This window comes from Ruditapes philippinarum, unplaced genomic scaffold (genome assembly GCF_026571515.1).
Source record: "Ruditapes philippinarum isolate M1 unplaced genomic scaffold, ASM2657151v2 ctg1040_1_1_1_1, whole genome shotgun sequence".
Taxonomy (NCBI): Eukaryota; Metazoa; Mollusca; class Bivalvia; order Venerida; family Veneridae; genus Ruditapes; species Ruditapes philippinarum.
The window spans coordinates 1,185-289,542 of NW_026854359.1; the positions used below are offsets into that span (position 1 = coordinate 1,185).

Consider the following 288,358-nt stretch of genomic DNA (forward strand, 5'->3'; position numbering starts at 1 on the left):
ATAATTAAATGTTTTTTTATTTTAAATAAAAAAGCCCAAAATGGTTTATTTTAAAATAAATTAATATTAAATTTATTTTTTAAAAAATGAAAAAAAGCGGGTTTTTCCCCCCGCGCGATTTTTTCAAAAATATTATATTGTACAACAACCGGCAAACGAAAATTTTAAACTTTTTTTTTTAAAAAGGGCAAAGCCCAAAATATCTTACAATATGCTGCGTTTTTTTTGAAAATATATTAATTATTTATGTCAAAACTTATAGTTAAATATGATGAAAAATACGGATTTTCTTCAAAGTATATATTTTTGTACACACTACCACGGTCAAACGTAAAGAGATATATTTAAATGCTTTTCATATTGGAAAGTACACATCAATCCCTAAAATATTATTTGTTATTTTCGAAAATATATTTATTATCAATGTAAAAATTTATAGCAAAATTTAATGAAAATTCCGGATTTTTTTATTCGCGTGCGATTTTGCCCAAAAGTATTTAAAAAAAATTTTTATTTTATTTATTAGTATTTATATACCACATTTTATAGACTTTTTCATAAAATAAATGTTCAAACGTGGCTTTTAATAAATCGATAAAAAGATATCTATTTATAAGACAATATGTTACAACATAAATGGAGTAAACCTATCAAAACAATAATGATAATCTAAACCAGTAAAGGATTTTGGTAAGAAAATACACCATTTGGTTTAGAAAATCAAAGGCACAATTTTTAGAAATAACCAATAATTTAGCAGAAGTGTATTGAAATTTTGAATTGAAAACACACTACCTTAAACAAGGGAAAAGAGATATATTTAAATGCTATTTTATGTTTTAAAGTACACATCGAGCCGTACAATATTCTGTGTTATTTTTGAAAATATATTAATTATTAATGTCGAATTTATAGTTAAATATGATGGAAAATGCGGATTTTCTTCGCTGCTCGCGATTTTGTCCAAAAGTATATATTCTTGTACACACTACCAAGGACAAACGGAAAGAGATATATTTAAATGCTTTTTTAAGTTTTAAAGTACGTATTCAACCTTACAATAAGCTCTTTTATTTTTTAAAATATATTAATCATTAATGTCAAAATTTATAGTTAAATATGATGGAAAATGCGATTTTTCTTCGCTGCGCGCGATTTTGTCCAAAAGTATAAATTCTTGTACCACTACCACGGACAAACGTAGAGAGATATATTAAAATGCTTTTTCTGTTGTTAAGTACACATCCAGCCCTACAATATGCTGTGTTATTTTGAAAATATATTAATTATTAATGTCAAAACTTTTAGTTAAATTTGATAACAAATGCAGATTTTCTTAGTCTCGTGCGATTTTGTCCAAAAGTATACATTCTTGTACACACTACCACGGACAAACGGAAAGAAATTTGTTTAAACTTTATATTTAATTCTGCATGACATAGTTGGGACAAAAAGATAAGTTTTCTTATATCAATAAGGTTAGATATCGGATAAATCCCTAAACAACTGAGAGCAATGTCAGAACGAGTTCCAAATGGAACGCCTTGAATCCATTTGACGCATTGTCTATGTGCCCATTCTAAGGGAAGTAACTGTGTTGCGGTGATACCGCTCCATAATTCACTCCCGTATAGAACAGCTGGGAAACTTTAGTTTCGTTAATACGCCTTGAGGTGATAGGGTTAAGTCCATTTTCCCTATTCCACTGTTAGATAAGCTAAAGAATGTTTTCCTAAGTTTATGGAAGCTTTCGGTTATGTTTTCGCAAAGATTCATGTCATTTGTGCAAAGAATGCCTAGATGGGTATATGAGTTAGTTTCACTTAAGATTTTATTTCCCATTTTCCATAGTCTTCTGTTGCTTCATTTATCATTAAAAACGAGAAGTTTGTTTTTCGCTGTGTTAAACGTTCCTTTTTGGCATATATTAATTAAAGCATGTATCTATAAGTTCATCGATTCCTTTTTGACATTTGAAATGATGACCATATCGTCAGCTGAAGTTGGACATGCACATACTATGTTGTGAATTTTATAGCTACTTTTACACATGTCAATCCTGTTCAGTAGCTCATTTATGAAGAGGATGTAGAGTTGAGGACTACAGCATTATCCTTGACGTGTACCTTGAAGCACGGGGAACCAGTCGGAGGCAAATCCATTTGATTTTACACAACTGTAACAGTTTTCGAAGAACGATTGAAATATTTGAAACAAAGATATATCAAAATCACTTTGATACAGTTTTAGTAACAATGAAGAAACCCAAAGTGTGATCGAATGCTTGTTTCGCATCTGAAAAACATGATACATTGAAGAATTATTTTCTATGGAATATTATACACATTCGCGAAGCATAAATGCTGTCATCACACAGCTAACGTTTTTTAGGAAACCACCTTGTGATGGATTTAAATGAATGCTACCATCCATTTCTGCAATTTGTAGAACGACCTTTTCAAATAATGTAAACAAGGCGGAACAAAGGGAGATAGCTCTGTAACTAGCTGGATCATTTCTCTTTTTGTTACCTCCCTTAGATAAAACTGTTATTATGCATTTTTCATGTCTGTGGGTGTGTGTGAGAATTCAAAGATATGATTGAAGAGTTTTGTCATACATTTTATCAATAAATCTCCGCCATAAATGAAGTTCTCATAAAATAGATTGTCTTGGCCACAGACTTTCATTTTCTTGCAAGAATTAAGCGCTGTTTTTACCATATCGCATGTTGTTTGCTTCGATAGTTACTTTTAATTGTTTCGAGTTCACCTTCTAACTATAATTTAACCCTAACCCTACAATATGGTGTGTTATTCTTGAAAATATATTAATTATTATCGTCAAACTTAATAGTTAAAAATGATGAAAAATGCCGATTTTTATAGCCGCGCGCGATTTTGTCCAAGGTATATATTCTTGTACACACTAAATCGGATGGACGGCAGGTATATATTTAAATGCTTTTTTAACTAAAAGTACACATCCAGCCCTGGAATATGGTTTATTATTTATAACAATTTATCAATTATTAACGTAAAAATTTATTGTAAAAAATGATGAAACATGCCATTTTTCTTAGCCGCGCGCGATTTTGTCCAAAATATATATTCTTGTACACACTACCACGGATGTTTGGACAGAGATATATTCAAATGTTTTTTTAACCTAAAGAATCCTCCCAGCCCTACAATATGCTGTGTTATTTTTGAAATATATTAATTATTTACGTCAAAATTTATAGTTAAATATGATGAAAAATGCGGATTTTGTTAGCCACGCGCGATTATGTGTCGCATGGTATGGTCACAATGTGTATGATTCAACATGGTATGTCCACATTGTGTATAGTGTCGCATGCTATGGTCACATTGTGTATAGTGTCGCATGGTATGTTCACATTGTGTATTGTGTCGCACGGAAGGTCCACATTGTGTAAAGTGTCGCATGGTATGGTAACATTGTGTTTAATATCGCATGGTTTGTTTACATTGTGTATAGTGTCGGTTTGTATGGCCACATTGTGTATAGCGTCTCATGGTATGACCTGATTGTTTTTAATATCGCATGGTATGGTCACAGTGTGTTTGGTGTTGAATGTTATGGTCACATTGTGTATAATACAGTGTGGTGTGTCCGTATTGTAAATAGTGTCGTATTTTGTGGTCACATTATGTATAGTGTCGCATGATATCGTTACATTGTGGATAATCCAGTATGGTATGTCCATATTGTAAATAGTGTCGTATTTTAGGATCACATTGTGTATAGTGTCGCATGTTATGGTCACATTGTGTATAATACATTATGGTATGTCCATAATTTAGAAAGTGTCGTATTGTATGGTCACCTTGTGTATAGTGTGGCATGGTATTGTTACATGGTGTACATAGTCGCATGGTATGGGCACATTATATATAATTTCGCATGCTATTTTACTTTGCAAATGTATGGTGTCGTCAATTGTGTATCGTGCATTTGCTATTATAAATTACATGGTACAGTCACATATCGTATAGTGCATTTACTACAAAGGTAGCGTGTTATCGTTTCAATGTGGCTAGTGCATTTGTTATTGAAGGTACCACAATATGGTTACATTATGTGTTGTGCATTTGTTATTAAAGACAGCATGTCATGGTTTCATTGTTTATAGTGCATTTGTTATTGAAGATAGCACAATATGGTAATATTGTGTAAAGGGCATTAATTTTGTTATTGAAGGAAGCATGGTATGGTTACATTGTGTAGTGTATTTGCTATTAAAGATAGCATGGTATTAGCACATTGTGAATAGTGTGTTTGCTATTAACGGTAGCATGGTTATATTTTGTATAGTGCATTTACTATTAAAGGTGGCGAGTTATAGTTCCACTGTGTATAATGTATTTGCTATTAACAGTACCATGGTATGGTCACATTGTGTACATTGTATTTGCTATTAACGGTAGCATGGTATAGTTACATTGTGTATAGTGTATTTGCTATTATCGGTAGCATGGTATGGTCACATTGTGTATAGTGTATTTGCTATTAACGGTAGCATGGTATAGTTACATTGTGTATAGTGTATTTGCTATTAATGGTAGCATGGTATTGTTACATTTTGTATAGTGTATTTGCTATTAACGATAGCATGGTATGGTCACATTGTGTATAGTGTATTTGCTATTATCGGTAGCATGGTATGGTCACATTATGTATAGTGTATTTGCTATTAACGGTAGCATGGTATGGTCACATTGTGTATAGTGCATTTGTTATTAAAGATAGAATGATATTGTCACATTGTGTGTAGTGTATTTGCTATTAACGGTAGCATGGTATGAGCACATTGTTTATAGTGTATTTGTTATTAACGGTAGCATGATATGGTCATATTGTGTATAGTGTATTTGCTATTAAAGGTAGTATGATATGGTCACATTGCGTATAGTGTATTTGCTATTAAAGATAGCATGATATGGTCACATTTTGAATAATGCATTTACTTTTAAAGGTGGCATGGTATGGTCACATTGTGTATGTTGTATTTGCTATTAACGGTGGCATGGTATGGTCACATTGTGTATAGTGTATTTGCTATTAACGGTGGCATGGTATGGTCACATTGTGTATGTTGTATTTGCTATTAACGGTGGCATGGTATGGTCATATTGTGTATGTTGTATTTGCTATTAACGGTAGCATGGTTACATTTTGTATAGTGCCTTTACTATTAAAGGTGGCGTGTTATGGTGACATTGTGTACATGTATTAGTGCATTTGTTGTTGAAGGTAGCATGATATGATTACATTGTGTATAGTGCATTTGCTATTACAAAGGTAGCGTGTTATCGTTTCAATGTGGCTAGTGCATTTGTTATTGAAGGTACCACAATATGGTTACATTATGTGTTGTGCATTTGTTATTAAAGACAGCATGTCATGGTTTCATTGTTTATAGTGCATTTGTTATTGAAGATAGCACAATATGATAATATTGTGTAAAGGGCATTAATTTTGTTATTGAAGGAAGCATGGTATGGTTACATTGTGTAGTGTATTTGCTATTAAAGATAGCATGGTATTAGCACATTGTGAATAGTGTGTTTGCTATTAACGGTAGCATGGTTATATTTTGTATAGTGCATTTACTATTAAAGGTGGCGAGTTATAGTTCCACTGTGTATAATGTATTTGCTATTAACAGTACCATGGTATGGTCACATTGTGTACATTGTATTTGCTATTAACGGTAGCATGGTATAGTTACATTGTGTATAGTGTATTTGCTATTATCGGTAGCATGGTATGGTCACATTGTGTATAGTGTATTTGCTATTAACGGTAGCATGGTATAGTTACATTGTGTATAGTGTATTTGCTATTAATGGTAGCATGGTATTGTTACATTGTGTATAGTGTATTTGCTATTAACGGTAGCATGGTATGGTCACATTGTGTATAGTGTATTTGCTATTATCGGTAGCATGGTATGGTCACATTGTGTATAGTGTATTTGCTATTAACGGTAGCATGGTATGGTCACATTGTGTATAGTGCATTTGTTATTAAAGATAGAATGATATTGTCACATTGTGTGTAGTGTATTTGCTATTAACGGTAGCATGGTATGAGCACATTGTTTATAGTGTATTTGCTATAAACGGTAGCATGATATTGTCATATTGTGTATAGTGTATTTGCTATTAAAGGTAGTATGATATGGTCACATTGTGTATAGTGTATTTGCTATTACAGGTAGCATGATATGGTCACATTGCGTATAGTGTATTTGCTATTAAAGATAGCATGATATGGTCACATTTTGAATAATGCATTTACTTTTAAAGGTAGCATTGTATGGTCACATTGTGTATAGTATATTTGCTATTAACGGTGGCATGGTATGGTCACATTGTGTATGTTGTATTTGCTATTAACGGTAGCATGGTTACATTTTGTATAGTGCCTTTACTATTAAAGGTGGCGTGTTTTGGTGACATTGTGTACATGTATTAGTGCATTTGTTGTTGAAGGTAGCATGATATGATTACATTGTGTATAGTGCATTTGCTATTAAAGGTAGCATGATATGGTCACATTGTGTATAGTGTATTTGCTACTTTACTCTTCAGATGCGAGCTTTTATTCATTTTGTATAATCACCGCGTTTTCATTATACTTGAAATATTTTGATATAGATGTTTTAAAATATTGAATACACAACAATTATCATAAAATAACATTTTCGTAACAATTAGATAAATGACATTTGTTTCAGATATTATGACCCTAATGAATTAAACTATCTGTCTTGTATGTTTATATATGATAAACAGGCGCTCTAATATCAGATAAAATACGTTCACTAATTAGTTAGAATGTTTGATTGTTGATTTCTCATTTTTATATAATTCATTCGCAGTACTGGAAATTTCATAGTCTGGCTTTCATAATAAGTGACTGGCAGAAAGAGATAACAATATATGAATACCATATATAGAAAATCATGTTAAAGGGAAATTTAGCAGAATGATATTAAACAAACGTATGAACTTTTGTCCATTATGACCATATGAATGTAAAGTTAAAATTTAAAGTTGTTTGTGTCGGTGAAGGCCATAAAAAGGCAATCAAATAATTGCTGCAACATTTACAATTTTGCCGCTTTGTATGTTCTTCTGGGATTCTTATTTTTTTTTCTATTTGATAATATTCGTTTTAAAGATCCTGTATGTTTTTTGATTGATATTGTTTCTGGGACATACCACACTTGCAAAACATTATATGTGTATATAATTATGCAAATAAAACAATTTTCAAACATTGAAGAATTTGTAAAATGTGTACTGCAAAAATTTGTGCACATTATATTTAATCAATAAATTATATGCATTCATTTCTTATAACCCTTATTGGAAAATTTGACTTAGAATTTATAGAAAATAAATTTCTAATTACATCCTTTTATTTACATGAAATGTTAAATTCGGTAATATCTTTATAAATAATGCTAATTGGAACTTACAATATTATCAAATCTTAATTTGAGCATCATATTTATGAAATAAAACCATGAAAAAAGTGTTACAGGATCTTTACGGAATATTCATCATAATTGAGCATACTTTAATTGTTGTGTTCATTTTTCTTGAAACAAATAGTTTCGTTTCATGAAAGTCGACATATGTAGTAAATAACTTAATAAATCACGTAAGAATGTGTTTGAAAAAGAAATATTGACCACCATGCATATATGAGCTCAGCTGATGTTTTATCAATTATTTCATTCATGCCAGAATCAATAACACACCTAGGCTTTGTCTGGTGACATATGCTTGAAATTATATAAAAAAATACCTTGTCTCATTTATCATCTGTTTGTTTGAATTTTTAAATTTACAGCATTAAAAAGTACATACAAATATCGTGTATATACGTATGGGTTGTACTTAAACAGAACGTGTTGTTAATTGTCATGACAAAGGATTAACTTTAAACTGTTTTAATCTAAATTTAGAATTATTTAATTAATCTCAACATTAAGAATATTAGTATATTATCAAGAAAATGTGATCGCGTTTCCGTTAGATTTTGGAATATTTTGGATATTCTATCAAAGATTATACACTAATAAAATTATGTTTATACGGGATAAATGTTGGTTGTTAGATAAAACCCAACTTGGTCGTTGTTGCCACAGAATCATTACCTAACAAGGATATTACAACAGGTACTCTTTGACAATAATCTGATATTTCTGTAACACGTTTTCTATAAAGGTAGTCTTGAATAAAATGTTAATTTTTATTTTCGATAACTGGTTTGTTTATTTTTTATTCAAAAACTTTTATATTGTTTTTAATATCTCTTGTGACAATAATATTTCTTGAATGAAAAGTTGGAAATCTTACATTTCTCATGGTTACACATATTCGTTATGTTTTTTAATTAGTATTTATTTTGCATTCTCCATTTTTTTATCAATTCTTCAGAAAGAAGTATGTAGGAAGCATTGTCCTTTTATTTGTGGACACATAAATAATAAATTATTTCTATGTTGGTTGAACCACCATACATATAATTGTTAATTTATATGTGTAAAATTTTTGTATGAGTTAAACTTATAAGACAAAAATGAGTTCTTATTTGCAGTTAACAATATGAGTATTGGGATTTTTGTAAGCTACATGTTTGAATACTTATCCTTTCATACGTTGAAATTATTTTTCAAAAAACTTATTTAGAAATACTTTATGTTTTATTAACAAACATTGCGGTAGAGATGAGAAGGGTGTGGGCAAGTAAGACTTTCTCATTCAATTGTGAGAGACATTTTTTTGTATCCCTGATAAATATATATGCATTTATAGTGAAAACATATTGCGATTCTAGTATATATGTATCAGTATACATGTAAACATCAAAACGAATCTATTTACCTTAAGAAACAAAATATAAAATTAATAAAAATACACAAGAAAAACACATTAAAAAATAGTTCAACACATCACATTGTCATTATTGCTTATATACGTTTTGACGACTATTAATGGTAGTTATAGTGGTGGTGTTGCTTGTTGTAGTAATAGTGGTGTTGTTGTTAGTGGTAGTTATAGTGCTGTTGTAGCTGGCGTTAATAAGGGTAGTAAAAGTGTTGATGTTTCTGATGATATTAATAACGGTAGTAATAGTTATGTTGTTGCTTGTGTTAAAATATTGTCGCGCCTATTATATCCAATTAAAATCGAGCATCTAGTAATTTAACAAGTAATATATTCAAATACATGAAAAGAATAATGACCATTCATCATTATGTTCGTTACAATTTAGGCCTACACGCCTTTTCAATATAATAAAATATCACTGGTTTACCTAGCCTAGCTATTTCGTCATTTAACAAGTCCACATAAAAATTAGATTTAGTTTATTTATTCCTATGATTTGTAATACATACAGTGTTTTCAAATTATTTTAAATAAAAAGTGTTTCTTGGACAGTTTATCTATTTCGAACTTCAAAAGAATAAAATAAAGGAAAACGGCTAAGTTAGAAACATATCAAACATTCTTAATTAAAATATTATGTCGTACATCACAAATTTGTTGAGAAAAATCTGATATCAATTAACCGACTTTAGTCTACTATAAACAAATGACAGTCACTGAAAATGGATTACCCGTATGTGTCTTTTTTATAAATATAGTTACAAAAACAATTATCATTTGTTGCATCAATACGAATCCATTATTAATGATGAGTTATAGGATTAGGGTTATAGTCAATAGATCTATTACTATATTCAAAGCAATTATAATTATTTTAATGTCACAAGCATAGACATGCTACATTATTGTTTAATGTGGACATTATGAAAGAGAAATCTGTACCCCGCAAACTATTTGCTACTTCTTGCCACCAAATACCTAGGATTGTCATCAATATTTCATATTTGCTTTGTCTACTTGACAAAACGGTTCAAATCACACGCTAAATTTAAATATCTTGCCTTTCACCACGAGAATATTAAAAGTCGGAAGATAACACAGTACTGTATGTAATATTGTAATAAGGGAAGATAGAATATACTTAAATTTTGAGAGCAGGCTAACCGCTGCCTTGTCTGTTGTCATATTACCAACAGGAAATGTTAATTTTGTTGAAAAAATAAATAAAATTTAGAGCAGTGAATCAAACAAACAAACACATAAAATATCACATTCAAATGAATTAGATAAACCCTAATCTAAAGCAATAGCCTATAAATCCACGTGCGACATTTATTGTGTTAAAAAACACACGCTTAAATAAAACACGATCATTTCGACACAATTAATGTTATTCTGTTAGATGCAATATGTACATTATTAATATCGAATTTCATTACAGTCGTTTACATTTTTCCATCTATTGGACCGTCATGCAAAATACGTGATTGTTAATTTCAGTAATAGTGTTTCCTCGAACTGTCGTTATACTGTGAAAAAAATGAAGAGTTCTCATTAGGGAATTTGTTTACATTAGAGTTTCGTGAATGCCTTATTAATGATCGTTTATCAATGCTGATATCAGCTAATGTCAAATGTAATTTACAGTATTTCAACGTTGAAATACAATTATGATAATGATGATTTGATTATAAAAACAAACATGAATGATCTAAATTACTACACATCATGCTTATGTACATTCTTTTGTAGAACTTATTCAACCATAACTGTTATTCTGTCGAGTTTTCAGAAACAATAAGGATTATAAGGAAATATTGGTTTAAATTACAATAAAACAATTAAAATTTTAAAAGTTTATATCATTACAAGAAAGTTAGGCTTAAAGTAAATTTGATTTTGTTCAAAAACAAACTTTGTTACTCATAATATATATGACACAATTGTTATACACAAATACACGTATAACAAAGGGTCAAACAACTGAGACTCCTTTTCCTGAATCTAGGGTTAACCTAACCCCTGTAATGAGTTTAGCCAAAGAGTTATATGATGTTTCATAAACAAACCTGGTGAAACCCATACAAGAATGCTTTACAGCAAATATCTACGCTCCACGCATTTGGTTCGACATAACTTTTTAAAGCTCAAGTGATTCAAGGTCTGGGCCATTTTTACCCGATAATTTGATAATGTTTGGTACTATCTATCTAAGGTCTTGTATATCAGGTTTCAAAAAGAAGATTTTTGTAAGTTTCTATTACTTAATAGAGCAAGAACATTTGAATAATTTTGATAGAGGTAAGTATTCTAGTAACATCGTGAGCAAGCTTCATTAAATTTGACTATTTGGATTCAGAGGATACGTAGTTGGAACGAAAAGTTGACAACGGACGGATTGCGACCACATTGATGAAGCAAAAGCATGAATACTTATGTGAATAAGGAAACGAAAATTTAAACAGAAAATATATTTCATTGTTTTTTGTTGATATTATTTAACAGTTGGAACATGTTAATATTTTTTTACAAAAGAAACGGCTTAGAACTTACTGACACTTTTACTGGGTGACATAACTTCCCGCTATAATGCTATGTCCAAATATGGTAATGATAACGCAGAGATTAAAAACGCTTTAACAGTACGAAGTAGACATCTCCATGATCAAGAGCAGTTATTTTTTTAACTACCGACGAACTATTACATTGGCTAAAAATGTTAATGTTAATTAACCTTTAGTGATAACTTATATTGCACATGAAATCGAAGAAATATAGATTAAATATGTGTTTGATCTATTTCATACTCAATTAATAATGTAATTCCGCTTAACTTATTCTAAAGTACGCTTGGGATTATATGTTTACTTATTGGATGTGCTGAAACAGGGAAGTGGTAAGAATGGTTATAACACTACATAACTTAGACTTTCCTACGTATACAATAAATCGTTATATCTTAATAGGAGTAGTAATAAAATACACCATACATGGTATGGGTTCTCACAGAGCAGGTGAACAACAAGAGTTCCTAGTATCTTACTGTTTTTGACCATTTTTCTAGCTCACATCAGAACTCATTCTTGGCAAAAATATGTATATAGATATGGGCAAATGTTTGACGTACATCAATAAAAAAAATTCACGTTAAACGTCTTCATAAAAAAATCAAACCTATTCTTTCTACAAATAAAATGTGTTACTTTTGAAAGGTAGATATGTGTAGAAAATAGAACAACATTCATTGAAATGTTTGTTCAATTTAGAGCGATGTCTAGATGATTGAAGCCACTGACTTCTTCATTACCATCAATGTGCTTTGTGCTTTAACTCCTCATCGAGAGGAAAGAAAGAAAATATGTTGTTGAAACGCGATAAGTACATTACTTATTTATCAGTTTTGAAATTATCAGAAATCTTGATATTTATCATTTAAGAATAACGACCTTTAGACTTTCATGCAGCATAATTCGGTCAAATATGTCACGGATATATTTTTTTCTCCCAATTAACTTTCATTGTTAATTCATGATAAATAAGGGGAGTGCACTCCTAAGGGAATAGTTTTACATTTGTTTAGCTTCGAAATTCCAGAGACTGGTTCTCTTATCGTCTTTATAATCTGCTAATGTTAAACAGAAATTACATTATTGCAGAGGTGAAAATGTACAATTTGTACTAATGGCGTTCCGATACAAAGATGTAAACGGACTATTAATAAAATAGACTGAACAGAGTATTAATTTTTAAAGATTGAAGGTTTTTAGAAAAAAATCGCAGCCGGAAGACAATAATATTTTAATTATCATATCGAGGTCCGTGAAGTAGACATTCAGTCAGCCTGAAGTAGACAACATTGTAGCCTACAGCTACACCTACTAACATATATAAGACATACAAAAATAAAGATCACCTTCTTAGGACATTACAAGCGAATATGTTAAAAGAACCGTTTAAAATCAAGGTTGCTGAAATAATAGATACGTTATGTAGCATTCTAGCATCCCGCAGGCTAGCTGGCTTAAAGATTCTGTATGTTTTGTATTTCATATTGTTACTGTGTGTTTACCACACTTACAAACAATTATATATGTATATAATTATGCAAATAAAACAATTTTCAAACATCGAAGAATATGTAAAATATTTGTAAATATTTGTGCACATTATATGTAATCAATAAATTATTTGCATTCATTTCTTATTGACTTAGAATTTATACAAAAAAGATTCAATAACCTCCTTTTATTCACATGAAATGTTAAATTTGGTAATATCTTTATAAATAATGCTTATTAGAACTTACAATATTGACACATCTTAATTTGAGCATCATATTTATGAAATTAAACCATAAAAAATGTGTTTCAGAATCTTTAAGTTAGTGACATAAATTAGGAAACATTCGTAATGCATTATAAATTATCATTATATAACAATAAACGAAAAACAAATGAAAGATAGTAAATGAAACATAATGATAAAATAAAGAATGAATATTCAAAACAGAAAAACTATTTTATTTTGTAATATTCTTAGAACTATGTAAACCGAGGTATTGTAAATTAAAGGTAATTTCTTAAAACTATGTAAACCGAGATATTGTTCATTAAAGGTAATATTCTTAGAACTATAATCAACGCTACCATCTTTGATTTTGGAGTGGTTCTGAACTAGGAAATCTTAAGATATCTTTAAAACACTCCTAGACTTAAAACTGTTGTTGGTCATAAATATAGGAATCATAAGTTAGGACCTTTTTTAAGACTTTCTTTGAAACGCAAAATTGTCTCAATTTTTTATCTTAGGACCGACTTAAGACTTAGGACTCTCCATGAAACGCAGCCCGGTAATTATAAATCAATCAAAATGCCCGTCAGTAAGACAAATACTGACATGAGATAAAAGGATGATTTCAAACTTATTTTGTTGGTAAATAAACTGACGTAATATTTCCACAAGCATTAAACATAATTCAATAATAATGTGTATCTATTATTTTGTGTGTCCAGTTCAATATTTATAGAATGATTTAACATTTAGCTACATGAAAAAGAGGACAAAGTTATCCCTTATAATATGATTGTTTATGAAGACACTTCAAAATGTATTGATAGATATAGATTCATATAATGTTCATGCTGTTTCATATACAAACTATCGATGGATCTTTATATCAAATAATAATATATAATGGTCAATACACAGTAATTTAATAGACTGTGTCAACAGTTTGTATAGTACCAGATTGAACTAAAAGGTTGCTTTTGTAAATATTGATATCGGCATAAATAGCGTTTTCTGTTAGTATACAGCTGTAATGGAAAATAGATTAACAAATAAAATTGAGCGTTGTTGCACGTATTTTTTAATATTCATGATAAAAACAGCTTTCTGCAATGATGGAACCGGTGTTTTTATTATCAAAACATAACTATCAAATAAATCGCACTAGCACGTAAAAACAATGTCGGAACTGATTTCTTTATACGAAAACAAAGGAAACGCAGAATTACCGAATCAGATGTATATTTGCTTATGCACTGACAATCCGTTGACAGACAAAACTAAGGCATTATGTTTAGGCATGAGGGCACATCAGTGTTCCATGGACACATTTCAAGTTAAGAAATAATAAATATAACAATATTTACTTAAGGTCTAGATGAAAATTACACTTGATTCAAAGGCTCAACCAATCTCTCCATTGCCGTACATATCTGTAAGTAGTTAATATTCTTTGGCTAAAAACCATAATCCCTTCCATGAAATGTGTGAGATAATTTTGTTAAATAATGAACTTTTCTCCCGTCACTTCTTTTTGATTTAATTATGTAACAGAATGATCTTATTATGTCTAATCTGTAACATTAATTATATCTTTAATGAACAAAATATTTTATACCATTTGCGCATACATTAGCTAAACATCAAGGAATCATACGTTCCGTATAAGGACGTACAGTATAAACGATATTGCAACAATATTACAACGATAGTACATGTATTAACCTTTCATATCAATTGTGCCACATCTACATTAAAATTTTGTTTATTCATACAGAATTAACAGACAACGCCTACTCTATTGTCTCGTATTTAATTAAAAACTCTGATTTCATGCTCATGTATTCTCGAGAGTATTTCTAAAATACCTGCTTCTAGGAAAGCTACGACATCATCATACTGAAAACAAATAAAGTATGGGTATCTGTCATATTATACAAATAAAGTATCTTCAATTTAATTCATAATACAAAGAAAAATGTTTCGAGTCCCAATCTTTGTGCAACAATCCTAGAAGTTTCACGTGTAAGAATAATCGACGGAACTATTAAATATATCAATATGTTTTAGCAGTAAGAACGAAAACCATCATTTATGTTGTCTGTAAATATATTTAAGTCTAGTAAGCCGAGGGTTAAGTAAACATAACAAACATGTAAGTTTAAAACGGTTGATCACATAAAAATTGTTAGAATATTCCCAAAAGTCGTATTTCAATAATTTTTACAATATGTTTTCACCTTTGAAAACAATTTATCGAATATGTGGAATAACCTTACTGTTTCACACTTCACATATACGTTAAACACAAACAGAGAATGACTTAATGGGTACATTTAATTATTCCAATGTTGACCCATCAAATTAAGATAAGGACAAAATTTTCAATGTCTTTTTTTCCGTTTCCGTAGTTTTTCACATAGTTACACAAAATTGACAATTCATAGAAAACTAGAACAATTGCTGTGTTTTGATAGCAAACAAATATATAAACGTTTCTTATTAGAGCAGAGACAGCGTGTAGGATTGGTCAATTCGATGTCGCGTACGGATGTTACATTTCTATAAATAGCTCTTGATCACAGGTTTCTCAAGAATATCTGATACGATTTTATATAAGTAAGGAAGTTTGGATTGTAAATATCACAGATACGTTTTTCAATACGTGAAATTTTATTTCATATACTTTTTTATATAAGTTAGCCTATTGATTATTCAAATTATTAAGATTGTTTACAAAACTACGCCACTTTTTCTTTCTTGAAAATCAACATATAATTAGTTTTATATGCATATTTAAAGGTGGTTTCAGTCGGAACATTATTAACTTTTCACTTAATATTTTTTAACTACGCGCATGATTAGTTAATGAAATTAATGATTTACTTCCTGCATTTCTATTGAATTTCGTTGGAAAAAAATGAAAAGCAAACAAAACAAAAATCAACAACAACAAATTTTCTTGACTCTACGAACATGATAACAAATCTGATAATCCTTACAATAATTAATGGGTTATATTTCTCTATTGGAAAGATAAAGCAGTCTCTTTTGAAGGTTATCCCTCACGTGCTGTTATATTGAACACGAGAGAGACAGATTTGTTTACTCGATGTTCACAGTAACATGTGATTCTAACAAATGTGACATTTTCTAATCAGGTAAGTCGTTCTAGAGATATTTTTTCTTCTATTTTATTTATTTTCGTCAAGTCAGTATTTTAAGTACATGCGTGTAAGTATTTGTCATTCTGCTAAACTTTCTTAATATCGGTTATTCTCATAGAAACCAGTGTAATTAAGATATTATAACGTAGTGATCTTCCTAGCGCAATTATTAGACAGTCACTTTCAAAGCGAGTAGAGCTAATCGAAAAACATCAAACAGTCAAAGATAGTTTATAAATTTAGTCGCCTGAGGACATTTCAGAAAGAAGAAACAAGACTTTTGATAAGACATTTGTGAGATCAATACCTATATATTTATTCAAATATATGAAAACGGAGTTATAGTTTTATCTTGGATATAATAGTGCATTTTTGGGGACAAAATATTTCACAGTGTTTACTTAAATTTGCCTGTCACAATGTTGAAACGAATGTGGAAACATTCAGATCTGAAATAGAAGAGTTTTTAGTGGGATCAGTGTACTTAATGATAAAAGGCATTATTTTATTAACTGATTACTAGTTTCGACGTTTTATAAGCATGGCATAACAGAGTGCGTCAATTTCCATTAGATTTAAAAATGATAATAATAACAAATAAAAAGATACATTTATTATCTTTTTTAAATTCTTGTTATCTTTCAAATGTGTGATAACTAGACTTTCAATAGAACTTCAATGTTAATACCCAATGTATAAATAAATTTGAGATTGAAATTTAACATTAACTCTTTAGTGTTTGCGTCTTGCCCGAACTTACACTGTTTCATATTTTACTAGGCACTCAGTGTTATAATCCAACTATAATCTTATAAGAGTAATTGGTTTACTTTTTAAATTTTTATGAAATAGAAAATAAGAAAAAACAATAAATTTGAGCGCAATGTTTTTGAATAATTGACGGTTGCAGTATAATAGTCAGGGTAGGCCTGAGTGAACCAAAGCGTTTGCTACCGTTACATATATACATAAAACCAGACTGAAATCTATATGACATAATGAATTTAAATTTTTCATGATATAAAATTTTATAACATATATTCTTTAAGAGAAATATTGGGGGTCTCATACCTCATGTTCGAGGTATGAAGCTTGTGGTCTTTTAAAGACACTGCAAAGTTGGAGCATTGAGTTACGAACATATGCGACATTTACGAGAAACAAATAAAATGTTTTGTAAAAGGTAATAACTAAAAGGTTTGATAAAGATTTACATTAAAGTATTCATCTACAGACTGTATACTATTGTTTCGGTGCATATTTGAATTATTTCATGACACTCCAATTTGACATACCTCTGTCAGCCAATTTTAAGCTATTATCATCGTATTAAGTTTCGTTTTACAACGTCGTGGCTAAACAAACTGTACTCATGTTGAGTACCGATCAAGTCGGTGCTAGGGGGCGTGAGAGATGTTGCCCGCATTCATTATCCCTCATGTGCAGACTCAATCAAACCGAGTCTTCAATTCTTTTGTAATTGTGTTGTGTTTAATGCTTCCAAAGGATCACTTCGTTTCCAGATTTCTATAAAAAATGTTTTGAGAAAAGTTTTTAGAAATATATGTGTATTCATTTGGTAGATAACATGTTAAGATGTGTATTTTCATTTTGTAGATAAAATGTTAAGACGTGTATTTTTATTTTGTAGGTAACATGTTAAGAAGTTATTACTTGTTACTGACGCTGATTACGTGTATTCTGTCTTTATATGCCAAGGAGCTTCGGTTGTTGGGACTTTTACCCATGACTGGGGATGGCTGGAGTGGAGGCGTGTCATGTTTACCAGCTCTACAGATGGCGCTAGATGATGTGAACAACAATGGCGCAATTCTACGTGATTATAATTTGACGTATAATTGGATTGATACCAAGGTAGAGAATTTATATACTGTTTTATATGTAACTAATAATTAGTTCTTTCCTAAGGTTAACATTTTTAGCTGAAAAATGACACGAAAATATATTCAAATTTTTTTCCTTTTTAAATATTTTTATTGCCTTCATCAAATGTTTTATTATATTTCTGGTTGTAGTAGATTTCAAGACTTTACTCATCGCCCGAATGACTGAACCTTCTTTTCCTGTCTGCAAATTACGATAGTTTAGTTATAGTGTTAAATATATTTAAATCTGTATAGAAGTCAAAATACGAATTTGTTAACATTTTGATTTTTTATGACAAATAACTTCACATGCAGCGCTACTTTCTTCAAGTGATAAGCATTTAACATTTAAAAACTCATGTTTGCCCTTTCTACCGAAAGAAAAATCTACAAGTTTCTGAGGCATAATGTTTAATTGTTTACCATTTAATTTCATTATATAATTTGATTAATTAGAAAAAAAAACACATCAAGTCTTAAATATATGTGTACACTATCGACCTGAAATTCAATGAAGCCATTTTATGTTTACAATATTTCTAGAAAATAAAAATATGGCTATTGTATTCAAGGTGATTTTGTTTTTCACCGATATTAATTGCTTAAAAACGCATTTCGTATTGTATTGTTTTTTTTGTTTTGTTTTTTGTCTTTTTTTTTTAATTTCCGGTATTTCCCAAGACATTTCATGATTTGACGGACTAATAGTATCATATGATATAGATACGAAGAAGATAAAATGTGATTCAGGCACATTTATGAAGTAACAACGGTTTTAATAAGGACATAAATATCAGCCGTCTGCGCTCATTTCTTTCAATTTGATTACTATAAAACATATCGCTCCGTCTTGTACGTTTTTACTTGGTTTACATGTTGATTAACTTCTTCTCGTTGCCTGGATTTACAATGTAATCATGTAAATTACAAACTTTCTACAGTTACGTTGCTTTCAAGATGACCAAGATCGATTTTTTCCAGAATGATATAATATTAGAAATAAAATGTACAATTATATCCGTCTGTATATAAAACATCAATATATGCGCATGTATTGGAGCGTATATATAATAACAAGAGCATTGTAATAAACTGCAGTTATATAACCACCATGCAATAATCTAAATAGTATTACCTTATCCATTAAAGTGTAACATAGTGTAGAAAATACAACAAATCATCAAGGATTTCTTTTGTTTTCCAGAGTTTATGATTTTAAAATTATTTTTATTCAAAATCGTTTTTCTTATATTCAATATTTTATCAAACAACAAAAAAAAGGAAAAAAAGAAACAAAGTTTAATTTTAAAGATATTTCATGGAACCTGTTCTAAAACACGTAAACTTTAGGTTATCTAAGTACAAATGTTTCCATTAAAGCAGTAATAATTGCTCATATAGGCATGACATACAGTACATCATTGTCGTTGTTGTTGTTTGTGATGTTTTCTGATAACGAAGGAAAACAATTGAGGAATATTTAATATTCTAAGGACATTAACCCACTAATGTAATTATATTACAGACACGGAGTTTACGGTTACTTACATTCATGAATACAATACATCATTTGTTCTCAGATTGTCAACTTAATCATCATTATTCGGAAACGTATTTACGCACGTTCTCGTGATTATGTTCATTAGTTAATAACAAGAATTATTGAACATCAGATATAAATTATTAGAAATCCATTTAATGATACATGTATGTATATAAACTAACTAAAGAAAATAAGTGGTTCTCGCAGTCTTATTTTCTTGATATTGATAATTTGAATGTAGTGAAATTCAAGAGAGTGTAACACACAAATGATTGTTGTAGATACCAAATAAAATTGTATTTATAAAAACTAAAATTGTTTATAATCCTTTAATATTTGATCAGTTGGTCATTTAAACTGGCCTATTAATATTTTGAATAATTCATCAAACTATAAATGAACTATTAGAATAAGGGTTGTATTAGACAAATTCCACCACGTTATTACATGATTATTTTATTTCTGTTGTTGCATTTATTTATATAAAAATCATCGCCACAAAAATTTCGGGAAGAACGATGATTTATTGAAAATTATTTATAAAGTTACAAAAGGACTTAGTTTTAAATATTGAAGATTGAGTTGAATAGATGAGCATATAATACCGGTATATATTAATGAACGTCGTATCCAGTTACACGAAATCTTACAAATATTTGAATATATTAGAACAACCATGACTTTCATAACACATGTTATATTAGAAAGATAACGTGACATTGTACGTGTTAGTGTACAGTATCATATTTAATTAACCTAATTAAGTATACGTGATACTGGTGAATGACATAATCTATAGTTATAAAGATTTAAAATGCAAGCATTACTGCTAAAATGTGCAAAGCACGTGACAATATTCCATTGTTTAATTGCCTTAGTGTAATGGTAGAATGGCGGTTTTGTGAGATATAACCGGTCTATCATTCTATACATCTAATGCATTAATTAATATGCTTTGGTCATGAACATTGATAAATACAAATATTGAGTTAATGGCGTTATACATTTAGTCATAAAGGTAGAAATCAAATTGAATAATAAAATCAATTTAAATTTTGCAAGATGAAAAACATGGGGGAGGTTGGGTGAGCTCCATTTTTTCAGTTATCTTGGCTAAAAAATTTAAATTTGTAAACAAAATTGTTTTAAAAAATCCATTTAATTTTTGTATTGTGACCAATGAAAAAATAAGATATAAACTAATAGTAAACAATTATTTGTTAGATAAATGTTACGTTTTCTGCCCTTGAATTAGCAAAGCTTTCAAATCAAAATAAGATAACTGGAAAACGAGCTCGGTAATCTCAAATTTTATCTGTAGGATACGCATGTCTTTTTTAAACTTATGATACATGTTGATGATAGAAAAATCATAACATTATGTGGCGCGCGATCTATATTCAGAAATCTGTTTAAATATTAGCAGTAATCATTGAAACTGGTGAAACAGGCATCTAGACAATTGCACTACTTACTGTTGCAATAATGGGTAAGTTAGATGAAACTATAAAACTCTATTGAAGCAATATACACACTATACCTTTCAATAAACGTACAATTAATGTGTGTGTCTATTTCTTCTGTATTCTATCATATTTGATCTCTATGAGAGTATAATTTTACGTATAATAACAAATGTAAAGCAGATAAATTAACAAAAACCACAAAGACTTTTATGATTAGATACAAATTGTTCATACACCATAGAATTATGACAAATGCTATCATGTTACTGTATAATAATTTCCGTTATATTGGCAGATTAATAGAAATATGAAACTATATGTATGTATGTAACAGTATAAGCATCAACAGCACAATATAACCAAGGTGATGATTATGTGTCAGTCGTTCATGTGTACGTACTTTTCTTGTAATAACCTCTCACAAGCCACAGGGTCCATATCAGAAATACAAATTTTCCTGACCCCCTTTTAGAGTGTCTCAAATAATATTTAAATTCCATTCAATATTTGGTGTCCGTGACATCAAAATGAAAATCTAACACGAATAAATCATGACGAAAACCATTGTTCTGATTTTGATTACATTTGTATGTTTTTATAGACATTTGTCGAATCACTATCAAATTGTTTTAATAATTTACATTCGTCAAAACATGACTGATATTGAAATATGTTCCATCTTGAATTCTAGCGATTATCTTATGTTTGAAAAAAATATCATTACCACAAAAAAGAGATAAACAATTACTTCATAATTGACCTTTGCAGCCTTTACAGTTTATACAAACATCACGATTTTCCAATGAAAAGCGACGTAACAAATATGCAGTATTATAATATTTAGACATGTCTATAATTATTTAATAGTTTATACGTTATTTCTTTAATTTTTATCAACACACCTACTAATTATTCGGAAAAGTATGTCGAATTGATATGAATTAATATTGTTATTATAACGGGGGAACTGGAACCTTGTATGAAAATCAAGAGCTAAAACAGAAAATATTAAGAATAACTTCATCTTGTAAACTAGTGATAATTCTGATGAACATAATATGACCATCTGGAACCTCATGCTTAGAGCTTAATCATTAAATTGTACATAAAAAACAAAACAGATATGTTTTGTACCATGTACACAACAGTTTTTCTTTTCTTGAAAAAAAAATAACAAAACAAAAAACGCACTGAAAATGATAAAATGGTCAACCCTACAATTACTTCATTTTTTCACGGCACGAGCGTTTATAGGGTAACGTAGCTGAAAATTGTAGTTAATGCCACAATTTCTAGGAAGAATACGTCAGAATTTCTCGGTTTTGTATAATTGATACAAAAGTCTAATGAAAGGGAATGCTTGTACTATGAACTTCAGGTAAATGGCCCTACCTGAATAATTCATTTTTCCCTATTATGTTCATTAGTCCTTTAACAAGAACTTTCATGGGAAATCATGCTGATTAGTTTGACAGTGTGATTTTTAATGGAACACATTACCAGTGTTTACAGATAGATCATAGAGGTGAACATTTAGACGGATTGTAATTTTATTTCCTGAATATAGCATTAATCATTTTGGTATTTCTTAAAGCTTATATTTTCTCTTGTGTTCTTTTTAATCATTGTTTTACGGCGGAAATCACATCTTGCTAAAAAAATAGAGGATATTTGTTTGTTTTTGTGTAAGATGAAATTTTGTTTCATCGAGTGAGCATAAACGCAGTATTTTCATGATTGGCGCGATTATTGTTTTTTAAGTTCACGAAATGGAATAAAAAAACGTCTTACAATAAAACAACAAATTTCATTTTTATTTTATGCCTAAATGCAAGTTTAAATGAAATTTCTCAATAACGACTTAAATATCAAATCTGTTTTCCCCACTGGTAGCCCTCAATTGCAGACGTATTTCTCATAAATACATGAACAAGAGTAAGAAAATAAATCAGAAAATCAACATTAAATGGTGGTGGTGGTATTATCTATTTATATAAAAAATGCATGGTCGCTTGTTTCAATAACTACATCAAACAATTCTAGAAGAAGAAAATGTTACACCATGCCGAGCCTTTATCTGTTCAATTTTGTGGAAGTTTATATTAAACTGTCCTTTGAAATGTAAGCGACCGCCATTTTTAAAGTTGTGTATTTCACAGGAGGAAAAATAAATGTGTTTGATTCAGAGGGATTTCATTTGGATTTGTTATTTCTACATACATTCATGAGAAAGAAAACTTATTTGAGGAATGTTACAGACAATAAATAATTGTTGACAAATGACTAAACATTTAAGAAGCCTCTAGGAATTTGGAAAACAATTTTTATAGGTTGTCTCACGAACGTTGGGTTGTTTACTGATCCTTCGGTTTGGTAACTGCCATTGCTGCCATTGTTTTACACATTGCATTACAGTTATTGCTCGTATGATACTTAAATATGCCCAAATGTTATCAAGAGCAGTTTTGCATGTGGAAGACAAGTTTTTCAGACTGTTAAAATGAAATGAAATAATAAATTGGTTAACTGAATGAATTGAACTAAAGTTAATTTTTTTTACTTTTTTTAACGTTTGAAAATTAAGTATTTTTCATCTCAATTTTAGTTTTGGTTTACTTTAAACAGCCAACAATATCGGATTTGTAAGCAAAAATAAAATGGAGGTACCACATGGGAAAATTATTTTAGATTATAGTCTTTTCATTGAAAAGTTTTACGGATAAATTAGTAATTGAATCAAAAGCATGTTAGATTGAGTCTTTCATACTATATATAAACTTTGAATACATTCTTACGAAATATATAGAAAAAATAGTTATCGTGATTTACCAATGTTATAATATAAAGCACAACATTTCATCAATGCATACATGATCATTAAAGTTGTCATCATAGTTGTATAACATTAGACATTACTGTATTACTATACATTAGTTATGAAAGAGTGAGTATAATAGATTGCAGATATCTTTATTATAGATTTCAAGAGAGATTATTTCATCACGATGTTGTCTGTTAGAGCCACCTATGTCATATATTTTAAACATATTCGCGGATCGGAGAAAAGGATAAACGCAGTATTTTTTTGGATTTTTTGCCTCGTAATTATGTGATAAATTGTGATAAGACTTGATCTTATAAGGCATCAAGTCATCTTGTATCGTGTAATTGCATGTTTGCTTTGCTTGCTGTTAGGTGGTAGTGGTGTGGGGGTGGGGTAAGGGCGGCCAGTCAAACGTTTACTCTTTCTTACAAAATAGTTGAAATTTCAAAACAACGTAGGTCAATGAGAAACTTAGTATTTTTCAGAAATAAATAGTTTCTTTAAATGGAACATATGTATATAGTATAACCTTTGCAGTTCAAAACCCTTTTGGTAACTATTCTCGTTGTTGCTAAGGAGTGATTCTCACGTCTTTAGTATTTTGGACTTATAAACAGTATAGCCTCTGTACAGCAATTACCTCTTTACAACAGCAATATTTTATCCGAAAATAGAAATTTCCACTATATTTTACTCTGTAGAACAACACCCTCTAGAAACAACCAAACTATTTGTCTCCCAAAATGTTATACTGTATACATAACACAGTCAGTTTGTCGAGATAAGTACCATAAATTGAATATTTGATTTGTCTATGTGGATATTTGTACTGAGCAATCTTAGGGTACATATATTTTAATGGCTGAGTGAACATACGAGTATAAGAAAAACGGCTGAAAACAGCGTCAGAAAATTGTTTTGTTTTTTTGTGGTCTATGGGGGTTCTTATTTGCGGTTACACGCAGGAGAATACAAGTTCGAATCTCAGCCTAATTCAATCGAATCTTTCCTAATTCAGTAGCATTAAATTTTGTCAGTTACAAACTAAAATTACGCAAGACTATGCATTTGTGTCATAACTATTACTAAACATTTATGTACTTGCAGGAATAACAAGCGTTGCTACAGTTTATTTAAACGGACTTTTCACTATGTTATATAGAACAGATCAAAGAAAAAGCAATTTAACTAAAATGTTGGCATGTCCACCCGTTTTCTTGAAATTTCTCTCTGCGCTTAATATATTTGACTGTTTTTGTTTTTGTTTTGTTTTTTGCCTATCTTTTGCTCATTTACCAAATGTAACACAACAAAATGTGAGAAATTTTAACGATGTTTAATGCATCTGTTTCATAGAGACATCAACTTCATTAATGAATATTGATCAAAGGCAGACTTAAAGTGAATATATTTTTATGGTTGTATTTTTCTTATTGTGACTTGCTCGTTACTCAGGTAATCAGTCATATAAAATTTGCACGTTGTGCAGTCGTTTTCCGACATAGATATAATGTCGTCTTTATAGAAATTAATGGAATGCTAATGTAGCTTAGAGCATATAGGCACACTTAATGTCTGTTTGTTATATACAATATAGGTGTTAATTTGATTTCGTGGGTGTGTTTAATTTAGATATAAGATGTGATACAGGAACCTTTCTATCGCCAATACGAGAAATTAATGGCGTAGTTGAGTAGTTTGTTTTACTCTTGCACGCAAGACAGTAATTTACGTAAAAACTACAATTAGCAGAGGCTGGTTTACATTTCCGGTAAAATAAAATCAATTAGCTATTTACTTCTTTCCTGTAAATGCAAATATTGACGGGTAAAATGACAACTGGGAAGTGAAGTGTTACGACATTCATTTACACATTGTAATATATACAGTTAATTACTACACGTAGCTTGCTTCACATGAATGTCCTAAACGTGTCTATCATATAAGGATAAATAATTTTAACTTAGAGACCAGCATAATTAAGCTGACTACTAAACTGTGTAGATACAAAATCTCTGAATCATGTATTGTAAGTATGTACAGTTCAATATTCATGGGTTATTTTGATAACAAGCACCTTTTACTTCCGGTAACTGTATCATTTATTGCAAGCTGCCACTATTGAAAATAAATCATCTTTGCGATTGCATTAAGTAGACGTGTCTCAACATACAGTGTATAATAATGTAAAACTCAAGACGGACAAAAACCAATTTACCATTTGAAGTAGATACAGCCAAAAAGTTGCTTATATTCTGATGGTCTTACAAAACGTATTTCAGTCAGTGATAAAGTGAAGCACTTTACTAAAAATGCCTATATCATGTAAAAGTTTGTAAGTCATTCATTAATGCAATTTAATCTGTCAAGAGCAGCGCAGTCAATTGACAGATTTAATGGAATGAATGCTGACTTAACAAACACAAAGCTACTAAGTGGTTAAAACTAATGTTTGGATTGTTTACACCGTGTTGGTGGGATACACTGATTTTAACAGGGAAGTATTTAATCATCAATTAGCACCTATAAAATGAATTAGATATACCAAATCATTTGAAAATGGAACAATCACATTCGAAAAAAAATTAATTGTTTATACTTTTATTAATTAGGAAGGAAATTAATTCACGCCAGTGACGAACCTAAAAGTGAACCTGAATAAACCATGTTCCTCCGGTAGAACTCCTCTGGTTATAAGGGGCTTATTATTACCTTCCGACCCTACTCTGCCATGATCTAAAATCTATATATAAACTACGTTGTATATAACTATAATTTTAAACATGTCTGAAAACTTCCCTTAATTGCAAATAAGCATCTATGTTAATAACGGAAATCATAGTTGATTAGGTGAAATAAATGTATATCACCTAACTATATATAACTAAATTCAATAGTTTTATTTCTATACATGGTTTTGCTATTAAGATCTCTGAGAATGATAAATCATCTTCATAAATAAATCACTGATATTTATCTATAATATTTACCTATGATACATTATCAGGTATTTTATGTCACAAGTTTCTTGCTAAAATATTTTGATATGAAAATCGATATGTGAAGATCAGCGTAAGACCTCTTTTCTATATGTCACAAGTTGTATCATAGTTTGGGCACCTTTCTTTTGAAAATATGTCAGAGTTAAATCGTATACATATACATGCACAAAGTGTTAACTTCAGTGCAGGTATAAGTTACCCGCACTCCAGAGCATACCCATTGATTGGCTCATTTTTGCTGGGGTTTACTTATTATGACGGAAGAGAAAGGGAAAGCGACCGAAATTCATATTCAGATGCTCGTCCATTGGTTACTTTTTCCCGGGGTTTCATATTGTGACAACAGGGAACTTGTTTTTATGTTTTAATATGATACAAAAAAGAAAGAACATCAAAACACTCGGCAATCTGAATAATACGCAGGGGCTACGCCCCCTCGTACAAATCAGATAGCCTCGTGTTTCGATGCTCTTTCTATTACTTAGATGCAATTTATATAATGTAAATAAAGTTCTATGTTTAACATATATCATTAAAAACCTTTTTAGATATGATAAACATTATCCAGGTACAAAAGCAGAACTATAGGACATTTCCTAAAAGGTCTTGGTTATATTTCAGATACTTTAGCGTGTCTTCGGGATTTTTATCCGCCATTATTGTTCTATCGGTACGTTCCTTTGATTAGTGGACTTAATTACAGAAGACTGCACTCATAGACACATCAAGTAATAATGAATGCTCGTGACACTGTTCTAACATTTCTACATGGGCCTATAATTGACATTTATCACTTCTGATATCATAGACACGGTCAAAGTCAACTGCAACGCAGTTTACATTTGTATCACATAAAACTACAGAAGTTTAGCATGGCTATTTAACAAAAGCAATATTACACTAGTCAAATAATTATGCAAATGAAGCCACTTTATTTACGTATTTAACGCAATGTCAACACAATAATCACAAGTCGTGGACGATCAGCAGTAATCGATCTACAAACAATTGTTTAAATCTGTACAACACTGTCACCTTGTCACCTCAGCAGAATATTACTTTCACTAACTTTACAGAACGACTGCGCCGTTCGACCTAATTAATTTTGCTTACAAATGAACACTAACCAATTTAGTTTCTGAAAATATGTTTTATTTACTGTCGGGTTAGGGTTGATTAATAGTTAAACGATTTACTAAAGTAAACGAGTAACGATTCATTTAAAAAATATTGCAATCCTTTTAGACAAAAATTGTTTCAAACACTGGAGCTAATAAATGATTGTGATGGAATCAAATTAATTTAACTGTTTACACATATTTTTTTTATTAGATATAGCTTTATATGTTTATTATTATCTTTGTAATATTTATGGCAACATTAAAGTATCTTATGCAACAGTAACGAGTTGAATGTATAAATTTAAGAATAAGCACGAGGGATTAAAAGATGGCTGTAAGTCTGGTAGAAAACGCTCCATAGTTACCGACAAAAGCACTGATCATTGGCAAAAATGCCAGACTTTCACGTTCTATATCTCAGGAACATCATACGATTCTGAAGAATCACTAGAAAGCAGGGCGAACAACTGGCAGATGGATACACAATTTCCTGACATTTGGCCGGGAAAAGAAGCCTAAAATTACCGAAAAGGCTTCCTTAATATAACAAACGCCATTTTTTTCTAATTGTGACTGGTAATGAAAGTTGATTCTACTATTTTACGACATTACACAAGTGTAACATTAAGATTCGAGTTACTAAAATGTTCGTCGACCATTATTACCAAGCAAATGACAAGTGTCAAGAATGTCGTGTACGTTATTTTGTCAATAATAACGTGAAATTGTTGTCCATATTTCTGTTCTAGAGGCCCTGTTTCTAGAGGCCTTTCTGTCACAATCAAGTATTATAGATGTCGTGTTAAGAAAATTCGAAAAACACTTATATAAAATTCGACCTTCGACTTGTATGAAAGGCATGTAGTTTCTGCATGACAACGCTCCAGCACACAAAGAAGCTACTAAAAATCAATTTCATTAAATTTGGTACTCTGTGACTTATTCATCTTTTCAAAACTTACAATACATCTTGCAGGTAAAATGGATTTGGGACAGTCATTTTTCAGTTATTGAAAGGTATGCATACATGACAATGTAAAAGCCATTAAAAATTGGATTAAACGCCTGAAAATTTGTATTTCTGAAGAAAATTTTGAGAGTTGAAATAGAAAATTGTCACATAATTATTACTCTTTTCTTTTTTTTCATATTATGTACAAAATAACAAAATGTTGCGAAATTATGGTCGTTAAGTGTATCGTAAGGTTAATCAAGTAAACTAAATCATTAGAGTAAAAAACGGTTGCGTGATTTATTTGTAAGATTTAAGCTGTGAACACTTGATAAATAATTGGCAATAAGCTATTTAATCATCATTATGATTACACAATGTCTCTGACCTGAGCTTAATGAACCAGTATGTCATGTCCACGATTGGAGAAGTCACCGTGTAACATTGAAGAATCAATCTGTCCTTCTATAACAACAGGAAGCTTGTACAGTCGTAATTTATCATTAACGAAATCCTCACACCTTATAATAACCTTTGAGAATTGTCAGCAAAAATAAAATTGAGGTACCACATGGGGAAAATCTTTAAAAAGTAGTTTCGTCATTGAAAAGAGTGAAATTATATTTTGATAATTTTCACTGTGAAATTACCAAATATAATTTTCACGGATAAATCAGTAATCCACTGAAAAGCATAAAATAAATGTTTATAATTATCTTTATAATATTTATGGCAACATTGAAGTATCTTATGCAACTGTAACGAGTTGAATGTATAAATTTAAGAATGGGCACGAGGGAATAAAAGATGGCTGTAAGTCTGGTAGAAAACGCTCCATAGTTACCGACAAAAGCACTTATCATTGGCAAAAATGCAAAACTTTCACGTTCCATATCTCAGGAACATCATACGATTCTGAAGAATCACTAGAAAGTAGGGCGAACAACTGGCAGATGGATACACAATTTCCTGACATTTGGCCGGAAAAAGAAGCCTAAAATTACTGAAAAATCTTCCTTAATATGACAACCGCCATTTTTCTAATTGTGACTGGTAATGAAAGTTGATTCTACTATTTTACGACATTACACAAGTGTAACATTTAGATTTGGGTTACCAAAATGTTCGTCGACCATGTATTACCAAGCAATTGACAAGTGTCAAGAAAGTCGTGTACGTTATTTTTGTCAATAATAACGTAAAATTGTTGTCCATATTTCTGTTTCTAGAGGCCTTTCTGTCACATCCAAGTATTATAAAGATGTCGTGTTAAGAAAATTTGAAAAACACTTATATAAAATTCGACATTCGACTTGTATGAAAGGCGTGTATCTTCTTCGTGACAACGCTCCTGCACACAAAGAAGCTACTAAAAATCAGTTTCTTCAAATTTGGTACCCTGTGACTTTTTTCTCTTTCAAAGACTTACAATTCATCTTGCAGGTCATCGCTACAAGAGTAAAAATGGATTTGGATCTGTCATTTTTTAGTTATTGAAAGGTTTACATAGAGGACTATGTTAAAGCATTTAAAAATTAGATTAAACGTCTGAAAATTTTGTATTTCTGAAGGAGAAGACTTTGAGAGTTGAAATAGAAAATTGTCACATAATTATTACTCTTTTCATATTATGTACAAAATAACAAAATGTTGCGAAATTATGGTCGTTAAGTGTATCGTAAGGTTAATCAAGTAAACTAAATCATTAGAGGAAAAAACAGTTGCATGCTTTATTTGTAAGATTTAAGCTGTGAACACTTGATAAATAATTGTCAATAAGCTATTTAATCATCATTATGATTACACAATGTCTCTGACCTGAGCTTAATGAACCAGTATGTCATGTCCACGATTGGAGAAGTCACCGTGTAACATTGAAGATCAATCTGTCCTTCTATAACAACAGGAAGCTTGTACAGTCGTAATTTATCATTAACGAAATCCTCACACCTTATAATAACCTTTGATTTAATGATTTACTTCATGTCTAATTATAACGTAAGCCCCATATCACAAGTTTTAGCTCGTATAAGTGCTTTATGATATGTACTTCTGAAGATAATTTATACGTTAAAAAGAAAAAAAAATGCTACTTTATATCTGTTTTATTAACCACTAAATTAGCCTTTCATTTTAAAAGTAATGTTGTAATCTAAAAACGTTTGATCGCCATCTTTGTATCAAGGAATCACATGTAAAGAGCAATGTTTTCTAATTGAACACCATTTGTCTTAGTGTACCATCATAAGTCAATATAAAATATACGTTAATATAATCTACATGTACAAACGAAAGTCGCACAGTCACTGTCGCCTACTAGAAAGCGTTTGAATTAAGTTTCGGAACATGTATTATACCACTTGTATCGTTACAGTGTAATGAGGGATTGTCTGTCTATAAACTGTTTGAATCTCTGCACAACGATCCAACGTACCACATGGTTCTTGGTGCTGGCTGTTCAGTCGAGTCTGAAGCGACTTCGCAAGTTTCCCATCTCTGGAATCTCACTCAGGTAGGCCAGGAGTTATATAAAACAGGTTAACATTTGTTGTGTGTTTTGTTGATATATAGTCACGTTGTTTCAGAGTGTTTCTTTTTCTCAAGAAAACCCCGACAGATTACCATTGACAAAATAGTTACTGCAATCAGATGGATAAATCACTTTCTACCGAATCAGAACAGAAAGCATTTGCAATAAGAATTTAGTTTCAATAGTCCAAGATCAGTTCTCCTGCTTAATTAAAATGTCAAAATCGGACGAAGACCACCAGCAAGAATTATTCAGTTTATATAAATTAACGTAATTCATTCAATATGCTATGTGTAGGAAATCTTAAAGTGTTGAAATTGCTCGAAAGTAATAAAACATATATATTAATTGAAAACCTTTGACATTTATCATCAAGTTAATGTTAAAAATCTTTTTATATGGTTAGTCCTTCAAAATCATCAATTCCAATATCTTTTGTTTCCAAAATTGAAAAACTACCTTCGGCTTAATTCCCCCTTAATAGATATTGCAGGAATTAATTTTCCTCATTATTAGACTGAATGACACCGACTTTACGTTTTTATGTGTTGCATTGATGCATTATAATGGAATAATCTTTTTTTCAGAATGTAAACTCACGAGAGCGGGATTTCAGTGCAGTCCGTGCACGTAAATTAGTCTCAGAGATATTATATTTTAATGATCCTTCAGGCAAGAGTTGCCTGAAAACTGGGTCATACAATATACAGTTCATGGACTGATTCATTCAATCATGTCTATTGTTGTTGTTGTTGTTTCATTGCTGTTGTTGTTTTAACATGTTTTATTTTCCACTTATTTCATACACAGTTTTCTTACGGCTCGTCCTCTCCTATCCTCTCGGACAGAAAACGTTTTCCAAAGTTTTTCCGACTTTCACTTCCGGATCAGAAACATAATCCGGCCAGGATAGATTTGATGAAGGAATTTAAGTGGAAGAAAGTAGCAACTATCAACCAAGCTTTAGAATTTTTTTCTTCAGTGAGTTTTATATTGCATGTAATTGAGTCGTTTTTAAAGATCTGACAGGAGAAGCTTAGAATTTCTTTTTTTTTCAGCTTTATATGGATGCTTCAAACAAAAATGTACATTAAATCAAGAAATTAGGTATATTCAAACAGGATATAACGTAAACTTAAACAAGATATTAGAAATACAGAAACAAGATGTTTGATATATCAAACCAATATATTAGATATAATAAACCAAGACATTAGGTAATTTAAAACAAGATTAAAGGTATATCAAAACAAGATATCAGGTGAATTAAAGCAGGCTTTTCACATACATCTATCGCAATATTACTTCCTTTAAATATTCTCAAAACACATTTATTAATTGACTAAGATTTTTGTTTCACAGGTAATGGACGATTTTGTGAAGAGAGTTCAACAAACTAATATAACAATTATATCACAGGAAATATTTACAAGCAGTCCATTGACGAGAGTGCGAAACTTAAAGGTATTTATATATTTCAAACTTTGTTTGACGACAACATCAATGTCTTTTAATTACTGACAAGTCCTGCTTTATTCTGGCACTTGAAGATCTTTCGGACTATAAATAGAACTTTAGAGGATAATGTATATATACAATACTAACAGTATGATATATATGATATACAATATTAACAGTTTGATATATATGATATACAATATTAACAGATAATAATATATATGATATACAATTATGGAAGGTTATCATACACTGTTGATTACTATATATGATATACAATTATGGAAGGTTATCATACACTGTTGATTACTATACGGAATTCAGTTGAACGGGCACAGAGCTGTTCATACACGGAGTGTAGCATTGTACGAGTTCAATAGAATAGTATGGTCTTCAACTGTGTATTTTCAACTCTATTTTACACCACCAACTTTAAAGGAGAAAACTCATTCAATAAAGTTACAGTTACTTTGAGTACAATATGAATTTGATATATAAAATTTTTAGACTCGGCAATTGAAAATGAGGCTAAATCGATAGAAAGGGTCCAAAACAATATATAATAGAACATCACGGAATGTAAATGCTGGATTTCTATTGGATATATTTTAGGCCATATGTGTCTCTTAAATTATAATTCCTATATTGTCATTCAAAAGATCAGTATCACAATTTTGTATAACAATTCAGGTCTAATGTCACAAATTAAAAATGTCTTTGAAAGAGATATGTAGAGTTATGTTTTTCAGAATCATGACGCACGAATTATTATGACTGCGATGTATGAAGACAAAGCACGGGAAACCCTATGTGCTGTTAGTATAACTTTAATTTGATTTAAAAGATTAATATGTCTTTATTGGTATTATATCTTAACAGACGACAATATATCTCGTGATGAAAGAGGACTTTTTTCAGTGTTAAAGGGTAAGGGTTAATGGTAAACCAATAATTGATATAAAACTAAAATTATCTAAATAATGAAATATGTACAACGAAATGTCGAGTTTCATTATTTAGAAACAACAACAAAAACAACAACAGTGATAAAAACAATTTTCAAAACGTCAGTTCTAAACTTTTATAATGTGCTGTGTTGTTGTGTTTTTTACATTTATTTCACGCTAACATTTTTCATGCTGAAAATTTTGTTCTGTTTTTATCAGGCATACAAAGTAGGGTTATATGGTCCAAAGATTGTGTGGGTATTTGTCGGTTGGTTTTCTACGACCTTCTGGAAGGTAGACCTTGAAGGCTTGGATTGTACGGAGGCAGAAATGATTAAAGCAGCGGAAGGTTCTTTTATAACAGGACCTGTTTATTCCAATCCTGTAGAAGAAAGAGGAATAGCAAATTTGACAGGTAGGTATTAAATCACCTTGTATAGTGTTAGGGTATGTTGGCACTGCAATAGAGTGTACGAAGAGGAGAAATATATTTTATGTTGTTTTAAAGAGAACAAAATACTGAACGTTTTCGTTCAACGTCTGAATTGTTCACAACTTGTGCATTTTAATATAGTTGGATTAGAAATATATTTTACAGTTACAAATATATCAATACCGTTGTGACTTAATGTTCTGATCATGATATAAAATAGTTGCAACATCGATTTTGTAAACCTTTCTGAGATAATATACGAATTAAATTTTATTTTTAAAATAATTCTGCATCAAATATGTATCAATTCCTTAAGGATTTTGTGAGTTCTGCAGTTTTGATTTGAATTTTATTTCTCATTTTGTAATCATTCTGTTTTACGATGATTTTATCAACTTTATTTGCAATATTAATGCACTAACTTAAATGCGTTATGGAGAACCAAAACGTTTCGTGATATTTTTGATTGATTTCATGTCGTTTCGTTTTAGATATGCATACTATAGTACCGTTTATTAGTTCATACATTGTCTCTATTTTAGCGTCAGAATTTGCCAAGCGTTATTACATTCAACCAGGTTATAATGAAGCCTCGAAGAATTACGACTCGTTCGCCTACCAATGTTATGACCATATTTGGGTTGTTGCCATGGCTCTTGACTGCGCTGATAAACGACTCCAAGAACTAGGTTAGTATGTGTTCCTTTTCAAAACTTTTTTCTCGATCGCAAGATGGCATGACAAGATTACATCTCTTATTTTCCTATGACCAATAATTGATTTCAACAACATGGACATCTAAAAGTTTAAAAATGAAGAATATTATTGCACGATATTATAACACCCTATAGGTACACACGAATCGTGTATCATGGGGCTAAATAGATAGATAGTAACTCAGAGATTTTCACAGTGTTTAAACATTTATATAAGTCTACTCCTTATCATTGCAAGAAATGCGATTGGTAGAAACAGGTGCTTGTAACCGCAATACAGGATGCACATTGTATTGTATAGACTGGCAAGCCAAGGTACAGTGTTTCGTTTATCTACTGTAATTCTGGCGTCAAAACTATTACCCAAATATCTAGATGTGCTTTTGAGCACGTAATCACACTTAATCACTACCTAAGGGTATACTTATATTAATATTTGTTTAAACCATCTAATTCTAAACAATCTTACAAGAACTGGAGCTCTATTGCTTCATATCTGTTTTCAGGTTACACCAAACCTTGGCTATGTTTACTGGGATTTTACCGCTTCATATCTGTTTTCAGGTTACTCCAAATCTTTGGATATGTTTAGTGTAGTTTTATTGATTCATATCTGTTTTAAGGTTACTCCAAATCCTTGGCTATGTTTACTGGAGTTTTATTGATTCATATCTGTTTTTAGGTTACTCCAAATCCTTGGATATGTTTACTGGAGTTTTATTGATTCATATCTGTTTTAAGGTTACTCCAAATCTTTGGATATGTTTACTGGAGTTTTATTGATTCATATCTGTTTTAAGGTTACTCCAAATCCTTGGCTATGTTTACTGGAGTTTTATTGATTCATATCTGTTTTTAGGTTACTCCAAATCCTTGGATATGTTTACTGAAGTTTTATTGATTCATATCTGTTTTCAGGTTACTCCAAACCTTGGCTATGTTTACTGGGATTTTACCGCTTCATATCTGTTTTAAGGTTACTCCAAATCCTTGGATATGTTTACTGGAGTTTTATTGATTCATATCTGTTTTTAGGTTACTCCAAATCCTTGGATATGTTTACTGGAGTTTTATTGATTCATATTTGTTTTTAGGTTATACCAAATCCTTGGATATGTTTGAGTATGAAGATCATGATATTAATGAGATCATTTTTCAATGTATGGGAAACACGTCATTAACCGGTGTCTCAGGTCGGGTGTTCTTTACTTCCGGTGCTGATCCAAATAGAATCGTCAAAATAGAAAGAATTCAAGGTAAACCATAATATATTAAGTAATGTATTGAATTTAATGATGTTCTAAATCATCAATATCTGTATGTATCATTGTTGATGTTATTGTTATAGTTCCTTGCTGACAACAAGAATAACTAGGTATTGATGTATCAGCTATATAAAAACCAATTAATACAACACACGCATTGACCTTAAAAGCCATAAAAGTCATAAAAGCCATAAACCCACACAATCTTTGTTTGTCTATTTAATTTCATTTTATTTTCTTGTTCTTCTGAAAACAATCTAAGTATGCCTAAGGTGTTTTATGTGAAAGATTATCCAACATACATTTTCTGCCAAGGTGAAATAAAGTTGTTGTGTATATTGAAGCTTTGAAAAAAATTGTTTCAAAATCATTTTGCTTTTTCTATATCATATTTCATGTGATATCGGTTATTGTTTTCTTTACTAAAAGTACAAAAGTATGCCCTCATCCAACCGATATTTTAATCAAATTGAATATTTAAATAAAAAAAGATTTACTCTAATTTCCTACTATTTTGCTTGTAAATTCTGCTAAGATTCGTCATTATTATATAATTCTTATAATGACAGTTTGTTTTGTTATTATCGTGTTTATCTATTTTATTTCAGTGATATTAACTTTAAGTTTGATGAGAATTTAACGACATTAATGTATCTTGAGTTTTTTACTGTTATAAACACGCATTAAGGTATTGAATCAATTAAGATAATCGGTGATTTCCGTGCGAACTTATACACTTACAAATACTCTAATACATTATAATACACACTCCGATACACACACTCTCGAGCACTCAGTGAAAACAACGAGAGAACACACGCTAATCAAATTAAATCAATCTTTCTAACTTAAACTAACGTCTATAGTAGTCCTGAGCTTTTAGTGTTCTTAAGACGGAGACAAACAAGTAATAAAAAATAAAAAAGAACAACAAAAAAAAAGAAACAACAATATTCTCTGTGTTCATCTCACTTTTCCCATGTCGAGAAATTATCTAAATTTATGTTATGTCTCACACATTTGACATGCTCAGCTCCTGTTTAGGATCCTTTACAATGTCTATCTTACGTAGTGGTTATTTTTTATCTTCTTACATGCAGGTACGAGGGTTGATCAATATATTCATGGACGCTATCAATAACTTAATAATTAATCAAGATATTATAAAGGATTTTCGCTATTTAGGAGAAGATTTTAATAGTATTACAAATATATTGTGATTTTTTTAAAAAAAAATCTGATTTTGTTGATTATATGTATCGCCATAGCAACCCTATGCCGTACGAACGCCGCAGCTTAAAAAGTTATATTAACCATTTTAAAATACTTAAAAATTGGCCTTATTTTGGCCCGCTTCTTTAAAATATGAAAATGACGGCAACATTCTTTCATATTGTTTATAGAACATTTAAAACAAAAACAAGCTTCGCTACGATTTCTTTTGTAGTTTTGTGTTTGTTTGACATGTTAATGGAGACAGGGGTGTGTCACCAGAGAGGAGCACAACGTTGTTGGAGCAGAGGGCAGTTATTAAGTCTGTGTAAATCTTGGTATCACGCCACAACAGACTAAAGAAAACTTGGAAAGTGTATCTTAAACAAGAAAGTGTCTTATTCGTTTGTTTATAAGTGGCACACACGCTTCCATGAGGGTAGAGAAGAACTTTAGGATAATAAGAGATGCGGCAGGCCAATCGAAACTTGTTGCAATGAGAACGTTATGCGAGTGAAATTGAAGGCAGAGATAAAGGGACACAAGTTAACAAGGTTCCATGATTTACAGTCCATGGCATTGTCTGTGTTGCATTCATTTGATACTTCATTTAAAAAGAACATTTTCAGTCAGTTGGTACACAGGCATGAACGATATGTAGAAGTTGGTGCTGCATTTTTTTAGAAGATGTAACGTCGACGTAACGTAAGTTGCGAATGAGCTGCGGCGATCAGCTTAACATGCATTTTTGAAAACTGCTATTTTGGATAAAATATACGGAATATATATCTGAAACTTACACATCAAATTGATAAATGATTGAATAAATGTCAAATATAATTTTATTAACTTTCTTTCCCCAAAATAACAATTGATTGAGTTTGTCCACGAATATATTGATCAACCCTCGTACAGGAAACTGTGATCATTGTATTGTTACTTATATGAGTTGTTGAATTTTTTTCATTGCAAGGAACTTTATTTAATTTTTTAGCTCTTAGTTCTTCGTCACAACAGCCATCACATGTCGAGAGTTTATTTGACATCATTTCTCTCAAATGCGAAATTGTAAATGAAATATATGTTGTGAACATAATTATAATGCCCTCTTAAATACAAAATATTCTGTTAGACGTTTTCATTGAAAACAATGTCATGTTCTTAGATAAATATAATTTTAGATCTATATTTTAATTCTACCTTTAGATAAATTACAATTATTATGTAATAGTTTTAATTAAACAACATTGCATATTGTGGTATTTATTATCTATTGAAATGTTTATATTATATCTAGAAATGTTTAGAAATGTTTATATTATATCTAGACGGAGCAAGACAAACTGTTGGTCTTTACAGGCAGGTTATTATATATTGAAATGTTTATATTATATCTAGACGGAACAAGACAAACTGTTGGTCTCTACAGGCAGGTTATTATTTATTGAAATGTTTATATTATATCTAGACGGAGCAAGACAAACTGTTGGTCTATACAGGCAGGATAAAAATCCGAAATATTTTGAGTGGATTGAAGGAGCTATAAAATGGAAAGGTATTTTACATGAAACAGTCATTTCACTTGGTCTCAAATGAAACTTTCTTTACATGATGTATGAAGGTTTCCTTTTTTGACAAATTGTAAACATTTCATCAAATTTCCTTGGAAAAGAGTATGAAAAAAACAATTTTGCTAAATATGTGAAAGTATTAGTGCAAATATTACAATAACCTTTAAGGACTTACATGTATAAATATATTCACATATCATTAGTTATAAAGATATTTGAAAGGTTATATGGCCTTAAAGGTTATTTTCTTATATAATCCGAGCCACTATTAATTCACTGTTATTTCTGATAAAAGTAAGTTAATCATGATAAAACTAATTAAGTAGTACAGATAGACGGGTTGTAAAGATTTTGCATGTCACACATAATTTGAGGTGATATAAAATCGGTGTTATTGTAAATTTAAAACTGTCTGTTGAAGAAGAAAAAAATGCTGTCAAGACAACATTTTTAGTAAACATATATATACATATATAATATGTTGATAATTTTAGATGGCGTCATACCTAGAGATTCAACATATATAACATTTGAGGAGAAGGAGATACCAATGGGGCTATATATAACTATGACGTCACTAGCAAGTCTCGGGATATGTCTCGCAATAACGTTCTTTATTTTTAACATAATGTATCGTCATAACAGGTAACTAATTTTGATTCGTGCAACTTTTCTATTTCAAATTTTGATTAACCTACTTATTTTTTACATGCTTTGCAAAATACAGCTAAATTAACCTCCTTTTGCTATTTTATTACTAAAAACATTCTAATTTTTTGTATCAGTTAATATTTTTTTTTACAAATTTATAGAACATTAAGGTTATCCGAGGTCATTTTTATTTAAAGAAGTCAAAGTCGTGCCACATTTTTACATACACTGTAAACTAAAGAATATTTAAAGGAAATGAGCCGCTTCCGACATTCCCCATGATTTACAGCATACATTGACATATACACGCACATTCTTAATATGTTCTGTTCGTTATACATGAAGTTAGGCTACTGGAGAAAACATTAAAGATTCAAGATTATGTCTTACTTAAATTACATTCAATCAAATAACATTTAAACATTTATCATGAAAATAAGTCATCAATTATATCTAAATGTGAGATTATGAGCACGTCGAAGAAACGTATCTCTAAAACCAATAACATTTATGCTCTTAAAAGCAGATATATACAAATATGATGTAAATGCACAAATGTTGTACCTGTATACTTTACATTATCTTTATATTCCAATTTTCATCAAAGTAATTAAAGAATTTCCAAACATGTTTTTTTTTGTATTTCCGTAAAGAAATGATAAAAGTAGCATTTAATCACATTATTTGACATTTCAGTTATGTAAAAATGTCGTCACCAAATATCAACAACGTACTCTTGTTTGGCTGCATCTTATGTTATTCGACAGTTTTCTTCAAAACGGTTTATGTGGAAAACGAGATAAACTGCAAGGTAACCATAAAGCTGATGTTTTCGAATATCTAGCCGTTTTGTATGTTTTGATAATAATTTAAATTGCAATCTGAGCAAGAAGTTGAATAAATATAGCTTTTTTTAAAAGTCATGAGAATAAACTGTAGGTAAATGAAATTCAAATGTTCATGACAGATTTTGAACATATGGCGTAATGCTTGAAGTTGATTTACAAACAAGAAATGTTAATTTTAGAAATAAAACTAAGTCAATTTAATAAAATTCGAATATCTTGTATTTCAATAACAAAATACAAAAATTTAGTTACCAACAGTATTGAGTTTGATCAGACTGCACGGCTAACCGTTTCCGGTTCCAGCACATTCGAGGAAGTGTTTCTTTTTCAAGGGAGTTAAATCCAGTAATACTATCTTTTACCTTCACATGTGTTATGTCTATTTCGATATTTAGAAAAAAAGGACAGTACCGTTATTATAGTAGTAGAATTTTTTTATTTTTGTTGTTGCAACATTCTAAATTACTCTAAGCACAAAATAATAAATTAATTAATTTAATGTATTGATATTTAAACTTCAACTGTTATATTTTATGTTTTCGCAGATACGTTTAGTATGTTTTAGTATTGGATTTACTATAACATTTGGAGCTTTGTTTTCTAAAACTTGGAGGATATATCGGATCTTCACTAACAAACAACTTTTAAAACGTGTATGTTTATTATTTTTTATCTGTTATATAAACTTGATAATGAGAACATACTTTTTCAAAAACTTAAAGTTGAAATATTGTTCGGTTCTTTCAAAATTGGAATACTGTTAAAATAGATATAGAACTTAACGAAACAATACATTATTCTGACATGATATAAAGGTTGTATAATTTACTACATAGGAAACTTGCATCAAAACTTGTTTACATATTATGTTCTAAAAATCATGTTACAACGTCTATTTAAAATGGCGTAAATTCGGAACCAGAGTATGAAAACCTAATGTATATTTTATTTAACAACATCTTTTAAACGTTTTAGTGTTATAATCCATAGGATAAATAGTGACACTGTTTCTACACAAAGAAATACAGTCTTGGTTAAGGATCTATAAAACATATAAAATAGTGAGATTCGTAGAATATATCAAATCCTCAAACTTTCTATAACTTTTTAAGGTAATTAAAACAAGTTCATATTTCTTATGTCCTTAATAAATGAAATATTGGACAACAATATGTGTGTGTTTAAGCTGATTTTAATAATCGTTGAATCATTTAATTGTGGGTGTTCGAAAAAACTAAAGTAATATGTCAAAAACTATCTGTTTATTTTGGTCATATATTTATATGTTACAGACAATTAAAGACTATCAACTATTAGTAATTATTGGCATATTCGTCGTACTTGTGTCGGTCGTGTTGATAATATGGGAATATATTGAACCTCATAAAGTTGTTACACAGTTTCTAGACAGAGAGGTATTGTATTTATATTATAATAATTAAGTTACAATTTCAAGACGGTTATTGTTTTGTCTATCATAATAAATAAAATATATTAGAAAGTTTCTAGCAAAGAGGTATTGTTATTATAATAAATAAAAAATAGTTAAACAGTTTCTAGGCAGAGATTTATTGTATTTTTTATAAAAATAAATAAATTACAGTTTCTAGCAGACCTGGGGTAATCATTAATTGTAATCATTGATTTTTAATTGATTACATGATTACACTGTAATCATCATGTAATTGATTACCTTGCCCAAAATTGATTACATTAATTGTAATTAATCAATTACAGCTAAAATTCAGTCAGTAATTATGATTACAATTTGATTGACATTGATTACTTTCAGATTTAACAGGAAACTATTTTGATTCAAAGGATGCCTTTATTTTACATGATACAGTTTATCTTTTGTATTACATTTTTAAAGTAAAAGCCCTTAATTAAGACCATCATCTGGGCTGGACCAAAGTGGTCTAAATTGTGGGTGGTCTTAATTGTGAATATTCTCATCATTGCTTACATACTTTATGACCATGAACTATTTTAGTCATTTAACAGCATGTATCTTAAGCTACGAATACAATATAAGACACTATAAAAGTATGCTTTGATATTTGATGAGAGGAAAGGATATTTCTGAAGAAATTTAACATACAATACTCTTTCGCTAGATTTCAATATCAATTATTATATGATGTACATAAGTCACCTATCAAATAAAACTTAATTCTTCACAAAATAATTTGCTGAAAGCAACATTAAACCACTCTAAAATTAACCTTGTCACCTTATTTCATAAAATGGCCCAATAATAACAGTTTTTCACACCTGAATTTAAGCGTCATGCATTTCAGCATTCAAGCAGATCATAACAACAAATTTAATATCTAGATAGGTGTTGACTTTGATATTAGTGGTCTCAATAGTTGGGTCAAATTAAGAATAAAGCAAAGAATTTGGACCAGGGCTTCCGTTAATGGGAGTTTGGGAGTCATTTACTCCTTGCTTTTGACTTTTGACTTCCAAAATTTAATGTTTTTCCTTCTTTACATATAAAGCGTTACTTTCAACAGTGGGTCCAGAGATTTTGCAGTCTCTGACTTCCAAATTTTGAAACTTAGTGGATGCCCTGTTGGACTGAATCAGGTGGTCTTAAAAGTGGATAAGCAGTTGTTCTTAATTCTGTATCATGTAACCATTGTCATAAAGAACAAGTTGTAAAAATAGTCTTATTAACGGGGTGGTCTTAATTCAGGGGTGGTCTTAAGTAGGGATTCTACTTGTAATCAATTATCAATCAATTACTCTCTTAAAATAATTGTAATTTAATTGATTACAGAGGCAAGTGTGAGTAATCAATCTTAATCAATTACAATAAAATCTGAAAGTAATTGTAATTAAATCAATTACTGATCATTGTAATCATCCCCAGGTCTGGTTTCTAGGCAGTTATTGTTTATCATAATAAATGAAAAATGGTAGAAAGAAATTTAAGGTATAAATGCAACGTGTACTTTGATTTAATCTAATTTGATTTAAAGTTGCTTATATTTTTCTTGAGAGTCAATAATTTAATTTAATAAAAAGATAGTGCGAATAAAATGCCTTAAGATTCACCGCCTTCAAAACAAGTTATTTATTAATACCTAAGAATGTTTAGATTGATCATTTGTACTAGTGTCTGTATTATTTAGGTATATATGATAGGCAACGATGTAAGAATGTTTGTATTATTTAGGTATATATGATAGGCAACGATGTTAGAATGTTTGTATTATTTAGGTATATATGATAGGCAACGATGTAAGAATGTTTGTTTTATTTAGGTATATATGATAGGCAACGATGTAAGAATGTTTGTATTATTTAGGTATATATGATAGGCAACGATGTAAGAATGTTTGTATTATTTAGCTATATATGATAGGCAACGATGTAAGAATGTTTGTATTATTTAGGTATATATGATAGGCAACGATGTAAGAATGTTTGTATTATTTAGGTATATATGATAGGCAACGATGTAAGAATGTTTGTATTATTTAGGTATATATGATAGGCAACGATGTAAGAATGTTTGTTTTATTTAGGTATATATGATAGGCAACGATGTAAGAATGTTTGTTTTATTTAGGTATATATGATAGGCAACGATGTAAGAATGTTTGTATTATTTAGGTATATATGATAGGCAACGATGCCGAGGTAAGACCATTTGTTCGTGTGTGCCATTCGGAATACTCGGACTATTTTCAATGGCCATTATACGTTGTTGAGGGTGGATTATTAACCTTTGGTGCATTCCTGGCTTGGGAAACAAGAAATGTAAGTTTCTAATTCAGTCAAGTACTGATGCCTAATTATTATGAAATAAACATCTTGATACACTTTTGGTAATACCAGAATACGTCAATATAAATTCAACAGTACAAATAGTATATAGAATATACACAGTGGAATATGTCAAGAAAAATGATAATCTAAAACAATTAAAAATTAAATCAAGCATCCAAGATAAACTCACATTGTTTTCATGAATAGCAATAAAAATTATCAATATCAGATGTTGCTTTTTTACTTTAATATTTGTTTTTATTTAAATGGCTTGGTTTGTATATTTATTTATATTATTTTTAAATTTTAAAGCGGTCGTAGGAAAAGTGAAATGCAAACCAAATCAATTTGACATATCCATATATTTGTATATTAAAAAATTTCTATAACAAAAGGTAAAAATTCAAGCTCTCAATGACTCACACGAGATTGGATTATGTATATACAACGTAGTCATCTTAAGTGCCGTTGGTTTGACGTTATCATTACTTCTAAAGGACCAAGAAGTTTTAATGTATGGAATTACATCAGGCTTCCTCATCATAGGAACATTCCTTACCCAAGCTGTAATCTTTGTACCGAAGGTATATTGTTCAATAGTATTATAAAGTTCAATGTTGTAAAGCAAAAAATTTAAAATACCTCATTTAATTTTGTGTCTTCCCTACATACATTGTAGTTTATTTGTTCTAAACAGTGTGATTTTATACAATAATGAATAGAAGAAGCCTCTGTTGACAAGCCGTTTAGGTCACTTATTTCGAACTACTTGACATTTAACAAACAATTTTTAAAACACAGGGAATTATGAAACATAGAATTGTTTCCTGGTCACAATTAAAAACTTTTTAACATGTCAAAAACTGATTTAATACTATTAGGTTTTAATCAAGTTTTAAGATATAAATGTCTATGCAATACTTTATAAATGTTAGAGTATTTAAATTAACTGTTAAACACTGAACAGAAAACTTAGCAAGAGTTCACATGAAGCATATTTCAAATGCCCGTCAACTTGTTATCCCTATTGTTATTATTTTTCTATAATCAGGTACATGCAGTTCGACACAAAGTAAGCGGGACAAATGGGGCAGTGGCTACTGGGATAAATACAGGATTTAACCCATCTTCATCACATCAACATGGTGCCGAATAACACACAACGATGTCAGTGGAGAGTTACATTATAAATGAATAAATTATGCTCCAATTATATTTCATGGTTCTTTGAAATTCCGAGAAAAAAATGGCAAATAAAATAAAGGATTTGCTCATTTGTGTTATATACATATTTTGTAAGATGTGCAAAATACCAAATGGTGGACAAAGACATGTGTGGAGTGTCATTGTTTTATATCATGATAATCATTAATATTTATTTATTTTTCATGCATATTCATAGAAACAGTTTGTATTTGCATAATATAATTTACGTGTTAAATAGTAGTGCTTTTAGTCAAACCAGTGTCGGTTTATGTCCAACATGTCAATCTTATCTAATCCATTTTCTCTGAAATGATATATGTATAAATAACTTACTTACAAAATAAATGTTTAATGTAAAAAAACTCTAACTTAAGAAGTGCTACCACTTGAATAACTAGTGAATGATATAATAGACAATCTATAAATATAAGACACATTGAAAAGAGAGATATGTTGTTTACCAGTTTTTTCATCAGACTTTGAATGTGATCAATATGTCATGTATCTGAAGAAACAAAACCCCGAACATATATCATATATAAAGCTTGAGAAACAGCAACATTAGCATTTCTTGATGTATATATGTGCCTTGATAACAATTAGTTGATCTCTTTAAAGTATATATATGGTTCATATTTCTTATTTCAGTTATTTGTGGTTTTGAAGTATTGGTAAATTAAATGAACAACAATGTTTAAGTTAAATCATTACGCCGAAACATGTAAATGCATTTTAAAATAATAAATTTGTTGTATAATTTACTTGTTTATTTCACGCTGTATAATGAAGATCAGTATCAAATCTCTCCTCTTTCCAATCTCGGAATGCTTTAGTAAATCTTCAGAATTACAGATTATAATAAAAAGCCGTATCAATGGTATCATGAAAACTCTGCAGGGAAAGATGACATCGTAATGGCAAAGAGAAATGCAGTATTCTTAAATAACGCCAAAAATACCAATTGAATATGGTGCAGACTCGGTTTTATTGAGCCTGTTCACTGACGGTAGTGGTAATTGTAATTTACCGCCCATTTACCCCTTACACCGACTTAAGCTGAATTCAAATAAAAGCAGGCAATATAACCTATTGTATTCAATATGGAACAAAGCATACAATCAAACACCTATGACCATTCACATCGACGACCAAACACCATCTTTTAGCCATTGCTCTGTGTGAAGTAGTTGTAGTATAATGGTTGTCGGGGAGATCTGTCATATTTTTTTCACTCCAGAAGTTGATGAGGAGCCATATTAGGAATAATCGATGTTCCTTTTCGGATAGATATGCTCAGTAAAATGAAAAAGAATACAACAACAAATTCAGCTATATTTACAGTTTGACACCTGGAAGGCATCGATACTATAAGCTTCTCAGTAATTTAATGTAATGATTTAACCTAAGTTTTTGGTTTCCGTTGTCAACATTTATACTATTGTTTTGAACACGGTTAACCAATTCGCCGGATAAAGTTCCATTTTTGATGGTCTGTTTAAAATTACCCAATATAGGGTGTGACATACAGCAACGAACATACATAATTGTTGGGAAATATGCCGATACATAATGAAAACGAAGACAATATTGGAATGATATGAGGGTACCTATGTCCGCCATACGCGAAAAAGGGAGATCACTGAGGGGTTACTAGATAAAGTATGTGGGTATTGTCAAACGTTTACATAGGCTATTGGCTGGTGTAATACAATAATTCTCACAGATATATTTGAACAATTCAAAGTATTTTCACGGATTTTCACTAATTTTCTTTAAAACAACAATATTTTTATTATCAGATAAAATGTCTTCTTGCTTTAAAAAAAATAACTTAACAGTATTCATTACAGATAGCTATGTTAGTAAAGTGACAGTAAAATAATGTTTTAACGGCTTTGTTCAGCCGCATGACAGCTTAATTGTAACACAATGAAACAAAGAATTTTAGAAATGACAATCAAGACAAAATTAAGTCGTAGTTGCTGTGTAATTATTCTAACTGCATGGTCAGAATTGTTCAACGCGCTTTGTTATGTAGACTAACTTATGTAACCTTTTTCTGTATCGAAATGCCTTCAAGATACCAAATAGTTAAACATTTGGAATTTTATAATTATTGTTATAATTAACTTCACTCATTATGCCTAGGAAATGTTTAAAAAAAAATTCTCAAAAACTTTTTATTTTTGGTATCTTGTCACAGTTTAAATCAATTTGCAATTAACAGAAACAGTATATATTTACTTATTTTGCTCTTTTGGCTACTTGCATATATAGTGAATTTAGTTTTTTGTATGGAAGTCAAAATACTGTACTTTATTTACATTTTACTACCTCTACGACACATAACTGCATGTTTAGTGCTACTTTTCCAGTTGCTGAATATCACCCATTATTTAAACATTATGAATCACATGTTTGACATTTCTAATGAATTAAAAAAATGGATATCATAGTGTGCCTTTAAAATAAACTTATTTTAACAAGAGATAAAATGATGATCGATCGGCACAGGAAAAGTTCTTAAAAATATATATCAGAAATTTCAGTTTCAGTTTTTATCAATGAATTAATCTATTAAATAGATTTCCCAGAGGTGTCACAATGAAACATGTAAGTTGCTAGTTTGCATGATCTTACATCGTGAATTCGATTTTATATTAATTTTTAATTCCCATTCGCAACGTACAGTCACAAACTATGCTGGAGAAAATTGTATAAAGATTAAAACTACCATTTTGCTAATGAAACGATTGCCATATATAATCGCGACAGTATAGAGACGTTCTAACAACCAAATCATAAATGTTGAGAAAGCGTTATCATTATTCTACGTTACATTTTGCCGTAGAGAACACCAGGATGTTAATCGACAAGATGCCTACAGGATGCAAACAGCGCTACATATATTAAATGAGTTTATTTACTACACCAATCAAAGTTATCAATGACAGATTTCGTCTTGCGATCAGGCAAACCATTCTTGTCAAGTGGCATGCATATCTACTGCGTTGTTAAATTGTAAACGCCGACCTTCCAATAATGGCTGACTTAGAGGTCCAGTTCTCTTCAAACCATGAAAGAATTGGGATCGACTAATTAAAGGCTTGCGTCTATAACAGCACCATCATTAAGACCACACAAAGTATCCATTAAAGTTTGTCTTACATGAAACTTACAAATAAAAGCCAGGGTTGTCTCTGATTAAACCACAGATAACCCTTCATGGAACTTATAACAATCAGGAACTTACACTCTCTAATTAAGCACCATTAAAACAAATAATAGTATGTAAAATATACAATAATTAGGAGCTATATAATCCTTACATTAAGAACATCTGTACTCAGGTTTGTTTTCAGCTTTAATTTTTTGCTTCTGCCAATTAAGTTTAATACTATAATTACAAAATTACAGGAGACTGTAAACGTAATTACAGGCTTTATTCTCGAATTATCATTACATTTAATGATAATAGGGGAAATCCGTTCTTGAAAAGTGGATGACAAAAGATAAATGTCCTCTTACGTTTTGTTTGTTTATTTCGCGATGAACTAATGTTGTATTTACGGCTATCACTGACTTGTTAATGTTTTTATTAAAGTGTCAACCTTTCTCTGACATCACAAGATCGTAACGGACTGTTGTAATAAGACAAATTACGTTTATAACATGTACAAGAAGTCTATTGTATATCTTAAAGTATTGTCTATCACATCTCATATAGTCATTTTAAACAACTTATCCGTAATATGTCATTATGTCAGTATATTGAACAATTTGTCTATACTATTTTGTACAGTCAGTGTAAATAATTTGTCTGTCATATTTTGTACAGTCCGTGCAAACAATTTGTCTGTACTATTTTGTACAGTCAGTGTAAATAATTTGCCTGTCATATTTTGTACAGTCAGTGCAAACAATTTGTCTGTACTATTTTGTACAGTCAGTGTAAACAATTTGCCTGTACTATTTTGTACAGTCAGTGTAAACAATTTGTCTGTACTATTTTGTACAGTCAGTGTAAACAATTTGCCTGTACTATTTTGTACAGTCAGTGTAAACAATTTGTCTGTACTATTTTGTACAGTCAGTGTAAACAATTTGTCAGTCTTTTTTTGGTACAGTCAGTGTAAACAATTTGTCTGTCATTATTTGTATAATCAGTGTAAACATATTTCTGTCCAATTTTGTAGTATAACCAGTGTTAACATTTTATCTGTCATATTTTGTAAAGTCAGTTTATACGTTTTATTTGTCATATTTTGTAAAGTCAGTGTTAACAATTTATCTGTCATATTTTGTGAAGTCAGTGTAAACAATTTTACTTTCATGTTTTGTAGTCTAATCAGTGTAACATTTTATCTGTCATATTTTGTAAAGTCAGTGTAAACATTTTATCTGTCATTTTTTGTGAAGTCAGTGTTAACAATTTATCTGACATATTTTGTAAAATCAGCGTTAACAATTTATCTGTCATATTTTGTGAAGTCAGTGTAAACAATTTATCTGTCATATTTTGTGAAGTCAGTGTAAACAATTTATCTGTCATATTTTGTGAAGTCAGTGTTAACAATTTATCAGTCATATTTTTTAGTATAATCAGTTTTAACAAATTTCAACATTGTACAAGATTACTTCCTTTGATATTACAAGATCATAACCGTCTAAAGTATAATCCCCATTTTGGGACTTTTAGTTATTAGTCTTTCTCCAGATTTTTATGCATCACAAAATCAGGTTACAAGTGCCGTGTGGTTGCTTTAAACTGTTGCTCCTAACTTAACTTCTGTTGTTATGTTTTTTCTGGTCCTTCAGGATCTTTGTTAAAATCTGTTCTTTTTAAATTGTTTGTAAAATGGAGTACTGCTAAAAGCGGTGCTACGGGGCATAAGGTATGTTGCAAATTTCTCATTATCCCTTAAGTACAGACTCAGTCAGCTTAAAATTGATATTTTCCAGTTAAAATCTGTTTATCTGTTATCCGATAAATGTTTTTTTACGATGAATGATCTAAAATGTTCAAGATTTTCGTATTTTAATGATGTATTTTGTTAATTTCTACTGTAATTCTCCGGTAATATAATGTTTGATCATTATTAATATTCAACGTCATAATACATATACGTTTCATAATATTAATGTTCATTTTCCAAGCTGCCATAAAGACAGGAAGTTGATCAGGTTTAGTAGATTGTATTATATTGTAATCATATATATTGAAACCAATACAAAAAAAAAACATTATTGTTGTTATCATATATAGAGACCAATGAAAATCATAATTGTTTACTGTTTATTCATAGAACATTAATATATACATTTACCTTAATCAGAGTTTCCGTAAATTGAGAAGTGGATAGTCTTTCAAATCATTTTTTTTAATATTATATACATTATATTGTCATCATTGTTGTAACAATGTAAGCTATAACGACGGAATCCGTGGAGACCATTGGTCAAACATACATCAATGGCGTTTACTCCTTTAATGCATAAATACAGTGAACTGATTTTATACAAGAACTTTTGTTAATATAACGTTACCTTTAATCAGTTATTTTTTCTTTAATTATACTAAGTGATGCGTGAACATTTTATAATCGTTAACCCCTATAGGATGTCATTTCACTGATAATCTAAAATGACAATATCTCATAGGGATATATTCCTTAAAAGAATCAATAACTGTTGGCCGTTTATTATACATAAGAGATACCTCTAATATTAGTGTTTTTCTCACATTACGAATCAAATTTCCCTGTTTCAGAGCTCAATTATTGTTGTTATCTGTAGACGAAACTCGTATATTTTGTTTTTGTTCCTATGGAAATTTTCAATAATCTGACCGAGGCTTTATTCATTCTTTACTACTGTCAACTTGTAAGTACATGATGAAAAATGAGTCTTCAATAAAATAGATGAAACAAGAATTTTATGTGAATTATATGATGAAGTGATTACCAACAACAATGGTTGTGTTTTCGACTGATGCATTTGCAATAAGATCGGTTTTAATTATTGGAATAATACTGTATACAATAGATAATTCAATGAAGTATACAGAATCAAAGGAACTGAGATTTCTAGGATTGTTGCCAATGTCCGGTGGATGGAGCGGCGGTAGACCGTGTCTTCAGGCAATCAACATGGCAGTCAAACATGTCAATGCGCGTGAAGATATTCTTCAAAATTACGAGATAGACTTTGATTACATAGACACAAAGGTAAGATTTTAATTAAAATAAGATATAACAGTTCATTAACCAATTTCAAAAGTTAGCAATTTATATCAACATTTGTTTTGCCGATAAAATGTTTTTTAATTCTCAATTGATAACATTTTTTAACTAAACCAATTAAATCTGATTAAACTGGTGCTGAATGTGGGACCGGCAATCTTCTAGATACAACCGCCATGAACAGTGATCAGACCTAGTCTTCAATATTTACTTTTTTCCGATTTTGGTAACCTTTAAGACTTCAATCATGATTTTTTCATACGAATAGGAATATCTCGTACTTCAAATAGATCTTCAAAGACAAAGATTTGATTGTTAGACTTATGATGATTGAATTAAATAGGTTCCTAGATTCGGTGTGACTTAATAATTACAAAATAAACCTGAACGTCATACGATCATTTATTTATTTATTCATGTTATGATTTTAATAGTGATGTACCTTTTAACATTTAAAGTAAACATATTAAATTATAAATAATGATTAATCAATTTTGTCAGCTCATAGTGTTAAATTGAGCTTGATAAACATTTTTATCTAATTTAAATGAATGTTCCAAATTAATTGGTATTAAACTACCTTATTGAAGCAACAGAGTAAGATATCCTTTTAAAAAGAGATGATAAATGGCATTGTGTCTTGTAAAGGTAGTTAGCTGACAAATTATAATGAGTGATATTGCTTCCTTCTGTTCATTGTTTTTCAAAACGTATGTTATGACTTTAAAATAGGCCTATTAATTTAGAACTCATATGTGAAATTATTTATTCAAATTTGTTTAAAACAAAAATCTCATTCACGTTATAAATGACGTACAGTATGGCATTTTTACAGTGTAACCCTGGTATAGCTCTTTACCAGTTATATGGTAAAATATGCAGTCAAAATCCGTATATACTGCTAATCGGCGACGGTTGCTCCATTGTTTCTGAAGCAACCGCACAGATGACACATCTCTGGAATCTTACACAGGTACGATGAGAAACAATTGTCATTTTTTTCAGTTTTATGAAATAAGTTTAGAATCTTATGTAAGTAATTTGTCACATTTATGGTTATTTTAGTAGATTGCTGCTTTTTGTGTAATATTATGTGAACATGTTTGGAAACATTTTTGTCTTTTAACCAAATCAAACTTTGTTGATTGCAGTATTGGGTGAGGTATTATAAAATAATTTTAAACCAAAAATAAGACTCCCTTATAATAATAATTGTTATTGTTGTTTCCAGTTGTATTTTGTATTTTTATAATTTCTAAACTATTATAGATAGTATCATTTCTATTTATATTAGTTATCATATGGATCAGTGTCACCTGTACTAGCTGATCGCACACAGTTTCCAAACTTTTACCGCCTGACCGTTCCCGATCATAAACACAACCCAGTCAGGATTGCACTGATGAGACAATTTAACTGGAAGAAAGTGGCAACTATAAATCAAGCATTACAATTTTTCTCCTCAGTAAGTGTGAAAAGATTACAAAAATAAAACTTATCTACTCAGTAAGTGTCATAGATTACAATCTGTTTGTCTCATTACATGTACATAGATTACACTTTGTTTCCTCAGTAAGTGTACATTGGTTACAATTATTCTTGCATTTGCTTCCTGATAGATATAAAAGTATGTACGAGATAAAATTAATTGAAAGAGATCAGGCTATATGTCATTATTTCAGGCAATTGAAGGAGATCAAATTATGTTACATCTGAATCTTCGATCTGAATATATCTATTTTATTTTTCAGCTTATTTACGCACGTCCTCAAATGAAGTTCATTTGAAATAATGCACGTTTTCGTAAAGAATCGTGCTTTTATTTTAATTGATATTTTTAATTACCATCAAAGCATTGTCATATGAACTGAGTACCATGAGACACAACATTATTCCATAATTATTAAATAAGGACCTATAATTTCTTTGCGAAAATCGTGTCTTGTATCAGTTAATTAGCCTCAAACCTATGAGGTTTCCAATGAAGACATTCACCAAACAGATGCAACTTAACTACCTCTTCAATTTCATCAAAATCATTGACTTCCATTCCATCAGAACTCTTATGATCATACCTGTATTCAACATAACCTCTTTTTTGCATTTAAATATTTATGTTATTGAACAGAAAGAGTATTTCTGATACAGTTATCATCTGTCAGTCCAAAATTAACAAAATTGCATCACCAACAACAAGACTCAATCACAAATTTATTTTAATGTAGTAAATTCTAAAGGTCATTCACCATCTCATCAATAACGATTATCTAAACCCTCTTTTTCATTGTGGTCAAATTGAAACTGCCTATCATTTCTTCACAAACTCTGATCGTCTTTCAAAATTCCTTTTTATTCAGACCCGACGCCCATTGTTTTCTCATTTCGGACACATACATTATTTTACTTGGTAAGTCATGGAATGTCAAATTGTGTCACCTTGAAGGTTCTATGACCACCATGATATGGACACTTTTGCGGATTTCAAAATTTATTTTGGTCTTTCATTTTATCACTTTTATCAGTATAATATTTATTCTCTTACTAAGTAAATCTTAAACTATAATGTATTGCAGACAACCATATTGCTCACCCATTCTTCTTTAAGAGTCTTTTATTCTCATCCGTTCCCTTTAGGCAATTAGGCAATTTTTTTTCTTAGATATATATCACTTTACTTAAATTTAGTAAAACATTTCTTTGATAGGAAACGAGCTTTTAAGGAAATTAAAATTGCTTCAATGTTGCATTATGGTAGAAAACTACATACAAATATTTCTGCTATAAATTATTCAGATTGACATTTGCATTATATTTACAATTCAATATGATAACTGCAAAATCGTAATTTTGATTAATTAAACAATGCCCAGATCAAAACTAAAATGTATGGTGTTAGGATTTCAATGATTTTGAACACATCTGCAGATGTTGAATTCTTTTTTGTTATTAAGTTAAGAGTACGTTTTGTAATACACGTTACCTAGAAGATGAATATCATTTCATATTTATGTGATGTGTTCATGTTCTAATACTAATATATACAAAAATAAATTAAAGTTACTATTTCGTTTAAACCTCGTGTAATTTAATTAAAAGAATGTTAGATACAAATACGGTATAAAATATTCTCAAGAAAAAACAATAACTTGCTAATTATTTTAAATTTGCACTCTCTCATAGAACTACTATTACTTTTCATTCTCTAAAAATATGAATTAGTAATAATGTGCTTGATTTTTCGATAGTAATTCTAAATAATGATTTGTACTCTTTAGGCATATGTAAAATGATTATGTAGTATTGTAAAAGTCAAGAATAAAGTATTTGTTCTGTTCTTGTACTTTTGCATTTACTACAACCGTCCATGAACAAGCTCAATCGAACCAAAATTTTGACGTTTCGGGTGTCTTTCGGGATCCCGTTTTTCAATTGCTAAGATCTGCTGACGAAGTACCTAAAGATATTTTCTGTATAAATTTGTATTACAAAATGCTTAGTGTTATAGACCTCCTGTTTTAATTTCTAATTTTAGATTATTGATGACTTTGTTAAACGAATTATTGACACGGATATAACTATTCTGTCGCAAGAAATATTTACAGCAGATCCAACCGCACGTGTAAAAAATTTAAAGGTAAACTATTGTAATCCAAAAATATTTTAATGCAACAATCAATGATCGGTAGTAAACGTAAATAGTTCAAGTTGTCTGTGCATTTTTACCATACAGCTGTGCTTTGTATGTTTAATCATATGTGTATGATGTGAATAAATGAAATTTATTTATTACAGATGATGTAGATCAATTTTGGCATTTATACAAAATCAGAGTATATATATTTTTAGTTTCACCGAACAAAAAAAGAATTAATCGTCATATTAATGTTCATACAAAATCACTCTGAATTCATCGACATTTTGTTTGAAAAACATTTTAATGAAAATATCCAAATGATACATTTTTTAGTTTTTATCATTGAAATAGTTTTGAAAATATGCCAATTGTAGACCAATCCATTTTAAAAGTTGTAAAGTTTAGACTACCTTCTTTACCTGAAGGATCGAGATGCAAGAATTATTATTGGAGCAATGTATGAGGACAAAGCTAGGGATGTACTCTGTGCTGTAAGATATATCTATTTTCTTTATTTTTCTAAGTGTAAGATATATTTATTTTCTTTATTTTTTCAAGTTTAAGATATATTTATTCAGTGTAAGGTATATTTATTTGCTTTTTTTAGAAGTGTAAGATATATCTATTTTCTTTATTTTTTAAGTGTAAGATATATTTTTTTAAGTGTAAGATTTATTTATTTGCATTACTTTTTAAAAGTGTAAGATATATCTATTTTCTTTATTTTCTAAAAGTGAAAGATATATCTATTTAGTGTAAGATATATTTATTTAGTGTAAGATATATTTATTTGCATCATTTACTAAAAGTGTAAGATACATCTATTTTCTAAGAGTGTAAGATATATCTATTTCTCTATTTATATGTCAAATATATCTATTTTCCCCACTAGAAGTGTAAGATTATAAGAATCTTACACTGGCTGCCGGTACAGACCGGAATATCTAGCTCGAGGGCGACTGTTTACGGCGGTAACGAGGCTCTGCCGAGTTTCCGCCGTAAACAGTCACCCGAGAGCTAGATATTCCTGTCTGTACCGACAGCCGGTGTTTGATTCTTTTTCTTGCATATAACATATCAATTATTTTCAAACAGAAATTACAAAAACGGATATTTTAATAACGCACTTTTTACTGATAGTAGTTCATTCATAACGGTTAAGTGACGTCATCCTAAGAACGCAATTCATTCATAAAAGGCTCGCGTCAATGACGTCATTTATAACACGCGACTTGTCTTACATGGGGGTGTAAGATAGAGTTTTCTAGCACCGGTGTAAACGGTAGATAATCCTGTCTGATATGCAAGAAATATCTATTTTATAATATTGAACGATATATCTTTCTTATTATAATACCAGATATATACTTGCTCCAATGCTTTAATATATATCTATTTTCATATATTGTAAATCTTTATCTTTTGTCTAATTCAAGACTTATTATACTATTAGGCACTCGAAATATTTTACATCGACCTTTCTTAATACACGTATATCACTTATATATGTTCTGAAAATGAACGCGTATAAAAGATAAAACATAACTGTGCAATATCATAAATTTATGTATAAGCGATAAAGTAACTTAAAAAATATATAATAATCGCTACAATGTACTTGAAATTTGAGTTTTATATTAATTTTTTAAAAGAATATTCAATGTTATTATGCCATTGTCCATCAAAGGCGTACAAGATTGGTTTGTATGGACCAAAGATTGTTTGGATGTTTCCAAGTTTTTTTACAAGCACGTTTTGGAAACAGAAACTTGACAGGCATGGTTGCACAGAAAGTCAAATGAAACTTGTTGTTGAAGGAATATTTTTAACGGTAAATGTGAACAGAAACCCGGTTGATATTCGTGGCATCGCAAACATCACAGGTTTACTTTAATTCTATTTTATTTTATTCATGTTGATCTTTCTTATTAATTGTATTCTTTAAAACTTCATTTGAGATATATTGAATTTGCGTAATGATTTTTGGTATAATTATCTGGTTAAAGAGCACGATCATTTCTCTGGATTCCCATTAAAATTTGATATGGAACAATCTTAGAATACCAGTTCTCAGATTTCTTCACATAAATTTTTCTCTTCTTTCGATATTACTTTCCCAGTTATCCAATTTCGACGGTGAATGTTATCAATAAAAATTAAGAGACAGTATTAATTACAGTTAAGATACCTTCACTTAATAAGACATGAAGTAAAGGTGAGCAAATAACAAAATGTCAAAAACACGTTTAACATGAAACTTCATGTATTTGTTTGTAAATTGTAAAACTAACGGAGTTCAAAAATTACTATTTTGCGTGTAATGAGGACTGGTAATATTGGTCAAATGTTAATACTCTTGGATATTTTACATTATACTGAACTCCTATGAAAAATTATGATGTTAAAATTACAATGAATTAAACCTTTTTAATTAACTGATACTTCAATTATTCAGTGAGCGAATTTGATAATGCTTATATCAACAGTACAGAATATAGCAGGGAAACACAAATGTATGATGTTATAGCCCCGCTCTGTTATGATACCATTTGGGTAGCTGCTTCGGCTTTACATTGTGCGGACCAGAATATGATCAAAAGTGGTATGTAAATACGTAGAGGGAAATATACTTGTCTTGATTTATCCATAAAAATAATCTTTGGATGCTTCTAAATTCAAAGATTTACCATTTGATGTTTCATGTTGTATTCTGCTTAGTTTAAACTTCACTTATTCAATGAATTGTACATAAAATAACATTTGGAAATACTTCACTACACAGTAATTTAGACTGGATTGGAAAACAAATATTTTGCTTAAGCCGGTGCTAAGGGGCGTGGACTGTACCTTGCACCTTCCAACTTTCTTTGAACGAGCTCAATCAACAAGTTTTCAAATATGCCTGTCTGGAAATTCTTAGGATATTCTAAGTCATATTTCATATTAACAAGTAAGAATAATAAAAGTAGAATCGTTTCTTACAATTCATATAATAATAAATATCATCGTCAGACAAATTGTTTTACACTAGATAATCGTGAAATTTACAAGGAATATTAGCAGATGATATCTAAATTAAATCATCAAGATTTTAACCCTTATATTTCTGTTCCTGAGAGAAACTGTCAAATGTGTGTCTCTTAAAAGTTTTTGTTACATTTTGTTACATTTAAATTCAATTTTTGATCAAACAGGGATGTCTAAATCTCTAGAAAATTTCACATACGCTGATGGATATATAAATGACAAGATACTTGATTGTATGGAACATACAGTATATACTGGTGTAAGTGGAGATGTCGTTTTTAGAATGGGAGATCCAGACAGACTTATAAGAATTGATCGCATTCAAGGTAATAACATTCAGGATAACACCAGGCTAATAGTGGCTGATCTGGTACACTTTGCGCGTTATATTGTTATCGCCTTTTCGTCTTGTCAGCGCGTTGTCGTGCGGCACGTTATGGCGATGTCACCCTGTTGCTTGGTTTATAAACCGAAAGACAAAGTGACATCTCGATAACACGCCGCACGTTAACGGGCCGTTTGGCATGTATCGTTAGCGGCAGGACGACAAGAGGACCGTGTGACCAGGCGCCGTTTGGTACTTTGTCGTGCTGTCGCTAGCCACAACACGACGCACAACAGCGTTCAAAATGAGTCACCACAAGGCCTGGAGGCTATACTTTACATTTGTTCTAAACTCTGTCTCAAATCTCAGACTTTTTATCAGCTGGTGTACATGTTTGTCGATTTCTGACCAATAAAGTACATGAGATCTGAGTGTTAGCTTTGAAACTTTCTTCGACACGGATCTTTTTATAAGAATATTATTCTATCATTAATTGAATTTGATAGTCTGTATAAGATATGAATAAAGTTTAGATCGTAAGTGTTCTTTATTTTTTAAGTTCGACTTGTTTTCTTGGTGATATCAAAAAAAAAAGATGATACTTAAACGTGTTATTTTGTTTCAGAAAATAATTGTTTACATTCATTCAGTATTACCATACAATTTATAGCTAAGAAATCTAACCCGCTTTTTACATACAATTTTCATATCATATTACAGACGGCAAACGAGCACATGTTGGATTATATAGACGTAAAGCTGATCAAGAGTTGATAGATATATATCCAGATTATTTAAAATGGAAAGGTGAGAAGTGTATTAAAAGACATGATATGTTGTACATGTATGACCTGACATATGTTGCCATTTCATATATTATATAGATCTATAATACTATGTTATAATATGTGCACATGGCGAGTTTTACAACATCACTTGCGGTTGTGTAATGCACGTCGATATAAACGACAATTTATTGTACGTAATTGACTTCATGTCGGATTTCGTGAACTTAGCAAATTTACGCATGACACTAACTTAAAAAATTGAGACTTTTCGAGCGATAATTATTACGTATTTCCCTTGTGTAACCTCATAATTAGTAACATATATCAATCTTCTCATTTCATTGATGTTTGACAGATTGCTACATCTGACTCCACAAACTATTATAAATAAAAATAACACATAAAACTTCAATCAATTTGTAAAAATAAAGTGTATAGATGATAGAACATGTGGAGAAATCTACATCACATTTTATCCTTATTATTGAATTCCATTTAATGATGAAAATTCTGTAGTGGTTGCATAGCAACAGTTACGATTTATAACTATTTAAATAAAAAATGTAAGAAATATAAAAAAAATAAGAAAGCATGCATCAATCAATGTATATTTTGCTTGCTTTTTCAACCATCATGATTTTTAAGTTTTAATTCAAAATCTTTGAAAACATTGGCAGAAATAGATAGACATTTCATGTGTCATTCATGCATACAATGTGATCACTGACAGATAACATGTAACAGAGAATTTGTATCTCATCAGTGCAGAAACGTTATTATAAGATTGTTTGCCTGGTATTCATAATTATGTAGTCTTTACTTTGTAACATCTAATGTATTTAACTGATTTCCTTCCCCTTCCTGACAGTTTCAATAAAATTGATAACATAATATTTCACAGCATTTTGCTAGATAATAGATATTTATTTATTTATTTTATAATACATTTATATGCTGCAGACGGCGAAGTTCCACGTGACTCTACTTTGGTAACGTACGAAGAAATCCGAATCCCGTCTGTTCTTTACTATTCTATGACTGCGTTGGCTGTGTGTGGTAATTGTCTGACTTTGGGTTTCTTTGTGTTCAATATCATCCACAAAAAGAATAGGTATATTTTTTTTAATGCGTATCATCAAGAATTAGCTTCGAATATAATGAACCAAGTTTTATTCTTTAAATGGTTTATACATTTAATTGATGAGTTTAATTGATGTAGTAGAAACAAATGTAATTTGTTGACAGACCGTGGTATTTCATGCTATAAGAAATACAACACTTCAGTTACAACAGACATAGAAACAATAAAGGATTCAAAAACTCATGTTATTCTGTAAGAATCTCAAGATTAGAATGTAGTTCATTGAATGAGGATCTGTTCAGAATGTCTATTGTGGATAGCCCAGCATGCACATACGGACTAAGAAAAGTGTCTACTTTTTTTTGCTAAATGCAGAAATATTTGACAAGGATTTTGCACTTATATAAATTGTTCGGCTACAGTAAATAACCTTCTTTGCGGCAACGAACATCTCTCTTCTATTTGATCGTTGCTTTTAGCTTGATTATCCACTCACTAATTCATGAAATAACACAGGATATATTTGCCTTTTTATCTGCAGTTATGTTAAACTCTCGTCACCGAATATCAACAATGTTCTTTTATTCGGATGTTTGCTGTGCTACAGTACCGTTTTCTTTAGAACTATTGAAGTAACGAATGACGTCATATGTAAGGTAAGTTGTTAAAAAGACTGTTCTGGCCACATCATTTCATAATAGAACCAAACGCCAACATTCTTCGATGATTGAAATTGTTATTTTCTCTTACCAATTTAAAACAAAATTTAAATTAAATTTTTCCTATACCACTCCGTCCGGTGTTTGAACAGTATTATCAGTTGTGAAGCAATGTCAAAGTTCTCCTCCATGCTTACTTTCGCTACATCAAAAAGTGCTTACATACTGTCCTATCATATTCTGTCGCCGTTGTATCTTTATTATTTTGATAACTGCAATTGATTGAGGGATTCTAAATTGCTACCGTTTGCACATATAGTAGGCATTGACAGAACATTAGAAAAACTCACCCTACCTGAATAAACAATGTAAGAGGTCCCATCATAACGTATCGTAACTGGAAGCAACATACTACATTACTGACCTAAGTCCACCTTGGTGGAACCGCTTAATCGCTCCAACTGTCCTAGGAATAACAACAGGATCACAATGTAAACGAAGCTCAACTGATATAAATGTCAGTGAGCATTTTAATAATATTCACGACGACGTTACTAATCCGACAAATAAAGGTATAATGATTGAACTGCTACAATTTTGAAAGGTATAACCGCAAAGAAAAGTTTATATGACCCTGATTTGTGCCGTATAATATATTATGTTATTTTGGTTTGTAGTGATATATGTGGATATATACTGTAAGATTTTATATCACCCGAGCCGTCAGGCGAGGGTGATATTTTATCTTGGCAGAAATACATGACGTATTTTTCCCGTATCTTACGAAAGTAAACAATAGAAAAGGAGTAGTCTATTGAACGCACTTTTTTGTAATTAATATCAAGCTTTCACAAGGTCATATTTGTTTTCGATACTGATGGTTATATGTATCATTACTCTACTTTGGTAAATATTGATCATTTGACAGTTAAAAAGTGTTTTTAAATCGGAATTTACACCGCGTAAAATCGAACCGTGCGCGCATCACCTCAGCGCATGTTGTTTACAACGTTGGGTACCAAACGGGGAAATTTAGTGTGTATATTACCCGTCTGGCTCGGTTATATCAATTTCTTTCGGGTGATCAATATCCAATCAAAAAGGCGGAAAAAATCTGGAAGGGTAATAATAGAAATTATACACACAACTTAGAGACCACATAGCATTATAGTTACTTCCAAGTCAGCTGAAAAAAATGGAAGTACTTCAGAAGTAACTGGCTTCGGTCCTCGATGTGTTTGCGGACTGACAGATACGAGTATGTAGATGTAACGCTAGGAGGCCCTCGGTGTTGTGTATTTCTTTGTCACATTTAATCAAACAATATCATAAAATAATTACGTACATATATACGTCATGTTTTCCTATTTTTGTTACAGATTCGAATATTTTTCTTCGGCATGGGTTTCACGACATCATTTGGTGCAATGTTTTCAAAGACATGGAGAGTATACAGAATATTTACAAATAAAAAACTTTTAAGATTTGTAAGTAAGGAATTAAATAAAAAAATATTTCTAACATTTTTGCTCTATAAATAATCGTGCCACATAAAGAAGGTTTAAATGTAAAATACATGTATATACATATAAAATGGTAAATTCCAATTTTTGAATTAATCTTATAGAAAATTACCGTATTGTAAAACTATATACATTAACTGTTATGATTATACAAAATTATTATAAATAATGATTATGACTTAATAATGAAGACTTCATCAAATAAAACTCACATAACAAAAGCTTGATATCCATACATTATGAAGATAGGTTTATTAAATTTATGACAATACTAGTACACCACACATGTATATTTTCTATTTACAATTCAAAATATTCAATGTATTGTAATCTTACGAAAGATATAAACATTTTATAAATTGGCATTCCATGAAAAAATCCTATGTGTTATATATATGTCTAACTATAACACTGTATTTATCATTGATATAGACAATCAAAGACAGTCAACTTTACGCTATTGTCGTTGCTATGGTGATGACAGTAGTTGTTGTTATAGCTGTTTGTGAAGCTGTAGGACCATATACAATAGAAACAAAATACTTGGAGAAAGAGGTAAATATTACGATAGTAAATGTAAGGGTTTATAGAAACAAATCCCAAAGATTTATCAATTACAAAAAAATGAATATTTCACTTAAAATCTTTACAGTTTAACAATAGTATTGTACAAACATTTCTTCTGCTTCTGTAACATTTAAATGATGATTGCCTTGCATGCATTCTCTATCTATTTCTGCTGCAACAGGTAAAATTTTAAGACTTATGAACACATATCCTTTCTGCTTAATGAAACTTATTGATGCAAATCAAAAATTATATTTTACTAGTGTGTGTGTGTAGAACTTGATACCTACATTAATTATCTCTGCATATCTCATCTCACATATCACCATAAAAATTGTGTCAATAGTTTTCATTTTCAAACGACAATATGCAGGAATTATTTCACCTCGAATATATTATTCAAAATACTTCAAAATTGCAGAACCTCATGTGATAAATTAAGTTTTAAGACCATATATGATTTATCTAAGTAGAAATTGTACCTTGTAGATATATTTGAACGGTAACGATGCCGAAGTTCGTCCGTACGTACGCACTTGTAAATCGGATTACTCCATGTACTTTGGATGGACACTATACATAATCGAGGGAGTTTTGTTGACGTTCGGAGCGTTTTTAGCATGGGAGACCAGACATGTTAGTGTGTGTTGTTTCTTCATTCAATGATGTAAAATGTAGCGCAGTTCTTTTGAGATTATTTTGACATTAAAGTCATTGCAAGTATTAGGTGATTTAACTTGATAAATATTTTAAGTGATCTGATCCGTCAAAATGTATGATTTTTCTTGTAACATTTCATTTAACAATACCACGTATCTTCTTTGTAAACCAATGTCAGGAATAACATGACAAAATGTTTTTGGCAATTCGACCACATCACATGTGCACAGTAAAAAGACTGTATTGTTTTATGAAGTAATTATTATATACACTTCTCAGGTAAAAATACAAGCACTCAATGATTCCCACCAAATAGGACTTTGTGTGTACAATGTTGTTGTTCTAAGTGCTGTCGGTGTAATGTTGTCATTGGTGTTAGAAGACAAAGAAGTTGTATTGTATGGTGTTACATCAGGGTGCCTCATCCTCGGAACAACTCTTACACAGCTTGTTATCTTTATACCAAAGGTAATATATCACCGGCCGAAATAAGTACCATACACGAACAGGCTCAGTTAAACAGAGTCTGCACCATTTCATTTTTTTGAGCGTTCTTTATGGATTTATATTATTAGAAATTGATTCGTTTCTATCTATATGTAAAATATTTATAGTATTACATTTTATTTAAATACTAGTTGCCTTATCCTTCATTTAATGCTATATTTTACATAATGATCTTCATTTACTCAAGTTTACTAATCATCATATGTCTTTTATTTATTATCTAACTTAACGTGAATGTTTTCTTTACTTCAAAGCATTACTGAATTATAGTTAAAAAGACCAGATTTATATTTCAATGCAAGTATGACTAAAAAGATATATATTTTAGTCATTACGATCACAGTTCCATTCTAAAGCAAAGCAAACAATTGATACAATTATTATATGATCTTATTTTGTTTCATGTACAACATCACGTACCTTGTGCTAAACTGTTGTTCATGTATTGTATTATTACTTGCATGAGTATCTTTTTCTAAGAAACGATTGTAATTTTGAATTTAACAGATTCAAGCTGTGAGAAACAAGATATCTAGCAGTGACCAGGTTACAACAGGACTGAACAACATGACAATAGGAACTGTTAGAACTGAATCTAAAGCAGTGTGTTCTACATCACTGGAAAAATGACAATATCTTCATCATTTACATATTGTGAATTGTTTCATTATGTGCAAACATTACAGTTTTAAAATTAGTTTACGTGAATATTCTTTGTTTAACGCCAGTATATTTTGCTGGTTACCTAAATTTTGTAATCAATGCACGTCTTAATCATGAACTTATTGAAGCTAAGCAGTCGCCATTATTCGTTTTAATTACTATACAAAGTCGTGTTTACGTACATATCGAAACAAAACTCTGAAATAAATATTTTTAATAACGTATGTATACTTTTTCTGTTGATAATTCGATAGTTTTTGATGGCTGAAATACATTCTCAGGGTCGATTCTTTTGATATAAAAAGAATCAGAAACTGAAACAAAAACGTGCATAACTATATAATTCATTTTATTCAAATACAATACAGCTTATAACCGCATGATGACATAATAACAGCAAATTTACATGATAACGTATAGTGTATATTGTTATGTAAATATATACAAAACATTATTATCACAATGTTTTAATATTATACAAATATGGACTTTTTAGCTGTTGAATATGATGTGATATGTACTGGAAAAATTAATTTTTCAGTACATATCACATCATATTCAACAGCTAAAAAGTTCATATCTGTTTTATTATATAATCTATAAATAGCTTTTATATGGCTTATCACATCTGCCATTGCATACGACGGAAATCATTATTTTTTAGCTTGTCTACTGTTTCCATAATTTGGCCCTTTCCATTGGCATGCTAATCCCTACTTTTCTTAAAAATGAAAAGCGGTAACTAAAATAGACTAATTTGACTCTTATGTACACCCATCAGAATAATAACAACAAACTTGGCGTGACACCATGTCAAAGTCTCGCGTCTTTTAGGGATTTCAAGAAAATCTATTTTTAGAAGAAAAACCGGTGAATATACTCTGAAAATCTATTTTTAGGAAAAAAAACAGTGAATATACTCTGATATTGACCTGTTATTTTTTACAAAAAGTTGCTTGTTAGCCAATCAGGGAGAGGCATTTCAAAGCTATTTATAGATTATATAATAAACATGTTTATTGTAAAACTACAATATGATGGCCTGATATGTTGTTATTTAGAGTGTTCTGAAACATTGATTTACATTATTTCTAAAACTGAAACACATATGTTAGGTTAATCAGGGAATCTGTGATGATTGCAGATCAGTTTATTCATGCAAATTACGTCTACAAGACATTTTGAATAATGGTATTAGAAATGATCACTTTATTTTAGAACACAAAACCACGTGATTGATTCCGACATTGTTTTGTTATTTGGATTATTTATATTATCATTTAAAAGATGTATAAACATAAATAGTATGAATTTTATAAATGATAAATCAAGGTGCACGAAATATGAACAAGGCAAAAACAACCACAACATTAATTCTATTTTGTAAATAAATGCCCCAGGTCCAAAATACACGATATAATCAATGCAGTAATATAAATTTAAGCTGTTTCTACAATTCACATTTTTATCTTTGATATGGTTTATATTTATATTAATTATCAGTAATGTCATGAACAAAAATAGCAATATTCTTTATTTTTTCCACATTTTGAGTTTTAATCAAGTTGCAAAAATTATACAATGTATAAATCTGACTGTACCGTGATAATATTTAACGTTGCTTTGGTTGGGAAATCTGTTATGAATTAAAAAATACATAAAATTTTTCTACAATAATAAAAGTGTTATCATTTTGCAAAAAGTTTGTTTACAGAACAGTGTATACTTATAAACTCTTCACAATATTGTGTTTGGACTTTCAGAGATTTTACTTCCATAAACTGCCATTTATAAATACAATAATTATTTTTATTCTCATTTACAGACATACCGATATAAGTACAGAATTCTGAAATTGAATTTAAGTCAGAAACAGAAAATTTCACAGCGAAAATTATATATATATAATATCGGAAATAGTCGCGATGTCCCTTATTACTTAGCAAGGGAGATAATTCATTTATATACAAATTAAACATGCTCGTACTCGTTACTTCCCCTTGCTTCGTACATTAAAAAAAATAGTACTAACTTGTATACATTCATGGAAATTTGATTACATTGATAAAAGAACATGTAATAAATTTTCTGTACTGACACATCTATTCTTGTTTTTTTTAAATATTCATTACGAACATAAAATCTTGCACCTGGTTATTTGATATATTTCTTCATCATACTTTGTAATATAAAAATATAATCAATTCTTGAGTAACCGGAGCTGATTCCGACTAGAAATCTGTCTACTTTATCAAACTTCTTTGCCCATTTTCTAAATATATATAATATTAGAAAATATCTTATGGATAACCTTGATTAAAGAAATTCCCCTATAATTTAAATTATCATCTTCCTGCACCGGAACTAAACCTATCCCTCTCAATTTCTGGGCAAACAGTTTAACAATTTACAAAAGACAGGTGCGATTAAAGTCAAAGCATTTTTATCTCTCAATATTTTTGTGATTTCTAAAAATTTCGATTCATAATTAATTTCTGTAGGGATTAAACATTACACCTAAATAATCATGTGCTATTCGTACGTGCATTGAAATCGCCACCTAAATATGAGATACATTGGATACATATTATGTCATGTAATATTTCAATATATTCTTTGAATTGATTTAATTCCATTCTTTTCTGATTTTTTTGTCATAGATGACCATTCAGAAGAAACGTAAACAATGTATAAAATGCATGTAATATCCTGCATGTATCTATACAAAGCACTTTTAATATATTAAACAATACAAATTGTAAAATCGGTGCATATTCGTGTTTTTATCAGGTGCGATTTAATATACACTAAAACAGCACCACTGTTAAGTAAAGAGCCAGCAGAATTTAAACGTGTATTATCAAAACACATATACCAATCCAGAATGTTTGCGAATTTATATTCAAAATCATTCAAAGTTTCTATTAAACCAAACATGTCAAAGCCCTGTGAATAGTTTCAGATATTGTCTATGATTTCTAGCCAGTACTAGTTTTTTACCAAGTTCATACATTTGTAACTGGACACGTTATGTGTAATCTCCTCGTACTGGAAATGCGACCCTCTTTTCAAATTTTGTCTCAATATTTTGGATTATGTTTTCACGATCCTTAAATTAATCGAATTGAATAACAATCGGGCATTTATCTGTCTACTCGATAAGCCCTTTCGATCTGTTCGTTTTCCATTTCTGGAAAGACAAGATTACTATTAATTAATTGCCTAACCTTCAGCCAGGTATCCTCCCATTTCTTGCCTAGTTTTCAGGGTATAAAGTGTATAAATATTCTTATTGTTTGTATTATAGAACAAAATTATCAAGAATGGAATATTTAAGCATTTACAACTACAATTAGTAAGATTTAAGAAACCCTTTCATTACAGGTCAAATAATACAAACATAAGGTGGTAAACATATAAATAACATTAAAAGTTGGTTGTTAATGCGTTCATAACAATCTCATTATAGTATATTCGATCTGACTCTGGTAAATCTATGCTGTAAACATGCAATCTTGCTTAATCATATCGATCATTTTATTCTTCGATTATTTAAATGTCATCTTGGTACAATGAAGGTCTCTATGAATCTATTGTGTTATTCCAGGCAGAAATTGAGGGTTGTACACGGATAGCATTCCTGGCAGCAACAGTTGATACAGTCCTTACCTCAACTTTGTTCGCAATTGCTTGGATCTAAAAGAAAAAAATATTGAAAAAGAAACACTTCGTCAGTATTTACATATAGCAAAAGAAAGCGAAGCTATTTAGTAATTTTACCTAGAGTCATATCTATAAAATATATTGACAATTCCTTTATGTTAAAAACACGTGTGGTTCATTCAGTACAAATTATTTCCAGTCAATATATCTGCTGAAAGGCGTATGTTACATACATACATACATGTACATATAGCAGATTGTAATCTACGGAATAGAATTTATTTTAACTTTGATCTTAAAATATAATAACATATATATCTTGGGACAGACATTTTTAAGCAAATGCGCTTGGAAGTCTATTTAATTAAGTAAAGTAAATAAAATGGCGTTAATAGGTTTATTGACGAAACATTTGAAGTCATGTGACCTTTTCAAAATTCAGCATGTATTGTGTCATAATGCATTTGATTGCCAATGTCTGTTTTGTAAGGGAAAAGTATGGATAGAATAATTATAAATATCATTATGGCATAACGAAGTACTTAACTGACAACATACTTTTGGTATAAAAATAATCAGCTGTGTTGTAGTGGTGCCAAATATTAGAAACCCGGATGTAATACCGTACAATAGTACTTCCTGGTCCTCTAAAAGCAAGGTCAATGTCACACCAACAGCGCTTAGAACGACAACATTGTAGAGACATAGACCTATCCTCTGAGAGTCGTTCAATGCTTCAAGTCGTATCTACAATATACATCTACAAACATTGATCATGCTGCTGTCTTATTCTTACCGGATTCTAAGGCCTTATCACTATTTTCATATCTGTACAAAATTGTATAATAACTCATTGTATAAGACAAGTATTTCTTCAGTTGGTAAAATAAGAAATAGGTCTGTTTTAAATAGAATACAACTAGATTAACGCATAGTTAAATATTACGCTTTAGAATATCGTCTCTTGTAACAAATCCCAAAGTTTTGATAAAGTTTTCAATTTTTTGAGTGAAGTGTGAAAATAAACTTATGATCAGATACAAGTGTAAATCAAAATAAACTTTTGTATCAAATTACCAGATAGTATGTAGAACATCACTGAAGCAAAACTGATACCGAAACATTTATTACCATTTCTAGGCTTTGAAAACAAACAAACAAGCAATATATCACCTAAAATGCCTCAGAAAAACACATCAACAAAACACTAAAACTGAACAGAGAAATACTTACACGTCTTGTTTCCCATGCAAGAAAAGCCCCGAATGTCAGTAATGTTCCTTGTATAACACGTAATGTCCAATTAAAATACTGCGACTTCTCAGAATGACATACCCGTACAAAAGGTTGAATACTTGTCCCGTCGGACGTATGATATATCTAATTTTGAAAATACAATTTTGCATTTCTAATAATAATAGCCTTTATATTGCTTTTCTAATAATTTATGAAACAAGTAAAAGTGACATTATGCCCATCCAAGGGTATATAGTGAGTGAACGGGTGAAGATCAAAATATGTTTTCATTTTGCCATAATCCCTTTTAATTTAATAATTAAGTTCACATAAACAATAGATAGCATACAGATCCAAATGAAATTTCTGTAAATATATCCGTTAGAATTTACGTATAACGCTTAGGTTATAAAAAGAGTGGGGCAGTCTTTTTTAAATTTTAGGTAGATTTATAATTTTATCCTAAACATTTTCCAATATCAACTGTTGGTCAAACACCATTTTGACAGTCAATCTTTAGAAATATAAAGTAAATTCAGCTCAACTTGACTTTGAAAAATATGAGTATAATGTCACTTTAATAATAACGCACCGTAATTGCCAAAACTTTCCTATAAAGACACAGATAAGACTTCTAAGAAAGATGTGAGTATGCGAAATACCAACAACAATGGTTTCCTTCACTTTTCAAGTAAACATTACAGCAAAAGTCATATTTCGCTACTTTTCATAGATAATAAGTGCATTGTTTCAATACATTTTCAAGGAAACCCTTTTATAGAAAATTCTAAGTGTAAATATTTTTTTCAAAAGTAAATAATCAAAATATGATAAAACAATAATATAAGATAAATATAAAAAAACACCTCCTTCTCCAAGAGTTTCACGTGTACCGTTTCTGCACCAATAAATTCCCACACTATAAGTACAGCTAGAATTACACAAACAAGAAGACCATTGACTGCAAAGAGTTGTTGGTCTTTAATTCGCTGAAAAAAAATACGTTATACAATGTATTGCATTTCGAAATGATATTGTTATATAAAAAGAATTATATATACAAAGAAAGGGTTAGAAAGGTCACGTTATGATGGCACAGTTTACATAAGCAAAACAGCAATTATATATCTATTACCTATTTACTTCTCGGTGAGATTTACATATTTATGACATAATTTAACGAATGAGTCATTTAATCTAGTAAGTTTCATGTTTTTACCATCCGAATAATTTAATCTAGTAAGTTTCATGTTTTTACCATTCGAATCGGTTTCTTATTAGTAAAGATACGGTAAACTCTCCATGTCTTGGAAAACAATGCTCCGAAAGTTATAGTGAATCCAAGGCAAAAGCTGTATATTCTAGCCTGAAATATGTTAGATATCTATCCTAGATATATGTTCTGATGACCATTATAAAAGCAATGTTATCTGACCTTTATGCAGCTAAATGTCTTAAAATGGACTTCACCAACTAACATATAATCGATTTTGGAATTGGTTAGCCATCAGTATAAAGCCAGATTAGAGCGCTGGTTACTTTAGGGTTCAGCAGAGTAAGGGCTAAACAAATTTATAACTTTAAATATGAGAAAAAAGTTCCCGCTTAGACAATTACAAACAAATCTATATGTATTTCATCCATTCTGATTGAAATCTGCATGTATTTAACGCTACATGTAAGAAATTACTCAGTAGATCTGAATTGTAGTCAAATTGAATTTTATCTTAATTCTAATACATATTCGTGTTTTCATCCAATATATATTAAATACTTACCTTACAAACCAAATTGCTGTTTGTTTTCATTGATTTGAAGAACACGGTGCAGTAACATAAAGTACATCCGAGGAGCACCATATTGTTTATATTCGGTGATGAAAGCTTGACATATCTGTTAAAACAAACCATAATTATTATTCATTTGAGCAAGTTAGTTATTTTTATAATAATAATAAACTTCATCATCATCATCATCATCATTACTATTATCATTATTATTATTATTATTATTATTATTATCATTATTATTATTATTATATTATTATTATTATTATTATTATTATTATTATTATTATAGGAAGGCAATTTATTATACACAGTTACGAAAAAAGTTGCCATGGTTAACCAATTTGCCATGGGAAAGCAATTTGTAATGGCAAATTATTGACAATCCATGGCAAAGTCCTTCCTTGGCAAATGCCTACTATGCATGGATTTTTACAAAACAACTAGTAAAGATAAAAAAAAAACACATTAACTTTTAAAGCAATTCAGTAATGTAACAATGTAAGATAGTTTTTATTTTTAAAGCGCGTAAAAATATGGGTCGAATTTGCCAAAAACTGGCATGGCAAAAAGAAGCCAGCAGCTATAACATATAAAGTATATATTGTGTAATTAAAACAGTTCAAATTTCGATATTAAAGTATCAAAAAGCAAGTGACTAAAGAATAAAACAACAAAATAAAAAACTGACAATCTCAGAATTAAGTAAGTAAGTAAAACATTTAATAACGTTTAAATGTACCTATTATTTCTGTACTTTACATTTATTGTAAAGAACACGAGTGCGAGACAAATTCCGACGCTAGACAATGACGTCATCATCATATATAAGTATGTTGATATCTCCACCTCCTCGTAATTAATGTAAGAGCTATCAAGAGGAACAATTCCATCTGAAATTTTCAAATTCTGTTTCTAGCGCAGTCTACAGTAGCCAAACGCTTAATCTGCATAAGTCAACATGAATGCTTCATAATGAATTGTCACTGTCGTAATGGATACACTAACCTTTAAAGAAATATCTGTTTTGGCCTCTCCAATATACATGTTTCTATTTGATATTTCTTCACAACCAATGTTTTAATACTGTTAGATTTAATATGATTTATGTATGTCTGAAGGTATTGAAAGAAAACATTATTTTCTTCTTTTAACATTTCCGTTAGTACGTCGCAAATAAAAATTATTTCAATAGTGTATAAGATATCTCTATATTTTCTTATCTATAATAAACTGATTAAAATCTATCAGTAATTAGAAGTACAAATTGATTTACTTGTCCATCTCAGTGCACCGGGCACCCATTCAAAGTGTTTGTCGGCCACGTCTTGTCTGTACAAGGCAATCTTTATACGATCACCATCTACATATATAAACACATAAGTCATTTAATCATATAGTTTTGCTTTTAATGTATTCTTGGATACATAGAAATGATATGAAAGTATGATTTTGCAAGTAAGTTAAAAATGTGAAGTAGTGACAATTTTACTTTGAGAAACACATTTAATTCAAGATACACGTAACATAAAAGATGTGTCATTCTAATTATATGTTACTTCATAACTTGTAATTACATCATGATATCTTGCATTATATTCTTATTTCATTCTATATATCGTTATAGGAACATTTACTTCACAAAGGTATTACAATAAACTCAATCATAAGTTATGGATTTTTCTGAATGAATTACTGATTTTGACATCAAAATGGGTAAAACAAAATAGAAACTAAAATGTTTTTGGACAAACAAAAGACTTTTCTAGGAAATAATATCAATTTGTGAAAGATAGAAATCAAGAACAACAAAAGAAATAAGATAAAATATATTTCAGATAGCTGCATATTTTATAAAATATTGGAATTTAACAAAGGATCGGTTGAGTTCATTTAAAGGTTACCTTGTATACGTTCTATGTCTACACTTCTATCTGGATCTGAACTATTTCTGAATGAGAGGCGACCAGATACTCCCGTGAATGATATATTACTCATACAATTGAATACGATGTCACCGATGACTACATCACTGTAGGTAAACCCATCTAATGTTTTGTTATATCCTGAACAATAATGATCTGTTTCTAAGAAATTGTTTATCACATTTTCTGTCATTTTTATAGCGATATTCTAGAGAAAAATTTGATTAGTTTTTTAAAGATATTATTCAGGATAGATTAAACTCAGAACTTTGTCATTGGACTTTTCATTTCTTGTCATAGAAAAAAAACTAATTAAAGACCAGAAACTACAAAACAAAGCAATCAATATAATATTATTCTTGCTCTATTCATGTTCGTATTTTCTTATTTGATTTACTGAGATGTACATTTATATTTGTTAGTAAACCTAATTATAAATGTTGTTGCAACTTTTAAGCTGAATTTCATGACAAAGAACACTTACAGCCGAATCCAGATAACTTACAAATACAAAAAATAAGAAAAAACAATACAAACAAAATGATAAATTAACTATAAAGCAATTATTTATTTCTCTTCATTTTTATACATATTCACTTTTTTATTGAAATTTTTGTATAAAAGAATGTGAATTAACAAAGTTAACTTTATTACACACCATTTTCCCGCAATTGTTTATCAGCACAGTCTAGCGCCATGGAGGAGACCCAGATATGATCGTAACAGAACGGTGCTATAGTGTCTGTTGACGCCCACTTTTTATCATATAATGAATTGTTCTTGTACAAAATTTCAAACTCCTTTGCTGTTTATAAAGGAAACTGTTAAATAGACATTTTACATAAAAACTCGAAAATAACATACTTGCAGACTAAATAACATGTTACATATATTATCATATAAATATTTGTAAACTTTAAAACGAAGTTGAATTAATTGAAATACGTGTGTATAGCAACATTTAAAATAAATTTGTCTCAACAACGAAAAAATGTATCGATTTTTGCTTTAACAATTTAACATCTAAAGGATAGGAAATGCTGTAACAAGCGCCAGGTCTTGATTTTGTATTTTAAAGAAGGCAAACAGTTTAAACAGATCAATTTTCTTTATATCTAAACAGTACGAGAAAATTATAAGCAATTTAATTTTTAACTTATAATTATGATCCTTTGGAAAACAAAATGCAAAATGTACTTCAAAACATTATTTTTGGAAATTAATAAAATTAACACATTCGTTTCCGTAATAAAAATATGAATAATCTGAGATTTAAACTTTAAAAGTTTTTTCGGCGGCTACAGTTTAATCATAACCTGTAATATTTGCAGCCCCTCTTTCCTCAACAGGGTTCATAAACACAGCTCCTGTAAGAATTGCTCCCTCTACAGCTGTCGCCATTTCCTCTTCATTACAATCCAATCTATCCAGGTCTTCTTTCCAAAATGTCTTTGAAAACCATCCCGTGAACATCCATACAATATGAGGTCCATATAAACCAATCTTAAAGGCCTGTAAAGTTCGAAATAAAAACAAATATAGTGATATTGATTTAATAATAAGTTCCATGTTTTACGTTAATAACACGTTAATTTGACATACAATGATAGTGATATACATAGTATATGTTTAGATAAGAAATACACCAATAAGAACATGAGTAACGAACGATACTGTACATATTTTGTCTACAAATAAATGTCTAACATATATAAAGAATTAGGGTTGAGCCCAATATTGGGAGCACCGGATCTTTTAATCCAGGGGTCACTGGTTCGATACTTTGACTTGGCAAATCTCCCCGTGACAAGTGATCTCGGAAATTGAGTCTAATGGTCATTTGTCTCTCACAGCTGATTTAGAAATCATTTGGGGTTAGTAGTTGGTCACTAACAGAAAAATTGGTAATATTTTTTCCGGAAAGTCGGTTAGGATGACCGACCGTCGAGATATGGCCAAATTAAATATCCAAAGTGGCGTTAAAACGAGACAAACAAGTACATGTAAAAAAAATGATAAACAACATGAACAAGGAAAGGCGGCGTCCAATGAACACAACCCCATACGACCCAGCAACAAGAACCAGTGACAAGGAGCTTAGGCGGACCCTTATCAACACTGAACGCCGAACAATCCCTTGGTGATGAAAATATAACAACATTAATTGCATACATGGGGAGAATTTTTACAGCCGCCACACGGGACACACAACACGGTTGTGAGTATAAAAGAAAGATAAACAATTTGCAATTTGCAAAAATTCAATTTTTCGAGCTGACAGTGGTCATTAATATTTATCATCAACACTATTAAGAGTTTAGTTTTATATGTATATTTACGTACCGCACATAACGTCTCTCTGGCCATGTCTTCATACATTGCTGTTATAATAATTCTAGCATCACGTCTCTAGAATAAATGAACAATGTGATAAACAAACTTATAGAATATGTTATAATAATTCTAGCATCACGTCTCTAAAATATATGAACAATGTGATAAAACAAGTTTATGGTATACATGTATGTTATAATAATTCTAGCATAACGTCTCTAAAATATATGAACATTGTTATAAACAAACTTATAGTATATGTTATAATAACTCTAGCATCACGTCTCTAAAATAAATGAACATTGTGATAAACAAGTTTGTAGTATGTGTTATAATAATTCTAGCCTCACGTCTCTAAAATATATGAACATTGTGATAAACAAGTTTATAGTATATTTAACAATAATTCTAGCATCACGTCTCTAAAATATATGAACATTGTGATAAACAAGTTTATAGTATGTGTTATAATAATTCTAGCATCACGTCTCTAAAATATATGAACATTGTGATAAACAAGTTTATAGTATATTTTACAATAATTCTAGCATCACGTCTCTAAAATATATGAACATTGTGATAAACAAGTTTATAGTATACATGTATGTTATAATAATTCTAGCATCACGTCTCTAAAATATATGAACATTGTGATAAACAAGTTTATAGTTATAATAATTCTAGCATCACGTCTCTAAAATAAATGAACATTGTGATAAACAAACTTATAGAATATGTTATAATAATTCTAGCATCACGTCATTTCAAAATGAACATTGTGAGAAACAATCTTATAGTATATTTTATAATAAGTGTAGTATAACGTCTCTCAAATAAATGAACACTTATAGTACTCGTATATGCATTTGATAGCGAAAAAAAAAGATAGATCAAAAAGATCCGTAAGCAATATAAAAACAGCCTTTTTATTGTATTTCCAATATTCGTGAAAAATATGCACTCGCACTCACGCTCACGCACGCACGCACATAAGAATAAGAAGAACTTACTTTTAAGTTTTGGACTCTACTATAAGGCTCATTTACAAATATTTCCTGAGAGATAACGGTTGTTCCTGTACCTTCAAGTCTTTGAACAAAATCTCCAATCACCTGAAATCACATTAGGCATTAATCTTTATTTGATTTTCAATAAACAGCAACATAGAAATATGAAAACAGACATAAAGTTGTTCATGTAACTATATAAAAAGATAGTTGTATAATTATGATTTAATTAAGCTTGCAATAATTTGTATAATCTTTGATAACAACAATTATTTCAGCCATGAAAAGGTAAACATGTCTTAGGAACTATGTTTATTTTATACTTATAAATTGAAATAATAAAAAAGGGGATAAAATGCGTGTTTTCCTTTCCGTATTTTCACTGTAAAAAATTAGTAATCACGGCCATGAAACATATTTTCCGAATTTTCGTATTTTCGCTCAAGCCTGATGTCTTGCCGAACTATTTTCTTCTTGATTCAGTCTATAGTCTACACATACTTAAAGTGGAAATCTTTCAGGTCATGAGGTCATAAGAGAGGAGAGAAAAAAAGTAATGAACAGAAAAAATGAAAGCTTTTTTTTTTATAAATACGAGATATGGTATGAAAATTATCATATATCTTACATCTCGACGAAAATAAATCCGATATTTCTTGAAAACATTTGAATATCTTCTATATATATTTTATGACATCATTTTCATAAATATATAATTTCTTGTATGCAATACTGTACGATCTAATTTAATTTCCGTTCCATTCACTGTCAGTGTAGCTTCATTGTTTTCAATAACAGATATCTATTTCATTATATCTCAATCTTCTGACAATCCTTAAGAAAATTATTGTTAATTGCCAGAAATATGATAGTTGTTCTGTGTACAATTATGCCTCTTTAAAAGTATTTGTTTTCAAATGTATGACAATTACATGACATGAAAATTAATACAAGCAAGATTCAACATCATCAGTAACAATTGGTTTCGTTATTTTTCTGTTTTCGTATTTTTAAGTGAGCTTTATAACTGGAAAATTAGCTAACTGAAGGACAATACATTTGAGTCCAAATACCAAAGTGCTTTAATGTACACGCTGAAAACTATCCTTTGAAAATTATTGCTCCAGCGATTTGAGTAACAATGTAATGCGGCATAAAATAGAGAAAAAAAACAAGAACACGTATATCTTACTGCAGAAAAATATTCCCTAGCTTCATTTATTGTAGCGACCATTGTCCAGTTAAAATATTTCATCAGAGCTATCCTTGCAATGTTTAGCTTCTGGTCTGGTGGGTAAAGTCGGAAGAAACGTGGAAATCTTGCTCGGTTTGATAAGACTGGAGACGATGACTCATACGATACCTGAAACAAAGATGGAATTAAAATAAAACAACAAGAAAGTAAGATGCATAGTTATATTCTTTGAAAGGTAAAGAAAACAAATTAAAAGCCATTTTAAATTGAATCAAAACATTTCAATTATGTCTATTCTTATGGTGGTGAGTATTTGATATAATTATATATCTAAATGTACTCAATGGTATTGGCTAATCAACAATAACTCTGCAAAATTAATGTTGTTTCATAAGATATCTTGAATTGTTTATGTCTGGTTGGTAGATAAGAGATGTAAATACATGTTTATATATACCTGTGTAAGATTCCAGAAGTAAGATACTTGGGCGGTGGCCTCGGTCGCCACCGAGCAGGCTGCCCCTAGCAACATGATATAAGGAGGATCATGATATAGATGCCGAAACATTCTATCTAACGCAGTCCCAGGATCACACTTGCGAAGTTAAAAGATAATCAAATACACATAAAGTGACAAATAATCGCAAAAAAATGATTTTATTAATAAATTAGAATTATAATTTATCATAAGTAACGTAACATTATTAGAAGTGTTCATTAGGTATCAGTACATGTTATTTAATTAAGTACGTCTAATAAAGATAATTTTTTTAATAATAAGTTCCATGAGATTATCTCTTAAAAGTAAAAAAAAATACAGTCTCTATTTATTGCATCGACATATAAATTCCATGAACAAAGTTCTATCTATGGATGCATTGTTTAAATGTTACATGATTTTCGTGACGTAACATTAAAGTTTAGTAAATTACATAACACGCGACTACTCGCTAATTGAGGAAATATTTTACATGTAAAAACAGTATGAAATATGTTTTAACTTAAAAGGTGAAGCTTACAAAATCTTTAAATGCATGTATAAGGGTAATAACCGTTATTCTGTGTTTGGGAAATAAGGAGAGTAATTAACAAAGAATAAACAAAGTAATTATGGTTTTCAGGCAATTTAATTGTATTTTCCATAGCAACAGTGAAGCAGCATCATAATTATCAATTATAGTATCTTGTATTTTAATGACAAATGCTTTTCTTGATATAACAATTTAAAATTGCAATTACAGTATATTGTCAAATGCTGTTTTCGTAATTCCTTCACATTGTTATTTAGCTCAGTTTTCAAATAGTGGTGTCCAATTTCGTTGAAAATTATATATATAAAAGATATTTAAAAAATTCATTTTCCATTTATATTCATATCACAAAATTAATGAATAAATGTAACTTTGCTCGATTACAGTCAAATCTATTAAGTTTTGTGACATTTAATGAAAAAGATATAATCTGTACGGGAAATAATTTCCATGTAATACATGTATATGTGGTAAAAAACCTTGATATTCAAGGAATATTTTATAGCAACTAATGGATATATATAGATATTACACATTATAGATGTAAGAAATGATAATCGAATAAAATTCAATATTTCTTTACGATAGCTATTATTTAGCATATCACCAATAATAACCAATTGCCAGACTTTTTTACTTTTAACAAACCCTTAATGTTTCCCATTTGTTATTTTATGTATATAATATCTTCTTTTTTTTTCTCTTTTAACTTTTTTTAATGGCTTGGTGCGCCCTCGAGAGGATATGACAAAAATATAAAAAGATATATAATTTTTCTATACTAAAACTTTATCATTTGATAGGTAATATTTACGAATAGTTCTTTTTTTAAAGCGGTGGCAATCTGAGACACAAAGTATAGAGACCACTTGTAAATCAATCTGAGACACAACGTATAGAGACCACTTGTAAATCAATCTGAGACACAAAGTATAGAGACCACTTGTTAATCAATCTGAGACACAACGTATAGAGACTACTTGTAAATCAATCTGAGACACAAAGTATAGAGACCACTTGTAAATCAATCTGAGACACAAAGTATAGATACCACTTGTTAATCAATCTGAGACACAAAGTATAGAGACCACTTGTAAATCAATCTGAGACACAACGTATAGAGGACCACTTGTAAATCAATCTGAGACACAAAGTATAGAGACCACTTGTAAATCAATCTGAGACACAAAGTATAGATACCACTTGTTAATCAATCTGAGACACAACGTATAGAGACTACTTGTAAATCAATCTGAGACACAAAGTATAGAGACCACTTGTAAATCAATCTGAGACACAAAGTATAGAGACCACTTGTAAATCAATCTGAGACACAAAGTATAGAGACCACTTGTAAATCAATCTGAGACACAAAGTATAGAGACCACTTGTAAATCAATCTGAGGCACAACGTATAGAGACCACTTGTAAATCAATCTGAGACACAAAGTATAGAGACCACTTGTAAATCAATCTGAGACACAAAGTATAGAGACCACTTGTAAATCAATCTGAGACACAAAGTATAGAGACCACTTGTAAATCAATCTGAGACACAACGTATAGAGACCACTTGTAAATCAATCTGAGACACAAAGTATAGAGACCACTTGTAAATCAATCTGAGACACAAAGTATAGAGACCACTTGTAAATCAATCTGAGGCACAAAGTATAGAGACCACTTGTAAATCAATCTGAGGCACAAATTATAGAGACCACTTGTAAATCAATCTGAGGCACAAAGTATAGAGACCACTTGTAAATCAATCTGAGACACAAAGTATAGAGACCACTTGTAAATCAATCTGAGGCACAAAGTATAGAGACCACTTGTAAATCAATCTGAGACACAAAGTAAAGAGACCACTTTTAAATCAATCTGAGGCACAAAGTTCAGAGACCACTTGTTAATCAATCTGAGACACAACGAATGTAATATCACCACTAATATATCAATTTGAGGCACAACGTATAGACACCACTAATATATCAATCTGATATATTACGATTAGATACCAATTAACACATTCCCTGCAAAACGTTAATGACTATACTTTTAAGAACAGAATTTTATTTCCTGTAAAAGTTGAATTAGATCATACCTTACTATCTATCCATTTATAAACAAGATCATAATCTTTCAAAACTGTGTCGCACTTGTTCACATCGTCCACGGCCATCCTGGTTGCTGTTAAACATGATCCAGCACTCCTATAACTGGCACCCGTCTCCGAGACCATTCCCAGTAAATTTAGTGTCATTGCGCATGTACATGTCCAAGTTTGGTTTGTTATAATTGCAATGTTCAACCAAATAATCACGTTAAATCGGCTTTTTACATTCATGTTAATAATAAAGATGTTGTAACAACCATAGTATTAGTTAATTGTGTTGTTTTTCTTTATCCCTGCACAATAATGTTTTAAATTTAACTTTAGAATACCGCAAATATTCTGTTACCAGGTGATGTTATCTTTGATCAGAGTTATTTTATGTACCATGTACATATTTGTAGAAAATGTCTCAGAAAATAGAGTCAATCAATTAAGTACTAAAATATCATAGATAGATACATTGTTTATTACAGTAATTCATTACTTAGCTTGCTGATTAAACTACACCATTATGATTTCAGTAAAGATTAAATTAAATTGCGAAAAAATGATAATCTTTGTTTAATATGCTAATTTTCTACGTTTGAAATGTTGATTCAATATACATTCATATAATACATTATTACCAGTATCTTATTCAATCTATGTTAGATATTTACCTTTTTTAACTATCAACATGATCTTGTTCTATGGAAATATTTTCATGAATAAATGAAAGACTAAGTACCTAGATTTTATATTGACAATTATATATTCCGTTATTTCACAAGATATCCCACTTTCCTTAAACTAAACGTTATTGAAAAAATATAAGAGCTTCAGTTGTCAAAGCACGCCGTATATGACCGGAGTATGTTCTGTTACTAAGATTTGATACAAAATGTATTGTTGTACAAAGGCTCATTATGTTTGTATCTATAAGTGTCTGATCAATTTGACTTACTTTACCTTATGTAATACACAAAATAATTGTCCATAAATGACTCCAAATAACTTACTACAGTCCTTCCCACGTAAACGCACTGTATTTTGTTAATTATGTTGTTAATAGAGAATAGAGAAAACAGAATCTCTAAAAAAAAAGGCCAACACGTTAAAATTGAAAATAGTACAGGCTCGGTTTGATTGAGCCTGTTCATGGACGGACTGGAAAGTGAAAGTTACCGTTCATGCCCCCTAGCACCGGCTAAAGCAGAATTCAACATTTAAACATGAAAAGGTAGAATTTTGAATTTTTAGAAACATCCGCAGATACAGCGGTTATCATGGAACCTTCAATGTGACACAGAAGTGCCATTCCATGAAAAGCGGCATAGGGTCCCCAAGTAATAAAAAGCGTGTGCCCTAATCGAGAAAACAATGTGCGGAAATTAACAAAATGGAATTTTGAAAGGGGATCAGAGGTTTTGAAGCCTGCATATCACAGAAAAGACGTCAAAAGACAAAGTTAAAAAGCAGGCAACATATCCCAAGGGTAATTCAACATTATTCAAGTAGGAAAATTGGAACCACCCAACTAGAAAATGCTAAATAGTTATGCCAAAAATGCCAAAAATACAACAAACACAACAATAATGTCGTGCTGAATGATCTTTACGGATCTGAAGGTCTACTTTTTAAATTAATAGTTATAATGTATTGTGTTTGCTTGTAGAGTGTATAAAAGGCAATAAATTCTTCACTTGTTTAAAAGTCTGGAAACAAAGTGATCCCTGGGAAGCATTAATCACAACAAAATTACATAAGAATTGCAGACTCGGTTCGATTGAGTTTGTACATGAGGGATAATTAAAAGTGCAACATCCCTCACGCCCGCTAGCACCGGCTTGAGCGGTACTCAATTCTCAACACTTAATAGTGCTGGCATCAATGATCCCGAAGGACCAGAAAAGTATAACAACACTGAAGTGAAGTACGGGGCAACTTTTTACAGCTGCCACACAGCACTTGACACCTGCTGTTGTGAAGTGTTTAAAGACAAAGTTCCTGAAATCCCTGGTTACAGGCTACACAGAAATCCTCCAAGAAAGAAAGAATTAATGACTTTTGATATTGCAGTTAATCACTCATCACTTAATAAAAAATCAAAAGGGATTAGTAGTCGGCCACTTGCGGGTGAAATTGGTAATTACTGGTTAGTTATCCGGGAAAGTTGGTTTTAGGTGGACCGACTGCTGGGATGTGACCAATCGGTTTTGATATCGGAGTAAAAAAGAGAATAATATTTTCGTGTATCGTCTCCTCGATTATCATTATCATCAAAATTATTTCAATCTTTATCTTCATCGATAACATAAAATTATCAACATATGCATCATCATCATCATCATTAAAATCATCACTATTTCCATTATTATCAAAACTACTATCATCCACATCATCATCATTTTTAATCCTGGTCACCTTCATTATTACAAAAATCATCATAAATATTACCGAAAACAACAACCATTCCAACAACAATAATAAATTATAATAATGATTATATAAATAATGGTATAGACTTCTTACATTTTTATTTTACATGTCTCTGGAACACCTTCAACCTTAGCGATGGTTTAAGATTGAAATATAGACATTCAAGCTACAAACATTTACATAATCTGTTTCGTAACTGTAAACATCTGACTTATGTAAGTTTCTATCCTTATAAAGCAAACTATTTACATGTATATACATGTACGTTAACCCTGTTCTCGGAATTGCTTGTCGTTTTATAAATTCCCGCAAGAATACTTAAATGATAAGCCAGTAATAGGGAACATTACAGCAAGCATAATGTGGTTACAAATTGTAGCATGTAAAATCAATGAAGGTCTGACATACATTTTTGTCTGCCTGCCAACCTTTCTGTCTGTTTATCTGTCTGTTTGTCTGTCTGTCTATGTTTGTTGACACATTATTTTATGGGTGGTTTTCCTGGTCAATTAAAAGATCCAATATTAAAAAAAATAACACATGTATTTTTCTTCAGTGTAAGAATATTCCAGTTTTTTATGATCGGTTATGAAACAAATGTTTTCAATTTATGTATCAATCACTTTCCGCTACTAAACTACACAGATGGTTGTGGTGTTGGTAGTTTTCACTCCAAATCACGACAGTAAGCCAGATTGAATTAACCAGAGCACAGTTCAACCACCGCATCGTTCCTGGGCAGGTTGTCGCGCAGTTTACCAGTACTAGTTGCATTCACTTCCGCAAGAAACTGCAACTTCTTTTGTACATGCCACATCAGAGGTACAGTGTGAATTACCGTAGAAAAGATATCGTTATCCATCCCAACGAAAGTGACCGGCGCCGATTCACAGTCCAATCGTCTACCCATTGAGCGCCGGTACAGTGTGTGTCTAGATATGTTAATTTATACTAGCCGCTGGAATTACTATATGGGCCAGATTGTCTGCGCACTTGCTGGTCCGACGGTACTGTCCACATCAGCTGCGACTTTTCATGCAGAATCTTCCCGGAACCTGTTATTCGCTCGTTGGTGACTGAAGGAGACGACAATATTTTCCCGGAACCTGTTTTTCGCTCGTTGGCGACTGAAACAGACGACAATACTTTCCCGGAACATGTTTTTGCTCGTTGGTGACTGAAGGAGACGACAATACTTTCCAAGGCATCACTTTTCAGACGGCATCATCTAACAAAATCGGTTCATGCTAGCGCCACCCCCCTGAGTTAGTCACGGCAGGTCAACCAATCAACTCTGGTACTTGAGATGATTTGACCTTGACCTGCCGTGTGCCTTCTTCACGATGTGCACACCTCGGGAGGGTTCGTAGAAAAACCGATACTGGTACCATGTGGATCCTTGAAAATTCTTTTACTCTTTTATATTGGCCAATGAAATTCCCTGATTTCAGTTTGTAATTTTAGAAAGACCAATGAAATTCGTTGATTTCAGTTCGTAATTTTTGAATAACCTAAGAGATTTGCTGATTTCAGTTTGTAATTTTAAAATGACCAATGACATTGTCTGATTTCAGTTCGTAACTTTAGAATGACCAATGGAAATCCTTCCTATATTCAATTCTTCCGTGAATATTTCATAGGAAGTCAAACTGTTCTCAGACGGACTTCGACCGAAAAATACATTTCTATTCATATTAGTTATCATTCACTCACAATATGCGTTTCTGTCGGATTTAAAATGTTAGGGATTGTCCTATTATGTTGCAAGAACTTGGGCCCAACCGATTTTGCTATTTATTAATTCGAAAACTTGTTATTATTGTGTATATGTATATATTAGCAATAAAAACACCCACACATCAGCAGTCAGTCACGAACGTTGCCTGTATAATCTCCGAAGGTTAAACACAGTAATCTACTTTTGCCTTATATAGATGTCTCCTAGTTTAAGAGAAAAATGTTCTAATTTACTAGCCAACCTTATTATGCATTATTGTATTTCATATCTTGCTATGATTATTATGTAAAGTTTCTTTGCGATATATTCTCATCATCATTATAACTGGCGTTTATGAGAATTTGAATAAATAAAACTCGAATCTTGAATCTGTTTTAACTTTAATTGACTAATATGTCTGACTATTATGTTATATTTGAAAAGCTTTCATCTGACAAGTAATTGTCACAATTTTCAACAGAATTCCACAAATGATATCTTTGCAAATATACGATATTTTGAATAATATTTAAGTCATATGAAGAGTACACGTACTCATTACTGTTACTTCCATAATTCCTATGTAACTAATTTTACAGTTGTAACAAGTCCAAATTGACAACTAGACATTATAAATATCGACCTGCTATCAATTACAAACAATATAATTTAAGATATCGTTATGTTAAAGATATTTCTGACGAAGGTAATTAAATGTTCATTTTCCTGTTTTTCACTTTTTCCTATCTGATCAGAATGAATTATTACTCAGTTATAAAAGGTAATAATAACAATGTAAAAGCTATTTAGTGGTTACAATTATATTTTGTCCAATGAGATCGTTCCATTTTTCAAATTATTTGGTATATTCAATCGATTATATCAGCATCAATTGATCATTTAATACGATATCAATTAATTAACATACCATATTTGCACTGTGTAAAGATTCAAAATATAACATCAACCACAAAGCAGCTGCGCCCTTCCAGACAGATTAAGTTTCAATAATGCCAAGATTAACAAACACGTAACTATATATAAAGATCGATACATGCGAGTTATCAACCAGGCAATTAATGCGTTATATCATTTCTGCTCAAAAGAAAGATAAAAATGGTAATATTAAAAGTTTATTTTATAATTGATAAATCAAGGTAGATATTCAGATGGAATTTTGTTTATTGAGAAACGTTCTACTTTACTGAAATAGATTGTATGCATTTTCTTCTATCTGATATTGTTTTTTATGATAATATAACTTTATATTTTTGTAGATTCACATTGTCTGTAAAGGAAATAACTTGCTTTAATATTCTAAGCATGATATTAGCAGTAATGTCCCTTAAGAAACAAATAAACTTTACTGTACTGATTTTATCACTGTGCAATGTAAATCGAAGCGATTTGCAGGAACTAACAACCGTGGGGACAAACGACAAACTAGACACAGTTATAAAGGATGGATGAGGGACTCGAAGTAAAAATATGTTTAATACACTTTAAGAAAATAAAAGAAAAAACGTAAAACAAATTGTATCTATGTTATTTAGAGAAATTCATATTCTTTATATGATCCATTTACTGAGATATAACAATGTAAACCCTTTTATTCGATACGTATTTATATAACACGTAACCTAGTTGGCTGGTACTTTGTTGCACAAGATAATTTTCTATATACAATATTTAACATATTTTAGAATAAGCTAGTAATAAGACTGATTTGCAACATGCTCTTCATTTTGCGAATTTTTATCGCAGAACAACAGCACTCTTTTTTTTTCAAAATCACCAACACATATTGGACTCCAGCAACTTGAGGCACTAGCTATTGAAGTAACTCTGAATATTTTTACATCTTTAACATGTATGTCAGGAAAATTTCTCAATAATAATATTCTGACCACAATTATAAATATTAAAAGATAAAACGTTATCCAATAATTAAACTTAAACGAACAGTAACACTCATTTTTCATTTAATCTTTTAGAATAATTGAGAAGGTTTAAGGCTATGTGCTGTAAAATATACTGTGTTACTTTGGCATGGAGTTCTGACATAAGGCGCTCAGTAGGACATTGACATACTGAAATCTGAGGAGAACATTTGCTTTACATTAAGTTAGTTTGCTTGCATTTGGCATCAATAAAAAGTAAAAGTCGGTCAACATTAAAATGGTATGACATTGTTATCGTTTTAACTTGCAGTATTATGCTAAATTATTGAAAGAAATGCACGAATCATATCAAAATGAAATTAAACTGATTAAAGCATTTAAAAATCTATCTGAAAATGAATTTTAACTTGAAGTGTTTGTGTGTGGGGAGGGTGTATGAGACCATCTAAAAATTTTAAACTTTAAAAACATTATCGATAAGAACTTACTAAATGTGACCTTAAGATTTTTTTATTCACAAGGAAATTAAATCAGACCAACGTTTAATACTGTGTGCCATGGTAATCTTGCTCTAAAATCAATTAAGTCATTAAATAAATGGTTTTAAGTGTATTGCATTTTGTCACACAGTAATTTGTTTTAATAAACAGACAAAAGGTTGGAAGTTAGCGACACATTAATATTACTTCAAATAATAGAAAACAATCAATCGTAGCATAATGGTCATACACGGAAATATGTGGTCACAATAATTATTTCATTTTCATTACGTGGTACAATTGTCAAAATAAATAAATTAAACTATTTTGGAAATATCTGTAGAAGGAAAAATTATATTTGATAAAAGTATGGGGCAGTCTTTATGTTTTAGGCAGATATATATTTTATCCAAAACTTTTTCTGATATCAAATGTTGTCAAGCACCACTATTATTGTCAATATTGAAATTTATAGTCAATAAAACTCAACTTGACATTGAAAAAAAAATGAGCTTAATGTCACTGAAATGTTTTAAATATAATATGATGGTATATGCCATGAAATGATAATGTAAGGTACAGCAGAGGATGGCTCTCCGACCCCACTGCACCAATTACGGGGAAAATAAATGGGCAACCTATGTTGCTGAAAAAAATAAAAAAAATAAAAATAAATTAGACTATCACATGTCAACAAAATGTAAGTTTATGTCTGATAGATAAGGTATCCCGAGAACATGTTGATAATACCAGATACTTTATTTGAATAAGCTGCTTGTATAAGCGCTGTTCCATTTTGCTGTACGTTCACCACGGTGCTAAATGGCATACACTCTGTTCCGTTGGACACTATTTTCAACTCGCCATGATATATTTGTTTCCCTTCAACTATGAAAGCATATTTTATATCATTACCACTATTTTGGGTACAAATATGAACATTGAATTGATAAAGTCCTGCCATAGGAGCTGTAAAGATGCCAGTGGATGTGTTGTAGGCGCTACCGATGTTAAATAGAACGTCAGTAAATATCATCGTCGTCAAATTACTGCTAGCTTGTACAGTTGCCAGGTTAACATTGAAACCTACTAAATCACCCACAAAATTAAAGTTTTGATAGGTTAGATATAAGATCAATAGAATATCACGTGTAGTCTTATTAAGTGTTGATAATCATCATGAAATATAAAATAAGCTTTGCTCAAAATTCTCTATCAATCATATGTGATTAAATTATCTAATATCTACAGACACTGACCTTTATTTTGTAAGACATTTTTGTTCCTGTATCACATATGATATAACCGTTTATTTAAACTTTTATTCGTAAACTATTAACTTGTTTCTTCTATTTTAATTATTTATTCATTTCATCATGAAAGATTTGGAGGGTAAATACTGATTGGTCGGTGTCTTGTCTAATCTGACAGTAATTGTCATATAACCATCATATAACTTATATTGGTATTTCTCATAATTAGAAAATCCAAATTTATTATATATCCGTACGATTCTAAAACATAAAAAAATCGGAACAAACCTGTACAAGATCTTGTCTCGCATGTTTTTACTTGTAAAGAGTCACCCTTACAATATTGACCAAGACTAGATGGGCTAGGGTTAGAGCAAGTTCTTGTTCGAGTCTGAACTCCACGTCCACATGTCACATTACAATTTCCCCACGATGTCCATACTGCCCAACCTCCGTCTATAAAGATAATGTAATTTACGATATATAATTAGTTATTAAGAATTTTGTAAACAACCGTATATATATATATGTCAATAATTTTAACTGTGTATATAGTTTATACAAACATGACAAATATCCCATGAAAAGGGACGTTACTATCATTCAGTTTTAAAGATAATATTCTGGTACAAATAATTCTTATGGCCTCATTTGATTTATTTATAATCTTTTTTTATCCGTCCATTTTGATAGCATTCAATTTGCACCGTTTGACGGTGAATAACTTTAGCTTCTTAATAAAGTCAAGTTTAAAGTTTAATCATTATTTCTTTAAATAATAGGATATATGATACACAACCAATAAACGTTAAGATCTTCCCTGAAAATAATGCATTTTTCAATCATTTGATATTACATAAGGTATTACAAAGAGTTATTAATCGTATCATACATTTTTTATCATAATTGTTTAAAAATTTGCATATGGCATACACTTAAATGATTATATATGTTTTGATAATGCCTTCCAAAAATATAAATGTTTCTTTTCTTCAAAATATGACACTCTCAGAGAGGGAAAATTATATTTTTCATGACTTTCGATTATCAATTTCAATCAATCATCAATATTTTATCAAAACTCAGGTAATTATGTAATTCGTATTAAAACAAAACAAATTTTAATAGATGTTCTCTGTTTGAAATTTACAAATACAATAACATTTAATAAAATTCGAGAGGACAACAAAGTATAACAAGAACTGTCGGAGGAAAGCGACGCTCGACTATTCGTAAAAGTTGTTACAAGGGTGTTTATTTCAGTATAATAATGCCTACCTATATGAATACATAAAATTGTCCGAAAAGGTACAAAGGCTTGTTACTAAGATGTTTTATCGAGTAAATCACAGCTTTATTATTATGAATGCATAAAATTGTCCCCAAAAAGGCACAAACCCTTCAGTAGTTATGGAGATACAAGCTTACAAGCAAAAACTTTACCAAGCATTTCTAAGCCGAAAAGGAGCATAATTATGCAAAAAAACAAATCAGAGTTATGGGACGTGTGTCAACCATCTTAGATAATTACAGAAAACAAGTGAGTGAAGTTTCAATCCATTCCCTTCAGTAGATATAGAGATACATGCTTACACGCAAAAACTTAACCACATAGACGCCTACAAATGGGTGAAAGCATTAGCTCGATTATTTTGCGAATAGTCGTCGAGCTAAAAATGCAATATAAATGTTGTTCATTTTACCTTAAAATGGATTCAGTTATCATTTTTTTCTGTATGAAAATGAACTTAATGTGCAATTAATACAATTTTGCAGCATGTGTCTCTTTAGTATAATTATCGTGAACATACCTGAGCATGCACTTCGACCACATATCTGTACTTGTGTGAATTCACCACCTTGCCAATATTGACCAACACTAGATGTTCCATTCCAGTCAAAGTCTCTCGATCTTGACCTTAGTCCACCATCACAAGAAGCGCTACAGCCACTCCAGGGTCCCCAATCCAACCAGGCTCTAACTTTTTCAATAAAAAAAGAGATACGAAGGCACGTTATAATCAACACATTGTTGTGATCAGTAATAGACTAAATGTTATCATAAAAAAATTAAACAGGACATATGTTTAAATTTCACTTTACTAATGTTTAAATGTATAACTGTCATTTATTAGTATTAGCAAATAACATTTTCTTCTCGATCCAGTGATACGCTTTGAGATATTGAATGTGGCAAATGAAATAAAAATACATAAAAATATATTAAGTAAATTCTCAAACTTGCCGTAATACTCACTTGAACACGGTTGTAGCAAACAAAGTCTGTATTCTGTTGTAGAACCGCTGCAATAATAACTATTTTCTTCCTTGTTTGAACACTGCCGATGTCTTATTTCCAGCCCAACATTACATGTAACAGAACACGACTCCCACTGTCCCCAAACATCCCAAACACCATTACCTTGTAAAGCTATGTATGTAAACATAAACTAAAATCATTTCTGTTTGTATATTACATAAAAAAAACAACACAAAAACATTTGGTAGGCTGATATGACATCTCAGTGTACAGTAAGATAATTAGGTAAATAGTGATCCGTCTTCCTGGATATTGATGCAACGTTTCACGATATTAATTGTTCAATATGTCTTTACTTAGTGATTGGACAATAGAACAGCATTCAATTTTCGTGTATATTTATTATTTAAACATTGACTTGGAAAACGTGGATGGGCACATAATTGGACATCATTTTTTTATGAACAGCAAGACATGGACATGAATCATTGTTATAATCTGTCAGTTGTACCGGAATTAATTTACACACAAAGACAACTCATTAAGTTTCTATTAATATTATTTCAACCAATCACTAAATTGTTTTCTTGTATAAATAAATACAGGAAATTATTTTCAAGTATAATTGTATTTACTATATTTCAGCAAGTGATAAATTTTGATATCAATGTTTGTTTAAAAAGGAGGACGTAAATATGTTTCCAATCATACCAAATAATAATGCCACCTATTAGCTTTAATCAAATATTTACGTACACTAAATCAGCATGTATTGTCGTTCTCTTCATAATTATACATAAATTAAAAAATTGTTGTGGAAAAAGGTTAGAAATACTTTTATATAAACAGACGGTTTCGAATCCGAACTATTTGATCAGCATGTATTGTCATTCTCTTACTTATAAACTTAAAAATGGTTTATGTAAAAGCCATATAAACAGGTTGTTTCGAATCCCTACTATAACTATAGGCTTGCTTCCATCAAACCGAGCATGCAGCATTTTCAATTTGTCGTTTTGTGCGATCTTTACGGATTAAAGTAAGGACTGACAAAAGACTGACAGACAAAACAAATAAAAAATGAATGTGCTCACACGGCTAAATATCTTAGAATGATATTTAACAACCACGAAATGCCATATTATTATGACAGATGGAGAAGAGGAATGACAGAAGACAGATAGCCGGGTAAAATAATCTTGTGACCATGATTATTATTATAATGTTCAATAAAGAATAAATACCATCATTTTCGTCTTTATTTATGACTGTTAGAACATAAACACCAATGCCACAACAACACAGAGTCAAGGCCACTTGAACCAACACACAGATCTTTACGAAGTTGATATTTAGAAGTGCATTCTGTATCTGTGTCGGTTCGGCCACTTTCTCTTCTTTAATGACTTCTTTAGATTCCTTAATGTCACAGTTAAGTTTGGGTGTTCCGGCAGTTGGAATTTCTATTTCCTCATAATGTTCATGAACTTTTGTATCTCGTTTACTATTGCTGGATAATTTACTATACTGTGTAGTATTTCTCTTCTCCTCTAAATTAGCATAAGTTTGTAGACCAGATTCGTCTAGTTCATTGTCTTTATGAATATCTCCAGTAACATTTGATGTTATCGTTAAATTTGAATATTCGTTAGAGACCTCATGATCGTGAACACGTTTCATCATGACTTGCTCGTTTAGCTTTTTTGTCTCCATTACAGTGTCTGCTTTAATTCTCAAATGATTAGTAATATTGTTGTTTCAAGTTAAATTTCCTTTTTCTTATGAAAGAAAATGATAGATAATACCAATATTCAATAACGTCCATTGAAGTAAAATTATTAATCCTCGAAACAGGAATCCACTCTAAATCATATTATGTAATAATCAGAAAATCAAAATCATTTAGGGAAATATATTGGTTTACTCATTTTATAATGTTATCAGTTGTGTTAATCAAAGCAATGATATCAACAATAGCTTTTAGTTTTATTATCAGTGATATCTCCACCTGATAGAAAAAAATCATGGTGTATTTCGCATTAGAATAAGGAAATTTTGACACTCATTTATAGTAATTTACGAGAAGAAGGAAACCACGGGGTTGGAACCCCATATTGATCTCAAAATTAAGCACCGGTAAAAAATGTATGTGAATTTCCGCTGATCCAGATGTGCACTTTAACTCGATATGCAAAGGAGAAAATCGGTCAGTCACAGGGTAAGTTTTCAACTTTTTAAACATTTATATAAAATCTAAAGCTTTTTATTAAGAAAATCTAAATGTGATTCTACCCTCCTGGCTTTCCTCTATATTTACCCACTTTGTTCGGATTTTTATGCAGTCTTTATCGAAATATTTTTCTTTCCGTCGTGGGTTCTGGTATGCCAAAATTTGCAATGCGTATGCCAATACGAATATTTTTACCCGTCGACATCATAACTTTACAGAAAGATATATCGTGTCTTCGCCTGTGAAAATATCGTTATTTCGCCTTAGATATATCGTATTCCTCACATGTCGTTGACAAATGAGCATATCATAGTTTTAGAGGGGCAAAGACACGAAATGGCAGAAATCAGCCACCATATTTCTCAGTATTTCATGGAAGAATAACAACATTTTTGAAAATTTTTGATAGAATCAGGCTATGTCTAAATCGATGATAGACTTACTTTACACTTGCCAAGAAATGGATATAAAATCAATGTCTCAAATCGTTTAGTGTACAAAAAGTTAATCATGATCAAGTATTCCAAATTCTAAAACGAATTCTGTAAACTCACAAGATGGTACATATAACTAAACCAAGATGGTACAATGACATTAGATGTCTGGGTGAGTTCAGTTTGTTCTCAATTTAACTTGAAACTAAATCGGTCGTGTATATTAAATAAGAAGTAAATAGTTTCCTAGAGGGTAACGTTATTCTTTATACATTTAACATGTCTATAACAGTAGCACTACGATATCTTTAAACATGAATGTATATAAAATACTTCTAAAATGAATTTATCTTCTTTTTTCAAACATTATTGGCATTTTTTTCAGCTTCACTATTTGTTTAAGAATTACCATCGTCGCAGTATCGAAGATGTGGTAAAACTACATACAACCAAAACACCATATGGGGTAAAAAATGGACTTTCTAATGCGAAGTTGGGAAATAAATAAAAGCTGAAGTATGGAGTCCTTTTTCACTATCAATACTGGCAGTATCAGGCTTTGTAATTCTGTTAGCTTGTTATAAATACTATATAAAACAGATCTGCATTTCTATCAAATTGTATTCATCAAGAAATATGATATAGACAGCGGGAAGCGTTGAGAAATTGCTCATAGATAATAAAAACCACTTTTGTAAACAAAGATTTTATGTATCAAATTTACTTAATAAACAAAGCACACATATAAGTAGATCCGGAAATAGATATTTATGTTTAAGTTTGATCAAATCCACAAATCTAATGTTCTTTTCATGTCCTTCCTTAAACATTTTCTACATAGAAGATCTTTGAAAGCCTTTCGAAATTCTACATTAAACATAGTATATATTATAGGATTAAGTAAACTGTTAAAGTATCCCAGCCATAACGTAATGCTCTCAACAAGTCGGGGTATGTTTACCTTTGACCTTATAAATGGTGCCGAAATTGCTATGATGAAAAAAGGCAACCAGCAGATTATAAATGAACCAGTAATAATAGTCAGTGTACGGGCCACTTTTCGTTCTCTTTTCCTTTTTAGTTTTTCTTTTTCCTTTTTAGCTTTCATTATTTCATCACGGGTGTTATTTACACCTGCAACAGAGGTAAAATAAATCTGTTCAATTGTTGGATAATTTTTATCACAATTACTAGCACTGTCATCAAATGGAGTTTCAGAAATATCCGATCTTGAGGCAGACGTGTACCCATGATGCGGTACTGTCAACAACGTCATTTCCGGTGCATTGTTAAATTGTGGAGAAAGTCTTCTGTTTAGTTGCACCTCCAAGTTTTTACGTTTCTCTGAAAACTTTTTCCTTAAAATTCTTTGCCTGGCAACAGTAAATATTTTCGCGTAAATTATAAGTAAAATAACCGTTGGTAAATAAAAGGCGCCAACAGTCGAGAAGATGGTGTAGAAAAGGTCTTGGCTAATCATGCAAATACCAGTATGATCAGGATCGTTGTCGTCTTTAAACAACAAAATGGATGGTATTGATATAGATAAGGCTGCCATCCATACAATGATTATCATGACGCACATTCGTCTAGTTGTTCGTTTTCTCATGTAATCTATATTAGTCACAGCCCAGTATCTATCGATAGAAATGGCCACAAGACCATAAATAGAGGCTGTACAACACAAGACGTCCATGGCTATCCACATATCACAAACCTCCGCACCCATAAACCAGTGCTGTGTCACCTGCAATAAAGATAACATTCGTTTGTATTCATATACCATATAGAAAGGGTTTAGTTTAAACATTTTTATCTTAACTATATACATTTGTGAAACAAGTTCTGTAAACTTATATTAAAGGCACATTATGCCTCAGTAACATTATTTTTCTTTCTTAGAAAGGGCAAACATTGGCTTTGTTACGTTTAAATAATGGTTTTAGAACATAACAGGAAATAAGAAGTGCTAAATATAAAATATTTGGTGTTAAAAGTATCAAAATGTAAACAAAATAGTTATTTGACTTCCATACAAAATACCTTTCATTTTCTTTCTAAAAGCAACAGAAGCAAAATATTATTCGGGTAATTTGCCAATTTGTAACTTGTTGGAAACTATAACAGGACAGCGATAATAAAAGATTTTGGAGTAATAGAAAACAAAGCATTTCTGAGGCATTATGGGCCTTTAATCACTTTCGATCCTGATTCATAGAATACATAAGTACTGGTGCCATGTAAGGACATATGGTCGTAATGTTCAATGAGTTTCAACCGTTATATAAAATATAAGGGCAATACTGTAATTTATACTGATAAATATATGTAAACACTTGAAAATGTAATTATAGCAAATGTGTTTGAAATACATGTACCTGATTAAACAAAAAACAAGTTTTGGCTTTAAACATAAAAAATAAAATTATTTCAGCACAGTTACTAATTATCAAGTTAGTTTCGTTAACTTATACCTTAAAGGGTGTAATTTCGAAATTCTCAAGGTCTAAATAACGATTGTTGTCAGTGATTATTACGAAACTTAATGAAGATTATAAAAAGGAAGAATTGTCATGGGAAAACGTTTATTACCGTGTATAGAAACTGGGACGTTAATGTTGTACAGTAAATTAAACTCGTGCGAGACACATTAATCTTAAAAACGTTAATCTTTGTACTGTAAACCCGTGTGAGACGAGTAAATCTTGTACAGTAAACCCGTGTGAGACGTGTTAATCTTGCACAGTAAACCCGTGTGAGACGCGTTAATCTTGAACAGCAAACCCGTGTGAGACGCGTTAATCTTGTACAGTAAATCCATGTGAAACATGTTAATCTTGAACAGTAAACCCGTGTGAGAGACGTTAATCTTGTACAGTAAACCCAAGTGAGACACGTTAATCTTATACAGTAAACCCGCGTGAGACGCGTTTATCTTGTACAATAAACCCGTGTGAGACACGTTAATCTTGTACAGTAAACCCGTGTGAGACGCGTTAATCTTGTACAGTAAACCTGTGTGAGACGCGTTAATTTGTGTACAGTTAACCCGCGTGAGACACGTTTATCTTGTACAGTAAACCCGTGTGAAACACGTTAATCTTGTACAGTAAACCCTTGTGAGACGCGTTAATCTTGTACTGTAAACCCTTGTGAGACGTGTTAATCTTGTACAGTAAACCCGTGTGAAACACGTTAATCTTGGACAGTAAACCCGTGTGAGACGCGTTAATCTTGTACAGTAAACCCGCATGAGACACAATAATCTTATACAGTGAACACTTGTGAGACGCGTTTATCTTGTACAGTAAATCCGTGTGAGACGCGTTAATCTTGTACAGTAAACCCGCGTGAGACGAGTTAATCTTGTACAGTTAACCCGTGTGAGACGCGTTAATCTTGTACAGTAAACCCGTGTGAAACACGTTAATCTTGTACAGTAAACCCGTGTGAAACACGTTAATCTTGTACAGTAAACCCGTGTGGGACGCGTTAATCTTGTACAATAAACCCGTGTAAGACGTGTTAATCTTGTACATTAAACCCGTGTGAGACGTGTTAATCTTGTACATTAAACCCGTGTAAGACGTGTTAATCTTGTACATTAAACCCGTGTAAAACGTGTTAATCTTGTACATTAAACCCGTGTAAGACGTGTTTATCTTGTACATTAAACCCGTGTGAGACGTGTTAATCTTTACAGCAAACCCGTGTGAGACACGTAAATCTTGTATTGTAAAATGTAAACCCGTGCAATGACATTGATCGAAGAAATCTATAAAAAGAGGAAACTCGAGTGCTTTTATTGTTATATGGGTATCGAGGGATTAATCATTAATGAAAAAATTATGAAATGCATTAAGTTTGACATATCAAAATTGAAATCAAACGAAATGATTATTTTGCACTATGAAGCAATAATCATATTTTGCTATAAAAGACAAATATGCCATTATTGAATAAAATACTTTGTAGCGGTTATAGGAATTTTCTAGTTCTAACAACCCTGCTGTTGGGATTACATTTAGTGATGGGGTTCGGTGACCGCATAGTAATCAGAGATCTTGGGTTCAAAACATAGTCGGTACCTGTTAAGTTTTCACAATACCTTAATTAATTCAGCAGAGCAAGAATGCAAATGTCGACTACAATAAACAAACATGTGGTTTGTGACAATCACAGGCGAGTTTGTTTACACATATTATTGTGATGCTCACACAGTTATAAACGTTAATTAATAATACAAGTTATAGAGATAAACCATTTCATACAGTACTCAATGTTTTCTAATGGATATTAAAAGCATTGATCGGTGAACAATTTGGTTATATAAATGGGAGACACTATCCGATCAATATTACATGATCCATCAATCATAGACTCGTAAAATGTTCGGCAACTTCCGTCACTTTCCGGTTTTAACATTTATTTTTTTTTAAAAGCGTCTACTTAATAAGAATAAGTTCCTGTAGATCTTTAATATAGGTGTTATTTGGTTTTGTTTATTTTATATGACACAAAATAGAAGAATATTTTCATATTCATAAACAAATTTACGTCATCTTCTACTAGCATTTGCCATTTGATCAAGAACGTTTATTTAATAAAAAAAAATCCGAAATATAACGGAAATGACAGGAATTGATTCCGATTGAACGTATACTAACAATTAACATACTTTTATGATTGTTATATTGAATAAATTCCACACATGTTTTACATGTATGTAAATATATATTTTTCATATTATTATAATAACAAAGACCTATCATGCCCCAGAAATGCTTTATTTCTTATTTCTCAAAAGCTTGTCATTTTCGGTGTCTTGTTATAGTTTCTAAATGGCAAATTACCTGAACCAGTTTTGCTTCCGGTGTTTTAAGCAAAACATACAATACAATACAGTTTATTTGCTTTAAACATTATAACAACGTTTCTAGCATTATAATAGACAGGTAGCATAGTTATTAGCAACAATATGTAAAACAAAATGTTATGAAATCTGTGTTAGCGGAGGGATATTTGTTATAAGACAAAAAATATAAATCTTGATTTGATTTTTTTTTGTGATGAAAAACATAAAGATTACTACATAAATTAAGAGAAAAATGTTAATTACCTCTTCTTTTAAAGGCAAAGTATAAATATCTTGATAAATTTTGAGTCATTTTTCTAGAATTAGATGATAAGATACTTTCAAACTTTGTGTTTGTTGGCCAATGGCAATAATAACTTGGCAAATATTTTATTCTTATATCTCTATAGTAAGGGCAGACCAACAAGAAATGATATTGGATTAGAATTGCAAAAGGTACATAGTCGACTTTGCCGGGGTGTGTCGTCATATCTTCCAGTTTCAATACGTAAATTATGTGCTGATATTCTGTATTAAGTTAAAGCTATTCTAAATTTTTGTTCACAAACATCTGAAAAATATTTCTCCAACATAAAATCGTGTTTGTATATTGAATAAAAATGTAAGCGACTAGAATTATTTATTTCACAGTACCAATTCTGTTTGTAAGAATCAATAACTCTTAATAAAGATATAGTTATTCCGTATTTCTATGGAAGTCAAAATATGTCTTTGTTACAAATTACTTCATATTCAATATTTTTTCCAGGTAATTAGCTTCTAATTAAAATATATTGTAACACCATTATTTAAACGATATAAAAACTTATGCTTGCTCTTTGTAAAGAATGGCAATAAGTACATGTACACTGTATTCGTTTCTGATAGATAGCGTGCCTTTAAGATAACTGATATAACTTCAAAACTAACTGTTATTACTAAAGTTGCAATGACAATAATGTTCAAAATTTGAGTAATTTATTTTACCATGTTCCTCGAAACCGGTATATATTGACAGGTTTTACTGTACACAAATAAAGAAATTTAATTGTTTAAAATATAACAAACCTCATTTACAGCACTGATAGGCATCACTATAATGGCGACCATACAGTCTGAGACAGCCAGTGACATGATGAGATAGTTAGCTACATTATGAAGATTCTTTTCTACAATAATAGCTGCAATAACAAACACATTGCCGATAATTGTGCACAGAATCAGAATTCCTAAAATAACTGACGTCATTATAAGATGCTTCATATTCCAAATCTTAGGCACGTGAAAATCGTGCGTGACGTTTGACGTGTCAATAACTGTAGTAATACTAACGTCTTGTGTAGTCACTGAAGAGTCAAATAAATCCATTTTGTTATTTTTAACAGGTCAATGACCTTTTGACTGTTGAGATTAACGCTTAGTTGCCAGAGGCTAATTCGTTCACATATTGTACACGTTACGTTGAACCGTTAAAATAATTCGGCCAGTCCTTTTTTCGAAATTTTAAAATAAGTGAACACATATCAACAATTTGTCACGCAAAAACATTCTCTCTATGTCTGGTTACATGAATTAACTTGTCCAATCTCTAGTTAACATTGTTCATATAAAGGCCGTGCATGATGCTGTGTTATGCAGTTTGGTTCACATCTCTATAGTTGGTCACAAGTGTTTATATTTACAGATAAACAATTAATTATTCATTAACAAACAGGATAAATGTGTAATGAAAGATGTTAATTTTGTCACCATGCTTTAAACCGTATATCTTACATGTAAAACAATATGGTGACAAACTGAACAGAAATACAATTCACAGGATTTATCTCCCCCGACACATTACATACTTATATATTTGTTTGAACGCCTCGTACTTTCGACTTCAATTAATCCAATATTACACATAATTAATGCATGATAAATCAGAAATAGTAACATATATGCGTTTTTTTATGTGCACAAGGTTTAATTAATTTTATTTTTCAATTAATTTATCAATTAACCGGCACATGTCATGTATTTGATTGTAAATTTATTTATTTTGGCGAACTGTGACAGTAAACAAAAGGTCCTCACACTTAAGCGAATTAGTTAAACGCAGTCTGAAAATTGGATAAAGTGGTTAATGAAATTTAGTTGAAATTTAACGCAGGGGAATTATTTGTTGTAATTGCTTTCCAAAGTTTGATGAACCGATATAATTAAAAGGTCATACCTCACAAACTTGTATGCGTCTTTATTTTAATGGTACAGAAACCAGAGGTAACTGCCGTCTGATTGGACCTGGACTAGAACCCAGGACCTTGGAATACCGTTCCGCGGTTCGAATATTTAAAAGCTTATTTATTATGTTAGCTCATTCCTTATACATATCCAACATAACGCGGCTTTTCGTTAAATAGTATATTACGTAATTCTCACCAGTAATACAGTATTTGCATCCTTTATTGCCTTTCGCAATTGTTTTGATTTTATCGGCATTGATATGCTGTTATACAAATTGATACTACATGTACATTGTAAAATGACGGGAAAATGATCACAACCATTAAGAGCATTTATCCGAGATCTGTTGCTAGTGTGTGTCTAAACAATAAGCTGACAAAATGATTCACGGGTACTACTGAAGCAGGAAGCTCCGTCTTCACCGACCCTATATTCATTTTTCCAAATGATCAATGACCCTGGCCTTGTATTTACCGTAGATGGACGAAAGCTTCCAAGCGGATAGTATCGTCAGTATCAAAAAATCTGAAAGAGACCTTCAACGTATCCTCGTCAAAAAGAGTTATTGGTGAAGACGCTTGAGAGAATTCGTTAATATTATACTGATAAGTCCAAATCTGTTCATTTCTGAAAAGGACGAAAATCTTAAAGTTACCTTTCGTAATGATTCGTGTACAATCGTATGCACGTAAACCATTTTCAACCGTCATGTAATTCATTTGTTGGATATCCGCTAATCATAAGACGGCAGCTTGTAATCTCTTATACTAACATACGAATGTTTTGTGATTGGTAAACGAATTGAAACTGACTGACGTATGACAGACGAAACATTAAATTCGCCATGTTCAACTTTTTTCCGGCTATAACGTTTCAAAAATTTATGATGGCGCATTTTCCCATAGTCTTTAAACTAGAATGCACAAATTGACGTCGGTGGTTTTCGCGCGTGAGGTTGAACGCTATTCTACCGTTCTGTTATCGAAGGAAAGGGTGACCTATAACAGGTAAACTAATTGCAGAAACAAAGAGTATAAATCCTTTACAAACACAAAGACTGTCAGGATTTAATATATCTGTTATGCATGTAATGTAGCAACATATTCAAATGACATATAAAGTATGAAACTGTGAGACAGTACCTTTTAATGTATAAAACACAAAACCAATAACGTGTTTTTTTTTTTAACCAACCAGGAGTGCATTATAAATCATGCATGTAATGGGGTATTCGGGTGAGCCCACGGGTACAGGAGGGCGTCTGAATTATTAAAATTAAAAACTGATGGAGATTTTTAATGTAAATGGAACATTAGCTTACTTATTGGTAGAAAGCGCACAGCACTCAGCGTTAATTGACTTGAGGTCTGGTAATTTGACGTAACAATTGACGTCATTATCTTAGTGCGCTGTGCGTATAGCCTTACAAATACAACATAGAATGCTAGAATCACAGACGTCGACATTATCATGGAGTCACGTGCTCTTAATGTCCTCTGATAACCAATCACAACTTTTCGGCCCTTTCCGTCAGACTTCGGATAAAGACTTATTGATAATAGCCAAGATATTCCGATTGCTCTGATAACATGTCGTCTGCGAAACTAACAATGATATTTCATGTCCGATGTCATTTTACGTTTTCAATATTTCAGTGAATGAGATGAAAGCTATGAATAGATTAATTTATAAAAGTCATTCTTTTCTATTAATACGTTTCAAATTTTTGCTTTTCAATACGATAGAAATATTCTTAAAAATCAATATACACCCGTCTATACCCAATACGTATTTCCCATTCAAATTGAATATTGAATGGAAAGTAAACAAATTTCATCCAAATTGGAAACGTATTTCTGTACCTACTACTGAACATCAAGATAATATGCATATAGGACAAGCTGTGTGAAATACGTAATAAGTGATATCTGATGTTTTAATTTGTATTCATGGATATAAGGATTCAATTATTTAAATCTTGAAAAATAAGTGTGCATTAATCAGTTATTTACTTTTTAAACGGGTTTGTTTTATAATATCGTTTTGACTGTTATACTGTATATACTTTGCTGTGTATGTAAAACCATGCCTGCTAAAGGGAGAGATTCTTATGTGGTCAAAGCACAGCTGAGTGAAGCGGCGGGACGATATGACGAAATGGTTGAAGACGTCCGAGATATGGTGACAGCTTTACCTAAAAACAATTGTCTCACTGAAGATGAAAGAAATCTACTGGCTGTAGCCTTCAAAAATGAGGTTGGCGTTCGTCGCAGGGCTTTAAAATCACTTCAAAAGATTTTTTCTTCAACAAAAATAGTGAATCCCTCTAGAACAAAAGAATTTCATGATTACAAAGCAAATATTTTAAGCGAATTGGAGTTTTTGTGCAATGACCTTATTTGGATGTTAGATTCAAAACTATTGCCTGCCGTAAAGGAACCGATTGATGATATTTTCTATCATAAAATGAAGGCTGACTACTTCCGGTATTTAGCGGAAGTGGAGGAAGATGAGCAGAAGTCGGCTGATTACATTGAAAAAGCGAAAGAAAATTACGCAGGTAATTGAAAAGCGAGGTTTTATTTTTCGAATTTATCAATGAAGAAAAATGAAGGCATTGTATCAATATTAAGATAGGTCAGTTATACATTCTAGCAGAGTCATTGACCCTGATTCTAGATCCTTTTTAATACATATTTGAATATCGTTCTAAAATGGTATTGTACATGTATATTAAAATTAAGTTCATGCGATTTGATACTTACAGGGAATAAGAGATATAACTTAAATTTCAGGTGCGACAGAGGTTTCACAGAATGGTTTGGCCGCTACCCATCCGCTTCGTATTGGACTCGCTATGAATTACTCCGTGTTTATGAAGGAAATGCTTGGAATCACCAAGGAGGCACGTGACCATGCCAAGCGTTTCTATGACGAGGCACTGGATGAACTTGAAAGCGTTCGGGAAGTTGATGAATCGCGCTATAGCGAATGTGCATATCTATTAAAACTATTACATGAAAATATTAATGTTTGGTCACTGGAGCTAGGCGATTTAAAAACTCCATCAAAAGAGTTCTAAAAAGCAATATAAGCAATTTACATTTAAGTCTTAATTTTCCGATTTATTCTTAACACGGCTTTAAATCCGTGACTTTCAAAATATACATTACTTTAAAGGACTTTAGCAGTAAGACTTGTTATAGTATGTATCAACATACTTTTGAGAAAATGTGTGCTTGTTTAAGTGTCTGAGATACAATATATGAGTCGGCCTGTTCTCACGGACTTTTCCCACGTGTTTAAAACTTCGAATAACTAGACTTAGACTTGTCTAGCGTGTCAGAACTACAAGTCTCTTCAATGTGACTGACAGTGTATTCGAATTGTTCATTTGTTGTGATAGATATTAATTATATATTTATTACTCCCTTCTGAATATTGTTTTGTACATATACCGCATCGTACTCCTTTTAATACCAGTGTATTTTTTTGTTGTTGCTGAAATTCGTCATCACTGATGGTGGATACCAAAGGTTTCAATTTGGTTATTATTTAAGACCAGTGCGGGACATACGACATTACATAAACTAGCCGGATAGCTCGCTCAATCTGAGCAACTTTAACAATTTGACATGATTTTTTTTATGACAGTAAATATACAGCCACCCATGGATTACTAATCTGACCTCCCCGTGGGTGGACGTTACCGCTTAAATCTCCATGTTAACTTAGTAATCACTTTCCATTAAAAGATATTCATTTATGGAGTTTATTAATACAGTTTTTAGCTGCCTGGAAAATGATATATCTTCTTGGTATATATGTATGTATTGAATTATTCTAACTTTTAAAAGGGAGATAATACATGAAATAAAGATTACATAGTTATAAACTTTGAATGATAATAAAGAACAAATACATTACATAGTTATAAACTTTGAGTGATAATAAAGAACAAATATTTGAAGTTTAAAGTAAACCCCATAAATTATAACTATGATGTAGTAAAATATATTTTAATGCTCAAAAATGAGTTATATCAGAATTATAGACTTGGACCTGGGACTTGAACCACGGACTTTAATTGACTGTAATTTAAATCCGTGCTTGAACTAAAGTTATAAACTATTAAATTATAACGTTGATACAGTCAAACATATTTTAATGTTCAAAAACTTAGTTATATCAGGAATCTAGACCTAGACCTGGGATTTAAAAATTTTAAGTCCCAGCTTGGACACTGAGGCATTCATGTCAGTACGGTAGCTCTGCATGCAGCCATTTTATGCCGGCTCGCCACGGCGAGCCGGTATTACGTTAGGATTTTACTGAGAAACAACCTAAAACTCCGAATCCATCCAAAAATTTAATCGAAGCTTGGCTTCCAGCTTTCTTCAAAATTTATCTATCAGGGCTAGGATCCAAAATTATTTAGCCAATCAAATTTAATCTTACATAGCGTCAAAAAACCTTCAATTTTCACGCCATTTTTAAAAAGCAGCAAGAAATATTTTGAGCGCAAAGATATAAGGATGATTAAAATGTTTGTTTTCATGAATTCTTTTCAATAAATCATATTTACACTGACTTTGTTTAGCGATTTCACCTGTTTTCTCTGTAGTATGTATTCGTTTGGTTAATTAATAAACATAAGTGAACATCTGGTTATGTGCATTTTTTTCTTTTTCCTTTTTTTCCGGTCATTGTATCCTTTCCGGTATTTAGTGTATGTTTTTACTGGCCGGGATCCGGGATGCCCGGACTGGCCGGGATCCGGGATCGTATAAGATATAGAGGAAAAACTAATAAACTATATTTGTGTTGATAATTGTCGCAATGAAAGGTCATTAAACGTAAAGTTTTTTTATTGTATGTAATGAACGTTAAATTAATTTAACTTAGGATATAAATATATATACGGCTATTTATTAAGACACTTAAAATGCGGAAATCACAATACTTATAATTATATGCCTAATTAATTGGAAAAATCAATGACTACATACTTGAATTGGTCAAATCCCGGGATCCCTTTATGTTTTAATGCGATCCCAGCTTTTCTGAAAACTATATTCTTGAACTGGCCAATTCCTGGGATCTCTTTATATTTTAATACGATCCCGGCTTTTCTGAAAACTATATTCTTGAACTGCTCAATTCCCGGGATCCCTATATGTTTTAATAGGATCCCGGCTTATCTGAAAAACATCTTAGACTAGTCAATTTCCGGGATCCCTATATCTTTAATAGGATCCCGGCTTTTCTGGCTGAATTGATTGACAACTTGTGTATACTTTAGGACTTATGTCTGTCACTCATTCCAATACTAAATATCATATTACAACTTAACTTCGTATAAAGATACATATTTATGAATTCTACCTATCTAACATTTATTTGGTCAAAAATCTGGAAGCAAAGTGATCCCTCGGAAGCAAGGTCAACAGGCCATATAGTAAATGTGCATAGACATAGGGGCTTCATTCTATCTGTTTACATGCATCTTCATATATACTCATATTCCTCTTTGTTAAACTGAGAGAACTGGCTTCCATAACTTTATGTCACTTTTATTTTGATGTTTGCTCAAGTCTCTTCAGCTAACAGAACTGTCATTTTTACATTTAAACACACCCCCTGGAAAAAAAATTACGAAGCGAGTCGCTACTAGCTTTTTTAAAAGCTAACCTTGTGTATAATTCAGCTAAAATCAATAACAAACCCATATTTCATGAAATTATTTCACTTTATTTTTCATTTATCAATCGTAAAGTATCTTCTTTAAACAACATTTATACAAATTTCAAATACCTTATTACCAACAAACCATTGTATTGGAATTCATCTATGCAAAATAAATATCAAAAAGGCTTCTATATAACTATACAGTCATCATGTCAACATATACTTTCTGTAATGAATATTATACTATTATGTTTAATGTCTAGCAACTTATCATTATTTTTGTTGATAATGTATATTCTATACAAAGTCAAACATCAATATATAGAAACAGTCTGAATCCCTCCTGGGAAGTCAATAAGTTTTCCCAGATCTTTAACTTAACATAATACTTGTTTAACATTCATTAGAAGTCACCTGTTTGTTGTATTAACAAATGTACACTCCAATTTAAAGAATTTTACTTACTATAACAAAAAGCGAACAGGTTTAATTATTATGTTTATTATTACTTATTTGAAATATCTTTTAAATATAGAGCTTTCTTCTATTACATGATTAAACCTTGATATTTGTATACTTGATTAGATGTTAAGTTGCAAGACTTAGAGATGCAAAGTATTACTATGGTAACATATGGTATATTCTAGTCAGAAACTGATTTATATAACATATGTTTGTTACAATGTACATGCTGATGTGCTTACAGCAATTTAACAGCTTGATTGAAATTTACAGTATGACAGATAATATCTCCTTATAAATATTTTATAAACAATGTACAGTGAAAAATTATCATTGAAATATAATTATATCTATCAAATCTTTTTATACCTAACATTTTGTTAGGTTTTTATTTTGATCTATTCGTTGGGTTTTTCACTATTTAAATATTTCAAATGAACATATTTTGATCTCTTATTGACATTGATATATTTAGCTATTAAGTAAAGTTGCAAATATAACTCATACATAAAACATTTGAAAATTAATTCTGCTCGTATAAACAATGTTAACTTAAGTCTATGCTATTTTATAGCTAGTTTAAACAAAACAACAAAACTGATCAGTACATCATTAATTTACAAGTCTTCATCCAAAATTACAAAATAAAACCAAACTTTATATAGCAAAATCTTATACATTGTATACTTTAACATATATCATTAACAGTGCAAGCCCCCAGCTTTTGAGATAAAAGAAATCATAAAAAATCTATAACTTTCAAAATTTTGAACTTTTTTTCAAATATAAAAGAATTAAAAATAATGCATTATGTAATTAAGCTATTACAGATAAATTTTTAAAACAACTGAAACAAATTTTTTGAATGAAGTTGTTCAAACAAATCATTAAAAAGTATCTTTAAACTGTTTTTAGTAAGCACTAAATAAACAAGAGCTGTCACAGGAATGACCGATACCCCCACAATCTCTATGATGTCTGATTTTATATAGTCCAATATCATTTTGTATTGAATGTGACCATTTAAACTTAGTTTAAAGAAAAGTCCAAGAAGTAAAGAATTGATAGCAAGGACACAAAATTTCCTAATATTTGACCTTCATACTCGTATGTGTCTTTGACCTAAAATGAGTGCACAAGGGTGTCATTCTTTAAGCACATCTCCTTCTTAAGGTGAATGTCTGAGCCTTGTTTGAAGAAAGACCTTCAAAGGTTATGGAATTTTATAACATAAACTGTCTGACATTTGACCTTCAAGGGTGACCTTACCTTGGACCTCCCCTTGATGAGGTGAACATTTCAGCCCCAATTTGAAAAGAGTCTTTCAAAGGATATAGGATTTACAGAGTGGACACACTAAGACGGATGGACGGACTAACATACATGACAAAGTGATTCCAGTAAACCCCCTCCATATTTATGTGATGGGGGTATAAGCATTATAATAATAAAATTTACCTAATTTCCCTAAAATCAAAAGTAAAGTACATCAAGTAAGCAAAACATTAATTTAAAAGGAAAAAAAATGTTAAAAACCAATCTTTTATCTCAAATTATTGTTGTAAAGTTCAGCAATAAACAACTAGCAACTAAGTAACTCAATCATGAACAGTGAGCTTCCTTCTTAATAAAACATCATCCTTCATATAATATTTTGAACATTTTAACATTTAAAATTTTGTTTCTGCATTTATCACAAAATAAAACAGACCTGCTATAAAATTCAAAATGACAGTTTACCAGTTAAGTTTTTTCAGAGATTTGAAATTACAAAATCAACAAACTGTCCAACAAACTTTATTATACAATAGCTTTTCTTTTCACCAAAATAAAATGTAGAAGCATTCTAGTATAAATTCTACAGAAATCATACTTTACATTTTTATTTAATTTATAAAATATCAACATATATTCGTTAAAAATTGACACTCACACCTGACTAGATCTTCATCAAAGATTTTTTATACACTGTACATATATCGTTTTTCCAAACTATGATTTTAAAAAAATGTTGTAAATACTGATCTATGTGAATGATGGTGATAAAAATGGATAAATCTCACCCCTAAACCTGCCAGAACCGGAAATGATTAACCTACCTGAACCGGAAATGATAAACCTCCTACAACCAGAAGTAATAAACCTGCCAGAACCGTGTGTGATTAACCTCCTAGAACTGTAAGTGATTAACTGGCAGATTAACCAGTTAGATCTGGAAGTGATAAAAATACTAGATCTGGAGGTGATAAACCTACTAGATCTGGAAGTGATATACCTACTAGATCTGGAAGTGATAAACCTACTAGATCTGGAGGTGATAAACCTACTAGATCTGGAAGTGATGTACCTACTAGATCTGGAAGTGATATACCTACTAGATCTGGAGGTGATAAACCTACTAGATCTGGAAGTGATAAACCTACTAGATCTGGAAGTGATAAACCTACTAGATCTGGAAGTGATAAACCTACAAGAACCGGAAGTGATAAACCTACTAGATCTGGAAGTGATAAACCTACTAGATCTGGAAGTGATAAACCTACTAGATCTGAAAGTGATAAACCTACTAGATCTGGAAGTGATAAACCTACAAGATCTGGAAGTGATAAACCTACTAGATCTGGAAGTGATAAACCTACTAGAACTGGAAGTGATAAACCTACTAGAACCGGAAGTGATAAACCTACTAGATCTGGAAGTGATAAACCTACTAGATCTGGAAGTGATAAACCTACTAGATCTGGAAGTGATTAACCTACTAGATCTGGAAGTGATAAACCTACTAGATCTGGAAGTGATAAACCTACTAGAAACAGAAGTGATAAACCTACTAGATCTGGAAGTGATAAACCTACTAGAAACAGAAGTGATAAACCTACTAGATCTGGAAGTGATTAACCTACTAGAACCGGAAGTGATAAACATACTAGATCTGGAAGTGATAAACCTACTAGATCTGGAAGTGATAAACCTACTAGATCTGGAAGTGATAAACCTACTAGATCTGGAAGTGATAAACCTACTAGATCTGGAAGTGATAAACCTACTAGAAACAGAAGTGATAAACCTACTAGATCTGGAAGTGATTAACCTACTAGATCTGGAAGGGATAAACCTACTAGATCTGGAAGTGATAAACCTACTAGATCTGGAAGTGATTAACCTACTAGAAACAGAAGTGATAACCCTACTAGAACCGGTAGTGATTAACCAGCTAGAACCGGTAGTGATTAACCAGCTAGAACCAGTATAGTTAGGTCAGCTGGCATGTTTATGGAATCCGACCATACTCTACACTATAAGTAACTCATGACTGTGTTTTGATATTTAAATCCCTTAAACTTTGAATGGACTGTTCTTAATTCAATGGTAGGTTATTCAATACACAAATTCTGCAGATTTAGGGTTAATCTAATTGCTGAATTGTCATTCTATTTGAATGTTTCATTCATTAACACAATGTGGTGTAATGTTTGGTCAGAATGCTTCATTCATTAACACAATGAGGTGTAATGTTTGGTTAGAATGTTTCATTCATTAACACAATGAGGTGTAATGTTTGGTCAGAATGTTTCATTCATTAACACAATGAGGTGTAATGTTTGGTCAGAATGGAACTGTTTATCTGTATAACATTCAGATTTATCTTTAAACTTAACAGATTACAACCTCTGCAGTGCAACACCCTCTGGGAGACCAAACTTTTACGGAGTGAATTGCTCTAGACAGGTTAAGTTCATTGTAAACTTTAATCTTGGGAAGAAATAATACAGTTCTTAGACTTTTGCTCTACAAAAGGACATTCTGCAAAGGACCCACTGTAGATTTCCTTGTACCTTAATACTTATAAACACCACTAACCAAATAGAATAAAAATTCAGCAATTTATTCACAAATATGGGTAAAATATGAGATTATACATGTATATACACAAAGGATGTTATTGCACTTTCGAGCTATGATCTCATAAGAATACAAAGCTAAAATCAACTTATGGCACAAATACAAAATACTGGACTGTGTGTAAATTTTTAACCTGGTTTGATATATGTATTAAAATAAAGAATGAGTACCATTTTCTAAAGTAACTACCATTGGTTAATTTCAAATATTTAAATTTGATATGAGCCAATCAAATGCACAATGTTTAAAATATGATCAAGCAGAACTTAATGTTGTCAAAATCTGTTATATATTACAAACATTCCTTCAATGTTTTCATAACTAACAAATGGAAAAGTAATGAAATATTTCAGAGATTGGCCCTTTGTTAAAAATTATGTGTCAAGTTTCTTATTGACTGGGTAGACTTGATTATGATTAAGTTGGGAAAATATACTTTTAAGAACAAAATAACCAAAACATGGAAGATGATCAGCTGATTTTATCATTTACTTGAGTATTTTTCTATCAATCTATAAAATATGTAAATACAAATTTTGGGACATAAGTGTGACATATTTCAATGAAATTAAATGATGTTTTGATTATCCTCCTTAAAGGTGGGCACTCTAAGTTTTGAAATTAAAATATTTGTAAACGTTTGTGTGTGATGTACTGAATGATGAATGATTTTGTTTTCGTCACTTAAAATCATGTAAAAGATATATCGATTTTACAAAACTTGTAAAAATATTTTGATTTTCAAATTAATTCAAATATAAAATAAAAGGGAAATTAAAAGCGCATGACTTGTACTATAATAAAATAAAATTAAGTTAAGGAAAAACTGGTTTCTAGCAAAATCAAAACTTTTACCCTTTCTTCTAAATAGCTCAAGGACATTACATGTATATTAATTTATCTACTGAAAATCACTGATTTTAAGGGAGTCCATATAATCTCCTTAAGAATTCCTGATTTGAATTGTAACAGTCAATAATAAAACTAAATTAGTACACTCCTGTACTGAAATAACCCAGTTCTAACCATGGTTAATTTCAATTTACTTTATTTCAGCAAGGAATGATTAATATACTGAAATCACTGCAATTATTAAGGGAGTCCATATTAATCCTTCACTTACAGAATTTGCCCTGATTTGAATTTGTAACAGTCAATAATAAAAAGCTACAATTAGTACATCTCCTGGCCATACAACATGAATATAATGACGGGCCAGTTCTACACCCATGGTAATGTCAATTTACTTTCAGTTTCAGCAAGGGAAAGATTAATATTCAAATTAACTTCCCTAACAAATGCCCACATATATCATCCTACATAAATGCAATTACAGATATAACAGTACTTTAACATCCCTGTCCCATGTACCTTAGCTAACGTAGTCCTAAAATTTATTAGAAAATGAAAAGAAAAAATCCCCGAAAACAAGGTTCAGCTTGTATTTAAAAACCTACAATCATGCTTTATTTCAAGCTAACAGTCTTTCTTGTTTCACAAGAATATACTTAAAATCTAAATTAAAATATCAATTAAACATTTTGTTTTAACTTGATCAAATTAACCAGCAATTTATAACAGTTATATCTTAAATCTTCTAAAAATTAATCCAACAGTAATCCTCACAAATACAAAATTAGCCAACAAAACTAGAACTTCAAATACATTGTGACAATGAGAATTTGTGAATAATTATACACAATATCAGCAAAATAAAAATAAAGATAATGTAAAGAAAAAAACATTTCAAAAATTTGTAGAAAAAGGGGCTATAACTCTATCACAACACTCATGACTAGGAAGTTAGATGAGTTTCTTTGTTTCTTTTAGGGGGCGGGGGTGGAGGCGGAGCTTTAACCCTCCCTGACCTTTGACCCTCCTCTTGACACTGACCTTCACCAGCAAAGTCCTCTAAAAGTTCGGGTGGTGGAGGCGGAAGGTCAGAAATATCTAAAATACCTTCACAATTATCATAAATAGGGTCTATATGATCTTCTTCGTTTGGCACGTTGGAAATGTCTACTGAATTATTTTGTGAGTTCATAGATGTTGATAACTTTGTGTTTTGACTTCGTTTTGGTGGTGGTGGCGGCATATTTTTTTTACCATGTTGTGATGACGATGAAGATTTGTTCGCAGTATCAGTTTGATGAGAAGCGTAACAATACGGATATGAACTACTATTATAATCCATTTGGCAAGCACTTATATTTCCGTTCACTCTTTGGTCACTTGGTTTTGGCAATGTTTGAGGTGGAATTCTATTTTCCGTCTGCTGTGGTAATGTCTCGGGACTATTAATGTGAGACGGATGCATATGCTGGTTTAATTCAGCCATAAATGGTAGAGATGCATAGTTTTTATCTTCATTGTTATTCGCATTATTACCTTGAGATTCTGAAGTCATCACTTGATTTGACCTCTGTGTAGCAACAATGTCTGGTGCACCCAGCGACCCCGTCATTACTTGGTTGCCATTGACAACAATATTCCCGCCTGAAGGTCTCTTCTTATGTGTTTTAACTGTAGTTGTTGGATTTCTAGGGACAGGGGGAACAAGGGGTGGAGGGTTAGGGTTTGTAACTGGGACCATAGGTGGAGCCACAGGTTTGGGAATAGAGCTTCGATGGCCAGATAAACGAGGGGAAAGACACCCAATAGCACTTGTGGGTACTGGAGAAGCTGGCTGGGGAGTTGCAGGGGCAGAATGTGTCCCCTTTGTCATGTTGGCCTGGGTAAGATCCACCCTAGGATGCTGATTTGGGTACTTGGGTGCTGACTGTTGCACCGTGGGAGTGTTGGGCTGAGACTGAGTCCTACTTTGATTATAATGAGGGATAGGAGGGGACGGTCCTACATTTCTAGGAGGAATCGGAGATGACACTGGTATTGGTCCTAAACTACCTTGATATTCCATTTCTTTTGGAATTTCTTCCACAGATTCTAAACTAGATTTTGATGTATTTCGTCTATGTCCCATTTCTAAAGGGCCAGAAGAGGGGGCTGAATGAGGTCTCCCCTTTTTAATACTAGCAGGCTTCTGGGCTGTTGGAGGCCCTTGTTTAGGAGATTGACCTTGAATTTTTTGATTTTCCTCAGGTTTTGACCATGGAGACTGACTGTGATCTATATATAAACTATCTCCACTAGGTATGGCAGTTGTTGGACTGGTAATATAACCTTGGTATGAGTCTGAGGAATCAACAGATGATATTGAAGAACACCTTGAGTGTGTTCTAGATCCTTTCTGGGGAGGAGGAGACATGATGCCTTTTGATCCCTTAAACTGAAACTGGTTAGATGTCACAGGTGAACAAGGTGACATAGGAAGCTGATCATATGGAATTGTTTGTGACATTGACCTATGATCTTTAACATGACCTTCTGACCTTCGATCTGAATATATGTCTCCACAAAGTGGAGCACTCTTTCGCCGCTCTGCGATTTCTTTTTGATTCGGACTTGTAACACTTTGTCTCCATTCATCTGTCGCACTATCCATAGAACCTATACTGCCTCCATCTAACGAGGTTTGCACCATTTCCGACAAATGTTTGGTAGTTCCGGTGGTAACCGGAAGTTTAGCACGTAATTTACTACTTCTATGTGTTGACATCGCGCCACATCTGCCTTCACCACTCGATACAGAATCCTCGCTAGAATCCGTGGAAGCACTTGTTATTGAATCGCGATGACGTACCGGTAACACCTCCTCACCGGAATCATGGATAACACTATGTGTATTACTAAAAGAAACTCTTTTAACCGGAGCTTTCTCAATTCGTATTGGTTCACTAATTTGTGCGCCAGTTAATGACAACTTTCTTTCTGGTAATTTATCCACTTTGTCTATTTCTAAGCACGTAACATTATGTGTAACTGAACCTGTAGATGATTCACAAACTAACATAGAATTTTTTACATTAACTATAGAATGCCGGGAACCAGGTTCGGGCATTGACATACGACTATCAGTCAGGTCGCCTTGTTGATTAAGTCCGGCGAAAGCCTCCGCAGCGTCCTTTTGATCAGAAATACTTGTCCGTAAATCACGAGTATCCCAAGTTAGAATTTCTCTCTCTAAACTCTGGTAATTGGTCAAAAGTTGTTTTCCAAACTGAAATCAAATAAACAAAAAACGCATTAGTTTTTTCTGTCAATCAAAATGTATGATCACTACAAAACTAAACAAAATGAACTGAAATGTCTATTCAATAAAACTTTCATAAGCTTTGCACTCATGAGAAAAAAAAAGAAGAAATGTAATCATTTAAACAATAGCATATGTGCTACACATGTCAAGAATATTTTTCCTGCTATATATATATGAAATGGTTATGAAAGATAAACAATTAACAAATGTATTTATTAATTCTATTCTCATATACAACAATATTCCATCAGTCACGAGCAGAGATTAAAGGTTTAAAGAAGAGAGGAATTACTAACAAGCTGATGTTTAACAGGAAACCACTTATATATATAGATACACATTTATATACTGACCTTACTTCCTCTTTATTGTCATAATCATATATACTTATTTTTACTTTAATATTTTTTTTTTTTTGAAATCTTTACATATCATTTTTTTTTTTTTTTTGCAAACTATCATGCTTACATGATTATACACGAATGGAAATTTCTTTGTGAAAGACCTTTGCTATCCAAATATACAATATTTAAATAAAAGCCACCTAGGCAGAACTTAAAACTTTCTAGAAGACACCATGTGTAATATTTTAGACAAAGTTGGACACTTGAGCTGAACTTAATGACCTGAATCTATCTCACTGTTAAGAATAAAGCTTCATTATACAATATGAACCTAAACAGAGGGGGTAAGTAACAGATTTAAACCCTTAACCTGCTGGAACTGAAAGAAAATAGCCGTTGCCTTCAGTATACAGCCAGGTCACACAGTCTGTACATATGTGCGCTCTGACCAGGCTCTATACTGTTGAATGACCAAAATTCAATTTTTCATCTTGATTTCCCTAAAACTGTCAATGGACAATTCCAAATATGGAAGGTGGACAAGTCTATTAAAGAAATTCAGAAACTTCATGATAAAATTGTGACATAAGACAAGTTATTCTAATGCTGTTACAAGTGTGTTTTCTTATATACCAATGACAATTTTAAACAAAACCTATAATACTTTACTTTAACTGTCTCTATAATTTTCAATATAAATTCATTGTTTTATTGCATATTTTATTTCCAAAGTAGCTGAAAATATCGTGAGGTAATAGACCATATAAGTATTATTGATTGATTTTTGTATTTCTTAACATTCGGAGAAAACTGTTAGTATTTCTGATTGTTGTTTTGCTGTTGTGATGATTTTCCCAAATGTTAGGAACATTTTCTTATATATGACAATCTATGGATTGAGAACAATGTTATTACCAGAGCTTGATTCCATTTAAATTGATTACTGAGTGAGTAATTAATTATTTACAGAAGTTTTCTTCTTCTAAACGTTGCCATTGATACCTAAAAAAATAATGTCTTATGCTATGTGGTTTGTCTACCCTAATCTACATGTATATATAGGTCTATATCTACAGTCATGTTAAATCCTAATGAAAAATGGTCAGTTGGTAAAATTGAAATCTTTTAACTTTTTTCAAACATACCATATCATCCAGAAATCAAATTTGAATATTAAAGTATATCATATTTATTAACTGATTTTAATCCACTCTAAAATAAACTTTTTACAATATAATTTTATCTCTTTAAGCCGACATACATGAAATAATTCCTCCTATGTTTGAACCTATAAACTAGGTATCTTTATACCTACAAGTTGAATAGATCTATAATTAACTGTTTTAGTTCTCTATATAATTAACTAAAGTGCTTGTATTTCAGCTTCAATGTACAAAGTTGAAACTTGTTTTAATTTCTGCATACATTTTCATTTAAGAAAGCTTTTCAAAAACAATTTTCCCCCATTAGAAGATATAAAAGAAGTTTAATATTTCCAAATATTTTAACCTTTAATATGATAAAATTTACATAATTTTGTAAGAAGGGCTCACTTCGTAATCAATATTTTAATAAATTATTGACTTGCTCTTAATTCTTAATTACTACCACCATGTTGATTATTGATTTTTTTCCAAAGAATTATAACATTCAATATTTTATTTTTTAGAAAACAAAATTCTATATTATTCAATTTAAGTGTATCAATTATTATGACTGTTTAAATTTATTACAGGAAATAAAATTCTACATGATCCATGAGCATTTTAATATTGTAAGTAATATCCAATTCTAAATTCTACTGGCAATGTTTTTTTTTTTTTTTAAAGGTAAACATAATTATGCATACTTATCAATTTTCAAAGTAACAATTAAAATCGTACCTTGGTTTTATCAAAGCATCTCATGTTATTTATTCAAATTTCCAATTTAAATTTAAATCATTTAAAATTCAATTTTCATCTTACTAAAATTTCACATTTTTTTAAGGGTCAACATTTATAGCATGAAAACTTCTGAAAATAATTATTAAATAAATAAATTAAAATTTAAAATAAATTAAAATTTAAGATATATAAAATAATAAAAAATATTACCTTCATTCTAGCAAGTTTTAAGTAACCTTTAAATTTTAAATTAATTATTTCCAAAAACTTTGTAACTTTTATCTTCTTAACACATTAAATCCAAAATTCTACTGATTCACCAGCAATGCAAGTGTGAAAACGAAATAAAATTAATCATTGATATTTAATGCCATGACCTACTCAATAAAACCTATTCAAGTTGAAAGACAAAAAAACGAAATAACAAGTCATTTTTATAACCTTTTTTATAAGCTTAACTTGGCCGTAAAAACATGTGTATGACTCACCTTTAAATCTTTTGTATCTTAAATCCAACCTTAAAAATAGCCGCACCTCTTACCCTACCACTTAACTGGCTTAAGGGGTTAACAACAAAGGGGGCTATTTACAAATCATATTTATCCAATATGTCTATGTGTTAGTAATCTTATAATAATCTTACAGTTAAACATCCTTTGTGAAAAGAAATTATGTTCTTTGTTATTGACTTTATAACAGATTTTATTTGTTGATCTTTCTGTATTATTTGCATACTATTGCATGCTTATACAATTTTTTTTATCTGCATCAATAGTTTGTGTTTATTTTCAATGCCCTTTTCTTCATTTTAAATGGAAATACAAGCAAAATAAATGTGCTTAGGTCAGGTAAACATTTTTGTATGACAGCTTAATAATCAATATACAAATGATCTTTTAAAAAATGTTGGTTTTTTAGAAGAAAAAAATCTGTTTTGCTACTAAATTTCACTAACTGATAAAATTAAATGATGTTCTTGATGTAAAGAGTTTTTGTTTGCTTTTTAGAGGAGGGGGGAGGAAGCAGAGGGTTGGGGTGTGGTTGGTGGGGGGGAAATCATGTATGAAAATTACAACAGAATTATATGTCACTGTGATATAAAATCAAACCAGCCTGTGCATATGCATTGTTTGACCAAACTCATATGTGTTGAATTGTTGGCCAAATTAATTTTATAGTTTGAAAATTTCAAGGCAATTCAACTATTCAGTGGGCTGCTCAATGTACATTTAAGCAGGGCATAGGAATTATTATTCAATATACAAAGCAGGGCATAAGACTTATTATTCAATATACCAATTTGGGCATGGGAATAATTCAAAATTGAGAAATATTTGAAGATACATCCCTAGAGAAGGATTGATAATATGTGTTGTTTATTATCTATCTCTCACTTGTTAATTATTGTTTACTGCTAATTACATCTTATTTAGGGAAGAAATAATACATTATAACTTTATTTATAAATAGTTATTTCCAAATTTAGTTATATACTCAACTTATTTGGTATACAACTGTTTCCCTAAATAATCAAATCTACAGATGAACTCTGATTTTGGTACATTATATTAACCACAACAAATAGAGCACTGCCTCACTGCACATAGGGGTAAAGTAAACAACAACAAAAATAAACAAAATTTAAGTGCATTACTTGACATTAATTCATCTAATCAACTGTGATCTTAATAAACACTTCAGTTTTGATAACTTGTTATTGTGGTCAGAAATACTTATAAAATTTCATTGAGAAAAACTGTCGTGGGAAAGTTTTATTAAACTGTGTTGCTTTTCATTGGATAATTGTTATGTCAATTTGTGAAATAATATCTTTTTTTTTCCCTCTCTTAAAAATAAAGTTTGCTGTATTATAAATTTGTTACAAAGATTCTTGACAGGTTATATGGCCATATAAAAACAGCTGTTTGCAATATAACCATTGCCTAGTGGCTTGCATTATCTATGTTAACAATTGTTTATATAGGGCCATATAACCTGTCAAAATATCTTTACAACCAATAACATAGCCATATCCTTACTAGAACTATCAGACAATAGTTTTATATTTACATTATTTATATAGTCTAAGACAATTCAGACTTTCATCTCATACATAATTCATTTATTATCTTTGTCAATGTTATGACAATAATTTCAATAATTGATTGTATAAAGGAGAAAGCACTTTAACTCATGTATACAGTCTCCAGTATCTATGTATGATAATTGTTTATGTGAGATAGATTAAACCCCCTATAACATCAGGGAAAGCTTAAAGTGAGAACATTACAACCCACTTACTGTAATTATAACATTGTTGTAGAAATAAACAATCTCATATTTACGATCATCAATGGAGGAATAAGTGCTTGACTTTTTTTCGTTCATTACTGCTCAAAGTCCAGTATTTATATATACATGCATATATCACTTATATTAACCTTTCAGCCTCTTTATGTTTAAAGCTGTAACTTAGCAAACATTTTACTGTATTACCACTTCATCTTAATTACTGATGTTACAACAATGTCATTTAAAGAAAATACTGTCTCATTTAATACACTGGTTCTTAAAACCAAAGCAACCGACTCTAGACAGCAGGTTTCTTATGAATATTGACATAATTATGTCATTGACTTTATTCCTTACTGTTTAGGTTTAGGGCCGATCAGCTTAATATTATATCTAGGTTACCTTAAGGATTATCTCCCTTTCTATTTGTTTTACATTGAGAGTTATTTACCTTGGCAATTCTGATTCCCATGATCCATTGGTCCAAAGCAGCTTTGTTCTCAGCACACAAATATCTTATAAATTTGGAAGTCTTCTTCTGAATTTGTGGATGCTACAAAATTTCCATAAAATAATATGTCATCTTTTACAAAAATAATGAAAATAATTAAACCCACACAAGCATTTCAATTAAGTTAAAGAATTCTATGTGCATGATTCAAAATTACAATGATATAAAAATGAAAACAAAAAGTTATCATTCTGTTGAATTTCAAATCAGTCAAAGTTGTCATGAATAAAGATAATATAGACTATTAAAGCTGATTTTTTTATGAAAGAATACATTTGAGGCCCTCTGGGGACCCTATTTCAAACACATGTTCAAAAGCATCTGGTAGACCCTTTGACCATTCAAAATATATTTTGCACCAAATTGCCCCTCTCACGGCTGTGACACTTTTAATCTTTAAAGGCTAAATTTCATCTTTTTGTTTCGTTTGGTTTTACAGCACACCAACGCAGTGTAGGTCATATGGCACACAAACAGGAAAGATGATTTTTGCTAACCATGCAAGTCAAGGGGTTAAAACCGGCTCACCTGCAGGGGCTAAGAGATGCATAGACTGCAAAATAATGCTAACCTATTTAGTCCCCTTCTACAATCACGCATGGTTATATAGTTCATCTAATATGTCAAAAGATTTTTTTTACAATGTTTAAACTGACAAACTAAAAGAACCATTAACTGACTTTAAACTGTCTGCGTTCTATATTATGCAAATACATTATGAAACATTTCCAGACCAATTTCCCCCCACTTACCTTCAAAGCAAAGCAGAAATCAGTCGGTGCATTATATTTCTTCTTCCAGTGCAGTCCAATATATAATTCTACAAATTCAAACTGCACGAGACATGTCAAATCCTTCGGTGACTGAAAAAAATACATAAATATTACAATTTTGTAAATCTTCTCCCAGAAATGTTCTTAAAACTTCTCTTCCTAACTTAATGGCTTTGACATTTAACAGCTGATTGTTCCTCAACTGATAATGTTTAGAAATGAGAAATTTACAGTAACTCTATGGTTTTGCTACTTTCACTGAAATGTCTGTTTGTTTTTTGCATAATATTGACCTACATTGTAAGAACTTTAGATACAGTTCAGCAAGTATAGGCATACTGTCGATGATCTGTGTAACGATCAGATATATCAAAGATGGAGAACATGGCTTCTGCAGTACATGATATACACACTGAATGTTATATTCATGTATTATTTCTGAATTATCATTAGATATACTTATTTACTTATTATAGAATTATTTATATTCCCTTGACAAATAACGCATCCATAACAAACCCTAGCTCTAGTCCTTCATGAATTTATGAATAGAGGCTGAGCTTACTGACTGACAATACAAGTGTTGAAACAAAATTCATCATGGTCTATACAAATTTGATCTGTTTTGTCTACACTACATGGCATTTTACTCTTAAACATGGAGCAGATGTATGTATTTGTTCATAATACTCAACTTGAACAGTAAAACACTGCATTATATTTTTTATTCTTTTCTTTTCTGAAGTGCTGGAGCAGGGTGAGTCCAATAGCTCTCCCTATTCTTCAAATAGTCAAGTCAAAAATCAGTCATATACGGTAGATTTAATGCTAACTTGAGGGATTCTAACACACAACCTATTTTATCTTTACCCAGTCTTGTATTTAAATTCTTTGATATGGTAAATAAAAATATTGCAGAAAAACAATTCCCCAGTCTTCAACATACATGTATATTATTTCTAACATTCATGTTAGAAGTATTTTCATTATTGTTATAATGTATAATTTTGTAAAGGAAATAACAATAGCTACATTTTAACACTGACTTCTCACAACAAACAGCAGACTAGCAGATTTTTATACTGGAATTTTTGCTTCAGTTCTACTGCCAAGTCACAAATCCAGAATTAATCTATATGCAATTTCCAATTAGATCTAAATGCCAACAATTAATGTCATTAAAGATATCTAATGGCTGATATCAGTATAATCTAAATTTAGAACGGAGGAATTAATGGAAAAATCTCTTTTAATTTTCTTGCTTGCTATTTTTGGTTCATACAATACAGAAAAGGAAATGGCTAGACAAATCTCCTGTGACCAGGGTACAGTGTGTTATTATTGATTTTTCTCTATTATAGAGTGTTGGGGATCATTTTCTTTACTTGGTGATCATTATTGATACTTGGTGGTCATTATTTATACTTGTCATGATTAAAGTAAAATACAGCATTTAAGAAGAAATATGTTGTCTATAGAGATCAAAGACTGGAAGACAATGAACTTTGTCTTTACAGACTAGTATTTACATATAATATAATACAATAATCATTAAAGGAGGATGATAAAATGAATGAAAGATTTAAGGAACAAGCAATCAGACAAGTGAAAATGAAGTTGAATTCGTTTATACAGAATTTATTTTAGTTCCATTGTGTTGGAAGCTATAAGCTTAAAGACACACTTTGGAATCCGTTCCTGGAACCAACCGGTACTGAGCTATGAGTGTAAAGTTTCTTGCTCAAGGAAACAACAATTTGTCCCTGACGGGGTTGAACCCATGCGGCTAGCGATCATTACATTACTAGTTGAATTGCCTCTTCACATTGAAATAATTTACTATCTTCAATTTTTTACTCAAATTTATCTGCAATATTTAAAAGCTGCTTAGTTTAGGAATGAAATATAATATTATTCTTTTTAATTTTCTGATTGCCTTTCTGTCATCACTTTAGAATTCTTACAACATTCTAATTAGTTTAAGTTAAAGTAGTATAATAATACAAGTTCAATTTCCTTCAGGACACAAACGAGTTTCTAAGTAAAATTAGACAGCGCTTCGTTAAGTTCAGACAAATAAATCATTAGAAAGTAGGTTTCCAAGTTTATAAATACCCCAAACAAAGCAGCCATATATCTTATATACTTTGTCTATACTCCCCAGACAAAACAACAACAACAACAACATCTTTATTTTCCTCAACAACATCTTTATTTTCCTAACATTTTCTCAAGGAAAGTTGGTCAAATCAGAAATTATATCTTTTCCTATGACTAGACAATTATTTGACCATCCTTTCTTACAGCAGACATAAAGAGAAAAACCTATGTGGAAATGTAATTTCCAATAGTTTCTTGGGAAAGTTTTGCTGAAAATTTAAACATCCACTCTTTTTATTTCCCTTGCAATCACCTTTATTTAGTAATTTGTTTGATTTGATACCCAATATAGGATTCAATTCATTTTAATTTCTATTACCATCTTTCCAATGAGTCAAAATTTAACTTAAGAATCCCTCTTACACTTTCGTAACAAGGAAACCCAGTAAGGAACATGAGGAACATGGATATTTCAAAGTATGTCATAGCTAAATGTGGTAATGTTAAAAAAATTTTAGCATGTCATTACATCGCTGTCTAATAACCAGTACCAGATGTCTTCAGATATAATTTAAACTAGAAATGTGTCCATAGGACACGGGTGCCCCCGCGCCACTGTTCTCTCAATCTTTTTACAAAGTCAAGGGAAATAACTCTACAAATACTGGAAAAATCCACAAGTGAAACCCCAGATGCAAATCTAAAATATGCTAGGCAACCTGCCAATAAGGTTTAATGACTATGTCAAATCCTTTTTGAGAAGCTTGCGACTTAAGTTGAAAATTGCAAAAATTTTCTAAGTGAAGGGCAATAACTCTAAAAATACTAAATAAATCCCGACGAAAATACCTGGTACACAACTGCACATGCTGATCAATATTCCTGTAAAGTTACATGACTCTAGGTCAAATACTTTTTGAGTTACGTGCGACACATGTTGAAAATTGCCAAATTTTACTAACTCAAGGGCAATAACTCTGAAAATACTAAAAATATCCAGACGAAAATACCCAGGTGCACAACTACACATGCTGATCAACATTTCTGTAAAGTTTCATGACTCTAGGTCAAATACTTTTTGAGTTACGTGTGACACAAGTTGAAAATTGCAAAATTTTACTAAGTCAAGGGCAATAACTCTGAAAATACTAAAAATATCCAGACGAAAATACCCAGGTGCACAACTACACATGCTGATCAACATTTCTGTAAAGTTTCATGACTCTAGGTCAAATACTTTTTGAGTTACGTGTGACACAAGTTGAAAATTGCAAAATTTTACTAAGTCAAGGGCAATAACTCTGAAAATACTAAAAAAATCCAGACGAAAATACCCAGGTGCACAACTACACATGCTGATCAACATTCCTGTAAAGTTTCATGACTCTAGGTCAAATACTTTTTGAGTTACGTGCGACACAAAAGTGAACAGACGGACGGACGGAAGGACGGACGGAAGGACGGACAGAAGGACGGACGGACGGACGGACAAGGGTAAATCTAAATGCCCGCCACTAACGTGGGGGCACAATAAAAATACAATTCCTTGAAATATAATTCAGTCAGTTTCTCAATGAAATTTTTTATGTACGGTATTTGTTTTTTGTTGGGTTTAACGATGCACCAACACAGTATAGGTCATATGGTGACTTTCCAGCTTTACTGGTGGAGGAAGACTTCAGGTGTACTTCTGTGCATTATTTCAGGCACGAACGGGCACCTTAGACTTAGTAGAACCACAGAAGTTCTGTAAGCTAGCTGATTATCTTCCTCACATAAAGTAATTCAAAGTTCCTGTTGGGACTCGAACCCACATTGATGAGGGGCAAGTGGTTTGAAGTCCACGACCTAATAACCACTTGGTACATGTATAGTACTGTATCTGAACAAGTCTTGTAAATATATTTATTTATAAAATGATAAAATAAATTCACAAAATAATGTTTAAAGATAAGGAGAAGAATATTGTACATGTTTATACCTTGCTGATCTTTCCTTTTGGATTATAGTAAAGACCCGAGGCTCTCAGTACAAAAAAGTATTTTTTCCAAGCTTTTTTACCGTCTGATTTCAAATACAATACACCCTCTACTTCTGGAACTTTTGTTACTGATCCCAAGAAAAATTCCTGAAAAATACAAAAACAAAGAATCTTTTTGAAACACTGATTATAAAACATAACAATTTAAGAATAAAGAACATTCAATAATTGAACTATAAATGTTTCTTGAACATCAATTAGTTTATAGATTACATGAATTTTCAAAATGAGTCCTTCTCCATTCTGTAGCAATATAAAATATACCAAAAGTATTATCAAGATTTAACTGTGCCCCCCTCACCCCCTTCTCCCACACCCTAATACACCAGCCCCCACTCCTGGTATACACTCTCATACAATTTGTTTATTTTGCATTACTGGAAAAAAGCACACTTTGTATTCACACAATATATCAGTAATCTAACACATATGTTTGACATTATTACTGAATTTGAAACAAACATAACTTATAGTTTATATGACCTGTTTAAATATATCCCCTGAGAACCTAATAATTTACCCCAACAATATCCTTGTTGTTTAAATCTATACAAAAAACAACTTCACAACAATTTAATCAAAAACATATGATAATCTAAAGTTATACACCAAAACTTATGACACTCTAAAATTAAAGACTAGTAGCACCCGAGTATTCAAGTTAAATTCATTAATCCTTACATCACTACAAATCATTCCAGTCAATCATACACAATTTTAAAAGTACAATTCATGTACAACACTCCTCCCATGTGTTACAATGTTAAAGTCCCACCACTATATCCCTTGAATCAAACTGTTACCACTACAAAAGGTTTATCAAATCTACATCTTCTATATGCATGCCTTGTTTTCAGAGATTGGTTTCACAAAATTTCTTTTTACTTTTTCCCCCCAACCAGTCAAAATCTTGATCTAAAACACATGGTATCAATTGCAGAGAAATAAATGGGATTTCCAACAATATACAACATGTAATTAAGAAGCTAGCATTCTCCGGGAAAATTTTCACTGAACAACAAATTGAGAGCAGCCATAGAGCAAAGTTTTAACAACATCTTGGTGTGACTGTCTCTGTTTATACATGATATATTATATATACATGTATGTTTTACTGTTGTATAAATCAATGATGAAATGTCCAACAATGTGATGAATGATGAAGCAAAAGTAGCATAAGGAAACTGTCTTGACATAATTTATTCACTTAAACCAATCATCATCGCTATGATCATCACTATCATTATTACTGTCATCAGAATATCATCATCACAATCATCATCATCATCATAATCAAAACCGCTACTGTACATAACCACTACAATCTTTGTTGTCACCATCATCATCACTATCATCATCATCATCATCATTACCACTACCAACTACTTACATCATTATAATTTCAACAATTTTCAAACTATGATAATAAACGTATCTATAATATTATGCATATTAAAGTTAATTCAATCATTTTATTTTCTTATTTCAAAATCCTTTTCTTTATGTCATTCACTTACATTCAATTTTTTTTTTTTACAATTCTTATAATTGGGCGTGTGTGGGACTATATAAAGATCTTATTATCAATTTAATGACATTTTTAATCCATCAAGTCTCAGATAAGAGATATAAGACTGTAGAGAGACTGTAGAAGTTACACTACACACACCCAGTATATTAAAATATTTATTTCTGTCCTGATTTTATCTTTTCCAACAACAGCAGTCAGTCATTATCAATTACTTGCTTCATTAAAATCAATTAAAACAGCTTTATAGTGTGCTAAATGAATCTCAAGAAATCTTGATTCTAATCTGGATACAGGTCAGTTAACATCTTTACATCAGATACACCCATTTGTAAAATTACCAGTACTTTAATCAAGTAAGTTATACTTTAACATAATTGATCCAATTATTTCCTTCTTTGGTTTTAATTACTACATTAATAAAACACATGTCAATCAAAGTCATTGACACATTCAATTTAATCTGGATTTGAAAATGTAAAAATATCAATGCATCACGATTATCATATCGCAAGAATAACAACTTATGTATCTGGTCAAGATGATAATGAGCTAACACTGACACCTCTTGGCAGTGGTAACTTTAAATCACTTCCTCCAAACCCCCTGTCAAGTTTGAATCTTATCAGGGACTTTGGATTCTTTCCTGTTCTAGGTTTTAGAAGTATTTTTTTTATATTCATTTAAGTGCATATCTTTATCTATGCAAGAATTTCAAATTTTATGTTTTTAGACTTGTCTGACCCCACTGGAACAGCGTAAGTGCTACTTAGAACCAAACAAAAACTGTAAACATCTGATACTTTCAAAAGATGATATTTGCATGTAATTTATACTTGCAGGTTATTCTGGAGATATAATCATTTTAGCAACTTACAAATTTAATGAATAAACATGATACATAATGATGTTGATTATCGTTACATGATGTAGATAAAACATGAAGAAGGAAGATGGTTACACCCTGTATAGTGCCGGGAACCACACCACATAATGAACTGCTTTATCTAGGGAACCACACCACATATTGAACTGCTTTATCTATACATGGAACAACTTTACTCACTGAATTACATGTGAAACAAGTTTAAACAATCAAACACAAAAATGCCTTGTGAATAACGCTGAAAAGAATCTAAATACCAACAGACATGATGTTTTAAAATACAAAGACTATCATGATGTTACCAGGAATATGGACGTCAACTCCCATTTTAAACTTAAAACTGTATTATTTCATGCAAAAAATAACATGATTTAAGCATAATAAACTTATAACCTACTTTCAGAGAACATATAGTACCAAGTGTACTTTGAAAATAAGAAAAAAAGTTCCAATTATTCCTATTCTATATAATATATCACAAAGTTCAGTTTTTATTGTGCTTTCAAAGTTACTGAATGCAAATTGCACCTGAACATGGCAAAACAGTATCATATATTTGTGGTTATTGTCTGAACATAAACAAGAGGAATATTTTAAACCAATCAATTCTTAACGTTTCAGTCAATAACTTAACAAACTTGCCAAACTTTTAGAAAACAACAATAGCTTGGCAAGATGTTTTAGTGGTGTTGCCCATATTAATTAATGTTGCTTCTTTCATCTTTATGCACCATGCAAAAAAAGACAACATAATCGGAATTCTCTGGAGCTTAATATAATGGATGCATTAATTATCATACAGTATTTAATACAGAGCTTAATGGAAAAGGCAAGGGCTTATATACAGTACATTAATAGTGCAAAAGAACAAAGAAGATTGCTTATGTAGGAGTAGATTATTCCATGATGTAATTCCACATTCCAGTTTACCATGATTAAGACAATTATCAGAGTAACTTCGTCATAAAGTACTTCAAAGTGATGATATCTAACCACAGAGATAACATATCAAAATATATCTTCATCTCTTACTTTATATAGATGACTTCATTCACAATATTACAATAATATCATCATTCACAACTAGTAGAAAACAGTTTTCCCTACCAATTAGCGCCAATTACTACTTTTTCTACTATTTAACAGATACTGACTGCTAAATTGAGAGAAGAGTACCACAGATGTAATTATATATAACTAGACAGGTCTACCATTTCTAAAACAAACATACCTGGACATAACTCAGCAGCTTGACTGTTCATACAAACAAGTCAATCTTATAAATCATCATCTCATGTATAGTAAATTCTTTCTTGTCTACAAAAACAACAACATCATCATCTAACTAACTGACAGCCACTTGGAAATGATTGGTTTTCATGCTACACAAGACATGTAGAATCTTCTTTTTTGTTTTTTTCTGAGGAGTAGCAAACATTTCTACCACTGTATATATACAGAAAATACATAAATTATTCTAGATATTCAATTTTTATTTTTAGTTGGGTTTTGAGTGGCACCGACACAGTATAGATCATATGGATACTTTCCAGCTTTACTGGTGGAGGAAGACCTCCCTCTCTGTGATTTCAGGCACATTAATAACCACACATGTTTCATATGCTAGCTAGATAGCTTCCTCACATGAAAGAATCCAAAGTTCCTGACAGGTTTCGAACTCACAGTGGTGAGGGGCAAGTGGTTTGAAGTCTTCGACCTTAAACACTCGGCCATGGACGCCCCTCAAAAAGTATAAATATCTATATCTGTCATTATGTTAATAAAAGATACTTAATTTTCAATAGATTTAAAGTTTATCACCAAACCTTTCATTAATATTAAAATGATGGTGCCATTTAAGTTTTTAAGGTCATACCTTCGTTCCTTTAACTTTTGTATAACTATTTGTCATATGTTGACAAACATACAATTACTTCATTTACAAATTCTCTATGACAGTGCCACTTATATCTTTATTCATATACATTCAAGAATTGTCAATTATTAAATCAACAAATATTCATGATTCAGGGTTAGACAAATTATTTCATGTTTTCCCATACAATTTACAGTGAACAAACCATCACTTTAAATGTCAAGAGGATTACAGAATGACATAGCAAATCATTCTGACATTTTTCCTCAGTAGCATCCAAAACATTTTTTGTTTCAACAAAATGATATAATATAAAGACTGCTAATTTAATTGTAAAATGGGAACTGAGTAATGAGAAATTTATTTTCATGAGCTGACTTAACAAACACCCTTCCTATTTCGTTTTATGTATTTTATAACTTTAAAGATTTTAATTATTAATTGTTCAACTTCTAATATAATAATTTAAATCATCTGATTGTTTCACAAATTGTTTGAAAGTTCACAAGAAAATCTATTATACCTGATTAAATATTAATAGTCAAAATACAATGACAACAATATCCATTCTTTATTAGAGAAAATTTCCATTATTTCACCATAAAAGCTGAAAAAGAACATTAACAGAAATTTGGATATTCACAATTTCGAACTGTTTTTGTTTTGATCATTCTGCAATTTGGTACAATTATACTTGCAGTAATTTCATAAATAATGCATCAGTAATGCAACAACTACACTGTGCAGTATCATAAACAATTATATGCACTTAAAACTGATATAAAACATTATATTTCATACAAAGGACTTGTCTTTAATACCTGCTATCGATTGTATATAATATATACTATGGAAGCTGTAACTGTGTCATGTAAACTTTAGATAAGAAGCTTGCACCAAAGGGTAATAATTTAATCCTCTGCATGTATTTGACTTAAAGTCAAAAGTTATTTATATAAATTAATGCAGAACATCAAAGAACAAACCAAAACAAGAAAGTGATAACAGAGTTAAGTAAACAAAGATCAATCTGATGGATCTTACATTTACAAGCAAAAGACATATTGCTAAAAACTGTTGAATTCCTTCTGAATATCAAAATTGTGCTGTTTATAAATTATTTTTACGGAAAAGCACCAGTTTAGAGGTTTTTCCTAACCAGAAAAGTTTAAAAGGTGCCACTGTCAGAGTACCATTTTTTAGTTGTAATCCCCCCCCCCCACAAAAAAAAATGAAATGAGAAAAAAAAATCCAAAGAATAACTTTTTTTTTCTATGACAAAGACTCACAAATTTCCACAAACCTCATTTCAAGAGAAGATTTATTTGACTTGAATAATTCTCTATTATATCTGATGTAAATGACATTTTCTTGGGAATTAAACAGTGGGACTGCCCTACATTGTGATATCCTGAATCATTCATCATTATAAATTATGTAAAATTTACACTAGTGCCTTATAAAATTCATATTCCTTCACTTAATATTTCACAATCCTAAAATCATGTGTGACCTACTTGTTGTCTAATGATTAATTTCTAGGACAAATTGATGAATGCTGGCACAAATTTCACAGAAAATGAGAAAATAGATTTTTTTCTGTATATTCTGGGATATAAGCAACCATTGACGTACATATAAGCAGTCTTATGTTTGCATCCATTTGGCAATTCCATCAATAATTGAGTGTAGTGTTTAAATTAATTACTATAGAAATTACAATGATAAATCTCTATAACATCATGTAAAGACAATCAAAACAAATGACTATTAAATATCCTTTACCAGTTGCCTTCATATATTTCTTTAATTTACACCATTATTTTATTATGCAAGGGCAATTTTGTCAGTGTGGGGGGGGTGATAGGGATAAAAAGTTAACCTTCTTTTCCCCGTTTGTTTCCCCCCGCTGTTTTTAAAAAAACAACTTGCCCGAACAGGGGAAAATAAAAAAAAGTTAACCCTTTACAATATACCCCTTGCAAAAAACCCCCAAAAAACCCCTCTTTCAAACATCACCTTTCCATTCCTTTTGGGCTTCCTTGGTTTTAATAAAGAGAGACAAAAGAAATCTAACAGCAAATTCCCGATACAGGGAAAAACAAGAATTTGTCTGTTTTAAAATTTTTCCCCGAGATTCGGGCCAAAATTTATACCCCCTAATAAAAGGGAAAAAACTCGGGAAAAATTTTAACCTTTTTTCAAGGTAAAATTTGTATACAAAGATTTCCTCCAGCTCTGCATAATTTCAAGTTTGTTTTCTTTTCGATTATATATTGAAGCACTTATTTCCTGCCCCAGGAGAACTGCAGGCAATTAATAACCTGTCACCTAACAGGTCAGGGGTCAACTAAGGATTGACTTAAGTTATTGTAAACACTTTGCTATGTCTATCTAAACAAAGGTTATAATTTTGTTTCCCAACTCCAGAGATGTACATCAGTTAATTGGTCCATAGGGAAGGACTATCTCACCTTGATCTCATGTCATTGCATAAACCTCATATTGCATAAACCAAACAGCAAATAATTTTAGACATCTGATTTATTATATCAAACATAGTAAATCACTGACTTCCATTATCCATCAAGGTACAGAATGCTGGGTTTAAAACCAGATGAATTTTCACTCACAATCAGACAGACAGACAGACAGACAGGTTTCGATAAAATCACCAACTTTACTACAACTTTGTTAAGTCTTTGCTACAGTGATATGACAAATCTATTATGCTACAAGTTTATGTCAAAGCTACAGCTGTAACAATCATGTCCCTGTAGACCGCCTGACAAGTAGAATTGTATGCTGATTTTTCCTAAAATAATTGTAATGTTCGGTTCCAAATTCAAAATGGGCCAAGTCTGTAACACACAATGTTTGCAGTATGATATTTTAGCTATGGCAAGTTAAAATACCCAGGATTTTAGATATTCTCTAAACTAGCTCTATATTACAGCATGTAAAGAATTCTCCAAGAACTGTGTAATCAAACATGTTAATCTGAGTCATTGTTTAACTATAAGGGATGAGTCATTGTTCTAACATTGTTTTACTGACATAACCTTGTTGTCATGCTCTTGTTGAAAGGTTTAACAGTAATCATTGCCCTATCAATGTAACTGACTTCCTTTTGCATATGCAATAACATGTTGTCCATCATTTTATTACCTGATAAAATTTGGCCATTAAAGGTTGACAATGATATTGTATAGGACAATAAGAACTGGTCTGGTAACTGCCAATTAATATACTCCTGTCATCTTAATTTTAGTAGAGTTATGGCCCTTTACTGACATTATAAATCATTTAACGCAAACCAAAAAATATTGAAAATCTAAAATTAGTCAGACAGCACAAAAAACTGCAGCCTGGTCTGGGTTTAAACTATATTGGTGCCAATGGCTGGGTTCCAGTATGTTAAAGGTTAAGTAAGGGGTTACACAAGTATCAGCAAAATAAATTACTGGGTGGTAAATATATAACATGTAGATTCCCCTACCCACCCAGGACATACCCCTGCATGTACAAATTTGAAAATCATCCACACAATCTGTATTTTATAAAGCAAACAATATCATGTTTAAAGACATTAAAATTTTAATACATTATATACAGAAAAGAACATTCACAAGCTATTGTGTATTATGCAAATTATTCTTTTCAGTATAAACAGCAATTTATATTTACATTTGCCATGCATTATTATAACCAACTATAGAACCAATATCTGACAGATGTTACTCGATCGTGTTACACGATAGTTTCATTTGCATAAAAAAAAGGCTCCCAGTTTTTAAATGCTAAATCAATACTGGTCGATAACAGTTTATGGCAGGAAAATGTCACTGGTGCCATAATGGGTCGTTGTCAATTTAAGATAATATCAGTCTTTGCTATAATAAATGTCTGCTTAACTAAGTTTGTTAAACCTTAAACTGTTTTCTTCTTTTCGTAATCCTTGTTTTTTTGTATGTTTGAATTTTATGGAAACTCAGTCTATGTAAATATGTTTTCTTGGAGATAATTCTAGGACAGGTGATGTCTATTTCCAACCTTTTGACAATAAGGAAAAAAATAGTTTGTAAAATGGGTCTAATTATAGAAGCAAGCTTGTTCTTTGTCAATAATATTAAGTTATGAGTATTTGATTGACCTATTAAATAATTTTGATTCTGAAGTATTCTTTTTCAATTTATCCAAAAGTGGTATAAAACATACAGAACTTAATCTAGTTTAATGGGCACATGAAACCACATTAATGTTTCTTGAATATCTTTGTCCTTATAATTTATTGACTGACTGCACATCTTAATACAGATTTGTTCAATAAAATATTCAATTTAACTATCAGCCTGACCATGTAAACCCCCTACGGTTAAATTAATTGATGAACATATCAAAAAGATAGAATAACCAGCTATCTGCCATTTGTGTCTGCATTCATGAATCGAAAGAATCTTTTAAAATAATATTTAAATAAACATTTAATAAATATTCAATCAATTTTGTTCATCAGAAACTGCATTGTTAACAACACTTTGTTCTCATATGTTGAATTAATGGGTTTTTTTTTATTTGTAAATTCACAACATTGTAATCTCTATAAATCAAGTGTGAGGGTACCTACTATATCATAACATATCTTCTACAATCTGTACAACAAAGAAACAAATCATGGCTAGCCAATTATAATCCACAGCTGTTGTAAAAATATGTTGTTGTTGTTATTGTAGTTTTAGCTTATAATATTCATGCCCTTGTTTCAACAAAGGAAACCAAATTTCACATCACTATAACAACACTATCTCCCTGCACAATATTTTAACAATTTAAACCCCTTTTTTTGTTTATAAAACACTTTTTCAATTATGACATAAGGCAATTTTTACATTCCAAATTTATATCCAAAAGTAAAATCCTTTGTTCCCATCATTTGTTATTAAATCCGAAATAAAATGCACTTATTTTTCTGGATATAAATCCCACGTGAGTGTTGTACACATTTCATGTGAGCAGCAGGGAAACAATTTATTCTTCTCCCTGCAGTCTACTCCACATTTTTTCTTTGTGTTGAATATTATTTTGTATTCAGAGCCTGAATAAAATAGGCCGTTACAACAAGAGGTTGATAGAGAGAGAGAAAACTGTGATACCGTGATGGTGAAAACAAGTAAACTATTTAAATATCATGCTCCCTAGATAAGATACCAGTACACAGAGAGAGAGAGCAAAATGAAATATGACTCCACTTCAATAAAATTACATTGAGAGAATTAATTCAAAGGCATTAACATTGGGTGAAATTCTCATCTCACAACCTCTGTTTTTTGGGGTTTTTTTTTGGTGACAAAATTATATTTTGTTCCTTGTTATGAGATCATTTTTTATTTACTTTCAACCCTGTCTCCATGGTTCACCATCCCAACTACACCCTGTCCCACCCACAACCAATCCCACCTACACCCAATCCCACCCAGACCTTATCCCACCCACAATATAATTCCCACCCTGTCCTTGGTGCTTAAACCATGAGTTTAATATATGACACAAAGTTAAATTAATATGTAAATTAAAATATCAACAGTTATGAAGACTTTTTTTTTTTGACAGGTTATATGGCCCAATATAACCAAGCCACTAGGTTAAAGTTATATAACCAGTAGCCATTAATTTGTTAACCATATAACTTGTCAAAAATCTTTGTAATGAATTCAAAATGCTGCATAATTGCATTTGTTGACAAAAATTAAGATAAATTAATTAATTTGTATCAGCAGTATATATCAGAAAATATAAACATTGAGACAGTCCAATGAAACTCTTTTTACAAATAGGAAATATTTTAAACATTAATAACTGGTATAATAGGGTAATCTCCTGCAATAGCAGCCACAGTGTGACCCCCACCTACATAAGCACCAAGAACTGATCCAGGACTTAATGTATGACACTCAATATAACACCCAATATTAATGCAGAAATAATGGCTGAATATTAGGGTTGTGAGGGCTTGTACATCAGGATCTTGATAATAGAATCACCAACAATCTATGATTACTTTAACAATGGCCTCACCTGCTAAGACTAGGAGACAGAGAGTTCAGTAAGAGAGATAGCAAGGTTATCATGATGCTATTAACATGCATGTATTGTTCATGACTCAAAATGTCAGACATGTATTTGTGTTGTTGTTGTTGTTGTTGGTGGTGTATATGGGACTGCAGGTTTATAGAAGAAGAACATATGAACAGTATATTCTAGTAATGGCATAAAATCAATGCCTACAACTAGCCAAATATCAGAGTGATTTTACACTCGACAGTGTGACATTAACTTTAACTTTGTCATGAACTTCACAGACAGTGTAACATGAACTTCAGATAACATGACCATATTTTTTTACTCATTGTGATAAAATAGGTAATTTGATTTGTGTATAATTCCACATTTTTGTCATGAAGATTATAAATGCCTATTTACATGTCATATGAAGTTTGCTGAAAATCACATGGCATTAATAAACACACACAGTAGGACAGCCCGCATGGAGACAAGTTTCACCAGATGGGTAGAAAATTCTAATAAATTGTATACATCTAATTATGCAGTATTTGTTGAAACAAGATTTATTTTGTGATATTACTAGGGATACAAGTTTTGTTTACTACATGTTCTGCAGCTGTTGCACTTGTATTCAAATTATTGTTGATTGTATGTTGATTGTATGTTATCATATATTAATACAGTCTAGCATGAGTCAAAGACCCCAAATCTACAAATTTTCACTTACAGATGAACCTGTCACTAAAGGCCACTTCAGTCTTCTTCTAGAACAATAATACAGCAAAGAAACTTGCTTAAAGTGATCATATTTTCCATATCCCTACTGTAAGCATACTGATATTTTGTAAGGTTCATTAAAATCCAAGATAAAATGTCAGATAAAATTTGTGACAAAACCAAAATTACAAAATTTAAATAATTTACATAAATTACAAGCAATTGAAACATTCTGAGGGACATAATGCATTTCAGTCTTTTGCTAACCCCACACCCCCATTCCCCACCGGTCCCTAAGGATACTTTGAATTGACATTTGACAGGCACAGATAACATTATTCTTTATTTTTTTTTGATAATTGTTATTGATTGTAAGAGAAAATATAAAGCCTTCTTGAAATGGTACAATTGTATTATAAAGAGATGAAACCTGAACATCAAGCATGCGATACAAGGAAATATTCTATACAAATGTAGTTGCTCTGGCTAAAAACACAAGCCAGTTTCCATCATAGTATTGAATGGTACACATGAGACAATTACTAAATAAATTCTTTAATAGATTTATGCAGAAAACATTTAATTAATATAATGTTGGCATTCATTTTAATATTTAAACAGTACTGCCCCCTTTTTCACCAACACTTGTGACTACCCCACATACACTGTATATTACACCATTTAAAACAGTGGAATATAAAGAGGACATATGGTATTTAATACATAAAATTTTTACAACAATTCAAAATATACAAGCATGAGCTCAGGTCATTGGGAACTAAATCTTGAAAATTTTAAGTCTGTAAAAAAAATCCTTTGTTCTTTCTACTGAACTTTTTGAGTAGATATATCTCGTGTAAAATCATATATTGGGAGTGATTCTTTCAATATCATAATAATAATTCTACAAACTTCAAAGAAAACTCATGCTGTTCTGTTTACATAATTATATCATAATATGAATGCCTTCAAGACAATTATATAATTTAATTACATTAGGTCGTGGATGAAAAATATTGGGTTTGCCGTTTCAAAACGAGAAAGTTTCAAAAGTAATATAGTATAAACAGATTTATTCTCTTTTTTAAAGCTAATACATAACCAAAAATATTTTCTGATTAAAATTGTTACTAAAATTTACTTTTTTTTAATAAGTTTTTAAGTCAGTTGCATTGTAAAAGCTTCAAACAACATTTTTTTTTTATTACCCGTAACCTAATAAAGAAGTTTTAAAGTGGATCACACTGTAGAACTGAATGAACTGTCTATAACTTACTCATTTAAATAATTTTCCTTGTTCTTGATCAAATATTTGAGTGCTTAGTTATTTCACTTAACAAGGAATGTAACTCTGTAACAATTTTGCACTTAAATCTTGCAAAGTTTGACATAATTACCTCCCTTGGTTTGAAACTGACACCTACTTGATATTGACATAAAAACAGAAATTCAATAAGATAGAAATTTGTAAATTAAATTAACCATGCCTCTGGTAGCCACTAAACTAAAAATCTCAATGATTCATCATTTATCGTCAATGACTCACACAAATAAAATATTCTGATGAGAGAAAAAAATGTTTAAAGCAAGAAATCCTGTTCATAGCAGAAACCATTTCAGATTAATTACTTCATTGGCGAAACAAAAAACCTCTTGCAGGGCAAACTCGATTTTAACCTTGAAGATAAAATCAAACAACAATTACAATATTTCTAAAATAAATTACATGTACAATCCATGGTAATGTTACTACGAAAACAATAAATATGTTATAGATTTTCAAAATCTTATATGTATATAAATGTATATAACAAAATACGTATAATATAAGTTATGGATCCATGGAAACTAACTTATCCACTTCCTCTTTCCTTTAATATCACTCTTAAATATACCATTCATTGTTTATATGTGGTAAATTATTATTGTTTTTAGTTGCCCAAACCCAATCTTCTCTACTTTTGTGCCCTTCCCATCTATGTCTGGTTATGTTATTCTGTAAACAGTTCTCTCCCTTGCTGATCTTTGTATTCATATTTTATAATAAACAGGAGACTGCTATAACCAGATTAAATGTATATGATTTATAAAGAAGCGAAAGGATTTTAGTGTCCTGAAACCTGACCATTTGTAATAATCAAATACTTCTCAGGTGCATAACTTTAAAAAATCAGGGGCCACTACTCTTGTCTGATCTTACCTGAATGAGATTTTCTCTCCGTTTTGGATCCAATGATGCCCCTCTCTCTGATGATGATGACACCAATAGGTATCTCTGCAAGAAATACAACATTATGAGTTACATCATTATTACATATTTATAAATCATAGATATTAATTCAATTTAAAAACAATAAATCTAAAATCCAGTTCAGACCCAATCTTCATGCATCCATTACTATAAATAATTTCTAAAGGACAGAAATATGTCTATTACTAAAGTCTATGTTAAACTACAATATGCTAATAAGGCGTTACATTTATGAAGCTTGCCGACTTGTTCGAGGAATTCTGGGACAATATTTACGTCCTTGAAGAAGTTACTAACGATGTAACAGACAATGTTACAGTCTTCATATCGGGATTTCTGGCATAAAATCTCTCTATCTTCTGTCTATTAGCATTTTACAAATTTGAATAATTTAGATTGGGAAGCTACAAAATTAGATTATAGAATCTGCAGAAGTGACGATAATTACATGTAAAGTATGTCACCGTTGCAGCAGTGAGAAATGTAAATATTTCGAGAAGACCTACAATCCTAGAATATTAAACCATAATCTAGGCCATTTCAAGATAATGGGGGAAATAAGTGTAAATTTTACCATAATGTTGAATCTGGAAAAGATATTTCAATTTTCTGATGAAATAATTTAGAATGGATGGAAAATGTTTTCTTCATTATTTCACATATTGAAAAATTATGCTAATGACTTGTGTTTCAGTTATGACTTTGTCTGACATATTAAACCTACAAACATTTTATTTCCTACAAGATACAATTATTGTTTTGTCTTAACGTATTATAACATGATTATGGTACAAAACATACCTCAGGGCATTTAAAGAGATCATTTTTCTGTGGCCGGGATTCAAACATGATTTGATTTTTGGTGTCTCGTGTCCACATGACCATGTTCTCCACCAGTGTGTCATGGTCCTCTAACACACGCTCTGAAAGTGAAAATAAAAGATAATTCATTTCTTGTTATAGATATGTGAAGAAGATCTTTTTGATATTTAACATTTTAATCTGCTGGAACCAAAAGTGGTTAGCCATTGCGACAAGTATGGAGCAAGGAAGCTCTCAATGATTTGTTATGAAAAGTTCAGCACAATTTAAATCTTTCACCAATCCTTTTTGTTTTTTTAGTTGCACAAGAAACTCATACTGGGTTTAGTTTCACTCTTTAAGGCTGTTATATTATTAGTTTTGTAGATTGATGACAGGTTATTATGACCCTATTTAAATTATTTTTATATTTTGGAGACAACAGAATGCAAACAGCTGGTCGTTTAACATACAAGGTGTAAAGCCCTATGGGACTTCCATTAATAAGTCTCATCTAAAAGATCTAAATTCTATATTTGAATAGTGGAGGTTCAAACTCACAACCTCTGCTTTAAAAATATAAATATTATTAAATAATCACTAGATGCTTTATTTTCTAAAAACATTCCCAAAATAACATTTTATAATTCTGTGACAAACCCGGATATAATAGAAACAGTGACCTAATATGAAATGTTTCTAAACTTGATATTCCATCATGATTACATTGTGACATAAGGATATATAGAATTCCCATGTTTTGTGTTTAATGTAGAAATTCCTGACATGCAAACAAAAAATATGAACACATTTATTGTAATACAATATATAAAGATGAAATTACATAGCTACAGAAAAAATATGAAATCAGTGCTCGGAAAACTAAATTATAGTTATGATAATAGAGTAATCTTAATTATTTGAAGCCCTTCAAGACCTGTTTATTATATTTTTATATTTTAATCTCATGGTTAATAATATCCTGATAATGAAAATATATCAAATCTAGCAGTTAAAACAGAAAAACCACCAGGCTTTTCATTTTCATGTCATACTGGCAAATATGAGGTCACATCCTCAAATATAAGGTCACACTCACATATATGAGGTCACATCGTCAAATATGACATAACTGCAATATGTGCACCCATTAAAGGTGCATGCCTCCAGATGAGCAAAAATATTTCAAGAAAATCAAACTTGAGAAAAATTAACAAAGATTTTAAGAAAAGTAAGAAGTTTTTAAGATTCAAGTTATAATTTACATGGTATGTACGATAAATGATTGATTGTGCAGTATATATCACCATATTTTTACTGTGTGACAAACCGGAAACCTGTCACATGTTATAACTAATTGAAATCATTAAACCAAATATTGTCATATATCAGAATACAGTCCCACCCCAGTTATTTGACAACCCTTTACTCAAATACCCTGCATTATCCAAAGTAGATCAAAAAGTTGTCTTCTATCACTATATTGTGTATATTTGGATTTCGATTATTTGAACCCATCAATTATTTGAAGTAAATTTTCAGTCCCCAGCAATTCGGCTTATCAAGGTTGGACTGTATTATTTTATCATTCTGCATTGACAGCTATATCCTCACTTTGAACAGCTCTATTTCTTGACAATTTTCCATGATAATTTCTTACTGTGACGTTATCCAGACAATAAACATGTCTTCCATGAAAGAAATCAAGACGCCAGAAAAAAATAGCATACATCTTCTTACGTCTGTAAAGTTTTGACAGAGATATAAAATCTATCTAGCTGATCTTTATTGCAAAATATTCTAAATCTGAACATGACGTTAATCTGAAGATATTTTTTACCAGAATATTTGATAATTTATATAAACTTATTTGAAGCTTTTTTTGTATATTGTACAGAGTCCAATAAATGCACTGAGACGTTGCAAAGTTCCAAGAATAAAATATGTCATAAAGAACATGAAAATAAATTTTCTGGGATATTGCAAAAACATTTTGTTGTGTTGCTTCCAAAACTCGTTACATATCTGTACTTTTAGTACCTTAAGGAATTATGTTAAATTGTCTGAGAAACATTTAGGAAACAAAATGAAGATAATTCCTAAATTTAGATCCCAAGATATTAACCGCATGGCATTCTTTCAAATAAATTCTTCTGTCAAATTATTTTGTTTTAAAACAATTTCCTGTCTCTAGCTTTGGTCAGTGTGCTTTGTGAATTGCACTTACATGTATAATACCGTACAATATGACATCAGTTTTTTTTCTTCCTATATCACACTTAATATCAAGCAGTAAAAAGAGTTGGGTTTTTTTTTATCACTAGCCAGGTTGGCCAAGGATCAAATGCAAGACCTCCTCACTTATAATCTATATAATTATGCACTTATACTTGAATCTTTACAACTGGATTGTTTGGGAAGTTTTAGATTAATATCTTGGAAACAACTCTTTTTACAGCCTACAAACACAATTTAGGTCATATGGCGCTGAAACAGGAAAGATGATTTTCGCTAACCTGGAGTGTCACAAACTTTAAAGCAACACCAGGGATCAAAACCACCTCACCTGCTGGAGCTAAGAGATGCATAGATTCCAGTAATTCAAACCCATTTAGTTGCCTGTTATGATCAAGCAGGGATAAACAGTGACTGCAATTTGCAATTGTAATGCCTCAACCTTTAAAGACAACACCTCAGCCACAAGGGGGCTCTCTTTTGAGAGAGAGGATGCTGATTAGAATCATTACAGTATGCCAATATATTCTACAAATGTTACAATCTAAAACACATAAATTTATTCTATGACGTAAGCAACCTCCTGGATTCTGCAAAAGTATTTTCATGCATCATTTACAAAATGCATGCCAGGTACAAAAATACTGAATCTACTTGAATTAAAGCTTAACAACCGGAATTTTAATTATCTTTATTGAACACCTGCCTTAATACTTGTTGTTCTTACCTTAATTTATTTGATAAAACTAATGCCAAGTTTATTGTTTGGTTACTTTTGTGGGTGGTTGATCAAATAAAACCTTTTGTTTGTTAATTAAGTGGAAATAGAAAATGTTTTTGCTTCTTAAGCCAATCAGTGTTTTAAACAATTGCACCATCATAAGTTGAGATTGTACTTGGCAAATTATCTGTTGTTTGAGGTACATGTACACAATACAAATATCCTCCTAGCAAGTCATCAGTTTAGTGACCTTGACCTGCTGACACAAAAAGGGGTCATATTAAACAATATTATAACTATATTTTCCAGTATATATGTGTCTGTTTTACTATTATCAAACACTTACCCATATACAGTTCCGGCATATGTTCAACAACTGCGAGATCAAGATTTAATCGTACATGATTTTTGTCGGCTAACGTGGATATAACTTCTAATATCGTCATCTTCTCATCAACCATTATACTTTTACTGCTGCCATCACACGCAAACGCTCGAACAAATAACTACAAAATAATATATAATAACCAAGATTATGTTACTTCAGGAAACAAAATGTTTGTCTACTATAATTTGTTAAATTATTAAAATTTACATAATGTCAACATCTTACATTCCGAGGGAACTTGACATACTTAATTGTATTCAAACTAGTTCTTGACCACAGTACATAAATTATTGTCATGTACAATAATATATCATACTGTTCTTAAGTTTTTATGTTGATTACATTTGCCATATTGAGTCGGAGGCCAGAAAGTAATGGAAAAGTGGACAGCCTATTGGTCTAACAGATAAACTATTCTAAATTGTTATCGGAAAATATCTGACCGATAAGCCATATTTATAGACAACAAAAGGTATCCTGGGATTCTGCAAATGTGAGTTTTACAACACTGCACTGTCAACGGTAGTGCACTGTGAAGCTATAACTGTGTAAGTTTGTTTGTACCCTTAGATTGGGGAAAAGCTCACATTTGCTGTGCACCAGATGACTTCTATTTCACTAAACAATCAAAATGGTCTTGCTGTAAAATCGTTTTTTGTAGCTTTATGTTAGAAATTGTCTGAGACGTAACATTTTATTTCCTTGTAAACTAATGGTTCTATCTCTCCTCTGATTTGTTAATATCTCAAGCTCATTTTACATCAGACATAATAATTGGTCGACAGACCTCAATTATCTCTTAATACAGCCAGGTTATATAGAACAAATTCAGCCAAAATCAGACTTTTAATCCTTTACAAAATCAGTTAAAAAGTGTCTATAAGCTGTAAGTTTACTACACAACAGAAATAAAATAAATTCCGTTTAAACCAATTTAGTTTTTCAATTCAAAAGTGTTTGTATGTCATGTTTCGGCTGAATAGTACCACTACTAGTGTTTTTTGTAAGCTATCGCAAACAGTCCGAACAACCATCCCTAGCAACCTAACAACCAGCCCGAACAACCATCCCTAGCAACCTAACAACCAGCCCGAACAACCATCCCTAGCAACCTAACAACCAGCCCGAACAACCATCCCTAGCAACCTAACAACCAGCCCGAACAACCATCCCTAGCAACCTAACAACCAGCCCTAGCAACCAGTGAAATAGCTCACTTCAATCACAACTGGCAAATTTTGCCAAATCAAAAAGTATCAAAGAGATTTAAATCCTGACTACACTCAAATTTGCAAAAACTGCTCTTACATTTACAGAAAGCATTGACCAATACAGACAAACTTTACATCAAATAAAGAATCTGACACAATATATCAGTCTTGATACGTCAGTTTTTAGAAGAAAAAAAATCTGTATGTAACAATGAGGGTGATCTGTTGTAATTTGTTAGTCTAGACAAGGGTGGTAATGAGTGACGGCACAATTTCCTTAACAACTCAACTGATTCTCTAACTACCACTGGTTTCTAAATTGACTGACTGTCTGTAATCACTGGCTGTCCATGGAAACTAATGTCTTGGAAATATTTATGACATCAATATCCCCAACTCCATTTTTTATATAGCAAATTTCAGGGGAGAAATGCTTGATGTACAGAAATGTAAAATTCCTTAAAGCCGAACAATATGCTGATCTTGCTACAGACAATAAGGTTGCTTACTAATTTTATTGTTTGGCAAAAGAAGCCAGCAGCAGACTGCATTTTCGATCACACCCAGAACTTATAGAGAGCACTTCAATAACCCATTGGTAAAGGCAATAACCAATTGGTAAAGACAATAACCTATTGGGAAAGACAATAACCCATTGGTAAAGACAATAACCTATTGGGAAAGACAATAACCCATTGGGAAAGACAATAACCTATTGGGAAATACAATAACCCATTGGGAAAGACAATAACCTATTGGGAAAGACAATAGCCCATTGGGAAAGACAATAACCCATTAGTAAAGACAATAACCCATTGGGAAAGACAATAACCCATTGGGAAAGACAATAACTCATTGGAAAAGACAATAACACATTGCTACATACTATTACCCATTGGTAAGGACAATAACCCATTAGTTAAGACAATAACCCATTGGAAAGACAATAACCCATTGGTAAAGACAATAACCCATTGGAAAAGACAATAACTTATTGGTTAAGACAATAACCCATTCCTACAGACAATTACCCAAATTTTGTTATGATGTTTTTTGTGATTACTCCTCTAAACAAAACTGCAGACATTTGGTTTGGACAAGAGTAATCCAGACATAATAGCATTACCATGTTACAAATGATGTAAGAAAATTTTACCTTTTTAATTTTGGCTTCTTTGATTTTTTCGAGAGCAATTCTGATTTTCTCTGCTTTAAGTCTGGCTTTTGATTCCTCCTGTAAAAAGCAATAATTCACTTTGTAAGACTTGTACAACAAACACAATCGTTACATTGGTAACCAAGAGCTTAAAACATCCAGCATAACTTTTACATGCAATTGCAGTGACCAAGCTCATCATGTGTAATACTGTTGTCTCTATTATTGTCTCTCTAATTTTACCATTTTGATATCAAAACTCTTTATATAAACAATGGTCACTTACAAGGAAAAGTTTTTATACAAAGTCAAACTAAGGTTATATTAATGGAAATAGAAATAAGGTTATTAATTAAACTGAGTGGCCTCATTGCCAAGTGGTTAACATATCAGACTAGTAATCTAATGATTGCTAGCCGCATGAGTTCAAACCCTGTCAGGGGCAAGTCGTTGTTTCCTAATGAGCAAGAAACTTTACACTCATTGTTCAGTATTGTTTGGTTCCAGGAACAGATTCAAAAGTGTGTTTTTATAGCTTATAGCTTCCAACAAAATCCAAACTAAAATAAATTTTGTATAAACCAATAAAATTGAGCTGGCAATTCAATATTTTCTACAGTTAGTATCATAAGCATATATAGGACAAAAGATAAGATAGTTAATGAAATAATGTTTTTAAATTATACAACAATATGCAATATCTTAATCTTATTTTTTTGATGAAATATGAAATAATAAATCATGAGGCACAATGCCTGCACTTCAAGTCTCGAGACAATTATACCTGATTTACTAAATTACGTCATTCAATTTTCATGTTATTAACCATTACAACTATTGTCAGTGGTCTTTGACTTTAGTAACTATTGTTATTATTTGTAGCTAACTTGAAATATTTCCCCAGTTGATAGACAATGATGATGCAAATGTTGCCAGACTGTAATTTCAAACAATTTTCAAACTTTCTACACAATTACGTATTTAATATACCATAAAACCAGAAATAGTCGGAACACGATGTATCAGTAAATAACAAAATGGCAAAAATCATTAACATGAATGCACCAATGTATATGGTATTCTCATCAAAGTGGATAAATGATGCCTGAGAGAAAAACTGGCAGGGTTTCAAACATAGGTGCATCAATTATACTTATCAAGTTGATGGAACAAATTATAACAGACTTAACTTGATGAACTCAATCAAAATGGTATGACACTGTGTTATGTCACATTTTCTATTGCATCATTCAGTTGTATCCCCACCTTAGACCCCCTCCTGGGGAATAGTAAAAACTTTGAGTTTTAAACCTCTAGTAAAGGCCAAAAAATAAGTCAGAGGGTTTTAAAAACCCTTTATATGCCAAAAAATTACGACTTGGACATATCTCCTGCTATTTTGACTTCAAAAACAGAACCGCCTGTTAATGTAAAGACAGACTAAAGGTCAAAATATAGCTCCATTTCTTCACTAAATCCCATGCACTGTCACTGTGGAAGGGCTGCCAGGATAACAATCAGTGGCACATTAAATTCTCTCTACCTGATAGTCCCTTTCTATCTCTAGGAACTTCATTTATAAAGCAGTGTCTCCCTATTTCAAATGTGTCAACAAACAACTTACAACTTCTCTATAACAATCATTTAAAGCTGCAGACATTAATAAATGGCATTAATGTGACAATGCCTATGACATTGGCAGTAAAATATTGAGTGCTCTGTCTGACACTCAAATACATAAATCTGACAAGCTTCTTAACAAGCCATTCAAGAGAGTGTCTATAAAAACAGTTGCATCATCAAAATACAGCTTAAATTTAAAACACAATTTATGTCATATGGTGAGTTTTTAGCTTTTCTGGATATCTGAGGATGACCCCTGGTATCCCCATCTGTGTACTGCTTTAGACAAGTGCTAAGACATCTTGGTAGAATCTGACAGAATCCATACAACTTCCAAGATTTGAACCTAAATCAGCGAAGGTGAAATGATACAGCCAGCAACCCAAATCTGTCTGCCACGGAGGCCTAACAAAACCCCGTGTTCAAATGAGCCATAGAAAAGTACAATGTTAAGTAAGCAAAGAGGAAAGAAGTAGCATGTTAACATTTATGTAAAACATGTATATTACATATATGACATATACACCAGCTTTTGTTGTATTATGTTTATGATCATGTAGTACAGTAATACATTTTGTAGAATTAACATTTTCTATATATACAAGACAGATGTTTTATTTGACTTTTGTCTGTGTAAGTTAATTAAACGGGAAATGAATCAATAGGTAAACATGCTGGAACAGTGTTAAAGGGGAGAATTGTTTAACCTCAATTTGTTAAGTTGGCTTTCTTGACAAATTGGCATAAAAAAATGTTACAGAAATACTTGTCACAGTTTAGAACTGTTCACTATTTAGAGGAGAAAATGATAGCTCAGACAGTATTCCAAGGGTCCCAGGTTCAATTGCATGATTATAATACAAAATACATAGTACAAAATGCAATGAGCACTTTGCTTTATGAAGCTAATAGTACATGTTATAACATAGATAATGAAATAGTAACAAAAGTTTGCTAAAATTATGATATAACAGAAAATACAAAAAGCGAAGCGGATGAAACTTACATGTTCTTGTGGTTGAGTGATATGTTGATATGGTGTCTCTGGCCACAGTTCTCGTATACAGGAGTTAGTATTAGAATTAGCAAAACGCATACAAGGACACGATGCAATCTAAAAGATATATATAGTAACATACACACAGGCACACTAGATGAAAAAAGAAAACAAGACGGAAAATTATAATAAAGCTTTTATATAATTATATGGGTTAAGTTGTATGCTTTCATGCAAATGCTTATGCAAATTATATACAAAAAACCTTATGTAAGACATTTATACATGATTTAAAACCCTAATATACGGACTAAGTTAATTGGTAATTCTAAAATCTGACTAGCTTACTACCATGTTGTAGATAATATATGAAATTTAACCATTCTGGATAACATTTTTTATGATTTTTTTATAGAAAACATAACGCCCTTCTCTCTCACCCCAAAATCCCATGCCCCAACCAACCCCACAAACATTGTGGCACTAGTTGATATTTTATGACCATTTTGTTAACTACGGCAATTTCCTTCCTATATATTCTGATGAAATTGATCAAAACTAAGACGCAATTTAAATCAATTAATATTCTGCAACTGCTACTTCATCTGCATCAAAAGATTTTCTAAAATTGCTGAGTCATTCAGCATACAGAAAATACGATCCCTCAGGATAATATTTTAATCAAAAGTTCTAAAATCTTACAAGTTTATTCATGCAATGCAGTAATAAAGTTATGACAGATGGATGAAGGGGAGATAAGCAGTTATTCTTACAATTGACATAACAAGGGGACTCTTAAAGTAGCATGCATAAACCACTGATAAATGATGAGGGGAGATAATTTCCAAATCTACCCCAGTAAAGAGCAAACAATTCCAAGTAGGCATTCTTAATCTTATACATGATAATATAGTGAACATATAAGAATATACAGCAAACATGAAATGTTTAAGACAATGAAATATTATTAATATTAATCTATATACACTGAGTTTAATATATACGTACATCACATTGTAAAGAATGTGGGGTTATGGTACTTCCGCTCCCGGTACTGCTAGCGTCGCCCATTCCCGCAGTCTCCGCAGATGATGATACCGTCACCATTGAGGTGAACGACTCCGACGATGGTAATGACGCAGATTCCGAGAAAGCCGAATCTGTTTCGGCAATATCCAAGTCAGAATATCCACCCAGATCACCAGGGTAATGCGTTCTAAAATATTCCAGATCACCCATTGGTCGTTTTTTGTTATATCCTAAATTACGTGTAATTTCTGACGCTAATGCGTCAAGTTCGTTTTGAGCAAAGTCGTTCCCGCTGTCACGATTTTCATCCTTGATATAATTTGGAATACCTTGTCCACTGTAGTAGTTCATTTCTGATTGGGCGTTACCAAGCTGTGTCTCAAGTTCACATAACTCTCCGAGAATTGCATCAAAATTTACATCTTGATTTTCTGAAACAAAAGAAAAGAAGAAAATTTTCATTGTGTTATGTATAAAGCTACAGGGCTAAAATGATAAAGGAACATAACTATTCATCATATATTTAATATTATTAATGACTTTTTCATTTGAAATACATTCAATTTCCAAGAATAATGAAAAACAACTTTCTCATACACTAAAATGCCTTGCTGTTTAAATTACTATAAATTTAAATGCAGACATTTTATCTAAGTCGCATGCTTGTGATATTACAATGCGGCTGATTAAATACATGTATAAATTGCAGGTTTGTTTTTACAATTCAATTAAAGAAACAAATTAGATTTAACATGCAATTTGATTCAGAAATATAATTTATTTATGTACTGCACTATATCTTATTGTACAAAACATTTTTATTTCGCCTAACCCTAACCCTAAGAAAAGAAATACATTTAAATATGCATTTATCATGAATAATTAAAATAGATTCTCAAACACCTGTAACAGTAAATCCTTTTCTCTCTCTTTAAATCACACAAAAATAAAAACATTTTTATATCTACCTCACATATCAATCATATAAATTAAACTGCAGTTAATACAACCTGGTTAAATTGTTGGAACTTATTCCCAGAGGCAATAAATCTGTCACTGACAGGAAGTGGCTGCTGTTCTTGTTTGTTTATTTACCTTTATTTGATTACAGTATGGAACTAAATAAACAATTTACAGATAAATCAAACAAATCAACATAATATACCTTTCAGGTAATCCATAAACTGTGCAAATTGCTCCATTTTAACACTTTTACAGTACTTCACTCAAGGGGAAGTAAACTGAGGTTGGGAAATGTATCACTTTTTGCAGATATTAACGCGTCACCTTTAAATTGTATAGGACAATCACAGCAGCCTAATGTATCCTATTTTAGTCAAATTTGTTGGTAACAATATTACTTTTGCAATTAATTACATGATTCAATAATGTACATGTACACAGATTAAAAGAATCACAATAATTGATTTTTCCTTCCAACAACATAAGGCAATCTGTTGAAATTTACAAAGTTAACTTTCTTCCTACAAACACCAGATGTTGTGCTTACAAATCAGCGAGTTTAACAAACAGTTTATTCTTTATATTGATAAACAAGAAGAAGTAATAGAAATGGAGAGTATATTTTGTCAAAAGAAATTTTTGTGAACTTGCCATAAAAATGACAATAATTGTTCATTATTCTGCCATTTGTTACCCAAAATTATAGAAATTTCTTCATAAATTACTTAATTATTAGTAATTTATGACAAAACAGAGGTTTTACTACTGAACTTTGGTACACTTAAACATAACTTGTAGATACAAACCTGTCAAAAACATTACAATAGTATTTATTATACCAGTTATTGTATATCTTTTATGTCTGAAGTGTTTTAACAATATATTTTCAGGTATTTATTGCTGTCTGTTCTTTTATGATTTATGTTTGTACACAATAAAACATGTTCAACATTATCTCTTAAAAATCTCCACTTTCTTTGTGACATATCTCCCAAAATGATAAAAAATCCACACTTAAAACTAGAACTATCACAACTGGACCTACATGGAAGCTAACTTAGATTGATGAAAAGGGGAATAACTTTTGTGCAGAAGAATTTATCTTTGGTGAAAGAAAGATACATTGAACAGAAAATTGTATTAATATATCTTAAATTGTCGGCATGGCCGAGTGGTTAACGTTTCGGACTAGTAATCTTATGATTGCTAGCCGCATGGGTTCAAACCCTGACAGGGGCAAGTCGTTGTTTCCTTGAGCAAGAAACTTTACACTCATTGCTCAGTACTGGTTGGTTCCAGGAACGGATTCGAAATTGTGTTTATAAGCTAATAGCTTCCTACAAAATCGAACTAAAATAAATTCTGTATAAACCAAATTGTCAAGCAATGTTTGAAACAGCTAACATCAAAAGGTTTATGCAACTTTTTTCATGCATTTACATCTTGTATTTAAAGACTGAGTACAAAAGCCAGAGCCAGCAGGGCATGGAAATTATATGTCTTTGACAATATGAATTTGATCTAAGTTTAAAACTATGAAATTAAATCAATTACCGCTCATGAAAGAATATCTAAAGCTCTCCATTGCCATTTTAGGTGTGACAACAGTTTTCTGTCGTCGTCGGACAGTCCCTGTTTCACCAGCTTCCAGACCCTGAAAAATTAATACGAACATCATTAATATATAAGTTATATAAAAATCATTCAATAAATATGTCACAGGATGAGAAAAATGTGAGCCTGACTGGGACTCGAACCCGGGACCCTCGGAATACCGTTCCTTGGCTATAAAGACAGCTATCCGCCCACTTACACATCTTCTCCCCTTTATAGTGAACAGTTCTGAACCATGACACATAATATAACATTATTAAAATATTTCAAGAAAACTATTCAGACATGAGTGGAGTTAGACCTCTGACATTTTGATTCATAGTTTCCTTACAGAAAGACACATAAGACCTGTTTAGGATTTGAACCCATAAACTGATGAAGAGTAAGTGATTTAAAGTCATCAATTAACCACTGAGCAATAATTTTAGGCAGCATTTTATAACAATTATTCCACCTCAATAGAAAACCTTACATATTTTATATCTGTCATAATATTATGTTGTCCAGTCACAATATTTACTACAATTTCCTGATAAAAACAATCCTATTATAATTATATACATATAATCAATAATGTATCAATATTATCTATAAGATAGCAATTTACATTCAAGATAAATTAATAAAGCAAAATTTTTTTGCTAGACATTTAGCATTTCCAAGAATCATAAAAAAACTAATCAAGGGAGACAATTCTGGAAGTCTTATATAATCATTCATAACCTCCAAAAAGTAATAGTAACATTATGACAATCTAACATCATAAAAACACTAGAAACTAAAACTAGAAACAGATGCCATACTGTTAATGGTACACAAGTATTCATTAATTACAAATTTATGACAATGTTACTTTTCTCTGAGTATTTTAAAACTAACTCTTGGAGTATGAATCACCTTAGGCTTATAAGCTGTGTGTAACAACCTACATATACTGAAACAACCTATAGTATGCTGAAACAGTATTATCGAATGCCAGGGCAAACTGCCATAGTCATTATGTTTTCATGACAACTAAACATTTTAACTACATTAACTCTAGGAGTACACTCATTGTCTAAACTGTCTGGGTATGTAAATTATAGTATATATATAGTATTAGAACCTTCATTTCCTCCAAATATACATTTAATGTTTATAACAGGTTTTCAGCATTATACCTTTTCCCGCACAAATTAAGTTGGGTTCAGTTCAGTCCAAAGTCCAGTCTAGTCCACAGTCAAGTACAAGTCAAAGTCCAGTACAAGTCCAGTCCAGTCAACAGTATGAATACAAAACCCTTCCAATACAATGATTTATCTGTATTGAAGCAAATTCTGCACATTTTTACACATCTTTTGCATTAAAAGTTTACTGTTTCATGATACTTTTTCAGTGAATTCTCAAAGAAAAAGATCAACAAAACTGAAACTACTCCGAGCATTTAGATAGAAGACACATTATTTACAGTAGAAATCAATAGATTATTGGACTTAAGAAGTCTTAGAAAAAACGTTCATCATAGCGGTAACCAATCAATACTACTGAAATGCAAACAATACACGAATAATGGACAAACAGAGAAAATGAGAAAAAACACAACTGTAAATATAAGCTGGCAATCTATCCTGTATCAAAATCATGACAGAATATATTGATCTGCGGAAAGATTTTACCACAAAACAAGAGAAAAATGAAAGCCAATCGGTTTGATTAGAAAATGGTGCCAATAACCCACTTGTTGTGGCGAGCCTGCACGAGATATGTCCGAGATATGTCCAATAACAAGTACTGATATATACAAGATACCTTTGATTAATTACCACTTAAAGATACGAGGGCTGTCCGGAAAGTTCGTAGACAAGGCTATAAAATTATTATAAGCAGTCATATCAATATGATGATTGAATGTTTTGCTAAAGTATTTATTTGCTACATATTTCTAAATTAAAAGACACGATTAAAGAAATATCTGCAAAGCGCCGATCACCATGGCAACATGATCAACGAATCACGGAGCACTTTGATTTCATAACGATAGCTACTCAAATAATAAGTTGCTTAATGTTTTAATTTTAAAGCAAACTCTCATTTTAATTTTGTGACATCATATGATACTATTACTTGATATTTACTGTAAATTATGACGTCATACATAAACAGGGTTGCCAGCACTTTGGTGAAATAAAATTCCCTGACTTTTCCCTGACTTTTCACTGACCAATTCATGTTTTTCACTGACCAAAATCGTCAAACACATAAACGGCCTCCTGATCTCCCCTATAGCCATCCAATCCTCCCATTATATTTTTGCATGTAAACTTGTATTTATTTTCCAAAATATAAAACATTTACATCAAAGTAACGATTCAAGCATTGTGTTCTACTATTCTTAACTATTTCTACTCAAACACAGTGTGACTGTTGGTCAGTGAAACATGTGAAACATATGACATGAAAATCAGAAGAATCATAATATAAGCATCTGTATTAGAAATCACATAAGTCACTCTTTCCTTCCTAGTATTAACACATAAAACACCAAGACTATAAGAGTAATACTTGTATGACAAAACTTAAAATTTAAACATCTCTAAACTATAAGAACAATAAACATTTAACACAGTTACTTGTATAAGGCATCATGATAAACTCCACTGATTGTGAAAACAAGAACATAGGGCTCATTTTGGCATATCATGAAATAATCACTATAAAATTAAAGTGAAGTAAGTTAGTGTGAAAAGAAGTTAGTGTGAAAAACATAGCATTGCATAATTTAACCAGTTTCCATCATGTTTGCAAGACAAAATTTTTAATCCTCTTGTACAATTTCTTAGTGTCAAAGCAAAAAGCAAAGCAGGTTATATGCCAATATGGTAGTTTGGTATACATGTATACTGACTAGATTTCATTAGTAATTAAAAGCCCTTCTAGTGATCATGCACAGAAATAGCTAGACCAATACAGAATACAATGAGAGGCATTTGAATTTAATGCTTAACTGTGAGAGCGATAAAGTCAAATATTAAATGCCTAAAGACTGCCATAGCCAAGAAAGACCTTCAATGCATATATTTTTCGACCTTTGAAATAATTTTTCCCTGACTTTTCACTGACTTTTCAGGATTTTCATTTTTCACTGACCAAATTTCAAAATTCCCTGACAATTCCCTGACCTTGAAAAAATACCCAATTTCCCTGACTTTTCAAGTCCGCTGGCAACCCTGATAAATAAACAGCTTGTTAACGACGATTATAGACGATGAAGGTGTGTAAATTTTGTGTTGCAAAAATGACGTCAAATTCACGGACGGAGCAACGTAATGATATTTAACTTCATAGCAACGGTAATATGGTACCAACTGAGATTTTAATCTTTACTTTAAAAACAAAATCAACCATAAAATGTTAAAGGCAACTTGTGTCTAAATGTCAAACAAGATTAAGATGCGGTGATGACAGGATATCATAAGAAACGCTACAGACGACCAAAAGTAGCATGACTGAAATATCGTAGATTGCGTTACAAATTTTGAAAAAGGCAGACATCTCACACGCTGTATGGGAACCAGTGACATCTTTGTTTTTAAATAATAATTTTAAATATGAAACTTATGAAGGGATAGCAAAGGCGCATAACATGTATTAAGTATACGCCAGACAGGTACCATGGCTATTGAAGTCGGAAGAAATTGAATAGCGGTAAACATAAAGTTAATTTGACGTCGTTGACGTTGTCAAAGTGCTCCATGACGATGTATATATGTTGTATGTAAATACTGTTAAAATACAAACGAAAGTCACAGTTCAGTAATTTTTGATAAATGTGTTCGCTAGATATGTATATTTATGCTGACAAAATTTGTACAGCGTATGTATTGTTATACAATAAAAAATGAAGATGTAAATGAACTTTCCGGACATCCCTCGTATAACACTGGTTGTATATATTGCCTATCAATCAGGCAATCAATTAACAATTTACTCAATATTTTATGTCAATTAAGACTCTATTCCCTTGTTGATACTGTTGAAGCGAACAGGAAGGTTAATATCCATAAGGTCAGCCAATTGCATCTTCTCTGCCCTTTTACCGCCAAAGTTTTGAATAATTTGAACCTGGAACATTACCTAGGGTAAGAAACTAAACATGAAAACAAATAGTAATTTAATGTTGGGAGTTATTGAATATTTATTCCAATATATATGGAGCAAAAGTCCACCTGAATTAAGTACATTTATAGGTATAGAAGTAAACAGTACATTATTTAGTACATTATTTACATACTTATTCTCATGATTTTAGAAACTTTAAAGTACAAAACTTTGAACTATAAAGAAGGCACATTATGCCTCAGAAATTTGAAAACAATATTCATTTTTAAGGCATAATTGACTGAACAATCTCAAAATCAATCTAGGATAAAGCAACTTCAATGCACTCTTCCTTCAATACCAACTGTTTATTATTTAGTTAATTAAGTAATTTCCTAAATTGATCAGGTGGCTGAAAAAAAACCATTAAAGAACTAGGTCAGACCAAACTGACATATATGGTACTTAAAGTATTGGCATTTTAATTATAGAATTAATGCCATAAGAAGTCAACGTTCAAAGGAAAAAACTTGACAACCCCACCCACTCCCTTTTATGTTTTGAGATGTTATAATATAGCATTAAATGGTAATTCTGACAATTAAATTTCAAACAATAATTTAAACTAACTTACTAAAAACATAATTGCATTAAATTTTAGAAAAACTTACTGTCAAAAGGAAGTGTCAAATGTCACAAGGAAAAGAAAACCTTTCACTATTAATTCCGCATATCCAGCACACATTATTCACAGAAATGTTGATACTACATTCATCAATCATCAACATCAAACAAAGTTTTAATTACAAAAACAACAATAACTCTGAACCACAAATCTTGTCTACACAAAGCAAGCACCTTGTTAACAACATAAATATACAATAAATATTTCAGGTTAAACTATATTAGGTCCCTGAAATGTCCTAAAATCTAATTCTCCTAGTCTCACTACATTTATTACATTACCATAATTTTCCTCACATTATTTTACAAGTAAATTATAATATATATACAAATGTAGGTTTCATACTGGGAGAATATTTCTGTCTACAAAATACGAACAGAAATATACAATAAATGCAAATGAAAATATTAATAAACTTATATCATGATATTTGGAAGAGATTAACAATAAAAATGTCAAACTCTATAATAGCCTGTATCAAGAGTGATCATAATTTACATAAATTTATTATATAAACCATCTGTATATTTGTCAAATGCACAACCTGCTTTCCTGGATAACTAACCAGATAACTAACCAGTTAACTAACCAGTTAACTAACCAGATAACTAATCAACTTCCCCACAAGTGACAGACAACTAAATTCTCATAAGTTCTGAATCAGCAGTGAAAGACAAATGACTTTTAGGCTAAATGTTCAAGATAAATTGCCACAAAGAAACTACGCCACAACTGAGGATCGAACAAGCAGCCCTTGGCTGAGTGGATAGACTAAGCTATTTGCATTAGCATACATGTATTAATTAAATTATAGTATAATAAAAGACTTAAGTGGCCATATTAACTCTACAATTTAGTTAGGAAATACAGCTGATTTGCTTCAATATATACTATGTTGCTTACGTCCTTTAACAATCATCCACAATTTCAAAGTCAATTTTAAAAATATTATTGAATTTCGTCAGTTATTTATTCGCAAAATTTCTTCGGACTATTGTTATTAATGTGTTCTACTTTATACAAATAAAACAGAGGGGGACAAAGCAACATAACTAACCTTTGTTTTGTTTGGCCTTACCATTTTTTTCAGACAAGATACCTTGTTAAAATAGTCTTGAATTTTTGGTCTATCATTTTCTATCATTTAGTCTTACAAAAAAATGTAAATAAGCTGTCTATTAAAAACCCTATGTATTCCTATATTTTGGCAACAGAACACACCTAGACAGACAAAAAAGTGAAACCAATTTATTGAAGGTGGAGTAAGATTTTATCTCCACAATGGAAGAGTTCCTCTTGGGATATTATCTCTATATTCTCCTCAAATATGTACACTGTTGCCAAAACATGCAGACTTCTATAACACTAACTCAACACAGATCTTTAAATGTTTCAATGATATATGCAATACAACATACTCAGCATCTTCTAAGTTTCACTACAATAATGAGTAAAAAACTAATTACATAAGACATACTGGAGTCACAGCTTAGTGCTGCCACAGGAGTGATTTTATGACAGTCTATCTATGATTATTTTTTATGGTAAATTTCAGCTAAGTTGATTGTGCAGACATAAAATTTTGTTCATTTTTATTTAAGTTCATAAACAGTCTAAGGAATAACTGTTGAATGAAATTTCAACTCGAAGGAAATAGGAAGAAGCTATTACTTTATTAGGTACAGTGACTAGCTTGACTTGCCAACTTTATTCCATGAGGAAAGACCTCCGGTGTCCCTCAGTGCACCCTCCCTCCGCGCATTATTAAAGACATGAGCTGAGTACCACCAACCTTCTGTGGACTATCTGGGTGCTGCTTCCAGAAATAATTCCTTTTAAGATCCTGATGGAATTCAAACCAACAGCAGTGTTAAAGTCCTTTATCATTTGGCCATGGAGGGCCCACCTTTAACTTTTTAAGTTTTGTAATACTGGTTAACATGTAAAATTTCTACACGAAATATCTATCTTAACATAAAACAACAATAATTCCTGTACAAACCTTTCCCCTCAATGTTAAAAATGAAACAGTTTGTTGTTAATTACTTACTTATTATCATAACAAGATAATTATCATTGATAACAAATAGAAGATAATAGTCAGCAGTGTTTAACTAATTGCTGGCAGGTGGCTTGTACCTAGTTGTTAATTTTTCATCAGATAACATTAAGTTACCCTCCACCCCCATACACCCTTTCAGCTGGTTCCAATATTCACACATTACTATAGTAACCAGTAAAACATTTGATATTAAAAGAACTGATCAATTTATTAATAATTTGCCTATTTATTGATGGAAATTTAGCACTTGTACGGTATTACATGCAATTAGTACGGATTTTTAAGCGTTGTTTATTACACATTTGGTGTGTGAAAAACAACTTCTCTGCCAAAACTTATTTTTCCCACCAACATTCAAAGATCCCTTATTATGATACAAAGTAAGAAAATCATTCCATCCATAATGACTTTGCAATCAAAGCAAAGTAATCTGTCCTTTTTCATCCCAGTCTCCCACCCCCTTTAAATGATTGCTTAAATGTCCATCTTCCTTTTCCACAATATACTAGATATATCATTATTCATAATGATTGCAAATTTTTCGTATGAACCAATTTGTATTTATATTTATCATTAATATTAAAAGAGTTTGTTTAATATTTCCAGAATTCTTCCACCGGCTACCAAGTAATCTACCTTATCTGTGTTGTCCAGTACAAACCATCAACAATATATAAATGATTTACTCCATCCCTCACTGATAGTTATATTAGAATTGTACTAACAGTTAGTGGCATGATTTATTGGGTGTAGGCAGGTATCATTTATCACAATCAGTACCTGTATAATTGATAATTAGTATATCTATCATAATGATATCTTAATTGACTCACTATATAAATAATCCATCCAATTGAGTCAATGATGGGCAATAAATGTTTATCATAAACTGGCTAAAGTTCAGTTTTGTCTTTGAACCTTCAATTGTGACAAGTTTCAATTAAAGATCCTGCAGACATAAGTGCAGCATAATGTTTCAGTGGTTGTTACAAGAAACAGGATGATTCTGCATCTAGAATGTTTTCTGTTCATACAGCTGAAGTTTCATGAAAATACTTTCAGTTGCTAATCATAAATTCATTCCTTAAATTTTAAAAAAAATTTGAAAAGTTTTTGAGAAATTTTAAGTTTTTGCATGATTATTCTTCCATGCATTTTTTCAGACATAAATCAGGGCACCTGAGTAGAACCACCAACATTGACATTAAGATAGCTGAATAGCTTCCTCACATGAAAGAATCCATTAAGTCCCTGGCCGGCTTCATTAACCCACAGTGGTGAGGAGCAAGTGGTTAGAAATCAACTAACTTAACCACACGGACACTGATGCCCACGGACACTGATGCCCACGGACAACTGATGCGATGCCCTCACGGACACAGATGTATGGCCCCACGGACACTCACATTTTCCCAATGTCAACTCGCATTTAAAATAATCTCATATCTTAAAATAATCTCATATTACAAGCATTATAAATGACTGCACAAAAAGTTAAAACTGTCAAAGTCCACATGCTTCAAATAAACTAAAAACTGTGCTAAGTCAGCAGTTTTTAGTTTTTTACAAAAATAAACTTACCAAAAAATGTTATTTCCCAAAGCACTATGTAAGGAGATCACCGTCAGAATTAGGTCTTAAAGAAATGCTAATAAGATCTCCGATACGATGGCACAATTTTTTCTCTCTCTCACGCAAAACTTGGAAACATTGATCAGAATTTTTCCTCCTCATATTTGGCTATCAGTATGTGGAGGAAAGGAGCTAGATCCATGTTTTAACAATGACAAGCAATTTGTCCAGGGGAAAATCTTCTTGTGATATTTGATGTCACAATGTGACACTATTTTCTTTCATGGTTTTGCTTTGTAAATAATACAGAGAATGTGAACAAGATATGCAAATCTGTAAGAATTTCTTATATAAAGTTAGATTCAAAGAAAAGGGTTTGAGCCTTTAGTAGTGTTTAACACTTATGATGATCGAAAACATTCCATTTTATCATTTGAAGTACAACAACATTAGGGCAGAATATCCAATAGAAAGTATTCCACTTTCACTCAGATTCACTTTTCAAGATGCTATATCCACTTGAAAAATACATTCCCAAAGGCTTCTTATTGTATTTAGAGTATAATGCCCTGGTAAAGCATGCTTCCAGGAAGCTATAAGTTGAAAGACACATTCTGGAATCTATGCCTGGAACCAACCAGCACTGAGCAATTAGTGTAAAGTTTCTGGCTCATGGAGGGTTTGAACCAAAAATCCTTCGATGACAATTTTAGTCTGACACATTAACCACTTGACAGGTGTGTTGTCATGGAGGAGCAAGTTTATGTACACCCTGGAGTATGAGGATTGGCTGTTACAGATCAACTGCTGATAGAACTGTAATTTTTGGGAAAAAGATTTTGATGATGTTCCAAAGTAATATAAATTATTATTATAATATAACCATGAGCAGTTACCCGTCCATAATCTGATTTCTCAGGCAACTTGCAAGACTAGTTTATAATGTGAGACTGTTTCTCTAAACTAATCAAGATAGTAAATTTTTTAATGTGACAACTTCTTAGAACAACCTAAATATAGCTCTTGTAGCTAAATGATCATTTTAACAGACCATTCAAAATGGATTTCTTTTTCATCTGTTCAAATTGATTATCAAAAATGGCAAATGTGTTTTACCCATTCTAAATATGTTTTGTCCATCTAAAAGTGGTCATCCATCTGTTTTGTCCATTCAAATTGACCTTATTCTCCAAAGTGTCTGAGATAAATTTGTTGTACTTTTCTCCTCAGGGGAATTACTGGCTAGACAAATGTCTTCAATCATACAGAAAAGCTGAGAAAAATAACATCCGCCCCCCACCATGTAATGACAACATTATGACTGGAAATCTCCTTATCTCCTCCATCAAATAACATAATCACCTTCCTCAAGTTAAAATATAACATAATCACCTTCCTCAGTTAAGATATAACATAATCACCTTCCTCAGTTAAGATATAACATAACCACCTTCCTCAGTTAAAATATAACATAATCACCTTCCGCAGTTAAGATATAACATAATCACCTTCCTCAGTTAAAATATAACATAATCACCTTCTGCAGTTAAGATATAACATAACCACCTTCCTCAGTTAAAATATAACATAATCACCTTCCTCAGTTAAGATATAACATAACCACCTTCCTCAGTTAAAATATAACATAATCACCTTCTGCAGTTAAGATATAACATAATCACCTTCCTCAGTTAAAATATAACATAATCACCTTCCTCAGTTAAAATATAACATAATCACCTTCCTCAGTTAAGATATAACATAATCACCTTCCTCAGTAAGATATAACATAATCACATTCCTCAGTTAAAATATAACATAATCACCTTCCGCAGTTAAGATATAACATAATCACCTTCCGCAGTCAAAATATAACATAATCACCTTCCTCAGTTAAAATATAACATAATCACCTTCCTCAGTTAAAATATAACATTATCACCTTCCTCAGTTAAAATATAATCTAATCACCTTCCACAGTTAAAATATAAACATAATCACCTTCCACAGTTGAAATATAACATAATCACCTTCCTCAGTTAAGATATAACATAATCACCTTCCTCAATTAAGATATAACATAATACCCTTCCTCAGTTAAAATATAACATAATCACCTTCCTCAGTTAAGATATAACATAATCACCTTCCTCAGTTAAAATATAACATAATCACATTCCTCAGTTAAAATTTAACATAATCACCTTCCTCAGTTAAAATATAACATAATCACCTTCTGCAGTTAAAATATAACATAATCACCTTCCTCAGTTAAAATATAACATAATCACCTTCCTCAGTTAAAATATAACATAATCACCTTCCACAGTTAAAATATAACATAATCACCTTCCGCAGTTAAGATATAACATAATCACCTTCCGCAGTCAAAATATAACATAATCACCTTCCTCAGTTAAAATATAACATAATCACCTTCCACAGTTAAAATATAACATAATCACCTTCCTCAGTTAAAATATAACATGATCACCTTCCTCAGTTAAAATATAACATAATCACATTCCTCAGTTAAAATTTAACATAATCACCTTCTGCAGTTAAAATATATAAAAAAAAATCTGAAAATAAAACATTCAAATAAGAGATTTACATTCAAACGTTGATAGCTTCTTTTGAACACCGTATTATTTTCAAATATTGTTAAATTAAATCCAGAGATTCCTGAAATAATTAATTAATCACATCCCAAATTCCCTCAATTAGAATTGTTTATATCACCAAACCATACCAAACATTCTCCAGGATATTTTCATGGAAGCTAGAATAAACCATGATAATTAGGTTTCAGTTTGATTACAAATACATTCACCATAATTAAGGTAATTTCCAGGAAATAGTGTGGTTTGACCAAGTTACAGACTGATCATCAATCTTCATGTTACCATGGCAACCAATGTAAATAATTAATTACTTGACCTGAAATATCATGATACAGTGTGATCATTTGAACTATTGGCCACTACAAACTGAAGTAAAATTGTAAGATTACAATTTGAAAATTTCTGCTAAATTGACAAGATATTAAATTTTGCAATTTATATATTACTTCTAAAAAAATGATAATGGGCAAATCATTGTGAAAGTTTTGAAAGTTATTTTAAATGTTTTAGAAAACTATATACTTTATGTACATGCAATACCATTGCAGATGCAAAATATCTTAAAACTGTCTTGAATATGAAATCTAGTAGCAATTTAATGTTTGAAGTCAGTGGAAGCTCTCAGTGTGTACAGAGGTCAAAATCTTTAACATGAACCAAAAGCATCTTACATTTTTCTTAAAGCAAATTTGCAAGTTTACATGTCGATTAACCTGATATGACCTCACCAGGCAACCATACATTAAAGTTCTATACCAGTCTCACCAACCTGTGTATACTTTCATGTATGAATTTCAGACAAAGATAATAAATATTGGAGGTTATATTTACCTGTATGTGTATACAACTTAATCATAGAGAAATGTAAATATTATCATGATTTCTGATAGGCTAGAACTTTGTGTTGTACAGAACTAAAACATCATCTACCAGCTAATAAATTTATATACCAACATCAACTGCTTTTCATTCTTAGTTTAAGGGATTTCTAAACCATAACATTCACATAACAGCAGCGGTAAAGAATCTTATAAGCCTGGTTAAGTCAGAACTTAGCTTAATCAGTTAGAGCACTTACTCTCAACATTTTGGGTTTGATTCTCAGAGTGGCAAACTAAATTTTTTCGAATGAGACTGTAAATTGAGGTCCCATGTATGAGTACTTACACACTTTGCACATTAATGAACCAGGAGAAGCTTCTGGGATAATTGGGTATCTTTCTGTATCTGTATCTCGCACTATCCTCCAAAATCTAAAACCACCAATACTCTGGCATATGGGCAACCAGTGGTGAGTATAAATAAACTCAAATTCTCACACAAACACTGCAGTGCCTGAACTGTGCTCTGGTAAATTCAATGTGGCTTACTGACGTACTACCAACACCACCACCACACAAGCACTGGTCTGAGATTGTACGGATGTGCAAGATGGCCTGCCTCAATATGTGAAGTATAAACCTGACATTAGCACAGACCAAACTTAAACCCCAGGAGAGTAACAATGTATTCTAATATCAGGATAATATATATATACCAGCTGTTTGAGGAGATATTTCTAGTTTCTTATCTTCTCAACATACTTTTCCTAAACTTCAAAAAGAGTATAAATAGATACCTATACATGTATGTAACAACTAAGCACTTTGGGTTTGGTTTTCCTATCAAAAACAATCATTATAATCATGTGAAGACTTGATAATAGGTTAGTTAGAGATGTGGCTAGAGTCATTCACTGTAAATGAAGTATTATTTTAGCTAAAATGATCAATGATTTTCTTATACCACATTAATGTCAGAATTCTAAAATTGCTCAAAGCTATATCCCCAAATGTTCTATTCACTCACAAGATTGTTTGATTTCATGGGAGAGTAGGACAAAAATTTACCATCATAACAATACATACATATCATTCACCTAGTGGCTTTAAGGTTATTTTTACAAACAACCATTTATATAGGGCTAATTATAACCTGTCAAAAATATTCATAACTTGTATAAATTCTAAAGCAACATCAGATCTAAGGTCATCCTTGTAGATTACAGCTTTAATTCTAGATTTCGAAAAACCTTGGGTCAATTTCTCTAAGAATTCATTAAATAAGGTAAAAATCTGCCATAGGGATTACAAAATCTTTTAACAACAACTCTCTCTCAAGTGACAAAATTAATATTGGTAATACAACAAGAGGGCCATGATGGCCCTGAGGTCGCTCACCTGTATATAGCCCCCCCCCCCGGCCCAATTTTTACCCAAGGGCTTTTATTTGTTTATTTGAACAGACTTGGTAGACACCCATAAGAAGATGTTTCATGCAAAACATCTAAGTTCTAGCTCATTGGGTTTTTTAAAAGAAGATTTTTTAAGTTTTTACTATACACATAGAGTAAAAAACAATGACACCCCTCGGGCAGGGCCAGTTTTGACCCCTGGGCTTTTATTTGAACAAACTTTGTAGATATTTACTTAAAGATGTTTCATGCTTAATATCTAAACTCTAGTTATTTGGGTTTTTTCAAAGAAGATTTTTAAGTTTTTGCTATGTATATAAGGAAAATCAATGACCCCGGGGCGGGGCCAGTTTTGACCCCAGGGCTTTTTATTTGAACATACTTGGTAGACACCCATTAGAACATGTCTCATGCTAAATATCTTAGCTCTAGCTCTTTGGGTTCTTTAAAAGAAGATTTTATAAGTTTTTACTATATGCATATAAGGAAAATCAATGACCCCTGGGGAGGGGCCAATTTGGACCCCAGGGGTTTTATTTGAACAAACTTGGTAGACATTCACTAGAAGATGTTTCATGCCAAATATATAAGCTTTAGCTCTTACAGTTCTTTAAAAGAAGATTTTTTAAGTTTTTACTATATGCATATAGGGAAAATCAATGACCCCCTGGGGCGGGGCCAATTTTGACCCCAGGGCTTTTATTTGAACAAACTTGGTAGACATTTACTAGAAGATGTTTTATGCCAAATATCTAAGCTCTAGCTCTTACAGTTCTTTAAAAGAACATTTTTTAAGTTTAAAACTATATGCATATAGGGAAAATCAATTACCCCCCAGGGCGGGGCCAATTTTGACCCCAGGGCTTTTATTTGAACAAACTTGGTAGACATTCACTAGAAGATGTTTCATGCCAAATATCTAAGCTCTAGCTCTTTGGGTTCTTTAAAAGAAGATTTTTTAAGTTTTTACTTTATGCATATAGGGAAAATCAATGACCCCCTGGGGCGGGCCAATTTTGACCCCAGGGCTTTTATTTGAACAAACTTGGTAGACATTCACTAGAAGATGTTTCATGCCAAATATCTAAGCTCTAGCTCTTACAGTTCTTTAAAGGAAGATTTTTTAAGTGTTTACTATATGCATATAGGGAAAATCAATGACCCCCCGGGGCGGGCCAATTTTGACCCCAGGGCTTTTTATTTGAACAAACTTGGTAGACACTCACTAGAAGATGTTCCATGCCAAAAATCTTAGCTCTAGCTCTTACAGTTCTTTAAAAGAAGATCTTTTAAGTTTTTACTATATGCATATAGGGAAAATCAATGACCCCCGGGGGCGGGGCCAATTTTGACCCAGGGCTTTTATTTGAACAAACTTGGTAGACACTCATTAGAAGATGTTTCATGCCAAATATCTAAGCTCTAGCTCTTAGGGTTGTTTAAAAGAAGATATTTAAAGATTTTTCTTTCGGTTGCCATGGCAACCAGAGTTCTGCATGGAATTAAATTCTTTGAACAATTTTTAAAGGTGACCACCAAAGGAACATTCCTGTGAAGTTTGGATGAAATTGGCTCAGTGGTTTATGAGGAGATGTCATTTAAAGCAAAAGTTTACGGACGGACGACGGACGGACGACGGACGGACGGACGGACGGACGCCGGACGAAAAGCGATCACAAAAGCTCACCCTGTCACTTTGTGACAGGTGAGCTAAAAACTGTTGAAAAGGATGTCAGATGGCAAGAGGACGTCATTAGCTTATACTTTAGAAGATTCATAAATGATTGAAATTCTTAATTAAAACAAATTTGATCTACAACTGGTAGGCAATTGCTGATGTTTTGAGAGTATTAAGGCAAGTGTTTAATTTCATCAAAACTATGTAATACTAACTAAGCACATTAATTAAATTACATTAGACATACCCTTTGTGTCATTCATCAAGCATTAATCCAGTCTGTGAAATTCTAAAATCTACCATTTTCTTTTGAGTGAAAAAAAAACAACAACAAAAATTGACACATCAAATGAATTTAAATTGAGTGTAGCAGTCAAATTTTCTGTACCAGTCTAACTTCAATAAACAGGAAATGGTTCCTACTCTCCAATGATTCATTAAAAACATATGTTTCTGTGCCAAAGGCTATAGTCTGGTTCCAGGCATTATTTATTTTTATCCCATTTCCAAATTACACTGAAGTTAATTTTGGGAACCAGTTAACAGCCTGGGAGAAAAACCAGTTACCATGGAAACCAGTGACTACAAACTTTTATCAATGCATGCTGTTTTTATATGTTTTCCAATATATCTTGGAATTTATATTGAAACTGTTTATTTTGACATCAAAATATTTGTATGTAAATATACATGTAATGAAAGGGAGATAATTAAAACTTTCAAGTTTTTTTTTCTTGTAAAAAGTCAAAATATGTTGTCTGCTGCACTGGCTTCACTGACATCATTGTGGTAGTAAAGAGATCAATATCATGTATTGTGTTGCCCTGATGAGAAAATATCATCAGACAGTCACCAAGCCTTGTCTAAACATCTTAACCTTGTGACAAAATATTGATGATAATAACATCAAGTGAACATATTTCATGTTTATAGACTTACATTATTTATTCTCCTTTCTAAAGGCAATCAGTCCTACATTGTTGTCTTTGATAATGAATTCTGTATGTACTACATTCAAATAATCTTTATATAGGCTTGTAATATGTCTATTTTTATGTTTATTAAGGCCTTGTCAAAAATATGATTTTGCATTATATGTATTATCTTCGATGCTTTGATGTATTGTCTTAATAAGCTACCTTCATTAAATACAGAGTTTATTGTTATTATTAACCCACAGTGGGCAAACTTTAACACTAGCCTTATTATTGAGTTTGAAAATGTGTAAAGTGGCCTAGAAACTCAGTGGGCAGAGCTGCGTAAGAGTATTTCCAGTTTGCTGGGTTAAAGTCCTGATCAGGCGCCATATTTCACAACCAGTAATATTTAACTATTAAAATCTGTTTAAACAAATACTAACTACCCATTCCAAATATAATGTTTTACTAGAAAACTTCTGACCCATATAGTACACCATAGTATCAAAATATTTCCTTTTGTTTTAATCAATAAAACTGCAGCCCACGAGCCAATAACTGTCAAGCAACAGTTACTGTATTCTGCCTTCCTATATCTGCCATATAAGAGCATGTTACAACATTTTACAACTCACAGATGCCTTAAAACTTAATTACTTCTAAAATAAGCAGACCATTTGTGATGTCTGTAACTCCCGGCCTTCTTTTAGTCACATTTAGACACATTTAGACATTTTCATGATGAGTAACATTGATTAGATAGCCTACTTTCATTACAAAATAAGACTGATATAAAAATAAAGTCATAATTCCTCTTAAAATACCCACACAGAAAATGTAATAAGCAATATAATATATTGAGAACTTTTTTCTTATTTTTTTTCTTTTTATTAAAGAATGATAGTATTAGAACATGGAATATTTACTTCAGTACTCAATATACATTTGTACTTATCTTTTCTTCATAAAAAGGGTTGCTTTTTCAAGAGAACATTTTAGTTCTATTAATCTGGAATTTTTACAATGAAAGTAAATAAGACCATGTCAATTTGTCAATAAATGTGCAAAAGATAAAGTAAAACTTTTTTTTTAATGAAGAGTACATAATATTATATATAATTTATTCCATGCATTGCCAATATGCATTTATTCATCATCTTGAAATGGTATTTGAAGAAACCATTGATTGATGACTTGATGTTTAACACTGAAGATTAAAAGTGCATTCACCTGATATTGACATACTTTAAGTCTGAGATATATCTGATCCATTTTTTAAATTTCTTTTTTTTTCTTCTGTGAGAAATGTGTCATGGTAAAGAATTGTTCACAAATTAGGGGAGGGAACGTGAAAGCCGGGTAGAAGGTTAGTCAGAAGAGCCTCGGTATGGTATTTGAAGGTCCCCTGTTCTAGTCCTAAAGGTCAGACTGCCAACTTTCTCACCCTATGACAAACCCATAATCATTTTAATCAGCATAGATACAAAGTTAATTGAATTGTACAACCAACAGAAAAAGGCCAAAACAGACTTTCATGGGAAAAATAAAATTTATCAAAAAAAAATACCTTTGCATAGTTTTCTAGTTCACCGAGCCATTGACTAAGTTGTGACTCCGAATCTGGATCGTCCACATCACTGTCCGGTTCAATTTCCGGTCCATGTCGGTAATCATCCCCTAACTCCATTCTGAAACAGAAGATAAATAATTTGGCTATTATTGCTTTTATTTAACAAGGGAGCTAACTCCAGAGACTCTAACTACATGAGAAAAACTCCTGGACAGTAAGAAATTAATCAACATAAACAAACAGACTATTTTCTTTGTAGCCAAATGGAATATGTTTTTCTATCATGTAAATTTTGAGCATAATCCAACAAGGATTGCCCCCCTTTATTTAAAAATAAAATATTTACATTGGTAAGTGATTCCATTAACTAAACATTCAGTCCCAACTATTCATCATTAAAAATTCAGGTCTACAAAATTTTAACACTTTTAAGAATTAAAGTAAAAAAATAGTTCATCTTAATAAATTCTCATTTTATAGGACAAAAATTACTTGTAAGCAATATTGGAAAAATTTCATCTAAATATGGCTTGCATATTTTTTTCAAATCCAAGATTTTAACTAAACTCATAAAAAAAAGGCTGCCTTCGCAGAAATAAAAAGACCATTAAAATTCTCAGATTAGAGAAACCATTTTCTTAATTTACCTTTATATTTGATATGGCAAAAAGGTACAAGTCCCACTCTCATTATTAAATTATTCCATGTTATTTTAAAATTTTAACGATGCAAAAATCCTCAACTAATTTCCATATTCCACACAAAGTCTAAAAATAACTTTCGGAGATGTCACAATAAAAATAAAAACAAGTCCTTAAAACAGGAATACATTCCTACATGCCACATTCCGTTGACATATTTAATGTCTTAAAGTTCTGTCACACAAATTCAATTACTGTTTTCCTTTACTGACATGTCAATCTTATTCTACCATATTAGTCCAATAACAAGTGTTAGGTTAAATAGCAATTGATTACAAGGGGCAATTGATTATTTTGTTTTAAGGACATTTACTTCTATTGACTTGACACAAACATGTCAAATGACCATATGTTTATTTTCTAGGTCATATTTAAGTAGTTTTTATTGACTGCGGATGGGGGGAGAAAACCAATTCATTAATACGTGGATAAGTGGATGATATTCAAAACCACCTGACCTGGCCTTATATTTGTGTTGTTTTTATAAAGTGTGTTAATTATTGACTATTATTGTTATAATATAAACACATGTTGACTGTGACAAATAACATGAAAAAATGTTAAAACATGACAAACACACCATGAATATATGTCCTTGACAACTTAAATATCTAAATATATACTTTTCATTAATCATATATATTATATCTAGAAGAATGTATTTAAAAGGCCATGGCTTTGAGTTAAAATGTAACTTTAAGTTGCTAAATTTTTTCGTTAAATTCATTTAAATTTTTCTAAATGACTGGTGTCAAAAAACGTACTCCAATTCTCATATACACTCTTATCCTATTATTTTATGCACCCTTTTAAACTCTTGGAAAAACGTTACTGCACATTGATGCGATGTCAGTTGCGTTATACAAGCATATTATATAAAAAGACATGCTAAATGTTAGTGTAACAATACATTAGCATCCTTTTTACAGTGAACAGTTCTTATTTTAGATATATATAATTAGAATACAATATTGGTGAAGCTTCATTTCTAAATTTATTGAACTCGAGGCAGTAATCTAGATTTATATCCCTGTTAAAGTGAAAGTCTCTTCAGAATTATCTTCAGAATACACAGGAAGATTGATCAAGTTTTCATTGATGTTGCCAATTATACTCTCCTCTTTTACTATCACCAATAATTGACATCCTATTTCTACAGATTAAATTTTATTGAGTAAACCTAAAAATCATTCTTTAGAGAAAATTAAATTATCTCCCCTTACTTATATGAACTGTTAGGCCAGTGTCACAATCAATGAGCTGATAGGCCAGTGTCACAATTATTAAGCTGATAGGTCAGTGTCACATTTATTCAGCTGATAGGTCAATGTCACATTCATTAAGCTGATAGGCCAGTGTCAAAATTATTAAGCTGATAGGTCAGTGTAACATTTATTAAGCTGATGGGTCAGTGTCACATTCATTACGCTGATAGGTCAGTGCCACAATCATTAAGCTGATAGGTCAGTGTCACATTTATTCAGCTGATAGGTCAATGTCACATTTATTAAGCTGATAGGTCAGTGTCACAATTATTAAGCTGATAGGTCAGTGTAACAATTATTCAGCTGATAGGTCAGTGTCACATTTATTAAGCTGATGGGTCAGTGTCACATTCATTAAGCTGATAGGTCAGTGTCACATTCATTAAGCTGATAGGTCAGTGTCACATTTATTCAGCTGATAAGTCAGTGTCACATTTATTCAGCTGATAGGTCAGTGTCACATTTATTAAGCTGATAGGTCAGTGTCACATTCATTAAGCTGATAGGTCAGTGTCACATTCATTAAGCTGATAGGTCAGTGTCACATTCATTAAGCTGATAGGTCAGTGTCACATTCATTAAGCTGATAGGTCAGTGTCACATTTCATTCAGCTGATAGGTCAGTGTCACATTTATTCAGCTGATAGGTCAGTGTCACATTTATTCAGCTGATAGGTCAGTGTCAAATTCATTAAGCTGATAGGTCAGTGTCACATTATTAAGCTGATAGGTCATTGTCACATTCATTAAGCTGATAGGTCAGTGTCACATTCATTAAGCTGATAGGTCAGTGTCACATTCATTAAGGCAATAGGTCTGTGTCACATTTATTCAGCTGGTAGGTCAGTGTCACATTTATTCAGCTGATAGGTCAATGTCACATTATTCAGCTGATAGGTCAATGTCATATTCAAGTCAGCCGATAGGTCAATGTCACATTATTCAGCTGATAGGTCAATGTCATATTTATTCAGCTGATAGGTCAGTGTCACATTTATTCAGCTGATAGGTCAGTGTCACATTTATTCAGCTGATAAGTCAGTGTCACATTCATTAAGCTGATAGGTCAGTGTCACATTCATTAAGCTGATAGGTCAGTGTCACATTCATTAAGCTGATAGGTCAGTGTCACATTTATTCAGCTGATAAGTCAGTGTCACATTCATTAAGCTGATAGGTCAGTGTCACATTCATTAAGCTGATAGGTCAGTGTCACATTCATTAAGCTGATAGGTCAGTGTCACATTCATTAAGCTGATAGGTCAGTGTCACATTTATTCAGCTGATAAGTCAGTGTCACATTCATTAAGCTGATAGGTCAGTGTCCCATTCATTAAGCTGATAGGTCAGTGTCACATTATTCAGCTGATAGGTCAGTGTCACATTTATTCAGCTGATAAGTCAGTGTCACATTCATTAAGCTGATAGGTCAGTTTCACATTCATTAAGCTGATAGGTCAGTGTCACATTCATTAAGCTGATAGGTCAGTGCCACATTCATTAAGCTGATAGGTCAGTGTCACATTATTCAGCTGATAGGTCAGTGTCACATTTATTCAGCTGATAGGTCAGTGTCAAATTCATTAAGCTGATAGGTCAGTGTCACATTCATTAAGCTGATAGGTCATTGTCACATTCATTAAGCTGATAGGTCAGTGTCACATTCATTAAGCTGATAGGTCAGTGTCACATTTATTCAGCTGATAGGTCAATGTCACATTTATTCAGCTGATAGGTCAGTGTCATATTTATTCAGCTGATAGGTCAATGTCATATTTATTCAGCTGATAAGTCAGTGTCACATTCATTAAGCTGATAGGTCAGTGTCACAATTATTAAGCTGATGGGCCAGTGTCACATTCATTAAGCTGATAGGTCAGTGTCACATTTATTCAGCTGATAGGTCAGTGTCACATTTATTCAGCTGATAAGTCAGTGTCACATTCATTAAGCTGATAGGTCAGTGTCACATTCATTAAGCTGATAGGTCAGTGTCACATTCATTAAGCTGATAGGTCAGTGTCACATTTATTCAGCTGAAAGGTCAATGGCACATTTATTCAGTGTAACATTTATTTATCTAATACTTAGTGTGACACTGGACCAGTGTAAAAGTTTATATTATTATTACATTACTGATATGTTTGTAGGAATCAGCTTTCCTGAGGTATTAATGACATTTACCAACTAATATAGGTTAGCATGATATTTATACAAATGTTCAGTCAATTTGTGACACAATATTTTGCAGATAGGTCAATGTCACATTTATTGGCCATCGTTGTTCCATTTCCTGGACTGCTGCATAAAATTTACCAGCAATATTACCCTGTCCAAACAAAACGGTTGAAAGGCAGACATATGACCCACAAAGCAAAATGTTATCATGGGTGTATCATTTTGTAAACTATATCATGAATCTATTGATTTTGTTTGTCCCTTACAGTCTAGCATTTAGATATTATGTCACAATAATAAACTATTGATCAGGGATTGTCTTTGATCCAATTTATACTCACAGACACACAGCACTCCCTGTCCAGTAAAATAACTCCTTTTTTCCCAATATCTTACACTCTGTCGACAAAATAGTCCTGCAAGAACTTCCTTTACATCCAGTTACTAATCTTTTTCACTTTTACCACCAATATTTTTATATTTCTGTAACAAAATCTCCCAAAATTGACTGCAAAGATGTGCATTATGAAAATTGTTCAGTTTTTAAAATATCATGAAAATAAAATTAATCCTTCCTTGCAAAAAACAAAACAACAACAACAAAACAATAAAATCAAATTCAAACTTTAATCCCAGGAAATTTTATCTCATGCAATTCTCATAGAATTTCCAGTTTTCTTGGCTTTGAAGATTTTTTTATTCATTATCAAAACGATCTAACATTATTTTAGCACAAAAACTTTGCTTGAAAATTTCGTTTTTTTATGAGTTTTGATACATTGTAATCCTTATGGCAGCAGCAAAAAGCACAAAAAGGCTGGGGTGTAATAAAATAAGTGTCTCTACATCAACATTTGCTGAGTTAACAAATCAATATTGTCTGTACAAGAAAATTTTTTATAGCAGAAAAAACAACACATCATAGATAATATAGATCATTATACGATACTACCATCATTACACAATATAAACATTCTCTACTCTAGTGCAATAAAAACCATTGCCAAGAATTTGGAGGATGAAAAAGTGGTCATTTTTTAGTCCATCAGCATTTCTCCAAATATCCAAGGGAAACAAATCTTCTTAACTTACAAGAAGCAAGTTCAAATAATTGTGCTTGTGTTACACATCCTGTATAAATATATCAAGAAGCAAGTTTAAAGGGACCTCCCTGAGATGTTTTGACAAGACAGGACTGGAAATATTTTTGCTGATATTTGAGTACCATTTGATATAGGTCTGTACCAATAACTTTCGTGCAAATTTGCAGTTTATTCCCTCACCCCGTTTTTTTCCAGAATAATCATATTTATTGAACAAAATGACCTACAAATGAAAAACATTGCAGAAATCAGAATCAATATTTAATTTAATTCTGAGTATATTACATTATCAGCATTTACAGACTTTTTTATTTTAAGTGTTTCACTTAATTTATGTATATAATCAGTTCAATAAAAACAAATGCTTTTCTTAAGCTTTTGACGTTTAGTCTTCTTCAGAATTTTTTTTTTTTTTTTTACTTAATTTATGTAAGAGTTTCAAATTTTATATTTTTATGCTTTTTGACCTCAGTGGAGTTCCTTAAATAATTTAATCCTTCTGGACATATCTAGTGTTCCTTAGCATTGTCAATTTGACATCATTCAATTAAATAACAACCTTATTGTATTAACCTGCCAATCAATGTCAGTATATAGTTTTCCTATCAGGCCAAAGATAGAGACAAATTGTTTATTTTAAGAGACCACCTTCTTATATTGACTACAAATTTCCATAATACTCAGATTCTGGTCCATTAAGGCATGATATATTAGTTCTTCTACTTCTCTGAATCACCAATATTGATTGATTTTTTCTTCAGTTAGACAAGTTCTTTCCCAATTTTTCTATTTATATTTTTGTTTTAAAAAGAAAATCTGATTCGATACTTATGATATATGAAAATAAAATATTATAATTTCTAATAAATCAAATATTCTTATTTTTCATTGTCATTCCAAACAAATGATCCTAGAATTACAATGTTTATTTCCTCCCTCTTAGGATGACTTGCCATATTGACTATCCCATCACGGACTGCCAGAGCTGACTGTCAACACTTGATGGGTCACTAAGAGACCACTAATTTTTTCAATTAATATATCCGATCTAAGCTCTAATTATAAAGGAAATTCATTGTACATATAATTATTAAGTGATGTAAAATTATTGTAAGTATCTCTAAGGAATTCTAACAGTCAGTGAAAATACCTATTATAAAAACAAACAAGAGGCATGCCTTAATCAAGTTTACAAAAAAAAACTTCACTTTATATCAAACAAGACACACCTGTCTGCCCACCTGCTAGTTTTTTTCACAGGTGATTTCACTAACCAGTCAGTGCCAGCCACTCTGGAATACTTGCAGCATTTTTAGATTTAATTAAATATACATCTGCCAATTTCATGATACCAGAAATTCCTTCACAGAAATTCTAGGCCAATTCAAAATCTGTTTAGCAAGACAAAATTTCTGTGTGATATAACAATGATTGTAGGTGGAAGGTGTTATTTAATGAAGCAAAAACCAACTCAAAAAAAATCTTCAATTTTAAAAATTACACCAACACTGTAAAGGTCAGATAGTGACTTATCAAATATATTTCAGGCTTAATTCGGCACCTATAAACTCTGCACCTACAAACTCTGTACTTATAAACTCTGCACCTATAAACTCTGCACCTATAAACTCTGCACCTATGAATTCTGCACCTATAAACTTGGCACCTACGAACTTGGCACATAGAGACTCAGCACCTATGAACTTGGCACCTACGAACTAGGCACCTATAAACTCCGCATCTACAGACACCTATAAACTCTGCACATATAGCACCTATAAACTCTGCACCTATAATTTTTAGTTTAACCACTGTGGCAAAATACAGTGTCTTCACTGTACAGACAGAATTATAGATTCAAAATGTTAATCAGTGAAATTTTCAGAATTGCAGAAAATCTGAAGAGCTATCATTAAATAGAGACAGCAGACTTTATAATGCAGGGCTTGATTATAGAGTTGTTAGTCAATAAGGCATGAACTCTGTCTTTGTTATAAAATTATTGTTTTCAACATGAAAACAAAAGGGGGAGACAGGAAATTTTGAAAATAGATGTACAACATTATTTTCCCGCAATATATCAATTACAGAAAAATGAATTTAAATGAGATAACTTTAACATTTCTATTCTGTTACTTAAGCCTTCATTCTAAACATTGTTTAGATATTGTATATGACATTATAAATGTATACAAAATTTTAATACATAATTACCATATACAATTTAATTATGTTGAATTTGATTCGTTCCATTAAGCAAAAATCCAATTTCATATAGGTCATCAAATTTTTACAAGGTTTCACAGTAATTCTAATCTATATTAAATATTTTTTTTGTTTGACTGTTACTGTAGATAAATAAAATTTAAAAAATCTTTCTCAAATATACTTCCTAGAATAACCAGACAATTATCTGAATTGTCAATATATCAGAAAACCTGGTCATTATTATCAGGTCCCATAATGACTCAAACAATCTTAAATCATGGGTTATAGGCAGGCACTGTATCCTAACCTTTGGCCCATTATCTTTACTCTACTGCTAATATGTCCCAGAATAAAGACACATTTTTGTTAAAGATGGTGTCAATTGCGGCAAAGGACACTTACATTATAATACCACTTTATTTTAGAGAACATGCTTATTCTAACACTAAAGTGTTTCCGGCATCATTTTTTTATGAGCCCTCAAAATGCCAACTTATATAATATTAAATCAAGTACGGAAACAAAGTATCCGCAGATTTTCATGTTGGAATGTTAGTAAAAAATTCATTCATGTAGTATACTGTCAAACATAACTGAAATATTTGGATGTACAAAATATTACTAATTGCACAAACATTTCATCAATCAGGAAGTTATCTTTAAGAAAGTTAAGTTATTGGTCAAATATCTGTCAAAACTTACATGAACTGAAATTCCACATAAGCATTGCAATGTACTTTTCACTATGTCACTACTATTCACTATCATTACTATTCAATATCAATGTACAATTCACTATCAATTCAATATCAATGTATAATTCACTATCAATTCAATATCAATGTACAATTCACTATTAATTCAATATCAATGTACAATTCACTATCAATTCGATATCAATGTACAATTCACTATCAATTCAATATCAATGTACAATTCACTATCAATTCAATATCAATGTACAATTCACTATCAATTCAATATCAATGTACAATTCACTATCAATTCAATATCAATGTACAATTCACTATCAATTCAATATCAATGTACAATTCACTATCAATTCAATATCATTGTACAATTAACTTTCAATTCAATATCATTGTACAATCCAATATCAATGTACAATTCACTATCAATTCAATATCAATTCACTTTCATTGTACAATTTACTTTCAATCAATTCAATATGAATGTATTATTCACTATATCAATGTACTTAATTCACTATCAAACATTATTATACTATTCACTGGCAATGTACTTTTCACATTCTTTTAAAACAGTGAATTATATTTTTAAACATATCATCAACAATTAAGACAAACATAAAATTTCAAACTTCTAGCAATACTGCCCTAGCTTCATAACCATACATAAAAAGTTACACCAGTTTAGATGTATACTCTATCTGAATGCATTTAAAAGTATGGCAGGTGGATGTCAACGTAAATTAACATAAATTATATAAAACAATTAAATATTTCATCCTGCAATTAACCACCTGTCATAATTGCTGTTTATTAATTATTAAATTGTTCAGCATCTTGTAACTATTGTGTTCTTCATAAATTAACAAAAAAATCAATTATGTAACAAAGTGATGTATAAAAAGTTTAAACAAAGAGCATTGTTTGATACCTATAAATGTTTAAATATATCAAACCATAAATTGCAATTTGTTGTTTATGGAGAAAAAAATAAAATCACAAAAAGTGTTTTAAAACAAGTTTCCTACCGTTAAAATATATTATAAATATTATACATGTTTTTATACACTGTAGGCAATGCTTCAATCTAAAACACAAGATTATTTCACACTAAATTCAAGAATGTGTGATATACATTCTATTGGAATATTACATGTTAGTGAAAAATAAATTTAAACAATCAAACATTTATAGATTGCCGTATATTATGTGTGTGTATTATATTGCTATTATTGTCTATTGTCAAGAGTACAGTATATCTGAAACTATATCCTGACTGTATATTGTTCACCTTCAAAAATTGTAGAAACTATCCAATGATTTTTTTTTAAATTTATAATTATATATAATTAATATATATGTAATATATGTGTGTACATACTGATGACTTTGTATATTTTATATGTCAAAATAAACTTTCTGTTCAGTTCTTTGTATAATTGATTTGGAATGGGTTAACATCACACCATTATGTTCCAGCTTTACTAGCTGAGGAAGACCTCAGGTGCCCTTTCATTTGTTATTCCAGGCACAAAGTCAGGTTACCTCAGAGTACCACTGACGTTCCGTAAGCATGCTGGATAGCTTCCTCAAATGAACTAATCCAAAGTCCCTGTCCGGATTCAAACCCACTGAGCCTTGTCTTTGCATAATACTCATTTATAACAAATATAACAGATAATAAATTATAAATGTTACTAAAAATATCTTCATGACATCAAAATGAAACTTTACAGACATTATGCTGTAAATAACAAAAGTATTATTTATGTCAAAATAAACAAATTTGTTGAGAATTTTTTATGTAACATAATTATATGTGTTTTTATAACATTCCAGTATATTATGTTACTGTATTACATACCACAAATTATATCAATTGTATTTTTATGCAAATTAATATGTCTGTACTGCATAAAAAAAATTCTGAATATGCATTCCTAATTGTTTAATCATCATTTCTACATTATATGTTGTCAGAACACTTGCACTTGGAGCTCCAAATAAAGGAAAACAGAAAATCTTACTTTAGGTTATAGAATTTCTAGTGTCACAACCAAGTTGGTGCCAGTTCATTCCATAAATGATTCATACAGGAATCTTCATTTTGCAAGCACAGCCAACTTTGATCTTTAAATATTAACAAAATTCGAATGTCTTTTACTACATGTAATTGCATTAATGTGAAATGAACAGATATACATGTATATCTAAAAAACATTCTGAAAATCATGTATCTGTAAAAATTTAAGCATATTAACTTTTGAACCTAAATTGCTAATGATTATGGAAAGGTCCCTTCCTTCACAAGTTGCACATGCCAAAAACTACATTTCAAGTGTGATAAATTAGTATAACCTACATTTTTCAAACCACATTACCACAGTATATTACAAACTTTGTAAAGCATTGCATGTAACTACTGCATTTCTGTTAACATGTATATAATTTAAGTTGATGTCAGATCGTGAATCAAGATTTCCTGTTAAGATAAAACAACAGCTGCTGTCAAGAGTGAGCCGCGCTGAGCAAGGTACGAGAGGCGAGGGGGAGCTGGGAGTCACGGCAACTAGAGCTATAATTGCTGTCAGACATAACTGTTGTTACATGTACATGTATATACATATCCTGTCTTATATAACAACTGTATTATATATATATATATATATGTATTTTACGATAATATTTATGTTCATTTTAAGACCTATTTCCTTACATATAAAGAGGAAATAAATACAGGATTTATTTTCATCGTATGGTATGAAAATAAATATCTCACGAGTGGCCGGAACCACACATGAAATATGATAATTTTCATATCACAAATGAAAATATATCATATCCTGTATCTATAGAAAAAACCTTGAATTTTCTATTTAGAATAAAAAAATTCTCATTCTCAAAACAATCACTTCAAGCTTGAACAGAGATACAAAATGGCTTCCTCTCCAACAGCAATTGAGGAATACAACTTTTACAAAACGAAAGATCTAAAATAAAGTGATAATTAATGTCTGCTATTGAAACAGTAGAGAGACATCGAGACTGTCTTCTCTTGTATTGATTTTCAAATTTCACTGTTTGTTCCAGTTTTTGTCTTTTAGACACATATCTGTAACTAAAGCTGTTAATGTGAAGAGAAATATTTCAAGTAAAATCAAATTGATAAAATTTTGTCTGGAATTTAAAACTATTTATTACATGCTTTTCGGTGGTTTATAGAAATATATCAGTGGTTTAAAACTGGTAATTTCACTGTTTGAAACAGTGAAATTACCACTTTGATAATTTCACTGTTTTGAATTTAAGCCCCTTACGTTGTTTCAGTGAAATACCAGCGTGCACAGTACTGGGTACCAACTTAATGACGTGACGTCGTAAATGATGTCACATTGTATTATTATTTGGCGCGCTTTTCATTCAATATTAGGTTTAATGTCTTTTTAAAACGTTTTTTTTCATGTAATAAAAAGAAAATTTGTTTAGTTTAGTGTAAGATCGAAATATATTTCACCTTGTGAACACCAAAAGTTCATATTTCACTCGTGGCTGCGCCACTCGTGAAATATACATTTTGGTGCTCACTCGGTGAAATATATTCCGATCTTACACTTAACTAAACAAATATCCTCTATATATTTGTAAATTGTTTCAAAGTACAGGGTATATGTAGAAATTATCATTTTACAAAACAGACAAAAAGATCATTGTCGTGTGTTTCAATAAACAAATTTCGTATTGGCTGTTGCACATTAAACTTTAATGGTTGGATCTCTGTAATTATTGGAGCGAATAATTATGCAGCCAGACAGCTCAGTCGGAAGAGCTGCAGTACCATATAACAAGGGTCCCAGGTTTGAGTCCTGGTCATTTCCCTCACCCTGCAACATTTTGCTCCCAACTGGAAACCATGCTTTTAAGTATATAGCTCTGTCAGTAAATATTGTTCTCTGTTCATATAAGAAATTAGAGAACAAATTTCAATATAGAAGGGGTGTAAATCAAGGGCTAGACCAGTTCTCTTAAATGGGGACACTCACTCCCACAGATTGTTGTTGTAGTTGGATAGCTGTTAAGAGCCCGAGTACAGTATTCAGAGGGTCCGGGGGGCCCTGTCAGGCTGAATACTTTTCAAACCATATGATATTTTGTTAAGTGAACATTTCTAGACTGTGACATTGACTTTATACTACTGAATGCACAACTTTAGCCTATATTGATGCCAAAAACACCTCAACAGTTCTTAAATCTAATGCTCGGCCTCAAGTCCAAAAATTCAGCAGGAGGGAAGGGCTGATTTTATACCTCTGACACAATTTATAGAATATTCTTAGGTTAGCCTAATGATTTATTTCCTTCCCCGCTTTGTTACCATAATAATTCCATATATCTGCAATAATTGATCCACCACTGATAAACAACCACCCATAAACAACCAATAAATCTATAATTATTGATGAATCATCAATATATACATAATTATATCAATATTTATCCATTGTTGACAAGACTTTTATCAGCTCCATTTAAGAATGACTCAGTAATTTAATCATTAATGCCAAAACTAATGAAATATTCAAGATCATGCATTGGTACCTTAATTATTTAACTCATTTCTAATCTATTATTCGAAGTAACTGCAGCGTATATTAGATATCTCGTACTTAACCATTCAAGAATTATTACTAGATTTAATAGTTGTCTTATCTATAATTCAAAACTACAGAAGTTTTAAGTTTTTATCAGTTTTCCTATCTGAGTCCTGATGGGGGTGGTCACAGTTAAACCATCATAAAATAATGACATGTGAGATCAACTGAGATCAACCTGCACTTAAAAACAGCCTCTACTTAAAAACAGCCTGCACTTAAAAACAGCCTGCACTTAAATACAGCCTGCACTTAAATACAGCCTCAACTTAAATACAGCCTGCACTTAGAAACAGCCTGCACTTAGAAACAGCCTGCACTTAAATACAGCCTGCACTTAAATACAGCCTGCATGCATTTAAATACAGCCCGCACTTAAATACAGCCTGAACTTAAATACAGCCTCCACTTAAATACAGCCTGCACTTAGAAACAGCCTGCACTTAAATACAGCCTGCACTTAGAAACAACCTGCACTTAAATACAGCCTGCACTTAAATACAGCCTGCATGCATTTAAATACAGCCTGCACTTAAATACAGCCTGAACTTAAATACAGCCTCCACTTAAATACAGCCAGCACTTAAATACAGCCAGCACTTAGAAACAACCTGCACTTAAATACAACCTGCACTTAGAAACAACCTGCACTTAAATACAGCCTGCACTTAAATACAGCCTGCACTTAAATACAGCCTGCACTTAGAAACAACCTGCACTTAGAAACAACCTGCACTTAAATACAGCCTCCACTTAAATACAGCCTGCACTTAGAAACAACCTGCATTTAAAATGATCATCTTTTCATTCTTAGTATTTAAAACATTTTGAAAGCCTTTAAAACTATGCTTGTGTGTGACATCACGGTGCCCACTGCCTCGATTCCCACTGCCTCGTACCTTTAGTTTAAATATGACAGTTCTTATTACATTGTTTACCAGGGACTATCACATTTACAACCATAAGTTTAATCGGGGACCTATACCTTTATATAAACGTATAGCTGTTATACCAGTGTTTATCAGGGAAAACAGAAGCTCTCATTATTTCTACCCACTCATTACTTCTGTTACTTAATTAACTTAATTACCTGAATTTATAATTAAAATCAGTTAGTTGCCATGGAAACAGAATTTATTTTCACACCATCAGCCCAATACGCCAATGTTTTTAATCAATAGGTAATGAAAAAGCATAACAAAAACATATGATGTTAACTTGAAACTGATCCTGTTTATTTTACAAGAGCAAGTGTTTTTGTTAATGATGATTAATGATAAAATATATCCTAAAGTTCATCATGACATATGGTATGATTACAAGGTTATATTGATATATCTATTCAAGTCCCAGTTTCAGATAATATTAAGGTCCCAAGATGCATTTCTGTAATTATATAATTCAAATATGAAGTCAAATATGCTCAAGTAAGTTTTCCCTTTGGTCATTTTTATCTATATTTTTTTGACTCTTTCTCTTTTGGAAGCAGCTTGTTTGTTTGTTTGTTTGTTTCATTTTACGCCTTTTTCCAACAGTATTTCAGTCATATAGGCGGGTAGTTTCCTAACCATCGTTCCTGGAGAGTTACACCAGTACTAGACTACCTTCCTCCGCGCTAAACTACCATAGCATCTCCCGGGGATCGAACCCACGCCAGAGAGGTAACTGGATTAGAAGTCATCGACTCTAACCCCTCGACCACGGAGGCGGTTTTGGAAGCAGCTTTTCAGCAACATTTTATGCTTTAAATGTATATGTACAACATTTTATGCTTTAAATGGATATACATATATTTTATGCTTTAAATGGATATACGTACATTTTATCCTTTAAATGGATATACGTATAGTTTATCCTTTATATGGATATACGTATAGTTTATCCTTTATATGGATATACGTATAGTTTATCCTTTATATGGATATACGTATAGTTTATCCTTTATATGGATATACGTATAGTTTATCCTTTATATGGATATACGTATAGTTTATCCTTTATATGGATATACGTATAGTTTATCCTTTATATGGATATACGTATAGTTTATCCTTTATATGGATATACGTATAGTTTATCCTTTATATGGATATACGTACATTTTATCCTTTATATGGATATACGTACATTTTATCCTTTATATGGATATACGTACATTTTATCCTTTATATGGATATACGTACATTTTATCCTTTATATGGATATACGTACATTTTATGCTTTAAATGGATATACATATATTTTATGCTTTAAATGGATATGCATACAACACAAGTGAAAAAAAGTGTTAAATTAGGCGATAATTAACTAAAACAGATTCAGTTGTGTTTGCTTGAGAATTTTTCATGAAGTAACTAATTATGAAAGTGCAGATATTATGGCAGACAAATAAAAAGAAGATATCAAAAGAAAATGGTCGTCTAATTTCTACATTCTCATCTAATTGTCTATATAGCAGACGGCACAGAGTAGACAAGAATAAGTGTGACAATATATTTCCTGTCACAGTTTTTGGTATGTAGGCTGTACACCAGACAGACATTGTCACATTATCACAGTATTGATTAGATAATACAGTCACAAGTTAATCATTATTAGTCCCTAATTACATCATTAAGCATAATTTCTTATTCACAACACAGAATGATTTACTTTACAAAATATCTTCTAGGTATAAGATGCAACTTATCTGGAGAGACGGAGTATATTTATGCTAAATTTCTGTTGGTATAAGAATGTATTTTAAACATTTATGCAAATGTTTTCTGTATAATTATTGTAAAGAACACTGTCAAATAATCTAGAAATATAAATATATTTCTTTCAATTTCTTGGTATTTTTGTTATACTGCTTTTAAAATTTTCAATTTGGTTGTGTTGGACAAATTTGGCCATGTTCGACAACCTTCAAGTTTCCACATTTCACTTTAATATTAAGATTTTCATATCAAAATAACAAATGATGGTTAAACTGGACAAACATGTAATTTATTTCTGCTGGCAGCAACTGGTTCTACCCAAACAACCAGTGCAGACCAAGATTAGCCAGCATATTAGTGCCATTAGATCATGGTCTGCACTGTTGACTATTCAGACACTTCTTATTTCGAAACGTTCCCCTAAAATTTGTGAATGGTTTTGTCCAGATTTAAAGATGGAAAAGCCCATTTAAGATTTTTAGACATGTAAGGATGAAACAGCTGTAACTGTGAGAGGACATGTACTTTTTGCACGTAATTCTTGCTGTGATTATATCACTTTAACATCTTTAATATACATGATGAGGCTGCGATAAATAAACATGATAAACAATAAATATAAAACCTGTTCAATGATTGGCAAAGTGCAGCTATACCACATTCACAGCTATACATACCTGTTGAGTTATGTCTGTTTTTTGTTGTTTTATTGCTTTAACAAACTGTCTTTATACATCACAAAATACATCCACATGATAATTCCTGTAAGAAAACACACCAACACCTAGTAATGAGATAATTCACAGGCTCTGAAATTACCACAAATACTTCAATAAGCACACATTTATATAATATGCATCATGAATGGAAATGCATTTTCAATCTTTAGCTAGTTTTTCTACCATACACTTATCAATAAACATAACATAACTATGCAAATACTGAAAATCAGATTCTCCCATAAATCAATTGTCTTTCCGTAAACTGTAGACAATAAAACCACCACATGCAAACTTAATACACCAAACAGAAGAAAATTCAATAATTTGGTTTCATACAGTATCCGATTTTAATGAACACACATGGCTTAATTAGCAGATATTGACTCTATCGGCCAGGTGTTTCCTTACACCTGAAATAATGTACACAGTAAAATCTATAACAATTCTCAATGCAGCAGTCTCCAGGATTGTTTTTCCTGATTTTTTTTAGATTTAAATCTTTAAAGTACAGCAGGTGTACAAATAAATTGATTTACCCAAGTATACAAGGTATATCACACTCCACTTAATTTCTCCATGTTTAATGTATAACAACTGTTAGCAGAGAAAATTACCAATAGGGTAGAAATATCATATTTTGACAGTTACATGTACTTGTTTCGTAAACATTAACTTATAAAGTTCTTAAAACTATTGATAAAAATTTATGATCTTGATCCTAAATTGATCCTCATTTTGATCCTATTATTTTTGAATTTGTTTTGTAATTAGTTGATTTTATCCCAAAATAGGTTGGTTTCTTTACAAATAAGCAATTATTTACAATTCGAATATGTACCATTTAATTCTAGCATAACACGATCAATTTTAGTTTTATAAAACAATGAAAATAAAATCAGGATCACCTGATCCTAATCCTGATCTTTTCTTTGTGAACACGGGGCCTGAAATAATGTACACAGTAAAATCTATAGCAATTCTCAATGCAGCAGTCTCCAGGATGGTGTTTCTTCCTGATTTTTTTTAGATTTAAATCTTTAAAGTACAGCAGGTGTACAAATAAAGTGATTTACCCAAGTATACATTGTATATCACACTCCTGTACTGAAAAACAGAGCAAATGACCCTTAGTCTGATAGTAATAGTAATAGGGTAGAAATAATGATAATTTCTTTCATATTTTGACAGTTACATGTACTTGTTTCGTAAACATTAACTTATAAAGTTCTTAAAACTATTGATAAAAATTTATTATTTTCTATATTTTGTTTTGTTTTTGTTCTGGAGATTTGCACCTTCATCTCTTGTCCTTGAAGCTTCCATTTTCAGACCAGTACATTATCAATTTAGGGGATACCAAAATGAAAATTCAAAGTCAGTCAGCCCAAAGAATAGAGTCTAGGCATGGATGGTCTGACTGTAAACTTGTGGTAAAGCAAACACTAAAACTTGTGGTGAAGCAAAGGCTAAAACTGTGGCAATTAAAGGCTCAAACTTTTGGCAAAGGCGGTGGTAAATCACGCCCAGTTCCAGCAGGGAAAAGGTTTAAACAACTAAAATGCTTTTATGCTATATGGTAGTTATGATGTATGACAGAGTAACTAAATTAAAACCAACCACTGTTATCCTCATTTCTTCTATATATCAGTCAGACTCACACAACATATTACACAACAATTAAAAAGGCTAAAAAATTTAGATTTTAAAAAATACAAAATTTAATATTAGTCAGATTGTCAATAAAATTAAGGTATTTTCTTTTTAAATTTGGATAATTGTAACTTTAAAGAGTGTACTGTAACTATATAACATTGTATAAAATCAATAAAATTTATATTTTGTATCAAGATATTGTCAGAAGTTCATTTACAAATTGGATTCTAAGCTTTTAAAACCATACATAAAATCTTATTTTCTTTAATCAAAATTATCAATAATTATCTTCAAGAAACTTACATAGAGCATTGTTATCCTGTACCATGTTACAAAGCACATGTATATATAAAAGTTTAAACCAGACATCCACACTGTCTCACATTAGATAAAGAAATCCATCTTTTATCCTCATTGTTCCTTTGTGGTTATTCCTTTGTCGTCATATTTCTGTTATCCTATGAAAAATGTAATATAAACAAATATATCACAAAATATCATCACAATATTGTATCTCTTTAAACCAATTAAAACAATTAACAAAAAAAAAAATTCACACACTTATGTAGAGATGGTAACTTTGCTCTAGATATTTAACACAAAGGAAGTTCAAGAATCGTAATATTCTAACATACATCAACTTTACACTGTATCATTATGTAACACAAAGTCTCAACGCATTGCTTACACTGATTCTTTTACAGTGATTTCCATACCAACATTCATAATCCATGCGTGTGTACGTAGTTTTAACATCTCTCCCGAAAATATATCAGTTTGCTACTAAAAATAAACATTGAGGCTGCTCACTAACAATTAGATTATTTTTATGTATTGACTAATTGGTTCAAATTACATGTAACCTTCTAAATGTAGTTGTCTTAACAACTCAAACTGTCTAAAAATGTCAGATTGATCTAGTTACATTACATTCCACAGATCAACATAAAATGTCATGACATTGTTTTAAAAATCAATAAAAACTACTCAATGTCTGAAAGTGCATTCCAAATATTTTCCAGAGTGTTAATTGCTCTCACCAAGTGTGACTTCAAAGTATAATTTCTTTGATACAGGCATCATTCCCAGTGCTGTACAATTTCAATTTCTATTGATCACAAATCCAATATTTCCATGCAAAACAGAAAAATGAATAAAATCACTTAAACACTACACTGCCGAGTATCTTCCTCCAAAAAACATCAGGAAATCTTATACCCTCTAACTTCAACCCCTCTAAATATCCATTTAAAGCAACAATTAGTTTTCCCTCTACTAAAATCATGAAAAATGTGACTCGTAGAGTAAAATGACTGAGTCACACTCCCAAAGAGCACGGAGTGTTATTTGCCCATGGAATATTGATAACCCAAACAATTGGCATGAAGTTAAATCTCTCCATCGGTGATTATAGATTTTTATTTTTTTTCAGTAGGCCAGGAATATAGTAGGGATCGAGAGGAAGGAGATGTAACAAAGTATAACGTTATTTCAAGTAATGTATGACTCAGCAAGCTAGCTTTTTTTTCTTTCCTGAATTGTTCTTATTTTTTTCTTTACAGTTAGAACCAGGGAGATCATTCCTGATTAAAATATGGTATATAGGACATGTAGAAACTTTTAAAGGCTCACCAGGATGTGACTTGCTGGTCATATATAAACAACACACACCAAGTTTAAATTAGTTATAATTTGATAAAGTGGCGAGGGTATATAAAGAAACTGTGGCAAGAGTAAAGAAAGAGCAGTTTTTGTTATGTTGCTGTCTTAAAGGTGATGCCCTGGTAGTATTGTCATACCTCCACCAACGAAAGAAGAATAGGCTACGGAAGACTCGGCTTGAAAAGACGTCCTTGATAATACTACAGTGGACCAGCATAGATGCTGATAAATCTCAGCCATATGGTTCATTCCGTCGCCCAGTATCAATAAAACTAAACACAACAACAACAATAGTAAAGAAAAAAGTGGCGAGGGTGAAGTCAAACAGTGGCGAGGGTAAAGAAACTAAACAGTTACATTCATACAAAGACTTTAGTATTATTTATTTACGCTTGGTATTTGAATCCTCCTGAAACCAACCAGTACAGGAAACAATTGGACCATCGCGGCCGTAGATGGACTCGAACCACCTGTCCCTTGGTTGAGAGGTAGACACCATATATTATAATACAAGAAAAGCATAAATTATAAAATTATAGTGAGGTCACCCTGTGGGTTCCAGCTGTAATTGCGTCCTTATTCTTCAACAGATTACAGATGTTAAGCACAAAAAGGTGCATTTACCCTCTATTGTTTCCACATTATGCTGGGGATGGGAAAGAGACTCATTTTGTCAAATATTAAATTTCTGGAAATTACCACAGCATCACAAAAATCAATTATAGTATATTGTCTACTGCAATATTAACTTAGTTCTGTTAAATCATTAACAGAAAAGTTTATAAAATAACACAAAACAATGGTCTAGGTGGGTCTTTAAGACTGAATAAATGCCATGCATGTAACAATTATTTCAACAGCCTAGTATCTTGTAACAGGCAAACTCACAGATAAATATATACAGATGTTTTAAGAACATTTATTTTTCTACAACCTTTTTATTGAAACTTAAGCATCAGAAATCAATTAAAGTTGTCATTAACTGTTAATACTTTTCAGTACTATCAGATTATAGACTTATACGCTTAGTATCTTGGATAGCAAAGTGCCTCAATTAATAAAGGATATCAAATTTTGTTTACACAAAAGGAACCAAATTACTGTTAAGGAAAATATATTCTAAAATATTTTGCAGGTTTTGTGGGTCTGTAACATGCAATCCTGTAGAAAAATGGCAGTCCTGAGACCGGAATCTATGCCAGGGTTGCAGAAAACCTGGTTACTGTCTGAGGAAAGCCAAGATCATTCAGACGCTGACAAAAAATTCTTTAGCCCCAACTGTTAGACATTATACTGAAAAATCCTCCATATTTCAACTTCAATCCAACTCAATAGCAAAGACATATTTAGTGTACACTTCTACAAAAACATTTTACAAATGAAATATATTTTCTATAAAGTATATAAATGCATAACAAATTTGCATGGGCGCTCAGAGTTTAAGAGAACAATTCATGAAACCATGTACAATACAATGTATTTTCAAGATGTTATTCAATTAATGAACTTTATATTATATGCTTATTTTCAAGCTTAATTCCGTTTCACATAAAAATATCATTCTATTTTTACATTTAATTGCAATGAAAAAGCACTACAAATTGAAATAAAAATAATACCACATCAAAAAGTACAATTTACATCACCTGTTTTACATTCATTTCCTACAAATTCATTTAGCACTTATACTTCTTTACCTTACCTTTGAAAACATCTTAATTAATCCACAAACATTCATATAATGCACTTATAAAATGCACTATTAAAGAGCTGTTATTCTAAACTTCCTTTGATCTTAAATCATTCATTGCATGTTACGCATACATTACACATCGTCTTCATGATTGCATTACATGCAACTGTATTTTATTATTAGAGCAACAATATCAAGATATTAACTTTTTTTCCCTATATTTTTTTTTTTGCTATCAGTAAAATCGCGCATTGTGAACACAGAGTCTATCCACCATAACAATCGACGGTTTCAGTCATTACACTAATATTGATCGAGGCATTGCATAATTTTGTCGATTTAAGCCTCGCATTTATGGAAGATGATAGTAAATGTGCTTGTGGTGCCAGACAAAAATTTTCATGACGTCAATACGGCTCAATATAAATCAAGTTTATGTTACTGCTCAATAAACTTCGATCCAAAACTCTGCTCCAGATTTTAATGATTATCACACGACCATTATTTAATTTCCGTTATAAAAAGTGAAAAAATGAGTAGGCGATATTTCCATGTTTGTAAAAGACGTGGGTGATAATTCTGAAGCTGTGTATGGGTTTTTGTCGTCCCCATAAAACTATTGTACATTCAAGTAATATACAGTGTTAATGCATGTCTTTTATGAACAAAAAAAAAAGAAAAATTGCAATATTGAATATTTCTAGCACAAATGCTTAAACAAAACATCTATTGAATTATTGAGGGTACAGTCATTATGCAAACTTAGCAAAAAAAAATAAGAAATGTAATGTTAAGTTATAGAACTAGTATTGTTGCCATTCAATTGGATGAATAAGTAATTGTAAGAAATTAAAGTTCACATAATGAATATTAATCTTAAGCCTCTTTAATACATGTATACATGATTGTACATGTGTAATGTTTTAACTAAATCTAATGACAAATTTCCAAAATTCAAGTAAAAATCTGCCCAAAATGTAATCTGCCATTAAAAGAAAAAACATGGAACAAGACATAGTTATATTCCTAATTAATATTAAAATGAAAAAGAAAAAAAAATTTGCAGTCAAGTTTGATTACATGAAATTTTCTTTATCGCCATCCTGCATTGATACATTGATTCAGCGTGAAATGAAATATTCGATCTTACTTCAATAGAGACCATTTCCTACCGAAATGAAAACTTTGTTCTATATTATGCAGTAGACATTTTGTGACAGCACTGGGGGAGAATACGGTTTTAGATGTACACATTCTCTAGGGAAATCAATTTGCAGTGTTTCCACTTGAAAAACACTGACAGATTCACCAATTATCCTGCAAGAAAAGAGCAGAATTTAAATTAACAAAAACACGTAATAGTGCAATACAGTGTTCTAGTTGTTTCTTATTCTATGCCACAGGCTGTAAACCTGTACTTACAATATAAAACATAAAAAGTATGACAACATTCAGAAATTTAGGGAGGTTAAGTTGTATAATTTTGGATATGTTTAGTTGATTTGCCTTGTTTAAGATAATATGGAATTATCTACTGAAAGTCTCAGGGATTTCAAAACTAAAACAAAGTTTAAACTTGGTTTCACTGCTTATTCAAGTGGTGTCCATGGCAGAGAAGTTTAGGTTGTTGACTTCAAACCACTTGCCTCTCACTGCTGTGAGCTCGAATCCTGACAGGGACTTTGGATTTTTTCATGTGAGACAGCTATCCAGCTAGTTGATAGAACATCAGTGGTTCTATAGCTAGAAAACTGGTATATGAATGCAAAAGTTACAAATGTGAAGGAAGATATTTTTTCCTATTGTCACAGATAGGGCGAGAAAAATGTGCAGCCTGACCGGGAATCAAACCCAGGTCCCTCAAATGAGCTATCCGGTCGCTAACACACTAATTATCTCCCCTAATCAGTAAACAGTTCTGAATGAATGGTGACACTATAAATATCAAACCTTCAAAAAAGAAATAAACACAAAGACTTTCCTATATATATGACAGAACTATCAAGAGAGAGACAGTCATTCAATTGGTTGAAACGAACACATGTGCATGTATTCCAGGGAGTAATGACCTGTCCATGACACTCAGATTACTAATTCCTGGAGATGACCAATACATGTCTTACTGACTCACCACTGTAGTGACCAATTGACCAGTCAACATGATCTGTTATATTAATAGATTTTAGTACAACTACTAGTACTGGTATTGATTTGGTATAGAATGTACAGACAAATATTGGTGTTTTCATAATTATCATAGTATTATAGTATACAAATGAAGCAGGAGTGACTGGCAATATATAATATAAATTTGTTAAACAATCAGTTATTGTCATAGTAACATTTTCATACTTTTTATCATCATCGGAACCCACGGTACACATTCTGTATATATTACACATGTAGGTATACAGTAAATAGCGTGGGTTACCAAGGTTGACTTTTTATAGAATTTTTGTAATATAGAAACAGAGAACTGAAATTGTCTTAAGAGGCCACAATAAGTAAATTACTCTCTTGGATCAATCTCCAACATTTTTCGGTATTAAAACAGTTTGCTGTTTATTTTATGAACTACTTATTACATCTCCTTTTTTCATTACATTAAGTTACTTACTTTTAGGTAAAATTGTAATTTCAAAAGGAAATCTACCTTAATTAACAAGGCTCACAGTTAATCATGACTTTATGATAGTGTTAATACTTGTAGACAGAAAATATCTAGAAATTTTAGATAAACATTAGTAAATCTGATATTTTCTTTGTGACATAAGCAAATCAACATTAGATCAGAATTGAAGTCCTATTTAACAATACTGCATTTTGTTGTTGTTGTTGTGGGGTCACAATGATGAGGGGAGAATGTTATTTTTATTACAAACACTTCTTAGAATAACTATTGATGAACCTTAGAAATATACACATAGTTTTCAGTCTTTCCTAAGATTCAATACAATCATGTCTACAAAACAAAATAAAGTCAATAAAACTGTCAGCACATATAGATTATAGACATTTACACATCTATTACAGTTAATACTTCTATTACTATATAGAACTGGTCTCAAAAATTCCTAGCAAACTGACTACGATAAAATCACCCCAGAATTTTAACCACATAACAGGGCGTCTGTCGCCGAGTGGTTAAGGTCGTTGACTTCAAACCACTTGCCCCTCACAGCTGTGGGATCGAATCCTGACAGGGACTTTGGATCCTTTCATATGAGGAAGCTATCCAGTTAGCTCACGGAACATCGGTGGTTCTACTCAGGTGCCCGTTTGTGCCTGAAATAATGCACAGAAGGGGACCCTAGGTCTTCCTCCACAAGTAAAGCTGGAACGTCGCCATATGACCTATACTGAACAATGACCCACAGAATACCGTTCTGCAGCTCTACCAACTAGCTATCCTTCGCCTACACATCTTCTTCTCTAAATAGTAAACAGTTTTAAACCATGACATACCGTACTCCACTGCTATATTGAAATTCGCAATCGAATTTCTCAGCAATGCGAATAAAACTCCGAGTTATATGCAGTCACGGTCCCCTGTTGGGCGTCAAATGTCACAGGCCGAGAAAAATGTGTAGCCCAACTTGGGTTCAAACATTGGACACTCCGAATACCATTCCACAGCTATCCGTTACTTACACATTATCTCTCCTAAATAGTTAACAGTTCTGAAATGTGACAGATAATAGTTAACTTAAACTAAAGTTGTTTTACCTGTATAACCATCCTCAATTTTACTTTATAATTGAACAGACTTCAAGTTACTAATTAATATGAGCAACTGATCCTCTGTTACTGCCAAACCACAACCCCTCACAAATCATGTACATTTGGCAAAAATTGACTCCACAAAGTCATCTGAAATGAGACAACAAAAACAATATGCAAATTCATGTAAAATGTTACAATGGGCGGAAATGGAATTTTGAAAGGGGAGCTAATCCTCTTAAAGTTAAAGCCCTTGAACTTTAAAGTTTTGCTACATGTTCTTAGATTCTAGCTCTGATATCTTACATTTAATTCTGATACACTAATTGTTACTTTATTTAGTTATAATTTTTTTTCTATCTATGGTCACAAAATTTATATCAAATACACTGGTGTGGTGAACATTCTTAGAAAATTGGTATTTTTTTAAAGAAAAGGATTAAGTAGAAAGAAAAAACAAACAAACAACTTTTTTCGAGAAAGAAAAACAAACAAAACAACTTTTTACTTACTTATTTAATCTTGAAATGTTTAATTTTAGCAAAAACAATACTCACCATTTTTTTTTGTTCAATGGCGGCTTTGAAAATGAAGGGAATTAACTGTGGAGAACTGGTCCGTTTCAATCTCGATGCAGTAATTTCCCCTTTCTTCTGATTAGTGTGTATTATATCAAGGGAAGTAACTGCTACAATGAGTTTATGCAATATCCGACGCAATTGTCTCCCTTTGCTTCGCGATTGGAGTTTGATTTTTTTACCTCCCTCATATTTTTATTTTTACAAATTTCTTACCTCTGACTAAATCGAAGTGTAAGACATCGAAACAGCCTAACTTATTTTATGACACAATTCAGTTGTAGTTCCACGGCCTCATCCTAAAAGAATAACGGGGAATTGATTGCAAAGTCATGCCTACAGTAGCACGAACGTTTTGGCTATCAAACTGTTTGACACGTGCACCGTCAAGCCAAAATGATCTCGATGTCTGTTCTACAAGTCAATCAAGATGGACTAAGGCCCGCCATTAACGGAAGTTCAGATGGAAACATACCCGCTAAGAGCATCCGGGTCAAATAAAACAAAACCACCGCATTGTCAAACCGACAGTGCGTTGACAGACAAAATAAGATCTTCTTTGTGATTCAGGCTTCATTTTCTATCTAGCACTGTGAATAGTTGAGCACGCTGTCCTACTGACAGCTCTGGTTCACTGTATTGTCATCGTGTTCCCTGGTGCATATTGCGACGAGTTTGTGGTAAAAGAATGGCCTTTTGCTGCTTGTGTTCATATGTTATAGATTGTCTAAGCTCAACTTCATTTCATGATTGATTTCTATTTAATTTTCACAGAATCAGTGTCACCAAGTGCCCTGGCGCATACTGTCGGGGTTCGAGTTTTGTGTGTGTGTTGGAAAGGTGGGAGGTGAGGCTGGTGTCGGGGGTAAATACTAGCTAATAGCACTTTAACACAGGTTAATTATAGGCAAGACTTTTACAAAGAATTTTCTAAGTAACAGATCAGGACATGCTTTTATGTAATTGGAACACATCGACGATTATTCATTATCCGAAGACTGACGGAAAATGCCGAAAAGTGGCTTTTATTTATAGACTTGCATCACGTACATATAGTTGTAGTCATTCAATATATCCAACAATGCTTATATAACTATTTTAACTCAAGATGGGAAAAGAAATAATATTGAATCTGAATTTGTTAGTTCATCATGCATTAGACATACAGTATTTTAAATATATTTGATGAAAACTCTGGCTTTTGTTTAAGGCGGTTTTTGTTTTGGAACATTTCGAAGGTGTAATATTCCCGCCAACTTTTCATGTTAGAATTGTAGTACATTGTCACTGAGATGACTTAAGCATGCAAATATTTACATAGCTGAATATCTTATGAGTTTAATGCAAACAACATTTTTTCTCTCATTTTTACAATGTAAAATGTTATTTGGCGCTCATCTTAGGTAACTCAGTGAATTCATAAATCTAAACACTTTCATTTGCCATAACGTTTATCAGCTACCATAAAAGACTTCAACGAAGATCTCAAGTGTAACTATGTTTACTAAGCAAATATCAACGATAACTGATGGGTATAAAAACGAAAACCTCATCATTATGAAGTGAAAGAGATGTTAAATATGTTCGCAACCCAAATACAAGGAGTAGTTAAAATAAAAATAACTGAAATATTTATTTAACAAATTATATAATAGAAAGGAAAAAAATATGGAAAATATATAAAAGACGCCAATCAAAATGATTTATAAAAACCCAGCATGACATCGAAAGCAAATAAATTCGAATATAAAACATCATTGACAGGCAGAGAGAAAAAATAGGAAATTCTTCACTTTTAATATGAAAAAAAGAACTGAAAATTGAATTCAGAAAAAAGTGAAAATTTATTTTTAATACAAATATTTAAAAATTGCATCACAAAGGTTTAGACTTTTATAATCAAAGTAAAAAGGGTCGATCTGTTTTAATGTACAAGGTTCTTGTAAAGTTATTGACTATTTACCATATGCCAACAATATACACAGCCTAGCCGGCATCATCTTGCACATTCATTCAGTCCGCTATTTACTGTTGCTCATTTTTTCTCCATATTTTGATATATTTAAATCCCTTTAAATTCAAATGGTCGGTTCCAAATTAAAAACAGGACAAGTCCATCATACAATATAAGCAGGTTAAAGCAGCATGCTTCCAGATTCGTGCTAATCTTCAAGAAACTTTTTAAAATGTATTTAAAAGTAAAATAGTACGCGAAATAAACAAAAAGGAGTAAAAACACATTGCAAACGGCACTTAGAAAATCCACTGAAATTACCAACCAGAGGTCAAATTATATACAAATAGTCCTTAATTACTGCATGGTTGGTCCAGTGTCTTTCAAATAGAATATTCTATTTGAAAGACCCTGTTAAATACTGCAAAATCTGTCCTTAACCGTAAATTATTACTTGAATATTGAATGTTTTACTTTTCTTAAAGTCTTATATTAATTACTACATTTTTTCGCAATTTTGATTGGAGGCATGCAGTTTTAAGAGCTAACCTAATATACTACCAAATAGCTTCGTATTTATGATAAGGCAGGGTCTTTTGAAAGACCATGGGACACAGAGTTGTGTGTGTAGTGTACTTAAATTGATAAGAAATGTTGGTCAATTTTCTCAATTAACCTTATGAGTGAATTGTGGGTCAAACTTTCAATTACAGATAATTATCAAGGTTTATAGATGTATACATATGACGTTGTTAACAGTGTATAATAAGTATTGTTTTTAATTTACAATGTAGTGAAAATGTATTCATAAGCTACAAAAGTGATGCAAAATTAATATATACTAGTTAATTTACATCATGTATTAAGAAAATGTGATTGGATATAGAAACTCGAGAAGGCTGATATATAGTTATAGCTTGGAAGGATTTTACTAGAGGCGTCTGACCTGCACTAACAATGTATGCTGAAGCAGAAGAAACGGTAAGTTTTGTTTTAAATTAAAAAAATAACTTTAAAGAAACTTTCTATATAAATTAATGCATCAGGTGTTTTTCTCACATTATTTTTCTTTCAACAATAATTAATATCTTCACTGCAATGAAAGATTGAAAAAAAAAAGAAATGTCGGCGATGAACGGCGGCAAAAAGAAATAATGCACTTGTCCCACGTTCGTTATTGGTCGATCACCATAATCTTTTAGAATAATATAGCAAAAGCTGCATTTTTTTCCAGGATTCCATCTGTCAACAAAACGTCTTTTTACATTATTAGGCTAGTTTGACTGTCAAATCTACATTATTATTTCACTGGAATACATATATATATAGTTTGCTTCGACTGTCATCTATCACATCAGCTTCAAGACAGTGTCAAAATGTTTATTCGTATAAAAACATTACATGTTCATCTTCAAACATCAAATTTAAAACATGTATACAACGATATAATTAATTACTTGTTTGAAGATGATAAACACTTGATATTTATAATTAAAGATCAATCTATCGATATTTATGACAGGCATACTAGATCAACTTCCGGTCTCTCATCTTAACAAAGGCCATATGGCCGGATTTTATCCGATATCTCGTGCATAACATTAACTTGTCAATATTAAAGTGTTATCACAATACACTTAGTTACGTGCATATCTATAGTAAACGTCCATATATTTACGAGACCCTTATTGTACATGTTTGTTTGCATCCAATATTCCGTTATTCTTGTCTTCCTTCTTAGTTTATTTGAATTTGTTTTAGTTCGGTTGTGTTGGAAGCTATAATTAAGCATATTGAAACTCTCTCGAATTGATTCAATATTTTGCATGGAAGTCAAAATACTACTTAGGCTGCTTTTGTGACAAAAACTTTCACATTAAGCGCAACATTCTTGTGATGATGAGAGCATTCTCTAGAACCACTATTTCAATGTTATAAAACTCTTGTTTTGCCATTTCTAAAGGAGGAAAAATTATTAGTTTTTCAGGCATAATGTGTGCCTTTAAACGAACTGGGAATGATATGTTCTGCTTGTATGTCCAATGTGTGATAGTTATAGACAGATTCTTGTTGAAAAAGGCGTGCAACATCCCCATAAAACATAAAACATAGAGTGGCGGCATGGCCGAGTGGTTAACACTTCGGACTAGTAATCTTATGATCGCAAGTCGCATGGGTTCAAACCATGACAGGGGCAAGTCGTTGTTTCCTTGAACAAGAAACTTTACACTCATTGCTCAGTACTGGTTGGTTCCAGGAACGGATTCAAAAGTGTGATTATAAGCTAATAGCTTCCTACACAATCGAACTAAAATAAATTCTGTATGAACCAAAAGATTTTGAATTTCAAGTGATACTTGAAGTTGAGAGTTTTGTTCGCTAACAAAGATATGATAAAGATTTCAGCAACATGAATAAGCATAGTAACTACCAGTTATGTAGTAAAGATAATGGTTGATAAGCATATCAAACACAAATATTTTCAACACATATTTCAGTTGTCAAGTAATTGAAATTAGGTCTTTTTAAAGACCTAATTTTATTTTAGCGCGGATATGTTAAGAATGTGTTGTTTGACATGATAACTTATTGTCTTTGTGTGTTATAAGATAATCACTGCTAATCAGTCCACTTTAGATCTGAGTATGGCTGATAATAGATTTTTTAAGATTTTTCTCCGTGGCCGAGCGTTTAAGGTCGCTGACTTGAGTTCACAGGTCCCTCACCGCTGTAGGTTCGATCCTCACTCGGGTCGAAATGTTTCATGTGAGGAGGCCATCCAGCTGGCTTACGGAAGGTCGATGGTTATACCCAGGTGCCCGCTCGTGCCTGAATTAATGCCCGGAGGGGCACCTGGGTCTACCTCCACCAATAAAGCTGGAAAAAAATCGACGAAAAATCTCTAGGATGGCCCGACTTGAGTGTACGGTCGCCTTTTTATATTAGTACCTTTAGAAGTCTTCATTTATCGATCTTTTAAAGTGAATTGGTATATAATGGAAGACCTGTAATACAATTGTTAACGTTGAAAGTATTTAGTATAAGACATAAAAACAATCCACTTAAATAATTATTCATCAAAGTTGTCGGCAAATATGTGAGATACCTGATCCGATATTACATACATGTATATTTATACAGCAGATAGTTCAGTGTTCTAGAACGAAATATTATTATTCATCAGAAAAATGGTCATTCTTAATCAATTAGAACTTTATCAACATTTTGTTTTCAAGTAGCATTTTATGAGAAAATCCAAAAATGATATATTTCTATTGTTTTTATCAATATTTGAAATACTAATGGAAAATGTGCCCATTGTAGACCAATCCACTTTAAGGCGAATCCTCTCGGGGGGGGGGGGGGGACTGTCTAGCAAATGTAATGTAAATATGACGTCTCATAAAATTCTATATAACATTGAAAATTGTATAACATTTACTTTTGTAGCTCAGGTATTGTCAATATTGTACTATTATGCATATTGGATGAGACGAAAATTAATTAGTAAACATTCAATCATATATAAAATAATTTAAGGTTGCATTTTAACACGTGATGTGCGCTTACAAATTTACATATGTTGTTTTCTTTCAATACATTACCATGTATAAAACCCCAGACTTCGTACAGGACTAACCAGTTTGACAAAAGGATCAAATCTGCGTCCAGTAGAAATATCAAAACATCTACATAATAAATTGTTCATTTTCAAAGAAACTTTTGTCGCTTGCTGAGTAATGGTATTTTTGGGCTTCTGCAAAAAATCTAACTGATGAGAATACCATTCCATATATGTAAATTTGCCAACAAAATAAATTATTATAAAAATAAATATTATAAAAGTAAAATCGTACAAATCATAATAAGTTGTGCAATACAAATGATATAAACATCACGATTATCTAATCAAAATCGACGTTACAAAAGTGCAGTATTATGATACGCGACACAGTTTTGTCCTCGTTATCAACCTGCGGAAATACAAAATGTATTATTTGAGGAAATAGGTTATCAAACTTGATTATTCGTACAAAATTGAAATTTGATTGGGACTCTTAAGTCATGTATATACATAAATTACAAATACTGAAATTTAAACATGCGAACGTCAAACATACGCTTCGTCTTAAATAACAAAATTTAGTCTACGAGACAAAAATTTCCCTTGAAGGTTTAGAATCTTTGAGTCCAACGTTTTAATTTCTTCAAACGGGCGGATTTCTGACATTCAAATACATGTGTAAACTTCATTTAGACATATGGCAAAGCCGAATTCGGAATGTTATTTGGACCATAATCAAAGTAGCAAGTTTATATAACCTAAGCCACAAGACGAATGTTATATTGCAAACAACCCTTCTTCCTAACCTGTCAAAAATCTTGTTTAAAATATATAATATAGCAAATACCTTTTCATTGGAATGTAAAATATAGAAATAAAATAAATTTTTGATATGTCTCCAAGTTTGAAAAAAGGAACTATATGATACGTCTACATTTGCAAATGCCTATATTTGTAAAATATCTTTTTGATATACAGATTTTATACAGATTTTATTTCCAAATACATGTGGGTATTATACCCATGCAATACACAGCATGCAATACAAACATACATACATACAAAACATAACATCAAGGTCATTAAACATATATAACATATATTTTAACATTTACTATATATTTGAGACATAATTTTGATTTAATGTGAATAGCATAATTATAAGCACGGTTTAAATGAAGCACAAGTTTTGCATAAAAATTTTATATCAATTAAGTAACATTACATTTACCTTCTTAGCTAATATAATTTACGAATATTCAACATTTGTTCTTAATTCAAACATTTTAAAGATAAATGATATGTCTATACATTTGCAAATGCCTATGTTTGTAAAATATCTTTTGATGTATCTACACAATGAAGTGCCTATATTTGTAAAAAATCTTTTGAATGGTGTGCCTATAGTTGTGAAATATCTTTTTATATGACTACACATTCAACTGCCGGTATTTGTAAATTGTCTTTTTGAAATGTCTACACATTGAAATGCTTATATATTTGAAAAAGCTCTTTTTTGATATGTCATAACGCTGAAATGCCTATATTTGTAAAATGTCTTTTTTGATATGTCTGCACATTCAATGCCTATATTAGTATTTGAAAAAAGATATTTTTGATATAATGCGAATTATGTTGATTTTGAAAGCACGAACCCTAGGTTTACTTATAATTGTAATATTAGAGTAAACCAGTCTGTAGAAATAAAAAAGGTATACTAATTCAGTATTCATTCGCTAAAAGGTTTTGTGCATTAAACTATCGAGGTTATATATGACGTAATGGTACATGTATCTAAATAGCTAAGACATTCTTGTACATATATTTGATGTATATTCACAACTTCCCAACACTGTTTAATCAACGAGATACTCTGAATGTGGGCCTTCCAGTTAATCAGGGATGTAAGATACGTTCATGTTTTTTTCCCGAAAACCGACAAGCACCATGATAAATTGACAAATCTATTAAGTTTTAAATATCTGTTAGAACATGATTTGTATAATGTTCAAAACCGTTTAACGTTACTTTTCTTATAAAATGCGCATTTTGAGATTCGAAAAATGTCAAACCGCTCAAAGAAAATAAAACAATATTCACAAATCTGACAGTACTCTCAGTATTTTGATTTATCACCATGCACCCCCCCCCCCTCCAAAAAAAATCAGATAAAATCATATTATGCCATTTCATCATTTCATTTGCATGACTGCAAGTAAACTGAAGTGTATATGGTTTAATTTACAACAGCAACAACAACAACAACTACAGCAACTACTGCAACAACTAAAGAAATAAATAAAAAAAAACAACCCAAAAGCAAAACAATAGAGTCATGTTTTTATAAATTTAGATTAATTTTTGTTGAAGAAAAATAAAAAAATAATTTATCACGGTTAACCAGTTCAAATGATAAAGGATGTGTATTTTGTAATTTGTTTATCATATCAACATCATATTCTTTTATAAATCAAGAGTATACCGTATAAAGTGTCTACCTGTTTTTCACCTGTTTAACTTGTTTGCTTTTGAAATGCATAGACACTAATATCATGAAATGTGAAAATCTAACCCGAATTTATACCACAGCAAATAATACCTAATGTATATAAGCACGAAGTTAGGAATATCTTTTGATTCAACCCTATTGTTATTTCGTATTTCCTACCGAAAAGGTAAGTTAAATCTTTTTTCATTTTTTGATTTTCATATGAAATTTTTGTTCTTTAAAGAGTAATTGCTTTTGTTTTAAGGATAAGTTAAAGAAACTGTAAATTTAAAGAAAATTGCAAACTTATATGTAAACAGATATCTGACGTGAATTCGCGATTTCAAAATACTTAATTCACGAATGCATGGTTTCAACTTCATGAATTCAGTGTTTCAACGCCACGAATTCAAGATTTCATATTCACAAAGTTAAAATGTTAAAATCGTGAAGTTCAAAACGTGAAATCGTGAACTTGAAATCGTGAATTCATTAAGTTGCATATTCGTGAATTCTGTATGTTGAAATCGTGAATTCATGACATTGAAATTGTGAACCCGTGAAGATGAGCCCGATAATTAAAAAAAAAATATCACTCAGTCTTTCGTGCGCCTGTCTAGTAGAAACGCGTTATTGACGTCATATATATGCCGCTGAACAAGGCCGAATGGCCTAAAGCTTCGGCGAACTGAAGTAATAATCATATTATATATAATATATAAATTTATTATTTAAAGTATATGCGACAAAAAGCTATTAAACCATATCTATTGCGATTGTTTTCATATTTAGATTATATTTATTTGAAACACACAATACCCTTTTATCATACACATGTTCAAAGAATAAAAACTACCCCCTCCCCACCCCCGGTATAATTTTATCTTGACACGTAATAATGAATAGAGACAAGATAAAAATTTTAATTGTTATCATTATTATTTAAAAAAAGCAATAAAAACGTGTATTTTAAAGCAGTTGAGTTTAAATTGCAGAAAGCGTTTTATTTATTTGACGGTAACGTGTATTTCAATGGTGACAAATTTCCTTGCCAAATTATCTATCACTTCAGTTTAATAATTTTCACTATTTATTGTGAGATGAACTTCGAAAGGATATAACTAAAGTCCAGAGGTTAGGGACTTAAATTTGATGTTTACATTTCCCCAGATGATTTGTAATATTTGGTTACGTTAGATGTGCAAATACTTATCGTTTATATTTAACTACTATATACATATACATGTATAAGGAAAAGCAGACGACATTTTTCTAAATTAGAAACTTGACGCACAAAAGTTTAAAAAAGCGTGTCGAGAGCTATTTATAACGAGTCAGTGACGTTCGTGTCTAAAAATAGATCGGGAAACGAATCGTCCACTTTACTAATTTAAATATAGAAAGCAGAGGGATTTTCTTATTGTTTATAAATGTATTTTATCGTTGGCAAATTTCATTTTCCGTCTTAATTCTTTTGATTGTACAATTATATGAAACGATTTATCTAAATAAAACATATTTAACCTTTAGAAAATCTGAAGGCCGCTTTAAATGAAATGAATGAAATGAAAGTGAGTATCTCCATAATGATCTCGCTGATAATGAAAAGAACAAAAAGGTTCTAGGTTATCTTCAAGTTTTATATTGATTACTCCGTGGTTTACAAGTTTAAGGATAATTGGTTGTTGATGTAAAACATTTTATTCAAGAGGATCCTTGGTGGTATGATATATTATATTTTGTGTATGTACATGTATTATATTCAATGTTCAGTACAAATATTAAATTATTAACCGTTTAAACAAACCGGATTTGGTTCCGACATGTTTCGTTTACTATAAAGTATACTGTGTTGTTTTTTAGGACACGTGAACTCAGGATTATTTTTTGTTGTTGTTTAATAAGATGTGCATTTCTATTTGATACTTTCAGCAAATTATCGTCATATTTTGTAAAGTTTCATAACATACAGGGAATAAATTATAAAGGGTTTAGTTTATTTAGTTAAACTTTTTGGATATTTACAGCCAGTATTTAACTGTTATAATATTTACGAGTGAGTTATTTTTATTATTATTATTATTATTATTATTATTATTGTTGTCGTTGTTGTTGTTATTATTATTGTTGTTGTTGTTGATGTCGACCGATCTTGAATTGGAATAACGACAAGGTTCTTCTCTGTTCTATTCTGTTCTCTTTCGTACAATGTTGTTATACTCTATATTATGAGGAAACGTTATTGTCCTAGAAATAAAAAAGCTTATATACGAATTGAGATAAATAAATTATTGTGTTTCACATGTTTATGTCCATTTTTCTTCAGTTGTAAGTACTAACTTTTCAGAAAACAGCTTATGCATATTAATATGGATTTATGTTTTGAATACTGTATGACAATTTGAAGCGTTCTGATATACAGAGATAACTTATTTGTATATAATAGATGTTAAATTTATTGTATGTGTCACTCCTGTAAATAGAATTGATATCCGAAACTTAAACATGTTTTTGTACTGACACATCGTGGTTGCTGTATAGGGAAATCAAAAGAGTTAAAGTTACCGCATACGTTAGCATAAAATACGACTCAATATCTTAAGAATATGATAAAAGAATGTTAACAACTGATAATTCTGTTTTTTAGAGGCACTTAAACTAAAAGCAGAGATAGAATACACAAAAATTATATTTTTCACACTTGACTTGAGAGTCAACATAATTGAATTTATTGCAAGAATCACGTATATAATTTGAGTTTATTTTACGTAGATACAGTATTTATTCACTTAAAATATACATACTCTGCGGGAAAGATTTTATTTTAGAGATAAAATAATACGCTTTATTCCATATGTGATAAATTTATGCATGAAAGAAAAAGAAACTTAAAACTATTTAAATGCTTTCATTGCCGTTTTTATGTTTGTAGCTTTTAAAATTCAGTAAATCGCTGTCTACACAACAAAAACAACAAAAGAACGCTGCAACGGGATTTATAATGCAGTAGCTTAGCACAACACATCACAGTACAGCACAGCACAACACAATACATATATGCACAGCACAGCACAGCACAACAATGTACAGCACAACACAGCACAGCCTAATACAACACAATAAAGCTTTACACAGTACAGCACAACACAACAATGTACAGCAGAACACAGCACTGCACAATACAACACAACACAGATATGCACAGTACAGCACAGATATGTACAGTACAGCAATGCACAACACAACAATGTACAGCAACGCATCGCATCTTTATCTAATACCAGGAAAAAAATCTTATTCATACAAAAAAGTTAAATTTATAACTTATATATAATATATCCAACACAAACAGTTTTTTCCTTCGTGTAAATTTCTTACAAATAATTCTTTCTTTTTTTTAGATTAGGCTGTTGTGTAAACATAACTCTTGAATACAAAACATCTTTAAAAATGTATCGGTTGTCTCCCTTTGAATCCGCTTAACTATACTCGGAATAAAAATTCATGTTGTTTTTTCATTCTCAGAATAAAATAAAATATAGAATATAAAGAATTATATTATATATATAGAATATAAATAGTAATTTAGAATACGAATCAAATAAACAGCTAGACTAGACTATAATCTGTTATCACTGACCTTGCATAAGATTTTCTCCCGGATTTTAGAATGTTTGTTTAGTGATAAACAGTTGGTCGTTTTTATAAGAAGGTTGTTAACATTTCAAAATGGTTTTACATCAATTCATTCATTTAGGTGCATTAGCAAACAAGCAATATAAATTGTCAAGTGTGAAGGGAGTCAAGCCCCCCCCCCCCACTCAATGGAATGTGAAAAGGAAAAAACAACATAAACGGTTCTGTTCTATATCATTTGCTGAATCTTCTATGTACATTGTATTATAATGTAATGTATATTTCACCGGTTTGTGGTATTCTCATTATTATAAAAATTGATAAAGGATCCGCCTTTTTATTCACAATTCGTCTGTAGAATGCTCTTGCACGTCGACCATGCATACGAAATAGATTTATACATGTATAATGGTCTCATTGACCTCCTGTGCATCAAAATAGTAAACATAAAAAAAATCGAGTTCCATACATATTTTGTATCATTCATTGAATTACTGAATTCAAAATTTATAGGTTACAAACATTTAAGGACATGAATGGTGACATGTCCGTGTCAATCGAATCCTTTGGCTCTTTCCGTCAAACTTCGGGTAAAAACTGGAGAGGATGCTCGAGAGGGCGGATGGACTCTCATTAAGCCTAGAATACATTTATGCATACATGCCTTAGACAAGTTCGGACACCATAATTTATACACGTTTATACACAAAAAAACCCATAAAGTTTACATTAACACATTATGACAACAAACCAAAGAGCAGGAGCAATAATTCATGTTTATTTTGTAAACTATTTGTTTACTCAAATCTAATTTTACTTTAGTTATTCAGTTTAATATGCAAAGAAATTCGTACTGTTCTGTTATAACTTCACCATGATTAAAATACAACACTCTTATAAATATGATAACATGTACACCAAACGGAACACCGTACATGTATATTTATATAAGAATATTATTGCCATATTATGTCTATATGCTGCACCATGCGTACGACTAAATAAACCCGCTGTTCTGTTCTGTTTATCATGTTAGCATAGTTAGGTGTCAAAACACAATTATGTCGAAATGTATTGTACATACAGCGTTAAATCCTACCCACGGGCATGTTTAGTATGTCTATAGTACAGTACTTTTATGGGCCAGGCTCGGTACAAAGGTCAATATTACATTGTTGATGTTTAGGATGTTTTACTGTTTGTAAACAGTTATATGTTATATATACAGGACTTGATATTTAAGGTATGATACGTTTCTGTATCTTAATTTTTTTTACAGTTCCTTGACAAAAAAAGGATCGTGCGTGTCCGCATGCAACATTTTGTTATTAGATCATATCTTAACATAAAACATGAAATTTTAAGTAAAGTGTTCAAATGTCGGAAGGATGTTATAACTTTTTAGAACTCTTTTTTTCTGTAAATTTCAACAATTTTAGGATAGAACACAACGCAACATTATTTTATTGTTTGCATACATAAAAATAAATACACATGCGCGATTGTTATACATTGTTATTTATTTCATAGAGGGATATGTTTGCCGTGATTTCTTCATTTTTTGCTGATATTTTTCATTATTGATAGAATGTCAAGCTCTTGTAGTTTAATATAAGTTTTACAACTATGTACGAGTTCAATAGAATCTGTATTGTACTCAACTCAAAAAGTGTTGTATTGTATTATGCATACAGCTATATAACTTTTGGACTCGAAAAATGAGACTACATAGAGTATAATATGGATCTGATAAAAAAGTTTTGGACAAGGGAAATGAGGCTAGATAGAGTACGATATGGATCTGATATGGACGTTTTGGACTAGGGAAATGAAAACAAAAAATACTTGATGGTATTTAACATGCATTAAACTCGAGGAAATGTTTAATGAGGTTTGATTAATAACATTGAATTCAATAATGATTTGAACATCACGTGTTGCAAATGCTGCACATTTTATAAATTGTAAAATATATGTGTATATAAAATATATGTGTATATAAAATATATGTGTATATAAAATATATCACTGGCTACTTTTTTCATACTACTCATTGAGTTACGACGTCACGTGACAACTTTAGGAAGTACACTGCATCTGACATTATCAGTTCGGAACGACAAATTATAACATGACTTTTGGCAACACATATAAAATAATAATGTCAAAGTAGCAGTATATAGGTCATACATTGTACAACAAGTGGAACACAAATATCAAAACATAACAGTCATGGTGAGCATTATTAGACTTTAACATATTGCAGACAACACTTAAAAAATCTTTCATAGAAATGATTCTTTAAAATTTGAATTTCCTAACATTAGTTAATCAGAACATCTCGGCTATTATCAATAATGACTTACTATCCGAAGTTCTTATCCGGAGTTTGACGGAATTAGCCGAGAAGATGCGATGTAGGTTTTTTGCATGTTCGTTATGTGTGGTCGTGCTGCCAGTCTTGTACACTTATTGATCTTATTATAACATCCGGTATTTGTTAATTAAAAATTCGTTAAAATAACACAGCGTTATATAAAGTGGCATATCAGTAAAAACTTCCTTCCGGTGCTATTTAGTTTTCTATTTTCACTACATGAGAAAATGCATTGTTACATTTGAACACTTAAAATCCCTCTGGATATTGTACATTTTATTTACATGTACATTGTATTTCATTTAACGATACTTATTAACTTTTTGATAAACTTTTTTACAATATTTATTATATATTTGTACATGATAAATTAACACAATTTAATTTCATTTTCTTAAGAAAAAATACAATATACATAAAAAAGGATTGGACCAAAAGTTGTACCAACATTTTCTAGGGTCCTTAAGAACCATCTTTTGAAAGTAACGGTAACATAGTTTAATCAGTAATAGCAACACAATTAATATAGTTAATTCTTGTATTTAGAAATAGCAAAAAACACATTTTCTAGCTATTAATCACAGTTTTATAAGCACTGTGAATGAAACTACGTTTTTCCTAGAGTTTTGGGTTTTTGTTTGATTTGTTTTGCTATGATAAAAGTTTTCAACCATTGTTTAAAACAATTGAGATGCTTAAAAAATTAGCAGTGTTTTGTACTATATGGCCGTTTCAACCAGAAATAATTTGTACTGTATTTATTATATTTCCTGATCGAACTATGGAACGCCGCTTCTATCTTATATGTTTGTTTTAAACATCTCGCGATTCGTGCCACTGTTTTTCTACTAAGGGATGTTATTTTAAGATATTTAGATAACTCGTTTCATATCATTGTCAAATAAAAAAAATTAAGATGGAAAATGGAATCTTGGGACGATAAAATACATAAACAATAAGGAAACCCCTCGATAGCTCTTACCTACCGGTCCTCTCTCTATATTTAAATTAGAAAGTGTTTTCCACAACAGAATATAAAAGCTGAAGGCCGCTTTAAAGACAAGGTATCATATCTAATAATCGGCAGCGGAATTCTACCGAACCAGCATGTTTTCTTTCTATAATGGTATATCCTGCATAATAAGTTAGCATTGCTTTCTAACCCTAGACATTTAGGCAGAAAGAAAACAATTGGTTATGTTGACTGATTTGGAAAGCTTTGTGCGTCGTGTAGTCGCTAGCGACAGCATGACAAAGCGCCAAACGGTCGCTAACGATGCACGCTAAACTGAGCGTTGTCATGTGGCGTATTGTCGCGATGTCACATTTTCACTCGTGTTTGGCTTGTAAGTCAAGCGACAGGGCCACATATGACAACACGCCACAGGTCAACGCGCCGTTTGGCATGCTTTGCTAGAGACAGGGCGACAAGACGGCAGTGCGACAACATGCCGTTTTCACTAGCGATATGACGACAAGACGAAAAGGCGATAACTATATAGGTTGTGTTGTCGCTATCGACAACGTAACGCGCAAAGTGTACCAAAATATAGATTACTTAAATAATACTACCATTGACAATATCGGCGCTCCATAGAATCTTTTTTTTAAGTTAATATTTTCATTCATGAAACAGTAACTGGCATTTTTACAACAGGCATAATGCACATGACTAAAGTCTAACAGAACAAGTTATAAAAAGTGACGTCAGAAAACGGATTTATTAAAAATTTAAAATTATATGAGCAGGGACTTTAATGAAATAATTTATTGTATGTGACTAATTAACATAATAAACGCAGATGTCTTGTAATAACGTAGACGTTCCAAATCGGGTAAGGAAAATGTTCAAATATAGTACTAGTAGTTCAGTTTATTTATGCTAAGCGCCGGAATTAACCATCTGTCACTCATCAGCGTCCATGCCGTTTCTTTCTAGAAGTCGCATCGGGGACGTTACATTCGATTTTACGTTCGTTGGTGGAAATAGTCGACAATAGTACCCAAGGCGTCAAGTTTCAAACAAAAAGGCTCATGATAGTGCTACCCTCTCTGAATCTATCATCTCTGGTACTTGAGATGACTTGACCTTGACCTGCCGTGTGCCTTCTCCACGTCGTGCACGCCCAGGGATTTGGAGAAGAGGCGTTTGTGCTTATGTAGAGAATGGACGTATTTCACCGCTTACCGATTATTTTAGATATTAAATTATATCTAAATATATTTGATTTTTTTATATTTGGTTGTTTTATATATATGATTGTTTTATATTATATTCGAGTGTAGGAGTTGCAGTCTCTCAACATGACAGTCCCGGACACTCATGACAGTGGTCTGGACACAGGCAGTCGCAGAAATGACGTCACGGCACCGGAAGTCGGCAACGTAACGCCTGATGATTGTAACGTTATTTACGGCGTTGAAGACGTTCCACCCTGGTATCTATGTATTTTGTTAGGATTTCAGGTGAGGATTAAACTTATAATTCAAAATATGTTAAAAGATTTCTTTAAAAACCTTAGAAATTATCGTACCCTAGTAGATCTATGTTTGTCTTTAATAGAGACATACATATTGTTGTAAGTTATAACCTTACGTTTTTTAATGTCTTTAGAAATTTTAATTATTTACAAGCATATTCTTAAAAGGGGATAAACCATGTCATAAATAATCTCAGCTTCACGCAATCATAACTGATAAGTTAAATGCCACTTTTTGTAATAATATTAAGAACAGTCAAGAAAAAAAAATCTAACAAATTATTGGTAGGTAACTGCGTTCCTATCCTGACATTAAGTAAGCACTTATAGATAGTGTAGAATCATATTCTCAATCATTGACATTTTATTTTAGCACTACCTGACAGCTTTTGGTTCAACAATTACAGTACCTCTTGTCTTGTATCGCTCGTTTTGTATGGACGAGGACAAGGTTGGACTAAGTGAGCTAATCAGCACTATATTCTTCGTGTCCGGACTAGCTACACTACTTCAAACAACGTTCGGAACCAGGTACTCTTACTATTGTCAGTAAAAGTAGAAACAAATGCATGTGATAGTCATCTCCTTTTTTCTTCCTCCTCCTCCTCCTCCTCCTCCTCCTCATCATCATCATTATCATCATCATTATCATCATTATCATCATTATCATCATCATTATCATTATCATCATCAGCATCATCATTATCATCATTATCATTATCAATCACCATCGACATCATCATTATCATCACCATCAACATCATCATTATCATCATCATTATCATTATCATCACCATCAGCATCACCGTCGTTGTCTTCACCATTATCGCCTTATTCGTCATCATCGCCAAAATCATCACCGTATCATCATCATCATCATTGTCGTCGTCACCATCATCATCATCTCCATCATCATTATCATCATCATCATCATCACCATCATCATCATCATCATCATCATCATTATCACCACCACCGTTTTCGTCATCATTTTCCATTTCATTTTCATCCCCACCGTCATCATCATTTCCTAGTTTTATTTAACTTATTTATTGCTCCTTGCTTCGCATAACTGTTGTATTAAGGTTGTAATATACATGTACATTTTGGTATTTTGTTAAATAACCATTTCAGTTGATAAACTACCAAATTTTCTACACATGGCAGGAACGCCTTTCAGTAGATATACATACATATATATATACAAATGTATGTAAATGTGTTCCTTATTTATATACTGTTTATATATAAACAAGTGTTCATGCTCATTTATAGTTTCCTGTTCTAAGATAAGGAAATGATTCAAACAGTTAACAGTGATTACGTGTTTAAATAGTTGTAGTTATGTTATATTTGTTTTTTTTTATTTAAACGGTTGAATCTCTTCTGCATGTGATTTGGTAGGCTTGAGTTAAAATAAATGGTGCGCACGAGGGATGTTCTAAAATAATGTCACTTGCTGTTTTTATCAAGATACTCATTCCTTCAAAATACTCGCTATTCAGCATCAATTCACCTTTCTAGTCGGCCAATCTACTTTTAAAGTACATTTTATACTCTACAATGGGGATTGATAAATTGGAGACTCAATGGCATTGTGGAATCGTATCTCTATCCAGACAGGAAAATTTTCAGTTCTGGTAATAAGAAACAGATCGTGGAGTGGGGGTGGGGATGGGGGAAAGGCTAATTTTGGGAGAAGGTGGATATGGGAGAACGATTGATTTTTCAAACGCCAAAAACTCGGTCACTGCATTGTATCTGTGCCTTTTGTGCGGGCGCGTTGTCATGTAATATATGTACTTCGAGTCCTGTTTTAAGAGGGGCAAATTTTGTAGTAGGCCTTCAGTTCTTGAGACAGCATTTCTATAGAACTGACCTATGACAGGTAATCTTCAAGTACCGGGATTCGTTAAACGGATCCTTTATTATGAAAATCAATTAAACCTTTCTTTGCAAAACTAAGGCACACTGAATTTTTGGCGGCAAAAAAATCGAAAAGAACACTCATCACGCGCGATTGTTTCACGTTATCATCACGCGCGATTGTTTCACGTTATGTTAAAATACCTGACTGCAATGTCGGCCATTTTCACTATTAAATTAAAACTGTCAAATGTCATTACACTCGTCACCTTTAAAACATAATAAAACTGGTTTCTTTATTCGAAAGCAAATAATGAACGGGTAAAATACCGAATACTTGAAATCAAACGTATACATGTATTTGTACTTGTATGCACCTTTTTCGTGCATTATTAATATCACTTGCACAACGAGCTCTGCATTTAAATGCGCCCTTGTGCTTCTGTAGATGTTAATGCACGAAAAAAGGTATTGTCAAATATGAGTTTCATCATATTAGTTTCAAAACTTAGTCATGAAACAGTTTTAAAATGTTTAAAAAGGCGTAGATTTGGTGCCACTATTAAAGGACGTACATACCAATTAATAACAACGCGTCGCTTTGCAGATAAAAAAATGTAATAATTTAATGTATCATACAAATATTTCAATACATACACTGCAGCTATATGAAAGTTTTATCATGACTGCACATAATGTTTTCATGACAAAAAATGCAAATCATTAGCAACCCAACAGATGTGTTAAAATCATAATTATGTAATAGGATATTGACATCTTAATTTATGATTGTCAAGCTAAATACAACGGTTCTCAAGCAAATAACTATATGATATTAGTGTTGATTTTTTTGGGCTAAAATTATAATTATTCTAAATAAAAAACAGTTCCGTTACCAGAATAACACGTTACTAAAATGGATGGACATAAAGTTCAAGAAAACGAGCCCTTCCTCAAACCGTCAATTAAAGAAGATATAGAAGTTTCAAAAGACACACAACTTTACTATTCCGTTTAAGAAAGGCCACCTTGGCTTTGCTGCTTTTTGCTGGGATTTCAACATTTTCTGACCGCGCTAAGTGGTCAGATATCTGCACCGCTTATTTTAGCACTGGTGTTGTGTATGGACAAGGATTTATTAGTGTTGAGTTGGATTATTGGCACATATTTAGTGGTCGGCGGGGTAGCTACATTTCTACAGTCCACATTTGGTGTGAGGTATAAATCTTACCTAGAAATGATATTGTTGTTTGTCAAAATTAAACGATTCCAAAATCTGTCATTCCATTAAGATCCCCTACCTTACAAGATACGCAATACACTATTTGTGATCCCCACCCTTACGAAGTGTTCACAGAATCTCTCTTTATTTCATGTTGCCCAAACTTATGCCGATTTATTTGTCTTTATTATTATTTTTGATTTTTTTTGTATTAAGTGGGAGTTGGGGGATAGGTAGGGAAATTGGTTGCGGTGTTGAGGTGGTTCCTTCAGTAATATCAATTTCTTCTGTGATATCAATGTCTTCAACGATTACAATGTCTTAAATGATATCAATGTCCTCAACGATTACATTGTCTTCAGCGATTACAATGTCCTCAACGATTACAATGTCTTCAAATTACAATGTCTTCAACGATTACAATGTCTTCAGTGATATCAATGTCTTCAGTGATATCTATGTCTAGTGATATCAATATCTTCAACGATTAAAATGTCTTCAGTGATGTCAATGTCTTCAATCATTAAAATGTCTCTAACGATTACAATGTCTTCAGTGATATCTCTGTCTTCAGTTATATCTATGTCTTCAGTGATATCAATGTCTTCAACGATTACAATGTCTTCAGTGGTATCAATGTCTTCAGTGATATCAATGTCTTCAATGATATCAATGTCCTCAACGATTACAATGTCTTCAGCGATTACAAAGTCTTCAACGATTACAATGTCTTCAGTGATATTAATGTCTTCAACGATAACAATGTCTTCAGTGATATAAATGTCGTAAGTGATATCAATGGCTTCAGTGATATCAATGGTATCAGTGATATCAATGTCTTCAGTGATATCAATATCTCCAATGATATAAATGTCTTCAATGATATAAATGTCTTCAATGATATCTATGTCTTCAATGATATAAATGTCTTGAATGATATAAATGTCTTCAATGATATCTATGTCTTCAGTGATATCTATGTCTTCAGTGAATATTGCTGTTTGTCTTATCTACAAATCGTCATGTTTTAATACACATTCAAACTTATTAAAATGAATAATTTTGTCTTCTTTGCCTTTTTCCATGTTCTGCACCTGTAGATATTTAAGATTTTATACATGTATAAGACACCTCTTTGAATTAATCAACAGCGCTAGCATGACCATACATATGAAATTAAAGATATACATACACTTATGTTTTATCGTTAATAGTAATGTTGTCTTAAGTTTTTGAGCCTGAGATACAACTTTGGTTTATCTTAGAGACTACTGATAAGAATATACTTAAAATGTGATGTGATCAAATTATAGTCTTTTGTTATATAAAGTCGATTAAACGGAATAGTACATGAGCAAAATGAATGGAAATAAGGAAAAGGAAAACAAACCTTTTTTAAAAGATGACGAAGTGTTTTCAAATGAAACAAAACTTTACTATTCCGTGGATGAAAGACCCCCGTGGGTGTGCTGTATTTTACTGGGATTTCAACAATTTCTGACCGCTCTGAGTGGCCAAATTTCCATACCGTTAATTTTAGCACCTGCACTTTGCATGGACAGGGATTTATTAGGGTTGAGTTGGATAATTGGTACATATTTAATGGTTGGTGGTATATCTACGTGTCTGCAGTCCACGTTTGGTGTTAGGTATGCATTTTAAACAACTGCGTTCAGTTAGGCTAGGCCCCTAACACTAAGCCGGTGCTTGGGGACGTGGATGGTAGCTTGCAATTACCACTAACATCCATTAACAGGCTCATTCAAACCTAGCTTGCAACATTTTGTCTCGTTGGGCTTTCTTTAGGGATTCTGTTTTTTTTCTCTATATTCTAATGGAATCCAAAAAGCTTTTTCTTCATTTGAAGTCTCATAAACATAATCTCATATACTACATATATTTTCTTTTGTTTTATTTGCTCTATTCTGTATGTACATAGCATACTTTTGAATAACCTTCTGTCCAAATTTTAGGTCATAATATCTTGCTTTGTTTTCCTGACCATTATGTAGGTTTGGGGAGGGGGTGTTAGGGTAAGTGTAAAATAGAGGCCGGCGGGGGGAGGCATGTTTTGTATATTATTGCAATTTGCACAAACAATTACATGTTCATTATATTTGTGTTAGGATTTCCGTTTTTAACATGAAAATCACTGTATACATGACTGTATATGACTTTCTTTGATTTTGGCATAATTTACACAATGTCCTTGATTTCAACTTTCTTTCTGTTTCATTCAATGACCTGATAAAATTCTACAAACTATCAAACTTAATTTACACTAACTTATTTCTGCATAATTATGTTAATTTACTTTATGCAAACGTGAGTGTGCATAACAAGAGGAGCAAGGTCGTCAGAAAACGAGAATATTCCTTTGTTTTGTTTAGTTTAGAGATGTCCAGATTAAGTTCTATTTTATACTTTATTACATCAGATTATAAAATCAATGAGAACTAGATCATTAAGATACTAATGTATAATTCAAAATGACCAAGAGAACGTATCATGTAGCAATTCTTTACAAACACAAATAATGTACAATTTTTAATTATATCTATTCGACATCTATTCCTGGATGTTCCTTAAATTCTAAAATGAGCTTGATTTCTATGTCTGTTAAAAATGTTAATCTTTAGTGATTGTAAAGAACTAGACACATATACCATTATTATAATCTTCCTCCAGTATTAACGCTGGAAAGTCTACATATGACCTATACTGTGTTGGTGCAACGTTAAACCAACATAGAAAAATCATGAAAAAAAGATCTAATTGTATTTTGAACAGATATGCAGTAAAACTAGGAATTCAATTTTATGCATTTGTATATCGATACAGGAGTAATCGACCTATTTGAGTATCAATATCAAGTGTCTTATATATTTTTTTAAAGTAAAAGTCGAAAATATCCTTATTATTATAAGGACATGTCAATAAAAAGTGAAACTCGTCGCATATGTCTGTTCCACACAAATCACAGTCAGGGCGCATATTTGTGGTCTCGCGGACAATTGAACAGATTATCATAAGTTTTACACTATCCACTGTTACACTGAGAATCCGTATATATAACTACTTGAAATAAACATCCGTGTACAGCTTTACACGCACATACGCACCGCACGCACGCATAATGAAAATGAAAAGAAAAATGTTTGATTTATTTAGCTATTGGAAACAAATTGAATGCTGTTTTCTGTTATGTTTTCTCTTTCAGACTTCCCATTATACAAGGGGCTACATTTGCTTTTCTAACACCAACATTCTCTATACTGTCCTTACCTCAATGGACATGTAAATATGTTACAGAAAGAGAGAGTAAGTGGATATCTTAAATAATAACCTTATTATACTTAATTCTATTTATACGCATAATTATAACATAGAATTATAAATATTATAAATTATATTGTAGAAATAAATGACAATAATTTTATTGTATACGAGTAATTTGGCTTTTTTTGTTTTTGTATACGAAGATGGCCCTCTATATTTCATACGACATCTTGAAAAAGATATTGTCCTCATTTTAAGCAATGTCTTTTCATGTTTTAATATTTGCTTCAGCTGACCCGTACCTTGAAAACAGCACTTTACCAGAGCCCGGGAGTCCTTTACATAGAGAAATGTGGCAGCTTAGAATTCGAGAGGTATGTGCCACTAAATAATATTTGAGTTATACATGTATGTGACTCTAGAGCACACGTCGTTATAAACTTTAGTCAAAATATAGTGTGTAATATCTTTAAAATACTGCATCATTGACTCAAAATGACAGTATCAAACTTTTTCTTGAAACAAAACACCTCCGCAAATAATAATAATAATAATAATAATAATAATAATAATAATAATAATAATAATAATAATAATAATAATAATAAAAAAGGAATTGATTTCCAAGATGCATTTTATATTGTTATGTAATTTTATTGAATGAATATGTCAATATGTCAAAGGTGCACCGTATGTTTTTAAATTAATAACTGTTTCCTGTATATGTCGTTCAGGTCGTTTTTTGTGATTACGGACCACTTTTGGGTTTTCATTACCGAAGATACCTTGGTCTCCAAACACAATAAGATATATTTAAAATAGTCCATATATTTAAAATACTGCATCATAAACTCAAAATGACAAAAAAAAAAATAAAATAAAAAAAAATAATAATAAAAAAAGAAATTGATTTCCAAGATACATTTTATATTGTTATGTTATTTTATTGAATGAATGTGTCAAAGGTGCACCGTATGTTTTTATTCCTGTATAGGTCGTTCAGGTCGTTTTTTGTGATTACGGACCACTCCTGGGTTCTCATTACCGACGACACCTTGGTCTCCAAACATAATATGCAATTATTGTCTTTTCGAAGAAAAAGGGGGATATAGAAATAGGCTCCGTCCGTCTGTCCGTCCGTCCGTAACACTTTCGTGTCCGGTCCATAGCTTTGTCATTTATCAAAGGAATTTGAAATAACTTGGCACAATGTTTTGTATAATAAGACGATATGGCTTGCGCAACAACCAGACCCCCTGCCTTTAGGGTCAAGGTCGCACTTGCTCATTCAAGGTCAACATTGTCAATTTGAGGGTATATGTCGTGTCCGGCCTTAACTTACTTATCTTTGAAGGGATTTCGTAAATACTTGCCACAATTGTTCACAATAATGAGCGCAACAACCGGTCACCGACCTCCAAGGTCAAGGTCACACTTGGAGGTCAAATATTAACACAGTTTGTTATAGGGTATATTTTCTGTCCGGTACATAACTTTTTCATTGATCAAAGGATTTTAAAATACTTGGCACAAATAGTCACTATAATAAGACGATGTATCATGCATCCTCCAAGGTCAAGGTCACACTTGGAGGTCAAATATAAACTTAGTCTGTTATAGGGTATATTTTGTGTCCGATCTAGAACTTCTTCATAGTTCAATGGATTTTGAAATAACTTGGCACACATAGTCACAATAATAAGATGATATGTCAAATACAACACCTGCACCCCTACCTCCAAGGTCAAGGTCACACTTGGAGGTCAAAGATTAACATAGTCTGTTATAGGGTATATTTTATGTCCGGTACATAACTTCTTCATAGATCAAGGGATTTTGAAAATACTTTGCACAAATAATCATAATAATAAGACGATATGTCAGGAGCAAAATATGAGTCCCTACCTTCAAGGTCACACTTAGAGGTCAAATATTAACAAGATCAAGGGATTTTGAAAATATCATGCACAACACCTACACCCCTACCTCCAAGGTGAAGGTCACACTTAGAGGTCAAAGCTTAACATGATAGATTTTTAAATTCCGTGTTTCATTTTATTTCTTTCATAAATTCATTGTTGCATTTGCAGATCTAGCATTGATCATAATTTTGGACTGAAAGTCCTGAGATCCACCCCTCAATCTTTTGAAATAGCACAGTTTTATGCTTCATATAAAACTTCCCTGAGGCGGGGGACCTTGGTAACTCTGTTACAAATTCTTGTTGACTTCAATTTCAAGTATAATTTCATAAATATAATAAAGTGACCAGCCATATGTTGATGGACTAAATATTACTTTTTACAGTTTATTTATTAATTACAGATACAGGGTGCAATAATGGTTGCCTCTTTATTTCAAGTGCTCATCGGATTTTCTGGGCTTATGGGGTTGGTGTTAAAGTTTATAGGACCCCTTGCCATTACCCCAACCATCACTTTGATCGGTCTAGCCTTGTTTAAAGAAGCCGCCGACAAAGCGGCGGAGCAGTGGTATATTGCATTAATGTAAGTATGCCTAATAATTTTTAAAAATAAAATGATAATCTTTACCTTTAATTTGCTAGAACAGAACTGTGTTTAGCTTTATGCCACCAGTAAAAAGGTCAGGCCAGGCCAGACCAGCCTGCAGTTCCGTGTAGTCTGTCCTGCCTCTTCATCGTACCGTTGAAAGCTCAAATGTTTTTTACATTAAAATCTTTAAAACTAAAGATAGATTGTTCAAAATTTATAGCAGGACAAATCTATTACATAACTTTATTAGGTAACGGATAAAACATAAGTGCGTTGATGTTATAACAAACAAAATGTAATAAGTCAATGCGGTGTTTGTTCAGTTAACAATACGTGAATTTAGTTAATTTTAAGACGATAATGTTTTGTTTATATGTTTGATTACAAATTGAAGATATAATTTACTTTTAAACGCAAAAAGATCACAAAACAACATAAAGGAATTCATCTATGGAAAAGAATGTAACCTGTGAAAATATCTTTCTTCGCAAAGGAAATATGATTTTTTCTATGTTTAAGAAATTTCTGGGGAATTTATTTGCAGGACAATGAGTTTGATAGCGTTATTTTCACAATATATGCGAAATGTGAACGTGCCATGTTTCTCTGCTGTTAAAGGCGAAGGGTGTAAAGTTGTTAAAACTCCAATTTTTAGTTTATTTCCGGTACGTAAGTATCCATTGCACGTGCATTTCGTGCAGTATGTTTATAAACCTCATTTTTTTCTGAAGAAAACTTAATGTCGAAAGCTAAAAACAGTGTTTGTTTTTATTCAACTGATTACATATGCCGTATGTTTCATATTACCAGAATTAAATGGTGCTGTGCCAATACAAAAATGAACTTGCACTTATACAAGTTAAGCATTTTTTTTGTATTTATTGTACTTTGTATTTATAGTTCTTTGCCATGTTCTTAACACATGTTGATATCTGACAAATAAATTGTTTTCATGATGATGGTTTTAAATCACGTTTCCTTCGATTTTTTTACGCTCATGTTTAACAACACATATCATGATTTTCTTTGTTTTATTAAATCTGAAATAAACAATTCACAATGAACTATATTTTTGCACATTTTTACTTAATTGAATGTTTCAATTTTTGCGATGTGATATGTCATTTTATGACGTAGCATCTATTTGTATTGATGAATTATTAACAACAAACAGGTTTTGCTTGCCATGATTTTGTCCTGGGTCATCTGTGTGATTCTGACGGTCTCCGGGGCACTTCCTGATAAGAAGGGACAATGGGGTTACAACGCACGCACGGATATTAAAGTAGATGTATTATATGAATCAGAATGGTTCCGATTTCCATGGCCAGGTAAATTTCGTTACATATATATTGTACAGTAAACATTGATTGTCTCTTTTATAGAGTCCTGCTTGCAATTTGATACATTCTGAAATTCCGTAGAAAGGATTCAAATCACAACGACCTGCAACGTCCGGGAATCAACCCAAAAACGTCTGACTTACGGTCCAACGCTATGCACTCGAATGATTTTTATACGAGACCTCACTTATAAGAAGACAGCAAGACTCCCCACCGCAGTTAGCGCTAACGTGACATTTGGCACTATTTCCCCACTAAATTAGCGCCAACGTGACATTTGGCACTATTTCCCCACCGCAGTTAGCGCCAACGTGACATTTGGCACTATTTCCCCACTAAATTAGCGCCAACGTGACATTTGGCACTATTTCCCCACCGCAGTTAGCGCCAACGTGACACATTTGGCACTATTTCCCCACTAAATTAGCGCCAACGTGACATTTGGCACTATTTCCCCACTAAGTTAGCGCTAACGTGACATTTGGCACTATTTCCCCACTAAATTAGCGCCAACGTGACATTTGGCACTATTTCCCCACTAAATTAGCACCAACGTGACATTTGGCACTATTTCCCCACTAAATAGCGCCAACGTGACATTTGGCACTATTTCCCCACTAAGTTAGCGCTAACGTGACATTTGGCACTATTTCCCCACTAAATTAGCGCCAACGTGACATTTGGCACTATTTCCCCACTAAATTAGCACCAACGTGACATTTGGCACTATTTCCCCACTAAATAGCGCCAACGTGACATTTGGCACTATTTCCCCACTAAATTAGCGCCAACGTGACATTTGGCACTATTTCCCCACTAAATTAGCGCCAACGTGACATTTGGCACTATTTCCCCACTAAGTTAGCGCTAACGTGACATTTTGGCACTATTTCCCCACTAAATTAGCGCCAACGTGACATTTGGCACTATTTCCCCACTAAATTAGCACCAACGTGACATTTGGCACTATTTCCCCACTAAATTAGCGCCAACGTGACATTTGGCACTATTTCCCCACTAAATTAGCGCCAACGTGACATTTGGCACTATTTCCTCACTAAATTAGCGCCAACGTGACATTTGGCACTATTTCCTCACTAAGTTAGCACCAACGTGACATTTGGCACTATTTCCTCACTAAGTTAGCGGCAACGTGACATTTGGCACTATTTCCTCACTAAGTTAGCGGCAACGTGACATTTGGCACTATTTCCTCACTAAATGAGCACTATTATTTCCTCTTATTAACTACTAAAGATAATCTATTTTTAATTAAGATAATTCAGTTTTAATATCATAGATGTCTTTGTTTTATGTCAATAGGACACTGGTAAGACCATAAACCAGTTCTAAAATGAGTCATGTGCCACTTTAGTATTTCTTTAAACCTTAAGCATGTCTGAGGGGCCATGCATTTTTCTCTAAATTGTATTTTAAGTGAATTTGAATTATCTTTCAGAACTAAGAAAATACCAACATGCCCTTGTTTTTCTGTCATTTATTCAGAATAGCCGGGCGCACATAACTTTCTCCGTTTATTTCAGGACAATGGGGAATGCCCACTGTGAGCACGGCTGCTGTATTTGGAATGCTGGCAGGGGTTTTATCCTCTATGATAGAATCTGTTGGTGATTACTACGCATGCGCAAGACTTGCAGGAGCCCCGCCTCCCCCTGTCCATGCTGTCAATAGAGGTTTGTCCAGAAATATTTGTGTTTTAATCGTAATAAGGGCCCATGTGCCCTTTCAGGCACTGAGTGTACGGACCTTGGACATGTTACCAGTCATGTCATTTGATTAAATATTCTTATATATTTTCTATTTTAACATTTAAGATAAAACATTTAGTCGCAGTTTCCCTGCAGATTATGAGATGAAATTTATTTTTCTTCACAAGAAGCGATAACATTCTTTATCAAGATGCACTAAGATTAATTGTTACCCAATAACATTGTTTCCTTTGAGTAAGCTTCTTAGAAAAGAAAAGAAAAAAAGGATATACAGTAATGAATATGTCCATGACAAATGACACGAAATAATAATGACGTGGCAACATCATTTAAATGAATAATTGTAATATACGTGTATTTAGATTATGATCAGTTGTAAGTTAATTTGTTTCTATTATTTACTTAAATAATAATTTGAGTGAGTTTTAATAAAAAAATAACTTGAACTTTCCTTTCTCGTTCAAGTACATATACTTTGCAAATTATATTAGGTCATTAATGTATAACGAGGAATTTTCATACACGACTTAAGTGGGCTAAGTTGAGTTACACACTTCAAATTAAAACTGACTCATTTTACCAAACGCAGACGAAATATTTACAAAAGTTTTAGACTTTCTTCTTAAACCTGTTGCAACTTCTATCAATGAAATAAAATATTTTATAAATGAAATGCACAATTCTAAATATACATTTACTGTTAATATAATATATCATATGTTATGACCATGTACCACAAACTTAACTTACACAATAGAAGCTACTTCAAAGATAATTACTGGAATAAATGCAAGTCTTAAAGGAAATATCGTATAACTATGGTGGCTGATTTATGCCATGTCGTATTTTTTTTGCTCCTCGCAGCGCCAGAGAAAAACACGAAAATACGATATGACACAAATTAGCTACCATACATAACAGGAAAAAATGTAACAAAAATATCGGTATATGATATTGCAAATATCAAACTAAGTACATGTATTATTCAGGCAATTCAATACCGGATATGTCACACTTAACCTTTACACCGACATGTACTAACCGAAATGCCACGATGAATATTTTATGAAAGAATTTAAAAACTTTTCAAAATTTAAATATTTTTTTTCAAAACTGAAAAATAAAATCTCCTATATAAACACATATATAGTGGGTCAATTTTATCTCTACAAGTTGAAATAGCTTCAGTACTTGGTGTAAAATAAACATGCATCTATATTTTGTAAACTTGACAGAAGTTGGAAAATGTTTATCTTAATTTATTTATTATTCTGTTTAATATCTACATTTCTAGTGCATATATATCATGTATATATACAGCATCTTAGCATATATAATATCACACAGGCATAGGTATGGAGGGTATTTGTTGTATACTAGCCGGGGCCTGGGGGTCTGGAAATGGCACAACCTCGTACAGCGAGAATGTTGGAGCTATAGGTATCACAAAGGTAATTAAACCTTATTACTATATCATTTAATAGTTAAGTCAAGGATTTATTCAGTAAATAAAAGACCCAAACACATATCTTACACAATGTAATGTTTAACATTTTAAGGTTTTGTCATAAGTCATGATAAATTATTATTACATTTAATTATCTACTGTGCTATAGAGATCACGAGGTGGTAAATATAAGCAAAACTTTTCTTAATTACAAAATTATCATTTGATGATAATAATTCATAAAAGCCAACAATCTCTGTTCCGGAATTGTATCAGTTTAGTGATTAGGTATTTCTACTTTCTAAATATTTTCTAATATTAAAAAAGCATGTTATTCACAGTCAGTATGTTAACAGGTAAATGCTTTTGAGAAAAAAGTTGCAAAAGCGTTCATGCTTAAGGTGATATATATTTATAATAAGATATATACCTTGAATTGTTATTTTTCTTACCTCAATGTTACGTAATGCCTTTGCAAATGTTATTTTTTTTTATTCAAAGGTCCATTATGACTCAGAAATACGTTTATTTTCATTTCTCAAAATATTTTATTGCTGGTGCCCTGTTCTATTTTCCAAAAAGTTACTCATTGGCCAATTACCTGAACCATCATTTGCTTCTGTTGCCTTTTGGCAATTAGCTAGATATAGTGTATGGAAGTCAAAATACTCCTTTATTTACATTTTGCTATTTTTATGACAAATAATGTCACATTCATTTCTATTTTCATCAAGTGATAAGCATCTTACATGCTCTAAAAACATTATATAAAATTCTATAAAACTTAGTGTGCCCATTCTAAAAAAAGGAAAAAAATCATTTTTGAGGCATAATATTTATGATACACATGTAATTCATATCACATATTTGTGGCCGGAATTATTATCTTCTAGGTGGAAATATAGATGTTAGAATTACTCCTAAATGAAAAATTAGCAAAATACTAATAACACAACTTAACAGTAGTTCTATACACTAAATACATGTGCAAGGATTCAGTATTACATAAAAAAAACCCACAAAGACATTTTGTAAATGAGATTGTTGTTTCTTGTAAAAAAGATTGGTGTTTCTGGTTTTTCCGGAAGTGATTGAAAAATATTTCAATTGTTTTCTTCAGAAGTGATTGAAAAATACATTCATTTACCTATTTCAGGTAGGCAGTCGTATTGTGGTACAGGTTGGAGGCATAATAATGATAGTGTTAGGATGTCTGGGTAAATTTGGCGCCCTTTTTGTAACAATACCAGATCCTGTAGTCGGTGGAATGTTCATGATCATGTTTGGTAAGTATTAAAGGAACTCAACTGTGTTTTTTGACATGATGGGACTAGAAAACAGGTTTCGAGATAAATGTTTAATTTGTTGAACGTATAGTGTTATTATTGTTTATGAAAGGCTTATATTGTGTACATATAATTTTAAAACTCACTATTATTATAGACACTTTTAATGTAACGAAAAGGGTTAATATTTCTAATGTTGAAATAAAGAGAAAATATAAAATGATAATTTTATTTACAGATAAATTAAGATATTTTTTTTATTTTAGGAATGATAACAGCCGTTGGATTATCGAATCTTCAGTATGTGAATCTCAATTCTTCAAGGAACATTTTTATTCTTGGTGTTTCCTTATTCTTTGGTCTTAGTTTTCCTAAATGGATAGGAAGTTCACCGGGTGCAATAAATACTGGTTAGTTATTTCTTTAAGCCTTTTATTATAATTATGGAATAAGAAAAAAGAGAATATGCCTACATTATATTAAGATTAATCTTAAGATATGATGGTAAGTTAAAAAAAGTCATACGGATGTAAGAACAAATAAGTATATGATTTATATACATAGTCTGTAACGGAAATGTCATATGTTATGTCATGAGGAAAAATAAAGAAATAGTTTTATTATAGTGTGCATCATAAGCATTGTGTTGAGTAACAATATTATATTTAATAACGGTTATATCACAATTTCCAACTATAATAAATGTATCATTATTGTTATTAAAGTAGATCAGGTCATTGTAGGAAGATAAACTTATGACTATTTTAAAAGAAGCCTCAGAAATGACTACATTGTTTTCCTCAAGAAATTGCAAACATGCATTAATTAGTATTTAAAGTATTTGTATCTGAGAAATAAAGATAACAGTTTTAGAAATAATTAAGAAATGTTATTGAAAAATAAAACGTCTGTAAAATTCTGATAGTAACACGTATATAATTAAAGGGACACTACTGAGTTTTTGACATAACGTGAATATCCTTTGCAGATTTTCCAATTTTGAGTACTTGATTTGTTATTTGTAAGAATTTCAAATCTTATGTTTTTATGTCTCGATACCTCAGTGGAGTTCCTTTAATGAAATGGACTTTGTTTTATACATTATTACAGGAAGTGAGATTGCGGACCAGATTATATCTGTGTTGTTAGGGACTAGCATGTTTGTAGGAGGCTTTGTCGGCTTTGTATTAGATAATACCATTCCTGGTTAGTTCCTCATATGTTTTTACTTTAGTTTCAAGGATATAAAGCTATATTTAATGAAATATTTTCATAAACTTTATAAAAACTATATTCTTATGGTTAATTTTCAAGAGAGTTGTAACATAGAATGTGGCAGCAATTTCATACATGCAGTTTTTGGAAACAATAATTCTTGCGGCTGTACACTTGAAACGAAATAATTGATGTCAATAATTAAAAATGTGTGTTTTAAATGAAATTAGAGCAAGTAAATGTAATATGTCATATATCTATGGTAAAAACTAGGTAATGACCCTTCCTGGTACGTTCCTTTTTCTTCATAGTTTAAACCAATAACATGAATTAAAGTGTCATATTTCAAGGGGAAAAAACTACTGAAGGTAATTCTAACAGTATTGTTTGAGTTATCTCCCTTTAAATGTTGTATATGATGAATTCACGTACATATTATATTGTTTATATTTAAAAAGACAAATATATGTAGTAATGTAATTTATTACATTTTGTTTTATATTTTGAATACAAAATATAGAAGTTTACCTTTAATTAATGCAACTGTAGAGTTCTGATGATACTTATATAACATTGACTTAGTATGTAGATTTTATGTTTTAGATTTTCTATACAATATTATATGTTATAGTTTCATTTTTTGTTTGTTTTATTTTCAGGAACTGCAGAAGAACGGGGAATCAACAAATGGCGTAGACATGTACATGTTGTAGACGAAACAGGAGTAGATAACTCTATGCGTATTTATGACCTCCCTTTCATTCAAAAATATTTGGATAGAGTCAGATTTTTCCGTTATTTGCCCTTTTGTCCGAGATTTTCACTGAAGAGGGAAAACCATACTGATGAGGTTGAAATGAATGGTCAGAACGCCGAAAGCAACAAACAATCTAATGTGCAACAAGAACAATATTCAGTTGATAACGAGAAATCCGATAACACACGTTTATAGATACAAAAAATAAATGTTGATGTTGAATTAGAAACAAAAAGGTGCTCAATCAATTAAAATGATATTTTATTTCATATTTCATGGTCATCATTTCTTCATAAAAATCATCTCGGTCATTTCTAGATATTTTTAGATACTTTCATTGTCAAATTACAATCATTAGGCCAGTAAATTACACTCTTAAATATTGTATAGTCAAGTACATGTCTGTTTCTTATTTTTTTGGTTACTGATTTTGTATTAAGGTTTTGAAGAAAAAATATATATGTAGCAAAGAAAAGATGTAGAAAATGTATATCCAAAATACACAGTATTTAGTAGTTACAATTGTTTGATGAATGTCACAAGGTGAGAAAAATGTATTTCATGTTTAAATGCAAAAAAAAAAAAAAAAAAAAAAAATGTGTGTTTTAAATGAAAACTGATTATATGTTTAAATGCAAACATATCGGGAGAAAATAGCGAATAGTTACAGGGATTAGTTTATTGAAAGATGTTTAACCTTTTTAGAGACAATAAAGAGAGCTTATACACTTCCCCCAGCGTCGGCATCGGTGTTTAGGTCATATTCTGGTAAAGTTTTGCTTGCAAATGGGCATTTCCATAACTGCTGAAGGGAATGGGTTGAAACTCCACTCACTTATTCTCTATGATTATATTACATGCTCCTTAACTCTGAGTTACCTTTTTACAGAGTTATGCCCCTTGTCATATTTCAAACACTGAGAATAGTCGAACAGACTGCCATTCGCACATCTCTTGTTATATATAATTTTATATGTAAGCAATGTAACGAATATAAAAAAGTGAAAAAGATGTATACGTTTGTCTTGTATTTTCAGAGCCAAACAAATTATTACCCTTTATCTTTTTATTTACATATATGTTACTCAAAATTTTCGCAACTGTGACCGGTTTGGCGTCTCTAAATTTTAAAGGGCCCTGCTTACCTTGAATCACTTTTCACGTACGTATGACAATTTATATCTCGCAGAATATTTATCTTGTCTTTCTAATTTACCTATAAAATCAAAATGTTGGCGAATAAATCGTTCTGGCCGTACATATAACCGTATCATCCTGTATGTCCCGGATATTGTCCGGATACTGTACCTCACAACAATATGTAATTAACACAATATCAATAAATCAACCTTTTATATCCTATTTTGAAACAATACCAATATCAAGGGAAACAACTGATGAATGTTATTCAGACAAAGTTGTCGTAATTACTCCCCTTTCCAATATAAAAAAGTTCAAGCACTTTGATTCGATTGTCGTTTCCTTTAATAAGGGCATTTCAAGTTTAACATATTCGTGATTTTAATTATATATTACTTACTTACTTACTTACTTATTATCATTTCTAACAATGATCAATGTATTTAGGCAATTCTTAAGGTTATATTATTAGTTATAAAGATTTTGACAGGTTATATGGCCCTATATAAACGGTTAATTGTAAATATAACACGAGCCGCTCGAGTGTTATATTGCAAACAGCCGTTTATATACGGCCATATAGCCTGTCAGAAATATTTATAACGAGTTTATGATATAGCAAACATCATTATTTTAAGTAAAGCGATATTTCTTTATAAATCGACAGCAGCCGTGTATAAAACTATATCAACGTCACGATTATCCAAAAACAAGCGACGTTACAAACGAGTTGTATTATAAGATTATGAAATAAATTTTCAGGAGTGACTATTTACTTGCAGAAACTATAAGACAACGCTAAACACAGTGGTACAATATATTTGGTATTTGTATTTAAAATGCTGATATCACATATGACATGTATCACTCATTTCCGTCACTTCCGTCTTATACATGAACGTCATTACATATGATACATGTACACAGGACAAATAAGATCAAATAATTATTGCTTCCGTCATCTTACTAATCTTTAATCAAGCACGCTCCTTTCCTCGTATTAAGAGAAATTACAAGAGTGGTAACTTTATATAACAATATAGACGTATTTGAATTTTTTTTGTCAAGAATAGATAATTTAAGAACATGATTACTTCAAATAAAAATTAAAATAAACATTCCGATTACATCTTTGTGAATTTTTACCATTTCAACATCATGAATTCACGATTTCAAATTTATAAATTTTACGATTTAAACTTTACGAATTCAAATTCGTGAGTTCATTATTTCAACTTCACGAATTCACAATTTTAACTTCATGAATTCACGATTTCAAATTCATGAATTCACGATTTCAACTTCATGAATTCATGATTTCAACTTCATGAATTCACGATTTCAACTTCGTGAATTCACGATTTCAACTTCGTGAATTCACGATTTCAACTAAGACAATTCATTACGTTAAAATCGTGAATTCGTGAAGTTGAAATCGTGAATCCCAATGTTGAATTCGTGATTTCTTGAAGTTGAAATCGAAAATTCATGAAATCGTGAATTCAATATGTTGAAAACGAAAATTCACGAAGTTAAAATTATGAATTCATGAAGATGAAATCGAGAATTCATGAGGTTGAAATGGCTCTTGTAGATATCATATATATCCGCCGAATGATGTTGATCTTAAAAAAGTTTGTCACCATGTCTTGCTTATTGTGATGCGACAAAACAATATCAATTCTCTGAAGCTTAAGCACAGGTTGTTGTTTTCTTTGCTAACAAGTCATTTAGGTAGTAACAATGATTTCCTAATTGAGAGTTAATTGAAGCAACAAACGGTACAAACTAACGTATAAACTAGATAACAGTGATAGTTTTACCTAATGCTAGAATATTGCATATTTTTATATATTTTAAATACTATTATACTGACTGCCGTGTTCATGTATTCACTTTGTATTCATCTGTTGTATTAGAATTTACCGCTGGCATGCTTTCAATTATCTTCAAGTTATTGCAAAATGTGCGTATAATCAGCGTATCAAATTTTCATAAACTTTTTGCAATGCTTATTGAAATTTTAATTCTGCAAATTATTCAACAAGTGCTACTAAGAATCCTGTAAATGTACTAAAATTTGGGCGTCGAAAACCGTCGCCATTACGACATCCTACAAAAACTTTGTCGTCTGTCGCTAAGTAAAATGTTCCAAATATGGTCGCAGCGTAAGTATTGTCAAAATAAACGTTGACAGGGGTTCCTATCGCCTCTTTATTGTTTACATACAGAAAGCATTTTAAGTCTGAAAGGACTAACAAATCATCTTCAACGCTCAATGAGGATAGAAAAAAGTAAATGCCAGCAGATGGACACGTGAATTTGCCACTTGTTTCACTGTAAGCGTTGCCATAGTTCTGAATAGTTTCTTTGAAAATCGTTGGATTTTTACCGGACGCACCTTTGGCAGTGAACGCAACATGACGATCTGAAATAATGATATGATAATCTTAAAAGTCTTTAGCAGAGCTGAACTTTTAGATATCTCAGCTATTGGTAAATAGTACAACGCCAATTTTACATAGACGCATACTATCCAAAAAATTCAAAAACGAATGTATACCATTTGTGTTACCGATATTTGACATAACATTTTACGAAAAACTTGCATTCAGAAAAACCATATATACTCAAAGCATACCCTTCTTATTTTGTAATTTAAACCGTGTTGATAATCTAGATAAAACGTCATTGACATTGACAGCTGAGACTTTGATAACATTTTAAGAACCGGTATATACATGTATGTTCCAGCGTCTTATTTGTATAACCTAGGCAAATATTTTCTTGATAACGATATGATAATATGACAACTTAAATATATATCATAATTAATATTTACCAATGTTTTGATTTTTTAGGTATTTTCCTTGTGTATCGTTAACTTCTGTATACAGCTTTGTTATCTCTCCTTTAAAGTGTCCTTCCATCGTATTTATGTGATCTAATTGACTTGACACTGAAATACAGATACAATAACACAGTGAGTATTTCCCATGATCAGTAACTATGTAGACAAAACAAATAAAGTGATAACAGAAAATCCAACACTCCTAGTGTTTTTATTAAGCTTTTATCAACCAGTGTGTATCTGGTACAACATTATTACTTTTGAAAATATTCGAACAAAATGTTACATCCTTAAGACAGCATTGTAATCTGTAAAATGGACAAACACCCATGGGACTGATAAGTTTAGTTTTCGTTTACAGATTTGCCGAATTAACATCTGTTTCAACTGTAATAGAAAAAACAAATCGAAATATGTTTGCGCAAAATTCATTCACTAAGATTAAGTTACTCAGTGTATCAAAATTCTGTATGAATTAAACGAAGTACTAAAGCCTATATATAGGAACGTTATAATACATACCCTTGTTCGACAAACTGAAAACGAGAACCAGACATGTGACTGACATAGACAATAAGATGATGACCACTATAACAAACATACATTCCTTCAATGATACTTTCCCAACTTTGGAACTTGGGTCAATTTTTCCAGGTTGTAATGGCTTTAATGTGTCGTATTCATCCGTTCGCGCATTCCGTTTGTCTAGGGTTTCATAGAGTTCCTTTTTATCGGACGTATGCCCTCTCACTTTTTCGTGTGATTGTTTTAAATGGTAATCATCCGGTATATAACTGTATATTCTATTAGTGAGATCGGTCGTCTTCATCGTTGAGTAATAAGTTAATATAAAATAAAAAAAATATACTACTAAATAACTTTACCAGTAGCGCAAAATATTATAACGCAGGTTTCAAGGCAGAATCTGAAAAGTGTGCGTGAAAATGTAGTGACTTAAAAGAAACCAGGAAGACCACTCTCCGGACGGAAACCAGTATTTCCTGACTCTTCGTTAATTTCAGTTTAGCAACGATCTAATTATCGCATTTGATACGTGTTTGACTATACATGATAATATAATTTAAACTTCAAAGTACAGGGACTTTTGCGGAATGGATATCTAAATAACAAAATAAGAAATACATGAAGAAAGAAAAGGAAACAAAACCAACACAATAACCATGATAGATTCCTACAACGTATCATTAGTTAATATTTTGTTCTGATTTATGTGTTTATTGTTAAAACAGAAAACAACTTTTTCTTATGTAAAGTCATGTTTAACAAGAAAAAACTCTATTTTTTGGCAATTCAAAGATGTTTCATCATTTTCTGTTGACCTTTACCCTCATATAGACGTGTTTTGACGGCTTATCACCGCCCCCCCTTTGAGAGCTCAAATAGTGAAACAAACCTATTTAGACCCCAACACTTGTTTTCGTTTCAGAAATGTGAATACATATTCAATCAAAAGCAGATTTAATAAGCTAACATAGACTTTATGTCGGTTATTTATTAAAACATTGAGTTATCATTGATCTACACATCTTCAAATTCAGTTTTTAATTAACGAATAGCTGACTTTGTAGGTCAGGAATATAATTGTAACGATATCTATGATGACAATTCATTAAACATTCAATTAAAAATTCAACTTACTTTTTAATTAGATATGTATCTTGTTTCATAATTTGTTTTGCCAGCAATATACATTTTCACCATTATGAACACACTACGAGTTGTGGTAAGATTATTGTAGGTTATCAATTTTACGTAAAAAAGAACACGAAAATCGTCAAATGTTTACCAGTATCTGTTCACAAAATTAAGATTAAAAATGCAGACAAAAAACAGGTATTTTCATATTTTTGGTAAAGTCTGTCGTGTATACTTAAGTAGTTGTAAAAGGCTTAGTTTATCCACCGTGTGACTGATGTAAAATTCACAAATTGATACATATAATACATACTTAAAAAAGACCTACAGTCCATGCTGTCTTGCCTACGAAATGTTTAATTTTAAAGTGAATATGTCTACAGTGAACTCATTTACCATCATTATTTCAAATATTGATAAAAACAATAGAAATGTGTCATTTTGATATTCTTACGTAAATGTCGCTTGAAAAGAAAAGTTGATCAAGTTTAAAGTGATTTAGAATTAATATTTGTACGATGAAAAATGATATTCTATTCAAGAACTTTTTTATTATCTGCTATTATATATGTAATATCGGATCATGTATCTCACACTCGCCAATAACTTTTATGTTATGTATATTTTTCTTGGTTTGGAGTTATGTCTTATACTAAATTACTAATTGTATTACGGACCTTCCATTATAAACAAATTCATTGTTTAAAGTCGTAATTGCACACATACGCACACAACGAGAAAAAATAAAATAAAATATTTATAGATCAGATTTTATCATTTAACGATTTGTCAGGTTTACCTTGCGTTTGTACCCAGATTCTTCAGACAAATTCTTTACCAACAGGAAGCACAAAGAAGAAGAAGAAAGTTTTAGAGTGATTTGTGTAGGATTTTGGGGTCTAAATAATGACTCACGGGGTTCTAAAATATATAGGTTTCCTCCTCACTAAAATATCATAACAGCAATGTTTCTTCTAAATCTGTGAGTTTATTAGCTGACTACATAATATGCATACAAAACATAGAATCAATATAAGTGAAAAATATCAGTTAGATTTTTGTGAAGAAGTTCAAGACAGTTAGAATGTCTGATACATCAGTTAGGATAAAATATTAAATAATAATTTCCTGACAAAATGTCTATGATATCAATAATTTCAATGTATGCATTTAACATTTAAATGTAAGATACTTCTCCAAAGAGTCATTTGTAATCAGATTAGTCATCAGTAATATATATACATGTACATTTGAAATATCACATACTCATATCAAAACACAGTATTATAATATTATAATGTTTATTCCTTAATTGTTTGATTAAGGTACTGGCATGTCCATAGGACTGTTTATACATTTACATAAAATAAAGTGATCAAGAGCTGACAGTTTGGTCTTAATTGATATACTATATGTATTTAATGAATTGTACAGTCTAGCAAGTGATTGTCACCAGCGACATTTGTTTATTCCTTTGCTTGACCAGCTGATGTATATTGGTAATTTAGTTAATCTTAGATAATATCTTTAGGCCATAATAAAGATGTCTATACACTATTGATAATAGAATACTAAAACATTGTAAACACCAAAATTCTACAATTTGTCCTTTTGACAAAAGTATAAGGTACAATACTGTGTTGTTTTATTTAAAAATAGTCTAATTTGTAATCTCGAAAAACAAAAAGAATATATTATTCTACCTAATTGTTAAGCAAATCAATTTTGAAGTAAACTGAGAATGATTTTTAAATTTAAAAACCCCAGCAAAAAATCAAGTTGATTGCATTTTCTTCAACTAAAAAGTTCTAACAAAAGATACATTTTACCTTTCAAGTGTCTGTAAAGCAGAGGCTAAAATTAGGATTTTCGTTCAATTTACATCGTTTATACCTTTTTCATACCAAAATGCATGAAAATTTCATGCATGAAGTAAACAAACATAGAGAAGAATTACAAAAGTAGATAATGATTAACTGATTTAAAGCAAGACTGTATGATTTACTATGTAAATAATGTAGTTTACGTAAACAAAATAGTTTACCTAAACAAAATAAAGTGCAACACTTATTAAATGACCATTGACAGTAAAAAATGACCATTTATTATAAAGATGCATGAATGATTTCAACATAAACATTAAACAAGTAATTTAATACCGTAGTAAAGAAATTAATATTTTTAGTAACAACAACCAATAATAAGTCTTAAAATGAAGAGTTTCGAAAAGATATAAAAAGTTATTCCCGCCACGACTAATGTTTAGTCACTATCGCTATGTTCATTGACTGCCTCAATCATGTCATTTGCATACTGTGTTATTTGCCTCAAGGCGAGGAGAAGTGGTATGTTCCTTTTCCAACTGATTTCAATAGAATCTTCATCTTCATAATTCGTAACTGGATGAATGGAGGCTTCAGGAATGTTAAATACTTCGCTTGCCGTTTTAACAGCTTCTCTAACCTTAACGCTTCGGAACATGTTTGCAATGTCATTATGAACCTCTTTGCAAAGAACGTCAGCTTTTGTCAAGATCAAAACACGTGGCACACCTATATCGTACATGACAAATGTAAGTTGAAACCACTTAAATTAATGCATATGCTAATATCTTAATATTTTACATGCTTTTCATTTCATAAATAAAAAAACCCCTCAAATGTATTTATTGGCTATTTCACACCGGTTTGTAGACTTTTGAATGTCGGTATAGGTTGAAACAGAATTTACTAGGTAACATGACTGTAAAATTCTTAATTTTATTTTTGTATTTAGAGAATTGCATTAGCGATTAAAGTTTAATCAAATCAAAATTTTAATAGGAAGTTTATAAATGAGATCGTTTTGTCGATATACAATCCACAGATTTGCAACACCGACGGAAATACCGAAAGACCCTTAAAATTCGAAAAAAAAAAACGCGCCAGTAACGTAAAGTTATCAAAAAAAAAAAAAAAAAAAAAAAAAATACAATTGACATATCATTTAATCTTTGGCGGTTAAATTATTTTTTTATTAATATGCAAAAATATATTAAAATTATAATCTTTATATCAACTAAAAACACCAATCATACATTTGACATAAATATCTGAGAGTGCCGGATAAATTTGTTAATTTGGTGTTTGATATTTTAATGAATAGTTAACTGGATTGTCAACGTTATTGTTGGTCTCATTATTTTGGACAAATTTATATTCCAAAAATGATATTTTAAAAGCAATGTTAAATATTTTATAGGAAGAAACATGGTTGAAGGGAACTTAAATATCTGAAAAACTTAACAAGAAAGTGAGAGAACTAAAAATCTTCAGAAGAAAATTGTAATGTAAATTAATTCTATAACCTATTTAGATTAATTCAAAACTAGATAGGTGAACAATTTCAGAAAGATGCTGTATATTGACTTATTTTCGAATGGCTATTGAGATTCCCAGATTTCTCAGATTTCAGTTTGTAATTTTACAAGATCATAGTTATATTCATGTCTTCCCCGTAAATTTTACAGGAAGTCAACTGATTTTAGACGACCTTTGACCAAAAAATAAAACACATTGTAGGAAAATATCAATATACATGTAGTCAGTAAACAGTTTTCATTTACAGTTTAGAACCGGTTATTCTTTTTCTTTGTGCATAGTGACAAAATTACGAGTCATGTTAGAATTTTGTACGAAGAAAGAAATAGTTGTTCTGATGTTCTTATTTAAATGACTATGCAATAAGATAACGATAAAATCCGACTTCCACATTAACGAATTGTGACTGATCTTATTTAGGTTATGTCTCATATAAGAAATTATAAGACAGTATCAGTAATAACCATCGTACCACGATGGATGATACGTCTTTTTGGAAGATAAATGCTCTCTTTACTTACGTAATCGCTTCACGGCATCTTGTATTTCTCTTATTTTCCTGACATAGGCTGGAGGAATACCTATGTGCATGACATTTGCATCAACTACAAAAACGACACAATGGGTTTGATGTTCGAACTCTGGATTAGCACGCCATTTGTTGTGTTCTGGTGAAATTGGACTTCTTGGGTTAAACTGAAATTTGAAGATAATAAAGGACATTAGCAATATTGCAAATTACAATCAATAATAAAATCATGATATGAATAATAAACAAGAGGGCCATGATGGCCCTGGATCGCTCACCTGACACAACCGCATCCAAGCAATGACTTAAACAAGCATCATGGCCAAGTTTGATGACAACTGAGTCAAACATGTGACCTCTTGTGTGTTATAAAGATTTTTTCATATTTGGGCAATGTGACCTAATTTTTGACCGGACACGACCCATATTAAAACTTGACCTAGAAATCATCAAAACAACCTTCCTGACCAATTTCCAAGAAATTTGGATCAAAACTGCAGCCACAAGAGTGTTAAAAAGATTTTTCTATTTTTAGCTCCTGTGACCTAGTTTTTAACCGGACATGACCAATCTTAGCACTTGACCCAGAAATCATCAAAACAACCTTCCTGACAAATGTCCAGAATATTTGAATCAAAACTGCAGCCACTATAGTGTAAACAAACTTTTTCTATTTTTAGCTCCTGTGACCTAGTTTTTGACATGAGATGACCCATCTTCGAACTTGACCTAGAAATCATCAAAACAACCTTCCTGACAAATTTCCAGAATATTTGAATCAATACTGCAGCCCCTAGAGTGTTAACAAGCTTTTTCTATTTTTAGCCCCTGTGACCTAGGTTTTGACCGAAGATGACCAATCTTCAAACTTGACTTAGATATCATCAAAACAACCTTCTTGACAAATTTCCAAAATATTTAGATGAAAACTGCAGCCTCTAGAGTGTTAACAAGCTTTTTTTTAGCTCCTGTGACCTAGTTTTTGACCTGAGATAACCCATCTTTGAACTTGACCTAGAAATCATCAAAACAACCTTCCTGAAAAATTTCCAGAATGTTTGGATGAAAACTGCAACCATTAGAGTGTTAACAAGCTTTTTCTATTTTTAGCTCCTATGACCTAGTTTTTGACTGGAGATGACCCATCTTTAAAGTTGACCTAGAAATCATCAAAACAACCTTCCTGACAAATTTCCAGAATATTTGAATCAAAACTGCAGCAACTAGAGTGTTAACAAGCTTTTTCTATTTTTAGCTCCTGTGACCTAGTTTTTGACCGGACATATCCCATCTTCGAACTTGACCTAGAAATCATCAAAACAACCTTCCTGACAAATTTCCAAAATATTTAGATGAAAATTGCAGCCCCTAGAGTGTTAACAAGCTTTTTCTATTTTTAGCTCATGTGACCTAGTTTTTGACCGGACATGACCCATCTTCAAACTTGACTTAGATATCATCAAAACAAAATTCTTGACAAATTTCAAGAACATTTAGATGAAAACTACAGCCACTAGAGTGTTAACAAGCTTTTTCTATGTTTAGCTCCTGTGACCTAGTTTTTGACCGGACATGACCCATCTTAAAACTTGACCTAGATATCATCAAAACAACCTTCCTGACAAATTTCCAGAATATTTAGATGAAAACTGCATCCTCTAGAGTGTTAACAAGCTTTTTCTATTTTTAGCTCCTGTGACCTAGTTTTTGACCTGAGATGACCCATCTTTAAAGTTGACCTAGAAATCATCAAAACAACCTTTCTGACAAATTTCCAGAATATTTGGATGAAAACTGCAGCCACTAGAGTGTTAACAAGCTTTTTCTATTTTTAGCTCCTGTGACCTAGTTTTTGACCGGAGATGACCAATCTTCGAACTTGACCTAGATATCATCAAAACAACCTTCCTGATAAATTTCCAGAATATTTGGATGAGAACTGCAGCCACTAGAGTGTTAACAAGCTTTTTCTATTTTTAGCTCCTGTGACCTAGCTTTTGACCGGAGATGGCCCATCTTTGAACTTGACCTAGATATCATTAAAACAACCTTCCTGACAAATTTCCAGAATATTTGGATGAAAACTGCAGCCTCTAGAGTGTTAACAAGCTTTTTCTATTTTTAGCTCCTGTGACCTAGTTTTTGACCCGAGATAACCCATCTTCGAACTCGATCTGTATTTCATTGAGACAAACATTCTGACAAAGTTTGATGATGATCCAATCAAAACTGTGACTGCTAGACTGTTAACAACCCAATTGTTAAGAGTGTTAACAGGCTTTTTCTATTTTAAGCTCCTGTGACCTAGTTTTTGACCGGAGATGACCCATCTTCGAACTTGACCTAGATATCATCAAAACAACCTTCCTGACGAATTTCCAGAATATTTGGATGAAAACTGCAGCCTCTAGAGTGTTAACAAGCTTTTTCTATTTTTAGCTCCTGTGACCTAGTTTTTGACCCGAGATAACCCATCTTCAAACTCGATCTGTATTTCATTGAGACAAACATTCTGACAAAGTTTGATGATGATCCAATCAAAACTATGACTGCTAGACTGTTAACAACCCAATTGTTGACGACGCACGACGCACAACGCACGACGCACGACGACGGACGCCGGACATAGCCCCATCACTATACCTCACCTTGACCACTTCGTGGTCAGGTGAGCTAAAAACAATTTATGCCGTTCTTGATTGTTGTACTTATCCATATAAAATTGTTTTTTTTTCCCAACGCATAAAGTCCATTATTTCTTTTTAAACTTTTGACCCAATAAATCAAATCACATTTATAGAAGGGAACTTTTAAAACAGTATTCTCACGAGTGGCCCACTCGATGAAATAAAAATTATTCATCTTACAAACGAACAAACAAATATCCTCTATATTAATCATACTTTAATTCATCAATTACCGTATAACCATCCTTAACATGCCCTTCAAGAAGAGCAACCATGTCCGCGACATTAAATCCTTCTTCTTCACTTTGTTCTAACCCCATGCAATCCCTCAGACGAAATCTATCTAGTAAGGATTTATCTGTGTATTTGTCATACTGAAATGAGCAATACAAATAAAACATAGTATGTCTTTCAGACAGACATGTACACGTTACCAATGCCAGTTGTATCAATTGGCTCTTTGTGTCCACTTTTATCTAACCTAAGAACCTTTATTAATTATTATTGTCACCTGTAATTGTATTCACCAGGAAGAAACGACAATGTTTTTTTATTCTCTATAACACATTCTAACACTATCGGAAATTTTCCTATATAGACAAAGAAGGCCGGAAGCGTGCATTATTCTACAATAATGCACTCGCCGTTCTTATTATCTCCCTGTATATTTTCACATTGAGGGCGCCATTTCGTTTAAAAATCTGATAAATAAAAACAATTTTTTGTCGAATTTTGTTGTGAAAACTATCTAGAATAATAGAAAATGGTCTAACTAAGAAAATGAATCCGAACACCAATATTTTTTTAATTCAGTTGTTAACGCTGTACAGACGTTTAAAGTGTTGTTTACGTGACGTCACAATGTAGCGCCAAACAGCACGTGCAAAACAATCAAATCAAGTACGCTATTTTAATGTCGCAAACGAGTTAATTTTTACATTTATTTCACTTTTAATAATTTGTATTTCGCTTGAAAAGTTATAGGGTGAAATAAAATAAACAAACAAAGTTTTATCAACGTTTTAAAAATTCGTTATTCTGAAAATGTTTCTACACACGGTAGATTTAACGACAGTTTTGTTTCAACCCACTGGAACAGCCTTTAAAGAACGTTTCTATTGGAAACTCTGAGGTTAAAACAAATTTAACCACCAAACATAAAGTCCAACTTTATAATAATAATTATATTTTTTCTTGACGTGTTAGAATGGAAATAGATATTAATTCTTCGTGCATTATTGTATAATAATGCACGTTTTTCGTTCAAATGCTTTGTAATTAATCACTCAGGCCTATCGGCCTTCGTGATTATCTTACTACGCATTTGAACCCAAACCGTGCATTTTTCTACAACAATGCACTCAGAATTGATATCTATTTCCTAATTAAACTATTAACTAGTTTGTTGTAGCACAACAAAATAAAAAAACTAAGATTCTTAACTTAAATTCTTAGTTTTTTTTAATAAAAATAGACCAAATTAATGTGACAAGAAATAGGAAATGCACCTTCCGAAATATAGATTATATATTCACTTATTATAAAGATCCTACATATTACATTTATACGCCAAATTATGTATTAAATTTTGACGTCATTGTCCTTGACGTCATATGACGTTGACGTCATTTCCTTTAAACAAAGTATACCTGATGAAGACTTTTGAGTCGAAACGTTGTACATTTTTTCAAATAAAATAATTACATTTTTAAATTGAAACTGGAGTTGATTTCTATATTCAAACTTACATATTCACTTATTCGAATTGGACATACTCAAAAATAATTTATTTGATTGTAATAAATTTCTACAAGAAAAGTATTTCAAAAAATTATAAACATGAATTTCAAATTCTGCTGTTTTGATTTTATTTCGCTAATTAAAAAATTACGATAATACTATAATACAGCAACACCTACGGCAGTACAGGAATATTAATCATTTTCTTATAATTGTATGTATACGATACTGTACCAGCATAGTAAATTAGTCATTTGATTCATGCTGTTGAACACAGATACAGATTTACTTCTTTTTGTGATTGAACCTTATTATGACATTTGTGTATGTAGAATTTATCTGCCCCTTAAATGACCTGAAATAAAAAATATCAAATTCAAGGACAGTGTACTAAAAATATAGGTGTGACAATGAAAAGTCTGTATAATTATATTGATTAAAATGAAAAGCTAACTTACAGTGGTTGTACAACTTTTGCTTCCCCTTTCAGTTAAAGCACGATCAACCTTATGTCCCTTAGAAACAGATAGTATTGCATTAACAAATGAAGACTTTCCTGCTCCGACTGGTCCAACTAGTACGATAGTAGGTTTTTTCCGTTTTTGTTTTTTTTCAGGGTTTGTTTCTTCCACGTTTTCTCTGTTCCATTTCGGATGTATTTTTTCTATTTGTTTACGAAGTGACGATTCACTCTGATAAAGATATACAATAAATTGACATCCTTTATTTCATAAAATTTCAATTGACAATACATTTCATCGTATTGCAGTAAAATATGTGAACTTTTCTAAATCATTTAAGTAAACCTTCTGGCATTTTCAATACATAAACACAACGATAATTAGTACTTTATTGAGACTTGATGGTATACGGTATTTTTTTCATATATGTAAAAATTGTTTGAAAACCATTTTTATCGTTGTAATAGATGTCCCATTCGTGTTTAAATATCAAAATAGTTTTGTAGAGTGTTTACAGGGGCGTATCACGTTGGGGGACAGGATCTGACCCCAAGCGTCTGTGTATATACGAGGATCAGTCAAAAATACCTGAGTATTGGTTAATATCTCTTAAACGGATAGACATATTCAAACGAAATTTGATACACACGTACACATGTATAAACATATGTAATGAAATACGTAATCAATATGTCGTTTTATTGACGGCGCATTCGTGTTGACGCGTGAATTTAAATGTTTTCAGGAAAATTGCGTTCGATACTTTGAATGGTACGAAAGAATTTGACCTGCAGTGAGCCTGTTTGAAATTGGTAAAGGAATCCAAGTAACTCCAAAAAATGAATGACACACGCAAAATTCACCGAAACTTGTTATATTTCGCCGAAGTATGAACAATCCAAAAATGCTATAACATGATAGTAATGCTATGGCATATTTTTGAAGAAAATTCTTTGTCCAGAATAACGCTACAAACGACCAAGACTGAATTATATTACGCCACTTAGTTTGCACGACACCGCTACGTTTTATAAGGAGAACTGTGTTTGGCGTTATTTCAAGAGTGTAAGTAGGAATACTGGGGAAAAATGCATATTCTACGGAAGTCAGCATCTATGATTAGGATATGTTCCTGAAATTAAAAGATCCTTAAAGAGGAATTTGTTACTGTGATTAACATTAATGAGGTGGTGCGGTACATCATCACCTTGCATTGTCTTGTAACAGCCATTATGTCTTTTCAACATTGATGGGAGTCTTCAATACGATCTGGAGGGAACGTACCACAAACAAAATGTAAGTGAATGTGTATGTTTTACAATCAAGAATCTCAATTATTTTCACTATCTCTCGTTATGTATACATTTTACATACCGAAAACTAAAGCAATGAAATATAACATATGCAAAATAATATAAACAATAAAAAGCGATAAAAAGAGTGTCCCTGCATAATTTCTATGATTTTAATTTAGATTTTTCGGAGAAAACAAAATCAAAATCTTACGTCTTCACTCCATGCAGGTGTTGTTCTCCATGGGGTACTTGTAAAAGGACAAGGAGGCGCAGGCGGAGGCGCAGGTGGTTCATACGATTGAACTGGACCTAGAAATAGAAATCACATATAACTTAACCACGCCAGCACGGGTATAAAGAAATTAAAGTATACAACGTATTTTTCAAAAGCATTTTGTTATATAATTTAAAACTTTTAAAAGCCCCTTTTTCCCCTTGGTTTTAAAACGTTTGTCTTTCTAAAATATATTGATACATGTCAAAATACTAGTATTCTCATTAAAGTTTTTGAAAATTCTTTAAATTTGTCGCAAAAATGTGTCGTTTTTAAGTAATTTTGCGATGCTTGGGTTGGCAATTTCAAAAATGTTTTTTTTGATTTTATGTTTTTAAAATTTTCGTGAGAAATTAACGTGATTTTCTTTTTAAGGTAGTGTGGCCGTATAACAACGCCTTTGTAGACGCTTGGGTCACGCTGGTAGTTCTCTAGATTCTAGATTCAGGGTTCCTATCTTCCTCTTAAGATACACGCCTTACACTATAATAAGAAGGTCTTAAATATGTTACTAGTAAGTTAAATCTTTACTTCCTTTTAGTAATTGATCAGGGTTTGGATGAAACTGAACAAAAGTTTTCAAAGTGAATTGACTCGATGAAATATATCACGACCATACGCAAGATCATGGCATTCAAGTAGGAAATGTTTCACAGTAAAATATTTATCGCCAGCTATAGAAAATGGAAGTTTGTCTCCTGTTAAAATGTAATAATGTTCTATGTCTACGTCTACATTCAGAAAAAAAGAGATTATAATGGCCAAGAAGATATAAAGAGAGATGGCGATATATTAAGACAAGGGTTGATATCACGAAGGTTGTAAATTACAACTTTGATTTCCACGCAATAAGTTTACTTAGTAAGGGTTTATAAACAATGTTTGTTAACGACGAATCTACTGGTTCAGAATTTATTTATTCTTCGGCCAAGTTATCTACTTCTTTATTTCCTCGTATTCCTATGTGGCATAGAATCAAACACAATTGACTGACTTAGTTTTTAAAATATCATGAAAACGGAAAACAAGTTTCTTAATCATAATATAATCGGACGTTTGATTTTTATTTCAAAATAACACGGAGAGTGACTTTGAAGAAAAAAAAAATATATACATTATTCTGTTAAATGACAATACTAGATCAATGGCATTTGCTTCAGCAGTAAATATGGATTCGTTATCAGGTAGTGTTGTTACATATGTGAAATGATTTGCAACCATCCTTTGTGGTGTAAATTTCGATTGAATCTTCATGTTCATCTATGAATTTCGATTTTTTTTTTGAAATTACAGGAGAACTTGTTGACCTTTTTTAAATCTAAATTCTAATATATGCTACCGATTTCATTTTGTCATGCATAATTTGGGCAAATTCAATCAATATGATCACGCGCTTTAAAAAAAAAATAAAAACTACCTAAAATTAATACAATATTTAATAGTGTTAAAAGTGTTTTGTTTTTCCATCTTTCCTATTTTTCGTACAAATGCATGCAATGCTTACATCTGCCATGACAAGCATTGCTTTTCGTCAAAAATTCGTGAAACTTATTTTATTTTATTTTATCAAGTATCACTTTTTCCCCAATTGTTGATTTTGAATTCATGTTGGGCTTATAGAGTTGTTTGTTATACTGGTTATAAGTAAGAAATACAAGAAAATCTGTCTGAGAAAAGAAGAAAAATGTATAGCGACTATGGCACTCGACGATAGGGGTAAATGATAAAAAATGAGAATTCTTTCTATAACTAAACCAGACCTCCGAGAGGCCTCTACGATGAAGTCCTGCAAAGAATCAAAGAGTGGTCTACCATTGATGAGAAGTTTGAAAAGAGAAAGCACTTTCCACATTGCTGTGGTGGCAAGCATGTGGCGGTTACATGTCCTTCGAATACTGGCTCTATGTACAGAAACTACAATGGCTTCTTCTTCATTGTCAGAATGGCCGTAATCGATGATGTCACCTATAAGTTTCTTCGGATTGATGTCGGCTCTGATGGTCCAAACAACGAAGCCTGTTACAATAGGTCATAACTGAAAGAAGGCCTGGAGAGTCCGAACAACGTATTCAGTCTCACTAAAGAGAAGTCTTTACCTGTTGACGACTGTCCTGTCCCATAAATCAGAGTAGGGGACAATGCTGTTGGAATCAACAAGAGCGCGTTATATAATACGTGACACCTTCCTGACCACGTTCGAACGTGTATTGGTATCACAATACGACGTCATGTACCAATTGCGTGGCCTTTAAAGGTCATGTGGGAGGTAAGGTAAACTTTATCATCTTTGAGGTGTCTTTGTGTGTAGTTAGAATGCCATTGTAGGAATCGTGTGTGGATCGGGTGCGATGGCGGCGTGACATTATGTAAGAATCGTACGGCTGTTGATCGGCTCTCGTCAAATGTCTGGGCCATCTTTTCAAAATTCAAAATTCCATATCCGTACGCCCATCTGGTGTCGATTCCGGAAAAGCGTGACGCCTACATGTGGGATTTTATTTTTCCATATTCTCCTTAGAGCTTTATGCTATTGTGGTGGCACTCTTTCTGTCTTTTCTTGTTTTTATCGTCATTGATAAGTACCATCCCTCTTAGTTTTTATCATTATTCCCCCTTCCCCGTCTGGTTGCTTCCTCTCCAAAAACCAATGCTTGTACCACGGTACTATTAGGACTGTTCATCTGACTAAAGTTAAGGTTTTCTTATGTTTACATTTAGATCTGACGTTGGATAATAGAAGGCTTCTTGTGACCCTTCGATCTGCCTGTCAGTGTCGGTTTTGTATGAATATGGATCATTTTCTTTTATTGTTAAGTACTTGAAACCCGAAACGTGTACGCTGTTTCAAAGTTAGTTAAAAAATAAAAAGATACTCGTCCTTATCAACAAGAGCTTAAGCTTAGTTTCCATACCAACCAGTGACTTCATAGCAGTGATTGTTTTTTGTAGCAAGCTGTACATGTTTGTAGCAAACAGTGACTTCCTTAGTAAACACTAACTTTCCAAATGTGAAATTTACAATTGAATTTCGCTGCAGGCACTGACTTCCAAAAGATACCATATATTTTGTATAGCAACCAGTGATTTCGTACTTAACCTTTACAATAGCAACCAGTAATGTTTTCATACGCACATGTTTTATTTAAGATAAAAATATTTGCTTTTTGATATCATTTAAGATTAAGAATTTTTTGTCTGATTTCCATTATAATATAGAAGATTACCTGTTCCTTCTCATGGAGAGTATTCATATCTAGGTGACAAATATTGGGGCAATCATGGCCCTCTTGTTACGCGATTTAAGTATCTTTGTCAGGGGATAACTTTGCTTTCATTTGATGAATATTTTAGATATGTTTTCCTAAAATATGTTTTAGTTTGAATCATTAAAGATCCCTCAGCACAACATAATTGTTATTTGTGCATGCTTACTGTTTTTTATATTTGATCAGATTTGAATTGAATTCAAATGCTTTTGTAGATGCTTCCTGAAAATGAGAGTTAGTATCGGAAATTTCAAAGCCCGCTATGGTTTCGTAGACAAATTTGTAAAAGTATCATTGTTTAAGAAATAAATATTAAATGTCTTATTTGATTTTCTTTATATAATTTGACAATATGCCCAACTTTACTTAGGCCTTTCAGTAGCAGATAAGCTCCATTTTAGAGATAAATATATAAATAAAGGTGTCATTTTCTTTCACAAGAAATTATATGCTTACAGAAAGTTAAATATGAACATATAAACATCTGAACACATTATAAATTAACAAAAAAAACCTCAAAGTCAATAATTTTACTTTTATGCTTTTTAGACCTTTTCTACTATTCACGTAATTAGAAGTGATGCTCTTCGTTATGCGATAATAGCCCAAAAGAAGTCCATACTGGTCATTTTGGGTTCGAGAGTCATCATTGCATTTAGAGAACAGCATCACACAATTTTTTAAAATCTATGCCTGGTCTGCGATGAAATGCGGCGTTGAGACACCGCTGCAAATCTTGGTAGTCACCCTTTTGAAATAACGGAAAGTAAGCGTTTGTTAGACCAAAATACTCTATCAGCTCTGTGTAATAATATTATTGTGATCTAAATCCTGGAAAGGGCTGAGGATTGCAATCGCTAGTAATTAGGTTTTTAGAAACCGAGATAACACAAGTCAGTCGAACCGGGTGAGCTCCCCGAATAGGTTTTAGACACAGACAAGTAGTTTTTTTTGATATCCCTAAGGTTTGTAGTTTCAGAGTTATAGCCAGGACTAATTTTAATGTGTAAAATGTAAAAAGGGCAATAACTCCAAGATTGGCGATGCAGAATTACGGTTCTTAAGCACTGCACTTTTACTCAATGAGATCTATCTACCTACAGAATACTTTGTTAATATCTCTTCGAGTTTAAGAATTATGTTCCCTGCCGATCAAATGTGTACGGACAGACAAAGAGGCGACAATATATACCTGTTAATGATGTTTTGGATTTGGTTATACGTGTATTTTTATATAAACATTGAGTTTAGTCAATAGTTACATGTAATCATACACGAATAAGGAATGATTGAGGTAATATTAATTAAGATTTAATACTTATTATATATTTTAAAATTCGGTTTGTGAATGCGGTTCTATGAGTGCACGAGGTACAATTTTTATTTCAATGCCATATAAAGATAAAAGGGCCTTGAAATGTTTTTTTTCGAAAGTAATCTTCCAAATGAGGAAATTTAAAACCAATAACATTTGTGCAAAATTTAAGATTTTTGCTCGCCCCGCTTTTCCAGAATTATTATTCAAATTGTTGAAATGACCAAAACTGGAAAAGCATTGTAACGCTTAGCACCTGCAATAAGCAATTGTATTCTGTACTTTATCTCTTCAATTAAAAGAAATTGAATCAAATATCTAATATTATTAGTATTTCTGAAAACATTGTTTTTGAAATCTTTATTTAAAAAAAAATAACATTACAATCAGCATTTTTGGTGGGGACCGTTGATATCACACTTTTAGGACAACCCTATAGTAACATTTTTAATGTATTTACGTATTATTGTTCATAAAGATTTACATATGATTAAATGTCATAAAATTTATAAACTGAGTGAACATTTATCATATTAACGTTAGCAGATGTAGAAAAACTCTTCTATACTATAAAAAACTTACTGTGACTGTCATGTTCACTTTCACTTTCACTCGAAAACACTTTTCCCATGTTACGTAATATTTTACACAAGTGCCTCTCTAAAACACGGACACTTTTAAAAACTTATCTGATGCAGTTTTATAAAAAATAAAATCTTACGCGTGGCGCCGATTTGCAAATGTCAATATTGAACATTGCTTTTAAAAACCATCTGGCAATTAAAAAGAACACAAACAGACAACTGAATAAAGCTTACACAGTTGCTAGGGCGCTCAAAAGCTCAAGGCTACATATAACTTTACTTGTTTACTGTTTTAATATGCTTTTTATTGAAATATATTTCCGTTGGTGTAGAAATGTGTGAGAGAGACAGAGACAGAGAGAGAGAGAGAGACACACACACACACACACACGCACGCACGCACGCACGCACGCACGCACGCACGCACGCACGCACACACACACACAGAGACAGAGAGAGACAGAGAGAGACAGAGATATGTCTGGAGTAAAGAGAGGCAAAAAACGATGCATTCGTACATAGCTTTGCTTAAGTTATTGTGCAATTACTGTTAATGTGCGTGCTTAGGATGCAAACATGTATCGATCGCTTCGTTAACATGCGCGAAACAAAAGAATTTATTTCTACTCTACACCGTTGAAAATCAATGGCTTTATTGGATGAATTAAGGAAACCTGTTTTTATAAAAAAGATTTTATATAATGTATAAGTTACTGAAACAATAAATTATTTCATACAGCCTTTAGAGACATTGGCAGACATGCGCAGTGATATTGGAATCCGAAACATTAATTATTATTTATGCTTCAATTCGTAGAGGGATTTATTACACATTAAAAAAACCAGATTTTTTTTTTTTTAAATCTGGATAAAGTTTGACTAAGGGGTTTTGGTAGTAGGTAAACTGGTTTAAAAGTTCCTGTCGACATACGGAAAACGTAAGTAATTTTTGATAATATTTAATAATGTTTGTTAAGCAAAAAAAGATTTAAAGAGTTATATGATATATATTATTTGCCAACTGACAGAAGTTAAAAAACTCAAACAGGTTTGTTATTTGGGAGAAATTGTTTTAATGTATAATATTTAAGAGACTGAAGTAATCTCTGTCACACGTCTCGACATAATTTCCTTCAATTAAGTTGTTTCCTACTTGTTCATATTTGCAATTTCAAATACCACGTTTCTTTAATTCTATTTATTAAGTTTGGAAACTCGGAATTTTTTTTCGCTACAAAATTTTTGTTCTTCTTTTCCCTAGAGCGTACAAACATTTAATCAAAATACTATTTATATGGCTTTTAATATGAAGTGTTTATATGTTAGAGAAGAGGATATTGTTTTAAGGAGATTTTGAATTTGGTTGAACCTTATTATCATGGTGATATTAAATGATCTGGGTTCATTGGTTGTTGAATTAAAATTGGTTGCTAAGTTCTATTAAACATTTCGGTTGATAGAGGCTGTATTGTTTGCGGAACTTTGTCAGGTCAGTATTTTCTCAGTTGATGATTCGGTTCTTTTTAAAAATATTCTGTAAACATAAGTTGCTATGGTTTAAGTTGTTTTTTATTAAATGCTGCGAAGTGATATTTTTTTGTTGAATGTTTGTGGTTGATATTATATTGAGTTTTAAAATAATTCAATTTGTGTTCTTCATTTTGTGGCGATGTTTATTGTCTTGTTTAGAGTTTTGGGTCGCGAGGTGTTTACTATTGTTACATATAAAAGGCGTAGTCGGTCGTGAAAAGATATTTTGTATAAATGAATAGATTGATATGATCATAGACTTTTGTTGTAGTGATGTTGTATATGGATTTGAGTTAAAAAAGGAATTGAGATAAAAAGATAAAAATACCTAAAACGATTACTCGCTAGTTAAAGAACTGAGAATGCGTCAATAATAAAAGTCAGGCGGTGTTGCTCTGCTCCATATCTTGGGAAGTGGTAAAGTTGTTGTATTACCAAACCCTTCATCAAATTCAGTAAGGTCAGAATCAGAATCCTTTAAACATAGAGATAATACTTATATTATGTATAGGCAAAGTTTAATTTCAACCTCCACACATAGATTTTGAGATATTAAGAATGGTAATTTAAAAGTTTTGTTTTGTATCACATTATTCACTCTTATTTTAGTATGTGTGTTGCATATTCAATGCATACAGACATTATGCTTTACACTGGTCTTTAATAAAAGTTTATTTATTAACTGTATAAATCATGGCTTTTTAAAGTATTTTCAAAGATTTTCTTATCGTTTACCTTGTGCTTAATATATTCAAACATCATATAATTTTAAAATATCTCTTACAGCTTATTATATTTTCGCAAGTTGAACAACCATATAAAATTAAAACATTTCAATATTTAACATACTTATTGTTGTTAAGATTTTTGATATAATTCTCCACGATGCTTCAAAATACAATACAATTTTAATAATTCAGCGTGTGCCTTTGGTGTATAATGTTATGCATATAGTCGTCCGTCCGTCCGTCCATCTGTTAGAAAGATTCGTGTCCGGTCTGTTTTTTAATCGGTGGAAGGAATTGAAAAATACTAGACAGAATAGTAACCACAATGTGAAGATCGTAGGTTTAACCTTCCTCAGGTCTAGGTCTCACTTAGTTATAATGTGTTCATTTTGTCTTAATAGTATCTTACCCTTAAAGGCAAAATAAAATAAATTGATCTATTTCGTTTCATTTGCTGAATGTTACAATGTATTAATATTGTAGTTCATATTTCATCGGTTTGGGGGTATTTCTCATTCACATTCAAAATTGAAAAGGGAACAGCATTATTTTTCTTCATGATGCATATAATGGCATCGTTGGCATCCCGTGCATCAAAATAGAAATCGTCACAAAACTGAGCGTGATTTTTTACTGAAGGTCAACATTATCGTTATTTTAACTTAAACCATTGCATACATATGTATCTCTTAGTTTTCGTATGCCAAGGCATTGTATTTAGCATATTTCAATATAGTGCGTACTACTGTATTGATATTTGTAATAAAACATGTTCTGGACAGGTGCAATGACTCACTCCAATTTGAAATTGTTTTTGATAACGTTAAACAAATTTGCATTCGGGCTTATATTGAAATAATCTGTTAACATATATATATATATATATATTTGCAGGAAGCCTATGGTACAGATCAAGAGCAACATGGCAGAGAATGTAAGGCATTTACTATCATTTATGAATTGACTACTGTTCCATATACAGATAATGCTATTCACAGATGTTATTACACTTTTGTCTCCTGTAAATTCAAGTAGGCTAAACTAATTAATTGAATTTGCTGTCTCTAAGTAACAATTCAATAGAGAAAAAATCCGTTATTAAGTATAAAGGTTTACAAGCCTTAAATATGTATCATTCATACTGAAAAGAAATATCTGAAATATATTTTTGTTTTTAACGAAGGATGATAGAAAATTAACCGATAGATGATTCATTACCAGTTTAACAGAAAACGATAGAAAATATTGGAAAAAATCAAAATCGTGTTTTTCCATGTTAAAACTTGGCCTCACACATAATTTTGAGAAAAAAATGTTGTGTTGTGGCATTTTTTATATTTTTCAGAAAATGATAAGAAATCTTATAATTAACAAAATCAATTTTTTCCATCTTATGATATGGCCTCACACATAATTTTCAAGACAAATTTGTGTATGGTATAATTTAAATTTTTCATAAATGCATTTACATAAAACATAAATTGGAATCTATCCCCGACAAGATCCAAAAAAGAAATCAACAAAAACATGCTGTTGATTGCATGAACATGTAGAGCGATCTGCCGCACGGTATAACCTTAAATATGACGTTAACGGCAGATCTGTTGGCTATATATATTTCAGCATCATACTTTCTTTTTAAATGTGGATGGTTGTAAAGACCTGTAATGATACAAACTTCCGTCCTTTTAACTGTCACTTGATTGCTGGAAAACTCGCACCTGCAATGAACTTTATTATTATCTCAGTATATATTTTTGCTGAATGATAATGTATCATATATACGAGAACATAATTAGATAATACAACCCAGGGGACAGTTGTCATTATATCAAAATAAATGTATCGCATATACATTTTTGATTGTGACTGTTATAGTAACATATTTTAAGGGCATTAATAATTTTGTTAAATTCGTAAAATAGTAAAATGACTTAAACGATTAAAAAAAAAAATATTAAACTGGAAGGGACTAAGGTTTACCCTCAGTCCATTCGTATGTCAGTCAGTCAGACAGTCAATAAGTCAGTCACTCCATCCTTTCACAAAAACTTGAATACGTAATAACTCAAAAAGAACTGAAACTATTTTTATAAACTTAAAATAGGGTAAGATGGCAGTACGGAAATTATGCACATAAGCAAGTTTTCATTCGTTCGTTTTAAACGGTGTCTCATCTTCTTTGTGACAAAATCTTATTTTAATTAGTTCATTAGTTTTAACGCTAGGACTACTTTAATTAGTGTGGTTTAAATTCTGATTGCAACGGCAAACGAATTTCAAACGAAGGCATTTATCTGACAAATGACGTTTAAGTGTATTTTTAAAATCTAAATATGGAATATAGTAATATATACGTATCGTCAGCGCAAATTGACGCTCTGTGTCGGTCGTGCGTTACCATCATTGGTTTTAAATTCGCGGTTACGGTCAAACTATTTGCGCTATCAGGTTAGATAAAACATCAGTTTTAAATGATTGCTTCCCGCTTTAGTGTGAGATCGCACAATAAGTGATACGTTTAAAATGCCAAAATAGCAGAACAAAAAAAACACATAAAATGTATACACAACAATTATGTCGTGCTGACGATCTTCAAGGGTCGAAAATATAACATCTTTGATTAAATGTACGGGGATACTTTTTACAGCCGCCAAATGGATCACATAACACTGATGTGACCATAAAATAGAGAAAAGCAGAATCCCTAACGAAAGCCCAACACGGCAGAATTAAAAATATTGCAGGCTCGGTGTAAGTCTTAGATGAGTTTTAAATTTCAATGCTACAGCACGACTGCAGATCGAGCACTTGGCCTTTTTATTGCCAAATATTGGGCTGTTGGTTGGGGTGTTATTCTATTTCTTCCCTAATTTGTATTGCCTTTGCATCTGCACGGGAGTCAAGACAGTTTTCGTGTATTGATACAGTACAAAATGGAGCCATGAAATGAAAGGTACACGTTGATACATGTATACTCATAAGGCAACAATGGCTTGAGACATGGAATGAAATTAAGCCTTTGGTTCACAATTACTAGGAATGTGCCAATAGGACACAGATGCCCTTCACTCCACTGTTTTGTAAATATACTGACTTAAGGTCATTTTCCAAGGCTACGCACAATACAAGTTGAAAATTGCAAATCTTTTACTAAGTCAAGTGCAAAAACTTACGAACAAGTTGATAATCGTAAATTTTTCAAGGGCAATAACCTGAAAGAAATCCACACACAAAACGCCAGGTACACAGCTTCACATGTTGATCTAGAACGGATGGACATACAAATCTAATTGCGACCCTATTTATCCAAGAAAGTGTATGTGTTTTGCTCTGACTTCAACGAAGACGAGTAGAATTGTTCAATTATCTGCTAAATTCTGATACTTAAGAAAATAACAAACATGTTGTATAGAAAATAAAGCATGTATACACTTCTTAGTTGCACATGTGTTTGATACACTTTTTATACAATCTGCTGTAATATTGTTGTTTTAAACCTTCAAACATGTGCATATGCATGATATTTTCTAGCAACTTTCATAAGATCACTGTATGTGACCCCACTTTAGGGGGGAGCATTTAGACTTACTCAAACTTACTCAGCACTATAAAGTGTTGAGAATTGAGTACCGCTCAAGCCGGTGCTAGGGGGCGTGAGGGATGTTGCACTTATTCATTATCCCTCATGTACAGACTCAATCAAACAGTGCAATTCTTATGTTATTTTGTGGTGATTAATGCTTCCGGGGAATCACTTTGTTTCCAGAATTTTGTACTTAACAACAGCAGGTGTCAATTGCCGTGTGGCAGCCGTAAAAAGTTGCCCCGTACTTCACTTCAGTGTTGTTATATTTTCTGGTCCTTCGGGATCATTGATGCCAGCACTATAAAGTGTTGAGAATTGAGTACCGTTCAAGCCGGTGCTAGGGGGCGTGAGGGATGTTGCACTTATTCATTATCCCTCATGTACAGACTCAATCAAACCGAGTCTGCACTTCTTATGTTATTTTGTGGTGATAAATGCTTCCGGGGGATCACTTTGTTTCCAGAATTTTGTACTTCACAACAGCAGGTGTCAATTGCCGTGTGGCAGCCGTAAAAAGTTGTCCCGTACTTCACTTCAGTGTTGTTATATTTTCTGGTCCTTCGGGATCATTGATGCCAGCACTATAAAGTGTTGAGAATTGAGTACCGCTCAAGCCGGTGCTAGGGGGCGTGAGGGATGTTGCACTTATTCATTATCCCTCATGTACAGACTCAATCAAACCGAGTCTGCATTTCTTATGATATTTTGTGGTGATTAATGCTTCCGGGGGATCACTTTGTTTCCAGAATGTTTTACCCTTATTGGTCCGTCCGTCCGGCCGGCTATCCGTTCTCATTTTGTGTTTCATGTGAACTTGTGCACCTTTATATTTTCGTGTGGATTTATTCAGTATTTGTCGTGTCATTGCCCCATTGAGTTTGTAAAAAATTGTAATTTTCAACTTGTGTCGCACTTGGCTCAAAAACTGAAGTTGTGGACTTCGCTTGTGACTTTTTTCTGTTTTGTCAGAATTATTGCTCTTGACTTAGTGAAAATGTTGTGTTATTTGTTCTTTGAGTGCTTAAGATATAATCAACCAACTTTACAGGAATAATGATCAACATCACTACGAGTTTATCTACAATTACTTTAGTTAATATGAGTGTCAGTCATATGAATAAATAAAAATATCTAACCTTTATATTCAAGAATTTAATATATATATATTTTTTTTGTTTATACAAAAAGATTTTAAATTTTGTATTGATCTACTTTTTTATTCTTCGTTATTGTTAAATCAGAAGGCCATACTGAAAATTTATCATGCATCTGCTATGGTAACTGCCCGATAACACTTGCCTGATAATTATTTTTGATATCAGGTCAGTACTCTGATATCAAAAATAATCCCGCCCATTTTAACGGACTTTTTTCAATTGCTTATATTCTCCTTTTTATCAGCATGTGAGTTCTACAATGTAATCTCATACCCTTACAAGTCTTGAATCAAGATGCGATATTTATTTATTTATTTATTATTTCGATTTCGATTTCAATTACGAAGAAAATAGATAGCGAATAGTTTTAGCACAAACTAAATGAAGTGACGTCATAATTTATATTGCAAATGACATCATCAATGGCCACGTCATACTATACATGTAATCATAACAAACAGGCTAGACGATTTTCTTTGAGAACTTGTGAATGTTTACCTATTTCGCCGGATTATTTAATAAGTGAACACATTGTTTCGTTTAAATATGCGCATGTTTGTGTAGCTTGTGTTTGATTGCCGATTTGACTTATGTTTGATTGAAATTATCGTGAACTTTTGAATTTGACAATTCAAGACAAAAAGTGCAGTAATGTTTATAAATGTGATTCTATTCTAAGGGAATTTTTGGATCGATGTTTAAATTAAAGGTCAGAATTTTATCGTGTTAGGCCTACAGTCTGTTGTATCTTTTATCCGAGTCGAAAGAAAAAAATGGCCGCCATTTACAAATTCTAAGTTTCAGGGGCGGATGAATTTGTTTTCAAGAATTATTTCTTTGAACACTAATCCCCTTGTTTTACGAAATTCGCTATTTTAAAGTAGATTATTTTGTTATTTTGACAGTTTTTATGTGTTACATGACAAATAGAAAAACATGCTACTGACTTTTGATATCAATTTTATCAGGCGCGGCTGATATGGGCAGAAAGGTCTCGGCAAGCCTCGCCCTTTCTAGCCCATATCAGCCTTGCCTGATAAAATTGATATTAAAAGACAGTAGCATGTTATTCTCTATAAGTATACTTCTTACTGTGTAAACATTGTATGTTACCTTCTGTAAATAAAGATTTTGTTATCATTATTATTATTATTATTATCACTGTGAAGTTATGCACCTGAGGTTTTGCACGCAGCTTTGTTAGAGGTATTGCCCAAGACTTAGTATAAATTTGCAATTTTCAACTTGTGCATGTATAGCTCAAAACGTATTTGATCTGTAGGCCTGAAAAGTGTACAAAAATGTTGGCCAGCATGTGTACTTATGCACCTTGGGGTTTGCTTGTGGTCTTTTTCAGTGTTTGTAAAATTCTTGCCCTTTACTTAGTAACTGATTTTTAGTTTTCAACTTGTGGCGCGTGTAGCCCAAAAATAGTTGACCTAGAGTCATATGATTGACAAAACAATGAAGTGTCCTATGGACACATGTCTTGTTTGTGTAAGTAATGAATGTTAAGTTAAGACAAGAATCTTCTAATCCTTAAACTAGTGACAACTGGTATTTTGTATTTTAGTAGACTGATGGAATTTTGCATACTATTTACTTTTATCTAAGTATAAATATGATAATTTTGCATTAAGTTTACACTTCCATGATATTTGCTGACAAGTTATCAGCAATGGAAAAGCCAATATTTTATATTTAAAAAAAACACACACAAAATGAAAACGGCGAAATATTGTTTGTTTATGGTCTTAATATCAACGTTTTGTATGTATGTAAAGATGAGACTATAATGAAATATAAAAGCAATCTTGATTTAAATCATTAAATTTAAAATTGTTGATTATGAATGAAAAATTTAGAACAACACATATTAACTTAGTATATTTTCTCATACACTTATCTCTAAATTTGCAGGATAATTTGATTGCAGAATTAAATCGGGCATGGAAATGTCTTGACGGAGCTATCAAAGAAAGTCTTACCAGTGTAAGTGCATGTTTCACATAATTTATATAATACTCACTTCTTTGAATTTCTTTGATAAATTGTTTTTATTTGAAGTGATTATTTTCTTATATATTTAAGATAAGATAGACATAATCGTAAGCTTATTTTAACGTTAAGTAAATAGACATTTATCATAACTTACTATTCAATGTTGATCTGACGTTTTGGCAAAGGTATGGATAGAAAATTTAATAATTATTGATGTATATAAATGCACAGTGACATTTAGTATATTCTGTTGAGAACATTTACTTAATAGATTTTAATGACGTCTCTGAGTTGTTCAATTAAGTCTATAATTTGCTGTTTTGAATGAGTTTACCGAGATAAACAGCGCATACGAACATAAATTATTATTATAATAGTTTTATAGGCCATAGTTCTCTTGTTAAAGCCAATAACAGGTACCGTAGTGTTTTGCTAATTTTAAATGTAACGAGTAAAAGCTAGTTCTATAAAGAGGACAAAAAGTGTTTTAAAAAAACTGAAAACATTCTTTACAAACCGGCTCAAATGATTAATATTGAAAACCTTCCTTAATATTAAAATTGTAAGCACGAAAGTGTGTAAACAACTTTAAAAATACACATTCGAATCTGAAAAGTGTCGCCATAATTCTAATACCTTTTTTCCTTATATCTAACATGTAAGGACTGGCATTGTGTAAGATTTTAATCTTTCATATATTGATAATTTTAGAAAAGAGATACTTTGATATTGAAAAGGGAAGACGGATCCAAAATCCTCCAGTGTATCGAGGTTAGGGTTTTCTCTTTTTACTGTTTAATGTTTTGACAACAATGTGTAGTATCAATATGCCATTATATGAATGGTTGTTCTGTCATTTGGCAAAAATCAATATAAGCAAAACACAATAAATGAAAATAAATAAATAAATAAAAAAAACAAAATAAAAAAATATTACTAAAAGAACAAGAGCAAAATAAACCTCCAAAAAAACAAAACAACAATAATCATAAGTATTTTTGTCCAATGCCATCTCAAACACATAATGACAAGGCAGTGTTGTGGCAAATTTTTATTTACCGTCATGTAATCTCTGTGTAAAAAGAACAAAAACGTCAACACTCTGAATTTATTCTGCTTGATTGGGTGAGTCTAACATTTTTCAATTCGCCCGTTGCCCTTAATTTCACCCTTTTGCATTTTTACATGTTTTTGTTACATAAATCAACCATCATGTGTGTATTATGTTTCTGCCTTTTGTCATAAATATCTATTGACTTGATTACGCATGCCATTGAATATTATGTTATAGTTTTTCATTTTATTCCGGTTACTAGTTATATTTTATTAATTTTTTAGGGGGGGGGGGGGGGTTCGAAATGATTTTACACATTACATTTAATAATGCCGTCACTATGTGGCAAACATAATCTGCATTTGCAAATGCTCATTAGATAATTAATACTTGTTATTCACGTCAATCGTATATCATTTAGAAATCAAGAATGAGACTTGAAGAGGGGCAACCAAGCGGAACAAAGAAAAGTAAGTTACATGATTGGATGTTTTATGGAAAAAAATATCTTCTTAAAATACATTGAATTAAATCACACGAACCTTATTTCCAATATTATTACTTACAAATCATCATAATTCAATTTGAAAACAAGAATGGTTTGTGATAATTTTTACTGTTTTATGCAAGGCAATATCAAAGTGACTTCTTGTCATCGGATGCAATGCACCTGTTTTGCAGAATATCAATGAAAATATATTTTCTTCTGACTGCATTTTCGTACAACTTTGTGTTTTTTTGTTATGTCCCCTACAGAAAGAATCATAAATATGCAAAATACATAATTGTCATACCAAAGGTGCTTCAACATTTACAAACGTGTTGTGAGAATTGGTCAACGTTATACGAATAACAAATAACTTTGTAATACAGTACTGTATTGCATATTACATTTATTGTCTTATTGTTAAGGGTGGTAAAACGTTTTTTTCTTCTTTTTCATTGTCATTTATTATATACTCATTTTAAAATTATTCCGAAAAGTACTAAAAACGAAGGTTTTCAGGAAATACGAGAAGTATGCTATAGGTATTGATAAGGTCTGGAAATTGAGAAATTACTTAATAACTAAATAAGTCCCTTTTTAGTAAAAATTAAAGTTTTATTTCTTTGCAAAAACAAGAATCGAGCTAAAAAGGTTTTAGGTATCAATTTTCCCTTTTAAAAGAGTACAGTACTTTACTTATATACACATTAAGACAACCACCAATTGGTAATAATTTGTTTCACCGATATCTGAAACGAAAGCCTTTTTGCCCGGTTCCATGAATTCGTAGATTGTGTTAATCTGTGGACAGTAAATAAAGCTTATTAAAATGTTTAATTGTCAGTTAACAAATATTGTTAAATGTAAAAATAAAAACATAAACAAAAGAGATATGGTAAAAAGTTCATAACAAATCTCATTCATCAATCATTCCAATTACTAGCAGTTAAATATTTCAAAATTAGAAAACATAATTTGTCATTCGCTTTTGATGGAACAATAAAACAAATACTTTGTTCGGCAAGATGTAACTAAGAAAATAAAAGACGATCTAAACAATAATTTTCTGATTTATTTTAGGAATGACCAGTTCTCGCGAGAAGATGAAATGTGTTTACGTCTATATGTCTGGTACACGGAACAATCTTACTCAAATAATTGAAGAAGAATTCTCCAAACTTTTGTCAAAAATGTCCATAACTTGTGTATTTCTTACGGGGAAAGAGGAGCTTAAAGACAATTACCCTCTGGTTGTTCTTTGTCCAATTTACTCTAGACTAAAATCAGACATTGAGTTTGTCCTAAAAGAATTGCAACAATTTCCACGTAAGTTTAACCTTTCAATGATTCGAAATAATACAATTTTGTATTTTATTTAACAGAAATCACAGAAACACATAAATACATGTATTGAAACATTTTTACTCATATTTATATCAAAACAATGTTTTATGTTGTTTTTCAAAAGAGATGCAATATACATGTACACAAAGAAATATTAATTTTGACACAGATTACTTAAAAGAATGATTACAACATGTCAAACAATGAACACAGAAGTATTAATCCTCTAAGATTAAAGAACTACCAAAAGTAGTTCAAAGGTTGTAAATCAATCGATAACATTTGAAATAAATCTTGGCGCAAATGATTCGTTTCTCAAGTCTGTGAGATATTTAGTGTCGTGTCACGACAAAGTCATAACAATAAGTAACATGTATTTTACGGGTTTGGCTGTAAAGTTTCAGGTATTTTTTGATTATGTTCCATTAAATTTAGGCCCAAATGAGTCACATAATTATTAAATAGCAAAAACTGACATGCCAACATTGAAAGTAATTGTTACCGTTCTCAGTTACCAGTGGTTGTCAAGGAGATCTTAGATAATGCAGATATTTCAAACGTTTAAAAAGACCATTAAATACAAAATTTAGCGTTAATTTAGTCAGTGACTTATAGCTAGTACCCTGGTGACTTATCTGAAATTTTCATGTATATAGTAATTTTATGGAAAACATTGACCAGTATTTTCACTAGTCCACAAAGGACTAAAATATTCTAAAATTTATACTAGAGTTATGTGTCTTGGATAGTACAGTTTCAATCTCTGACGCCTTTATGAACTTAAAACCTAAATATGTGGTTTATTAGGTATGAAGAATTATCCTTAAACCTTACCTTAATAGTACGCAAAGGATTTTACAAAAACATCGCCATCTTCATTGTCTAATCAGAATTTAAAACTTTAATCAGTTTTTGAGCAAAGACATTTCATAAGAGATAGTCGTTACTTTGTAAGATTCACTTACAACATGGCAATATTAATTTTTGTCTATTGTCGTTGTTGAGTAAGAGGGCAGTTATCAATAATTCTTCTTAAAATGTCACAACCGTTTATATTTCAGTACCAGGTAGATTTGCAGTTGTTGTTATCAATATGACAAGAGAAGATTCGCTGCCTCGATTGCCAATTGAAACCAGGCTTGACCAACCAACGGATGACTATAACAACATACATTTTATTGATATGGCTTTCACGAAGGAAAATCTTATGTATGATTGCAACATGAACAAGACAGCAACAGAGAAAATCAAATCTTTCGTAAACAATATGTACCAACAAGAGCGATCAGAGGGCACATGTGTCGCCTCATAATGACCAATTGCATATTGCAGCTACTGTGTAACAGGAGACACAAAAATCATTAAGAAGCCAAAACGCGTTTTTTTGTGTTGCTTCTATAGAGTAGTGGCAACACATAGGGATTACTTCCCTGCTGTATGTTCGTCTGTCTGTCTTTCTGTTCATAACAAAATATGTCCGGACTTCAACTAAAGATCTACTCGTGCAATTCCATCCAAACTTTACAGGAATGACTAGTACCAAGTCCAGTTGTGCATATCATCAGCATTTTTCGGTTCAAAGATTTTTGTTAGAGTGATGACACTTTTAAGTTTTTATTTCAAAGCTTTTGCAGACATTTTCTCTTATATCATTAATGCAATTCAATATTAATGAAGCTTTACATGATCTGTAGCTCAAAGACCTGCACATATTTCACGGGTTTTTCGGTTAAAATATTTTGGCTGAGTTCTGGTTAAAAGTGTTTATGTGTTATCAACTACAAAGAAATTTGCCCAGACTACTTTTCAGAAATAATTGGTGCAATTTCATCCAAACTTTACAGGAATAATCAGTACTAAGCCTAGTTGTGTGTAATATCGATCGTCATTTTACGATGCAATGCTTTTTGTCAGAGTTAAGATCCTTTTATTACTTTTTCTATTAAAATTTGTCTGCACGACTCCTTTTATACCACTAATTCAAAATCATGAAACTAAACTGGAATTATCAAGTAGCGCATATACTTGCACACATAACACGAGTTTTTCGGTTGAATAATTTTTTGCCTAGTTATTGCGCTTGAATAAAAAGGTATTCTTTCGTGTTGTTAGCTACACAGATCCTTTTCTGGACTACTCCTCTCAGAAACTACTGTGCATTTTCATCACACTTTACAGAAAATGATAAATACCAAGTCAAGTTGTGCATATCGTCGGCATTTTTAGTTCGATGATTTTTGTCAGAGTTTATTGATTTTTTAAAAAATTATGTCCGGACTTTCTTATACCACTTATATGCAATTTAAATAAAATTTTACAGGATTGATCGGTAGCTCAAGTACTTGTACATAAAATAAGGATTTTCAACAAGAAAAGGTGGCGTTCAATCAACGCAACCCCACATGATCCAGCAACATGAACCAGCGGCAATGAATCCAGGGGGACCCCAAACAAAAGGGAGAGCACGGGCAGGCCCATCACCAAAATGATACATAACAAATAACAGTAACCGACTAGGAAATCAAAATAAAAGAAAAAAAATAAATGATTAGTAGGCCAACTAAGCAAAAGGGCACAGGGGAATGGGGACAGAAAATTCGGGGGGAAAAATACACAAGAAAAACGCGTTTTGCTCTGTTAATAATTTTCGCGCTTCCCTACAGTAGCAAAAAAAAAAAAAAAGAACAAAAACAACAACACGCGTTTTGCCCTGTTAATAACTTTCGAGCCTCCTGCTTCACAGTAGCTGCAACAAGCAATTGACTTTCATAAGGCTCTTTGTTATTCAAGCCATAATTGAAGAGGCGACACACAAATGAAACATTCAAACGACATGAAATGTCTTAATTATAGTCACAATTGATCACAAGACTGTATGTAAAAAATGAAGTATTGCTTTTTTTAAAATGTGAATGGCCGTGAGATAATATGAAATCAATGACATAATCAATCTCGTTATAACAATTTAAGTTAATATATGATCTGGTCATTAATTCTTTTTATAAATTCTTTGTCGTTTTGTTTTTTGATAGTACATAAATAAACGCTTAGCTGAATAGATAAAGAAAAGACACCTCTGTAATCATATGGAAACATTGTTTTTGTAAACTTTATTGTCTTGATGAATATCGATTAAGCTCATGAATAGTCCATGAATCAAACCAGGCGATATATCGACACAAACTATTTACGGCCAATTACTGCTGACTATTGTTAAAAGTTTACAAGATCAGACCATAATTAAATTGCAATTTTATATTGAACTATTTAATCTAAAAAAATGTTATTGTAAAAAATACTTTAGCCGGATTCCCACGTTAATTTTGTTTTTGATAACTCTGCAGGAGAGTATGGGATTGAATTCATATTTTTGAAATACACGACAGCATTCAATAGCATGCCAGGTGTGCTTTGCAAAAGAAGCCTTATCTTTACATTTGCTTTAAACATGTAAATCAATTCTTTGTAACATGAAGTCTTTTCTATTGTATCAAAATAATTGGAATGCTTGATTAGGTGTCAAAAGCAAATTAAAGTCTAACAAAAATTATATACTTGTAACTATTTAAGAACTTTAATATGCTTTTGTTATTGAATGATTGATCAATACATAAAAAAAGATTGCGTTGTAATTGCCAAACTTAAAATAATACAAATGAAACAGAACTATTCATGTTTTGTGTGCTTGTGTTTAAACTGAGTGTATTAAATCTTATAAGTGTACACTAATTATCTTTGCTGAAATATATACACCTGTTTACATCGTCGATTTCGTCGTTATCCATAATGCATTTTTTTCGTACCATACAGTACTTTACAATAATCCTCAGAGAATCAACTTGCATAATTATACTTGACAATACTTATTCTAGACAAAAATGTTAAATGTACTAACAGCTTAATACTAATCAAATCAAAACTTGTTTATTATGTTACCATTTGCGGACAAGAAATCGGTTTAAATATTAATATGTAACAATGGTTTGTCCATTAAAATTGGGATTGCTTGATGTAGCTTAGGTCTAATAATTTTCAGTCTTTGTTAATGTACACTAAATTATTAAATATGTTTTTATATAAATATCTGCAATCTCATTTGTCTAAGCATCCTTATTATCATATGCTAACCATTATGTCGTTAAAGAAGTGAAAGGGAGATAAATAAATAAAGAAAATAAGTCTTCTGGGGATAATTTGAAATAAATTATGTAAAACAACCTTAAACCACACAGTTGCACTGTGAAAGTGCATTGCCATTTAATTTTGTACTTTATGATGAAATCTCTACCGGTTTCTGTATGCGACATGCCAATTCATAATAAAGTTATAGCCAGTTACATAAATTAATGTACGAAAATCAATAAAAAATAAATAAAAATAAAACTTGAAATAAAGGTCATTTATGACTCAAAATCAATGTAAGTTATCAAGTCCAATGTAAATATCATCAACTTGACAGATATATGCCCAGAGACTGTTGTATCCATGAACGAGATACCAAAGTAAACATTGTCATATGCAGACAGTTTAGCAACATCATCTTCATAATTTCGTTACCGGGTAATTGGACGCTTCAGAAATACTGAATAGGCCATAAGCTCTTTATAAAGCTTTACTAACACGCACGCTTCGGAACATTTATATATGTTCAGCAACCTCTTCACAAAACATGTTAGTACAGTCAAAAGCAATATACGTGTTATATTTATGAACAATTTGCATTATTTATTGTAAAATACCTTCATAAATGAATTTATCTTTAACTTACATAAAAAAGAAATGTTTTGTACAGTAACAATTTATTATAAGAATTGTAAGTGTATACTTTTTTAAAATTAATTGATTTTATTTCAATGGTGAATTAATAACATGGACATATATGTTCGTACGGCGGTGATGATTAAGCATTTAATTTGATATTTAAAGAAGTAAAGTGATTCCTTCAAGTCTTTACTCGATTGCTGATTGCTGTTTCAGGTTTGAACCCTACTAGAAACAATGACTTAATTTCTTTTAATGCAATTACATGTATTATGTACAGGGTAAACTCAATAATTATTTAATTATAAAATCATTTACAAAACGCTTAGAATAATTGATTTAATTATTGCTTGATAATGTTAATGACATATGTGTCGAATAATCAAGATATGAAAAAAGGATCAACAAGGAAGGGTGACATTCAACAAACGCATCTCACAGCATGGCCCGGCGACACAGGAACACCGGCAAAGGAAAACAACAGAAACAGGACAGGACGCAAGAGCAATACATGGACGGGGTGTTAATTTAAATAAATTAGAATAAAAACATTAGCAATATCTGTAACATGAAAATAAATGTGTATAATATGTATGTTTTACTTTGCACATGATCAAAGTTGGTAAGATTCTGCCTTTTGCCAATAAAAAATGTTGTATATTATATACTCGCAGGATGTAATACTGTTTACGCAAAACCGGGTGGGTCCGTTTGTTTCAAACCTTTACCTTCTTTCTTTTCTTTCCTGACATTATTCTTCGTCTGCAAAAAATTATCTGTAAGTCCAAAAATATCCACTAGATAAGAGATGAAGTTGAACATCTTTTAAAAAGGGAATTAAATTTTCATATTTTATTTAATGGGATCTTAAAAACAAAACGTTTACTTTAGTGAAAAAGTTAGTTGTCTCTACTTGTTCTCGAACTGCTTACTCGTGAACATATTCTTGATAAGCTCGAACCACCCTTCTATAGTTTTTTTTTGCTGGCCTGAGTCGCAATATCTTACTTAACTATAAAACTATTGAATAATCATGTTTTGTGACATCTTATGTGGTTGTTATATGTATAATTATAATAAAATTTAAGGGTAATCGAATGGTTACCTTTTCTACCCAAAAACATCCGTACTTACTCCCGAATCATAGCCCTCGACATACGGGCTCTTCCTGTAATGGGTATGCAATGATCTCTTCTGCAACTTGTCATACAGCGTGTCTTTTGGTCCAGGCTCCAGTCCAGGTTGGCTGCTTCTCTGGCTAGCTGCTAGATGATGTGTTGGTGAGAAATGTGTCTGTCTTTTCTGAAAGATAAACATTTGTTTTAAATATTTGATATCTAACACGATACGAAGCACAGGCGTACTTACAACTTACATCTAAATAGACGTTATAATGACATTTTTGCTTAAGGGGTATTTTATTAATAAGATTTTGGTCTAGTGAGTATCATGTCAAAAATTTAGTAACCCCAGTCTGGATATCTCTTAGTAAACATACTTACTTTCTTGAGCAGGATTTTAAATGTTTAGACAAAACTTATTATACAAAATAAATTTGTTTAATAGCTTGTTAGCGCAATGCATTGTAGCTTTTCCATCAAGTTTTCAATTTTCAATAGTCGTATTGTTGATGATATTTGCGTGTATTCATATTAGAATTTTTATCAGAATTATAACATGTCTATAAATTCAGTCTTTGACTAAAAAGTTAAATTTTATCGTCTGCTTATAATAAATTATCGATGATATTGTTAAGGGGAGGAAGGTTTTGAAATATCGCGCATCCATATTGGACGTATTTAATTTAAACCCACGATTGTAAACACGGAAGTGAAAAGAGTTAATATTTATAATAAATACTTACAAACAGAAACTGTTACTTTCTGTTGTTGGTGAAAGGCAAATGATTTACTGATCGATAACAACTGATCAAAGAAATCAACGTCATCAAGCGTATACTCGGCCATCCGAATTTGATTGTCGCCAAACAGTGCAATGAAAACTGACGGTAGCAATAAATCAAAAACGACAATTCTTACAAAATAAACAATTAAAATGGCTGAAACTGTAGATTAAATCAGGTGATATAGAGATTGTTTTGAGGAATTACATACAATGAATGTTGTCAATATAACACCTCGCCTGAAAGTAGAAGTTGATATAAGTTAGTTTCCAGATTTTGATATAATTTCAATTTTCGGAATGATAGAAGAAAAAAGATTGTAATATGATTCCCTAAATAAATGAACATCTAACTGTATAACAATAAATGCAGCCTGAAATCAGATACAGTTTGAAACGTTCTTAAGATTTGTTTTGCGATATGGTGGAAATATAAATTCTATGATTGCCTTTATTTACGAAATTATTTATGCTTGACCACGGAAGGAATCTGAACGTGATTAATAATTTTCCTTTTAAGTCCACTAGATAATATGGAATAGGCTTTGAGAAAAATACTCTCAGATCGAAAACCGTTAAACAAAAAAGTGGAAAAAGTGAGGGGGAAGGGAGTGTGGCGCTGAAAAATTCCAAAAACGTTTGAACAGCACAAGTTGCTAATACATATACTGGTAATTAGATAGTTGAATATCATAATGATATAAAAAAAATCAGCAACTATCCATATTCCGAACATTGACCATTTCAATGATTTAAGTGTAGAATCTACTTTTTTTATATATTTAAGCCATGAAAACTACATTCTATTTAATTGGTAAAAGTGTTTAATTGACGTTTAATAGTTTATTTAAGAAAAGGGACATCATTTTCACAATTTTCAATCGCATAGGGGTTATCTCTCCTTGACTAGCACATAACAAAGTGTCTGTCAAAATATCCTACGTGTTTTTACTTTTAAAAATGATTTGTTTCAGGAAACGCAAGCAAATAGCATTTCCTTATAGCAAGAAAGTTTAATAAATATGTTGTAGTAGAAAAGTTAGTTTCCAATGAATTACATGTTACCTGTCCTTTATACTACATGTATTTGGTAATTATATCAGATCGAACATTTCATTAAAAATCAAAAACAACAACAACAACAACAACAAGAACAACACAAACCTAACATTTAGATATTGGTTTGATTGTCAATTGATTGTCATACAAACAATGGAACTGTACTAAATTTTGGAAGCATTATCTGTTAAATTTGTCCATCAAAATACTTTTTTTAAGCAATTTTGTTTTGCTTTTGGTAATTTATTTAAATCTTAACAATTAATTTTCATTTTAAAAATAATAGTAAAATGTTATTTTAATGATCAAAATAATAACTGAAACCTAATCATATCTAAATATTGTACTTTCAACCGAAAATTGTTTGTTCACCTTAAGTAAATGAAAAATGACAATCGGTTTATTTCATTAGACGATTTTAAATCAACCAATCACACAATTACGAACAATTTAATTAATATAAATCTGAGTATTTGATTTTTCTCTTATTCTGACGTTTTTTGTTTGGAACCCACTAGTTGATATATGTTAAAAATTTAAAATTTACGTTTTTTGGGATTTAGACCTCAGTGGAGCACCTTTATGTCATCGACAAGAAACATAATTTAGACGTTCCACAATCTGTTACTTTACATCATGTTCAAAAGAAAACGTATGATATAAACGCTCTCTGATTATATTGTTAATCACTTAAATTTAATTTTTGTGACAGAAGTTACTAACATCAGGTGTTGGTTCAATTGAAAGTTTCTTATGAACAAAAAATATATCTAAAAACAAAAAAGGAGAAGAAGAAAAAAAACAAGAGGCTGATCTTGAATTAACACAATCTTTAATTAAATAGAAAAAGTATTTTAGTGAGTCAGTTATATGTGATTTGAATGGGTTAGTGGTAGTGGAAACAATCTAGCCAAAACATGTGTTGCAATAAAATATTTTGCAATATAACAATTTAAAAAACAAGAAAAAAATAGAAAAAAACACTAACTTGATCTAACATATTCCTATTTTAATCTGATGTTTTATCAAATTAAGAATAAAAGAGAATTAGTTCAATTAATGTTAACTGAATTGTTTTTGTTTGCAAAAAAAATGTTTTGTGAAATAACAAAAAAAAAACAACAACAAAAAAAACAACAACAACAAAAAAACGATGAAATGAGCTTAAGAATTGTGTCATATTATAAACATGACGTAAATGTATCAAGATTTATAAAGTTTGTATATTTTGTTTGATATTTATTATCATTTTCCTAATACTCATGGGTATGAAGCTATATCAATTGAACTTTTTTTATTTATATATAAACAGTAAAACTATATTGTTTTCATGTTATTATGTTCGATTCTAAAAAAATGTGACATAGATAGCCTTTGTTATTTGAGACACATAAATAATGTACGTCAACAAAATAAGGACTTCTGGAAAATTATTTTATTCTGTTATTTTAGTAGTTTTTTTTTTATAAATGATATATATTCGATTCTTGAAGATCGTTGTGTGTGGCCTTATTTGTGTTCTATTCGAGATAACTTGGACAGTTCCAGTATTTCAGTTTAAATACAATATCCCTTAGGATAAGTTGCCTGTTTTTTAAATTTCATTTACTTAGTATTTGGATGTAGTACAAACGCTCACTTCATGGTTGCCATTTGCATCACAGACAATTTCTTTGCATTTGTAACTATGCAGCATTTAAAATCATTTATAGGACGGTATTCACAGGGTTTCAATAGCGACCATAGCAACTTCCATAGGGCGTTCTAGCTAAGAAAACATTATAACGCCAAACGTCGGCGTTTGCTTCTTACATGCTCAAATGAATCCCGAATACACATCAGTCACTTAAGACCACGTTAGAAGTCCCAAAACTTGACCCTACGGAGTCTATGATGTTTCTATCGCGTCTTAGGTCGCCCTTTAGACATATTAAGGACAACACTTTGATGTGACGAGGATATTACATAGACTAAAATACATCCTTTGTCTTATTTGCGAAAGTATTCGTTAAATAGCTGTTGCTTCAAGGGATATAAAACTGTATGAATAGATAAGGTATTTTAAAAATGATAAAATCAAACTGATGTTTTATATATGTAAATGTATTTTCTCTCGGATTTCAAAATACGATACCTACCACGATTGGAAATATGTTATCAAAGGGAAATCAAAGTATGTAATAGAACTTCTAGGCAATGCATCAAAACAAATTTTTATCGATTTTTTTTCTATATTTACAAGACAGATAGGCATGGTTAATTAGCTCTTGGAACTGGTTCTGAAAGAAAGTTGAACGTGAAGACATCATTAAATAAAATTGGCATAATGTCTATCGAAGGAATACCGAAAAATGATATTTCTCAAATTCTGCAGACCATGTTGTCTTTGTTGAAGGAAACGTGTAAATAATGCTTAAGATGTGACGCAAAATCAAAGAGAAACATTATTATTTACACTGTATTAACTTTTATTGCAGTCTAGGGAAGAAATAATTTCACGTAAATGAAAGCAATCTACGGCTTTGACATTACAAAATTGGAAATTCCCAGTTTTAAACAATTATTTTAGTTTTAACTAACTTTCCTTTTTTCTAACATACTTTTAGAAAAGGAAATATATGTTTAACATGAATTTTTGAAATTAAATCTACAGTAAATTCGTAACTACAATGCTAGCTAATTTCTGTATATTTATCACCAAGTTTTTTGCTTTTGTCGTATATTACATTATACTTTCCCGCGCTACTTTGTACGTAAATGGCGCTTTGGGATACCTTGACATCTGTGACGTCATTCTTGTTTATTATTGTTGTTGTTATTGTTTGACGTACATACTTGTAGTAAACTGAGAAAAGAAGACACAACGCTGTAGTACTTTATCAAGTAAAATACGATAGCTTTTGAACTATTTCACAAAGAACGGAAGGCAACAATCTATGCGTTACAACATGTGAACGTCTCTGTATAATAACTTCAATAGTTACCGGTTATATCAATCTAATCTACGTCAAGTATTCGACACGGCATTGTTTTTTCACGCATATAATTGGGACCTCCTTGATTTGATAATAAAGAGTTCAAGGTGAAGATACTGACCGCTATAAAAAGCATACGTTCCTTCACTGGTACTTTCCAAACCTTCGAAACTTATTATAAATAAGATAAAGATAAAAAATAAGATAAATTAGTAATGTCTAGAATACCATCGACTACTCTTATTTCATGTTGATAAAACAATGCCAAGTTTCTGTATTGACTCATACTTTCTTATTAAATGAAATTACTGGAATAGATTGCACTCGAACATTAAAAATGTTTATAATATATGTTATTTGAAAACAAGACCTAACGATACTAGTTGCTTTCAAATTGTGTTACATTTATGGCGACGGTTATTTTCAATAAATAATTGTATTTTGAACATTAGAATATTAGACAAGTTTTAAGACCTTTTTTGTAATAATCAATGTGTAGGATTATGAATAAAAACTTTTCGAGCTATTTGACATGATTTGCAAAGAAATAAACCATTTTAAGTTACAGAATAATATCATTACTACTAGCCCAATTAGAAATAAAATAATGACAAAAAAAAAACAAAAAAAAAACGAAGTACAACTTCATTGACATGTTTTTAATTCAATTTTTTACATATATTGAAAATTTTAAGTTTCTAGTTGGCACTTTTTTTAAGTGTCCTACGATAGATGCAAACTTTTGCAAATTTGCCCAAGTTCTCGTTTGTATCCTCCGCGAAAATAAATATTGTCAGTATATTGAAACAAATGAATCGAAATCATCTTTCTCTGCTTAATGTTTATTACAACATTTGCTTCGTATGTTCAATCATCACGAATATTCTGTTTTATGTCGTCTGTTTCTAGTTATTTTATCCACATCTAAACTCAGTGATAACTCTCTAAAAATTATTAAGATGGCGGCGTCTATATATACTGAATGTTTTGAACGTATATCCTATACATTGCATCATCCAAGTTTTCGAACACATACATGTTACACATCTAACCATTCATCCTCCATGAAAGTAGCATATAAATTAAATCTTTTTAGACTCTAACTAGTTTATTAATTTGTACAATTGTACTGCTGCATTATCATTTGTCCATTCTTTTATGGTACGATATAACCTTAAAAAATCTTACAAAAGCATGTACGGCGTTGTTAATGTTTTTAATTGTAAATTAGTCTTATATAAGGCTGGATATTTCCCAAATTCATTTCTAAATCTCAAATTAGACTAGAACACTTATATGCCTGAAACTTAATAAAGTTAAAGTCAATTATGCATAATGCCTACTTTTAACATATATTTTGAATTACTATCAAATAACTTTGTCGAATCATTTGTTTTGAAGCCAGTGTTATAATCTTATTTCAAAATATCGTTTTGATGTGAGTTGGTCAATAATGGAAGGTCACTGAAAATCATTAAAACATGTTGTTATGTTGGTAGTGACAATAAGCCACAAAAGAAATATATCAGTATATGGATTTTGCTGCTAAGTGTGAAATACATGACCAAATATTACATGTCTTTATATAGAAGTTAATAAATTGTTCTAAAACAACTGTAATATTGTTAAAGTTCATACTTAAACTTATAACTCTATTTAGAATTATATTTCAAGGATTATTTTTAAAGAACATCCAAATTATATTTTCCTATTCATTTTCACAATATTTTAAATACGTGTGGGAAATTCGCTCATTGTAGACCAATCCACTTTAAACAAAAAAGTATACAGTGTTTCTGTTTGTTTGCGGTGCTAATCGCACTAAAACAATGAATTAATAGTACAAATAATTATCACCAGGACACAAGGAAACAACAACATATTCAATCAAAAGCAGATTTAGTAGACTAAGATAGACCATATGTCAGTTATTTTTAAAACACTCATCATTGATCTATACATCTACACATCCAACATATCTTTAAATAACGAAAAGCTGATTTTGTTATAAGATAAGAAACATATATTATTACGGTAGTAAAGATCTGCAATGAACATTCGTAAAAATAATTCAAAAATTCAACTTTTTTTAATAAGAATAAAATTAGAAATGTATCTTGTGTCATTATTTGTTTTGTCAGCGATATAAATTTTCATCATTATAAACACACTACGGGTTATGGTTAGATGATTGTAGGTTATCGATTGTTAAAAATGAAAATGAAAATATTCAAAAAAATTGCTAGTAGCGGTTTACAGAATTAAGATAAAACATACAATCTTAAAAAACAATTATTTCTCTTTTTTAGTAAAAATCCGTCGTGTATACTCATGTTGTTGTAAAGAACGTTTTGAGTTAAAAAAAAGGTACAGACTGGTTTGTTCTGTTCTATTATTCATGACTTGTGTTTTTCTAAGGAATTAATTTTACTAATGGATCCCTTATATGCTGCTTATGAACTTATTTTTCTGTTTCTTAGTTCATCCTCCGTGTGGCTCATGTAAATGTAAAATTCTATATACCAACATGTAATACTTTAATGTCCATGCCTTTTTGTCATTGATTTTTTTTTAATTGGATATGTCTACAGTTGCCATTTTTTCCATCATTATTTCAAATATTGATATAAACAATACAAATGCATTCTTACGTAAATGTCGCTGGAAAAGAAATTATGATAAATTATATCGGATAATGTATCACAAACTTGCCAAAAACTTCAATGCATAATTCTTTCATGGTTTGTTGTTCTGTCTAATACTTAAGACTATCAACGTACTTACTCATTTTATTACAGACATTCCAATATAGACCATATCATTTTAATGTATAAGCTTCTATTTCATAATCACATATCTGACATCATTGCATTCGGATATTTTAGAAATTTATATTTGATCAGCATACACTAAAGTTAGGAAACTGCTATTTGCGCTTAATAGTTTATGTACTGCTCATTATTATTTTTAAAAAAGTAATTACACACCCACGCACACGCGTGTGCGCGCGCACACACAACGAGAAAAATTAAACAAAGATAATCATAAATATTTTGCAATAGACTTTATCAGTTTACTAAAAGGATAAAATCCTGTTTTTACCAAGATTCTACTGAACGAAAGTACATAGAAACAAGTATAAGATTCAATCCTGTATTCATTTTCCTACATGTAATAATAATAATAGTATATTTAATCTTAATTACAGGTTATTAACGACTCACAACTAAAAGCATAAAAAAACAATAAGAATATATTATTTTTCCTAATTAACAAGCCCCATTGTTGACGTAAATTGAAAATGAATTAAAAAAATAAAAACACCGGCCAAAATATTTAAAATATTGCCTTACTTTCAACTAGAAAAATCTAACAAGAAGTACGATATACCTTTCGAGTGTTTGTGAATCAGCAGCTAAAATGAGGATTAACTTCAATTTACACCGTTTTCATGCCAAAATGCATGAAATTTCTATGCACATAGTTAACACACAAAACTATATACTGATAAGAAGCAATACTACTTTTGTTTTAACTATGTAAACAATGTAGTTTACCTGAACAAAATAAAGTACAGCACTTATAAAATGACCACCGATATTAAAAATGACTATGTACGAGTATTAATTTCAACATGTAATTAAGAATCATAGTACAAAAATAAATCTGTAACATAATCCACTACCATATAAAATCCAAAATGAAGAGTTTCAAAAAGATATAATAGTCACTCCTGCCATAACAAATGTTTAGTAACTATAGCTATGTCGTTGACAGCATCAGTATTGGCATTTGCATACTGTGTAATTTGCCTCAAGACGAGGAGAAGTGGTACCGGTATGTTCCTATTCCAACGATTCCAGTACCATCTTCATAATTCGAAACTGGATGAATGGAGGCTAAGGGAATATGAAGCATCACTTGCAGTTATGACAACTTCTGTTACCCTAATGCTTCGGAACATGTTTGCTATGTCCTTAATAACCTCTAGCTTTTGTCAAGATCAAAACACGTGGTATACCTATGTCGTACATGAAAAATGGTACTTGAAAGCACTTAAATGGAGGAATATGCTAATATTTTAAACATTTAAAAATTCATAAATTAATAACCTTAGCGGAGATAATAGGCTTTTTCACACCGGTTCGGGGTTTTGATGCGTAGTATTTTGAATGTCGGTTAAGATTGAAACAGAATTTACTAAGCATTATGACTGTATGATTCAGACTGTTATTTTAGATTTATATAAGAGAATTGCATTAGACATTCAAGTTTATTCAAATAGGAAGATTACGAATAAGATCGTTTTGTCGATACTTTATCCACGGATTTGCAACACCGACGTCAATACCGAAAGACACTTTAAGTCAGAAAAAAACCTCAAGTAACCTAAAGTTATCTAAAAATATCTATGTAAACAGCAGTTACAATTGATATACAATTTTATCGTTGGCAGATGTATCAATATTTCATTAATATGCCAAAAATATAGAGGTTATTTGTTTGTTTGTGTGTACGATGATTTTTTTATTATCGAGTGGCCACGAATGAGAATACTGTTTTTAAAGTTCACGAGATGAAATAAAATTACACCTTACACAACAAACAAACAAAGTTTCTTTTTATTTTATGCTTAAAAACAAGTTAAAACGAAATTTAAAAGTTAAAACGTAAAAAGTCGCCCGTTCATTCAATCAGTGATGTTATATTTCCAATCCTTAAAGATCGTTCAGCACGACATAATTGTTGTGCTTGTCTTATTTTAGTACTTTCTATTCGGCATCTTTCTAATTGGGTGGTTCCAGTATTCCTAACTTGAATACTGTTGAATTACCCTAAGGATATGTGGCCAGCTTTTTAAATTTGTCTTTTGACGTCATATCTGTGATATGCAGGCTTTATAACCTCAGATCCCCTTTCAAAATTCCATTTTATTTAGTTGTTTTCTCGTTTAGGGCACATGCATTTTTTTTACTTGGGGACCATATGCCGCTTTTCATGGAATGGCACTAACGTGCCACAGTGAAGGTTCCATGATAACCGCCATATGAACACATCTGCGGATGTTTCAAAATTCTAAATTTACCATTTCTTGTTAAATGTTGAATTCTGCTTAAGCCGGTGCTAGGGGGCGTGGACGGTAGTTTGCACTTGACAGTACCATCAGTCTATGAACAGGCTCAATCAAACCGAGCCTGCAACATTTTCAATTTTGCCGTGTTGGGCTTTCTTTAGAGGTTCTCATTTCTCTCTATTCCATAATATTAACGTTAATATTAAAATTTGTTTTCCCCATTGAGAGTCCTATTTAGTCGGAATTTCTCATTAAAAGTCTTGAGCTGGAAAGTAAGTTCGACAATCAACGTAAAATGACAGTGATATTATTCATTTTTTTTTTAAAAATATGAATGATCGCTTGTTCTAATAATAAAAACAAACAATTCTTGTAGGAGAAAAAGTCCAACCATCCATCCATATTTCTGCTACTTACTGCGAATTTGTATTAGACCTGGCTATGTTAAATGTAAGCGGCAGCAATTTTTTAAAGTTGTGTATTTCAAGGGAGGAAAATAATTGTGTTTTATTCAGAGGGATATCATTTGAATTTGTTAGTCATACACCTTTTCAAAAGAAAGAAAAGTTATTTGAGGATTGTATCAGACAAAAAATAAGTGTTGACAGACGTGAAAACATTTAAAAAGCAGCAAGGAAAAAAAATGGAAATCTTCAAAGGCTGGCTCAGGAACGCTGGGTTGTTTACTTATTCTTCGGCTGTTGGCTGTCATTGCTTTTCAAGTTTTCATAAAGCATACGGCAGTTATTGCTCGTAGGATACTTTTATAATGCCCAAATGTCATCAAGAGTAGTTTTGCATGTGGCAGGAATGTATTATTCAGACTGTTAAAGTGACATTATGTCCATCCAAGGGTATATAGTGAGTGAACGTGTGAAGATCAAAATAAGTTTTCATTTTGCCATACATACTTTCAATTTGATTATTAAGTTCGCATAAACAATAAATAACACACAGATCCGAATGGAATTTCTGTAAATATCCGTTAGAATTTACGTATAATGCTTAGTTTATAAAAAGATAGGGGCAGTCTTTTTAGATTTTAGGCAGATTTATAATGTCATCCTAAACATTTTCCAATATCAACTGTTGGTCAAACACCATTTTGACAGTCAATCGTTTGAAATATAAAGTCAAATCAGCTCAACTTGACTATGAAAATATGAGCATAATGTCACTTTAAAATAAATTAAAAATAAAACAAAAAAATTTAGAGGCGAAATTTGGTGATTGGAATTTGAATGAATAGAAGTAAGTTTTCTTCTTTTTATTACTTTTGACATTTAAGTTATTTACCAATTTCAGTTTTGTTTTTCTTTAAACAGCCTGACATTGTCAGCATTGTCAGCAAAAATAAAATTGAGGTACCACACGGGGAATGTGCGACGTTACGCGCAAATTCAGTAAAATACTTAGAATCACTTAAAAAGTGTGAAATAAAAAGAAAATCTATTTGTTTTACATATTAGAATTAGAATTATTAGAATGGCCAATGATATTTCCAGCATGAAATCTGCAATTTAATTGTTTTGAACAATATATGGCGGTGAAAACTGCATCTTAACAATTCAATGAATGTCTAACTGACTTACATTAAGTTTATACACGCAAAGGAATACAACTTATAGAAACACATTACCTCAATCACGTACAGGTTATCTCTCCTGTATCATCTTCACTATTCTAAAAGATAATGTATGTCAAAATATCTTAAAGTAGCACTACAATTTATGTTTAATAACTTGTCATAAAAGTTACTATATGTAACAAATTGGTATTTCGACTCCAATACGAAATACCTACCACGAATGTATCTAATGCCAAATATGATTTATGTAAAAGATGCCTCAGCTATATGGTTAGTTATAGGGCACCAACAGTAATAAGCTTTTAATAGATAATAACATAGCATTACGGGCAAAATGGGCCCGAGACAATTAACAGCTGTTTATGTTTGAAAAAAGTTATTTTTTAAAACAACAACATGCAAACACAATTTTAAAGGATATTATAGGGAAGGATATTATAGGAACTCCATATACGGTTTTTGAAATTATTGACTTAAAATGTTTTTTTTTCAAGCTTTGTGCCAATGGTTTGCTTTAAGAATTTATTTGCTATCACTGTTTCTTCCCTCCGGAATAATCATTTTATTATGCAAACAAAAACACACGAAATAAAAAGTGTTTAAACGATGCAAAGCGCTATAATAGAAAATTTGATTGTCCATTTCAACCTGAGCATATTTTCTTTTAATTTTTTTTTGAAATATTTTGTTATAATACCCCCTAGTCGATTTATAGGATTAGTGTTAGTTTCTTTTTTTTAGGATTTAAACCCCAGTTGACCTCCTTTAACATATCACCAAACAATATACGAAATGAAACATAATCATGACGTTACATATTCTGTATTTTCACATCATGTTCAAGTGATCAGATTTGATAAAAGTGCGCCAATTTTATAGTTAACAGTAAAAATGGATTGATCTATAATGGGTACATTTTCCATATTTAGTATTTCAAATATTAATAAAAATATACCATTTGGATATTCTTATAAACTATTGCTTGAAGAAATATTGAGAAAGTTATTTCAATATATTTGAAATACTTGCAGACAATTTGACCATTATAGACCAATCCATTGTAAACAAAAAGTATACTGTGCTTCTGTTAGTTACCAGTACTTATTGCATTGAAACAAAACAATCAATTTAGCCTTTATTTATTTCATGCTTTCTAGTGTTTTACTGTAATAAATCAGATGATTATATTCTGATAAATTACTACTGTAATTTATAAATAATTTTCACGTCATGATGTGATGACGTCATAACGGGGAATGCGCGACGTTACTCGCAAATTCAGTAAAATACTTAGAATCACTTAAAAAGCGTGAAATAAAAGACAATTTATTTGTTTTTCATATAAGATTGAAATATATTTCGTTCATGAATACCAGCTTTTCTATTTTTACGAGTGGCTTCTCATTTTTTTGCATCTTCAAATTTTGCATCGGGTGTTCTCTCTGTAAAATATATTCCAATCTTACATGCAAAAAAATAAACAAACACCCTCTATATAACAGTCATCAGCAATAACGTTTAATATGACACAAGGAAACAACAACATATTCAATCAAAAGCAGATTTGATGGGCTAACATAGACCATATGTCGTTTTTTTTTAAAACGTTGCATCATACATCTACACATTCAACGTATCTTCAATTAACAAAAAGCTGACTTGTTAAAACCTAGAAATTATTATATTTATTTTTTTATATATTATTTTATCTATATTAACGATCTACAATGACAACTAAAAATAAAATTTAAAATTCAACTTTGTTTATTAGATATATATCTTGTTTCATGATTTGTTTTGTCAGCGATATTCATTTTCAGCGTTATGAACACACTACGAGTTTTGGTAAGAATATTATAGGGTAATCGATTTAGAATTTACAAAAAACACAAACATATTGTAAATTTTAGCCAGTATCGGTAAACTTAAGTAAGATTTTAAAATAGCTGAAATAATAGGTTTTTGTATTTGTTTTGGAAAAGCTGTCGTGTATACTTCTGTAGTTTGAAAAAGGGTTTGAGTTTATAGAAGGTATGTTCCGTTCTATTATTCATGACTTTGTTCTTAAGGAATTTATCTTACTAATGGATCCCTTATTTGCTGCTTATGTACTGTTATTCTGTTATTTAGTTTATCCCTCGTGTGACTGATGTAAAAATTAACTTCACCCATTACAAATTGACAATATAATAATTATTCAATGAAAGACCTATAGCCCATGCCTACGAACTGTTTAGTTTTTAATTCACGGGCAACGTGCTGTATCAGTTTTGACCCTTTGTCCAGGTGCTAAATAATCTAACTCAAAGCGGCCAATAGAAAACATTTTCTTTCTGACTGCATATAAGGAGAATATGAAGCTACAAATGTGAAGACTTGATTAAAGAAAGAAATATGATACAACGCATTCAAATGTTTTATTATGGAGATAAGGATTTGTTAAACATGCAATTTTATCAAAATTAAATAGAAAAAGCAAAGTGTATATGTAAAGAACTGTCAAAATGTCAACGTTTCTATTTGCGTATGTCTTGTATGTAGCTGGTTTAAGTGATATAGTGAAAAACATTTAAAGTTGAATTGTCACAATTGTCGTAAATCAGCACTATCAAGTGTTATCCTTTTAGATTACATTCTTTTATTTACAACGTTATTGCTGATGTGTCACTGCCGAGTCTTAAATCTTTTTTATCTTGAGTTTCTGTCATAAGTTGTTCAAATAAAGGTATACAAAGGTAATCAAGTTTGACCGCGGACACAAAGTGGAATGTACTTTTTATATTGTACGATTTAGTTCGTATTTCTTATATGTCCTGTATTGGATAACAGAAAGTTCCATCTTAGGAATGCCAGAATAAACTGACCCAGCAGTGTTGCAAATTTATAATTATATTTATAATTCTATTGAATGCAAAACCTGTCTCGTGATAAATAATATTGAGTCCCTTTATATTTTTTGATTGAAATAAAGAAATTGACATGCACGACATTTAGAAAATGTGAAGCAGGCATGTTTCCAGTTTATGTTAGTCATGAGATACTATGCCTTGCGCACGAGTTACTATAAGTGGTGCACACGAGTTACTGAGCAGTGCGCATGAAATAATTCTCAGGCAGTCTGGTCAATTGAGATTAAAAAATGTCAAAATTTATTTATTTCCTTTTACATCTTTAAACATCTTCACATTAATTTATGATACATTAAGTGCCAATAATGAAACTCTATACCAGCTACATTAGAACAATTTTATAAGGTATCTCACTCAAATTCAACAAATATTTTGGAATAACAGTACACTTTAATAGTTGCATATAATAAATCTTCGTACATTTGACATGCACGCCATTTAGAAAATATGAAGCAGGCATGTTTTCACTTTATGTTAGTCTATGGAATTGCTTTTACGTCAATGCAACATTTTTTATTTAATAGATTAAAGCACTTGCAAAACTTATTGTAATTATAATTACACATTTCATTTATTTCTTGTGATATTAATTTAAATGAACAGATAGGTATGGAATGTACAGTGACATGTGTGTGTGCGCGCAGGAGATAATTACTTGACGCGCACGAGATACTATGCCATGCGCAAGAGTTACTAACTGATGTGCGTCTTAACTTGACATTGTGATCATTTGATAACAGTTATTTATTGTAATAACTTGTTTTTAAAATTTTGGATCATTTACAGCGTAACATAAGGACACCATGTTGACAAAATAGTATTTTTCTTTGCAAATACTTTTTCATGTAACGAACATTTTCTTAAAAGTACAACATACAAAAAAGATAAAGGTAAAAGTCTTGCTTATTATAGGGTCTACCCTACTGAAATGGCCAGCCATTTCTGACTTATGAGACATCTTTTGCTTGCATACGATGTACCTCGCAACTCCTACAACTATGCCAGGCTACGCGGATAGAAATCGGAAACCATTCACTTTAATTACCTCGCGGCTCACGGAGCGCCCATTTCGGAATGAGTCCCATGAGAACATTCATCCTTCAATTTACGCTCCCCGTTTGACTCGAACCTTCGACCTTACGATCCAAAGGCGGACGCCTTAACCACTAGGCAAACGGTACCGGTCATACATGTCCCTACCTAAGTCGTCTATAATATTGGTAGCGATTATATGTAAAATAATAGCGGTGAGGTAGCTCTATGGTTAGCTATATCACTAAATTTACATGTATCTATAAACTAAATTTCATCTCGTACATAACAAAACTACCTGACATCGACCCTGATCAACCATTATATCAACATATTTATCTTGTAATTTTATAATGATGTTTTAAGTTGTTATAGTTTTTTGCACAATGTTGCTATAAACCGTGGCTAAGAAATGAAGCCGTAGATTAGCGAAATGAAAACTTGTTGAAACATATCACCAAAAATTTAATTGAATCTAGTTTAAACTAGTGAGTAATGGAGGCATAAAGAGCGACCAGAAAAAAAACCCCATTAGTCTAAACATTGAAAGGGTTAGTCCTAAGATTAGTCTCGTAGATAATTGTAATTCGTTTTTCATTCAAATTTATAATAAATTATAGTGTTTTTTTGAGTGTGGACAAATTTATGGATTAAATAATTAGCAAACACCACTTCAAGTATTATTTTGATAAAACTTCAGGTTACGAATTATTGTATTTAATACAGATGTAATTCACAAAGAGTCCCGTAGGTTATATTATATTTATAGGGAAAGTTTTCATAAGTAGCCAGTCAAACACCGTTTAAGACAGTATTATAAATATCACCACTTTTGTTTTAAATGAAATGAAAAAATGCGGATCAAATCCTAAAATCAAGTTAAAAAACATATATTAATTAACATTATAGCATTCTGTCAATATAATCTTATACAACTGTAGAAGAAATTAGAACATTATAGAAATGAAAACTATGTAAATGAATACGAAAACACATCTTTGAAAAAAAAAAAACGGTAAACGTAAAATAAATGGTAAACGTTTATATACATCGACCGAATTTCGACTCTTCCCAATCGTTTCTGCTGTATACGTAGTTTAATATTTTTTATCAAAGTAATAAGTGAAACTTGGCCTTATATTTTTAAATGTTCGAAAATAGAACGACTTTGAAGATATAATTTATTACAATAGATATTTATTATATGTGTCCAAGAGCTTGACAATTCACTGTATAAATATCAAAGATTTAAACGGATTTAAAGTATTTGAAACGACTGAAATTCTCTTTGATGAACAACTTGTTTACTCACGAGGATCTTTATTTCCCAATAAAGCTTTTAATAAAGAAGTATTTTTAAACCCATAATAAATATTTTGCAAAAATTAAGATAATCCTGTTCTGACGTTTGACAAAAACAGGCATCCAGTAATTGAAAAATGTTAATAAAAGTAGAAATGTCACAGAAGTGACGAATGCCCCAACATGTCATATTTATATTCAAACAGACTTTATGTACAATCCTTCACGGTATCTTGTATTTGTACTCGTAGTGCGGAATTGTTTGACATCTGCCATTCCAATGCTACATTTTCCTTACGACGGCAGGGCAGTGGGTTCTTTTAGAAAGATGGCGTGACAAGTGTGCTTCTTGCACAAATACGATTTCACGCTAAGACACAGCATTGAAAAGGATAATGAATAAATACATTCAGCTGAAATATGTATATTTGGTACGACAGAGGTTTAAAGAATAAAACTCACACATGTTTATTGAAGAAACACAACAAAGGGTATGCGTTTACAATTCATAATTACATTTTAGTTGAAATATATGCCGATGATTTACACAACTTAATAAAACATTTTATAAGTGCTCATGGTTTTGGTAATGAGTCATATAATCTGAGACAGGGTACTTGAAATGAAGTGTTTGTTAGAAGCCCTTTGACAAAATTTACGAGGGATTTGATAGTACTTGTACTCGATCGTGGAGATATTTAAGTTAGCCTTAGAAAATAAACTCAAAATTACAACAACACCCGAATGAGAATTGCAGTGTTGGTTTGATATTTTTCAATTTGGTTTCAATTTCCAAACAACAAAATAAGATTCATCCTATACAATGCACTTAGTAACGCATCAAAGTGTTGTACATCAAAAAAGAGCAAAGTTTAAATGAAATGACTTTGCTATCTTGGACTAACAGTCTTGCATTTGACTCTATACATTAGTAAGGATAGATGAACGTCTTCCTATACTTTTTATTGTTTAGATAGTCATAACTGGTACCAAAAGTATAATTACTTTTAGTTCCAGGTCATAACTAGAAATTTTCCCCGGACAACAGTATCTACTTAAACCGGTGGACACATATCAACTTCAAAAATTCCCAATATCATCTTCGTGAACTAAAATTATAACTTTAAACTTTTTATCATACTGAATTATTTATGAAATCACTTTTTCAGCTTTTAAAAAGTTGAAGTAGTGTATTCGTGAAGTTAAAATAAAGTTGAAATCCTGAATTCATAACGTTAAAATCGTGAAGTTAAAATAGTGAATTCATGGGGCCGTGAAGTTAAATAAAGTTTAAATCGTCACTTCATGAAGTTGAAATCGTGAATTCATTAACTTGAAATCGTGAATTTAAGAAGTTAAAATCGTGAATTCGTGAAGTTGAAATGAAGTTAAAATCGTTAATTCATGAAGATGAAATCGTAAATTCGTGAAATTGAAATCATGAATTCGTGAAGTTGAAATGAACCCGATAATTAAAATAGTTTAAATGTCAACACCGGTCTTTCGTAGACTAACAACTGCAGAATACATCTTAGAGAAGGTTCAATTACACACATATGCTGATTTTTGTACATTGAAAATATGATACACTTCAGTGTATCTGATAATTATGTAGTGTATGTAATGGTTTATTGTGTTTATCTAAGAGCTGTATGAGTTTGTCTGATAGTCACATGAGTTTATCCGAAAGTAACTTGAATTTATATTGATAGTTACTTTAGCTTGTCTGATAGTCACATGAGGTTATATAAAAGTAATTTGAGTTTATCTGATAGTTACTTAATTTTATGTGATAGTTTCATGAGTTTTAGGAGGAGATTTTAGAGCAATATATACTCTTCGAAAGAATATTTTTTCTTCTTTGCAAACTTGAAAGCTCAAAATAAAGGAAAGGGAAATATTAACTCGTTTGAATTCACTTTTTTTGTTATTTCATTTTCAGTCCTAGAGGACCACTCAAGAAATATCTCTACAGTACACGAAATACATCGGTAAATAAGGTTTTATGGACAAGTTTAACAAATAAGCATTTATAACACTGACTTTGATCCCAGTGCCCTTATACTCCATTTAAATATAGAGGTCTAACCGAGGTATACTTCTTACACATTTAAGAAAACATCAGTCGATAAATAAAATCTGAATGCGCTATTTTTAGCACTTTGAGCCTGCGAATTTTCCTTTCTTATACAATGTAAGTCTAGCTCGTTGTGAAGATATTAAAACCTAAAAGGCATTCAATTTTCAAATCTTTTGACAATCCGCATTCGTTTACCACACAAATACAGTTATATTGTTTGAAAGTGTCGAAATGGAAATTTGTTTTTTATACTATTTTCAAGTATCCTGCCAATTTTTTAAGTTAATTGAGGATGATTTTTAAAATTTACAAACCCCAGCCAATAATTAAGATGATTGCCTTTTCTTCAACTAGAAAGTGTTACCAAAAAAAATAGTACACTGTACCTTTCAAGTGTCTGTGAATTAGCGACTAAAATGAAATGAAAATGGATTTTCGTTCAAATTAGACCCTTCTCATACAAAGATTTACTATGAAAACAATGTAGCTAACCTAAACAAATAAAGTACAACACTTATCAAATGACCATTGAAAGTAAAGATGACTACATATTTTAGAGATGCATGAATGATTTCAACATTAACAATTAACAAGTAATTTAGTACCGTAGTAAAGAAATTAATATGTAAAGTAATCCACTACAAATAATAAGTCTTAAAATGAAGAGTTTCAAAAAGATATAAAAGTTTTCCCGCTACGACTTATGTTTGTCACTATCGCTATGTTTGGTGACAGCTACACTCCTGTCATTTGACGACTGTGTTATTTGTCTCAAGGCGAGGAGAAGTGGTATGTTCCTTTCCCAACTGATTATAATATCATCTTCATAATTCATAACTGGATGAATGGAGTCTGTCTTCGGGAATGTTAAACACCTCGCTTGCCGTTTTAATAGCTTCTCTTACCCTAACGCTTCGGAACATATTAGTAATGTCATTATGAACCTCTTCGCAAAGAACGTCAGCTTTTGTCAAGATCAAAACACGTGGTACACCTATGTCATACATGAAAACAATATTATTTGTAAGCTTTTACATTAAGGCTAATGCTAATATTTCAATATTTTACATGTTCTTCATCGTATAAATAAAAATCTCAGCGGTGGTAATCGGCTATTTTACACTGATATTGCAAACGGTTCGAGGTAAGGATGCATAGAGATCTACTTTTTATATCAAACGACAAATCGGTGTTAAAAATCAATAAACTGTGCCGCCCACAGCGATAATATTTCATTTCGATTCTTAAAAGTCAGATAAAGGGAATTTATGCTAGTACTACTTTTTAGCTTAAATTATTTCCGCTGCCGATTTTTGGCTGTTCTAGTCGCACCAACTGTAACAAAAAAAAATTCATTGTAAGTAGCGAAGATAACTTTTAAAAGAATAAATAAGCTTCATACAATTTAGGTTCATGTATCATAAATACAAATACAAATACAAGACATTTATATAGCGCAAAAATGTATTAAATATTCGATTGCGCTGTACATTATTAAGACTATATACACATATGCTTGATCAAGACACTCCCAAACCCAGTCTCGATGGCACAGCCAATCTACAACTCTAGTTGAAAAACAGTCCAAACAAGTATGTTTTAAGTTTGGCCTTAAACTGATTTTCATTGGTAATGTCTTTCAGATAGTCTGGCAATGAATTCCACCATTTAGGTCCCACAATAGCCAAGGATCTATCAGCAAGTTTTGAATTTGTTGATGGTATATCAAACCGAATGTGGCTAGATGATGAGGATCTCAGTCTTTTCCTGTACTGACTCTGGCATTTAGTGAACAATTTACGAAGATACAATGGAGCGGTGCCATTTGCAACACGAAACACAGTCACAATAACTTTGTACATGATTCTTGCTCGAATTGAAAGCCAGTGGAGTGATTTAAGAATTTCAGCACTTGATTGATAGTAAGCAGCTCCAGTGACAATTCTAGCAGCATAATTCTGCACACGTTGTAATTTATCAAGTTGATAGGCTGGAATATCAGCAAATAATCCATTGCAAAAGTCTAAATGTGAATGAATCAAACCGTGAACAAGGATTTCTGCAGATTTCTGAGTGAGATGTTTTCTGATTGCTTTCAAATTTCTTAACTGCATGTGTGCAATCTGACACTTCTTTTGAATATGGATGTCAAAACTTAAAGTGCAGGTCATCTGTACTCCAAGGTCTCTCACATTGTCAACACAGTTGACTTCGACCCCACCAACATTGACACTGGAAATGTTCATTTTCTTCAGCTGATGTCTTGTACCAAAAATGGATTGTATTGTGTTTAAATTGATTCTATAAAAGTTCAGGTTTAATATGTAAATATAAAGGACGTAATTAAGGAGCCTTTTTTAAAAATTGATTAAAACAAAATATATCAGCTGATATGATAAAAAATGTCATGTTGACATATGAGTTGGGGAAAAAGAAACAAGAAAGTATCTTTCAAATCATGCTTGGCCGACGTAAATCTGCTTTTACTTGCAAAAAAATTTTTTTGTATTAATGTAAGCAGCGCTTATTTTATGATTTAATAATGACAGAACAAACTCAAAGTTGTGATTGCGAACAGCTGTGGACGTAAGTCAAACACATTATTTTATGAGTTGGTGTAGTGTGCTATTTTATGCATGGGAAAATCTCCCCTCTACCGACAAAAATGCCGAAAACACTTAAATTCCGAAAACAAAAACTGCAAGTAACTAATCAAAAATACCTATGAAAAACATTTATGATTGTTAAGTCATTTAATG

The 288,358-nt window shown here is 31.3% G+C and overlaps 12 protein-coding genes and 1 long non-coding RNA gene across 25 annotated transcripts; 5 read left to right on the top strand and 8 right to left on the bottom strand.

The window, feature by feature from the left end:
- The first annotated feature begins 7,828 nt into the window (after nucleotides 1-7,828).
- LOC132739926 (gamma-aminobutyric acid type B receptor subunit 1-like) lies at nucleotides 7,829-46,139 on the top strand. 4 transcript variants are annotated; one of them, XM_060727757.1, is made up of 18 exons: nucleotides 7,829-8,218; nucleotides 18,039-18,262; nucleotides 31,556-31,693; nucleotides 32,522-32,692; nucleotides 33,074-33,175; nucleotides 33,919-33,984; nucleotides 34,336-34,531; nucleotides 35,092-35,238; nucleotides 36,360-36,521; nucleotides 39,071-39,105; nucleotides 39,246-39,297; nucleotides 39,808-39,958; nucleotides 40,661-40,775; nucleotides 41,358-41,465; nucleotides 42,105-42,227; nucleotides 44,437-44,583; nucleotides 44,988-45,176; nucleotides 45,644-46,139. In XM_060727757.1, exons 2-18 carry the CDS (start codon nucleotides 18,044-18,046, stop codon nucleotides 45,746-45,748), a joined length of 2,226 nt encoding a protein of 741 aa, XP_060583740.1. In that variant the 5' UTR covers nucleotides 7,829-8,218; nucleotides 18,039-18,043; the 3' UTR covers nucleotides 45,749-46,139. The 4 variants fall into 4 exon arrangements, with proteins under 4 accessions (XP_060583740.1, XP_060583739.1, XP_060583742.1 ...); XM_060727759.1 differs by lacking the exons at nucleotides 7,829-8,218; nucleotides 39,071-39,105 and adding exons at nucleotides 15,657-16,381; nucleotides 17,437-17,570 and having other exon boundaries at nucleotides 39,211-39,297; XM_060727756.1 differs by lacking the exon at nucleotides 39,071-39,105 and having other exon boundaries at nucleotides 39,211-39,297.
- A 5,460-nt stretch (nucleotides 46,140-51,599) lies between these two features.
- LOC132739917 (gamma-aminobutyric acid type B receptor subunit 1-like) lies at nucleotides 51,600-65,520 on the top strand. Its single transcript, XM_060727747.1, has 16 exons — nucleotides 51,600-52,025; nucleotides 52,876-53,013; nucleotides 53,335-53,505; nucleotides 55,573-55,674; nucleotides 56,100-56,165; nucleotides 57,362-57,557; nucleotides 58,130-58,276; nucleotides 58,869-59,027; nucleotides 59,747-59,833; nucleotides 60,775-60,925; nucleotides 61,437-61,551; nucleotides 62,934-63,041; nucleotides 63,510-63,632; nucleotides 64,134-64,280; nucleotides 64,584-64,772; nucleotides 65,319-65,520. The coding sequence occupies exons 1-16, from the start codon at nucleotides 51,771-51,773 to the stop codon at nucleotides 65,439-65,441; spliced, it is 2,277 nt and encodes a 758-aa protein (XP_060583730.1). The 5' UTR covers nucleotides 51,600-51,770; the 3' UTR covers nucleotides 65,442-65,520.
- A 3,316-nt stretch (nucleotides 65,521-68,836) lies between these two features.
- LOC132739918 (gamma-aminobutyric acid type B receptor subunit 2-like) lies at nucleotides 68,837-71,744 on the bottom strand. Its single transcript, XM_060727749.1, has 5 exons — nucleotides 71,632-71,744; nucleotides 71,240-71,362; nucleotides 70,371-70,517; nucleotides 69,696-69,884; nucleotides 68,837-69,170 (listed from the first exon to the last, which is right to left on the bottom strand). The coding sequence occupies exons 1-5, from the start codon at nucleotides 71,632-71,634 to the stop codon at nucleotides 69,057-69,059; spliced, it is 576 nt and encodes a 191-aa protein (XP_060583732.1). The 5' UTR covers nucleotides 71,635-71,744; the 3' UTR covers nucleotides 68,837-69,056.
- Nucleotides 71,745-73,407: 1,663 nt separating this feature from the next.
- LOC132739935 (gamma-aminobutyric acid type B receptor subunit 1-like) lies at nucleotides 73,408-81,915 on the bottom strand. The gene is made up of 9 exons (XM_060727777.1): nucleotides 81,757-81,915; nucleotides 79,079-79,216; nucleotides 78,619-78,789; nucleotides 77,430-77,531; nucleotides 76,429-76,494; nucleotides 75,402-75,597; nucleotides 74,744-74,890; nucleotides 74,065-74,226; nucleotides 73,408-73,523 (listed from the first exon to the last, which is right to left on the bottom strand). Exons 1-9 carry the CDS (start codon nucleotides 81,913-81,915, stop codon nucleotides 73,408-73,410), a joined length of 1,257 nt encoding a protein of 418 aa, XP_060583760.1.
- A 4,235-nt stretch (nucleotides 81,916-86,150) lies between these two features.
- Nucleotides 86,151-94,436, bottom strand: LOC132739927 (coadhesin-like). Of its 2 annotated transcripts, none has more exons than XM_060727762.1 (5): nucleotides 93,041-94,436; nucleotides 91,794-91,967; nucleotides 91,348-91,518; nucleotides 89,825-89,992; nucleotides 86,151-89,369 (listed from the first exon to the last, which is right to left on the bottom strand). In XM_060727762.1, exons 1-5 carry the CDS (start codon nucleotides 93,507-93,509, stop codon nucleotides 88,990-88,992), a joined length of 1,362 nt encoding a protein of 453 aa, XP_060583745.1. In that variant the 5' UTR covers nucleotides 93,510-94,436; the 3' UTR covers nucleotides 86,151-88,989. The 2 variants fall into 2 exon arrangements, with proteins under 2 accessions (XP_060583745.1, XP_060583744.1); XM_060727761.1 differs by having other exon boundaries at nucleotides 86,152-89,372; nucleotides 93,041-94,435.
- Nucleotides 94,437-95,150: 714 nt separating this feature from the next.
- On the bottom strand, nucleotides 95,151-101,129 carry LOC132739928 (5-hydroxytryptamine receptor-like). Its single transcript, XM_060727763.1, has 2 exons — nucleotides 100,384-101,129; nucleotides 95,151-96,207 (listed from the first exon to the last, which is right to left on the bottom strand). Exons 1-2 carry the CDS (start codon nucleotides 100,681-100,683, stop codon nucleotides 95,245-95,247), a joined length of 1,263 nt encoding a protein of 420 aa, XP_060583746.1. The 5' UTR covers nucleotides 100,684-101,129; the 3' UTR covers nucleotides 95,151-95,244.
- A 2,247-nt stretch (nucleotides 101,130-103,376) lies between these two features.
- Nucleotides 103,377-105,018, top strand: LOC132739919 (14-3-3 protein homolog). The gene is made up of 2 exons (XM_060727750.1): nucleotides 103,377-104,101; nucleotides 104,337-105,018. Exons 1-2 carry the CDS (start codon nucleotides 103,627-103,629, stop codon nucleotides 104,621-104,623), a joined length of 762 nt encoding a protein of 253 aa, XP_060583733.1. The 5' UTR covers nucleotides 103,377-103,626; the 3' UTR covers nucleotides 104,624-105,018.
- A 2,253-nt stretch (nucleotides 105,019-107,271) lies between these two features.
- On the bottom strand, nucleotides 107,272-112,326 carry LOC132739929 (uncharacterized). 2 transcript variants are annotated; one of them, XR_009627075.1, is made up of 2 exons: nucleotides 110,927-112,326; nucleotides 107,272-110,374 (listed from the first exon to the last, which is right to left on the bottom strand). It is a non-coding gene; the product is annotated as an uncharacterized LOC132739929 (long non-coding RNA). The 2 variants fall into 2 exon arrangements; XR_009627076.1 differs by having other exon boundaries at nucleotides 107,272-110,854.
- A 424-nt stretch (nucleotides 112,327-112,750) lies between these two features.
- On the bottom strand, nucleotides 112,751-187,506 carry LOC132739930 (ras-associated and pleckstrin homology domains-containing protein 1-like). Of its 4 annotated transcripts, XM_060727764.1 has the most exons (13): nucleotides 187,363-187,506; nucleotides 185,362-185,446; nucleotides 169,169-169,289; nucleotides 151,694-151,793; nucleotides 149,156-149,607; nucleotides 145,528-145,605; nucleotides 143,119-143,278; nucleotides 139,817-139,938; nucleotides 138,965-139,039; nucleotides 125,635-125,781; nucleotides 121,533-121,643; nucleotides 120,721-120,822; nucleotides 112,751-115,711 (listed from the first exon to the last, which is right to left on the bottom strand). In XM_060727764.1, exons 3-13 carry the CDS (start codon nucleotides 169,286-169,288, stop codon nucleotides 113,390-113,392), a joined length of 3,789 nt encoding a protein of 1,262 aa, XP_060583747.1. In that variant the 5' UTR covers nucleotide 169,289; nucleotides 185,362-185,446; nucleotides 187,363-187,506; the 3' UTR covers nucleotides 112,751-113,389. The 4 variants fall into 4 exon arrangements, with proteins under 4 accessions (XP_060583747.1, XP_060583748.1, XP_060583749.1 ...); XM_060727765.1 differs by lacking the exon at nucleotides 185,362-185,446 and having other exon boundaries at nucleotides 187,363-187,490; XM_060727766.1 differs by lacking the exons at nucleotides 169,169-169,289; nucleotides 185,362-185,446; nucleotides 187,363-187,506 and adding an exon at nucleotides 166,932-167,057.
- A 9,880-nt stretch (nucleotides 187,507-197,386) lies between these two features.
- LOC132739931 (solute carrier family 23 member 1-like) lies at nucleotides 197,387-228,875 on the top strand. 5 transcript variants are annotated; one of them, XM_060727770.1, is made up of 14 exons: nucleotides 197,387-197,647; nucleotides 211,019-211,198; nucleotides 211,586-211,743; nucleotides 217,521-217,621; nucleotides 217,871-217,953; nucleotides 219,905-220,086; nucleotides 220,637-220,757; nucleotides 221,267-221,423; nucleotides 222,980-223,129; nucleotides 224,513-224,616; nucleotides 225,769-225,898; nucleotides 226,165-226,308; nucleotides 227,009-227,104; nucleotides 227,773-228,874. In XM_060727770.1, exons 1-14 carry the CDS (start codon nucleotides 197,624-197,626, stop codon nucleotides 228,063-228,065), a joined length of 1,923 nt encoding a protein of 640 aa, XP_060583753.1. In that variant the 5' UTR covers nucleotides 197,387-197,623; the 3' UTR covers nucleotides 228,066-228,874. The 5 variants fall into 5 exon arrangements, with proteins under 5 accessions (XP_060583753.1, XP_060583754.1, XP_060583752.1 ...); XM_060727771.1 differs by lacking the exon at nucleotides 197,387-197,647 and adding an exon at nucleotides 202,748-202,906; XM_060727769.1 differs by lacking the exon at nucleotides 197,387-197,647 and adding an exon at nucleotides 207,470-207,598.
- Nucleotides 228,876-230,458: 1,583 nt separating this feature from the next.
- LOC132739920 (heavy metal-binding protein HIP-like) lies at nucleotides 230,459-233,171 on the bottom strand. Its single transcript, XM_060727751.1, has 3 exons — nucleotides 232,384-233,171; nucleotides 231,853-231,969; nucleotides 230,459-231,438 (listed from the first exon to the last, which is right to left on the bottom strand). The coding sequence occupies exons 1-3, from the start codon at nucleotides 232,688-232,690 to the stop codon at nucleotides 231,047-231,049; spliced, it is 816 nt and encodes a 271-aa protein (XP_060583734.1). The 5' UTR covers nucleotides 232,691-233,171; the 3' UTR covers nucleotides 230,459-231,046.
- Nucleotides 233,172-234,485: 1,314 nt separating this feature from the next.
- Nucleotides 234,486-249,223, bottom strand: LOC132739921 (interferon-induced protein 44-like). The gene is made up of 6 exons (XM_060727752.1): nucleotides 249,026-249,223; nucleotides 243,800-243,897; nucleotides 242,291-242,524; nucleotides 240,326-240,466; nucleotides 237,398-237,572; nucleotides 234,486-236,069 (listed from the first exon to the last, which is right to left on the bottom strand). The coding sequence occupies exons 1-6, from the start codon at nucleotides 249,072-249,074 to the stop codon at nucleotides 235,780-235,782; spliced, it is 987 nt and encodes a 328-aa protein (XP_060583735.1). The 5' UTR covers nucleotides 249,075-249,223; the 3' UTR covers nucleotides 234,486-235,779.
- Nucleotides 249,224-249,836: 613 nt separating this feature from the next.
- LOC132739933 (uncharacterized) lies at nucleotides 249,837-263,727 on the top strand. The gene is made up of 7 exons (XM_060727774.1): nucleotides 249,837-249,965; nucleotides 252,180-252,219; nucleotides 257,952-258,023; nucleotides 258,744-258,803; nucleotides 259,508-259,556; nucleotides 260,654-260,899; nucleotides 261,979-263,727. The coding sequence occupies exons 2-7, from the start codon at nucleotides 252,187-252,189 to the stop codon at nucleotides 262,227-262,229; spliced, it is 711 nt and encodes a 236-aa protein (XP_060583757.1). The 5' UTR covers nucleotides 249,837-249,965; nucleotides 252,180-252,186; the 3' UTR covers nucleotides 262,230-263,727.
- The last annotated feature ends 24,631 nt before the right edge of the window (nucleotides 263,728-288,358 follow it).

Coding starts and splice junctions, on each gene's coding strand:
- LOC132739926 (XM_060727757.1), top strand. CDS start 18,044: ATGTTAAGAAGTTATTACTTGTTACTGACGCTGATTACGTGTATTCTG. Junction 33,985..34,335: donor CACGGGAAACCCTATGTGCT/GTTAGTATAACT, acceptor TGTTTTTATCAG/GCATACAAAGTAGGGTTATA. Junction 44,584..44,987: donor TGGCTTGGGAAACAAGAAAT/GTAAGTTTCTAA, acceptor CTATAACAAAAG/GTAAAAATTCAAGCTCTCAA.
- LOC132739917 (XM_060727747.1), top strand. CDS start 51,771: ATGGTTGTGTTTTCGACTGATGCATTTGCAATAAGATCGGTTTTAATT. Junction 58,277..58,868: donor CCAGAATATGATCAAAAGTG/GTATGTAAATAC, acceptor TTGATCAAACAG/GGATGTCTAAATCTCTAGAA. Junction 63,633..64,133: donor CAAAATACTTGGAGAAAGAG/GTAAATATTACG, acceptor TGTACCTTGTAG/ATATATTTGAACGGTAACGA.
- LOC132739918 (XM_060727749.1), bottom strand. Junction 70,518..71,239: donor TGAAACTCTTGGAGAAGGAG/GTGTTTTTTTAT, acceptor TTTCAAAATTAG/ATATATCATACGTCCGACGG. Junction 69,885..70,370: donor TTGCATGGGAAACAAGACGT/GTAAGTATTTCT, acceptor TGTATATTGTAG/ATACGACTTGAAGCATTGAA.
- LOC132739935 (XM_060727777.1), bottom strand. CDS start 81,915: ATGACACTAAATTTACTGGGAATGGTCTCGGAGACGGGTGCCAGTTAT. Junction 78,790..79,078: donor ACTTCTGGAATCTTACACAG/GTATATATAAAC, acceptor TCTTTGTTTCAG/GTATCGTATGAGTCATCGTC. Junction 74,891..75,401: donor AGGGGCTGCAAATATTACAG/GTTATGATTAAA, acceptor CTTTATAAACAG/CAAAGGAGTTTGAAATTTTG.
- LOC132739927 (XM_060727761.1), bottom strand. CDS start 93,509: ATGGAGACAAAAAAGCTAAACGAGCAAGTCATGATGAAACGTGTTCAC. Junction 91,519..91,793: donor TTTGCTACAACCGTGTTCAA/GTGAGTATTACG, acceptor TTATTGAAAAAG/TTAGAGCCTGGTTGGATTGG. Junction 89,993..91,347: donor TGGTCGAAGTGCATGCTCAG/GTATGTTCACGA, acceptor TTATCTTTATAG/ACGGAGGTTGGGCAGTATGG.
- LOC132739928 (XM_060727763.1), bottom strand. CDS start 100,683: ATGGATTTATTTGACTCTTCAGTGACTACACAAGACGTTAGTATTACT. Junction 96,208..100,383: donor CTATCAGTGCTGTAAATGAG/GTTTGTTATATT, acceptor TCTTTATTGCAG/GTGACACAGCACTGGTTTAT.
- LOC132739919 (XM_060727750.1), top strand. CDS start 103,627: ATGCCTGCTAAAGGGAGAGATTCTTATGTGGTCAAAGCACAGCTGAGT. Junction 104,102..104,336: donor AGCGAAAGAAAATTACGCAG/GTAATTGAAAAG, acceptor CTTAAATTTCAG/GTGCGACAGAGGTTTCACAG.
- LOC132739930 (XM_060727764.1), bottom strand. CDS start 169,288: ATGGAGTTAGGGGATGATTACCGACATGGACCGGAAATTGAACCGGAC. Junction 149,608..151,693: donor TAGATATTCTTTCATGAGCG/GTAATTGATTTA, acceptor CTTTTGTTTCAG/AAAATCAAGATGTAAATTTT. Junction 139,939..143,118: donor TATGCCGGAACTGTATATGG/GTAAGTGTTTGA, acceptor TTTCACTTTCAG/AGCGTGTGTTAGAGGACCAT.
- LOC132739931 (XM_060727768.1), top strand. CDS start 210,535: ATGTCTTGTAATAACGTAGACGTTCCAAATCGG. Junction 217,954..219,904: donor GGCAGCTTAGAATTCGAGAG/GTATGTGCCACT, acceptor TATTAATTACAG/ATACAGGGTGCAATAATGGT. Junction 223,130..224,512: donor TGTCCATGCTGTCAATAGAG/GTTTGTCCAGAA, acceptor AATATCACACAG/GCATAGGTATGGAGGGTATT.
- LOC132739920 (XM_060727751.1), bottom strand. CDS start 232,690: ATGAAGACGACCGATCTCACTAATAGAATATACAGTTATATACCGGAT. Junction 231,970..232,383: donor TTTCAGTTTGTCGAACAAGG/GTATGTATTATA, acceptor TCTGTATTTCAG/TGTCAAGTCAATTAGATCAC. Junction 231,439..231,852: donor CCTAAAAAATCAAAACATTG/GTAAATATTAAT, acceptor TCATTATTTCAG/ATCGTCATGTTGCGTTCACT.
- LOC132739921 (XM_060727752.1), bottom strand. CDS start 249,074: ATGGGAAAAGTGTTTTCGAGTGAAAGTGAAAGTGAACATGACAGTCAC. Junction 243,898..249,025: donor AAGTGAACATGACAGTCACA/GTAAGTTTTTTA, acceptor TTCTATTTCTAG/GTCCAGTTCAATCGTATGAA. Junction 242,525..243,799: donor CACCTGCATGGAGTGAAGAC/GTAAGATTTTGA, acceptor TATCTTTATCAG/AGTGAATCGTCACTTCGTAA.
- LOC132739933 (XM_060727774.1), top strand. CDS start 252,187: ATGGTACAGATCAAGAGCAACATGGCAGAGAAT. Junction 258,024..258,743: donor TCAAAGAAAGTCTTACCAGT/GTAAGTGCATGT, acceptor TGATAATTTTAG/AAAAGAGATACTTTGATATT. Junction 258,804..259,507: donor AAATCCTCCAGTGTATCGAG/GTTAGGGTTTTC, acceptor TATATCATTTAG/AAATCAAGAATGAGACTTGA.